This window comes from Erithacus rubecula (genome assembly GCF_903797595.1).
Source record: "Erithacus rubecula genome assembly, chromosome: 2".
NCBI lineage: Eukaryota > Metazoa > Chordata > Aves > Passeriformes > Muscicapidae > Erithacus > Erithacus rubecula.
In genome coordinates, this window is record NC_136685.1 from 58,722,056 (window position 1) to 59,010,413 (window position 288,358).

Sequence of the window (288,358 nt, forward strand, 5' to 3'; positions counted from 1 at the left end):
TTTTTTTCCCCTCAGCAATAGGGAATCTTCAGGAGAAAGTTTCACTAGATGTTTTTAACCAAAAAGCTGTCTTAAGAAAGTTCTGTAGAATTGTGTATATTCAGGCTCATGTGGATGAGCAAATAGCCCTGTAAAATTTAATGTCATGTCATTTCTGGTACCTTCCCTTTTCTCTGACTGTACAGAGCAATGAATTTCAGTCCAAGTTGTTTCATCTCGTTCTTTCACAAGTAGGTGCTTCCCTGGTCATGTAGATAAAGAACCAGCTACACGTCTTTACCTGAAATAAGAAGTTTAAATGTTATTTATAAATGGTTGGTTTATGGTTCCTTACCTCTTTCTTGAGATTGATCTCAAGAGACTGATTGAACATTGACCTCATAACTGTTACTTTGTGGAAGATTATTGGGTGCTCACTTAATGGTGAAATAATCAGTAGTTTTGACGCAGTATTATATCTTAGTGGAATTTTTTTAGAAGTGTCCATTTCTTTTCTTTGGAATCCTAGTTTATTTCCCATCCAGATTCTGCTGAAAGGTAAATCATCCATCACTCTTTCTTCAAAAGACAGTATTTGAAAAGTCATGTTTGAAATTCCACAAGTTAAGCGTCTCTGTATTTAGCATGTCTAGTGCTCCATTTCTATTGTGACTTTTCTTTTCAATCTGTAATAAACTTCTTGCAGTTCTTGACTTTTTCTCCTGGTTAATTGTACAGCTTTGCTGCTGCATTCCTTGTATTTTAGCTTATATTTACAATTGATAAGTGGTTTATGTAATACAGAGGGATAGAATTTACAAACTGTATAAACTAAACAGTTAGGCATGCATTCTTATACTCTCTGCTCGTAATGTAGTTTTTTTGAGCAAACAAGTTCATGGACTTTTAACTTCTAAACCTGTCAATACTTTTGATCCTTCCTGTACACTAACAAGGCATAACCAATTCTGTGCTGGAAGAGTAAATCAAACACGTAAAGGTGTAAGTTGGTATCATCATATGTAGTCTAAGGAGCTGAATTCACTGTAGTTCCTAGGGAAAAATGGATCTTGAGTCAGGTAGTATGGTGAAGGAAATCAAGTGAGGAAACTTAGAATAAGAATATGTGTATGAATTAAAGAAGCAAGCAAGCAAACAAACAAACAAAAAAAAACCCAAGGAAGAGTTTCTAGGATCTGAATAAACTTGCACCTATGAAAGGTTTTGATTATTTTTTAAATGCATGTAGTCCTAGAATTTAAATGCTTCTACAGCAACAACAAAAATATTTGCCTAGATAGGAGAAAAGTAGATATTAGTGTTAAAAATATCCAAACAGTTTGAGATAGTCAGCATTTACACTTACAGATTTTAAATGCTTGTGCTGGTTTTCATTCAGGTGTGAAATATTGTTGGCGAGTACAGCTTTGAATGAAACACTGTGTTAAAGATACTTTTTTTAAAGGCTGGAACCATTTGAGAATAAAAGCTTTAGGAGATCTGTTTAAATATATCCATGCTTGGATAATAGAGTTGATAGGGTGAGAAAATCAGCTCTCACTATATTTGGAATATTGTATGTTAATTTGATGTTTGAATCCGTAACTAATAAGTTCATTTTTTTGCTAGTATCTATCAAAGAACTATAGTGTTCTCAGGCCCTGCTTGATAAGCAAAAATCCAGCTTGAATGACAGACTTGTTGCTGCTTGTAAAAGCACCAAATCTTGTCTTGAAGGGATTTCACTGCTCACTTTTTACTTTTCAGTTTGAGTTGAAAGTATTTTGTATACTGCAAGAATGGCATAGTAGTACAGTTACTTAAAAGACACTTACTTGAACTTCATTTATTACTTGCTACTTATTTACACTTAGATCTAAATAAGATTGCAAGTTCACTTGTTACCATTTAGTGATGTAAACAGTTGCTCTTGTATAGTTATTGTAAATTGAACGTGCTCATAAATTGTTTTGTTAACACATGCAGATGCTAGAGTTGTATTTGGCAGAAAGATGAGACTGATCTCCTAAGCAAGGTAAGAGAATCTGAATAACTCAAAATGTTATGTGGGAAGAGAGGGATGGAAACTGAAAATGCAGCTTCCTAGTGAAATAAAGGAATAACATGTCATTTTTATTGAAGATTATACTATTGGGCATTTTGGGTTTTTTTTGGTGGGTTGTTTTTGTTGTTGTTGTTATTTGTTTTTTCTTGGGGTTTTTTTGTTTGTTTGTTTTTGTTTTGTTTTGTTTTGTTCTAAGCCTCAGATTAAAAAAAATAAAATTAAAGGCCTTCAAAAAAAAAGCAGTGTAAAAAGCAAGTAAGCCTAAATGCTGTCACATATTTAGGTAGTTGTTGAAATTGTGGGATGAGCTAATTCTGGAGAAGGGGTTATTTTAGCATGGGAGTTGGCAGCACAATGAGTATGACCCTGGTCAGTATAGATAGGAGATGTAGTGACTTGTTTCACTTGTGACCAATGCCTGAGTCGTGATTCCTTCTCTCTGGTACAACAACTAGTCCAGAAAGAATAATTGTCCAGTGCAGTAAAGGAGGAAATAACCAACAATTACTAGAGAGAATGGATGTGTCCTCAAGAAAGAATATAGAGATTGCTGTTAAGAGAAAATAGAAAATGGTTTAGGAAATTGTACTATTTTACTAGACTGAATGAATTTGACTCTGTAGCTAAACTGCCTGTGTTTCACAAAAAAGTAGGCACCTGAATCCATTTGAATGAAAATGGTTTTGTTTAACCATTTAATGTACTTACAATGATAATTGGGGGACTTGGGGGGTTGTTTTTGTTTTTTATTATTTAGTAGTGAGAGCTGGATGTCTGTCTGATGCACTCTACTAGACCTCCAATTGCTGTTGTACATTAAGAAATCCTGTTTTACAGGTTTGTAGGGTGCATTCAAAAGCAAATCGTTTGTTCTCCTCCTTTTTTTTTTTTTTTTCTAATGTGCCCTAACAACAGATTTTACAGTTTTTTCTCACTCAACTCTGCAGGGCCACCTCATGTGTGTAAAAACAATCCAGAGAATATGTATTTTATGCATGAACAGGATTGTTTCCTGTAAGCTGAAGTAAACAAGATTGTTTACTGTGAATTGAAGATAGTGGTATTTCATGGTGTCATTAAAATTATTTATATTTAACCTTTCTTAGTTGGCATCTTCACCATAAAAGTTCAGTCAGCCCCTAGGTTGAGCTTACAAAAGTAGGGCACTAAAAATCATACATAAATGTGTATACATACATATGTATCTATATCTATGTGTATATCTCAACCACACAGTCTGAGAATCTTAAAATCAAACAGTAGGCCATTGAAGAAAACAGTAAACTTTCATAATAATTTTTTTTGCAATTACAAACTGTATAAATTTCCACACTGACTCCTTGATTTTCCCACAAATGATCCCATTGAAGCTGGTGGTGGTTACTGTGAAATGAGTACATTACTCATGTATATATGTTAGAATTGGGTGTTTGTTTTGTAATTTAGACTGTGGCAGGGCCTATATGTGCTATACAAAATCAAGGATTCAAATTAAGTTTAAGTTCACAGTGTTGGAAGAACAATTTCTTCCTGAACTGAGTCATAATCTTTGGGTTTATGACTTAGCAGCTAATCAGAGATGTGAACAATAGGATATCTGATATAAATTTGATGTGGACCTGGATTTTGTTTTGGTGGAATTTTTCCCCTAATATGGAATATAAGTAATATTTTACCCATCTTTGTTTGATACAAAAAGATTTTCAGGACTGAAGAGCTGACAATTTGAAGGCAGACCAGTAAGGGGAGCTCTTGCCAATATTTTAAACTGCTTTAAAAAAATGTTGCAGCTGCATAGTTGTGGGTCAGAGACTTACTGTGCATTGGAACATCAGATATGCTTTCAGCTAGAGAACATTCAGTTTCAGAGGGTCCTTCTGAAATATATTTGCTGTTGGAGATTTTGGGGTATTTTTAGCTCAGAAATTTCCTAGCTGTTCAAGTATTCAGTGTTTTCTCTCTAAGCACAGGTAGACAGCTGTGTTACATTAAAATGATGAGTCTGAAATGTAGTCTTCTCGTCAGATGTTACTGGTAGGTCTGTGTATCTCCACACCATGAGCCTGCTTTAGAAGTTGCTCCATATTAAGTTACATAATTTTTAGTCAGTGTAAATCAAAATAAGTCATTGTTAATAAGTAGTAAGATTTATGAATTTTTTCCTCTTTATTTCTTTGTAATACAAAATGCATGTGATTGTAGGTTACCTATTCCTCAGATCACATACATTACACTGTGTGGAAGACCATGCAACATTCAATCTTACAGTATTTCAGTCTGCACTGGGGATTTCTGCATCTTTATCCCTACATAGAGCATGGAAATAAGAGATACAGAAAGTTTTTCCCTTATCGGTGCCAAATGAGTAGCTTTATTGGTTTACACATATGTAATGGTAAAATTCATTACATTCCCTAACCAAAAAACTACAATGCCTACCAATTAAGTTTTAATATGAGGTGTAAACTCCCCTAGGACTTTGAATATTAGGGATTGTATTTTTCATATAGACTGAAAAAGTAATTTTCTCACTTCTGATTGCTTAGCACTAAAAAGAAGATTAAGACTAGAAACAGACTATAAAATTGCTGCCTAGTGAAAAAAAGGTGAAAATGTTAGAGCATTACTACTAGCTTTTAGCTTTTCGTGCTTGAGCAATTCTAGGTATTAGTAACAAGAAGTGTAGGGTTCCTGGAAGAAGTCTTAAGACTCATAAAACCCATGCAGGAATGTGCTTGAACACACCAAGGAAACCCCCCCCCCCCAACACCAAAACTGACAGATAATTGATTAGCCACATAATTAGCCCCTCAGGAAAGAAACAGCAATATTTCTGAATGACTACAGATTGAAGGAATTGGGTGTCAGTGCTGTACAGCTGTTCATTTTTCTATTACAGAAAAGATGGACTCAGCTGTAAATTGCAGGATGTGCAGAGCAATGGGTACCCTTGCAGCTATGAAGACCTCACTTGCAGATAAGAGAGTATTGCAGGTTTCTGGAATAGCTCATACACTGCCGGTAGAGAGAGGTATGCACACCAAGTAAATATCTCTCCCTGTTTCCTGTGTTGTGCTCCTCATGTATCAAAGCTAGAGGGGTGAGATGGGAGGGAAAAAAAGAATATTTTAGGCTTGTAATTATTATTTGCTGTTAATTTTGAAATTGAATAAGGTCTGAAGGAGCACAAGGATCAAAAACTTTACTTGCAATTAACTAGATCTTAATTGGTTTACAAAAGTTTCTGTGTTTATCCAACCAGAGACCAAGCTTTCTTCATATTACACTTACTCTTCTACTTTGCTCTGTCCTGAATGGGACCATGTTTCTTTGTGGGATGATAGTGTAGTTTTACTTCCTTTTAATCTCTTCATCCTCCTGCACTGGCAACTTTATTGCATGTAAGACATGTTTTGCATGTGTGCCATATGTATATCATTAGATTTACAGGTGTTATTCCAGAAGCTAGAGTTTCAGCAGGAGTGAGTAACTCTGGAATAGTGATGAGCTTCTGTATCATCAACCAGCTTGAAATACAAATATGAAAGAAAATTTTCTCTTCAGCTAAAATGAAGCATGGTCCTATATTTGATCTTTTGATATTTGATATTTTACTTTTGATCTATACAGAGACTAATTTTATATGTTCATTTTAGAAAAGTTATCAGTATAAAAATGCAGAAAAAACAAGCCTGGTTTCTTAATAAATATTTTAAATCAATATTGTCAAGTACAACCACATCAAGGCCTTTGTAATAAAGGACTGTGACAGCTCTTAATGTTTGTCAGGTTGCCTTTTGGGCAGAGGGAGCCGCAAATAGCATTTGAGAGGAGCCCTAAAGGAGGGGTGAGGAGCGGGCTAAGCTAAGCATCTGACCAAATCTGTCAGGAGGACTAAACAACCAGAAGTCTTGGAATCAGTAAGTGTTTCCTCTTTTGGCTTTGAATAGGGTTTTTTAAAAGCTATTTCTGCCTGTTTAACCTGCTGTGTGACAGCAGGAGCCAGAAGGAGCTGTAAGGAGTGGGAGGGAACAGTTCTGAGGGTGGATGTGTTTCAGAAGGTGGTTCCTAAAGTAGTTTGCTGCAAGTATGAAAAACTAGACCAAATCGAGACTGACTTTCAATGTGCAGTTATTCTAGCTCATTTTTAATGTACTATAAAACAAAAGAAACTGTGAAGATCCTGCAAAAAAACTCTTCTATTGTTTGATTTGGTAGCTATGACAAACAATCTACTGCATCTCTAAATTTGAAACAGTGAAGGAAGCTTTCATGTAATGCATTTTTTCATTGTCATCATAGTTACATGAATATCATAACTAAAGCAGGTCATAAAAACAAATAGGGAAGACTGTGAATAAGTCTACCTATACTTTACTAAAGCCTTTGACACCATTTCTCACTGCATTCTCCTAGAGAAACTGGCTGCTCATGGTTTGGCCTGGTGCTGTTTGCTGGGTAGAAAGCTGGCTGGATGACAGGGCCCAGAGAGGGGTGGTGAATGGTGCTGCATCCAGCTGGTGACCTTGTGTTCCTCTAGGCTGAGTACTGGGGCCAGTCCTGTTTAACAACTTTATCAGTGGTCTGGACAAGGGGATTCAGGGCACCTTCAATCAGTTTGCAGGTGACACCAAGTTGTGTGGGAGTGTTGATCTGCTGGAGGGCAGGAAGGCTCTGCAGAAGGCTCTGGACAGGCTGGATTGATGGACCAAGGCCAGTGGTTTGGGTTCAATAAGGCCAAGTGCCAGGTCCTGCCCTTGGGCCACAACAATCCCAGGCAGTGCTTCAGGCTTGGGGAAGAGCAGCTGGGAAGTGGGCTGGCAGAACAGGACCTGAGGTTGCTGGTGACAGCAGCTGAACATGAGCCAGCTGTGCCCAGGTGGCCAAGAAGGCCAATGGAATCCTGGCCTGGATCAGCAATGGTGTGGCCAGCAGGAGCAGGGCAGGGATTGTCCCTCTGTACAGCACTGATGAAGCCACACCTCAAATCCTGTGATCAGTTCTGGGCCTGCCACTACAACTACAAAGATACTGAAGCACAGGAGTGAGTCCAAAGAAGGGCACTCAGCTGGTGAAGGGTTGGAGCACAAGTCTTACAAGGAGTGGCCATGAAAGCTGAGGGTGTTTTGCCTGGAGAAAAGGCTTAGGGGAGACCTTACCACTCTCTACAACAACCTGAAAGGAGGTTGTGGTGGGGTGGGGATTCCCCTTCTCCCAAGTAACAAGTGATAAGAAGAAATGGTCTCCAGTTTTGCCAGGGGAGGTTTAGGATGGATATTAGAAAAAGGTTGGTCAGGCATTGGAACAGGTTGCCCAGGGAAGTGGTGGAATCACCAGCCCTGGGAGTGTTCAAATGGCATGTGGATGTGGCACTTGGGAATATGGTCTAATGGTGGCCATGGCAGTGCTAGGTTAACAGCTGGACTTGGTGATCTTAGAGGTCTTTTCCAGCCTTAGTGATTCTATGATTCTACAGCATGCTAACTCTGTGGGAGAAATAGACCTTTCCTTGCCCAGTAATATTAAAATTTAGGGGAGGAAAGGGATTTGGCAGTCCTTACACTGAGTGGCATTACTGTAAGGTGGGAGTCTCAAGGGGGAACAAACATAGAAAATTGGAGTGCTAATTAGGATAATCAGACCTTTCACATCTAAAATTTATTTTTGTGTCCTTCTAATACTAGGATTAAAAGGATCTCTGAAATCCCTAATCAGGTATTCATGAAGGTAAGGGGTGTTTCTGAAGTGATTTTGTTTGGACATGGAGCTGCTTTCTATCATGGTATTATATTTTGCTAAAACCATTAAAAATGCCAAAAGTCATCATATTCTTGCAGTGTAATTTTCAACTCTTAAATCTAGGTTGAAATGTGGTTTTTATCCAGTAGATAAATGGACTTAAATATTTGGTAATGTTCCATTATAGAACTACCCTAATACCCTACTATAGAACCACAATAATGCAGGCATTATGCTGTAATTGTGCTGGGTTTGATTTGGTTTTTTTAAAAAAGAATTAATATCTAATTTTGCAACGGTCTCTATTTGTTATATCTTCTAAAATGTAAGGTGATAGTACAGAGTACACTAATTTGGGACCCTGGTGCTAAACTCTGCTTAAGACCTTGAATGTTTTGGTGGTCCTTTTCTCTTATTATTTCACATTTTCAAGAATTCTCTCTGTATTTTTGTATTTGTGTATTATCTCCATTGAATTGGGGGGAGTTGGGGGGGAAGACTGCTTAAGCTTTGCTGTGCAGTCCTTTTACTTAAACTGCTCATGAGACCACACTTGGAAGTAAGAGGTTTTGAAGAAATTAAATATGGCATGGATCTCTGTAGATTTAAGCTGAAAAAGATATAAATTTATATTTCGGCTATTAAGGCACTTGTCTGAAAAGCCTAGGGACCTTGGAAGTATTTCTACCAGCTGCTATTTGTTTTAATATTCTAATGTGCTCTTTGCTGAGAAAGTTATTATTAATTGGTCTTTTTTCTATTGTAGACATATTCAAAGGGCTCACTTTGAACTAGGGTTTCATAATGCTAAACTTCTTGTGAAGTGCATAAAAATGAAGCCTAACCTGACACAGTAAGTGAAATAGGCAAAACTACTCACTTTAATAGAGTAACACATAGATAGTCATGTCTATTTCTCCTGGCCCTCCTTAGTACCCATTTTAAGTTTAATTTACCATTCTTCAATGTAACTGATCACTGCTGTATGGACCAGTGCAATATTTTTCATATTCCAGAACTCTCTTTGAAAATCAGGGAGTACTAGCTTCTTACATGAAGTTGTGAAATACCTTACAGGTATTCTCTTGCCGACTGACAGATGCAGAGTTTTCCTCTCTTTTCACTTGATGCCTTCAGTTTAAAATTTTCAAGTCCTTCATGACTTTGTACTATCATAATCCTATTCTTTTTAGTGGTCTGGGGGCCATCCCTTGTTTCCTGAATGATATATCTATTTTGAGTCTAGGGTGTATTGTTGATCCTCAAGTTTGTGTGATCAGCAAATTTTATTAGCACACTCATGTTTTTGTTCTAAGGTCACCAAACAAAAATATTAAAAAGGTCATTATCGTGACTATGTGGTCTATCCTTCAGGAACATCCTGCTCCAGCCTAGGCCCCCCAAAGTGTTGCAAATCTTACCAGGAATCTTGCTCCTCTCTCCAAGGGTCTGCAGGTCTTGTATTCCCTGTTCAGGTCTTGAAGAAGAGGGGCAAAATACATGTGGAAGGTTGGAGCTGCTTCCACAACAAGAATGAGGCAGGAGGAAGCTGGAGTGAACAGCCAGAGAACTGGAGGGTTTGGTCAATCCTCATTCAGCCTGGCTATTCCCTCAGCTATGGAGGAAATCCTTGCTCTGTTGGGGAATCTGCCCAGGTAAGTTGACTTGTTTCTCTGATGTGTTCCTCTGTGGTGGAGGAAAATTCAAGGTGAGGTACATTAAAAGGAAATGCCTTTTGGAATCATCTGAGCATATTGAACTAACAAAAATCAGTTAAGTTTGTGTGGAAGGAGGGAATAGATTTGCATGTGAAAAAAGGGAGCAAGTTTGCATATGAAACTCTCTAATGCATTAAAAATGGGACAGTCATTCATGCCATAAATCCAGATAGAGGTGAAGGAGGAAAGTAGAATAATGGAGGCATCTACAAAAGCAGCTTTTGTATTGTAACACAAGACACTTCAGTACCTATTCTAGGTCCTGTGAGGTAGTGTTCTGCAATATGAATTCTATGTGCCTTTTTTTTTTTTTTTTTAACGACCTATAAAAGTAATTTTTCTATTTCTTTTAATTTAGGACATTTTGGTAATTCTCTGCTTCCATTTATTTCCAGAAGGACTGAAAAACTGAGGTGAAATAAAGACATACCTTAATTTAGTTTTGGGCTACTTGATTCTACAGCATATGTAGTTGAATTAGCTCATTGAACTCAAAAGTATTGCTAAGTTTTTATAACAGTCAGGCTTGTGTGGATTTCATCACATGCCAACACTAGATACTTTTTTGCTTACCTGCTAATGATTACACCTGAAATATACAAGCACTTTTGTTATTGTTTGTGTATAAATAGGTAACTGATTTTTGTTGCTCCATAGTTATCTGAATTTTGTACATCTGCATCTTAAATGAAACTGTGTTTGGGATGGGATTGGTTATCAAGAATTGCATCTCAAATGATACTTAAAAAAAACCTAAGCAAACAAAAAATCAATCCCCAAACCAACAAACTAAAAAGCTCCATGTTAAACTAATGGATCCTAGAGGACCTTAACAATAACTGTGACATTTGATTTTTCAGGTGTACTTTCCCTTTCTCATGAATCATATGAAAAACTTGTAGGAAATGTTTGTATTATTAAATAACCAACCACCTGTGGCTTTACATTCAATGAGTATATAAAGAGCTATTGGCTCACCAGTTCTGGGAACACAATGCCCTTGAAAATCACAGTTCTGTTCCTTGCAGTGCTAATGTTGCTTGGATTTGGAAGGCAACCAAATCCTGTGCTTTGTTTTCTGTCCCAACATACCCAGGCTGAATAAGTGAGCATGAACAGATTGAGCTTGTGAAAGGAGAAGAAACCATGAAAACTGAAATAGCAAGAAAGTGTCTACAATAAAAAACATTTAAGGTAAAAGAGTATGAGTATTTTACCTGACAAGAAAAATATCTTAGATGTGCTACTGGGTAGAACAAGGAAGGCAAGTTGAAAATTTTCTCATGGTTTTTGAAATTAAAACCAAAAAGACATTTTAAAAAAGTTTGCATAGTTGCTTGTCAATAAATGAGATTTATCATTTGCCTTCATGAAGGGTCATTACCAGTTTTATTAATGCCTTTAAAAATAAAGGTGATATTACAAGCAAGTCCTGAAAAAGAGGCCAGCCTTTGGTTCCTTAGAGGGTTGTGAATATGGGATTAACGAATTACAGAAATTGATAGGTATTAAAGTAGCTGTTTACTCTCACAGCTAGGCAAAATGGACAAGCATAGGCCTGGTTATGATTGAAACAGAGCTGTGTTCCTTCTGAGAGAACAAGGTCCTTAGACCTTAAATTCACAATATTCCAATAACAAAAATTAATTTACAAACTTTTCTGTACAGTTACTTCACTGATCTTTATTATCCAGTCAAGTTGGCTAAGCAACTAGGCTTTTCTTTAGGTCAGTAATGCCAAGAACTGAGCAGAACCATTCAAACAAACAAACAAAAATTAATAAATGAAACAACAACAACAAAAAAATGTAGGGTTTTTAGACTTTGTAATAAAATTAACAATGGTGCAGGAGATTATGATTTTGATAACATAATTTTAGGTAAATGTTTCTATTCATTTGTATTGCTGAAGTTGCATTAAATGTTGCAGCTGGATTATAGAAATGTTTATAATTTTAGTAGCATAATGTAATGAACTGGTACTTTAGGTCAGATTTAGTAGACTGGAGGAGGAAGGAATGAGTGGCTAGTGAAGGAAAAGGTTGTCTATTTCCTTTGGATTTTTTATGTTTTGTATGTATCTTCAAAAAATAGTGTGAAGTGTGAATTAAGTATGCTTTAAAATACTTCACTATCCTAGAGAAATACCTTTAGTCCCAGTAAAAAAAAAAAAAAAAAATTCAAGAAAGTAGAAAGTAGTTTCACAACCTGATGCAAACAGTAGTGGTATTTTCCCAAGTGTGATGATCTCCTTTTGCATTTGCACTGCAGCAACAGTGTCCCAGAGGCAAACTACAGGACCATGTTCTATTGCTATAAACAGTAGAGATTTTAGTTTCTATTTTCACTTTGGAAAATGAGGCCTCGTCTTATCTGTAAGAATACTCCTGGGTTCCACTCACTCAGATTATGGACTTCATCTGAGATTGCTGTAGCTTCCCTTCTGCACATGGAATGCCATAGTGCACCCCCAGAATGGAAAAGGATCCTGTTGATTCATACATGCAGATGGAAAAGATGGGGCTGTTTCAAGGTTTAAACACCTGAAGTATCTGGTTCTAGTTGCTGGGACTCTTGTGCATATGTGTAAATTCATTTTTGGAAAACAAGTGTGTTATGTGGATACAGTGAGATGGAACAAACATCTTCCCATGTATTTTCCTTCACTCTTCAACACACAAGAGTGCAGAATGGATGGGATTCCTGCAAAGTATCAGTCATGGTCATAGTGTGCAGAGGCTGGTGAACAACTACCAAACATAGATTTCTCTGGTGATTATGAACCAGCCACAACTGCTAATGCAGCTTAGAATGGACTAGTGGGCAGCACTGGTGCACCACAGTTAATGTCAAGCCAAGACACAGCTTGAAGTCAGGCACAAGAATTGAGTGAACCATGGCTTCAACTATTCTGTCTCCTCAAAGTTTCTACTGAAATATATGAAAATATAAGATGATGGCTGTTTTGTGAAGATACCCAGCGGGAAATTCAGGGAAGAACCCCTGGTCTTCACAGCTCACCAGTTGTTATCAGGAATGGCGTCTTACAGCTTTTTATTGCACTTTAGCTATAGGATATGTTAAGAGGTATCCCAGGGTTTAGCTATGTAGTGTAACTAAAAATCTTCAATAAAAAGCAACTTTTTTCCAAATGAGAATTTTATTAACAAAGTATATACCCAACTCTAACACATTATCTCAGGCTTCAGTCTTCCAGATTTTTTGTGAAGAGCACACGTGTCCTCTGGCACAAAATTTGGCCCCTTCTTGCTATAGGTTGTAAGATAAAATCCCTATGGAGCTTTGAGCAATGGTGTGAAAAATATATACCTATTTAGTTTCTGAAATGGTCTGTAAGTTTTGATTACTGAAGCCAGCGGGGGATAGGGCCTTTTCACTTCCTGCTCCCCATGTACTATTCTTTTGATGGCTTTTCTACACTGGTAATTGCAGTTTGCACCTGGTTTCCTTAAACTACTGATAGCTTCACACCTTTTATGTTCAGGCATTACGTTGCTCCTTTCTGAATAAAGAGAATGTGCATTGAATGTGATATCAGAATACAGCATCAGAGTCAGCTTTGACTGAGGCTCCCCCAGATCTTGTAGTGTTGGTGTCTCTGGATTGTATCCTGAATTTCCAAGTTTGAATGATAAAGGCGTTCTCTCCGACGCGACATCCCCTTGACCCATTACTCAAAGCATTATTTTCTGGTAGCAAAGGTTACCCTTAGCACAGAACAATGGTTAACACAGTTAATTTTCGCTCGCTGCGGCGTCTGGTGCGAGTCCAAAATGCAGGAATACAGCGGTTGTGATTCTTGCAGAGAGGAGTGTCAAGTACACGATGGGGCTCGATGCCCCAGATACTGGGGCCAACTTACATTCCTTCTGTCTCGGCCCCGGGGGCAGGCGGGCACGCCCGCTCGCAGCGCTTTGTTGTCACATCACGCCCGCTATTGTGGCTCCTCTCCAGCGGGCGGTCGGGGCGGCGAGGCGCTGGGTGGGCACAGGGACGCGCCGGGGCTGTTTCCCGTCAGACGCGCTGCGGTGTGTCGCCGCGGTGGCCGTGGCCCGGCCGGGTCCCGCGGGCCGGGTTGGCGGGCCAGCCCGCAGCCCATCCCGGCACATCCCGGCCCATCCCGGCGGGCGGCGGGGGCGGAGCCGGGCCGGGGCAGGGCGGCGGTCACGTGGCGGGGTCACGTGGCGGGGAGCCGGGCCCAGCCGCCGCCGCCGCCGCTCCGGGAGCGGTGAGAGACAGAGCCGGGAGGGCGGGCAGGGAAGGAGGGAGGGAAACAGGGAGCGGGAGGGAGGGAGCCGCGGGCGCGAGTGGCCGCCGCCCGCTCCGCCGCCGCGCCGAGGTGAGTGCGGGAGGTGGGGCGGGATGGGCCGGGCGCTGCGCGGGGCCGCGGGCGGCTCCGGGGCTGTTTTCCTTTTGTTCCGGTGGGCGCCGGCCGGCGGCAGGGCGGTCCCGCTCACCGGGGACGGAGGGTCCCGGTGCGCCGCCGGGACGTGCGCGTCCGCCGCCAGCCGCGTCCTTCCCGCCGCTGTTCCCCCGCGCCCGGCGGGCACCGGCCGGGATGAGGCTCGGAACGCGGGCGGGGGGCTGCCGGAGCCCCCGTCCTTGCCTCACACCTGCGGCTCCGGGCCCGGAGCTCCGGGAGCCGCGGGCGGCGGCGGGGAGGGGAGCGCTGGCTCCGGCATCACCTGTGACTCTCCGTGCACCGCCCGTAGCGCTGCCATTTGTAAATATCTCTGTCTTTTTCTTCTGTTTTTTCCCCTCCCGCTGCACTCCCCCCGTGCTCCCGCCTAGCGGGGCGGGGGCGGCGGGGGGCGCAGGGTTCGGAGCGCTGCCCCGCGATGGGCACGGATCCGCCTCGGGAGCGCAACTCCTTCGCATTCTTTGTGTTGTGTCTTCTCGCCGTGCCTTTCTGTAAGCGTCTGTGTGCGAACGTGTTCCGGCACCTTGGCTTCCTAAAGGTTTCCCAAAAAGTGCAGGAATCGCTCGCCAGCTCAGTGCTTAAATTTGACTGAGACTGTTAGAGCAGACAATTAAAATCGGCTGTGTGGGGTGAGATCAAAGGTCTGGCTTGTTTGGATTGCCGTTTCTGCAAGTGGCACGTAGCAGATGCTTAGGAAACACCGTAACAACAGGGTGAGCGTGCTGTGATTGTTTGGGAAACCAGCCAGGCCTCCAGCAATCTGAGGTTAAGGGATTGCCTGAGTCAAATGTAATGCTTTTTGTTTTTTAAAGAGTCCCTTTTTGCCCCTGGCTTAGATATACATATTTTTCAAACAAGAACAAAACTAAGGTGTCTTAATAGAAAATGTTTATCTTTCAAAAAAAGCAATTGACAATATATTGTTGTCATAGGTAGTTTCATTTTGCCAGTCCAAGGATTACTGATTCATGAGCAACATCCTGTGTTTTGAATAGCTATGGGGTATTTTCCATACCTATGAAAACTGTAAATAAAGAAATTGTTTCTTAATGTTTGTTTTTATAATAATTTGCAAAATTTAAGTCTTGAAGTAACTGTTTAATAAAAGAAGTATAATAAGAGCTGTATCAAAACAGCGTTTTACCATAATACAGCATTGACAGCTTTGGAGATGATCATATGAACCACTAGCATTTAACTGTTTGTACTTAAGCTTAATGACTTAAATTGTTGTCTCATTGCATCAAGATTTCTGGTAAAATTATTTTGAGGATGCCATCACAGATTTTTCCACAATAGCAAAATCATGGTGATCCCTGGGGGTGCTAGCTATCAACTTGATCCTGTAATCCTAATTCAAGAAATAGCTTCATACCAGTTGTTCCTAACCTGATTGCTCTTATAAGGAACATTTGCACGAGTGGGCCTCATTTTTCACAGGCAGTGTGAATGTCAGGCAAAGTAGAGCTATTTCAAAAACCTCCATATTCCCCCACGCCCCCAATGGAATTTTGTAAGAAGGTCATTAGCAGTTTCTTGGGGGCTGAAAGGAGGTAGTGGGTTGATAGTATATTTAGATAGCTATTTATAAGATTAAAAATAGCTTGGAAAACTGACAACTATAACTGCTATGAATGATTTTCATAGAAAGAGAATTTATTTTTTTGTACATTGCATCACTGCTTCTGACAACAGACTGGATTTCTCACCTAGTCAACAGATGTTTAAAACGCTTAACACATTTCATTATTCTATGAAAACCCTGCTCATGTTGAACTGTACTGAGCTCCTGATGGACAGTTTAAAATATTCAGTCTATTTCCTTCAGTAAGGCAGTGAATAGATTTAAATCTATTGTGAACTGCACCAAGAAAGCTGTTGTAGTGCAGCTGATTCATTTTTATCACAAAAAATTGATTGATTCAGTTGAACTTAAAATAAATCAGTTTTGTTTATAGCTAGCCTTTAGAAAAAGTTGTACTTGTTTTATGTCATTATTAAGCATACCTATAATACACAGCTTTTAGCATTGCTTTTCATTAGTAGGTCTCAAAGCACCTTGCAGAAGAATTCAGTGTAATTATTTTTCAGGTAATTATTATCATGTTATCTAGTGCTCATAAAGAGATCATTGTCTGCCTGTGATCACTATAAGAAGATCTATGAGAAGGTCTAATAATAAAATCAGACTTTTTGATTTAATGCTTTGTTTTTTTTTTCAATAACACCCCTCAAACTCACCTTTCTGTTTCTCTTGTAACATTTTTATTTCATTTAATTATGACAGGTAATTTCATACCATACCTGCCATGCCAGTGTTGGAATCTAAGCCTGTGCTTTGTGGAGAACAGACTTCTCTTCCTAGTGTCAGAATAAACCTTGCTGAAAGCTTAGCTAAATTCATTGATGAGTTAGAAAATGCTTCGGGACATCTCCTGTTAAGGTGATCCAGGTACAAATGGTGCACTCTCCAGTTACCAGGGAACCTGACTGCTCTGAGAGTTTGTCTGTGTCTCTTGATAGTGATCAGGATAAAAAAAGTATGTGTGAATGAGCGAGTTGCATGGCCAGCATCCTCATCTTATGTGTTTTTCTTCCTCTCTGCTGTGGTAGAGATGGTAGAAATGGTACAGAGTCTTTGATTTTTTTGAGTTACCATCAGTGTCTCATTTTTGTAAAGCATCTGGCAGCAGAACAACTTCTGATGTTAGGCATGTGAACTGTGCATCTTTAAGTTGCTTTCCAACTGTGTCTGTCAGTTGGGTGTGCAGTTGATTATTACTAATTATATTATTGGTACATTTTTGTAGTTACTGAGGACTTGAGGTCTTATGCTGAATTAATAGTTGGCAAAATGGAACAAAAAGTTGGTGGGTTTTTTTAAATTCAAGGTAATATATTAAATCATTGTCTTTTAGGGATAAAATGCAAGTTAGGAAATGTATTAGATTTGATAATGGAAAGATTATAATTTGAAAACTGTCATGTACTATATGCTAAGTAATGTGGGAACTGTATTCCTAGACAGTGTAATGCTATCAAGAAATATAAGCTTGTATAACTTAGATTTGAATTGTAAACCTTTCATTGAAAAGAACAATGGCTTAGCTACTGTAATGAAATGTTTGTCAGAAGTTGGGCAGGTATAGTCAGTGATTTCAGCTGGCTCTGTAGAAACAATGCCTTCTTGTTGGCAGACTTGCCTCTGGATTTCACTTAGATTTGTGTGGTTTTGGATTATTTGGAAAAATGTCCAAGAGGAAATGTTTTGAGAAGTCCAGTTTGAAGAAATTGCCTGTTGTTGTGCTCATTGTTTTTGTGTGACTCTTATATTGATCCATGATTTTATTATTTGATCCATTGTTTTTCTATTCTGTATTTTTTAACTAATGCCTTTGTTTACATCATCTGACAGTATTTAAAACTGTGGTGTCTTGTAAATGGTTTGCTGTAATATTTTTCACTTTTTGTTCACACCCATGAAAGGCCTCAGTATTACTCTGCTGTGTGCTCTACCCTTGATAGCTTTGATGACATTTGATGACATATCAAATCTGGTCTGGAGAACCTCCCATTGGAAAGCTGGGCTGTGTAGTGTACTGCACAGTTGGAGAGCTAACAGACCCAGCTGGTAGTCATACACTTTCCTGCTGCCCTGGGCTTGAATTAGTCTCCAACATCCTTGTCTAGTGCAAAATACTCTTCACAAAGCATTCACTTGAAGACTGACTCTCCCATTAAAATAGAAAGATCTAGCATTTCTCAGTACTCACATCAATCAATCCTATCAGTTCCTCCTCTGCTTTGTACGTGCCATGGAATAGATTCCTCTCCTTTGAAGACACTGTTTTAATGAAATACTCGTTGAAGCAAATATCTAGCAGCTGAACTGTTTTCTAAATAAAATCCTCGTATATTTCTTGTTCCACTAGTTTGAACAGTAAATTTCAAAGGCAGCCAAATCCATGCACATAGCCATTTAAAGAGAATTTGTGCAAATACTTTACCAGTGATCTCTGGCACCACTTAGGCAGAAAAAGACATGAAAAGTAGCCATAAATGTTGGATACAATGTACACGAAAAGAATCCTTCTGCATGTGCAGCAAGAATATGACAGAACAGTGTTTTTGAAAATAAGTAGCAAATAAAGTTATTGGCAAAAGCAAAGGTTGACTGCCTGCTGTGATCGTGATGGATCATGGTCCACAGGAGACTCTTTATTTGGAGAAAGAAGGTAACTAACAAAATTCTTAAATGAGGGAAAAGCACTAACTTTTATTCTCTTTTGGATGCAGTATCTAATATAATGGGAGACTTGGTATTTTGAGCATCCAAGCATTAGTAGCAATGTTATTGCTGTCTCTGCTTTATAAAGAGCAGATCTTTCTATTCTAGTGGAATGGTGGGATGACTTTTATGAATACCTTTCAGTTGTAAATAACTAAAAAATTAAACACAATCCTAGAGATCTACCTATCTAAAATCTGATTAAAATACAGAGAAGGTAGATTGACTAACAGAAATCCTGTCTTGCAGATCATAGAGGGTATGGAAAATAATTACTCTTGTATAAAAATAGAAAAAATGTTACTCATAAGGCTATTTTAAGTGTTAAGCAAAACTTTTAAGGGGGAGTAAATTTAGCTAAGGGAGAAGGAGGAAGAGTTCTATACTTGTGGTGTCTTCCCCAGCTCTCACGAGTCATGTAAGTATATTAAGAACTGTTACTATATAAATATCTTGGCTGCCATACAAGTGCCCTACATAGTGTTTGGAAATGAGGGACTTGAACAGTGTAGGTGTTGAACCAGCTTTAGATACTGTACCTTCTTTTTTCACAGGCACAAAGATATGGACCTATGAATGGCATATCAGCTCAGAACAGAGGTGTTTCTACATCAGTATCTTGTTTTTAACAGGGGATGATAGCAGATGCCCAGGGCAGAATATGGTAGGGTGTGCACATAGCTGAGTATCTGAAGGGAAGTGCCACTGAGTTCTTGTAGGGTGCAGTTTAGGGGTCTGTGGGCAGCTGGTATTTAGTCATTTGGGTTTTAATAGTTGTGGTGAATTTATGCCATCTTTTTTTTTGAACCCTTGATAGCTTTAGCATCTGTAGCATCCTGTGACAAAGGAATGACAAAAGTTTAACGTGTCCATTTTTTGTTTGTCTGTTGCCAGGTTAAGAGTTACAGTCCTCCTCTCCTTTAATTTGCTTGATGTAAAACCATGTTATTTTTAATTTGTAAAATTTGATAAGAAACTTCTATGGATAAAGTTGAGTGCTTGATGTGGAACACATAGGGAATGTCAGGCCTTGTATGCAAACTCCAGTTTACTGCAAAATATAAAGAAAGGACTCTTCATAGAAAGTTCTTTTCACATTGAGTAAAGTTCACTTTATGTTTTGCATTCATCTTAACTTTGAACCTGAAAAATGCTTATAGCAATTTTTGCTTTTAGCAATATATTTTTTTGTAAAGACTGTGTGGTCTGTATTTAAATTCTATCTGTAGAAACATTGTGAGCATGAAAATCTGGCCTGTGGAAAGTAATTCCAGGGTTTATAAAATTGAAGAAAGTTTGGATTGAGATTTTAGTGGAGCTTTCTGTAGTTGCATAGTAGAAGACCAGTGTTATACCCGTATTTGTCCCATTAGTTGCTCAAAAATAAGAGACATTCCTGAATAATTTGGACACAGAACAATATGTAAATTGAATGGTCCTTTCCTTTGGATTTCTGCTTCCTTCTCTTTCTGGTTGGGTTTGTTAGAAGATCTTTGATGATGTTTGATGCTTAAGGCAAAGGATCCTTTTTGGCACATATATGTATGTGTTTATATTTTTTAATTTGTCATCAGAAAATGGGCCCAGTAAGTGTTTATGAATTCAACTGGCTAATGCAATTAAGTGCTTGAATTCTAGCAGAGATTTAAATAAACGCATTTGTATTTTATATTGACATTGGAAGCTATGTAGTGAAAATATGCTAACTTGCATGAATGATCAAGGGATAAAATTAAACCAGCTCATGTTACAGGTATGCAGTTTGGAACCATTTGCTGTTTTTCCAAAATGGAGATCAAGATATAAAATAGATTAAAAATAGATTAGAGCAGTGGGGGAAGGGACATGGTTCTTCTAAAGATACCTATTCAAAGTCTTATTGTGAATTGTAACAGCACTATGAGCAAGACTTAGTCTTAGTATATTATAAGTTAGCCAAAGCTTTGAGGCAGCAAGAGGTTTCCATTAAAAGCAAATACAAATCATAGGATTAAGTCCTGTTTCTCTGAGTTATAGGCCTTTTAGAGGTGGATTGCTTCCAGATTTTCTAGCCCACTGAGGAGACATTCTGTCTTCCTTTATACCAGTAGAATAACCCTATAGAACATTTATTAAATCCTATATAGGTTTTTTCCCAGTATTGCAAAGAGAATTTTTGAATTTGAAAGTCGTTCACTGGACCTGTAATAAGATTGAGGAAAGTATACTATATAAAAAACTAAAATTTGAGCTCAGTACTTGTGCTAGGAGTATGCCTGTACAGTATTAGTCCTTCCTCCCAGAAGCCTCAAGGCCTCATGCTGGGTAAATGTAGTGGCAGCATCTCCTGAAAAACTCCTCAGCCTACATGCTACAAGTCTGATTAGAGAGGTGCTGTTATGTTCTTCTACAGAGGAGAGGGACATGGGGAGAAGACATAAGTAAAACAGAGCCAAGTTGAGGTGTACAGTCACATTTTGTCCACATAGTATCACAAGAACTGTGCATTATATACTTTGCAGTAGCAAATGGATGACTGTGTCTTTTAGGAAAACATATTCTATCATAAATACCCATATCTGATGGATAAATAGCCAATAGCTGGATGACAGAGGGGTGGTGAAGGTGCAGGAATGGAGTAAAGTGAAGCAGTATTGGCTCTTATAGGTAGGATGCACAATGACCTTTCAAATGAAGGATTTTAGAGCCTGGCTGCTGTGGATTTTGCATCTTTTAAATTCTGTAAAGGAGTTACAGAGAACTTTGTTTCCTTAGTTGTTACGAGTTAGAAGTCAATAACAGAAACCCCTCCACAAACTAGTACTTACTTTTATTAATAAAGGAATTGGAAATTACTCTTTCTTCCAAGGATTTAAATGAGAGACCACTGAAAAGAGAGGGATGTTGTAGCTTGAGAGTTGAGGAAGAAGATGTATACAAAAGTCTTACTATGCAGTTTCATTTTCAGTACTGTATTGGTTGGTTTTGCAGTTATTAATGCAGAAAGCAGGTGACCTGTATGGTGATTGTTCCAGATTAAAAGTGACCATTAATGCTGCAAGATCTCATAAAAGATAGTCTCCTTTGTCCATGAGATGCAACAGTCAAGTCTTTTACCTCCATCATAGGAAGTTTATGTTCCAAAGGTTGGATGGTTGTCTTCCCTTTCTCCCTTTGGAATTTGCTTTAAGTATTTCTGGTGGCTTGGAGAGAAAATATTTGTGATTTGATTGTCTGCTGCTGTGGTACCAGAACAAGCTCTTGTAGTTTTAAAATAGTATTACTTGCTAAAGCTCCAGAAATGCTTGGAAAACTTTGTTGCCTGCTTTGGATTTGAATTTGTGTCCATCCTTATCATCCCAGGATTCACAGGGAAACCAAGAAGTAGCTAACATTTGTTTGAAGAAAATTCTTCTAAAACAGTCAAATGATCTTTCATGGGAAATGATAATAAATTTTTTTTAGTGCCTTCAGGAGGAGATTTGCTACTCGTTGTCCATTTCTTGTTAAGAAAGATATAATGGGACAGATGTGTTGTGAGGATTTGGATCATCTTGATTTGCTTCCAGTGGTGTTGTCACAGCTTTGACAAGAATCATGCCGGATGACTGAGCATCCATAGTGATGTGCAACTGTCTGTTTTCACTTACATTGACTTCTGCTTTGTTTTATTGGTGTGGAGACTTAAGTTGTCATGGCTTTCTGAGCCTAGCACTTAGTCAAGCTTTGGAATAACTTTTCTGCCTTGGAGTATCCCAAGAGGTTTGGGTTGTCCTCTTCACTGATAGGACTAGCATGGAAGGGCTGAATGGAAAAATCCTTAAGTGCTGACATTGCTGATGTCTATTTCTGTTTTATTTTTCCTAATGACTTCTTTAAGTGCACCCATCCACGTGTGGGGTGATAACACTGGATAGGAATAGGCTTGAGAATGATGCAGGTTTAATGGAGAAAGCACTGGAGAGCCTACTAAGGAGTACATGAGTTCTCTCAGTTTGTGCTCTTGATTAGGCTGTGAGCTTGGGGCATGTGTGCTGTATTGTTTGTGTATTTTTATTTGTTTGTTTGTCATGTTTTTGATTTCAAATTATTCTTCAATGTTTAGGGCAGTTTCTTTCAGTCTTTCTGGTTAAGAGTTAGAACCATATTTCCTGGGTGTTGTTACTGTGACAGTAACAATAGTTACTGTCTTTGCCTTCATTGAAATTTACAATTTTGTGATTTTATGGAATGCCAGGCAAGAGACTGCATTTTATTATTGCTTCCTGATTTCCTCTACATCTTTATAGCAAATGTGATCAGGACAGAAATCTTGGGGGTTTCTTTTGTTTAGTTTTAAAGTACCTCATTCTGTTAGCTGATCTAAGAACCTACCTGGAAAATTACTCCAATTTAAAAATAAATAACAATTGCATGCAGGCATACTTGGCTGCACAGCAAGATCTATTTTTAAAGACAGTTTCTGCCCTGTTTTTCCTTCATTTTAGATTCAGTTTTACCTTCATTTGAGACATCCTGAGGAATTTTGGCTTTCTTTTCAGTCTTTTATAATAGATAAATGCATGCATCCTCTGGATCAGATTTCAGAATTGTTTTTGTAAGGGAAGCCATGCTTATCTTCAGATAACCTCAGGTATTCCAGTAATTCCTAGTGTGTTTGAGGTTCTGCCTCAGCTTGTTTGGTGTTTACTAGTGGGTCTTGTGGTTGGAAAGGTGAAGTAGGTTATAGGAGGCTGCTGCCACGTGAATACAACTTAAAAAGCAATTTCAATCTCATGCAAATGGGTTTTCTGATGAAACGATGATTTGGAAAAAAACAAAGCAAAACCTGTGTCAGTCTAAAGTAGCACTAGTTGATGATTACAGCAGCAGACTAGGAGACAGAACTCCTGTACTTCTCTCCCAGTTCTACCACAAGCTTCTGCACTGCCTTAAGATGCTTAAATTGTTTTTTACTTAGAGTATAATGGGAATAATGCTATTTTACTACTTTTCTTAGAATCACTGGTGCTAGTAGAGCACTCATAGGACAATGGATAAAAGGTTCAAAATGTCAGGATCATGTTAAAAGAAATAATGGTGTAGTTGGAATTGAGCCAAATGTTCACTCAATTGAAGATGACTAGTCTAGGTACACCTTAAGCTAAAAAGGTTGCAGAAAGAGAGGGGCCTGAAATGGGACAGGTGAAATGAAAAACACTGTTATGCAACTCCTTATTTCCTGGTGTTCTTGTTGATTCTTGAGACTGTGAACTCTTGGCTTATCACTTAATGTCTGTAAACCATCAGAACAACACTGCTAAAGTTATAATACTTCAAAATATTACTAATAATGGCAAAAATGCATGGCTGGATGAGGTACCCACATAGGGCATGTATCCACTAAAGTGCACTTGTATTGAAAAATTCTTCCACGTTTGTAGCAAATAGTGAATCACAGGATCCACAGCTTAGAATACTGTATGTACTGTATGACAAGTGTATATCACTCATTCATTGGTAAGGGTGTACTTGTGAAAAAAGGTTAGTGCATTTTATTCTCCCCTGTGTAACAGAAAATATATCTGTAGAGTATTTAGCTTTATCCATAGAGACGCTTTTTGGCTGCAGATATTTATATAAGGTTTGTGGGAGTTTTCATTTTCACAGTCCTTTAGCAATGTTTGTATTTACTCAAGCAGTACAAATAAAGCTGGGATGCTCTTTTGTTGGAAAGTCTTAGCCTACCTGTTTGGGATTGTTTCTGGAGAACAGACTGTTGATTCCTATTACAATTTTCTTTAATGCTTAACTCAGCTATTATGCCCCAGATTTATTTTTGGACAGTGTAGTATACAATTTGCAAAATATAATTAATTGATGTCAATGTTAAGATGAAAATGAAACATTAGGGTTATGTAGTGTACAGTGCCACACAGCACTGTCTTTGGATTATTTGTGAAGATGAGTGCTTACATTAAACTAGTGTTCTTTTCAGGGGAAGTGAGATGTAAATTCATGATATGGGTGTGAGGCTTGCTCTCACACAGTCCAGTGTTAATAGGCCTGCTGTTTTCTTCTGTCTGGATATAGGCAGAGACCTTGTGAAGAGGAAAATTGTACTCCAGGCAAAGAGGCAAGTATAAAATTCCTTGGGTCACAGAGAGGAGTAAGAAAAGTCAAGAAGGTCCTTTTTTTGTGGCTTGCGGGTATTTTGGTGCGAATATTTATTCAGAAATTTGCCTGAACAAATGAAATGTGCCATGAAAAATGCAATGAACAGAATCACTTTCTTTTGCGATAATTTTCTTTGCTATGTTTCTCAAGTTGTAGTGCAAAGCTTCCTGTGTACCTCACCTTGAGTTACTTGTCAGCTCTCTTTGTTCACGTCTTGTTCACCTATCCTTTTTTCTTTCTATTTTTTTGAGGGACTTATTCTTTGTCTTTGCAGATTTACTTGTCTTCTATGAGTAGCTGAGTAAATTCAGGGATCTCTCAGGGATTTAAATTCATCAAAAGTTGATAGCACTGTAATTTTTTTTCCTTTTTCCCTCATGGATTTTTGAGTTTTTCTTTCAGGACAGACTCCCGTGGCTATGTGGATGACAGTGTGCACAGATCCTCAAAGTGAGACTGTTAAGGTTTTTGCTCTCTGGACTGTGATGTTTGTTCGGTGGCCTGTACCATAGCACTCAGGTCTTCTCTTTCAAGCTTTTCTTGCAGGAAATTTCAAAGCTACCTGTTTTAAAGCAGAATAAGTGATAACAGGTAGGGAGAAGTTGGAAAAGATGCTGGATACCATACCAAATAAAATTCAAAGTGCACAGCTTGTTTGGCAGCATTAGGTTCTCTAGTGCACTTTGCAGCACACTTGCTGTGAACTGAGAGCCAGAGACTTTCTGTTCAATGTTTTAGAAAATTTTAGGCCCAGAACTCTGGCCAAAACAAGACAAAAAATGGTGTATAGGCACTGCCCTGAAAACCATAGTCTCCCTTCTAATGTTGAGGTTTTTGGACTCAGCATAGAGATTTCCTACACTCTCTACTATTTGAAGGATCAAAGGCTTAAAAGACATGATATTTCAAATTGTGAATTATTTGCTGTAGCACTCATTCACATGAAGTATTTTCTGCAGAATTTTTCTGGTACTTGTAACAAAGTGGACAGATTTTCCTCAAGAAAGTTTGTTTAGTCTGTGATGATTTTTTTTTTTTTTTTTTTGTCCCCCTCTAGATTAAAAATCTTTACTGATAATAAACAAGACATTCTCTCATGCTAGTGGTAAGTCTAAATCTGCCTAGGGACAGTTGCCTCTTTCTTAGCATGATGTCAGTGGAAAGCCTGAGAATACTGCTGCACAGCAGTTTGCTTTCTCAGCTAGAGAAGCATTGTTGATTGTCAGTGCTTGAGATCCTTTGTATCATAGAAATTGGTTGTGTATAATGTTGTAGTGACATCCTTAGGTCAAATGACCTGACTGTTTGTGGTGATACCCACAATCAGAAGGGTATCATAGTGTGTTCATACCTTGAGAGTATACAGACATATTTGGCTGAACCTAGACCTTGATCAGCTGGAAAAATTTCTTCCTGCTGCCTTTTTTTAATTTTTTTTCTTTTTGATTGCATGTTTGTGTCACACAGAAATGAGAATGAAACAAAGGTACACAGGTTTAGGGTTGAGGTAGGGATATTGGTTGTCAGAGAGGTATTTTTTTGTGTCCTATCCTGTTCCCCCAGCCGTATTTTGTGGTTGCAGTAGTCGCCAAAAATATGTCTGGAAAGAATCCAGCATGAGGATAACACTCTTCTCTCAGGAGTATGCAATCTGCATAATTTTTTTTAAGGCAAACACCTATTATATATTTCTATCATTTGAGTCTTTAGGGAAATAATAGGAAGGGAATCACTGCCCTCCTAAATTTTTCTTCTGTGTTTTCCTCTATTTTGCTTAATTGCAGATTGTACATAGTTTTTTAAATAAAACAGTCCTATCTCCCTATGTGGACTTAGTGTCTGATTTATGGAGACAGGATTGTTTTGCATACTGGATTTTATGAACTTGTAATTTCTCATGTCAAATGAGGTAGCCTTTCATTAGTATGCAGATAAAAAATGCAGCAGCAGCTTTGGTTTTGTGTAGTTTAGGCTTTTTTGTTGTTGTTTTGTTGTTTTTTTGAGTGTAAAAGTGTCTTAAAAACATTATTACTAGTCTGAAGGACACAGATTCTCATACTTCCTTTCCACCCAAACCCTGTATCCCTACTTAGCTAATTAAACATCCCTTGTACTTGTTTATGGCTGATGATGCTCTAGTATGTATGTACAGACTCTTGGCCTGTTTACTCAGTGTAGGTAATTTATACTGTGTCTCCAGTCTGATTTGAGCCTTTTGGCCAAGAACTTTAGCATCATGACTTCAAAGTAAAACTGCATGACTTCTACATGTTAGTCTAGTGCTCTTTTTAGCTTCTGAACCAGCTGCCTCTTTTCAGTATGACCTTAATTCATCCCATTTCCCTGAAGGAAACTTGCTCCTTTTGTCTTTGCTCTTAGAGGGATTCCCTCCAGCTCTACCATCAGCTGCATGGCTGGGATAATGCTTGTCGTGACCTGATGTGGCAGCTGGAGGGGAGCAGATCAGCCACTGGTGTGGTTGGAGCCAGTTTCTAAAGATTGACTCACTGCTGCCATATGACACTGCACCGTTTGGCAAACAACCATTGCAGTTTTTCATGTTGTGTGCATGAGCAGGTGGCCTTGAATGAGAGGAAGTAGAAATACAAATTTCTGCACAGCACCTCTGTTATGGACTGGATGCATGCATTGTTCATGCCATATTCATCCATCTGAAATCTTGTGGATGTTGAGATTAGAATTATGAAGACGTTATTTATCCCTGAAGCTCTAAGTAAATAAAACTAATGCATCCAAAGGATTTTGTTTTTTTGTTGTTTTTTTTTTTTTTTTGTCTGTAAAGCAGGCAAAGCATGTTAAAGTCTGGCTTTCTCATTTCAATATATCTTCTCCTGCTGTACATGATAGAGACTATCACAGGTCAACTGCTGAATGGTTAGAAGAGGATGTGTGCCTGTACCTCATGAAATGCACTTTAGAATTTGGCTTTTTAGCTTGGTTTATCTTCGTTATTAGCTTTTCAACTGAGATTTGGGACCTTTTTGTGTTATGATGGAAGTGCAGACATGGGTCTGTAATGGAAGAGGAGCCCATGGCAATAGCATTGCCGAGTCTTTTTTTACTATGCTGTGTTAGAGAGCTTTTACAGGGTGGCTGAAAATTGATATAAAAATATACTATTTTTAAGTAGAACTTTTTGTCTTGGTCTATTGTAGTAAATTTAGCCTTTCATAATAATTGTCAAATTGAACTAAAATAGCTTTAATAATAAATAATGTATGTATTGCTTAAATGTTTTTGCTGAGGTTTTAAATGTGCCACAGATCACTAAAATGAGGGAAATTGCTGGTTTCAGTTTGCTGAAGGGGCAGATCAGCTTGCAACAGATTTTCTTCAGGCATAGAGGAAAAATTGTATTTATTTCAGTATAGTTTATGTCAGGTTTTTTTTTCAAGGAGAAACTGAAAAGGATTGGTTTTTTTCTTAGGAAATGTAAAAAAAAAGAAATTTGATGTTGAGATCAGCTGTTTCTACTGATGTAATTCAGCATCTAGAAAGTCACCTCAGGTCAGAAGCTAAAGGTAATTCTTCCTTTCATTTAAAAACAAATTAATTTTCAATAAAAAACATGATTAATATGAATCCAAAACATCTAGTGTGTAGTTTTATTAGTAACATTCTCTAAATCTTGTAAACCTTGAATTTCTCTAAATGGAATTCTAGTTTTCTATGAAAGCAACTTGATACCATTGTGAGTTTGTAAATTAATCCTAAAATGCAATCCTTTAAAATACTGCTTTTTGGGGGGATTTTTTTTTGTTATCTCCAGCAGTGTTGGATCTTAGACAGACATTAGATTTTGGCCTGTTGTCAGCCTTGTTCTAGGCTGGGTCTTATAACACTTCAGAGTACATTGTGTACTTGGGGTTTTATGTGTGCATATATTGTGTCAATGGGGCATATATGGCACTTAGAAGAATATTGTTCCAGAAGGAAGGACCACTTAACCTTTTTTTTTTTTTTTTTTTAATGTAGACTAGAAATGGACAGAAATGTTTTGCAGCAAGATAGAAATAGACTGGAAAACAAAAGATGTGCTACAGTCAGGGGTGATGGGATTATACCACAGACTAGAAGCCAGTAATGTTAAATTCTGCCATCTTATTTATGAAAATGCTGTTTTTCCCTCAGTATTAAGAAGGTGTCTCCAGCTCTGTCCCATGGGAAAAGTTCCTTGGTGCAGCTGAGCTGAGCTAACACCTTTCTGTTTCTGAAAGGTCTTCCTGCACCTCAGTCTTGTGCCTGCTCCTGAGCTGCAGTTCCAACACTCTCCTGACCCATCAGCTATTTAATCCAAATCCCTAAAGCCACAGAATATTTCTCACTTATTTTAGTATTTATTTTGTAGAGTATTAAGAAGCTGAGTCCACCCAAGGAGATATTGGACGGGCACCTGGCAGTGAAAATGGGAATGAGGGCCAGCTGGATCTAGAAAGGAAAATTGGAGTGGGTCACTGAGGTTGCAGGGATTAAGAAGTCTTTCTATGGCACAGCCTTCTTTGAACAGCCTGCTGTCTTGCAGGTCTTTGGGAAGGAATTGTACATATATATCTGACAGAGTTGCTGAAAACACTCTGTAGTGTGTGCATTCAAGGCATTGTAGGGTGTGAGAGATTTAACAGAAGCAATCCTACCTTACTGTATACAGAATATACTACTACTTTGGCCATAAAACTTTATTTTTGAAAAGGCAAGATGTCATAAAACTGTTGGATTGCCAGTGGTAGTGGTGACTGCCAGTCACATACTGGCTCTTCTGTTGAAGATGGATGAAGCTCTCTTAGCAATTTTGTGGTAAGAGCAAGGCTCTCTGAGTCATTGAAGGTTGCTATGAGAAACCCAGTAGTGTTTCCATAGGGCATAGCAATGTAATTATAGAAGCTTCATTTGAAAATTGGTGAGGTGTCAGTTATTTGTAGCTCTGCTTCAGAGCAAGAGAAACAATAAATGTGGAACAGAGCAGATAACCTGTGCATATCCTGATTTTTCTTTGCATCTGCATGTGACCTTCCAGGAGACAGGCTTGGGTTTACTTTTAGTCTGCTGGATCAGTCTGCTATTCTGGGTGCAATTCTGAGAAGCAGCAATAAAGGACATTCCCTATCAACCCAGAGCAGTTGCTTTGTAGTTTGGTTTTGGCTCTTGCAAGGAAAGCAACAGATCCAAGAATCACAGAACACATTGCATGAGGTAATGTTATTAAACGGTAAATTCCTTGCTATGCTCTGCTTAAAAATTTTGATAAAATGTTGAGGCATTGAGAGAGAATAACCCTGCAACATCTGTAAGGCTCTACATAAGAAACAACTGTTTTATTGCAGAACATCCCAGCGTATGTGCTCCCCATCCCAGTGGGGGACTCACTGCCTGGCAAAAGAGAGTCTGTAATCAGATCCCTGCAGCTCTGCATTGCTCTAGTGTGTCTCTGTAGAATCTACCAGTGTCTTGCTTCATTTTATGGTTCATATTGCTTTCTGTGAGATGGATTTCTTCATCTGAAATGAAAATTGGGAAACATGCAAGTGCAAAATAAAGCTGGTGAGTTAATTTATAGAAAGCTATGTTACTGGTTTCAGTCAACTGAAAAATCAATTTAACTGGTTCTTTTGGGGTTTTTTGTGTGTTTTTGTTTTGTTTTTGTTTGGTTTTTAATGTAAGCTCTAGCTTCTCAAGCTTTAATCAACATAACATAACTTTCCAGCCTTTTTTGCTGACATTGTTTACAAGACTTCAAAAAGTCTTTAACTACAATTAGCATCTGAAAGAAAAATTGTAGGGATTGAAAATGATACTGTTTTATTGGCATTTTGTTCTTCTGGTGGGTAAACATCTATGAAACTTGTTAATACTGCCTCCTACCTACTTATCCAAGAGAAATTAAAAATTATATGCAAGATAATTAAACAGACCAGATAGGCTTTGCAGATAATTTATAGCTGTCTTAGAATACTGAGAATGAAATAGCTCAGTCTATATGGATGGGAACAAGAGAAAAATGTTAGAGATTTCTTAAATCTAGTGCTATGCTTAGATCACTCCTGAGAGCAGGGGAAGGAATTGTTGAGTTTGTTTGCAGGGCCCTTAAATGTCACATTTGTGGGGGATTTTTTTGTGGCTAAGTTGCTTAAGGATTTTGTGTACAGTAGGGATTTGACAGGAAAGAATGGAATATTTGTTTTATGGGCTATCCCTCAGTAAAGTGTTGTTTATTCCAATTCTTAGTGATAGATTCTGGTAGGATTACTGTGGTATTGACACTGTGGGAAATAAAAATAAAACTGACATATTAGATATCTCTCAGGTGCATTAATTTGTAAGATTATTTGTTCCTATATGATAATTTCCTCCAGGGGTTTGCTTTTTGCAAGCTTACTGTGGAACATTTATCCACTCACTTCTGTGTTAGGGTTATTTAACATTCTTGAAACAGTATATGCCATCTCCTTGCACTGTCTTATGTTGTGTTTTTATTAATACACTGAATTCCTCATTGTATGAATGTAATGAGTGGGTTGTTTTGTTTTGTTTTTTTTTTTTCCTCACAGATGCTCCCAGCAACCTTTCCACATTCTGTTTTGACCAGTGGCACAAGCATTACACAATCTCTTTTACAAGACAAATGTACATGTAAGGAAAAATAGCAGCAGCAGTAAAAACAACTCTGCTGTGAAGGTGTACAGGTGTAAACAAGGCAGTATATTTACATGTAATGTAAATCTTGTTTTATGTCTTTTTAGAAAAGAAATAGACTGATTTCAGGCAAATATGTAATCTGTGGATTATATATTAAATATAATATTTTGGGTTGGTTTTTTTTTTTTTAATATCTTGCACCATTTTAATCAAGCAGCCAAGTAGTGAGTTGTTAGGTTGACAATCCCATGAAATCAGCATCTGTCAGGTATCATTTGAGGTTTTAGAGTCACTGAGTAACTAGATTTTCCCATATTTAATTTAGGCATTTAATTCTTTTAATAGCTAGGAATAGAATTTCTGTATTCTGATACTGTAATTTCTGTATGTTCATCATCTTTTTTTCATGCTGTCATTCAGTAGGAGAGTAAGTGAAAAGTAATACATAATTTTAGTTATTTGGATAGAATTTTCTTACAATATCATTGTTACCCAATTTCAGAAGCATTGTATGAAAATACTTTATGAAATACTGTATTTTAACCTTTTTCTCTAATGTTTGTCATGTGCATCCATCGGCCATAGATCAAATGTAGTGTCAGTTTCAAGCAGATGTGGAGCTGTTGAATTCATTGTAATCTAGCTCATAGAGGTAACAACAAAGCATGTAGTTTCCTCCCAGTAACCTGTTATTATGAGGTCTGTGAATAATACACAGTTAATGGAGAATGTATGAAGGTGTCAGTGCAGCATTAGACACTGAAGTACTCTACTGTCTTACATTCCTTGAATCTAAGAAGGAGCTGGAATATCCTGATCCTCTTAAGCTACTGAATTGAAATCCTGAAAAAGATGTTTTCATGTAATTTGTTTTAATAGACTTTGTAAGCTCAAGGGGATGACTGACACTGCAAGATTATGATGTTACCTTGCCAAGCTGCTTACCAGAAAAAGCAGCAGAATTTTCCTTACACAAGTTTTCAAGCAGGCTTTTTTAATACAGATGTTGAACCTTCAGTACAGATGTTGAGTTTTACAGAGGGAATGAGCAGAGTGGATTATATGTATTTTCTTTTCTGTGGTTGTTCTGCTTTTTCACCTCTTCACAAAACTTAACAGAGTAAATATTGGGCTTTCATAGAGCTCTGGAGGTACTTGATGAAGTACTTTTTTAACTAAAAAAAAAAAAATACTGAAATGGGCTTGTCTAAATATATAGTAGTCCTAGGCATGGAAAGAAAAAAGTGGCTATGTAAGATAGCTAAAGAATTTTACTTCAAAATTATGTTATGAAATGACCTCAGATTGCTTTTGTCTTATTATTACTTTTGTCTAGAAAAGGCAAAGTGTACTTGGGCAAAGTGTGATTGTGGGACTCTGACCTATATTTGTCAGATTTAGCAGAATCTGTCTGCTAAGTAGCACGTTGTCTACTAAATGCAATCATATCTCTTTCCCAAATCCAAGTTTCCACAATGAGGTACAAAATGTATGAAGCTGATATCCTTCAACCAAATCAGTCTTTCCTCTGGCTATTTTGGAAAGTTTACTGTCTTCTTCTGAAGATCCTTGTGTTCCTTGGTAAAGGCAGTAAGGTGAAACTTGGCAATGGAAAAGAAGAAACTCCAAAGGAAAAAAAAAACCCACACCAGCATTCTTTCTCTTGTTTAGTCATGCATAACTTTAGCTTTAATTGTATGTGAATGCATTAGCTCTGTGTATGTGTTTATCTAAAAGATACAGATTTAACTGTGATGATGAATCTTCCCTTTTGATTCTCAAGCTTTGCAGTTTCTGAATCTGAATACCAAAAAACCCCAACTTTTTGGGTGTAGGTTAGGTAAAGGTGCATTAAAAGAGGCATTGAGAGAGTTTCCTGTTGAGGAAAAAAAAATTGGGTCCAAGTAGTTTGACAGTTACTTCATGGGAATAAAAAAAAAAACCAGAATAAAATTAATTGTAGCACTAGCTGCCAAGTAATGACAATATTACTTTTCCTCAAAAAACCCACACTAATTTACAACTTTTTTGATGAAATCTGAATACTTGTTCAATTGAAGAGCATTTTCATAATTTTGTAGAGATTAGAGGCAACCAATACCTGGTAGCTGTACAGAGGGCAGAATTTCTACTTAAAATAACTCATGTTGTTCCTTGAATATACTTTTCTAAAGGTTTTGCAACCATTTTTCTGTTCATTCATTTTAATTTGTGATCCTTTTAACTCATTTATTTTTCATGCTTAAGAAAATAGAAGACATAGTCATTGTTAGCCTTCCTCCCACTGAATACCTCTGTAAATGGCAATTCTTAGCTATTTTTGACTTCTTAATAGGTTGTAGTGTCCCAGTCATGCATGAGGAATAGCACACTATTTCTTATCCTTACTTCAAAATTTTGTGTTTTAGTATATCTACCTAGATATTTAGTATGCCTAGCAGGAGCTAGAAGCAGGAGCCAGTATAAAGTGAGAATTGTGAAGACATCTTCATGAGAGTACATGAAGTAAAACTACTTGGACACAAGGATGCTCTGTGAAGATCTGCTAGGTGCAGATCTGCCTTCCTGCCTTCAGCTCACCCACCAGAGCATGTCTGTGCCTGGTGTCTTGCTGACCTCCTTGCTTCTGTCTGGACAGGTGAGCAGTCAACACCTGGCATGTTAATACAGAGCAGATCAAAAACATCATTCATCTAGCATGTGTATGCAACTGATCTCGTGCCCTCTGAGTCTTGGTAGTGAAACAACAACTTTCAGAAGTTTTTGCTTGGCTTCAAGCATTTATTTACAGCCCCTGACTTTAACTACGAAGGCTGCTTCAGTGATTTTTGATTATCAAGGTTGCCTCTAAAGCAACCACTCCTTGAGTTAGTCCGTTTACATTATATTATAAGCCTCCTTTAACCCAGAGATCTTGACATGACCTTCCAGAGCCATAAGGAAAAAACATGTAACTTGGAGCAAAAGAGGACAGACAGAAGGAGGAGATGAAGCTCTTCTTAAGCTTTGCATCTCTCTGTTGCAAGGGCAGAATATCCCTGCTCTGCACCTGGACTTCTAAGCAGTGGTTGTGAGGTGAGTGCAGGCCCTCAAACACAGACTGAAATCTTGAGTTATAGCACATTTAAGGGGCAGCCAGGACTAGGGTTAAGTTCTTCATTCCAAAGACTGAGAAACCCAAGCTGTATCTCACAGTCCATCTCACACCTGTGGTGCAAGCTTGAAGGTGTCACCAGGAGTTCCCTCTCTGTTGCAACACTCTGCACTTGCATTGCTTCTCAGCAATTATCAGGTTTCTTGACTTAAGTGTATCTTGCTGTCCAAAAGAAATAATTCCTGTTTATGAAGCTCTTCTGAATTTGAAATCTGATTACATCTATTGTTCTCTCCCTTCATCTCCCCCCTCCCTTTTTTAAAAATGTTATTGTTTGTCTCCAGTGTGGTAGTGCATATGTCACATACAAAGGTATATTGGGATTTTTGAGGAGAATATTGAAAGTTCAGTGTATGTTCCTAAGAAAGTATTAAAGAGCCTGTGGGCAGATATTGGAGATAATTAGGAACTAGCTGGAAGTGCTGCAGACTCGAGGGATGTTTGCAGGCTGCAGAATGTTCCTACGGGAAAGAAATTGCTCTGTAATTACAGGCAAGGTCAGTGCAGTCAGTTCAGTGGGAAAGAGATGGTGAGAGCTGGGGCTCCCTCCCATAAAGGTCTTTGAATGTTGTTAGTGAGACACAGTTGTTGCCACTTTTTGAGAAAGTGCCTCAAAAAGTGAAGTATACATTGTCTAGGGGTTCTCTGTGCTGTGAGGATTGCAGCCTTTTCTTGGGAAAGAAGATTGACATTTACAAGTGTAAGAAATTTCTTGGTCATACTTCACATTTCTTTGGATCTCTAAAGTGGTTGGATGTGCTTTTCAGTAATATGAATCCCCCAAGTCTTTAAAAGGCTAGTATATGTTATTTGTGCATTTTTTATTTTCTGAAACAGGATTTTCAACACCTGGCTGGAGTATTTCAGCTCACTTCTGCTTATTTGAAAATGAGGCATATTTTCATGGCGGATGGGTAGCTTTGGCTTCAGGACATCCAAGCCAACTTAAATTCATCCTCAAGAGGAAAAACTTTGCTTCCCTTTCTTCTAAGGACAAACCACTGAGTTCATAAATATTCTGTGCCCAAACTTTGTGATCTGTAGCCTTCAGGTGGCAATACTAGTTGCAGGTACTCCTCTCTTGAATTGCAGGATTGAAAGAGGGCTGGTGCTTTGTGTTAGGAGAGGCTGGAGGGATATGGTTTGTCACAAGGGAAGTGGAGAATGAATCTAGTAAACCAGATATATATTGTTCAAGTTATGAATTTTAAGTTTTAAGATATTTTATTGGATATTTTCCCAGATACTCAGACTGTAGCACCTGGAATGATCATTCTGGCTTAAGTGAGTGGCATAGTGTGTCATGCTAGGAGCTGAGAGAGAAGTGATTGGAGTGGTGGGAGCAGTGACTTCCAGCTGAATGCATTGTGTTGTGAAGTCTAACCTTCAGTTATTTTTCTGGTTTGCTTCCCTGCCATAAAAGCATAACATATCTGGCATTGTTTGACTCAGAAATTTCCCATGAGCATGTTTGATCAGTTAAAGGGACTTGCATCAGTTCTTTCACAAATGGATATATTATTTATTCAACAAAAGTATATAGTTGATAAAGAAAATGTTTCAAAACCAAACAACAAAATGTGGATATTCTCTCTTGCATGTTTTTGGTAGTTTCAGATATCTCAAATATTCTTAGATTTGAGACTGAGTTGTTCTGCAGTGCTTTTATCTTTTCTAACTTCTTTCCCTGTGAACAGCATGACTGTTCACTTCCTGCACAGATAGGATTTATAACAACCTGCTGTATTTCATGTCTGCAGGCCTTTACCTTTTGGAGAACATGTATAAATTTGGCAACTCAAAATTATTATCTTCTAATACACACACCTTGTGTGCTTTTCTTGAAAAATATTTTCCTGAAGACATTTTAAAATTTGTTCCTTGAGTATTGTTTCTGACTTTTTAAATTTAGCTCCTATTTAATCTGTTGTTGTAGCATCAAGAATTGTTAGGGTAATACATGTAATAGTTCTAAAAATAATACAGATATTTCTCTTATTTTTGTTATAAGAGCTATAATAAAAAAGATCTTGCGACATAGATATATTGCCTTCTCTACTATTACAAGAGCCCAGGAGGCTCATTCAGCTACTATTTTTTATTTTCACTTCTCTGAGTGTAATTTGGGGAGGAGATGGTAATAAGTTTGTCAGAGTATTGCATTGAAATAAATTTTGTCAGTATTCACAGTGAATATCTGCTGAACAACCTTTCATATAAGTTTCACTTCTCTCAATATGCCAAGAAGTAAATCTTTAGTCAGTTGTATCTGCTTCATGATACATAGGTACATATAACTACCATAACAGTGTTTGCATTAGTGGGCTGGCAGTTCCCAGTGTCACATCCCCTTTGTTACAGGTCTGTTTTGGGGCAGTTTTGCTGGAGCTGCTGATCTTTCTGTATCTCTGATTAATATGACTGACTATCTTGCCTAGGCTGTCTCCAAGTAGGGAAGAGCTTCTAGACTTACACAAGGACAAATACTGTGAAAAGAAAGCCATTTAAGAACAACCACAACAAAAATCAAGTGTCTTCTAACTTCCTTTTCATCTTCTTTCATTTTTCTTGAGGTTGAGAGCATTTAAATAAGCACTAGTTGGCTTATAGGTAATTATTTCGAATCACATCCTCCAAACTAATTTTGTATTGCTCTGTAATAGGCAAGGAAGGTGTTAACATCAGTGACTTATGCCATAATGGGAGGTGAATAAAGAAAATGTAGTTAGAAGATGTGAGTGAAAGCAGAGGAAAACCAGTACCTATTCAGGTCAAAATTACATTTTTCCCTATGGAATTGGCCCATTTTAGTGGAAAAAAACCTTTTATCTCCAAGCTGGTTAATTTTGTCTTCAGGCTTTGTAGGAATGTAGTCAGTTTCATTAAAAAAAATTTCTTTCCCTTTTTTGATAGGATTGTTTAATAATTTTTGTTAATTTTGTAGGTTGTACTAAATAAACAACAAATTGTATGATCTTACCAGCTTCTACCTCTGTAGTATTTAGCTTGTAATACAGTAACTCTATTATAGGATGTTCCAATTTTGTACTGTAGTGTTCAGCAATAATCTCAGAGGTTGCTCCCACAGTCCCCATTTGATAGCTGGTGGGATCATCTGCCATCAGCTTGTGCCAAACCAGTTGTGGCTGGCACTTTTAAAATACCTTGCTGTCTTTGTGGACACACATGTACATTTTTTCCTTCTTAGACTGTAAAGGGAGAGAAAACTACAGTTTCCTTTGACCTTATGTTGGTTTGGGAGGTAAGAAATCTGGTTAGGCTGAAAAATCCTGAAGTCTTTTCAAAGACTCTTTATCTTCTATTTCTTTCCTTAAGATGTCTGGGCAGTCAGAATCTTCCAAAAGCAGGCTGTGAGTCCTTATTTGTTTTGGTTTCTTGGAGATAATAATTCAGAAATAGTTGTGTACTCGCTTCAGTTTTTCTTCTTCCCCTTCCCTCCCTTTCCTTCTTTTATCCTCACCTTCAGATTCTCTGCTCTGGAGTCTTGAAGAGTAGGGATTTGAATAAACATGAAATACTGAAGAGCTTGCTGCAGTATTGGTACATTTGGCTGTGCGTGGCTTCTTTCTGTCAACAAAAGAGACACCTTAATGAAAGATGCATGAGAACAAACAAATATTTTTCTGGTTGTCCAACTGTGGCTTAATACACTTTATATAAGTTAATAGAAACAGAAGATAAAAAATCATGAGTTAAATATTGACAATGCAATAGGAGAGCTACTGTTTAAAAGCTCATTTTTTAAAATTAGTACCGAAATTTTCTATCATGCAGCAACATAACTTGCTGCTGGATTTTGCATTTGAGAAGAGCTGTGCTTTCAAAAAAAAAGAAATAAAATAGTTGTGTATCCTGCTTTCCTGTGTCACAGGTCTAGTATGTTAAATGTTTTACATCACTGGGCTTAGACTCAACAGTATTAGAGGATGAGTTCAAGTAGCATCTCCCTTGTTAAGGGGAAAAAACAGAGAAAAAATATTTTTAACTACCTTTTAAATGAGAGTTAAAGTAGGCAATTTGTTGATATTTATTGTCTTAGTGTTAGAGAATTTACCAGCAAAAATCAGATTGTGGTGTACTTCTGTAATTAATCCTTGCACTGCTATGGAAGGAAAGGTTTATAAAGTTTGATTATAAAAAATCTTCAGTTAAAAATCTACTTTGAAAGAGTTCCATCTGGAAGGTCAAGTTCTCTATATGGGGATCCCCAACTGACTTTGGACTGGTGGTAGGATTGTGCAGGTAACACCCAGCTCTTCTACCATGCTTCTTATCCTCTGCTATTACACATTTCACAACAGAGATGGAAACCATTACTCTGGTGTTCCATGGTGGGGAAAACAAGACAAAAAGCTTGTTTTCAGCATCTGAAAATGGGCAGAACTGTGAGACTGCTGTAATGGTGGCAGAAGGGGAGTGTCTAAATTACTGATTTTCTAGAGAGAAGACTAGCACTTGAATCTTTTAGTTGGGCTATTTCTTAGGAAATACAGAGTGACTGGAAATGGAGAAGAAGGGAATGGAAATAGTTAATATATAATATATGTAATCTTAAATCAGTTTGTATTTTGAATGTTTGATACTACAGTCTTAAAAGTCTTTTTCTTGTCTGAATATAACATAAAGGTAGTGTCAATTCTCAGTGATTTAAAGGTAAAATATTCTCATAGTTTGTATTGTATTGAGAAAATATGTAAATAATGCATTTGAATAATGACTAATTTTATTACTTTTGTAATTATTTTACATTTTCATCTCTCGCTGTCCAGCATTTCTAACGCAATTTGGATATTAGAGGAGAAGCCTTTGGTCTGTCTAATCTTGAAAGTGATTGTAAATAGGAGGTGGGAAAAGGTTATTGACCAAGATGCAGATGAGTCCTTTTCTCAAACTTGGTAATCTTATATGCAGTGAATAAGAACAGAAATTGCATACAAATTTTATGCAAAGACATTGTATCTATAGTTACCTGTATTTTAAAATCCACTTGTAATCTCATCATTCTTGTACAATTCAAGCAATTCTGTTAGTGCTTACCTCACTCTGCTCTAGCTGGTATTTCAGAGACTGTTTTCTCAGTAAACATTTTTTAAAAATTTCTCTGTAAGATTAGTAAAGGACTGCATCATAATACTCATGCTGCTAATATAAAATGTCAACTCTTGAATGTCTGTTAGGAAGATTCCAGTGGGTATGGAAACAATGGCACTGATCTTTCAGGGGATCAAGTTTGCTTGTGGAATAAATGCAGAAGTTTGTCTACAAACCATTATACTCTGAAAGTTTTTCTGTGTTTTCCTATATATGAACTTTTTCTGGGCTGTAATTGATAAGCATGAGAAATTTGGAAGGGTGGCTTTTCTCATATCATTGTCTTGCCATGGTGAAAAAGAAATTAATAGCAGCTATTATTTTTAAAACTTCAGTGACTTGTAGTGCTGAAGAGGTCTGGCAGTGACTCACTAAATCTCATGGACAGTGTTTCTGATAAGTCAGCCAACTGTGTAATGTTTACAATTTTGCCTTTGTGCCTATAAATTTGTTTTCTTATCTGTTCCCTTTTTTAAAAACAAAATGAAGTAATATGTCTATACTAGACTGAAATAAGTGGTTAATTGCAGGAAACATGAGGTCAGTATAGTGCTTTATGTAATAAAAACAAGACCATTTTTACAGCTCTGATGACTGTTATGAATGCAGCTCTGAATTTATATGAGCTCTCTTTAGCAGTAACTGTGTAGATGCAATAAATGTGTGCACTTCGGATACAACTTCTGGAATATCCTGAATGGCCTTTTGCTTGGTCTCTTGTGCTTTATTTACACTCTTTTGTATAAAACTGACTTTAGGGATTTTTTTCTCTCCTTTTTCAAATGGAGATTTAAGCAGGATTTGAATAGTTTTTAAATTCATCTGTATTGATTCAGACTTTTAAGCTTTAATTTTGAAGTACCTTAGATCTCTTTAAAGTGGTAGTTTAAGCCCTGGAGGAATCTTCCCAGTCTCTTTGAGACTGATAAGTTCAGTGCTGTATTTTCATGGTTTGGAGCATTTTTTCATTAAGGAAAATTTGAGAGCTGAGACTTCAGCCTTGAGAAGAAAAAGCATAAGGGTATTTTTTTGTGTGTACAGTCGATGGGAGGGAATTAAATGAGAGAGACAGGCTCTTAGCAGTGGTATCCAGTGACAGAACCAGAGGCAATGAGCACAAACTGAAACACAGATGGTTCCCTCTAAACATCAGGAAACACTTTACTGTGAGGATGACTGAGCACTGGCACAGATTGCCCAGAGAGTTCATAGGGTTTTCATCCTTGGAGATATTTAGAAGCTGCCTGGACATAGTTCTGGGCAACTGACTCCAAGTGACCCTGCTTGAGCACAGTGTTTGGACCAGATGATGTCCAGAGGTCCCTTCCAGGTCAGCCATTCTGTGATTCTGTTTGTGTGCCTCAGGGTCTAACTCTGTGCCTGCTCTACCACTAACATCTCCCTTCTCCATCTTCACTTCAAAGTTATGAAATCTTTAAGACTTTGCCCCAGAGACTGTGAGCAGGATGAAGCTCTTCCCCTGCCTCTTGCCCCCCAAAGTATCCTTCCCACATACATTTCATCAGCTGTACATGTCCATTGTGTAAAGTTTTGGGAATTTGGGAAGTGAAAAAGAAAATTTTGTAGTTCGTCTTTGTGTGTGTATCAAATACAAATATATCAAATGCGTATGTCTGAATTATATATGTAATATACTTTATAGGAGTCCAATATAAAATCTTAACCATATTACTTTGATTAGTGTAACAGTAGTACCAGTATCTTTAACTTGTTTTGTGGCTTATTTTATTCACTTCTTTGTTTTTCTGTGTGTGCTTTGACTTGCAGAGTTGGAAGAATCCAGGGATTTCAAGTTTTGAGTAGCGGGCGACTTAGAAGATCACCACACCTAAATTGAAAAGGCAGATGCAGCTCTGAGTGCCAGATTGGTGTGTGCACTGCATGTACATGAAAACACACATGTTTTTGTCATCAGTAGACTTACTCTGGCATATTCCTGCGAGCCTTGCAATTGATGAAAATTAATTTGAGAACCAGATGGAGCAACTTCACAGCACAGGAATCAGTAATCCATGGAAAGACACCTGCCAGTAATGTTCAACTTTCCACATGGTCTTCACGGGTGAAAAAAGTTTGCAAGAAGAGAAAGAAAAAAAACAACCTCTGTGCAGAAAAAGCCTAATAAATACCTCCACAATCTAAATCAGTAGCTGTGAGGGAAACAGAAGAATCAAGAGGGCAAAGGAAGGAAACTGATTTAGTTCCAGCAGAGGAATAATGTATGGTCTTTGGCACGTTTTGCTTTGGGCTCAGTAGCTTGTGAATGGACTAATAAATCGTGACCTTCTGCTGAGTAATGATGACTGGAAGTAAATAAGTTGAGGAACTATGGGACAAGTTTGGGCATTGAACTGAGCAAACCTTGCCGTCCTTCTTGAGTTAACCAGGTCATCAAACTTGCATAGTCTTTCTCCCTCTCCTTTTTCCTCTTTTCACTTAGTGTGGTAAAATACTAGCTATTTGAGCTCATAAATGTTATTCAAATAAAACGATTGGAATACTTCATATGTTTCCTTCTTGTACAGCTGCAAATGTTGTGTCTGGAACTATGAATCTGTGCTGTAGACAAGCCTCAAGAAGGAAAGATCCGATCAAACAAGCAAGGAAAATACCTAGAGAAATAGTGAACCCAGGAAGTCAGATTTTTAATGCTGCTTCTCTTTCTTTTTTAGATGATTATATCTCTTCCTTCCTTGAATTTTAGAAGATTTTGAAAGAGTGCTTACTTGATGTGCTTTAATTCTGGCATTTGTTTTTAGGTTGAATGAAAAGTCTGTGATTCCTTGTAGCAGAGAAAAAAGGGAAAAGTAAAGGAAAAACATCTTGACATTTTAGCCTGTTTCACAGGAGAGAGAACTTCATGGTTCACCTGAGGCAAACTTATCTCCTTTGAAAGCTAAAAGCTTTAGAGCATTTTTGATTCTGCTATAAATGAAGAGGGGGTTCTTTTTCATTCGTGTGTGGCAGCAAAAAGTGGGAAAGCAGGCAAGATAGCGTGATAAACAGTTCAGGCTGTTGGGTCTCTGGTGGAAAAAAAGTGCTGCGATGAAAATTGGATTGGCTTTGGATTGCAAAAACTTTTGAGTCCAACGAGCGGTTCAGTACCAAGAGGGATTTCCCAACTGGCCTGGCACACCAGTGCCTGCACGAGTTCGGGTCTGTTGTTTCACACGGTTTGTGTGCCTTTTTTTCCCTTTATGCAATCTCTTTCAGCTTTAGCAGCAGAAACACATCCGATGGAAAAGATATGCCAGAGGGCAGCTTGGAAAAGAGGAATGTCATATATATACATATATATGTATGTGCGTGTGTTTAAATTTCTGCAACCGAACTTTTGAAGAAAATCTGACTGGAGGAAATTTTAAAAGCCTTAAGTTACTTGAAACCTACACATTTGCAACTCTTTGTCTCTGGAATTGCATTACGCTAAACTGGAATCTCAGGCTGTATAAAGATTATATCAAGTTGAGCAAAAAGATGACTTAACCATTTCTTGAGCGCCTCTTATGAAGTAGCTGTTTCTCCAAAGGATAAGTGCACCCCCACTCTACAGACTCAAAACAAAAATGAACCTGAATTTTTTTTTTAAGTGTTACTTTTTCTTAGCCAACTGCCATCATCTTTTATAGAGGAATTTTTCACTATGCATTTGGTGGATATTTATAAACACTGACCCTATCCTCCTCCCTTTCAATGATCTATCCCAGGTCAGTCTTACCAATAAAAAAAAAAAAAAATTGATTTAAATTTTGTGCACTAGACATATTACTTTCTTATGTCAAAAAATAAAATATTTAAAAAGCATGTATGCAGCAGTGGAACATGGGCCTGTTCTTTGCAGCGATTCCAACATCCTCTGCCTCTCCTGGAAAGGCAGAGTCCCCAAAAGTGAGAAGGAGAAACCAGTGTGCAGGAGGCGGTACTATGAGGAAGGCTGGTTGGCAACAGGCAATGGCAGAGGAGTTGTAGGCGTCACTTTTACTTCCAGCCATTGCAGGAGGGACCGGAACACCCCTCAGAGAATCAACTTCAATTTGAGGGGCCACAACAGTGAGGTAAGCAAAACGTGTGTTACACTTTCAAGAAATTGATAGCTCAATTTATTTTTCTTTTAATAGTATTCTTCTTGAAATTTGGCAGAGTGGTATAACAGAGGCTCAAGACTAATCCAAATGTGGTTTGGGTCAATTGGAATTTTTCTGGTAAAGTCAGGCATGTAAGACTGATGATGGGAGGTTCCCTGGAAATGTGTCTGGTTTTGGTTTGGCCTACTTTCTCCTTCATTCCCCGGCACCTGCCAGTTTCCAGGCAGATGCAATAAATGCAGGTTAATGGAAGTTAAAAGTTGTGATAGTCGACTGCTTTCATACAGTAGTAAAGTCTGGCCTGGAAGACTAGTGGAAAGGCAAGGGAATGGGAGAAAAGCTTGGTTGAAGTCTGCCAGATTTTCAGAAGCTGCAAACTGGAACAGCCTGTGACAGGAGATGGCTGTTGTATCTGGAAAAACTTTCCATTTTGCTAGAAAAAAGGCCAAATGTGACTTTTCAGTGAAATGCTGAGGTACCTTGCCGTAAAATGCTGCAACTTCAGTGTGCAAGGCATTGTCCTGAGTACGGTGATAGAAAAACTTTTCCATTTTTGATTTCTGAAAGGCATAAATCTGTTGGTATAAGCTGATATTTCAGCTGTGCTTTATCATCTTCCTGGCACCCATCTCTTTCTCTGTGTAATGCTACATGGAAAGTGCAGGTGATGCCCAGTAGCATACCAAGTGTCTTAGACAGCAGCGAGGGCATAGTTTGTTTCTGGTTTTTAGTTAGGATGTGTTTGGATGTGCTCTTTCAGAAGAATCTGTAATTGAAGATTTGCTGTTAGTTTGGTGGGTGGAATGACATTTTAAGTACTGAAATGGAAACCAAAGATACAATGTGTTTTTTCTTGTCTCTTATGCTGTCTATTGGGTGGACTATGGGGATATATGTTGCCCTTTGAATACAAGCTGCACTGAAGTTTTGGAAGGGGGTAGTGTTTTTTAATTGTGGAACATTAATAACAATCTTCTTTTGAGGAAAAAAGGGAGCAGCCCTTAGTCTGAAATAATTGCTTCCACATGCTTTGTGTGTATGAAAGTGTGTGGGTGTATGGTAAATCATACAAACTTCTATATGTATAGATGAAAGACAGATTCATGTATATATTTGTATCAGGCTCATTCAAAAAAATAACAGCCACATTTTCCCAAAGGGAAGAATGATGTTTGAATCCAGCATTTTGATTTGAAAGACAGCTAGTTGTTGGTTTCATTTTCCGTTACAAATTGTGTTTAATTTTTTGTGTGATACAACAATCACTTTTCATTTCTCCATATTTTCTTATCTAATTTTTCTGTAAACATGGGAACTTGTTTTTCTTCTTTTGTGTAATGTGTGTTTTGGGAACCGTGTAGGAAGTGCTGTTTACAGGAATGGGAAGTCTTATTGCAGAACTTGGAAATACAAGACCAGGTTTCAGTATGTGCCCATTGAAGTGGAGAAGATGCTCATGAGCATGCTGCCCTTTGGGTTTGGCTAATTTTGCTTTATTTACTCAGTTGGCCATTAGAGTCTCTTTCTGGGTCACTGCATCATTTCCGTGTGGATTTAGCTGTCCTGTTTGCACGTCCTTTCAGCTAACAGTGATTGGCATGAGAGAGAGAGACTCAAATGAAATGAAACTTTTCTATTTGAATCTTTTTGTTGTTGTTGTTGTTGTTTGGGTCAAGCTTGTCATTAATAAAGAGTTGTGTTCCTGTAAGCAATCCTCCTGATAGCAGGAATTGTGTCAGTGACCAGAGTAGAGACTCCCAATTTACGTCTGTAAAACAAAACTGACATGGTGGGATACAACTGAAGGAAGAGACAAGTGGCTGTAGTGAAGCTTTCTGTGATGAGTCTGGCTGCTGTCAGATTTTCCTACTGTCACGATTTTTTGACCATCATTGTAAGTAAAAGTATTCTTACAGGATGTGTTATGTAACACTCTTCACCAGGCCTACTGAATTAAATCCTTTTATAAGAGAATCCCACTGATTTGGATAGGAATGTTAAAGATATATAGTTGAATGGACAGTGAGATTTTTTTCTTTAGAAAACACCTTTTCTTCTAAATCTGTCTGCTGAGAGATTCTTGAAAGAAAATATTGAACAGCAGGGCTTTTGCTAATATTAACATAAGCAGAAATGAATGTTTTGTTTTTCTATTCTACTGTTAAAAAGCAAACCAACAATGTCTCTGCTATGTACCACCATTCATAATGGAAAATGCTGATTTTTCAAGCACATCCTGGTATGTGTGTCTGATTAAAGCCACATTTGTTGCACAGAATGGGCCCTTAAATTGTGATTGACTTAAAACTCATAAGAGCCTGTTTGATTTGTGGACCAGCTCTAGAAGCATATTGTGTTGTCTTGTTCCCAGAAATAGTGATTTATATCTATTTTATAGTTTATTAATAAATGGTGATTTATACCAATATTTTTCTCTGGGATGAAACTAGGGTGCCAAGTGAAGCTTATTGCTTTTCAGTCATACAATGATACTTGAACATTAGTATGCATTTGATTGTTAAGTATAAAATGCTGAAATGAACAGAATGGAAGTGTGACAATGTAAAGGCTAAATGCTTTCCATTTGGGGTGTAATTAACAATGTGCTGTGGGCAGAGAACTACATTGTATTTTAGTTTTAAAGTGAAAATATAGAAGAAAAGATAATGTGGCTTTGCTTCTGGCAAGAATGTGAGACTATTTTAAGTGAGTCAAGAAGGTGAATGCTTGTGATGTATTTTTGCAATCATTTTATGAATATAAAATGCTGAAGAGATTCACTGAAATCTTTTTGGTATATTTTGTTGACTCTAATAGCATTCCTGTAGCCTATCAGAACACACAAGAATGCGGAATCCCCAGGACTGAATTACTGACATGCATATTTCAGTGCTGGATTTGAATGACTCATCATGTTGAACAATAATTTAGAATTAAAAGTGTTGTAGTGTGAGCCACCCTTGTGTTTCTACAATTACTTCATTTTGTTGTTAGAGTTTGCAACAGCCTCTTTTTTTTTTTAAGTTACTAAGAAAATCACAGAATTAAAATAAGCATATTCCCATTTATTCTGTGGCAAGGGGTGAAAATATTGCATTTTGTGATACAATATGTGTGACCAGTAGGCTTTGAAGCTTGCCAGGCTGAGTGTTTTTTTATAGAGCCAGAGATATCAGCTTTCAGCATCTGATCCATCTTGAGTTTTCTGGGGAAAAAACAGGGGCTGTGAGAGAGATAATTAGAAGAAAAGCCCAAACTTAATTTAGGAGGCTTCAATTAGCTTTATAGGGATTTTCCTTCCAGTGAAATACTTGTAAGGTGTCTGCAAATCTAATTGGTTGGATGGTGCCATTGTAAGTGTTTCTTCTTATGATTTCTGTTTTGTCTAGCATATTAAGTTGATACCAATTTTTATGGCACTTAATGTTTCTTAAATTACTAGTGCTTAAAAAAATGCTTTGCAGGTGTACATTTGCTTTTTACTGTGCTAACTAAAAAGACATCTTTGATATATTTAATAAGATTCAGTATGCTAATTGCTAGTCTGAAGCATTAAAAAGTATTACAAGTATATGCAAACTAGATGCAGTGAATTAAGTAACAAGCTGAATTCATTATTGAGCATATACATTTTACATTTTTTACTGTAAAGATAAAGGAAATAATTTCTTTACATTTGTCATACATCTTTATTTACATTTGTGTTACATTGTACATATTTGAATGTTCCAAGCACATGTCTACAGCTGCAAAAGACCCACCCTGTTTAATTTAGCACAGGTTTTGGTAGATAAGGATGTAAATGTATCTCAGCTGGACTGTCAAATGAATTAGCTTTACAGAGGAACACAGTCCTTTAAAAATATTCAATGCATGTTGGTTTTCATACTACTGTAGTTATTGAAGTTCTGCACAGTTCTTGGTTTTGTTTGATTTTGAGCAGAAGCAGCTTAAAAATGGTTTTTCCTGTTTTAAAAAGAGAGAAAGCTTTTCTTTATCCTATCCCACTTTTTTTAGGTTGCATGTGTCTTGCAGAGCAGATTTTTTCCAGAAGGCTATTGCTTGTTTAGGAAATATATTTTTAAACCTAAACAAATAATCCTTTTCCGTAGTGTTTATTGATTTGTAGTGTCACTGGTAAGAACACAGAAAAACAATACAGGAAAACTTTTTGTTTGTTTGTTTGTTTGCTTAAACTTTGTTTTAATGTAACTGGCATTTGGATGTTAAATGTGAATTTTATTATGATTCTTGGACAGAAAAATTGAATCAGCATGTGGCTCTTTATGTATGGATCCATTGTATTAAATGTTGCCTTCAGACACAGCTGGAACAGTTGTTATTGTGAATAATTAAAAGATCTTGAGGTAGAATGATGCCATGATGATGCCTTTTGGCTTTAGAAGCCTCAGTGATACTGCAGATCTCTTTTCTGTTTTTCTGTCACTGCACAAAGAAAACAGGACGTTTGTTGGCAGAAATACTGTCTCTTTGTTAAAGCAAGCTAGTGTAATTGGAAAAGACAGACAGGCTTTTGGGCATACAAGATTCTGAAGAAGGACTTGTATTTTTGAAAGCTTGTGTAGTTTTTACATCCCTCCTACCTGATACAACTACAAGCCTTGCCCTTCCTCTGTCCTTAAACTATTATGGCTACAGAAAAATAATGCAGAGAGAGAGGCAGAACTAGTGGGAAGTGATTTGTGGGACAATAGGTCCTGTGCCTGACTGTGGTGGCTCTATTGGATTTGTACTGTGGCTGGTATTGTCAGGCTTTTCTGCCTGCCTGTTTTCAGAAAGGACAGACGTGTTGGGCTTTCATCTAGACTCCTTATTGCACCTTCTTGAACTGTCTGCTCTGCACTTAGTCTGGGTGCTTGAGTGCTTTTATTTCTTAAAGCAAATATTAAAAGAGCCATAATGCATTTTAAACCTTTTTGATAATCTTTTACTGATCTTTATAACCTTTTCTGAAGTTTCTGCATGCTCCATGGCAATGCAGAGGTGTCTTTCACAGCTTTCTCTTAGGGGAATTGTTAAAGAAATAAATGGAGCAATAAGTTGGAAATGTTTGAGCCTTTTCCCTTAAATGACAGATAGCAGTCTTACTGTTTCCCATTTCTCTGCTCTGTATCAATTTGCAAATGGCAAGGTATAGCCTGAACTTGTGTACAGTACATTTTCTGTATAGTTTGTTCACTCTAAGAACTGTGGCCACTTTCAGTGAGTCTTTTTCTTTGTGGTACTGGTTTTTTCCAGCCACACCCAGCTCCTACTTTCAAAAATATTTTCGTGAAAGGCCTTTTCTGTCTGTCCATTTTTTCTCAATTGCCTCAGAATCCCAGCCTCTCTGTTCAATGTTTATTCTTATGCACTTGTGGCTTTGAAGCAAACCATCCAATATTGCCACAATTGTTGCTGAGTAATGAGAGTTGGTAATGCTGCATTGATCTGCTACTTGAAAATTGCTCTTGTAGGTCATGCAGCAGTTTGTTTCCTGCATAGGTTAGGTCACCAGCTTTGCAAAACTCTAAATTACAGTTGTTCTGGTTTGTAGTAATAAGCATCTAGATAATTGCCCTGGAAGCTGGGCGAAAAAAAGGAATATATGATGTGAAAACAATACTGTCAGCTTTTAAACAAAATTATTTATATTTGTAAGTGGGTCATCCATGCAGTTTAAAATTTTATCATGCCATAACATGTTGCTAAAGTTTTGTTGTTCAGTAATTCTACTCAAAAAAAGTTTGAAGCCGAATCAATCTTAGGTATATCAGAAATTACCCCAAGCTTTTATTCAAAAATTGCTGAAAGATGATAACATGCATATTTTAGGATAATTATATGCCTGAGGGGCTTTTCTTGCTTTTTGAATTACGATAAAGGTGCTTTGTTGTTCTGTGTAGAAACAGTTGTTCCACAAGATAATTTGTGTGTTCAAGGAGAATAAATGCATTTTCTATAACAGGAGTTTAATGATGAGGACCTATTGATGTACTGAATAGATTAGATTACTCCCCTATTAGACAGTGGATACCTAAGCTTGGAATATAAATACTTTCTGAGTAAAGTGTTCAATAAAGAATTTAGTATGAAATTCTGAAGGCCTTGCATGGCATACATACATACTGAGCATGTGAATAGTGTAGAAATGAGGTTTTATGATAGCATTTCTGAACCATAATGATCATTAAGGATGCTGCCTTGGTTTAAACAATTCCCATAAGAACTCATCAAATTACAGATAGTCTGAACAGATAAGATACCATTACCAACTATAAACATTTCACAATATAATTGAATATACAGTACCAAGTAACTGCTTGTCAAGTGTAGCTAGAATGTAGTAGAACAGACAAAATATATTTTATAGGTACTTATCCTTGGGCAACCAACATCTCTGCTTTAATAACAATTCTTTGTGAACATGCATGAACTTCTGAGAGAGTTCTCAGTATCCTCCTTGCATTAGGAACATCTTTGAAGAGTAGTAATCCACTTGTATTATACAAATTTTATGGGAAGTAATGAAAATGAAGTTGAATTGGGGAAATTCTTGAGCATTTTCAGAAAGAAATGCTGATTTATAGCTTTCCTCTTTCATCAGAATTGTAATATTCCAGTTCTAGAATTACTTGACAAATTTGTATACTGGGAAATAGTATCCTTTTGCATCGATATATTTTTTTTTTCATTTTAAGGAAAAGAAATGTACATAGATGCTTTTACTAATGAAGAGAGCACAGCTTTGTTTGCCCTAATGAGAAAGTTGAACATGAGTAAGCAGTGTAACCCTTACTGCAGAGAGGGCAAACTGTGTCCTTGGTGGCATCAGAAGTATTGCCAGCTGTTTAAGGGCAGTGGTCCCTACCCTCTGCACTGGTGAGGCCACACCTGGAGCATCATATTCTGGAGTGGGGGTTCCCCAGTAAGAGAGGTCAGTGAAGGGCCACAAAGAGATTGAGGGACTGGAGCACCTCACCTATGAGGAAGGACAGAAAGCTGGAACTATTCAGCCTAAAGAAAAGGTTCAGAAGAATCTTGCTAATGTATGCAAATACCTGCAGGGAGGGTGCAAAGAAGATGTAGCCAGGCTCTTTTTGGTGGTTCCTAGTGACAGAGGTAAAGGGCACAAACTAAACCACAAGGAGTTCCCCATGAACATCAGGAAATGTTTTTTTTACTGTGAGGGCAGGTGGCTTAGATAGCCCAGAGAGGTTTTCAAATCTCCATCCTTGGAAATAATCAAATGAGCCATCTGAGCACAGTCCTGGCAAGCAAATCCATGTCCCTGCTTGAGCAGGGAGCTCAGAACTTCCAGAAGTTCCACCCCAATCACTCTGTGATCTGTGAAATCTATTTGTAAATCTAAGTGAAATATTCTGCACAAAAATTGGTGAAGCAGCATCAAAAAAAAAACAGCTCTTGAAGACAGGCAGGAAGTGCTAAATATACAAAAGTGTGGAGAGAATCCATTCAAGTTTGGCTAAAACGAGAACAAATTGATGTGCTAGAAGAGGAGGAATTTTTTTTTCTCTGAGGAGAAATCCAGATGGTTTTCCAAGTAGTCAAAGAGCTGGAGAGCATAGTCAGAATCCTCATGCAGAGTTACAGGCAAAGGATATTAAAATGCAAAAGAAAGTCAAGCTGTTGGATGTGAGAGTGGCTTCATAAGAGAAACAGAATTTGAGAAGGAAAATTTGTCATTGAGCTGAAGAGAAGGAGCTGCTTGGATGCTGAAATCATGGTGTTTGAAAAGTTTTTAGAAGAAGCTAATGTGAGTCTGTTGTAAGCTATACAAACCTACGACTCTGCTTCAAAATAATAAAAATTGCTAAATGTCGACATTGAAAGATCAGACTTCTGGAGGAAATTGTATCACAAATAGCAGTGCCCCAGTTACAGAGTTGGCTCATCTGCTTGTAAAATGAGAAAATGGCAAGTAATTGTTTGTTCAGGGAAAGACAAGGCAGAGCTGTGAAGAGACATGCAGCAGCAGATGCGTGCTGCCCAGGAGAGGTGTGTGCGTGCACCTGCCCATGTGCAGGAGCCATAAGTGCAGCTGGAGCACAGCCGGCCTCAAAATGCTGTCCAAGTGGAGAATGGCACTGGCTCTTGTGAAGCTGAGCTGTGTGGGGGATCTGGCATGCACTGACAGTCAGCAGAAGGCAGCAGTCAGTTCCACAGATGTAACTTCCAGAGGATCATGGCCAGCAGCAGAAGGCTGGTTATCAGCAGTGTGGTCATGTCCTGCTAATGTCTTGAGTGGTGTCCTGGAGAGGGGACCAGATATAAGCACCTGCAAGAGATGTTGGAGAAGTTGGGAAAGAGTGAATGTTTCAGCCTGTTAAACAAGAAATATGGTCTGAGTGGCAAAAAGAGTGTCCTTCCACCTAGGGAAGAGATAGCTCTAAAGCCTTGAACCTGAAAGAGCTAGAGGGGGTTGAATTTCACAGGAAAACAAATTCCACTAAAAGAAGTATCAAGTTCATTTTTCGGGTAGAGACAAAACAGAGAATTATGTCAATGGAAAAAAATAAAGGTAGAAAGGAGACTGAAAAATCTTGATTCATTGATTAATTACAAAATACTAAAAATGGGGCATCTAACCTTAAGCTGCACAAGAAGTTTATGTTAAACATCAGAAAAAAATTCTTTGCTGGAACGGTGATTGTGGAATTATTTGGCCAGGGAAGGTAGTAGAGTCACCGTCCCTGGATGTGTTTAAAACTAGACTGGATGTGGCACTCAGTGCCATGGTTTAGTTGATAAGGAGGTGTTAGATTATAGGTTGGACTTGATGATCTCAAAGGTGTTTTCCAGTCTAGTTCATTCTGTGTGATTTGTAGCTTCCCTAATGAGGACCTTCCTTGAGGAATGACATTATCTGTCAAGATACATGTGAAGATATCCCAGAAGGCTGTTTTGAGGATACAGTGAGATTGCTTTCTGATGCTCTGCTTTGGGTAAAAGGAGTGTTGATTGCATATTAGAGAGCTTAGTTTGTAAGGGATACAACAGGGAATTTATATTAGGACTGTTATAAAGAAATAATTGTTTCTTCTTCTTTCCCTTCCTCCAATTCTAATTTGGTCCTGTGCAGTATTTTTTGAGCCTGATAATATACAAATATCTTGCTCTTCATTTGAGCAGTTTCATACGAGCATAGAATGGAACTGTGGTTCCAGCACAGAAGTGAGAATGTCAAATGCCTGATTAATTAATAAAGGGTGTTGCTGTGGAGGGAGTTGTGTTTATTTCAAGTAATGGATGCTCAAAATGTTTCGTTCCTTGAAATAAGGTGTCTTAAAAGTGTGCAGAGGATTAAGTACCTTGAGAAAGGCTGCAGTTTGAGGGCACCTGTCACTTCTTGTTCTGATAATACCTTGAGCTGGGCATATGCGTGAAAACTTAAATTGGACCAGTACTGAATAAAATATATGAAATGAAAGAACATCGAATGTTCTCCTGTCCAGGCTCAGATTCCTTTATGGTACAAAATGAGGCCTTAGCATAAGTTATGTTTGTTGGTGTCTAAGTTAAATGTTTTCTCATGTTCATTATCTTAGCAATTCTGCTTTTGCCCAGAAGATATCCCATTGATCACAGATGTTAGAGTAGGAATTACTGTTTTCCTATGAAAAATCATCACCTACCTGTTTCATTTACATTTCACTGCATTTCCAGCTTTTTTAATGTTTCCAAAATAATACTCTCAATGGTTTCTTCAGATTTTGTAGTCCTCTTACTAATTAGAGATTCCAGACTTTGCATTTCATTTGTGAGAGAAATCTGGTGTCTTTAGCTTTCTTGAATATTAGCAATAATTATTCAAGTTATAGAAATGTAAACCAAGGCTTGTTTATTGAGAAATACCTATTGGCATATACAGAGATGCTGTTCCCACTGGAAGGAAATCAGAAGCCTTTTGAAGCAGTGCTTCAAATCAAGAATTGTTCATAATGATGGAATTTGTCCTACCCCAAGTTCTTTCTCCAGAAGAAACAAATCCAGCAGTGAGGTTAACAAATTTGATTTTGCTATTGTCATTTTCTTACATACTGCTTATGAAACTAGTGATACTTTGTGACTATGCCTTATGGCTTCCCTAAGGTTGTTCTGTTGAATAAACAGGTTCAAATTAGATTTTGATACAGTGTTATGTATTATTAAAGGACATGTTTGAAGCTGACGTTTCTTTGGGGTAATTGTGATAAGGGTTCTAGTCCTGTGGTCACTTAGTAAGTGTTAAAATTGTTCTCCCTCTTCCAGCTTCCTCCTCAGTTGCCTGGGAGTGGAGAAGCGAGATGTAGTTGTGATTATATTGGTCAGGGACATGACTGTGTTTGCTGCAAGGCAGTGGATGTCAGTAATTACAGGTGTAGGGCATTTTTCCATCCTGAAGGTCTTGCTGCTGACAACTAAAACGAGCCATTTAAAAGCATGAAATGGGAGAGATGCTTCTCTAAAACCAGATGATCCTACACTACCTTTTGAGGCAAATGCAGATAATTTTGTTTCCATACATATAAAATATCTTCATAATGCCTCGTTCACATTTTAATTGCTATTTCTACAGCTTTGTTGCATAATTGTAACAGTAATCAGGTTTGCCAGATTTAAAAAACTTCCATCTTGTCCATAAGACTAGAAATATATACTTTTATGCTATGCACTAGGTGGATTTTTTATCACTTCATTTGAGATTTTTTTCAATGTAATTTCTGAGCATGAGACTTTTTTACTGAGATGCACCAAGGTTTAAAAGCAAGTATCTCCTGTTTGAAAAGAATGAGACAGACTTAAAAGATTTTAAACTTGATGTGTTTGGGCAGCTGCTTTTTAAATTTTTTGTGGCCTTTACATTTGTCATCTTGAGGGCAGAAATTTGAAAGCTATTTAATACTGAAGGCACTCTAGTCTCCTAGGTTGTTCAAAAATACCTTGCTATGAAAATTTTATTTTTAAACTATTGGTGCAAATACTGGCAGCAGCTGAAGTGCTAGTTTTACTTCTACTCACTGTATAGAAATTGTAAGCTTTCCAATATTATTATTGTGCTGTTGAAAAATAGATAGTATTATCTGGTGAGCATCCATTAGTACTTTTACTAGCATTTGTTCAAGCAGAGGTTTTTACTTCCTTGATGTAGGCATCTAATATGTAATTAATTTCACATTAAGTGATAGCAGCTTTTATGAGAATAGGCAAAGAGCTCAGAATTTAGGTAGAAGTGGGAATGAGCCTGAAGTGTAGGTAGGGTGGGAGTTTTGGGGCTGTTTGGATTCAAGATGTGGGAGTACCTGGAGGGAATAGGTGGCAGAGAAGAGGACAAGCCTGCCTGCTGCTTTTCTAATCTGGCTTTCTGCCAGGCCTTGGGGTTGGACCTACAGTTGTGATGTCCTGAATTCATAATCAGCTATCAGATGTGGTCACAATATCTTCATCCTCTGCAGTGAGTGATCCAAACCAGAGATGACAACTTTAATAGCTGTTAGTTAAACGTAGATAGTAGATATCAGTCCTGCTCATCGCTTAATGGGTTGATGGTGGATGTCAGGAGCATGTAGGTTTATCCTACTTCTTTTGTGAAACTTGAGCAATTTGTCAGACAGCCATTGTGCATCAGAGTAAAAGATTGAGCTATCAGAAATTATGTAATGTCAGCATTAGCTGCAGTTGATTTACTGTGTCAGTTCATTTCTTTGAATGTGTTGGTGCATACGTATTCTGATTCAGTTCTCAGTTACCTGAATGCATACTCCTTTTGACTCCGTGTCATTCTCTTCCATTCAGTGCCTGTGCAGTGCCTGTCAATGAGGCAAAGTTGCCCAAACAAGTTTTATTTGTTTTGGAAAGTATTAAGTATGCAGTGAAGGGCATGAAGAAAAACAAAGTCCAATGGTTTGGCAGCTCAGTGTTGCTGTGAAAGATTTTTTTTTTTTTTTTTTTTTTTTAATACATAGCTTTTCATCATAATCTGGATGTATTTCTCATTTTCTGGAAAATGGTAATTTTTCTATCTCTGTTACTGTGAAGATGAATCAATTAATTTTCATTAAACGATCTGTAATTCTGCACAGGTAGCCAACATTGCTTGGCATTTGTCTTTGTCAATTTAATCTTGATATTCTTTTGAGTATCTGATTTGACAAGCCAATTTAAAAATAAATTTTCATGACTCATCTTCAGAGTTTGATCATGAGTAATGTTTGACCCCATGGAATGTGGGCACCAGTACAGTAAGGTGTTTTGGTATATATCTGGCTAATCTTGAGGAGTTCCTCAATGGACAGCATAGTTACATTCCAAGCTCAAAACCTAGGTGTACAGCAGTCAGAGTAAGGGGATATTTAACTGTGTTTTACATCCAGCTCACTGTGCTTCAGTCAGTTCATCAGCTTAGAAATCACCTGTTCTGAGCTTTAGAACAATTGTAATGATGTGAATTGTGCCCAGAGGATGGATAATATGATTTATGTCAATGAGGGGTTTTAATAATTGAGTTCATTGTTGTTGATGATAACATTAGTGATGTCAGATCTAACTTGTTCTTGTAAGCGTGACTTGTAAAAGCATGCTAAAAAAGAACATAATGTGTGGTGTACTTATATGCTGCAGTGATTATTAAGACTGAGAATCACAGGTATTTGAGTCTGAAACATGGTTTGTGACTCCCTTGGGTGGGTGTGAAAGCTAGAAGAAAGTCAGATAGTAAATGAAGTCTCTTATTGCCAATTAACTCCAAAATCACTTGAGAAATGATGGGAAATGATGAGAAACGTGGCAGTTTATCAGCCAACTTACTGTATCCTCACCACTACAGCAAATACTTCTGTGGTCAAAAAAAACAAGATGAGCTTTTAATCCTCACCAGTAATCAAGGTTTTGTAGGTTAATGTAGGTTTGCTCTCCTAAATCTGTTAAAAATGGTATTTCAAACAGATTTAAATGTGTTTAATGGAACATACTGTTGCATTTATGAGTAAAGTTATTCCTTTTGTTGTGAAAGAAACAAAAAAATGTTATTTTTTTCTTTACTGTGGTGACTTTGAGGTGTTAACTTTTTATCTTGAATATCAGTGGAAGTGAGTTTTGAATACACTTGGGAGCAAATTCATTGAGTAGACAGTTGCTACTGTTAAATAAATCAACCTTAAGGCTGCATTTTCCAGTCCTTACATTGCCAAAATGAGGCAGAGGCCCATAAAATAACCTGCAGAAGGTGCATGAACTATACTGGAGGCTTTAAAAAGAGGGTAAAATATCTTCTAAAATACTTTATTTACTTCCAGGCTGCGGCAGAGAATGCTTTTTTGGTTCACTGTCTGATGTGATGATGGCTGATTTTCCAAATTATTTTTACAAGTGTTCTTTAGCGGTGACAGTTCCATCATACTGTGCTGTGGTACTCATGGCTAACTTCTGTCAGTGTAGATTTAGCTACTGTTCTTGTGAAATGGAAGTTTTCCCTTATAGAGAAGGATGGGTTATTATTTTTTAAATATTCGTCTGGATGGCACTGCTTTTAGTGGAAGGTGTTAGAGTCTGTAAAATGTTAATCTGTTTATAGTGACAACTTTGGTTTGGGTTTTTTGTAGCTTTTTTTTTTTTAAAGAATTGAGAGTATTTGAACTTTTTATTTAAAATACAAAAAGCCCACTCCTCTTCATCTTTGTATTTCTGCTTTAAAAAAATAGTCTGCTGCTTTCTTCATTCACTGTTTGGGATGAGTAAGGAAGGAAAGCCTTGAAAACACTTCATATAGAATTGAAGACCTAGATTTCTGTTTCTGTGAGCCAATAATAGTTGAAGATAAGAGGCTTGTTTGAGGATTTTAAATCAGCTGAAAATTTTTGGAACAACTCTAGTCACGACAGTCACAGAATTGTTTGATGAAGGGCTGCTCACCAATTTGTATTCGTTTTTGTATGATTATTAGCAAGCTAGTAACTCTGGGTGTGCTTTTGAAATTTCCTGTCACTTTGTCATTGTTCTGGAAGCAGATGAATGAATATCTTCTTCAGCAATAAGAGGAAATTGGATGCTTTGGCTTCTCCTCTGCCACATGACTGGACTTTGTGTGGGGCACTGCTGTGATGTCCCTCCCAGAGCCAATAAAAGCAAACAGGTACCTTGCACCAGAGAGTTGTGTTTTTCCCTCTGGTGGAAATTAACCTGAGCAGCAGCTGGAGAATGGGCTCATGACTGTGCTTTGCTGGTGGTCCAGATGCTTTGTCACAGCCCTGCTAGGGTATGGGGGCTGGCTGCCTGTGTCCTTTGTGTTGTTAGCTCCAGTGATGATAAATTGTTCTGCTTACAGCACTGCAAGAGCCACTGCATGTTACAGTGGGAGCACTCTGTGTTGTAGGTAGCTGGAGCTGATCTGTCCCTGAAGCCAGGCTGTCCCTGAAGCTGGAGCAGCAGCTCTTTTTTTGCTTCCCCTATTCTGCATGGCTTTTTTTTCAGTGAAAGATCCCAGCAATAAGTGACAGAGCAAGGAAGGTGGAGGCAGGATCTCTGTCACAAGGATGCCAAACCAGGTGGCACCAAAAAGCTGTTAAAACTTACAGGTATATGACAAACTCTACTAGAAGTAGAATGCTGGTTCTTTTAGGATATTATTCTATTTTATGATCTCCCTTTTATAAACAAAGCTATATACCAAATGTGTTCCGGTGTCCCTTCAGATGAAGGACATTAGATAATGGTGCCTTCAGATTTTACCTCTTGTCTGGGCCTGTGAATTCATTTGTCACTGAAATGTTTTATTGCAACAACTCTGTTCTTGCCCATGTGTGGTATGAAACTATTTGCATGTCCTAGTTATTTATTTTAGATAATTTATTAAGTTTCCTATTGAGGCCTCTATGGCCTGAATTAAAACACTAAAAGGAAATCTCTGCATAAAGCTGCCAAATAAAATACGAAGCCAGACAAGATTAAACATAAATAAATAAATAAATACATGGAAATCAGGCAAGAGGTCTGTTGGGCTTGTCCTTGTGCAAACCACCCACAAAGGGATTAGTTCCCAGTTACTGAAAGAAATGGAAAAAACATGGGTAGCAGATAAAAGAGCATAGGGAGGGGATGCAAAATAGACAAAAATAGCTCAGTTGAAATAAACAAGCCTTGCAGAAAAGGGCAAGAGAAGAAGTGCATGCTGAAATGTTAACACAAAAATGTGAGTTGTTACACAGGAGTGGAGCTCATGGTGCAATAGGGCATCCTGGGCCTGGATCTGATCCAGAGCAGGCACGAGCTGCCTTGCTGACATGCTGACTGCAGGCTGCAGTGTGGTTTTGCCTGGTCCTTTCAACCTGCCCATGGGTGACCTGCTGCAAGAAAGGAGATGGCAGTGCTGATACAAGAAAGCTGCTTTTCTGAAACATGGGTTTGCTTGCTTTGCTTGGAATTGATGTATTGGGATCCTTATCCACCCATTAAGCACAGAATACTCAAGTAGTTTTCTGTTTTGTAGGACAAAGCCCAGAAGTGTAAAAAGAGGCATCCTTTTGGATGTTACTGGCCTGGGTGATATCCTCTTTCTGTCTTTCCCAAGGAAAGCCTTTTGGAGCCATCAGAATACTATAGGCTAATGAAGATCAACCACAAGGGCTATTTAAAACATCCTGGTTTTCTTCATAAATTAATCTTCCTTGTTATTAGATAATTTAAATGAAATCTGTGTTGCTGTCAGATTTTTTATCTGAATTGTAGTCCTTTACCTGTGCCAAATTATCATCTGCAAACAGATTAAATTATTAAGGGCAGAAGAAAAGTCTATAACATGACTTAGTACTTTGGAAGTGTTCACCCATGCTCTCAGCTCTAAATTTCAAAACAAACACACCCTGAACATCATGCTGTGCTTTTATTATACCTTCTGGCAATCTGTGTTTGGTTTCTGCTTTGCATGGCTGCCACTTCATGGTGGCATTATTGATGGGTTTTTTTTTTTTCATATGGCACTTCTAGATCTTTGTTTAAATGGTAGAAATAAACAAATGATGATGATGATAGTAGCAATAATAACAACAATTGTCATAATCATCTTCAATTTCACTACTGCTTTTTCTCAAGTGACACTTCTGTGATTTTCTCTTCCTGCCCCAGTATGGTTTCACCCTTTTTCTTTAAAAGTATTTAAATAATTAAGTTACCACATTTTGCCTTATATTTCTTTTATTCCTTTTGAATCTCTTTATATGAAATCAGTGTTTGTGAAAAGCTAGAAGGTGACTATTCTGAAGGATGATCAGAGAGATACCAGTTAGAGTGGTTATGCAAAAATGTGACAGCTACAAGAATTTTTTTAGTCTTTAATGTTTATACTTACCTGTTGCCAGCAGTCCTGCTGTAATCCCTAATGCCAGTGCTGGAGTGGCTTCTATGTGACATTCCCTATACATCAGGATCACGAGCACATGTACATTGTCTTCTAAGTGAAAGATTTCAGTCATTACTGCTCTGTAAGAGCATAACTGAAGGCAGGCTGTAGGTGTCTAGAAGGATGCCATGAATTCTTACCTACAGAGTCTTGTATGAATTGGAAAATTGTGAACCACCTGGTTTATGACCAGTATCCAAGGGTTGATATACAGTAACAGGTTTATAAAGTAGGGAGAGAATGTGATTTCATTTTCTCCTTACTAATTTGTGTTTGTTGTTTGTAAGTTAAAAATAGAATAGCTGTTTTAATTCAAAATATACATTAATTGAAATAGCTAAAAAGCAGAGTAGTAATTTGTGTTGTATCAAGCAGAGCTTTGTTGAATCTTTCTTGGACACTGCAGTTGTCTTTGCCAGTCCAAACCTGTCATACCTATGCAAAGCATCCTCTTCGTTGTAGCTTTAAAGGGATTCACAGATGGGTGCTATGCCCAGATATTCAGTGGTGCAGGTAAAAGGGGGAGTGATAAAGTCTGCTTTACACCCTTGTACATAATCTGCTGTTTAGCACTTCTCTATTCATGGTCTTCACTGCTAAGCTGTCAGACTTCTGACAGAAGTCAGTAATGCCAGTCTGCTGTGGTACTGGTTTTATGGTTGTGATAAGAGTCTTCTGAACTTTCTGAGAAGGTGCTGTATGAAAAACAGAATAATTTTTTTTTTCTCTTTTAAATCTGTCATTAATCACACTTAAATTTTGCTTTTCTGTTCTCCTACTATTTTTCATTTTGAAGTTAAACTCTTCAGCTTTTTCTCATTCTTATCACTACTTTGGCTTGTCTGACTCCTTGTCTTAATTACATCTGCTCCAAACCCATCTGTATTTTTGCAATGGCTCAGTCCTACTTTCTGTTGTGCTGTTTAAGTACCCTCTGCTTAATTGTTTGGGCCAGAGGTTTCTTCCTGAACTTGGCAGTGTTAAAACAATTAAATGAGTTCCACAAAGTCTTCAGGTGTTCATTGCAATTGTGATTTGAGCATTTGGTCTGGTAAGGCTCTATGCTGTAGAAACAGAAGTATGTTAAGCTGCCTGTGTTATTACACTAGCTTGCTTGTAGCTGACTGCTCAGTGTTCTTGAAATGTCCCTTGACAGAATTTGAACTTTATTATACAATTGAACTTTTGATGTGATGAGAAAATAAAAGATACTTAAAACTTCAAATATTGACCTTTTGAAAACAGGAGTGAAAACTAAATACAGTGTAGATTTTGCCAGAGGCAGAGAGAGAGGGGGAAAAAAGGTTAATGTTGGCTCTGGCAATTTTTAGAATGAATTTAGAGTTAGTCCTAAAATAGAACTAATAATCTAATTAATTGTCACTCATTTGAGAGAGAACGGCATAAAGTTTTACATGTTAAAAGCTTTGTCCACAGTGGTTAATAGCATCCATAGAGTATCAGATCAAACATCCAGATGGCATGGTGTCCTGTCTCTGGCAGTGACTGATAGGCAACACACAGGAAAGAGTTTAAGCACCAGTAAGCTCATAATTATGCTTTTCTGATACAGATCCAGGAGTCTGCAGCTCAGGAGCTCTCTGAGCCAGGTACCCAGGCCTTGTTCTTATGACTTCTGTGAATTTGAGTTGTCATGACTTTCATTTGTAAATTTACCTTACTGCTATTTGCATCAAGTATAAGATGTTGACCCATCCTATACAGTGAATTGTACAATTTACCTGTGGGTTGTGTGGGAAAAGTCTTTCTTCTGTTGTTTGAATATCCATACTTCAGATTTTGTTCAATGATCTCTGTTTTCTTCTGTGCTAGAAAAGGTCATAATGGCTGTTAATTATTTATTCCATGCCACTGCAGTAATTTATTTTCCTGATGTGAATCACACTAGTCTGTTGCTCGTACAGAATCTAATGTACTCCTACATCTGAATCATGTTTTTTTTCCCTGTTTTGAGTGTTTTGAAGTTGATTTATATGTGCTTTGAGACTAGAGGAACAACAACTACAAGTAGCAGAAATAAAAACCTGTGCCGTGCTGTAATGCTGGTCTCTGTTTCCCTTTCTCCCACCTCCTTACAGCTGCTAATGAAGGCCAGTGTAATAATGGCAGTTGCCACTTGTTATAGTTAGGGCTGATGTGTTTCTTTGAAAGAAAGCCTAGTGGGGAGCATTTTAACTGGTGACAGATAGAGGATCTGACATGGGCTCCCAGTACAATTCCTGCTTCTTTGTTCCGTGTAATATTTGTCAAAACAGTGGCAATGAATGATGATATGTATTTATTTTATTTTCAGCGTGAAGGATGGCTGCATTCAGCATGCATACAGGCAGATAAAAGAAGTTGAATGGCTTCAAAAGCTGTGTCAGTCAGACTGTCAAAATCACATTGGCAGACCTGGAGTCCTGTGTGTACAGATGGGATCTGAAAGTGAGATCTGTTTGCTCATGGGGCTAAAGGGAGCTTGATTTGATGAGACTGCTGCAGAGAACATCTGGCTTGCTTGGCTGTGACCACATTTTCACATGTCTAGTAAAAGACTTGCACTAAATATATATATATATATATATATATATATATATAATTTTTTTTTTTTTTCCCTGCAAGCCATGTTTCTCTCTTGGAGATGTGCAGCTTTTGTGTACCATGACCTCTCTGGGGCACCAGCTGCCTTTGCTGCCCTGGCCCTGCCCCTGGGTGCATGGGGGGCTCCTCATGAGGATGAACAGATGAACAGGCAGGAAAGCTGCTGTCACTGCTTGCTTTTGCTCATGAAGGGCCTGCAGGGAAGCCAACAGAGGAACAGAGGCCACTTTTCCATGAGGTGGAGTCATAGTAAGAGAGCACAAAGCAAGCAGGTTGCAGCCTGTGAGCCCTCTCTCCTGAGCCTTCTGAGAGACCTGGATTCTTACTGGGTTTTGTGTTGATGAGATGTTTGTGCTCAGCAAATCCATATTACATCCCTTGGAGAATCTTATTAAATGGCATCAAGTCTTGAAGATAAAGCAACATCACTTACCTGTTGGCTACAAGATCAGTGTTTTTTTGTTAACATGGTTGTCAATTCACCTACCAAGTTAATGTTGGGAGATTCTTCTTTCTGGCATCTGTAGCCTTTGTGTATCAATTATCTGTATCTTTTACTTTTGTCATAAGAAATAAGATCATCTTTATTTGTTTTAAAGTGTGAGCACTAAAAACTTTGTGCATGTAGGCAGTGTATTTAATTTCTCTCTCTTTACTGGATAATAGGTATGAATTACTTTGCTAGGCTTGGTTCATAGTAATACTGATATGCTGAAGTATTCTGGTGACTGGTTTTTGTGATTGCCTTTCTCAGAGAGATTTCATGCATTGTGGGAAAGACTTGTGGCTTTTACTAGAGGTGTCCACTTTGCTGGCTTTGATCACTCTGGGTACAGTGCATATTCTGATCTCAGCTAGCAGATCACTTAATTCAGTAACATTTGTCCTCCTGGAAAACAGTGAGCCTTTTTAAAAGTGTTTTTTTTAAAGTTTTAGCAAGGAAGACATCAAATGTCAAATACCTGTGTTGTTGAATGTAGTAAAGTAAATGTATGGAAATGGTGTGACTCAATGAGTATGTTTCCTTGAGAAGATATTAAAGTGCAGAGTAGGTGAAGGACACAGGCACCTACAAACTACAGCAGATGTACAAAGGAACAAAAATTGCCATAAGATAAAGATTTGGAAAGAATAGAAAAAACTAGGACACAATAGTAGTTAAAGGGCTAAAGTCTATAAAGAGTCATTGTATTGGGAAATGGAAAAAGAAATTTTGCAAGGGAATGCAAACATTAACATAAATGAAGTTTTCACAGCATGATTACTACCTAAAATGTTCTTTAAAATGTCAGAGGCATTTATTTTTATTGTCCCTTAAGTCCTTGTAAATTCTGATTTTTTTTAATTTTTCAGTTTTGTCTGAGAGTTGAGTTGTGCCCAGTGATGAGCCCAGAGGTGATGGACACAAACTGAAAGACAGCAAGTTCCCTCTAAACATCAGGAAATGCTGTTTTACTGGGAGGGTGACTGAACTTTGGGACAAGTTTCCCAGAGAGGTTGTTGATCTGGAAATGCTGGAAAGTTACCTGTACATAGTCCTGGGCAGCCAAGTCTAGGTGTGATCCTTCTTGAGCTTGGGTTTGGGCCAAATGACCTTTAGAGGTCCCTTCCAACCTCAGCTGTGCTGTGATTTTGCAAAAAAGTCCTTCAATTTTAAAAAGCAACATTTTATTGCTATTTGCATAAAAATGCTCAGCCAACATAGTGGATTACTTGTAAAAAGATATGTTCACCTCTAGATTATAAAATGAGCTTTCCAAATAAATGTTTAAAACTCTTTATTTCAGTGATAAATGGGGGGAGGGAAACTTCAGACCAGTGTGAGTTTGGGGTTTTATGTTCTCTAGCTGCAGAATAGAGGTTTTGCATAGCACTGTTGATTAAACATCTCATTATGGAGGATAATGTTCAGAAACAACCTTGCTGGGGCCTTGTTAGCAGCACTGAGTATTCAGTGTTCATGACTCACTGGGATGCTTACTAATGTATTCTTGGAGATCTAAAGCCTTTTGTTTGAGAAATTATTTTTTTTAAAGTAGAAATGCAGAATTAATGGAGAGATAATTGCCAGCCAAATCTGATTATTTGGCAGGGCTTCACGTGTAAATCCATTGGCATCTGTGCTTGGTCTAAAATTATTGTGACATTGACACAAAATAGGAAGCACTGGCATTTTAAGATGACTCACTTTAGGAAGAAATACTCTCTTAAAATCAATCCTTCAGTCTGAGCTGCGGGCTGGGAGAATCTTATTTGCTTTTGATAAGGGATATGAAAAAAATATTGATTGAAGATTTACTGAGGGACAGAAATGTTGCAAGCATGCAAAGTTAGACAAGGTAAAGCCCTTTGGAAAGGGCTGTAGAGGAAAAGCCTACTTTCAGAGACACAGAATACTGTGTGTGATCCAAGACAGATACAAACTAATTGGCTGACCCTACTGCATTTTCTGTGAGGTTTGGCTTGAAAAGCAGAGAAGTAACTTCCAGTCGAAGGACATTTTGTGTCTGCTTCTTCAAACTTCATTCTGACTTGCATTAGTAATTATCAATGTAACTTGAGCTGAATTACAGTTTTTTAAAGTGATGCAGTATTTTTTTATTCTGGTTAGTTCACATTTTCATTGCTTTGAATATGAAAGAAGCAGTGGAAGTGCTAAGTGTTGTTGTTTGGACCACTGGGCCTAATTTATTTACTTGAATTAATTTGTGCTCCAGTTCTCCTCTCCCTATGATTTCCCTTTATCTTCATATCTACTACAACTTATGTTGCTTGGAATAGATGGCTTAGCTGGGAATAAAGCTGAATGTTTCATATTTTTTCTCAGAATCACTTAATTACTATTTGTGATGCTAGTTTCCATAAAGGGTGCAATTATTATTTTTCTTATTTTTTTACTTTTTTGGAGACTGTTCAAAACTTCACATTGTTTCCCTATGTCTAACTCTAAATTTTAGTATTTATTTACTTTTTTTTCTGAATGGCAAAAGTATCTTTTTATTACTTAAAAAAAGCATACCTAATATGAAATGCTATCTTAGTTCCCTGATATGAGACACAGCAGTAATCAAATAAATTGTGTTTCATTCTCAATATCAGAGATTTACATAACACTTGAGTCTTCTGTGACTGAGGAGTTTAGTAAAATTTATATTGCATCTTTGCTTTCATATAGGAGTTATTGTTTTTCAAGATACTGGATTTTGCTTCTTATATTTCCTCTCCACGTAACTGTAACTGATGGATGCAAATCCATCTGCAGTTCAGCTCACTCTCTTGCTGCCTGCTACAAGGTAAATTTGATTTTTATGGAGCAACTTGAAATAATACTTTAATAAGAAAGAATGGTAAAGTTTATGAAAGGAATATTGCTTTTTGCTGTCTGAGAAACCAGACTTTGCCTTTGTAGATCTCTTTGAAAGAAAGAAAATGCCATGGAAACAGAAGGTTGTCTTAATATTTGGGGGAAAAAAAAAGAACATTGAGTTAAGCAACATCTTAGTTCCTATTTAGTTGGCCTGTTTGGATTTCAGTGTTTATGGGAAAAGGTGCTGTCTACAGTTTTTAAAAGTTAAACCATCCAATTACAGATTCTGTACTGGTTCATAAATGGAAAAGATTCAAAAAGTTAATTGCAAGTAAAACTAATCAGTTGGGATTAAATTGCTTCAGTCAGTAGGAAAAAAAAAGTGTTTCTGATGAGTCTGGCATATGTTTGCTTGGAAAAAAAAGAAAGTGATAATAATAATAATGTCCATTTAGCAGAAGCCATTCACAGCAGGAACTTCACTTTATGAGTCTGGTAGCAAGCACCATGTAGGTAAATGGTTTGGCTTGCTGGGGGAGCATATAGGATGCTTTCTCTGGCTGCTGTGCAATGGCAGCATTGTTTTGTAAATGTGGTGGAAGAAATGAGATGGGAGAGCACAGCAGAGGAAGAAAAGAGATTAAAGCAGAATTGCTCATTCCAATAATAATGAAAAGCAAAATATCCTGCAAGACCCCTGTCCTCTTTATCCCTCCTCCTATTTAATGGTATTGAGTAGTGTTTGAACCAGAGCAGGAAACAGCCTTTCTTTTCAGCAGATGTCTTCCAGGAATTTCCAGTAGTGAGTAAATAGATGTGTTCAAGACTGGGGCTGCATGTTTCTTTTTATAGACAGATACTATTTTTGTTATGATCTATTTATAATGCTTTACTGTTTTAGTTCAGAAAAGCTGCAGAAAAGCTTGTTTTTCATATGAACATCTTTTGGTCCTCACATCTTCCATGCCTTGGGAAGCTTTGCTGAGTTTTTTCAAAAGTTAAGGTTGTTTTGTTTTGGTTTTTTTTAATAAGTTTTTTTAATTGGTTGATGACTTGAAGCTTCATTGACTTCTAGTTAGGCAGTCAGGCTGTTTGCTTGTTAACGGGCTTAGTTTTAGGTGATTTTGATTTTCTTGAAAGATCTGTGATGGCCAGCACTGCTCAATCATCTCATTATTTGTAGAACTATGCTTTTGAATTTTCTTTTCTAGGAGTCCAGTAGGAAAAACCTAAAGAAGCAGCTCTGTTTTTTAACAAATATTAGAGAAATCATTAAAAAAAAGTCAAGAGACTGAAAGCTGCAAAAGTCAATAAGTTTACGTGATCTCCTGGAGAATGAATGTGCTCTGCAGGTTGTCATTTACATAAAAAAAATTGTTTGATACTAGTGCTATTAGTATGTCAGTGCAAGCTATGATGATGATTTCTTGTAATGATCATGTCAGTGTTTTCATCATGAGTTGCAAGAATTAAACTCTTCAAAGCTGTAGGAACCCAAAGAAACAGGACAGTGCATCATCACATTTGGCCACCAGTAGGTCACAAATTCTCTTGCAGTTAAAAAATGTCCACTCCTTTTGTCTCAGATGTTGCAAGTTTTTTTCATTGAGGAAATGAAAATTTTAACTGCTTGTGATTTTTTTTTTCTTACCTCTAAGTAAATATCTAGTGGCAACATCATCAATAATCTGTAATTGCTTCAAAGTACTACTGAAATACTGACCTTCCACATGTAGCTGTCAAGAGAAATGCAGAGGGCTACTTGATACAGATTAATTGGTCGGAGTTGATGGCACCCAAAGGCAGTCTGCTTGTAACTGTGTGCAGAGATAACCAGATGCTCCACTCCCAGTATTGTCTTCCTTGTACTGTCAGAAGTCCTTTTAAGTGTCTGTTATTGTTCTAACGAAGGACTGCAGATATTTCACTAAATCAATTATTTCAGTCTTTTCCTCTGGGCAAAGGAAAATTCAAGTAGTGTTTCATGTGATTGCTAAATTGCTACCAAAAGTGCCCCAAAATCAATCCTTCGTGTGAGAAGATGTCTCAACACATGCTGCCTTTTTTGACTTATATATGGGCTGTGGAGAGATCAAAATACAAAGTGCAGTGCAGCTGAGTTGCACCTTTTAAACATAGTGGGAAAATCACCTAAATTATCTGATTTGTAGAAAATTAATGCATTCGAGTTGGGTTATGAAAAAGAAAAAAACTTATCTGCATAATAGCTGTTCTTGGAATTACATATTTATGTGAATCTGTTGGTTTGTTTTATGTGTTGTCTATTTTTGTAGCTTAGACCAGGTACAAGGATTGTCACCTACAGTGTTTTTAGGCTTTAGGGCACTTTCTAAAGGAAGACAATAAATTATTAAATCTAAACACAGAACTAATTTGGGAGGAGCTTGGTGAAAATCTATTTAGTTTTGGTCATCTTCCTTAAATTTGATTTCTTTTCTGCCTTTAGGGCAACAGTACTGCCATGCATTTTAATAGTGTAAAGTAAGTTATTAATAGTATTTCTATGCATTTCTCTTGCTACCTTTTCTGGATTGGTTGTGGTTGTTTTTTCTTTCTCAGTCTAGTAATAGGCTGGGGATTGCTTCAGAGCCTGTCACCACTGGTTCATATTCAAGCAGAAGAATGACAGCCAAGCTGGAAGCTGGGCTGAGAGTGCAGCTCAGTAGCAGTTCCAGCTCCTGCAGTCCTGGGCAGGCTGACTGAGAACAAGAGCCAAATTTTCCTCTCAGGAAAACTGCAGCCACATCAGTGAAGCCACTTGGATTGATGGCTGCTTAATAGTTCTGTAAAGCAGGTTAACTATCTGTGCCTCCTTTTGGGCTATGCTGAACTGGCCACTTCTGCACAGTCTGTACAGTGGCAGTTGCCATGGATAAAAAAATTGCATAATTGTTTTCTACTTTTCTTTACATACAGTGCCCAGGTAATACATTAAAATTGGCTTCAGAGCCACCAGCCCTCCTGATGCTCAATGAGAACAATTAAAATTCTCTTCTGATTGCAACAGAATCAGTCATAGTTTTAGCTTCACAATGAATAATGTATTTGTGAAAAGATAACATAGCCTTAAAAATTATTATGTGTAATAATTATTGTATATTAGGATTTTTCTTCAGGAGAATGAGTTAGTAATGAAAGAAACATTGCTATATTTTTATGTAATGTTTTATTGCTTACAGCATATTAATGACAGATGGCAGTTGTCACTAACTGTATTACTACAGAGGGAGCAGTTTAGAATGAGCTTCTTTTTTGTGTGTCTTGGTTATCCTTTATTCTGAGAGGAAAGTCCAATGCCCAAATGGTTTGCTGTATTGAAGTTGAAAGCATCTGTGCTGGTAAGCCACCTTCTCACTCATTAAATGCTTTCATTTTACCTAAAATAGGATTGTACTAGGCTGTTGCTTGGCATGTTGCACCTGTTCTAGTGTTGAAATGAGTGGGTACAATATATTTTAAAAAGTGTGAAAGAACACTATGGCAGATGAAATACTGAGTGCCCAAATGTCACAAAATTCCTGAATTAAATTTGTCTGTGACACAAGTTTCTACTTTATGCACAAGCTTCATGAACAAGTCTTTAACTACACAACCATATAGTGGGATTTCCTCTCTTTCCTACAGAAGAATACCTAGCCTGCTTGCATTTACTGTGGAAGCTTCCAAAACCAGCTTGGCATCATCACTTGTTATAATCGTTGCTGCTCAAAAGTAAAAAGACTTCAAAAGCCTGTGGAGGAGAAGTACTAACCTGTGTTAAATGTTTGTCACTGCCAGTCGTCTGTGATAGTACAGGATCCCTGGCAAATTGTTTAAAAATTAGTGTTTAAATCCCTGACCAGGACGCAGCAAGAGGTTTGTTAACAACGTTTGAAAGTTAGGAGAGTTGTAGCACATAGCCACAGAAATTTATGTCAGGAGTTTTGCAGCTTTGAAGAGCAATGCCCATTTCACATACCAAGCTGAAAGGTGCCAAAAAATGCAAAACCAATTGTGTTTCTACTCTGTATTAAACTTAAAGAAGCATAAATTTTAAAAGTGTAAGTACAGGCTAATGTTGAAAATCAACCTGAGTAGGTGTTGAAAGATTAGAATTGCATTGTTAGTAATCAACTATAATAACAATTTCATAATGATAACAAAAATATGACAATATGTAATAAGATATTGTAAGATACTACATATGCATGATATAGAATAATGGAATAATATACTATATGCACTATACAATATATAATATATTGTTTAATTGTAATATAATACAATTACAATGTGATTATAATAATAATAAGACAAGAATAGGCTTTGATCTCATAGTTGACCTTGCTTTGAAGATACATGGAGTGATCTCTTCTGGAGTCAGTTCCTGGGCTGAGGCTGCATTCCCCAATGCTGCAGTGGAGTGAGTGTACAGCTTTCCACACAAGAGCAGAAATGATCTTAAGGGGCAAGAAGGTAACTGGTGCTCATTGGTTTTTCTGCACAAGATCTAGAGTTTGTTAGTCTGGGGAGTGTCAGATGGGCCACCTGAGCCCCTACAAAATTATTTTGTAGAGGAATTAGCACAATTTCTTATCTTTTGGAGGTTGCTGTCCATTTTGCTTATTCAGATTATTGTGTGCATGAGCTGTTCACTGATTCTGTCTTTCGGTTCTTTGTAGTTTTTGGGCTCTTCAGTCTTGTATGCTGGAAAGATTAACCTGTAAAGCTCATCATGCGGATTTTATGTGGCAGTGGGTGGGTTTTAACGTGGCCTTGTGTTTAGTTCTGAATGCCATTTGAGGAGAAAAGAGAAGCACAAGTCCATCATATATTTTAGAGGGGAGTAAGAAAGGACCTGAAAGAAGACTGTGTGTGGAAAGCAGTTTTATAGGAGTTGGGATCTTGGTTGTACTGGCTGTTCAGGGTAAAATAAATAGTGAACTTATGTTGTTGCAGCCTAGAAAATTAAGGGTAGATTAAAAATGCAAGAGCAGTTATCCAGTAGACTGAATTGCCAGGGAAGATAATAGGATTGTTAATTTAAGCCCATGTAATTATAGACAGATAAGGCTCCTGTCCATTGGAGTCTTAGGACCAGTGTTATTGTTTCTGAGATGTAGCAGCAAAACAACTGGCTGAGGAGCTCTCCTAAAATTAAAATAAGAAACACCTTAGGTATCAGTTATTTGATGGCTGTGGTAAACATAAAGTTCAGAGTAAGCTTCTGTTGATTTAGGTGCTCTCATCTGAGCTGCATCTTTAGTGTCAGCTCAGCCAAGCAGGTCTGGCTTATAGAGGGAGTGAAAAGGCTTTGTTTTTTCCACTTTCAATCTTAATGGTTTTGGGGTTAGAGGAGACATTTTCTCAGTCATGTCCTTGCAGTGAATTGTTTCTGCTCTTTTCATTCACTGTGGGGTTTATGTGGGGTTTGGGTTCATTTAGGCACCTTGAAAGGTTGCTCCTCTATGGCCAGGAAAGCTTCTCCCTGTGTAGTGAGTGACTGAGTTTTCAGCATTATCTATAAAAGCTTGTCAAGGAGGGTGACAGGATTCTTTCAGTGAGCAACAGTTGGTGATTGGACCAGCTCCACCTGCACAGTGTTTGGTAAGTGACTGTTTTGGTCATTTAATCTTTTAATGATTTGATTTTCCCTGTATAAAGTATGAGTTATATTAATTCCCTTGTTGCACCCTTTTGTTCATATATAGATTTTAAACTTGATGGACACTTTATTGTAGAGTATTTGCACAAACTCTTGCACTGTGGAATCCTTGTCTTAGTTGAAGCCTTAGAGAACTGTCATAAGTAGTGGCAGAAATAATTAGCTCCATTACCTATTTATAAACCTCACAATAAGTAAGAGAGCTCTTTAGGTTGGTACTTAGTCTGAGTCCCCATAGACTGCTGAAGGCTTTAATCAGGAAATTGTTATCATATAAACTCAACAGAAAAAAAAAGTTGAATTTATTAGAGTTAATTTTTCAACCCTATATTCCCTATGCAAGCCCTCATTAAGATGAAAATCATGTTTAGAATGTGCACAATTAATTTAGGAGAATCTACAAAAAATAAATATAAATATAATATAAATATAAATATAAATAAGTTTAAATACTGGGAGCCAAATAGCCTGACATGGAGAGAGTCCCCCAAACATGACAAGTCCTGGAGTTATTGTTAAATTTCACATATTTGGCTTTCCTCTAAGCTCAGAAATTTAAAAAGTATGAACTACTGGTCCTCTGTGATGTACTTTAGTGGTCAGAAAGCTGTATCTGTGAATAAAAGTGTTGTATTCCAGTTCAGATCAGGCTGGCTAATCAAAACATGTAAAAATCTGTATTTTCTGTGAGTTTTTTTCCCCCAAGTTTATAGGCAGAGAACCAAAAGAAAGCCTTACATGTTGATTAGCACAGCCTTTCCATGTGGCATTTTTTCTTGTCTATGGAGAATGGTGATTATTTTAAAAGAAAGAGTCTGTCATCCTTCCTAAAGCTGGATTGCATCACTGTTCCTTCAGGTGCACTGGGATGTGGCCATCCCTCTGCATTGGGGCTCTAATGGAATTTTCTGCTGCACAGCAAAAGTCATCAGTGCCTGTTAATTTAGAAAGAGAGGGGGAAGATGACATAGCCATTAATCCTTAGGCAGATAAATAGGCAGAATTTTTGAAGGATGCATGAGAATTCAGGAAGCTTTTAGAGTATGTGAGAGGTTCTTACAGTGAGATCCCTTGGGACACAGGGATTTCAAGCAAGATTTTCAGCATTTTAGTAACCTATTCTTAATGTGATTTATAGCTAGACTTGCCTCTGAGTTCTGCATTTTGTGCAAGTGTTGCATTTGCAGATGGTGGTATATATTCATATGTAACTGTGATTGGATTTTTGGTTTACTTGGAAAGCCTTACAGTGTATAATAATGGTATTTGGTATTTTTGCAGTATCAGAAAGAGCAAAACTAGAAATTTGTTTTTAAAATGGATATAAATGTTCTCTCCCCTCCCCAACTGTGTTTTTGTAGACAAATCTTGAAATACTATTTTTACTGCCTGCTGAAACATGCTAGTAAATACTTTTTCTGATTATTAGCTCATTTTATAATCTCAAGTCATAAATATGCAATTCAGATTTTGTCTCACTTCATTACTAGCCTCTTCTTATTTTTAAAGACACAATCTCCTGCTGAGCTAAAATATAAGTTGTCTGGTAGATGAAATCTGTTAGAGAAGCACCTGGGCAGACCTTCACTGTATCTAGTTATTTGAAAGACAGAGATAATCTGCTGCAAAAATAAGAATAGCATCTAAATTATCCAGAGGAGTCAGAGAATGAAGCTACTGGATTAGAATACTGCTCATTTGTATGTAAATGTACTGTCTTTGTTCCTGAATTTAATCCTTAAGATCTGTTAATATGGAAGAGTAAGGGATGAAAGCCATTCTTGAAATTGATCCAGAGAGATGCACACAGGTTAGTGCTGTGTGGGTAAATCATGATGTATATGGTGGGGATTATTTGAAAAAAAAATCTATACTTGCAAAGCCAAGCTGAATGCCTTGGGAGAGTTATGCACAGCATCTGTGACTGCTGAAACTAGTGATCCTCCATGACTTTAATCATGTAAAGGTTTATATTTGCTAGAAAGTTTCAGTGCCTAGAAAATCAAGTGGTAGATGCCTGCATTTTAGCAACTATACCTTGCTGTTTACCTGTGAATAAACATTAATCATATGAATGGAAATATTTTGTGGAAGGGTTTTTTAGTTCCTAACTTGGGTACAGGGTTTTTTTTTTTTCTGCAGAAAATAAGGGGAAAGAAAGTAGGGGGAAAAAAGAAAGGAAAAGAGACTCAGAGACTAAGATTTCAGCCAGCCTTGCAAATAGTTATTTGCACATTTGAATTTTGAGCTTTCTGCCCCGTTGGACAGGAATGCTCTGGTGCCTGTGGGCAGAGCAGCCAGGAGCAGGTGCACACCTGCAGTCCTGCTGTTCCAAAAGCAGGTTTGGCCACAGCCAGGGAATATTGCATTCTTTCAGTGCAGCAATTTTTTCCCCCTGAAATTATGTAACTTTTATAAGTTGAATCTAATGTTCTTAAATGAGATGTTGAGAGAGATAGTCCAATGCATCCAAAACTCATTGCAAACAATTTTGTCTTGCAATCCAGAATACTAAAAATACATAATTAGGCAAATGACAAGAGCTTTTAAAGTGTTGGCATTTCCTAATATTTGCATTATTATATGTTACCTTAAACTTGCAGTCAACCTTCTTTTACATAACCACACTCTGTCTAATTAATATAATTTTTTTATATCTTCCCATGCAGTACTTGCAGTGATGTGTCTCTGGACAGGCTTTTTTGCATAGAACTCATATTTTGCTGATCTCTTTAAGTTACATGGTTATTGGTCTGTAGCACTTGAGAAAATAAAACTGAGAAAGGTCATCTGAAAATAATTGTGTTGAAGAAAGAAAGCACGCTATGTTTGGGGTTTTTTGGCTGGTGCACTTCACAGTCTGTTATCTCTTCCATTTGCATGACTTGTTTCTCACTTAATTTCATCTTTTACCTCCTGGCAAATAGCAATAATGCCTCAGCATAATGATGAGCCACAGCAAAGGTAAAAAACAAATATATTTATATTCTTCCCTGACTCCCAAATTTACAACTGAAAATAGAAACTAGTTAATGTCTACTGTTCAGAAGGATAATAAATAAACATGGTTTGGGGAAAAGACTGGATATGCTTCAATATTTTTCTATATTATGCTTTTCTGTAGTATGGAAAGTTTTTTGTAAACTAATTTAGGAGTGATGCTGACAATAACAAGATAAGCAGGAGGGTAATTAGCTCCTGGAAACAATGTGTAGCTTTCATTTCACTGAAACTTCAGAGGCTCAAGGCTGAAATACACTGAACTGTTTGCAGGATGAAATGCGTGACACATAAAAACCAGCATAGTGTGTGCAGAGTATTTGGAGTCCATCAAGGCTTGGAATAGCATCTTCAATGCACATATCCACCTACTGGTGTTTAATAATTCTGCCAACAGTTCCCCCTCACTATTAAGTTAGCCCTCTAAATACTGCAGCACAATCTGTGTTTCCATTGTCACTTGGATGATGAGGATGCTGGAGGATGTTGCCCACAGAGGCAGCAGTGTCCATTCTTGAGCTACTCAAAACCTGACTGGACACAGCCCTGAGCCAGAGCAGGGGCTCCAGCTGTCCCTGCTCTGAGCAGAAACAAGGTCATCTCCAGAGATCACATCTCAGTTCTGGGATGAGGCAGCAAAGAGGGAGAGCTTTTAATAAAAAGTGCTGAAAGTGTTGGGTCATGACTCGAACTCTGACTACAAGGGGAGCTGGGATTATGTAAGGGCAGTTTTAGAAAATGTTGGCAGATCATGGCTATAGATGTTTTTTTAAAAATGTTTCTAGAATATCTGTGGAATTAGTAATGCTACTAAGTGATCAAAGGCAGGATGGGTGTGACAAGAATGTTATCAACAATAACCATCAGTTTAGGTACAAACCCTGTGTAAGGTTTTGAGGGGTTGATCAGGTACAATCAGTGGTTTCATTCAACTGAAAGGTTGAAAAGATCAAAATGGTTTGTTTTAGCATTGCCTTAACGATTATTCAGGGCTGGTTTTCAGTTCTTTTTCCTTCCTTTTCCCTTCTGGAAAGCCTGAGAGGCAGGATGGCAGCACAGGCAGAACCTTTTGGCTGGTACCTTCTGTCCCCTGACAGCCACATTTGGGCAACAGAGTGACCAGGGCAGCTGGCCTGGTCTCTGCAGGGCCACTGAGGGTTAAGCCTTGCTGGTCACAAAGATGGCTGGGGACATGAGCTGTGACAGGACTGTCTTCAGCACAACTTTTGCCATCCCTCTGGAGGGCTCTGAAGTCATGGGGCAGGAATTCTGAAGCTGTGTTTTCTTTCCAGTTGTTTCTTGGCTAGGAGTGCACAGGCCTTTGAGGTTAGAAGGGACCATTGTAAACATTCAGTCATATATTCTGTTCTCTGGGCCTTGGGACATCTTTCAATTATTGTCTTAATGAGCTTAGACATGGATTATCTGGTTTTGGGAGCTTGATAGATTGGCTGTAGTTTAGCCTGGTAATTATCATCACTGCTACACATCTCCTCCTAATGATTTTCTTGCCAGAATTTAAGTTGTGATGGATCTTTGTGAGTGTAAGTGGATGCTGAAATAAAAAGCTCCAGGACAAACTATGGCAAAATATAATATACATTTATGATTAAGTAATGGGTTAGAAAATGTTATCAGGAAAACTACATTCAAGAGGTAGATACATGATTCTCTAAGCCTTTAGTGGTTTTTCCTGGGTGGTATAATTCCAAGGCCTGATGAAGAGGTGTAGCTGGGAGTGATGATGACAATCATGACTGTGAGGCAGGCTACTGTCTCCTGTACAGCTGTGCCAATTTAGTGGCTGGTTACTGGCAAAAAGCAGGCTCTTCTCCCACCCATATTTTTTTTAATTTAATTACTTTATTTATTTTTCTCTTTCCTGCCAGCTTAGCCCCTGAAGTTATGTGAGTGCTAGGAGTTATTCTTAGCTGGGGTTATGTGAGTGCTAGGAGAAAAGACAGGACAGGAACAGTTCCTTTCTGGAGCAGCCTTCTGTTAGCTGGGCTCAGCAATGTCATTCAGGTCTGTGGGACCATAATGAACCCTGGGAATAAGGATCTGACTAGGAGAAAAATCTGTGTTTTCTGAGATGCTTCAGCATCAAATTCAGATGCTTCAGCTTTAAAATACTAAATTGAGAATGCAGAATATTACTGTAGTAGGGCATTGCTGTGGGAGTGCATTGTTAGTGTGGAACATGCAGACACACTAAAGTCACAGGATTGACATTGGCATGTCCACAATTTGATAACACCTTCTGAATAATACATTTGGCAGGTACAGGATGCACTCACTGGTGTTGTGTGACTGACATGGACATGAGGAGAGGAAAAAAAGGTTCAGGCAGCACAACACCAGAAATGTGCTTCTGCCTCTTTGGTTTCCTGAACTTACATATCAGGAATTGGAAGACAAAGGAGGAAAAGTGGATGGTTCTTTGTCATCCTGTCTCACAAAATGGTTAAAATTGTAGCATGTTTATAGACACATGTACATTAGGGAATTTAGTAAGACCATCATGTTAAAGGCTGCTTTGTAATTAGGCTTTTTCTGAGGAAGCTATTGGCTTGAGTTGGACCTTACTTTTGAAGGTAATGTAGGAGAAAAGAAAGCAGTTTTTTGCTATTTTTTGTGTGTGTGTATATCCTGAAGTATTCCATATTTAAGAAAATTCTTAGAGATACATAATCCCGTTTATCCTTACTTTACTTATTAATTGCACTGGAGAACCAGGCAATTTATGCTCTTTCAAACTTTTATGAAAAGCAGAAATTGCATGAAAGATTTAACAAAAAAGGACCTTTTTTTCCTAAAATATTGTCCAGACTGTATCTGACTGTAGCCTATCAGGAATAAATAATGAAGAGTTTTATACACTGAAGGAAAAAATATGTCCCCTTTTCAGATCTTTAAAGTGTGTTATGTTCATATATATGGGTGTATCATTTATAGTGGCATGGAAGGCTTGGCAGTTGTGATATAAAAATGCATGGGATATTTTAACAATGACCTCGGCCACTCCACTCCTCCAAGAAAAGCCCAAATCAAACCCCTTTGTGCATGAACATGAAACATGTAGTTATATGTGTGCTTACAAGGGGACAGAGTGGCTGTAGTGGTTTTCTTTGTATGTAATTGTATTTCTGAAAAAACCCTTCCAGTATTTGAATGGGATAAAGTCTCATTCTCTGAGTTTATTCAAGACTGTAACTATGTGGAATCACAGAATAATTGAGTTTCAGGGGACCTCTGGAGATTGTCTAGTCCAACCCCTGTGCTCAAAGCAGTGTTTGCTGGGGCAGACCAGCACTGTGTCCAGTCAAGATTTTGAGCATCTCCAAGAATTGTGACTTTGCAACTCCCCTGAGTCCAAATAGCACAGTGTGTGGTACAGAACATGGACTATGGGACAGGGAGTGAGGTGAAGAGCCACTCTCCATTCATGATCCACACTCCGTGGAAGCATTTTAGCATATACCTCAGTCTTACTACAGTTAATGTTTGGGTTTAAGTGCAGTACTGAGCTAGAGTGATTGGTATGTTTATTTACATTTAATGGTGCTTTTGTTATTCTATTCAGTCACAAAAATCATATGGACAATTGCCAGTTCTGCTGCCTTTATTTGTGCTCTTTTATTTTCCTAATGTCAGAAAGGGCTACAATTGGGACCCAGATACAACCATGTAACTCTATGGGCTTTGGTCAGTTTTATTACCAGTGACTAGGACTATGTTTTCATTTTTATTACTGTAATACTACATAGAAATGTAGAAATTTATAATGTTTGCATATATACAGGTATCATTTCTTTAAAACGTGCTCAGTAATATTTTTTTGTGTGCCATAAACCCTTTGCATAAAGCCTTTGAAAAAGTAATAAGACTGCAGCAGGCCTGTGCAATAATCTTGTCATTCTTAAATTATTTTTCTGAAGCACTGCCTCTCAAGCTGTCATGTGGGATACTTTAATCTCTTTTGCTGATGGCATTCAGTGTGTCTGCTTCCAGGGCAGCCACAGGCAGACCTCTTTAGAAAAACAGATGAAGCAGTTTATATATAGCATTCCATTTATTCCTAATGAAATCAAATGGCCTTGTGGTCAGGACTTGGGTTAAAAAGAGCAGTTTATTGAGAACCTCTGAATAGGCTAAAAAGAGTAACAAATGGTGTTGTACTCCCTGGCTAGTTGCCTTTTCATATAATATCACATGGAAAATTTCCCTCCAAAATGGAAAGAATTCACCACACCCTGTTTATGTAGAGGTGATTCAGTATTTCCTTGAAGATTTTATGAATAGTTAAAAAAAAAAAAAGGAAGATATATCCCCTGTGGCATTGGGTGTCAGAACTGGGACACCAGAGTAACGGACATGTAATACTTACAAGACACATCTGACTAGATGTTATTTTTAATTCAGATGAAAGGAGAATTTAAAAAAAAGAACATTGCAATTATGAATTTGGAGGGTAAACCTGAGGTTTATTTGTATAACTGCAGGGCTACAAAGACCTACTGGCCGTGATTCCTCATGGGTAGAGCTCTAAGTAGAAAGTGTGCTCTATCTGTCAGTGCCTGCACAGTGCCCAGGTGTGTGAGGTTAGACACATTTACACAAATATTGGTGTTGGTATGCTGCACTTACCAACTATAAGCAGTGCTTTTCTGTGGAAAGACATTTAGGGTTAGGATTGCCCCTAGGTCATTAGCTGGAAGAGATGCTGAAGGTACATCAGTATTTCTTAGCAGAATGATGCATGAAATTTAAACCTGTGAAGTTGTCATATATTCGTCTCATTGACTGTACTGTTATCTTGATAATGCAGGGTTTGTGTTTATTTCTTGTCACTGTAATATTGGCACTGCAACTGTATTGTCTGCTTGAAAAGTTTGCTCTTCTAATAGGCTTCTATTATAATTCTTTAAGTTCAGTTAGTTCTGTAATGTGGCTTCGTGGATAAAAATGATAAAAAAAACAACTGAAACAGTAATTTTGCATCTCTGTAAATGTCTGTGCTGATTTCAGCTGGGGTAGAGTTAGTTTTCTTACAGAACATAGTATGGGGCTGTGTTTTGGATTTATGTTGAACAGAGTTAATAATACAGAGATATTTTTGTTGTTACAAAACAGGACTTACACAGAGCCAAGCCTTTTCTCCTTTTCATACTGCCACACTGGCAAGGAGGTTGGGGATGCAGGGAAGTTTGGGAGGAGACACAATTAGAAGATGTGACCCAGACTGGCCATAGGGATATTCCAGACCATATGACATTGTCCTCAGTGTATAGAGTGGGGGGAAGAAGCAGCAAAGAGGGGATGTTTGAAGCGATAGTGTTTGTCCCAAGTCACCATTATGTGCCATGGGACCCTGCTCTGCTGGAGGCAGGTGAATGCCTGCCTGCCTGCCTGTGGGAAGCAGTGAATCCTTGCTTTGCTTTAATTGTGTGTGTGGTTTTTGCTTTCCCTATTAAATTACCTTTATCAAGTGGCTGCCTGAAGCTTGGTGGTTAAACTATGATGATGTTATATTCCATCTTCTGTGTTTGTTGTCTCTCAGTCTTCCACTTTGTACCTGCCTGTATACCCTTAAGCTAATTTCTTAGATAGGAGTGCCTTGCCCTGGATGCATTTCTTTGTACATTTTCTTCCAGTCACCACTGGTTTTCCACCTCTTTCTCCACTCTTTTCATCTCTTTTGATTCTTAGTATTTGGACACTTAGTTTTGTTCCTCAAGGGCCAATTGATTGAGACAGTTGACTCAGATTTCAATCAGGCTTGAGAGAGCACCTTCCATGAATGTGTGCCTAACTATAATAAGCCTGTAAAGAAAGAAAGAAAATTTCTTTCCTGTCAAAGAAAATTATATGGACTTCAGCATCTTTACAGTTGCAGTGGTAGTTATTATTTGAAAGCCACATTTTTCAAATACTAAAAAAATTTTTTTTTTTAAAGTGCTCAAATTTGCAGATTGTGGATTCTGAAGGTAACTTTTCATTGACCCAACTGAGTGTTTTGGCAGTTATTGAAAGAAAGGAATGTGTAGCAAATTGGTCTTTATTAGCTACTGTGGGCAATCCACGTTTTTTTAATGTTGTAATATTAGAATTTACTGAATGAAACAAATTTCAGATGCAGAGATTTTGATTTCAATAAGATTTATCTTTTAAATTTGATCGTTTTGTGCTAAGTTAGGTTTGAACACAAGCTTCCTAGCCTTTAACAGCCCAAGGAAGAAGTGGCCTTGGTTTCAAAAGGAAGCAAAAGCATGGAGAATAGTAGAGCTGTTATTTCAGCTGCAAGTCACTGCTTTTCCACTTGTCCTCAGCTCTCCAACCTCACTTTTGGTATTGCAGGTAGTATTGCTGAGATTTCATGTTCAGAATTTCTTTTAAAACTGAAGGAGACCAACTGCAGAGAGGAAAGCGTGCCCTGTGGCCAGATGTAAGCTCAATTGTTCACCCCTTTCCTAGTCTGTAAAGCTCTAGTTCTCTCTCATATTTTGTTCTTTGCTTGCCAGCCCAGGGAGCCAGATATCAATATGAGGAGTACACTGTGTCATGTAGAAGAGACAGGTAAATACACCCACCAACCTGTAGAGATGGGGCTGGAACCTAAGGACAGTTACTTTGGAATAATAGAAGATATTTTAGTGAAAAAGAAAAGGACTGCAGTTTTTACTTCTCCTTATTTTTCTTCCTAAGCTTCCTAAAAGTATGTTTGTAAGCACCAGAGGCCAGAGAGTTTTATGACTCTGGGACTGTGCTCCTGGGCTGTGCTCAAGAGAGACCTCCATGTGCATGTCCCACGTGGTTCATGCCCCGTCGGTCACTCGGCCAGAGCCTGGCAGAGGCACTGCCATCCATCTGGGCCATTTATCAGCTTTGACTGCAGCTGCTATTTTGGAGCTTTCAAATAGGCACAGATAACAAAAAGAAATTATTTTGTAGTTAATCATATGGTGCTGAAAAGCAAGTAAACCACTGAAATCATTGTAAGAATCAAAATGTAGGGAAAGGAGAGTACAGAAGTGGGAGAGACATACACCGATAAAAGAGATGAAGTGTCACAGATGTTAAATAGATGAATAAAGGTGAGGAAAATACACATGCTGTAGGAACTTGAATTTTAAATTAATATCAGTTTATATTGTAATGTCAGGGTTATACTTTATAGCTGGAGGAGGAACTCTGTCATAAATCTAGATAATCTGTTTGGTCTTCAAGAAATGGGCTGAGGAATGACTCACTCTTCCTCAGAATTTATGTGCTGTTATTGTTAATATAAGGATGCACTGCCTGTTACATTCTTTGGAAAGGAAGGTGTTTTCCTAAGTATTTTGAATGCCGTGTTTACATCCCTAATCATGATTTCCAGGGAGAAGATTTGCATGCTTTGAGCCACCTTCCTTGGAATATCCTGGGAAATGTGTTGTAATATTGATCTGCTGCGTCCCTTCCCAGGCATTTCTTTAACTTGTCTTATAATTCACATTAAGTCAGGTTAAGGTAAAAACAAATGTGATTTTATTTAGGAAGCTTTCTTTATACAATGCAATGTATAATGTGCCCCATAGACACAAAAAAAAAAAAAAGTAAGGGAACCAAACAGTTGTCTGCCTGTTAGGTTAAATCAGAGTGTTCTTCCTAGCTTTTATGGAGTACCTCACAGCTTGCTAGAAATTGATGTCCCCATGGCTGAGGAGATGTTTTACAAGGAAATCTGTGGTCTTGGATGTGGAGATGGAAGACAGTTAAGGTTAAATATAAAATGGTAGACCCCAACTATTTTTTGCTGTTTTCTAGGGTTTCATTTGTAGTTAAATATTCTTTTCCTTCTCTCTCATTCTTACACATTTAAGAATTACTGATCTATAGTTTATTCAGTTATAGATGCCATCTGATCTGTTAAACAGGGTCACTTCTTTGAAATACAAGGATCTCTTTGGCTAGATTTCTTGTAAGGCTGTAAGGTTGCTTTTTTGGTAGATTAAACTGTTCCTAAAGTGTTAATTCAATGAAGAGGAAAACTGTGGTTCTCAGCTGCTAAGGAAACAGCAGAATCTCTGTATAGAGCCTTTTCATGCTCTAGACCTCATGAGCATTCAGTTCACCTTCATACAGTTACATAAACCAAGACTGAAGTAAGAATTGCTGGCTCTTGAATTAGTCTACATGAGACTCTCTATAGACCACTTTGGGGGAAGAAAGGGCTTGAGATAGCTGTTCTTATTTATTTATTTATTTATTTATTATTTATTTATTTATTTTTATTTTCTCTCCTTAAAACTGTTTACTGTTTTTTTTTCTCCTTGCTCATTTTCCTGGAAGTCATAGATCTTGAGGTTTTTGCTCCTCATGTGTCAGCAATGAAAAGTCAGAATCCCATTGTAGGCTTAGTTTCTCAGTCTGTGACGTTGGACATTTTGTGATATAATGATGAGTCATTTCTGACTGTATTAGAATGTGGTCAGAGTAATGGGTGATGCACTTTCCTATAGTAAGCTTTTGTAATTAAGGGTGCCAGGTTTTATTTTATGGACTGAAAACTATCAGAATGTCAGAGTTGGTTTCCAGGGTCCTTGTAGAAGACATTTACCTGAGTAAAATCTGGTATCTCTGCACAGCTGCATGATTGAATTCAGTAGGTTTGCCTTTTGCACCTTGAAGGGAGTAATTCTCACGTTACTATTTTTAATCTTGTACAAATCTTTTGATTTGCCATTGCCTTAACTTTTGTAGAGCTAATTAAAATTCCTTCTTTCAAGAAACCATTATAATAATTGGGGGGAAAAAAGTCCTGAAAAATGTATTGCCACTGAGCTATAAATGCACTATGGAAATGCAAAGTGCCATGCATATATCTGTAATCCTTCAGGGATAGCATTAGCCTTTGATGGGATCATTCAGTGAAACTGCAGTGAGAACAGCTCTTTAAATTTAAGATGGTGAGATTTTAAAATAGATTTCAAAATAGAATAGAGTTTGTTGCAACCATTCTGACTGAAATGCTAAATTTCTATTGCCAGCTTCGTTTTTATATTTGTTGTTTGTCTTCAGCAAGCTTTAGAGAAGTCCCATCTCCTGATGTTTCTTAGGTGTTTGGATGACTGCATTACGTGTTTTTGTTTTGATATGCTCCCTGTACTTGTCTTGTCATTTGGTGCTAGCTTGAAGGAAGATGGGGTATGCAGGAACCTTTGCTGAATGTGCCTTTGCTCTTCTGCTCAAAAATGGTGCGGAGAGAGTGGGTGTTGATGAAGGAAAGCAGCTGCTGCTCTTGCTGCTCCCTTAGGAGGTATTCTGTGTTCCTAGCAGTAGTGCTGGAAGTCAGGTAGGACATCCACAGGTTTCTCCTTTTTGAACTTGCCTGTAGCCTGTCCTATAATAACCCCTGTGCACTGTCTTATTATTCATGGCAGCATTGCTGAGGGTATTTTTGGTATCCAAAAGAAAACAACTCCTTACTTGAATGACTGCTAGATTTGTTTGTTTATTTTTTTAGGCATGCTGTTGGATGAATGACCTCCAATGACTCAGGCAAAAAAGCTCTGATATGGTTGTTTGCTTAGTTTTGAAAAAGAAGAATCCAGCATTGTTTTAATTTACACTGTGTCAATCCCAAGCCCCTCCACTAGCTTCATCCATGTATCGGGTTTCTTTGTACATAACTTTTTTTTTTTTTTTGCGGGTTTCTGAGAGCAAAACATAGTCTGTAATTTAACACCAGAAAGACCTCTCTGAAGTATTGTCTTTAAAAGTAATTTACTTGCACTGAACTGTTAAATTGAGAACTCTATTTGGTATAGCTTTAGTTTTTCATCTACAACCAGCAAATGCTGGAAGTTACTTAATAGTTATGCCAAAAGCAAAGAATAAATCAACAGCTGAATAATGTCCTCCTTTAATTACTTTTTGCTCTCATTTTATATTTAATTTTACATCAAATGAAATGTTCCTTAGAGTAACTCAGATGTTGATTAGTTAAATGGATTATTCTTGATGAAAAAACGTTTAATTGAAGTGAAATCAAACATCTTTGCATATATGTGAACAAATCCAGGCAATACTTTTTTCCATCTAATTTGCTTTTAGATGACTTACAGCAGGAATATCACAGCTCATAAGGTAGTTTTTGTCATGTATGTAGTTACTGAGTTCTCACTTGAGAACCAAATTTTCTTATCTTGGTATACAGTGTTTTTACATTGATTGGTTACTAGAGAGGAACTGCTGGGGAAGAATGTCAGCAGGATTCAAAGGCTCTGATTTCTTGGTGCTTGGCAGGAACAGAGCCTAGAAAAAGAACACACTAGGTGATGTAACTGCATGGAATACTTTACCTGCATTGGGAGCATTATACTGGTATTTTTCAAAAGTGTTTCTTTCTCTCCCCAATTTTTTTGCCAGAAAATGAAGGTCCTTGCCTCTTCTTCTCAAGTTGTAGTTGTTAAGCTGTAAGGAAAGCAAAGCAATTTTAATTTCAGAAGGTTTTATTGTTAGAAGGCTTTAAAATTAATCTAAAAACAAACCAGATACTGCTATGGAGACTTCACTGGATATTATATAGAGATATCTGCTTTGGTACAGTTGCACTTAGCTTGGAGAATCCATATTGTGAGTTTTGTGTGCAGAGGATGTATTTCAGGAGAAAGCAGATATGAGGTTGTTAGGTATAGTGTGTGAATTACAGAGAGGAGTGGGTGCAGCAGACATGTCCTCCAATTCTCCTTAGAATAAGTACAGGTTGAGTTAACAGCATAGATTTTGCTGAGAGGGGAATTTTATCTTAATGTCCTGAATAAAGCAGCAAAGTAATCTCTTAGTTTAAAGGCTTGTGTGTTACTGAGGTGGTCTGACACCTCTTGTTAGACACAGTGTTTTACAGTGCCTGCAGGTTTGTCAGCAGGGACCTCTTGGGCTCAATTTTTTATTACTTGTTTGTCTGGTTTCAAAATGATACTTCTTTTATCTCTGTATCAAGGAACTGAGATTTCTGTCCATATTCCCCAGGTCTTCTTTTAGACCAATTTATAACCCCTTGAAATCTGAGGGAAGAAATATAAATTTTAGTGGTTAAATATTTTCCTGTACTGGTCAAACTGTATGTGCATCCATCCCACAAAGTGACTCAGTGCAATGGTGTCTGATGCTCCAGGGATGAGTTTGGACTGTTTCTGCTTCAGCTGCTTCTGCACTGAAACAACCAAGCTGAGGTTGGGAATAGGGAAAACAGAGAGCAGGTGAAATGAAAGTGTGTATGGATACACATATAGGATGTGTATAATTTGAAACCAGGAACAGGGAGAGCAGAATTAATGAGGAAGGGCTGTGGTGGGAGAAGACAAGTGAATTTGCCTGGGAAGGGAGACTGGAAGGTGAAGGAAGGCATTGCTAAGGGGGATTTGAAATGGAAAGCATATTGAGGAGACTGGGAGTGGGAGCTGTCAAGCAGGAAGGAGAGGAAATGGTTGAGGAATGGTGCTGCACAAGGACATAAGGAAGCAGAGGAAGGGAGACTAGAATGAGGTTGTACAAAGAATTGGTGGTGGGGAAGAAATAGGATGAGTTTGGATAGAAAGGGATTAAGGAAATTTAAGCATGGTATGGAAAGGTAAAAAGTGTTAAACACCAAGGTTTGCCATTGCCATGATAAACCCTGCATTCACGAGCCTCTTGTCAGTAAATATCTGTGAAGGCCAACAGTAAAATCTCCCAGCACTCTGCAGAGGTGGGGATCTGGGGTACAGCAGGTCACTAATGTTCAGTGTGAAAAAATTGAAGACTCTGGGTAGTTCTTTTGACTGAGACACAGAAGCACCTGAAAATACCAGCAGAATTATGACCACTTTATCCACTTGTCCTATTTAAAGGCCAGCGTTTGCCCTCAGCAGTGTCAGATCCTCCTTGTTCTCACTGCATCATTAATGTAGGAACCTGCCACCCTGTTGGAGATGCTGGTGGTTTGGGACTCCTGATGCACAGGTTTAATCCCAAACTGGCCACTCACAGGCTGTCTGATCTTGGACAAGCTAATTCACCAGACTGTGCTTAATTTCCCCACCAGTAATTTGGGGATAATGATTTCTAACCACCCTCTGTAGAGGCCATTGAGCTTCATGAATGCCGCAGTTCACAGAAGAGCTGAGAAGTGCTGGTTGTGCTACTAATGATAGTTTCTTTCTGTCTGACTGGTGACTGTTTCCTTTTTCTCTTTGGACCATTGTGTGACTGTATTAGGACAAAAATTGAGAAGAAAGAAAGGAACTGCTGGGGATAATAGGTATGGTGTAACAGGGACAGCTTTCTGTCTTGTTATCCAGACTCACTGCTCAGCCAAAACTGGATGCGTTTGTGTCTGCAGGCTGGACTGACTCAGACTTCATAGGGGGTCATTTCAAAGACATACAGACCTCCCTGATGACACTTAGTTGATATGAAATCATTCTAAAGGATCTGGCTTTATTAAGTGATTGTGAGCAAGTTGGACCCTGGTGCCGGGTACTCGTTTTGTAGCTGTTGTGCACTGTGATCTTTGGGCTGCGGGATCAGGCAGCGCCACAGGAACATGGAAGAGTAAGAGACGGGACTAGGAAGGGGGAAACACATTTATTGTCATACATTGTTACATGAATGTTTTAAGAACTCTGTGCAGCTGCTGATCTTTGAACAAGAGAGCTTTTTTGTTTCCTGTTTATTCCTGCTCTTCTTACTACTTGCAGCTCTCTTCGAACAGAGAAAGCATCTCAGTGCTGTACTGTGAATGGTTCAGATGCTGATTTATGGTGTGTATCTGTATGTATGAATTTGGAGTTGAATTCAAATGAGAATCTGTGTCAATGTCATAGGTATCTAACATTGAGAAGCAATTGCCTTTCAGTGGTTTATGTGCTATATTTAGTACGATTCTTATGAATATTTCCGACCCTTGTCATTCTGTCAGAGTTGTCATTGAGGAACATGCTCAGGTCAGAAAGCTTTTGGTATGTCTTATTGTTAGAGGAGAAGATGATACCATATGTGGTATAGAAATCAAGAAAATGTCTCATTTACTATCAGTTTTTGAAGTAGTAATCAGTGCATTGCTGCACTGCTGCATCTACAGGTGTCTGTGAAAGTAGTCAAAAGGCAGTTGGCTGTAAAAGTGTAGGGTTAATTCTATTAAGGTCTTGTAGTAACACATTTTATTAGATTAGAATCTTTCCTTTATTCTGCTCTTTTTGATTGTTGTTTTTGTTCTTGCATTTTAGTGTCTTTTTACAAGGGCATGTAGGGATAGGACAAGGGGCAGTGGCTTTAAGCTGAAAGTGGACAGTTTAGATATAAGGAATAAATTCTTTACTGTGAGAGTGGTGAGGCACTGGAACAGGTTGCCCAGAGAAGCTGTGGATGCCCCATCTCTGGAAGGATTTAAGGCCAGAATCAAAGTCAGGATGTTGCTGTTCTAGGATGGTGCTGTCAGCAACCTGGTCTATGGAAAGGTGTCCCTGCCGATGGCAAGGGTTGGAACTAAATGGTCTTCAAGTTTTCTTCTGATCTCCAACCACTCTAAGATTCTCTGATTCTCTGTTCATGAGAGTGAAGCCAGCAGATGGTAGACAGGCTCTGCAGCCCAGTATCTGTGCTGCTGCCAGGCTCCCAGAAGCTTCTGCAACCTTTTCAAACAAGCCTCCAAACCCTTCTGGGAAGCTGGTACAAGAGCAGATTAAAGTGCTTAGGTGTTCTTTTCGGGAACAAGCACAATCCAGCTGATTTTGAAGAACCAAATGCTTGTGAACTTTAGAGGTTGATAACTTTCTCAACTGCTGTATTTCTTTTAACCTTTTCCTTTAGTTGTTTCTGTCCTAGCTCTTTCTCTGTAACTTGTTCCTGTTAGGTAACAGAAGCTGAAACTTGGATAAAATTATTTTGGCATTCTTTTGTCTCAAATCTCTGTGAAAAGGTACAGGTGTAGATTTTTATTTTTTTTTTTTTTCAGGAAAACATTCACAAAATGTTACATTGAAAATATATTAAGTAAATATGTATTTTAAGTTGCATTTCCATATAGTATAGGGTTACCTTGAGAGAGCTCCTATCTTTGTGCTATGTGATGCAGTTCTTCCTGGCTCTGGGGCTGAACCTCTTTCTTGCAAAGTGCCTGTGGTTATGCTTAGGAGTCTCCCTGGCAAGTTGATGTCCTTGCTTTTTATCATACTTACCTGTTGTCATAATATTTGCTTCTATGCACTGAGAGTTGAAAATAGTCCCTTAAGCCACTCCAGATTGTTCAGTCCAGTACTCTAGAGTGACTTTTTTTCTGCACTGACCTCTCATTAGAAAAAACATTTTTTTTAAACACCTCCTCTCCTCTGTTTTCAGAATAGAGTGGCTGTAGTTCCTGAATGCTCTTCATGGTTCCCCAGTTGAGAATTTCTGTCCTAGAATAAGTACCTCCAATGTCTGCCATTATCAGTCATGAAATACCTTGACTAGTGAACAAAATACAGTAGTGTAAATTGTGGTTAATATCATACAGTGGTGGTATAAAGTGGATGCCAAAATGTAGTTAGTGTATGCTTCAGGAATAGACAATGTAATTAGAAAAGATGATTTAACAGCACTGGATTTATTTTTTATTTTATTTTATTTTTTTTTTAGCAAGAGAATTTAAAAAAATCAAGGAGGTTAATGAAGTAATCTAAGTCTGTGGTCCATGGGAACCTTTTAATCTTTCTTTCTGTTCTTAGGAGTAACATTGCTGTGTCCTTAGTGTAGTGACTGTAGATTTAAGATTAAAAAATGGGGTTTGTCAATTTTACCCTTATTTCTGGAGCTTGGTTTTCATTTTGCTGGATAGTGATAAAAATGAGAATTATTTAAATCCTATATCCAGGGAGTCAGGTTTTGGACTCTCAGACCAGAAATGGCTTAAAAGTATTATGTAGACTTCAAATGCTTGGGCTGTATGAGCAGGGATGAGTCTCAGATGAGAGCTTTGTTAAATAGTAAGAGTATGCACAGCTTGAGTCTTAGAACAGTGTGGATTTAGCTCACACAAAAGAAAAACCAATTGGGAAGAAAATCTCTTTAGTGTGGATGAGTTATAATACCCTCTAGATTTTGGGTACATGGTGAGAGGGTAAGTTAGCCTGGATGTCATAGCTGCCCAAAAAAAAGGAGTTTTAGGATCTGTTTGTGGAGTATATGCATTTCTGGTCTTCAACCTTTTTTAATTCACTTCACATGAGAGTTGTGCATTATTTATAGTGAGTGTGGGAGATGGAAAGAGTACTGTGGAAGAAAGAAAAATAAACCTTTCAATCACAAATTCTGTTTTTGGCTGTGATGCCAGTTTGGGGCAAGATGCCAATAATTTTGCATCCAAAATAGAAGTGCTAAAATCCCCCAAAATTCACCAGTCTCACTCATGATCTGAATATTTTCTCAGATTATAGTTAGGAAGCAAAGCACAGAGTCTTGAGGCATGCATCTGCCTCATGATGAGAAGAGCAGATCATCATCTTTTAACTCATGTCCTCCTGCTGCTTTGAAATAGCCTCTAATGGCCAGAGAGGACATCTGTGTGTTCAGGGGTTGTAAAAACAGACTGCAGACCTCATGGGTTTTGTTCTCCAGGGCTTGGTGCCATACACCAGCACAGGCTTCCTCATGGCTGGGGCCAGGCATGCCAGGAGCTCTCTCAGCAGGCATCCAGGTTTTGGAGCTCTGTAGGACTGTAGCCTGCCTTTGGCTCCGGGGTTTACCAAGACAGGTGGAACTCAGTGTAGAAGTGGAGTGGTGCTGGGCACAAGAGGCCACAGCATCAGGTGATTGTGCTCTACTGCACAGCCAGGCTGCTTCTGTCACTGCCAAAGGGACATGGATGCACTTCACAGACAGCCTTGGGGTATCAAAACTTGTTCAAGAAGTTTATTTTCCTGCACTGCAGTTCAGCAACAACTTGATAGCTGTGATGCATTCTTTCTGCAATCCCATGTGTGGTGTGGCCTCTCACACAACTGCATTGGCACAAATGAAGGAACAGTAAGATGGGAACCAGCCATGGAAACAAGCAGCTGAAGTGAGAGTTTTGCCCAGTGAACAAAATTGACACAGCAGCTCTTCCTGAGTCTTCCACAAAGAATGGTGCTAAGAAGAGTTCTGTCAACCACCCTGACAGGGTTTGTGTAGATCCTAAGCACTGCACTGGCACTGTCCAACAGTGCCAGATTTTTGTTCAAAGTACGCAACAAGTCATCCATTTCATGGATTTCTTGTTTCACTTACAGCTGAACTGTTCATTCTATTTAGTGCTGTGGTAGGAATTACTTGAAGAGTTGTTTAGCAAACAGGAGGATTGCATACTGCGACTGTCAGCTCAGGTTACTTGCAAGGGAAGGCAATGCTCTGTATTGTTAAAGCAAGTCAAATGTTATTTATTTTGGGCCTCGTTACAGAGTAGCCTAATAAACCCCTGTTCAACCTAGGTAACATAACATGAAGGCATGTAATGCTTGAGAACAAAAGGATCAAACAACACGGGCAGGGGGTTTTGCTGTTGTTTTTTTGTTGTTGTTGTTGTGTGTGGTTTTTTGTTTGTTTTGTTTTTTGGTTGTGTGTGTTTTTTGTATGTCGTGTATTTTTAACATACTCTACTCATTCTTCTCTGGCTGTTAGAGACTGCAAGGGGACACTTTTCATGTTTGAAGTATCATACACATAGACACTATATAGCTGTGATGAGTAGGGCAGAGTAAGACACAGTGATTCATCCTGAGTCTCTTGTGGAGCTATTAACTCTCCTTATCTCATAAGAAAAGATGAGACCAGGTCTATAGGATAAGGGAAATAAGACAGGAGATAGACCTTCTCAGTAATCTCATTAATTGTCTTAGTTTTCTTAGTTAATGTCTACAGTGTTCATTTGCACAAGCATTCAAAAGTCATCTCACAGACCCAAAATTTGCAAATTTAAATTTAAAGATATAAAACTTTTCCAGCTGTTGAACTGTTAATATTTGTTATTCTACTCCAGATGACCATATAAAATACTTAATTTTTTTTGTGTGTTAAGCTATAGATGAGATCACTTTGTAACCTTCTGTGTGTTTTGCAATCTAACAAACAGGGAGAAAGTTACACTAAAAGTGTTCCCCTACACAGACTTTAACATCAAGAGCATTTTTCCCTGTAGTCCTCCAAATGATAGAATCTGGGAAGGGAGAATCTGCTTTTCCATCCACAGCAGATCCTAGGCAGTACCTCTGCTGTGAGGTCCTGCAACTGGGATCCAGTAACTTGATGGTTTTTTGTGTGCACTTTGCCTGGAGAGCAGAAAACCACTGTCTTCAGAAGGTGCTTGCTTATCTCTGGGACTCTCCAAGGAAAATAAGTCCATAAGGTGTTCTTACTGCACATAAAAATGAACTTCAAAAGCCCAAAATTCTGACAGTGAACATGCAGTTGAAGGAAAAAAGAGGAACAAATAACAGAATGTGCTTTAAATAAATGAGAAGCTGGAAGTTGGTGAGACAACTGATGAGCCTTCTGGGTGGATTTCAGTGCACAGAGGGAGCAGTTCAAGAAAGCAGAATATTGCAGAATGTTAAATTATTAGTACCAATCCTTACCATAGATTTGTGTCCAAATTTAATGAGAGGTCAAGTATGAGATGGCTGAGGTGTTGGACAAAATATATACAGTCTTATTAGAAATAACACAATAAAAATGTGGAACTATAAATGTGTTAGAAGGCTCCAGGAAGCATCTAGAATATTACATCCCAGTAATCTTAGCAGTAGCTGGCAAATTAGCTGAAATTATAATTACTGACAGGTCACAATTCATTGCTTGCAGCTGTTGAGATTGCACAGAAGAAAATGATGCCAAACTGACAGGGAGAAAGGTACTTTGCTATATGGAAAATGATTTTATTCAAATCATGGAAGTTTTTAGGAAGTTTTGTTGTCCTTTGCAGATGGTTGTTAAGAAATGTGATGTGACTAAAATGGCTCAAAACCTGTATTGAACATAGAGGCAAAAGGTGCATTACCCAGTTAGATCTACTAACAGTGGAATGTTGGTAGATCCCCACTTGGAACTGGTGGGCACTTTTCTGTTCTCAGAAGCATGAAACAGCACTGTTGTGCCATTTGGCCTGCCCCATTAGCCCTGCTGAAAGGCAGAATTGGGAATTGCCTAAGTGGTGTCTGATCTCTGAGCACGGAGAGCTATGAGACTGTCAGTCCTACACCCCTCCTTGGAGAGCTCCACTTAGGAAGGAGCTGGACCTGAGAATAGGAAGCTCTTTTTGGGTATGTGGCTGACTTGAAAAATACAATAGTAATAAAAAAATTCCAAGTACTTTTGAAAATATGTCATTAAGAATGGCCATTAAAAATAGGAAAAGTAATAAAGAACAGCATGGAGATTGTTACCAGAAGTAAAAGAACGCCCTTGTATTACCTCAAAATAGCATTCAAGAGTTAGTGGGAGTTCTGGGAACACAAGATGAAGCTGAAAAAGAATTGGGGAAGTCTCAGTCGTGGAGAGTAACTGAAGAAAATTGTGAAACTTAGAGAGCAGATGAGTCAGAGAAGAGGCGTACTAAAACTGTATAAGCCAGCAAATGGTAACGAGAAGGTGGATTGGGGTAAGTTTCTATTTGCTTGTCTTAAAGCACTGAAGTGAGTGACTATTTAAAGAAATCAGAAGGTTCCAAATTCCAAAACTGATAAAAGGAAATTCTTATACACATTTGTGATTAAAGTGTCAAAGTCACTACAGCAGTAAATTTTTTAGTGCTAAAAAATTCGGCAAGGTTTTTAAAAGGTTATTTTAATGGATATCAGATATATTTACAGCTGCCATAATCTGTGTTGACCAGTTTTGGAGGGAAGATTAGATCTATGTTTTTATGACTAGCTACCAGGGATATATTCATATTCTGTTGCTGGTTGCCCTTCCTTCTTTACATAAAGTGTTAGGGGTGTAATTCATTAATAGTTGTATGCAAGTTTGTGAAATGACTTCTGATTCTCAGTAACACTAGAGAACACCCCTGTGTGGGTGGTGCCTGAATTCAGAAGGGCTTGGTCTCTTTTCAGGCATTGAAACAGAGTAACCCAGGTAAGGGTTATTCCCAGCATTTCTTGAAGTTGCAAAGATCTGTGGCTAAGCAGATGCATTCAGGGATGAGAACCCAGAAATGTAATGAGGTCAGGAACTGATGTGATTTTTAATTTGGGTAGAAGGTGTTGAGTTGCCTTTTTCTGGTCATATATATACATTACATATGTGAGTAAAAGATCTTTGTCTCCTAAGAAGGCCCTAAAGCAAAAGAGCTTTCTGCACTTGTGTTCTGGAGTTGATTTCACTTACAGTGACTGGAAGGTGTGATGTAAGGAACTGCTGGCTTTGCCTGAAGTCTTCAGCTAAACTGTTAAAGAAAAGAATCAAATCTAAGCTAAGAAAATTACTGGTTTTGTTTGCCTGCAAAAAGCACATCTCGTTGGGGTGCTTCCAGTGCTCATGGTTTTCATGGATATGTATGTGAATACATAGTGATGAGCAGTTCATGGCTTTTGTCAAGATATTGATTAGATTAAATTATATTTGTCTGTATGTGAATTTGACACTTGCAAGACATCAGTCAGTTCATGTAGTCTTGCCATTTTACCTGGTAGTAACCTCCCCAGGAACAGTACCTGCAGTCTTACATTCAGCTCTGAGCTGGTATAGTTATTCTCTTGAGTTGTGCTCCTTACAAGTGACATGATATTTTAGGATAATTCAAAATATTCCGAATAATTAATGATGTTGTATACAGATTTTAAAGGTATGAGTTAGATATTTGAAAATACCTTGGAAATCAAATCCTCCTGAGAAGGGAAAGCTATATATGCAAAAAAAAGAAACTAATTTCTGCTTAATTGCCAGAAGATACGGTAATTCTAAAATGTTAATGGAAAATGCTGATATTTGGCCTTCAAATGGCAAGCATAATGCAAACCTGCTGATTGGAATCAGTGAAATGGAATGGAAAAATACCCTCCCTACTTGAGAGTTTGGGGAAATCAATGCCTAATAAATTGTGCATATGCCTATGCAGTAATGATAACAAAATTTTCGAAGGATTAAGAAGGCTGGCACAATTTCTGTTAAAATAGCATTAACTAATTGGGTCATAAATGCAAATAAGATTATTAAGTCTAGATGACTGGCTTGTGGTTACAGTATCTCTGCTATTGCTTTTTCATGGCATTAACAACAGACTCTCCAGTGCATGAGTCCACATCACATGGTTTTATTTTTAGTGCTGATAACAAATATTCCAAGATCATATGAAGCTGGGCACTGGAGGTTTCTCAGTAGCTTTTCTGCACTGCCTCACTCTGCAGGGAAACACTGCCCGGGGCTCCCTGAATCACACTCAGTCCTGCTCAACAAAGGTGTCAGCTTTGGCAAATGGTGCATTAGGAGCAAAATCATTCTTCTGATACTGAGTCTGGGATTTGGTGGTTCATAGTGTCAGGTTGGTTGGGAGAATGGCTGCAGCCCAGGCAGGGTGCCCTGCCATGGCTCATACCCAGCAGTGGTTGGGTGTGAGCATCATGGATACTTGGGCACATTTTTGTTGGCATTTTCTACAGAAATGTACTTTGAAGGAATTACTGTATAGAAATGATAGCAAAGTGAGATATAACTGCATGGATGTGGTTGGTGCTGACATGGAGGTTTGCTGAAATACTTCTGGCTGGTGAGCTTGGATGGCAAAGCAGGAGGAGGCACTTGCTGCATATCCAGTTTCCAGCTAAAGCTCTGGGATAGTGGATGATAGAGGAAGCTGGTAGGTGAGAGCTGTGGCTGTGGGATCTCTGTGCTCCACCATTTGGGGATGTTTACCTGGAGCCTTCTCAGCTCAGCTGCATCTCCTGCCCTGTGCTAGCTGAGCTTGGCCATGAGTCAGCTTTCTGGAGCTCCTTTACTCCTCCAACACAGAGTACTCTTTGGGACTGCATAAAGGACTTGGTGAAAATCACTCTCTGTTGGATTTAGGGTCCTAGTGATGATTCCATGATTCTGATCATGGCTCTAGCAATCCATCTCTCTGTTTTTGGAGAGAGGCAGACCACTGTATTGCTCTGTTATGATGCACTCAGAACCACCCATACAATTAGTCTTCCTCCCAAGACCAATAGCTGCTTGATATGAGCAAACAATTTCCAAGTAGAGCTGTTTGATCATCATGCTAGTAATGTCACTGCTCTAATTATTAAAGGTTTCTGAGAAAATTAATGTTTCCTGGGCTGTTTCGCTCCATTGCTCTGCAGGAAATGTGCTCTGGAAATGTAAGCAGACTAACGTTTTAAAGTGTAACAAGAGCACACACAGAGCAAAACTTACTGGAATGACTGATTGCTTGCAGACATGAAAATAGCTGGCAGACCATCCAGACAGCCATCCCCTATATCCCAGGCTACAGACAAACACAAAAAGGTGATTTAATCATAGTTATAGAAAGACATAGATCATTCCTCTTTACCCTCCTGCATAGAATAGGACTGTTCTATATGCTTTATCTCTTTATCACATACTTATCCTGACATAATATGTCTTTAATCCATATATGTGCAGCACTTCAGCACTGAAATGAGCTTTAAAGTGATACTGTTCTGTAAAAATATTAGAAAATTAAAGTAAATTATGTTCATTAATAAACCACAATTATTTTTCTTAACTTTTAGTTAATGAATAAGAAAACAATGTTTTAATAAAAGAACCACTGATCTGCAATAACTACATCAGTTGAAAAGAATTCCCTGCAATATACCATTTTACAGTATGTGAAAATTTGTATCAAGTGTTTCCAAAGGTTGGCTTCATTCCACCTGTTCTTTTAGAAGACTGTTCAACTATTCCTTTCATTGCTGAAAGCATTACTTAATATTTAACCTAAAATACAGTTTCCTGAATATCATCCTGTTTCTTACTGTAACATTTAATGGTATCATGCCTTCCTTGTTTTTTCATGTCATTCCAGTACTTGCTGGCCCTTTGCATTACTACTTTGCCAGTATGCATTCTTTTATTTTATTACTTGCCTCTAATATAATATCTCAAAACTTGGATTGCTTTCCATGCTTTAAAACTCTTTTAAGAAGGATGAAACTTACTTTAAAATCTGTAAATCATAAAGAAATGAAAATCATGCATAGGATGAAGGCAAATATTTTCTCCATCCCTGTCTGAAGTAATGCTGTGGATGCTTGATAAGGGGTCAGTGTTTTCTGCTTTTGAGTTTGAATTCATTGGACTGTGACAGTCAGAGACCTGCTGGCAGTGCTCTTCCTAAAGCACCCCAGGATGCCATTGGCCTTCTTGGCCCCCAGGACACTCTTCTGGCTCATGGGCAGCTTGTTGTCCACCAGCACCCCCAGCTCCTTCCCTGCAGAGCTGCTCCCCAGCAGCTCAGCCCCAGCCTGTCCTGGTGCCTGGGGTTGTCCTTGCTCAGGGGCAGGACCCTGCATTGGCCTTTGTTGAACTTCAGACAGTTCTTCTCTGCCCCTCTCCAGCCCACCAAGGTCCTTCTGAAGGGCTGCACAGACCTCTGGGCTATCAGCCACTCCTGCCAGCTTTGTGTGTCAGTGAAATCTCCAAGGAGGCAACTGTCCCTTTGTCCAAGTCACTGATGAGCAAGTTGAACAACACTGGGCCCAACTAGACCCTGTGCCACTAATTCTGACCCTAACAATGTATTTTAATCATTAAATATTCCATATGGTCATTGACATGCGAGTGACTTGAGATAAAAAAACATCTGCTTATTTTGCCTGGTGAAGTTTTCTTAAGGGTTTTACAGAGGAAAATAAAGAAAAAAACAGAAATATTTTTACTTAGTGCTTTTCCTCTCATTTTTCTTTGGGTGAAACAAAGGATAAACTAGACTATAAAAATTACTTTCCAGTGATGCAGTGCATATAAACTCTCTGGATTATGCTCTTGGATACAGATCAGACAACTTCCATCTCTAGGCTGTGGTTCATATACTGGTTGGGTTGTTAAAGGTTGAATATTGTTGCTCGTTGGTCTCTGCAAGTCGGTTTTACCTCAGTTCCTTGAAAACTGCTTTCTGAGCCACTGGTAATCAATAAATTTGTTAATATTTTCATTAAATAAGGTGTAATGTTGTGCTTACTTAGATGTGTGTTACCTGTCACCCATTCTGCCAGCAATCTGATAGTTTCATGGTGACCCTTATAATCCATTGTGGTGCCCAGGGATTACATTCCCAACCTACAGTTTGCTCCTCTTGAGGCTCATACAGTCATTTTACAGTTTTGTAGAACAACCTTCCCTGCAGAGCTTCCCTAACCTGGTTTTTGCTTTGTCTTCAAGCCTAAAACTCCAAAGGCTATACTTGATCACAAGATGTGCAGTTCCAACAACATGGGGGTCAATTTAAGTGAGACTTTTGTGTGTCACGTTGGTAAAAAACATTAGCAATGATTTGTGCTTTCTGGGGTTGTCTACTTTGCCTGTTACTATCCTTCTGTCCAAGTAACTAATTCTGCCCTGTATTTATAGTTCCCTTGTGTTCTCTGGAAAGTCAGGCAAGTGAAATTATTGGTCACTTGGCCAACTGCATCATGATACAGGTTTTATTTCTTGGAGAAATAGTAAATGTACATAAAACCTCTTAAGAGAGGTTTGCTCTGAAAACAGTCTGTGCAGAATTGCAGGCCAGCCAAAGCAGAGATAGCATTTTCAAAATCTGCCATTTGGCATTTCTAAGAGTATGGCATTTCTTTATCTGGCATTCACATTGTCAGAAGTTTCTATCATATTATTGCAAATTAAGTGGTCCAGTGTGTCTCAAGCCTGAATCTGAACCTTCAAGGGGGTAATATATGTGTGCATTTATTAGAAAAATAATTGTTGGTAGATATCTGTTCTCTTATTTATTCTAATATGCTAAGCTGAATGTCTTGCATGTAAATATTGGCATTTTTAGTTATTGTGTTGTTAATTGTTCTCCTCTCTCTACCTTTCTGTCCTGAGAGTTGCAGGTGCTGAGTGGTTCTTCTGCCCTTTCTGCATTCCCTGTTTTACTGACTGCTCCCTCCCTTAGATTGTCCTTCTTGGAAGTAGACACTATTTCATTTTCCACTTTGTTTCCTATGTCCATCTCAGCAATTACACAGTCCCTTCAATAGCTGTTCTGAATGCCACTAGCTGAACATTGTATGAGTGACCCCACTGGGAACCCAGCAGGTGGGGTTCAGGGGGTGGTCTTGTGCTGGAAGTTAAGGCAGGTGTGCTGCCTTTGCAAACTAACCTGGTGGAATTTCCTCAATGTCACACAAGGATTAGGGATGTGCAGCATCCATGAGTCCCACAAAGACAGTCCAGGCAGTCCAGTAAAAATTATATAAAAATTATATAAATGCTTTCTTTTCTCAGTATCTGTGACTAATTTGAGGTCACCAGTATTCCTCAGGTGGCAGAAATGTTCTATAATGTCGTGTAACTCACACAGAGGTCATATGGGTGGACTTGATGATTGGCATAACAATAGGTGAGTATTTCAGGTAGCAAAGGAATCCCACTACAGCCGTGAAGTGCCCAGCTGCACCATCTGTCTCAAATCCACCTTATAACTCAGCTTAATTACATTAGTGCACAGCTATTTTCACCTGGGAGAACATAATAGATTTGAAGAGCTGATCTGTGCTTCTGCTGAAGTTTGGATTATTTTTAGTTCCTTGCGTTTGAAAAAAATAATTAGGGTTGAAGTATTGTAGCTCTTGGAGAAATAATCATACTTGGACAACACTGACACTGCTTGTGAAGTTTAAGGTCTATTCTGTTTACATTGCTGACAAAAATAAAGTTTTTACTGTATTTTTTAAGGAGTGAAGTTCATCTCCTTAGGGCTTGCACAAATTTTGTGCTTTGGTCAGGTTCTAACGCTTGCAGTGATTTCAGCTGAGCAGGTAAATTATAGTCTAACCTGTAAAATCATGAAGAGAGTCAATGATCAGCTTCTGATTATAAAATATCCACCACAAATGCTAATGATGATGTTCAGAAACCTGGAATAATGTTAGTTAATTGTTGTGCTGTGTGAATTTGAATTTCTGACAAGTGAAAAATGATCTGTCACCTTGGTATATTTGAGATAGACAGACTTGGTGTATTTTGTATGGGCAGATCCTCTGTGTGTGGTCGTGAGACACCGTTATTTTTCTGACACTTCTCAGAATAGACTCCAGAAAGTGAAGAACTTGTGTTACCTCCTTCCTCTTGTTAGCTAACACAGTTTTATAGAACAGAATTTACATTACATTTTTAAGAGTTTTCTTTTAAAATTTCCTAGTAGAGTTTTCTTCTTTCTTGATTTTTTTTTTTTTGTGATTAATATATACATGTAAAGTTATAAAATTATATTTCACTATTATAAGAACATTTGATCAGAAATTTTTAGCCACCAAATTGGGAAGATTTAGTATAAGGGAGAGTGTATGTCATAGTCACTTCACTGGCTTTTCCAGCAATACATTGCCCTGGAGCTATTCCTGAACAAGATACCGTTTCCAAGGTGGGAAGATAGTACAGGAATTCCTAAGTAGCTGCTGTTAGAAAGTAGAGTAGAGCTAGTTGACTCTGAGTTGGAATTCTTTTTAGCAGTGTTTATTATTAACCTGTTTCCTCTGTTTTGTTTGTTGTTGCATTTTTTTCTTTAACTTTGTTGGGGTTTTTTTAGAGGGTGGTGTTGGGGTTTTTTTATGTAATAACTTCGTGCTCCTTCATTTTGGATGTTTTTAAAAGGAAGAGAGACAAGAAAAGCCATAGATTCTCTTACAAGATTTCTATATGTCTGCTTCCAATATTTTTCTCTATTTTTAGCCAGGTTGAAAAAAATAAAATATAAGTATTTTGAATCTGCTTTATGCTTGAGGTATTTTGGTTGGATTTTTTTCTTCCCTCAAAACTTCTAACAAACATGTACAGGGACTCTGAATTCATGTAACACTGGTGAGGCATTGGTGGATGTCAGTGAGTGTTACTTTTGTTCTTAACGCATGATGTTCTTTACAATGAGCTTCTCATATTCAGTCCAAAAGTGAATGTAAATGTGGAAGTTTTTGAAATGGTCCTGATTTATACCATCTGTAGTGTAATTTTGTCAGATGTTAGTTAAATGAGCATTAGGCTCGTGTACTTTTAATTTAATGTAGACTAAATATCAGGGATTTAAATTTACTGCTTTTTTTTTTTCTGGTGGGAAAATACTCCACCATAGATGCTAAATCCAAAGAACTTCCAGCTCAGCACAGTTATTGCATGTGTCTTATTTTAACAGGAATGAACCTTTCCTAATGGTGCTCATCAATGATTTGCTAGGAGGAGGAACTTTATTGTTCTTGGTATTTTGATCTTATAGCAAAATAGCTATTCTAGCTAAAGATGAGCAACTGTCTCTCCTTTCTTTGTTAGAGTGTTTTATCTGTACAGAACTACAACAAAGTGAAATCCTTTTCTTACAAAGGAAGGCGATGAAAGTACTATTTTATCCTTTGCTCATCCTTACCAACAGTCAGTTTTGATTTATTTTTATTTGACTTGGACTTGTCCTTGTGTTTATAGGGAGTATGTATGGGCAATTAAACAGACATATCTTACAGCCTAAGAACAGGATGACCATAGAAAAGAGACAGTGGTAGTAATGTGCATGCTGTAAAGGAATTTGCCTCAATGCAACTGAGTGTTGCATAACTCTACAATTATTATTCTGTGGAAACAGGTGTCTTTTCTGTGAAAGAAATTTTGGGACTTGAGAATCCTTGTGAAGGAAAGGGAGTCAAAAGCATACCATAGACCTTCTCTCTGTCACACTGTTGTCTGCAAGATGGGAGAAGAGCAGACCTCCACCAATTTCCCTTCCAAGAACATAATAGTGTGCAGCTATCTTGGGCATATAGGTGATTAAGTCTTAATTTTTCATGCCTTAATTATTTTCCTTCAGATTATAACCAACTATTTTCTTTAATAGCCCTTGAAGGAATAGTTAAGAAACTTACTCAACTGAGAACCAGTAGCAGCATCTCATCCATGTTAGATTCGTATCACCTGTTATTTTTCTCACATGCAACTTTCTGTTCTGACCTGTCAAATCTTTTGCTGCCCAAACATATGTATGGGATATACTTTAGATATAGATAATTTCTGTTGGTGTGGGGATTTTTTTATGTCCCCCACAACTGTGGTTCTCTGAAGTCACAACTAAATGTGGGGAGTCCAAAATGAAAAGAGTAATTCCTTTAGATCTGAGAGCCACTTCATTCATAGGAGCATTATACTTTTTGTTTGGTACCTGTGAGGAGTCCTGGGCATGTTTTCCTCTAAAGTAGGCGATAATGTAACACATTTTGTGTTCTGTGAACAAATAAAATGGTTATGTGGCAAATCCTTGGGACTAATAGACACTGAGGAGGGTGTATTTGTTAAAATGAAGTGTATCACTTAAGGAATGTAAGGAGACTTGTAAAGCTTTAGAGCTTTTCTGAGTCCTCATCTTGGCAGTTTACTATCAAGGCCCCTAAATGTATTCAGTGAGATGTTGACAGTCTAGGTATTTTTAAGACTACATCTAACACTAAAGACATTCCTTCCTCAAAGCAGCTCTCAAAATAATTTTTTTTTTTGCCATTGTCTATTTGCCAAAATAATTCCCTTGAGCTTTTAAAGATCAGACTGGCACCCATTGGGGATTGGATGCCAACCATATGATACCTTTAAAAAATAGGTATATGTGGTGGGTTGGATGCCAGTCTCAAGATACCTTTTAAAAATGGATATTCATCTGCAAAGCAAATACACAGAACTTGCTGGGGAGCATCACATTCTTCCCAGGGGGTGAGCAGCTGCACTGTTACTTGCAGAGGCTGCCAGCCACTCACACATGGAGTAAGTGAGCACTGGGGGAGTGGATACCTCCCCTGCACGTACTCAGATGTTGCTGCTGAGCTGCACTGCTCCTACCTGGCATTTCTTATTCTGCAGCTGCACAGGGGATCCCAGTCTTTGTCAGCCTGGGGTGTGCCCTGAGCATTGTGAAAACAACCAAGGAGACAGGGTGAAAAAATTAGAGGAAGTGAATCCAACAAAATGGCACAGAGCTTCTAATGTATCCTTACATTGTACTTGACTTCAGAGCTTTACCTGAGGTGTTTGAGTTAGGAATTTGGAGTAGGGTTTCACATGAAAGCCTTAGAGAAATCTGTGGTCAGAAGAAGGTACAGGGTTGGACCTGAACCTTTCATTTCCATTTCTTGCTGGTTCAGCCTTACCTCTGATTTCATTTAGCACAAGGCTAAGTCTGTAGGTGACATGCTTAGCTTATTGACTGTGTTCTACTATGAAATCAGATTGTAAGCTTAAAAAAAAAATAAAAAAAAATTGAAACTCCTTTTCAAGGAGCAGAACAAGCGAGATGACAGCAGCTGCAAATAATGCACATCTTTCAGTGAAAATGTGGAATAAAGGGTGTATGAGTGGCAGTGGAAAGCTGTGCCAATGGCAGTGGGGGCTGTGAGCAGCTGCTGTGCCCTCGGTGCAGGGCACCACTGACCAAAGCTTATCCCGAGGCAGGGACAGGGATCTTACATGGCATCTGTCCCTCAGATATCTGGAGGCTGCTCCAGCCCTTCTAGAAGGAGGGGCTCACTTGTGTTGTTTAGACTAGAGAAACATGAAGAATTTGGGTGGTGTTTCCTGTCTCCCAGAACTCATTTGCCATTCATCTACCCCCTCTGTAACCTGCAGCCCCTGTTGTGAGTTGGCAGTTTTTCTCAAGAAATGTAAATTTCATTCTTTAGCTGCAATGCAATGTTTATTATTAATAGTAGTAGTTTCTTCTTAGTAATAATCATTCCTTGATGGATATAATACCTAAGAAAGTGACAGCTCCATATGAAAATGAGGCACATCCATCCACAATGTCACTGGAAACAAAAGTCAGAGCTCTGCAGGTGTGGGAGAGAGAGGGAGTGTCTCATTAGAGAATGCAGTAGAAGACAAGGAGGATAGTTAAGATGGGTGATGCCAACTCACTGTCTACCACATCTGCTGCATTTTTGTCTGGTATTATTAGTAGGAGAAATTCTTGCTTGATGCTCTTTGTGGAATTGGATTAGTTTGAATGGAGGGAATTATCCTGACATTATTGTAATGGCACAAAATAAAGCTCATAAGGGAAGGTGAATGTAAGAATGATTGCAAACAATCTGCAAGTGTGAAAAATTAGGATAGAGAAAACTTAAATAACATTTTAAAAATATTAATATTTAAAAGACAGTAGAATGTTTCCTTGAACTAAACATATGCAGAAACATTTAGAACTAAATATTGGTTAGAGGTAAAGTATAGTGAGAAGCAATTGCTCATTAACTACAACTCTACTGCTTATTCTGGGTGCCTGTTCCAACTTTCAAATTATGTTTTAGTTACAAAAATCCACTTCAGTTAACTAACTTCAGTTAACTTGTGAGTGTACAAAGCTGGCACAGGTTCCTCAAGGATTGACAGGGATGTGCATTCATGCACATACCTGTGTTATATATATATGTAATCTATGTACACATGTGTATATAAGTGTAGCTGTATCTCTTTGTATAATGAAAGGAGAGGCACTGAAATACAGTAGCATGTGAAGGTGGTCATTGTTTTCTCTGGTTCTTGTACTTCAGTGTTCCATTTCTGTTCCCCACTGCACACCCATCTTTTTTCTTTGATAGATATTCTTAGGGATTTTTTCAGTTCTATGGTCATTAATATACTGTAATATGTGCCAGTATGTTGTACCTACTGTATACACATATTTATCCATACTTGTAACCATGAGTAAAGATCAATGTATTTATTAGGGAGTTGCATAACAGGACTACTTTATAAAGCAAATAGGTGATGCTCAGTGATTCCAGGAAGATTGTCCAGTTCCTTTTGTCAATGCTTTCTTTCAGCCTTTAAATGTTCATTTAAAAAGTTGAGTACTTTCCTAAAAGTGTAGGATTGAAAGAGGCCTTTGGATAGACTGAGTCCTGTACTCTGCTACTGTAGGCTATAGCCTAATCTCCTTCATTGTTCTGTCCTGGCAACTGTCAGGTCTTGTGCTTGGAAGGTGGAACTGTTTCAGAACCTTTCAATAGCATTAGAAATGTAGTATGATTTATCTGGGGCGGGAAAGGCCAGCTATTCCATATGCTCAGTGGAGTTATAATGCATCACATCCTGTGCACCCTGCAGAGATGTCAACTTCACTTGTAATTGCAGAAATGCTCGTGCCAGGTACAGGAATGTGGCTCTTCAGGTGCAGCAAGTTGTGCTGTAATCGAACATTGGCCTGGATTATTTTCTGTTCCCTATTTCTGTGGCAGTCCATCTGCAAGCACATCTCCATAGCTTATGTGGAAATAAATGCTGGAGAAGACCTCTATCTTTAGAGCATATGCCTCTCCCCAGGAAGATGGATGGAGGATCAGAAATTTTAAAAAATGAGTCACTGTGACTCACTACAGTATATCCATAATAAAATCTGTCTAAATTTGGTAAGGAACTCTAGGAACTAATTGCCCTAGGTACTTACCCCCTCCCCCCCCTTTTTTTTGTAGGTGTTTGTCCCTTGTTTCTCTAATAATTATTTACTGTATGTACAGAAATAAGATTTCAGTAATGTCTGTTGTGTGGTATTCTATATGAAGGACTTTGGATCTTGCAAAACTTATTGGTGTCATATTTTCAGTTATCTCCTTCAAACACCGTAATGAAATTAGGAATAACAAAAGCTCTCAGAATGCATTGGATTTTAGTGGTCTTGTATCGTGTTAGAAAGTGTGAAAAAATTAATAAAAGTGTCAATAGCATGTAATAAATTTAGATTACCATATGTGGTTTCTGTTGGGAAGAGATCATGTTTACTATAGATCACACATTTGCTACTCCAAAATTACAGTCACTCAGAATTTCTTGTCTAAAATCTTAAAGATAACAACATTGTTAGCAGCATTAAAGTATGCAGTCAGTTCTTGAGTAGTTTCTAGCACATTTAGGATTAATTGAATTTGATTCCTAAACTTCAAGCTGGCAGTTAAACCAGAGATGTTGAAGATCCTGAATGCTGAACTTTTAGATCAAGTTTTTTTTTACCACTATCCTTGTATAAAAAGGAGCTCCAAGAAAGCATAAGACTGACTCACAGCTTTGTGGAAAGTATCCTGTTTAGGGGCAAATTGTTGGCCTTTACGTTGTGCTTAGTATCTCAGGCCAAATTTTATTTGTGAAGGATCATATCCTGTGTGAGACAGTGGTTTAGAAACTGATTAATACCTGTGGTACATTTTTTTCAAGAGTAGAACAACCACAATTTGTATTTTCATAGAACTAAAAAAACCCAAAACTACAACCAACCAACAAACAAACAAAAGTAATTAGACAATATAGAAAGGCTTTGTGGACCACAAATGGTCCACAGACAACTTACTTTTGTGTATCAACATTCTCACTCTTTTGAGTACAAGACAAAACAGTTCAGACCTTCAGTACCTATGTGAAGATGCTAAGTAGAAAGCAGAGGACCATAAAGGCAGAAGTAAAAATGGGTCCTCTGTGAGTTGAAGCTGTTAGTGAAAGTAATAATATCTTTGCATTTATGGGTTAGCAGTAAAATGCCTCTTTGTAGAGGGGCAATTCAGGAGGGGCAATTATGCATTATTTAAGTGTGCTAACAGTGGGATATGTTTTCATATGCTTTACATTTGAACCAACATAAAAGCCAAAAATCATCTTAATACTTAGGGCAATCCTTCCTTTCTTTCTCTCTTGTTCAATGTGTTAAGTGTCTAAAATAAAATTGGAAATACTCAAAGCAGTTGTGGACTCTGCACCTGTAGTCAGATGTGAAATGTAAATTACAGCATCATCTTTAAAAAGACCTCGTAAAATAACATTTGTTCTGTGTTTAAATGAGTTGAATTTTCAAATTACAAATTTGCTTCCTTTTGAGGCTGTTATCAGAAGACATAGAAGAATCGTCTCTCTTTAATTTCTGATTATAAAGCAATAAGGTTACTTTGGAAGTTATTAATTTGTATCTAATTTAGATGGATGGAGGCTCTAGTTAATCTTGTTTACATTCAAATGTACTCTTGGATGTTTTACCAAATTTGAACAAGAGACAGGTAAAACAGAATCTGAATTAAAATTTTCAAGTTTTAACAAGTTTCCTATTTTAAATAGAAAAGAAATAAAACACAACAAAATAACTATTGTCAGTTTGACTGTAATTCGTATTACAAAGTCAGATGGTGTGTCTAATCTATAAAGCTGTGTGTTTATCTCAAATCTCTGCCAAACAGGGCAATTTTAAGACAGGTAGTAGCATTCTTAATGTTTTTAGCCAAAGTATTCATGTTATTTGAACAGCCAGATTTTTTTTTCCTCAATTTTGTCTAGCAATTCATTCTGGTATGATGCAGAATTCATTTTGAATGGTCTGTGGAACATGAGCAGTGTCTAAGTGTTTAAAGATTGGTCTTTTAGTGATGATAAGTACCTTCCACTCATTAATGGTCATCATTAGTCTTAGCAGCTCCCAGCCTTTAAAGACAAAAAATTTTCAGTGTTATCCTTAAGTTTTTCTTCACTTCTTTCATAATACTGTTAGGCATTGCTGGCAAGTACAGTTATGTCATTGTTGCATTTTGCCTCAGGGTAAATGAAATTATAGCTCTGTGCATTGGATTTATATCAAAATGAAAACAAAATTTTGACAAATCTGTGCTATTCTTGTTTAGGTGGAAGGGACAGAATGAAACCTCCAACAAAATGCATCTACTTGCATTGCTGTAATGGAATATTTAATCTGCTGCTCTTCCAACATAAGAAATTTTTTAAAGGTCTGAGTGTGATGTAATCCATCTGGGGGCATGGTATAATTTGCCCAACTGGAAACAGGACTGGTGACTTGGAGTGCAGCTGCAAGGATGTATTAGCTAGAAGCCAGTGTTTTTCTGCAAAATCTCAATTGGGGCTCTTCTAAGGTGTGTGACAACAGAGAGGTGATTTGTCAAACTTGCTTCTCCCCATAATCTTTACCTGTGAATGAAGAAATGGTTTTCCTGTGTTTGTTTAATGGTTCAAGGGTTGATGCTTCAGACTGGCGAGCTCCACTGCTAGACACATTCTTAGGTTGTGACCTTGACACACTAAGTGTAACACTCCCTAAATAAGTGTAAGATCATCCCTCAGCTGTCAAGTTTAGGTTCTAGGTATGCATATTATATCCTAGTTCTGAAAACTATTTCCTTGTGAAGTGGGAAGGGTCTATCTACTCATCTTGGGAGCTCATCTTGGGACTGGAAACTTTAGGAGGATCAGTCCATATCTGCAATCAGCAGAATATATTTCAGGAAATTGTGACTGTTGCTTTTACATGATTAATTATCTATTTAGTTTTATGAAAAAGTGTCATTACAGCTGGATGTTTATTAAGTAGTTGAAATAACACCCTACTAATTGAGCATTTAATACATGTTTACTTTGTTTGCATACTCACCATCTCAGTAAAATAGCTGGGGGCAGAATTTACTTGTGTGCGATTGTAAGTGCTCCATATATATCTGCATGTTTTTGAAAAAAACTAATTTGGGAAAAAAGTTCTTTTAAGAAAAAACTAATTAGGGAAAAAAGTTTTTAAGAAAAAGTCACTAACAGAAGGTAAATTGTTTTCCTGCTGGTTTTTGCTTCAGGCACTAGGATGACATGCTTTTTTCAGTTTTATACTGAGGTCTCAAGAGATACAGTATTTGTAAAATCGGTATTAATTAAAAATGAGAGAGCAATTTAGTAGGTTTAGACTTGATTAGATCCTCCAGAAAAGCTCAGATAGCTCTGATGTGGAGAGAAGTATCTAAAGCTGCTTTGTATTCATTCTGCACTCAGTAGCAAAGCAACTTTCATATGAAATTTCTATTTTTTAATAATTTGAGACTCTCAGGAGTTGTTTTGAATATATGTATTCATTCTGAGTATTTAAATTGCGTGCAGAGCATGCAACTTTATTAGAACTCGGCAAGAGGTGATGATTTGACAGAGTCTGACAGCCTCAGAGTAGAGTGGGGGAATAATTTGAGGGAGTGTTGGATAATCTATGCAGGGCTTCCTGTTTGCAGCTTCTGTAATGGAATTCTGTGTTCCAGTGTTCCCTGTGATTTTATTGAAAGTGTACAATGCCTTCCAAAAAGGTCTGACAGTGAGAGATTGTGCATTTCCTGACAAGCTTGACAAAAAGATTCCAGCTGTTCTCGAGAGGTGCCTAATGCTGGGCCGAAAATTGCTATTTTGTGCATCTTTAGGGTTTAAATGCAATATTTATTTGGCAGTATTGTTTAACTGGTTCTTTAAATAGCTGTTAGCACAACATGCAGTTTCGGTAATGCTGTTTTTGTTTGTAATCTTCTAAGGTTGTGCTGGTGAGATGGAATGAACCATTCCAGAAATTAGCAACCTGCGATGCAGATGGAGGAATATTTGTTTGGATACAATACGAAGGCAGATGGTCCGTGGAGCTCGTGAATGATCGCGGGGCACAGGTTGGTTTCATGTTTTCTCTGCAGTCAAGAGTAATCAGGTCCTGAGAGACCAAATGAAGAGGACAAGGTACTTTATACTTTTCAAAAAGCACAGGAGAAAATGAAACGTTTCTTTATTGAAAGGAATGTGTAAGAATTGTCACAAAGGTGACAGTGCTTTCCCAGTAGGCATGACATCAGAACTTCAGCTGGGCTAATAGTTGGCCTGTCTCATTCTGTGCACTGTTGCCTTTTATTAAATGTAGAAATATCCTACCTGGCCCATATAACTGTTTTCTTGTCTTTGATATCTTAAGGTAAGCGACTTTACATGGAGCCATGATGGGACTCAGGCACTTATCTCCTATAGAGATGGATTTGTGCTGGTCGGTTCAGTCAGCGGACAAAGACACTGGTCTTCAGAAATTAACTTGGAGAGTCAAATCACCTGTGGCATATGGACCCCAGATGACCAACAGGTAATGAAAATGTGGCATTTAGGGGTGTCAGTTGGATTGCATTGGTACTCTATAGAATATACCTCTTAAAAAGTTGCCAAGTAAAGCGGTCACTTGGTAAGATCAGTTTCCATCAAAAGTGCTGTTTCCACTGATAATGAAAATTTAATTAATCCTGTTGTTCTTATTAGGTGAATATGATAGTGTATCAAGTTCCCTATCATCACTTTTCACCCTGATTCACACAGAGTCTTATTCAAAATTAGTTGTTTGAGACAGGAATCTGTTAATTGTACCCTTAATTTCTTGTTGCAGCTATCTTATGAACGCGTTTGAGCAGAGATACAGCCTGGACTATTAAACATCTGTCTGGTCATTTCTGTATAGATTTGTCCAGTCTGCACTTGCAGCAAAAGCAGTTCCAGCAGCAGATATGATTATGTCTTGCATTCACAGAATCAAATGTATGTAACTGAGTGTTAAAGAGTTGTCCCAACCTTATGCAAATGAAATTTAAAAGAATAAATTTTACTGAGCTTTGAAAAAGCAAGTTAAAATCATCTTTACCAGTTTTCTAAGGAATTATATGATAGTGGACACAGCACCATTTACAGCATGGCTGGAGTTGGGGTGCTGGTTTCATTTACAGGATTTACTTTAGTCCTTTGCCTTTCACTGCTGAGCTGACTGGATTGGTGTTTCCTGCCACATGCTTGCTGTCATTGTGGTTGTGTATGTGTGTATAATTCAGTGCTGAAGGAAATAATGGGTGTAGAATAGTGCAAAGAGAAACCCTGTTAGGACCACAGATTTATTGTTTTCCTTCCTTCATTTTACACTGACGTGGAAGGATGCTGGTTCAAGACTCGAGGTTCCATTGAATTTAGAATACTATAAATTTATCCAAGGTAGAGTTATTTTGGGAGTTGCTAGTGGAATATAATAACACTGATAATGTACATTTCTGCAGAAGCCTTTAATAATTTTAGAGTACTCTGCAAAGAATAATGAATTAATTATTGCAACACTGCTTTTTAAAGCCAGGGAGTCTGCCTGCCTCTTTTTGAATCTAGGGAAATGTAAATCTTGACAATAAATAATTTACTTGAGATCAAGAGGAAGAGACAAGCAGCAGAAGTAGGAGGGGAAGCTAAGATCTAATAGCTCTCAGTCCTATGTTTTAAACATGAGGCTACCCCACTTGTGCAATGCTCGGTTGTTGCTACTGTATTTGGAAATATCTTCACTTGAGTGTTTAATTTGGAGTGGCTGACTGACTGCCTTTAATTCAGTTTAGCCAATATGTTTGTACTCTCTAATCTGGATGCTCCATAAGTGGTTACTTCAGGAAACAAACACTTGTTCAGCGTCCAGATAAATGCTTTTGAACATAATGGCCAAATCCAGCTATGTGAAAATGACTTGCTTGACTTACAGACTCTGCTGCTGACAGACTCACTGAAATAGAGACCCAAACCAGCCATGAGCTTGATGTTGCTCTGCACAGTTCTCCTTAACTATGTGGTTTGCAGGGTTTTGCGTGTTAAGTGATGATGGATCTTTCTGTTAGTCTCTGGAGCTGATGGAAAGAAGTGATCTTCTAAAATATATTTAGATGTACTTGCCTCTGGAGGCACGAGGAAACATGAATCACAGAGGTGCTGGGTGAGAGACTGTGCTCAGTTCAAATTAAAAATAGCAAATGGGAGGGAAGGACGTTGCATACATTACACATAATAAGTGTTTATAGAAATGGATACCCTTACTAGCTAATTGCCTTACCTAAATTTTCTCCTGATTGGTATATGTGCAAATGAGAACAGAATACTATTCTAGTCAAGAGTAGCTTCAGCATCTTCCCTATTGCTCAATATACTCTGCTTGTCAGTACAGTGACTGAAAGATAAATGTTGACATTTAAATTTAGATTTTTCTACTGTTCTTTTTGTTACCCATGGCACCATGAAGGTTGCTAGTGAAAGTATTCCTCGAAAGTGTAACACTCCACAGTCACATGACCTTTAACACAATTGCCTTTAAAATTTTCATTTCCAGGGGGATTGTATTGATCAGTATCAATTTTCTATTTTCCTGATAGAAATTTGCTCAGTATAGTCTGTCTGTTCACCTCACTCTCAGTTCTCCTAACTTTCTCCTTCACTCCCTTCTGCATGCATCCTGCTGGTTTCTCCTGTCTCCTCCATCTTTTCTCCTGCATATTCAGCACCACTAGGCTGTTACCTCTGTTACTCCTTGCTATGGATGGCTCTGTGGCATCTCTGCAAGAGGAGGGTAATTTCCTAACACCACCTTTGTGTTGGAGACAAGGAAAGGTTGGAGCTGCAGTATCAGCATCATCATCTTGTTTGAGGATGTGTGGCCTCTAGGCTTGTGTCCTTGCTGTGCTTGAAGTAAAGCACCTTTGAGGTAGTGGCTAATGTGTAGAAATGGGATGACAGCTAGAGAGGTGGCCAGGGTGGACTACAGTCCTCCTGAAATTGAGGATAGAATTGTGTCTTTTAATTGATTTGGTACATACTCTGCCCTGATTATCAGCTGATTTTGTTGATACTAGCCAAAATTGTTTTGCATTTTCTTTTAGGAGGAGAGTATTATAATTCTTCTTGTGGCTCAGTTGTTTTTCAGGGGTTTTGATCTCTCCTTGTTTGTTGGGGACAAACTTGTGTTGAGTCACATGGCTGACTGCAGTGCTTTTTCTCAGCATCATCTCTCTCAGATGAACTTCTCATGGAGGTCATTGGTAAATTTTTACTACAGTTTACAGCCAGATCTTGAGTTTGGACTTTGAGCTGTGGGCTTCTTCAGCTTCTTAAGCCTTTTGAATGTGATTCTGCATGTTTATTTTGGAGGACTAGAAGTCAGTTTTCTCCCTTCATTGTGTGTCTCTAGGCCTTTTCATTCAGACATTTCCTCCTCCTCCTGTACCCTGTAACCAGAGCTCACATCTGACCGAGACAGAGCCCCATGGGACTCTTGGGGATGTACAAATGGAAGATTTTATAAGCCTGTTTCTCAGGCAGAGTGCCATGCTTGTGTTAAACTTGGATGGGATTATTTAAGAGCAGGACTTTCCTTGCAGTTTTTAAATTGGTTTTTTTCAGGGCTACAAGAGGCTGTAGGAGGCATGTGGAGTGTTTTTCTGGTGAGCAGGCTCACTTGTAATCATGTAGGGGTGAAAAGTATATTTGAAATTAAAAATAAATCTGAAATACCAGAGAATGCTGTATCCTGTCTTGAGACAGTTCTGCAGCATGGTCTCATGCTTGTTTTCAAAGAGGGAGTGTACATACCATGCAGACTGAGGACTTTGTAAGTGAGAAAAGCTTCACTTTTGTCTAACCAAAGGGTTTATTTATAATTACAGAAGCAATGTCAATAAGTAATTGAGGATTTTTCCTAAGCCCACAAGTCATACAAAACATCTTTCCAGTGCTTTATCTCCCTTCCTGTGTGTTTGCTGAGTTTGCAGTGACATTTTTCTATCAACTTTCACTGCCCTCAGGCTAACTTTTCCCTCTCCTTCTCCCTATATTTTACACATTAGAGAGATTATCTCTCTTCATGATGGAGAAAAACAGTGCCAGAGAACTGGGTGAGAACTTTAGAAGGTCTGATTATCCCTTTGTTTACAGCAATATAGTGTAACTCCTTGAACTTCCCTGGGGTTGTTTCTGTAGCTGTTTCTGTGTGTGAAAAGGGAAATCACTCTCCAATAGAGGAAACCTTCAATGAAAAGGAATTAATATATTTTAATTACTGGATATCCCAGGAGGTGCTAGTAACCTGTATTTGTTCCTGCATCTCTGCCAGTGCAAATTATTAGACTTTTCTGACAGCTGTAAGTGCCCGATTTTGGTTTTCCCCCTTTTCCTGTTGTAAACTTTTATTTGTGGAAATTCAGAGACTGGACAGGATTCTGTTTGGCTATGACACAACAGGTTATGTGTACATACAGGTTTATGTGAACTTTGCCAGCATGCTTCCTTCTGTTTGCTTTGAAAATAAGTATATAAGCAGCTAGGCTAATTTGGTTTGCATCCTGCTGGGTACAATATTAACTGTTGTATGTGGTCCCATTGTGATGCAGCATGCACAAGTACTAAAAATGTGCAAATACAGGCCCCAAGGTTCAGCCTCTTCTGTGCCTAATCAGACAAAATTATGCTTTCAGTGAAACAGAAAAGCAGCACCGTGTTAGGAACAGATATCCTGTGCACTGAAGGGTCTGACAATGCACTGGAAGAAAACAGTGAGACCAGCAGCAGATGAACTGTGTTGTATCAAAGACAATGCAGGATGCAGGAGCTCTGTGTTGTTTTTGTAGAAGTCTCTTGAAGCTTGCATTAGCTGTGTGCAGGGAGGCACTTTCTGAGCTGTTACTGACTCTTGCTCCCAGCACTTGCCATCCTATTCCCATGGCAACCATACAGACGCTTCAGCATCTTTTTTCCGTGACAAGCAGAGGCAGGGGCAGCTTCGGCTCCTTCCCCCTGCCTGCAGTGCATCAGGGTGGAGCCTGAGGCCCAGAAGGGAGCTCCATGTGAAGAAGGGATGTGTGTTGTTCCTGTGCCCAGCAGTGGAGCTGGGTGGGATCCCTGTGCTGGCACAGCACACTGTGCCATCTGTGTCCCTGAGCAGGATCAGCCCTGTGCCGTGCCCAGTGCTGCCCTGTGGTAGCCACAGCTCCCAGGGGAGGGAGGAGCTGATGGACAAGAAGTGCTGTTGTATGGTTACCTGTGCCATCAGGTGTTTCATGAGCTTCTCTCTGGGTTCATGGGTTTGGTATGGCTTTAGTCCTTGGCAGGAATTTCACCTAATAAATCCCCTTTAGCACAGTCTGCTCTTGGATTCCGTTTTCATCTGTGACCTATGGTTCGCAGTTGATGCTACCTTTTCAAGGAAAAGGTGCTGTCAACAGCTCCTAACGTGAAAGTAAGGACAGTAACCTAACCTAGCTTCCAGAAAACAGTTTAAACCCATAAAATTTATAATTGTTTAGAAATGTTGCATCTGTTTGGGTCATGCTGTTGCCTTCCAACCTACACCTGCATTTGCCTGTGGCTCTGGAACGAGATGTTTGTGCTCCCACTCATCCTCCTGTTTGGTTTTATTCAGGTAGTCCTTGCTGTTATGGAAGTCACTCTGGTAAATTTGATTATTCTCAGACATCTGGATCTGTGGAAAAAAATCTTAAAGATGGCTTTCTAATGAGTTGACAGAATGATGAAAGGGAGCTACAAAGGAGCAACTGGGGCAGGATGGGAAAAGTAGCTATTTGCTGTAATTACTATGAATGAAGAGAAGGAAGGACAAAATGAAAAGGTTACAGCCTGTAAAATTTGAAAATGTAAGCAATTATTTCAGTCTTTATTAGAATAATTATTGTTCCTATTAAGGACTTACAGGTTCATGTAAAGGAGCCTTAAAGATGCCTGGGAATAATTATATTTGTGTCTCTTAACATACAAAAATGCATTGTTTTCTCCCAGCAATTCTGGATGGAGACCCTACCAAATGATGGTTACAATGACTAGGGCTCCTCAAAATTGCACTCTAAGATAAAGTAGTTGAGGAAGATCTGAAAGCCTTATTTTCATTGATGGATGAATTACTCAGATTAGTGGGAAGAATGGCTGGAGGCTTTTTATAGCATTGAAGACGTGTCATTAATTAACCAGGCAGTTTATTCAAGCCACAAGGACTGCAGACAGTGGTTACATTGCATATAAGCATTTTAACATTGCATGCAGCATAATTGTGCAGCAGCATTAAAATGCAAAAAAAGAGGACAGGGGAAGGAGACTTCAGTTGTCTTTCAAGATAAATCCGTTTGTTATATAAAACAAACAGATAAAACCCATCACAGCTTAACTGTCTAATATTTTGGACTGTTTTTAGAAGCATTTCAAACCTTTGTGGCAAACTTGCTATTAAAATTAATGATTTCTGCTTACTTGTGCTAAGGCTCTGTAAATATTTACTAAGCTATTTCAGCATTTTGTAAACAAACTGGGGGGGGGTTATATAAACTTAAAATGTTTAAATATTTTTGCAGACTTTGTATTCTTGCTTTATATATTTATACATACTGGAAGCCAGTAACACTTTGTTTTTGCTCTTTACTTGGGGGACTTGATTTTTATGATGGTACATAATAGTGACAGATTTTGTGGGAAAAGTAATGTGAATTTTAAGTGGTATTTTGCCTTTCTTTCTCCCATCATATTTTATTATGTTGTTTTCAAGCTGTATTGTGCTGCTATTTCCTAAATAATAGATACCCCTTTTTTTCCTTCCCTTTTTTCCTGATATCATTGTATGGTTGTATTAGCATTGTTTTTTCTTTGCCTTTTTGTCTCAAGTAGGTTTTTATGCATCATTCTGCTGAGAATACAGCTTCCAAAAAGGAGGAGGGAGAAAACTCAGCTTGGTGCACTGTGTCATTTCTTGGTTGCGCTTTCCTTTTTTCACTAGCAATGAGCAGCCACACTGCAGATTTTTGTGCTCAGATGAGGAATTTTTAGGCTTTGGCTCGAGTTTTGGGGAGGGTAGGCAACAGTAATGTTCCCCTTGGAGCCTCTAGGGCTCATGCACAGCTTCAGGAGCTATGGCATCTATCTGTGGGTTAATTCCAGACAATTTTTTCCTGCCAGAAAGCCTAGTCTGTACTGCACAGTCACTGAGCGGGTAATTGGAGGAACAGAGCAATAAGGTGATACTTCAATGTGCTTTCTTCTTCCCACTCGCTTCATCTGTGCCTTGCCTAATCTTTCCCTGGATGCTCTTCATCCAGCCTGCAGAGGCAAGGCACTGAGAGAGCTAACGAGATGGTGCCATTTGTTCTAGTCATGAGAGCTGTAACATGGGGGTTGTTTATGGGCTGATGGCATCATGGCTCGTTCTCTCAGTAGCTCCTGCAGTGTTTTGTGTCAAGGCTGTTTCAGATGAGTCTTGTACAGAAATTTTTCTCTTAATGACTCTGTCTGAAAGGAGTAATACAACTGTTTTAATGTTTTGCTCGTCCTTGTAGACAGGGTATTTGATGTCTGTTAGTGCAAAAAGCAAATGCCTGAATGGATTTCTACATCCCTTTGGAAGCATAATGTGTACTAGGATGTACAGATCAGACTCAACAGTGTACCTTGTAACTCTTTCCCTATGGCTCTCAGGTTGCAATATTGCTATTTTAGTTGACTGGAATCTGAAGTTTAAATGCTGCACAGTCTACCACGTCTTCACCTCCCTCGGGAAAGAAGGATGTTGATGGCAGTGACAAGCAAGATATGGAGGGAGAGATGAAAACTTGTGCTATTCAGTTAATGTGTCCACTTAGCATTTTTATACCTGGTGCTGTTTTACATTTTTGTAGCATCAATGTTTGAGTCAGCAAAGATGAGTGCAAATAGAAACAAGACCAGTCTCTGTGTGGGAGGTGTCAGGAAGAAAAAGTCATTTGCCTCTCCACTCACCTTGCTGGCACTTGTACAGAAAGATTTTGCTTATATAGCCTGAAGTCTGTAGTTCTCTGTGACAGGGAGTGTTTACTTGAACTTGTGGTTTTGAAAAGCTCTGTGCTATGCTTCAGCCCTGGGGCAAATAGTAAGAATGAGGTTTTGCAGTGCACCTCTGTGAGGGAGCAGCATGCACTTGTGCTATGTTTTAGGTAGTGTAGGGAAAAAAAATGAACCTTCTGCAGGAAGGTGCTCTCTAAGGAGAGGTCATATGTAGGGTAGGAAAATTGCTTTGTTTGTTCAGGTTTTGAACTGGTCAGGAGAGGGCACGTGAGTGGAAGTGTAATTCTTACAGAGGGAAAACTCTCCAAACTGTGAGTTTTACAGCATTTTTCAGGAAGAGGCCACTGCCAAAGCCACTTGGCTGAGTATACTTTGGCCCCAGGCTCCCTTGGGTTCATCTGGAGCCTTGTGGTCTTTTCAATTCAAAAAGAACTGTAGCTGCCAGTGTGGTTGATTTGAACTTTATCATCATTGGTACTTAATCCATCAATTTTCTGGAAGTTTACTAGAAGACTAGGAGCCAAATGGGGTCTTGAACTTGGGTCAGATGTCTTCAAGCCTGCAAATAGCCTGAAACCTTGGTGCAGAAAACAGGGATTAGAGTGATTGAATCTCAATGGGGGATATTTGTGGATTTCTGCACTAGGTTTTGTCTGGGAAAGCAAAGCCAAGTTTCATAGTAAATGGCAGAGGAAAGGTGATACTTTGGGAAAGTGATATCACATAGTCTTTCTACTGATTTGACAAAAAGAGATAGTATACCAATGGAAAGCAGGAGCAATACCTCTTTATTCTCCAAAACCTTTCCCATCCATGTTTCATCCTGCATGGGCTCAACCTGAGCTGTCTTTGTCCAGGAGCCAGTTTCTTGTCAGTGTTCAGATGTTGAGGGATTGTTGGCAAGCTGAAAAGGAATTAATCCTTCCTTGCTTTCCTTGCTTTTTAAGAGGATAGTCATTCTTCTTCAGTGCCTCATTTGGTAACAGTTTATTACTCAGCCTGACTCCGTGTTGGCTCAGTTACACTTGACCTCACCCATTCCATGTATTTCCTGACCATGCTGAGCTACTGCTCTCTGCCAGCACCTGAAACCTAGAAGTAGAGGGCAGAAGTTGAGGGGCTAGCTTCCATTAGTATATAGCTTAACCCAGGGGCTTCTTGATTCTGTATTATGAAATTCAAAACAGCAAGGGCATTTCTTCTAAACAGCTTTGTATTGCATTTTCGCTGGTTGAGAGTGCTGTGCTTGTTTCTATGTAATACTATTTTCAATTAGGAAAAAAAACCAAACCACAAAACCCAGCAGAAACTCTCAGACTTGTAAAGCTCTGAATGGGATTTTAGCTTCAGCAGTGAACATATCTTTCAGGAAATAACTAAAACCTGACTTGGGAATAATGCAGGAGACTGCCAAGTGTATCAGTTGACTTCTTTTTCTGATTGAGTGGTTGTTGGTAAAACTAATTGCATTTTCCCACCAGATGTTGTTTTAGTTGCTATGTATAATTGCATATCTGTGAAGAATATGTGTTTTCAGAGACAGACTTTCCCGGCAGTTTTGTGGGAAATCAGAAAACAGCACTGCTCAAAGAATATTCCAGAGTACTTCTGCTGTGGGAGTTCAGTGGTTCAGGCTTAGAGTCCTGTCCAAGTTAATTGCCACAGAAGATGTTCTGTAGAAGGTGTTCATCTGTTGGCCTTTTATTCATTTTGTGTGCCTCTTCAAATGTGATTTTTTTTGCACTTTAAGTAAAATGAGGCATGTCATTAATACAGTGAACACTATATAGGAGGGTAACTCTTCACTTAAAAATCTAATTGCTATAGGATGCTTTCTTGAAAAATGTCTTGAGAGTCAAGGAGGAATGTAGAAATGTGTGTGCCTGGAATATACGAGTCAGAATTAGTCCAGGTACAATTACAAGAATCTATAATAATCAGCCTTTCTGTGATTTTCCAGAATGTTTTCATATAACATTTCATATAACATATTTGCCTGGACAATTGCTTCTATGCCCACATGTCCAGAGTAGTTAATAGCTTGAGATCCTGGTTTTAAGACTACTTATATTTTTGACTTCTGAAGTGGCATGCAAGACTGTATCTCATTTACAGTCATTCAGCTACATTATATTATTTTAGCAAGATATAAAGCCAGTGTAGTTTGAATTTTAGTATTTCAATATTTATTAAATTGATTTGTCACTAAGATCTCTGATGGGTTTGCTTTGCCTTCTCATTTGATGGCTTTGTAAGAGTTATCTAGATCCTGTGGACTTTGTAGAAGAGAGAATGAAGAAGCCTGAAAGTAGGTAACTAAGCCAGTTCTGCTTTTGAAAGGATTAATGGCCTCGAATGAGAATTTCCCTGCTGTATGTATGTTTATATATGCAGTTAGCTGAATGATCCTGGGCTGGACCAGCCATGTATGGGGCTAGTAACTCCTCATGTCCAAAGGAAACAGAGACTCTTCTAAGATTTTTGGATGTAAAGACAGTCAAGAAAAATCTAGTGTTTTCCCCCTGAGCTTGTATGGGAATTTTAGTGATATCTCTTTTTGTGTCAGTTCAAGAAGTCGTTTTTCAGTGGCTGAATTTTTAATGGAAATAAAAAGTATTCAGCAGGAGACTAGCTGTCTCCCTCACTCTGCTTTTCTTTATTTCTCTCTGTATTTTGTGGCAAAAAGAAAGAAAGCCAGAAATATGACACTGAGAAAAAACAAACTTTCACTTTTTAATGTATCCTAAGAGGAGTTTGCTGCACTGTTTCCTGCTTTGTGATGGAGAAACAGTAAACAAGAAAAGCCCAAGGAATGCAAAATGCTAATATTACATTAAATGGACTTCAGAATGCTGTAGTTAAGCCTAACATTCTTTTGTTAAGCTAATGAATGAAAATAATTAAAGACAATAATTTCCTCCTGTACTTCCTTCATTACTAAGCCTACCTGCATAAATAGAAGGTTGGTCCATCATTTTGTATATTTATCACTTTATAGTTCAGTTAATCTTGAATCAGCAAAATAGATTTATCTCTGTTAGTATGATGGCAGTATGGTGACAACTGTGAAGGCTGTTCCTATCATAAACACTAATGTTTGTCCAAGTGGCTAAATCAGAGCAAACAGAACTAATTCCTCCTCCTTGGACTGCTCAGCATCTTCTGACAGTAAAACAGTTGACCTTATTAGCATTTTTGCAAAGTGTACTTTCTGAGGTGCCTAGTTTTTTCTGTGTGGGAAGATGGAGGAGGAGACTGAAGAAGAAAGCATAAAAGGTCTAAATTTTGAGAAACTGAAGGTCAGTGAAGCAAAACAGAACAAGGCAGGTGCAAATGCAGAGCTGTGCTGAGCAAGTTATGAAGTGGCAGCATTGATGCAGCCCAGTAGGATGGCACCAAGATTTCTGCAGATGTATGTGCCAAACACACACACAAAGGCAGAGAATAAAACAAAATACTGAAATGGCAAGGTTTGCCAAGTAGATAGGAACAGGAATCCTTCAAACTTTGGAAGTACAACCCTGGAGAATGTTAAAAACCAAAAGCTGCTACCTGCCCTGTGGGAGAAGGAATATCTGTAACTTGAGAAATTACTCAATGGAGTTACTTAGCCACATCTTAGGGAAGAATAAGATTTTTAGGGAAGACTTATGATTTCATTACAGATTATGTTAATTCTCAGAATGTTTCAGTGTGTCCAGGAATTTAGATGCAATCTGTTTATGCGCCTTGCATAGTCCTACAAGGAAAGTTCTGTCTGTATGTGAAAATTTTGGGTTTTAAGAATCAGATTAGACCAGGATGGAGTTAGCTAGATTGATTTTCAACGCTGTTTTAATTAGTGGAGTCTGTAAGTTGTTTTGTGTTTGTGAGTTGTCAGATGTATGTTCTTTGTAAAAAGTCAGAGGGGATCTGTTAAAAATCCTGAGCCAGCACAAGTAAAACAGACACGTTCATTTTTTAGCATTTCAGCATCACAATACTGGAATATCTCACTTTAAAAGTGCTACCCTAAAGTAGCCTTCAATGGCTTTATATTTCTTCCAGTAGCTGTAGCAAATCCAGCTTCTAATGCTTCAGCTTTAGCTTCAGTCAAAGCTTTGGTCATTTCCCTGATGCAGAATGACAGCCCCTGTACTGAAAATGTATTGATTAGATTTCCTGGGAGTTTTGTTTAACCAGCAACATTAGAAACCTTCAGTGTTAGTACTAAAGTGTCATGAAGAGAGGCATCTTGTTTTATTGATATCTTTCTTTAACACTATTGACTGCTCAGTTTGTACAACCAAAACCTGAGGCTGGAAATAATTTTGCCTTCTATTCCTCATATGTATTCCAATTATCATAAAGCTTGAGCATTCTTACTGTTGATGAATTCAATTTACTTATATTAAACAAAATTAAATAGCAACAAAATGTGTTTAAAAAAATGCACTGCTTTTAGAAAATGAAACTTTTACAAAACAGTGGGCCTCCCGAGCTGGACCTTCAATGCACCAGGTCTTTGGTCGCTCCATTGTAGCTTTGTGCATCTTGGTGCTGCCAAGACACTTTTTGCTGGTCCTGTGTCTGGTCCAGGGCACTGCAGCATCAAAAGAGATCTTAGAGGAGCAGCAGAGTGCAGCACAGCACATCCGTATGGAGCAAAGCCACCCAGCACATCCAAGCTGTTCCTCTTGAGCTGAATTTTTAGCTTCTTGGCTGTTGCAATATTCATCTCATCATAAGAGGAATATTTCAGAGCAAAATATCCCATCTTTTGCTTACCATATGTCTTTTAGAAATTGTTGTACTTCAGACTGTTAATTGAAGTGTCTTTGATATCTTGGGCATTTAAGGGGGTTAGTCTTGAATGCTGAAATTCGTGGATGATAAAAGTCTTTAGATGAAAAACCTATTAGTTTATCAAAACTAGTAGTAAAACTCATCTCAAGTTAGCTCATAGACCAAAGAGGTCAGCACATTCCAGAGAAGGGTGTTATTCAGATTTGTTATAATATATAGGAATCATCCCAAGCTTGGGTTTCATGGAGAATTAAGACAGAACTGAGCTTATGTTTCAGAACTGAACCCACCTTTCAACTGTTGGTACACTTGGAAAACTGTGTGTGCTATCCCAATGCTGTTTATCACAGTTTCCCTTTCAAAGCACACAACATCTGGGCACCACAGGATTTTTGACTTTTAAGCAGCTATAGCTTCACGGTAGTGTAGGCTTTGTCATGTTTGATATTTTGTAAAGACATACTGTATTTATGTTGTGGTACTGACTCATACTCAGAATGTATTGGGTGATTTTAGGTATTTGGTTATCAGATTTTCCATGTTTTGCAAATGCAATTCTGCAATTGGTAATACATGTAAGATCAGTTGTAATAATAAGTATGAAAGGAGAGGAGATGATTCAAGAGAAGAACAGAAAAAGGGGCCAAAGAACCACTTCAAAAAAAGTACTTGGTGGGGTTTTTTAAATTACTCTTTTTAAAACTTAGCTTTTGTGTTCAAGGATTAAGAAACTAATGTAACTTGTTACCTTTTTCCAGTATTCTGCCTGACCTCCTAGATCTGCAAACATCCCCCCTAAAAATTAATTTAAGTATCTGAAATGTAACTTCTTAATTTCTCTGCTAGATCCTTTAGGGATATCCTGTGGCTCAACCTTTTGTCTGAAGGTCAAGAGAGTTTTATTCATCTGACATAAGGAGCTTGAGTGTGGCATTTATAACCTGAGTAATGTTATGGATGATAACACCATTAGACATTTTTACAGCTTCAGCAGGAGTTCAGCCAGCAGGACTATCAGGCTGATAAATGCTTTCATCTTAAAGGTTGTATTGCTACAATAACCCTGAAACTTAAAGCTGCTCCTTGAAACCTACAGCCTGGCTGAAGAGATTAAGTGTGCCCTCTGATATTTCTGGGTTGCTAAAGAGCTCTCTCAAGTTCCAGTGCTAGAATTAAGATGCTGACATGCAGCTGTTCTGAATTGGAAATTACTGAGTACTTCATAATTTTGAATTATTTGGGGGCAGTGCTACTCAAAAGAATTAGCTTTAGATTGAGATGAGACTGAACTGTTGAGTGATGAGCCCAAAGATTTTTTGCCCTAGCCAATTATAAAATGTTTCTACAGGGGTTTAGGAGGCAGAGTCTTGTGCTGCTATTTTCAGAAACAACAGAGGTTCACCTCCTCTGTCTTGGTATTTGCAGTTATAGAACTTTTAGGAGACTAGTTAAAAACTAATCTATAGTAGACTGAGAGTGCTAGCAGTGAGAACTGGTAGGATTTTTCCTTTTAAGCTTGTTTTGTTGAGATTGGAAAGAGAGTGGCTGTGTTTTGAAAGGGAATGGTGAAAGTGGCTGTGCACTGATCATGCAAGTGAAACCAGTGGAAATAATGAAAGTGTGAAAGGAGATGTGATGATACAAGTGGAAGAATAGAATAAGGGATCACAAGGGAGGATAGTGTGAGATGAACAAAGGTTGAGTTCTTGCTTTTATATCTAAGAATAGTTTTCTGAGGCTTGTAGCAAAATTTCAGCTTCTGTTTTTGAATCCAGCAACTATTTAACACAAAAATATTTGTAACATGTAATGATTACAGTTAAGGCAGCCAGATACTGGGTTTTTTTCTACTTTTTTAGATAATGGGAAATAATTCCATTGTTTTTCTCAAGTTTTGTTTTGTTTTGTTTTGTTTTTTTGGGGTTTTTTTATTAAGACTTAAGATGCCACACTTCCTTTCTAAAACTTTCAAAAGTGCAATAATGACAATTGCTTCCCCAGAGACTACTGTTGTGTAAGTCTGATACAATATACGCATTGAATGCTGCAAGTCTGACACAGCCTCTCAGTAGGAAGATAGAAAAGAAGACCTCTGACAGCAGAGGTTACTGAGGGTGATTGCAGGCTTTGAGCAACAATTGTACATGGAGATCCTAAGTAGGCTATGATTCTTCAGCTTGGGAAAGAGATGACTAAGGCATTAGATAATAGAGGTCTGTAAAATTGTGACCAGTGTTAAGAATGTAAGTAGGGAACAATTATTCATGTTTCTTTCAGTGTAAAAAGCTAAAGGTTGCCAAATGAAATAATCAATTATCAGAGAAGAGGGATTGGGTTTTTTTGGGTTTTTTGTTCTTGAAAGCCACAGGAGTGTGCAGGGGAAATGATTGCTCCTGATCTTTTACTGCTCTCCAAACACTTGACCACCTTTAAAGGTATGATACAAGGTTAGGTGAATTTCTGATCTGGGCATATAATTGTTAGAATCTTAAATTTACAAGTCCTGGAAATAGGTGGTAGACTGAAGAGCAAGTGTAAGATTTGACCTTACTTTTAGCCTCATTTTTAATGCTGGCTAGTTTTCAAGTTGATGGGTGCTTTTAAACTTGCTTTAAAGTGTATTTGCCTCTCACAGAATTATGTGATAGCTGCAACAGCCTTGGCTAATGCATTTATTGCTTCAGGATTTATTAGTCGTTATTTCCTGAATTTTTCCCTAAAATTCATCAAATATGCAGGATTTTAACTTTCTTTAATCCCCAAGAAGAATTTATTAAAAAAGAAATTGCAGGTTCCAGTCAGTTGGACTTCAATCTGTATGATTGGTTATGGAGTTGTTTAAGGGCAAGAAAAAAACGTAATTACCATTTTATGTTTGAAATGGTGGGTGGATTTTTTTTTTTTTTTTAATGCATTCTCCCACCTTCTTTAGCTCGTCAACTGAATAACCTGTCCTTCTCTATTCAGATTTCTATTTCTCACAAGCCATTTGAAGTCTCTTCTAGGACCTCACTTTTGTCAGCTGTGTCTTTCCTTTTGATATTGTTATGGCTGATACACACCTCAGTTTCTGCCACCAGGTTTAGGAGCTTTTGTATTAGCCAAGAATACAAACAATCTGTGGTAGCCTTTCTGCTAGTTCACTTTAATTCCTGTGATGATCAAGTTCAAATAAAGTCTAATGTCTCATATTAAAGTGAATGAAGTGCATCCACCATAAAACATTACTTGCTCACAGATGTTACAAACTTACCTGTAGACTCTGCTGCTTTAACTTTATTCTTTACATTCAGCTTTGATTGCAGTGTCCTGTTCTGGCACCCTTTCACCTGCATGGCTGCTTTGCTTTCAGTTAATTTCTAGTGTAGCTAGTTAATGGCACGATGCATCTGAAGGAGAACCCTGTGGCTGACATTTGGTGGGACTGAGGGCTGTTGTGTTATTTTCAGGTCCTGTTTGGCACTGCTGATGGGCAGGTTATTGTCATGGACTGCCATGGCCGAATGCTGGCCCACGTGCTCCTTCACGAGTCAGATGGCATCCTCAACATGTCCTGGAACTACCCCAGCTTCCTGGTGGAGGACAGCAGCGAGAGTGACACGGACTCTGATGACTATTCCCCACCACAAGGTAGGGTTATGTGCATATCCTTCTGTTTCAGCTTTGCACGTGCTCTTGAAGGCATCTCAAATGCCAGGGCATTGTCATGCCCTACAAAACCAGCAGGGTGCCCACAGTTTCAAGCTCTCATGGAGCAGAGAGCTGGTGTGGGAGAGTGGATTTGTTCCCAGCTCTGCCACCAGCCTTGCTGCAGGTCATACCTCATCTGTGCTGCTCTGCCTCCTTTTGCACAAATGAGATAACAACACAAAGCTCGATAAGCTTTCAGTGAGGGTGAGTGAAAAACAGTAGACAGAGGCAGTTTCACTGATAAGCAGTTATGAGGTATTGCAGTGGTTTGTGTGTATGGAGGTAGTCAGAGTGCAGCCACGGAAATTAATGCACTATTATATAGATTCATGTGAAAAGACAGCAGTACTAGACATGGGGTAAAGTACTATATATTTAGTTTTATCTGTGTTTCATAGGATTTCTGTAATGCTCATCATTACAGTCCCATCCTTCATAGTCCTTACATAAAGAGTTCCATAAATACCACAGAAGGCTCAGAAATGAAGATATTTCCTGCAATTACATGGGGTGGAAGCAGGGTGACTGGAGCTGGCTGGAGTTATTAATTCACATGCTTCAGAATCCATTGCCAGTTTGAGGCAGGAATAAATCCTTCCCTCTCCTTAAGTCTCAATACAACTCCCTTGGTGAAATATTTTGGTTTTAAAGTCTTTGGAAATCATCAGTAGAGAAGACTTATGAGGCCTAGGTGTCCATGCACAGTCAGTGCCACCCTTCTCATTCAGGTAGTGATAATACTTTCTGTTGATGTTATTGATTAGTTTATAAGCTCTAGGTAAGCTGTTCCTGTGTTCCACTGTATAGAGCCTGAAATAAATTAAGAACTGAGTTTATATAACAAGGATTGCACTGTGAAAATTTTCAACACATAACAGTTATTAAAAAATAATTCTCAATTTGCATCTTGGATCTGAATTTCTGAATTGAGGACTTTTGCAGTTTTAACTCTAATTTGGATTCAGACCAAAAATCAACCTTTTACAGTGTATGTGTAATATACTGTATATAATAAGCTTATATATTTAACAAATATTGAAAGAAGATAATCTGATCACCTGATAAAATGTTAGCATATTTCAAACTGAATTTTATTTTGGCTTTCATACCTCTTCTGGTACTGGGTAAGATTTCTTACCCTAGAAGGAAAGAAGCAAGCTTCAACCTAGTAAGTTCCTAAAGCAAGACAGACAACAACAATAAATTGTATTTTTCCTGGTCTTTTGTTGTGTTTATTTAAAAATTCCAGTTGGAAGATGGTGAAATTGCAGAGTACACAGATGAGAACTTAAATGATCCAAATGTGTTCGCTTTTTCTGAGTCAGTCGGGGGTGGGTGGACTCATTACAAGCCTACAAGCCTATTTTAATGATTGCCCAAACATGATGTGTTTTCTTTAGAGCAGATGCAGCATAAAAGGTGACAAGCCTTTGACTCACACGGATGTGTAGGAAGGACAAGAAGTTTGTTGGGATTTTCTTATTAAATTATATACACACGGAGGTGCTAGTTACTAGACATCTTTCTCCAAAATGCTTTCTCATCAGCTTTTTTACAAGTTCAGGAGGCACTGCTACTCTTAACTGGTTCTGCCTTTTTAGTTGACTGGAAAGATGATGTCTGGGCCTTGAGAGGCACTTAATCAGGGACTAGTGGCATCTCCTCTCAGAAACTGTAAATGGGAGTTAAACAGCAAAAGCTACAGATGGCTGTATTGGTCATGAAGTATTTGAACAAAGGAATTTGAGTGAATAGCTGAAAAATAAGCTCAGAGGATCAGAGACTTTGCAGAAATAGTTTTTAAAGCCAAGTGTTCCATTTGGGCTTACCTCTACCTTTGGGTGCATTGGATCCTGTTATCCAGAATGGCAGGTATCTTTTCATGCTGCTGCCTAGACATTCAGAATGCAGTAATTTGTGAAAGGTCAGTATGTTCTCTTAGAAGTTCTTAAAATGTCTCTGTGTGATTTCAAGAGAAGTATCCAGCACCTGCCCAAGCAAAAAGTGTATAGAACAACTCATTTTTAATGTTACTGTATTGTGCATCGTGCTGGTTTTCAACTGGGGTTCCAAGAAAGTCTTCTGAGGTTTTCAATTTTTTTGTCACTTTGGGGAGTTGAGAATGGAGAAAGACTGAAAAATACCAGTATGTAACATAATAGTGTATGCATTAATCTCTGTGGATATGCTGCATTAAAAATTGACAAAAAAGCACTGAGGTTTCACAGAAACAGAGAAGCTTAACTAGCTAAATCTGCTTTGCTTGTGCCCAGAGATGTTGCAGAAATAAGCAGGTAGAGAACAACTCCTGATGAAGGTAGGCTGAAGTACAGTGTTTTTCTGTCTGGATGTGATTATTTTTGGTTGTTTACCTTTTGCTCACTCAGAGCCTTGTTTTGCAGATGGACCAGCTGCGTATCCTGTCCCGGTGCAGAACACCAAGCCACTGCTTACTGTCAGCTTCACGTCAGGAGACATCAGTTTAATGAGCAATTATGATGACTTGTCTCCTACTATCATCCGCTCAGGGTTGAAAGGTACAAAAAGGAAGCCATTTCTCTCTCTCCTCTGCCCTGTTTTTCTTGTGTTTTTGGTGATGTGTGTATAGATTACATTTTTGTGGCTCTCACTCCTTAACCCAGGAGCCCTCAGTGCTGTTATTGCCATCTCCAGCAGTGACACCTGCTGGAGGAAGAAGCAGGTCTTAGCCGATGGAGTTTTGTGTTTGAAAAAATGTTTCACAGTATTTTTGAGATTGTATTTTTGTGGCAGTTTTGTAGGGCAGTTGATCTGTTTGGCAGTTTTCCAGCAGAATGCATTAATGATTATGGCTCTTTGTTTGAATGTCTCTGCTACACTTTCTTTGCATGTCTAATTCACAAGGTCTTCCATGCTTTTGGTAACCTGGCATAAATTGCAATGCTGCTTTGTTTCTCACAATTATTGAAAACTTGCTAGAATTATAAATTGTCAAGAGGCAAGTTATTCTGAGAGAGGAAAAATTCCAGTGATTAATTACTATACATTTTTCTAAGCAATGTGCATCAATGTTTGTACAATCAGTATTCCATGTAAAATCTTTAATTCACATTGAAATTTTTACTGTTCTTCCCTATTAAAAATGTCCTTTACATTGCTAGCACTCTCAGTGTAATTTACTGTGCTTTGCCTGCAGAGACATTTTAATTCAATACAGCACATGGGCACATACTTAAATACAGGTTCCACTGAAGCTTTTTCATCTCCACAGGTAAATTAGTTTTAAATTAGATGAAAAGAGAATCAGACTGTTGAAGCAAACTCTTAGCTGTCCTGAAATAGTGGGATGTTTTTGGGGAAAAGTTGCCCTAACACCAGCCCCACAATTTTTGGGTGTTCTGTTATGTACAGTAGTCTTAGGAGGTAAAAACCTCACCTTTGATGTTTCTTTTCCATTGCTTTCTCCATCTGTGTCAACACAAGACATGTATGAGAGGCAAAATGCAGCATTGTGAGACAACCCTACAGTCCAGAAAACTTCATCAGCTGAAAGGATCCCAAGAGTGTGGAAAATTGGAGCCAACTTTAAGAAGCTCTTGTGATAATGACTCAGCATTTCTACAGTATTAGAGTATTAGGGTACTGAGCAGTCTTGAGTTATCATCTAGTCTAGCTTTCAGCTGAGAACAGTAGGAGAAACAAACCCCATCTTCTTCTCTGTTTGGAGTTGCAGGGCTCCATCTTGCTGAGGATATATGTCCTATTTCTCTTTCCCCATTGACTTTCTCTAGTGCAAAAAGATTCCTTTAGTATGTCACCCTCCTGTAGCAAAATATTAATGTGCTAGGTAGAGTAGGAATATTTTTATTAGTTATAAACTGGACTACATTTTTTTCATTAGTAGACAAAAAAGCATGCAGTATCTTACTGGATTGGGAATGTGTGTGAGACAAAAAGCTGATTGGGATATAACTGTCTGCTGTTTTAAGCACTGTACAGTGGAAAGTATTTTATGTCTGGTTTTATATAGATGTTCATGCTTCCTATATCTTCATATTTTTTTTCAAGTGACTCAAAATTTTACTGGATTTTATCACAGGCAAGAATGTGCAAGACCACCAAGTATGGTCTTCAGTATTGTCTACAAGTCCTTGTTCATGTGTTTGTGTTTAAAATCTCAAAGTATTGTGCTGCATCTCTGCAGCAGATATCTTTGCCTTTATAGTCTGCTGTAGGCTACTCAATGTATTTTTAAAGTAAGCAATTAGGAAATTATTTCAAACATATATAAATTCTACTAGTTTTGCAGAGCCATCATTTTACTGGGAATGTTTCTGTTAAATTGATAAGGAAAAGACCTTGATAATTTGATTACCCAAATAAAAGTTCTTTTCATCCAGCTTGAACAGTCCTGGTACTTTTGTCAGTCCTAGTAGAGGTCTTGAACTATTCAGATGTATCCTTTTTTTTTTTTTTTTTTTTTTTTGTGCTTTTTAACTCTGTGATTATCATTGCACTGCCACCTGCAGAACTGCTGAGCTACATCTACTAATTGTTCTAGTTAACCACAAATACTGCCTGCAGAGCTGTTGTACATTTACATTGCTCTGTGTTCAAGATTTGCTGATATACATGCCTATGATGTCTGGAAAGTATTTTTGAGGGATGACTGGTCCAATGATTCACTTTTGGACCATTACCCTAGACGAACCCCCCGTGTGATTTTTTTAATCTCTGGGCTGGTGCTGAGAACCTGTTTCTCAGTTATTTTGTGTAAAGGTCCAGTAGTCATTGAAGATCCAGTTGGCAGTGCAGGCATATCACTAGAGCCACACTGTCCTGGGGGGATGCTGCAGCCCACATCAATCCCTTTGCTGCCTTTGCAAATTCTAAGGATTTAGAATTCTAGGACTTTCAGAGAGAGAGAGAAAACTGCTGGACAAAGTAATCACTCCTCTTCCTCTTCTCATGGGGGTCAGCTGAAAGTTTTACCTGAAGATTTGTATCCAAAGGAGACCGTTTTTTCATTATGGTAGTTCCATAGTTATCCAGTTACCAAAAGAGCTGAGGCAGTTTGCCTTGTTTATTTCTAACATGCCTATCTTTTTCCTCTCTGAGAAACATGAATTAAATCCCATTGTAGGTTACTTAGAGGGCTGAAAACTAAGAGAAAACAAGGGGCATACAATGCCTAGCTGTGGAAAAATTACCTTGAGGAACATGCAGCTTCCCTCTGATATGTACAGAAGCATAATTCCCATGAGAAATATCAGAAAGTTGAAATAATATAAAACCATTTAAAATTGCACATAAAAGTCCCTGAAAATGACAAGTTGACAACTTGAAACAATTTTGAGATCCTTCCTGCCAACTCTCATTTCTCTCCTGCTTCTTCATTTGAAGACAGCTTCTCGCCCACAAGTGTCTTCAAAAGGTTCTTGGCAGATTGAGCATCCCAGAGCACAAAAGTTTTGTCTTTACCTTCATTTGGTCTCAGCACAAAACAGATGCCTTTCACCTCTGGTTTAAGAGTAAAAAGATTTAAAAACTAGCTTGGTATTCCTCGAACATGCAAGTCTGCCTTTGAAACACGAGCAGAAATGCAAAATACTCTTTTAGAGTTACTCTAGAAGTGTGACAAAGAACTGGAGGATATAAGGGTTTGAAATAAGCATCCCCAAATGAAGCTGTGGGTGTCCCTCATCATGAGGTGCCTGTAAGAGAAGTAACTGATATGTATATTCATATTCGTGTATATGAGAGATCTGAGTGGTCCCTGTGTGATTCCAGCAAAGCCCTGCTAAGCAACTGAGTAGATTTTCACAAGTCAGAATCACAGAATCATTAGGGTTGGAAGGGGCCTCTGGGGATCAGCCAGTCCAACACTCCTGCCAAGGCAGGGCCCTCTAGAATAGGTTACAGAGACTTGTCTTGGTGGGTTTTGAATGTCTCCAGGGAGGGAGAGTCCTCAACCTCCCTGGGCAGCTTCTTCCAGTGCTCTGCTGCCCTCAGTTTAAAGGAATTCTTCCTCATGTTGAGGTGGAACTTCTTGTGCTTTAGTTTATGGCCATTGCTCCTCATCCTGTCACTGGGCACCACTGAAGAGAGTCTGCAACCATCTTCTTGGCTCAAACTTTTGAGATAATAATGAGATCCACTCTTAGGCTGCTCTAAACCAAACAAGCCCAGCTCCCTCAGTCTCTCTCATAAGAGAGATTCTTCATAGCCTTCATCATCTTTGTATGATGTTGGCAAGTGGAAACATATGATATGGAGGCCATATGTATTTATGGACAAAAGTCTAAGTAGTTTCAGTTTCATGTTATACTGTTGTAACTCTAGTTTGAGTTATGCTAAAAGTTATATTGACAGCCAGTGAGAACACGAAGCATTGCCAGATATTCTGCTTTTTTGCACTGTAGGCCTTACCAGACTCTTTGCTGCTTTCTTAGTAAGATTATTTATCTGCATATTAACTTGATTCCACTTATTTAGCCCAAAGCTGTATGTAGGATCTTCCACATCAGTTTTAACATCTCTAGTAAATTCTTGTCCTTGGGTGTTTAGGAGCAGTTACTGATTGCATTCTAGACTCACCATAGGGAGGAAAATAATGTTTTTTACACTTTTTTTTGTCCCATTTACAAAATAAAGAGTCATTCTCAAAAGCACATTTGTGGCATATTTTCTACTATTTCAATGAAAGGATGTAGGTTTCTAGGTACTTAAGTAACTTTTGAGACCATGTTTTATCTGTTCAAGTCCCTTTGCAGCATGTGGAAATGCTGTTCCTGTTGTTGCTAGTCAGTGGTTATCTTTGTGATTTCAGATGTGGTGGTCCAGTGGTGCACACAAGGAGACCTGCTTGCAGTGGCAGGCATGGAGAAGCAGAACCAGCTGGTTGACCTCAGCAATGGTTCCCTGCTGAAAAGCGCGCTTGTTAAGTTCTACAACGTGCGTGGGGAGCACATCTACACTCTGGAGACACCTGTGCAGGTAGGAGGCAGTTTTAAAGTCTCTTCTCCATGTTTTACTGACATGTTTTTCCCACATTAGCTCATTGCTGTAGACCTGCAATGTAGAAAAGGTTGCAAAATGTCCTAAATCCATCCTAAAACACAACACAGATAAAAATGTGCTATAAACAATGGTTGTTTGCATTAAGGTAGACATGCAAGACTGTACCTGATTCTAAGGTCCACTGTGCTAGGTATTGTGGAAATAGGAAAGGAGAAAGTCTGTTTCTCAAAACCACTGGGCCATGAACAGACAGATAGAAAAAGAAAATTCCATTGTTTTATGGATAAGTGACTGAGGAGAAAAAAAAATTGAATAACTTGCTTAATACTGTAGCAGAGTCAAGAGCTAGACAAAAATATTCCAAGTCCAGTATCATAACTACAATATTGTTACTGTAATATTCTAATGTACTGTCATTTGGTGTGATACAGTAACCTCAGTCATGTAACTTGCCAAGTAAATGCCAGCACATGGTCTGTGAGCTGCTCAGGAGCACAATGTGCTTCATAGGTCTTTGCTGGTACTTCAGAGCCCAGCTGAATGTAATTCTGTGTCATTTTCTGCAGAATAGGGGTCACTCCATTCTGATTTTTGCTGCTAGTAATGAAACTTTATAATAGCTTTTAAATCTAAAAGTGAAGGAAAATGCTGTAGATATTTTAATTATATTTAATGATGATGCCATATATTATCATTTTCTTTTCCAGTACCCTGATCTGGAATGGATGCAAAAGGGTGACATAGTAAACCATCTGCTAAGCCTTTGTGTTTGCTTATATTTAGCATTAACCTGTGCTTATTAACCTTAGCACTCTAATTTAGATAGAATTCTTTAGTTGTGTAAAATGTAAAATAGTGGTCTCTAAAGCCAACCTAAATATGTGCAGTGATATCTAATGCTGATTTAGGATTAAAGGACTTACCCATAAATACGGCTTTATTGTCTCAAACGTAGCCCTTGCAGCAAAGTAGCACAGCCCTTTCCTCTCTGGGTCAGCTCTGAAGAAAACATTTTTATATCAGTGTTGCTTTTTCCCAGCCCAGGTGGAAAGCAAACCTTGTTCTGTTACTTCAGTACCAGAGCTCAGTATGTGCACATTAGCTGTTGATCCTTCTGGTGCCAGGCTGTGCAATCACTCTGTGGTTTGAGCATCAGAACCCACCAGGTCAGGTTGCCCCAAGGTACGCACGTGTGTGTGGGCTTCTCCCTCACTGCTTTGTTCCTGCCAATCTCAAATTCTCCTTCATTTAAATACTTGCATCTCCCTTAGTTCTCCACATATAGCTTCAACTTCCTTTCATGTTTTCAGCACTTCTCCTTTCTCCTCTACTTAACCAGCTGGGAGAAAGCACATACTGTGGCTGATGTGGGGGGCTAATTATTCTGCCATTATGTGGGTGCTTACAGGGCTGAGAGGTCAGGCAGAACAGGTGAATGCCAAGTTTATACTGCAGTATTTCTAATAGTGGAAGTAGTAACATAAACCTTTCTGCTCTTTCCAGCTGCTATTTTTGTTAGGAATAGAAATATTTCAGTGTAATGGAGATTTCTTCCCCCATTGTCAACTGCAGACTAAAAGCCAACAACTTCAGAAGTTGTAAGCAAGGTTGCAAGTGAAGGATGAGGACAGTCAGGGAGAGGCAACCACCACTTAATAACAGAATCAATGAGTCTTTCCTTTGGAAATCAATATAAAAATAACATTCAAACTGATATATTTATGATTATTTAAGAACTGTGTGCGTTAACCTACCTAAAATTAGAACCACCTCTCTTCTTTTATTAGTCAGTGTTTAGTCTCTCTATTTGGTGCATCTAAATTCATATTTACTCAGCTACAGGGGGAAGTGAGGGGTCTTTCAGAAGAATTCCTGTATCTGATCGTGTGGACTTTATTTTCCTATATATTTGATTGCTGGTCAAGCAGTATTACCAGCTAAATGACAGGTATGCTAGAACATTGTTAACTATTTAGTTTACTGATAAAACCAAATAAAAACCACCATTGCAAAAAATATGCTGATAACTTCTGTTATGCTGTACCTCTGCTCCAAAGATGTATTTGCAAAGATGAGAGTGAGTCAGTGGTCCTAGTAATTTGTCTCATGACAAATTCATCAGAGTAAATTAATTAGTTTTCTGTACCATGGCAGTCAGCCTTGTAATGGGATTTTATAAGATTCATCACTGGTAACTGAACTAAAAAAAAATTGAAGAAAAGAAAAGAATTTCCTCATCTTGAACTCTTCTGCTAAGACTTTCTTATGAAGAAGCAAATGTGACTGGAAAAGTGCATTTATTATAAATGAATGTTGTTCTGAATGCAAAAGCCAGAAAAAATAAAACAACCACAAACATAAAAAATAATGGATTATAGGTACTAAACTATTTTCCATGTGGTCCCAATTCTTTGACATAGCAGATGTCTGAAAATTTTATTAGTAAAATATACTGAACTGGTTTTGTTTCTGCTGTTTGTCTGTCCTGTCTTCAGGATATTCAGGAAACAGATTTTATTGTTTATAGCAAAACTCAAAGACTGACAGGATTTATATGTAACTTGGCTGGAATGTTACTGAACATAAAGTCACTGCAAACCCCAGTGGTAGAATAGATTTGGGAACTGCAGGTAACTCATCTCAGTGATGACTGTTGTCATGGATCCCTTCAAGATGTTTTGTATGCTGCCTTCCCCTCCAGCTTTAGTTTTGGCATCCTCTGTCTTGTTTGATTAACTCTCTTAAGCTTTTACCTTCAGTGTAGGAATTTATAGTTCATAAACATGGTTTGCTGACTGTAAAACTCTAGATAAGGAAATCACACTTGTTTAGAAGTATTGAAATATAAAAGCAGTAGCTTTGCTTGAAAAACAACATTGATAAACAGAGTGGTAGAGTTGGCCTAGTGTAGCAGTCACTCCTGTTCCTGGCTCTGGGGCTTCAGCCTGGCATCCTGCAAGGATGTGTTTTCAGAATAGACTGAAAAGAGCTGAAAAAGCAGTGGTTAGGGCTGGTCAAATATTGAACTGAATTCTATGTAGAGAGCATATCAAGGGCTGGTGATCAGATGATGACTATTCAAAAACATGCCATCAATTTCTGTAAAATTTACCTCTTTCTACACCTGTCCTTGTATATATCATGAACACCAATGTGAGGTACCAAAAATAGGCCTGGTTTTTTCATGGTCCTGTGTTTTCAACATTTAAAAATGACATTGCAGGCCGCCCTGCTGGTCATAATATTTTTATTGGAAGAATGTTAATTTCTTACATTGTTTGGTAAGTCCTCACAACCTTTCCCTGCCATCAAGCAGGGATGAGAATAATCAACTCATTTAAGACAGTTTTATAGTCCTGGTAAAATTGTTTACCAAATGCTGCAGCCCAGTTCTGTCACTTTAGAAGTTCTCATCCAATGTGCAGACAGGTCTTTATTATATCAACTAACTGTACCTGCTGTCACTGCTGATTAGAAACAGATGCTTCATATCTTCCTATATCCTGAAATTCAAACAGGAGTCTCCTAAAGGATCTCTTCAAAATTATCTAACTGCTAACTTTAACAAACTTGTGATTTTTTTCTTTTTAATGGTTCAATGTTGTGGCTTATATTTGGTCCCTTCTTCAGTTTTTACTATTTTTTTAATATGTCCCAGAGAGGACCAGGGGAGCAAGAGCATAGATTTAGAAGCTACAATGCAGATCTCTTCCATACACCTTTATTTCTACAGTAAATTTACATTACTTGAAGCTTTTATATTCACTGTGTAGCTGGTGTGAATACAGATTACGTCTCAAGTGTGCCAAAGGAGGATGAGAGTGAGCTAAGCTTCACATGTGGTACAAACAGCAAGATTAAACGTAAAAATCCCATGTTTATCAGTGTAATATCTTAAACCTATTTCAAAGTGGTGTACCAAAGACTAAATCTTTATGGAAGAAGTTTCCAGAAGTCTTTGAGAAGACAACCAACTTGCTGTAGACCTGCTGCTGTCAGCATTTCAGAGACTGGTTTTCTGCTGGAAATGTCCCAGTATCTAAATAAATAGATTTGAGATTATATGATCCTGCTGAAACCTGGTAGTTCTGTAAAGGCTAGAGAAGAAAGGTGCAATTTTAGGTTTAATTCAGATCAAAAGGTTCTGAAAGAAGAGGCTGCTTTTTATGTTATTCAGCTGAGAAGAGCTTGCTTATTTCATTTATTTCACAAAGAGCGTTCAAGTTTGTTGCATCTGAATTAATGTTGCCTTTCATTTATATTGCCTGAAATCAATTTTATTTAGTTGTTATGGGATGAAAACAAAACTTCAAGAAGAGTTCATTTTCTTACAGGAAAAAAACAACAGTTTAGAACTAACTGATAAAACATGCTTTAGGATATCAGTAAGGACCCTGGTGTTCTTTATATAGGCCATAGATCACCTTTGCTGCAGAAATGGATTTTAATCAACACTGAAAATTGAAGACACTTTTCTAAGCAACTCTTTCTGTTAAAATGGAATCTTGTGGTATTGACTTCTTAAAAAGTACTGTAGAAATAGAGAGGATATGAGAAACAGCTGCAAATCAAATAAGAGTTTACTACATCAAAAATCATATCAGGCCAGAGCAGTGGCAGATTTCTCATCATTTGTCTCAGTCAGCTCTTAGCAGTTAGTATTTTTCCCACTGTCAGCAGGAGGAGCAGAGGAATGAAGGAGTGTTAGGCTGCTCCCACAGCCATCTGTGAGCGCCCTGGCAGTTCAGAGGTGTGCACACAGCTCTCAGGAGCCAGGTGGGCACTGCAGCCACTGCACCTTGCACCTTGTCTCTGACAGGGAAGAGAGTGCATCTCCACATCAGCAGTCTGCAGTGAGAGCAAGCAGGCAACCTACTTACACGTCATTCTCTGGATACTATTTTGCAGTTGTGTTCTTCCTCCTGAGAAAAGTCCTGCTAGTTCCTGGGCTTTCTGCCCTGGAATACTATTTTGATTTCATTGCCAGCAGGAATCCCAGTGCCAACAAACAAGGGATTAGTTCAAGCAGCAGGCAGACCCCATGCTCAGGATTTCTGAGCTCAAGGCAGGCAGCAAGAATCAGCTAGAACAGTGTTTTCATTGACTGAGCTGCATACAAGTGATGGAATGTATATAAATTATATTCTTTCCTGTAAGAGACAGTAGAGTGACTTATAAAAAGCAACCACAGAGCTTTGAGTGGGAATATTCATTCCTGTGTGCTTTTCTAAGGAGATCGACATCCTAGCTGGGGTACATATTTGAGTAGCTGTAGCTGACTTTCAAGCCCAATTGGAAAGAAATGGCAAAAGAGCTCTTTGTTGGTTACTTGTTGAGATGTGTTTTCAGTCAGCATTTCTCCTGATAAAGCATCTTTTTTGTGTTTTAGCCAATGGTTTCTAATATATAACTGTCATAGAGCTGTATGTTGGTATTTAAACTCTGGAATTCATTCAGGTATTTACTCAGTTCTTTTACTCAGTTTATGCTGAGATTTTTCAAAGCCAAATGCTATTTTATATGCCAGTGAGATTAGAATATTATCATGTTATATTTGTAGCTACATTTTTTGTTCCTAGCAGGAAAAAACTCCAACATCGAACATGGAGAATAAAATTCTTCCGTTCTAGAGTCTGCTTGTTAGTTTTGTAACAGGTGGATACAACAACTTTTGTCCTTCCTTGTTTTGCAAAAACAGTGCAAATAAGTGGATGCTTTGAGGAGCAATACTTTTCTGTTGGATGTTGGAGGTCAATTGTTTTTTCTTAGTAGAGTTTGAAAAGAAAGCTGTGGCCAGCTCATAACTGACTTGCTGCAGTAATTGATTCATATCCTTTGTCCAGCAAGGGAAAGACTAGGAAGCATAGTTATTGAAAAATATTATTGGAGCAGTACTTTAAAGGTCAGGTCAGATCTGGCATTTGGGTGATATTTTATTTCTCCAAGCCTGTAATGACAGGCTAATTTTCCCTGAAGCTTATCTGAAGTCTTAGCCCTTCACCATAAATTAAATGTTGCTGAAGGCTGGAGAAGCACCAAGGGTCTGACCATGTCAGAGAAAGGAAGGCAAGGTGTGTCTGGTGGTGTGGTGCAAGTGCTTTTTGTTGAGGTTGAAAATATTAAAACATAATGAGGTATGTGGGGAGACTAATTGTACAAATGGAAGAGTAGAAATGTAATGATTTACAAACAGTACTGCACTTGTAGATATTGTGTGTGTTTAACCATGCACCCACTCACATATTGTTTGCATATACATTAATAAACAGAATATAAGAGCATCATACATTGAGAAGTTTAGAAAGTGACTGAATTCTTGTTGCCTGTTGGAAAACGGTGGTGAAGTTTTCAGCTTCTGACTTTCTGCTCTTTGGAGCTCCACAGTGCTGTGCTGCCAGAGGTCTCACCCCATGTTTCAAAGCTTCTGAAAAACATTTCCCTTTAGACTGTGTTTTAGATTGCAAAGGTCCTTGCACTGCTAATATCTAAACCTCTGATTTTCTCTGTGTGCAGCAGTTACCCGAGGAAAGATGTGGTTTTATTTGACTGTGTTTGGATGAAGAGCATCCTACCTGGGTGTGATATATTGGGTTATAATAGCTGCAATATGAGACATCAGGTCTGGGTGTGCTGTACTGGATTATGCTAGCTGGGATATTAGACTTCTCTTCTGCTGTTAAAGTCTATGCAATAAATAAGCATTTGTGTGCCAAGTCACATACCTGTTTGTTCCCTCACTGTGTTTATAGGTAAGCTGTGCTGATGTAAGGTGAACAGCAGGATGCAGTTTGAATCCCACAGTAATGATCAGGTAGATAGTGCTGCCCATGCTGGAATTCAGCTCTTGGGGGAAATCAGGGTCATTTCTACTGTGCTGTTCTCAGGCTGTCATACAGTAGATGTGACAGTGCCTTTTCAACTGCATTTGTTTGGTAAGCAGCTTGAAGTGTCTCATTGCTGCCAGACAGTGCGAGGACCAAGCCACACTCATAAATCATAAAAATACCAATCAGATGGGGATACTTCTTGTGACCTCTCCTCAGATGTAAGGCTGTCTCCCACAGATTATGGTTAAGACATGCCATGTAGAATTATTGATGGTACACAAAGGATTTCTCAATTCTTTCGAAGTTCTCCACCACAAAATGCATTTAGTAATTACTGTGAAAATCACAAGGTTCAATGTTGCTGCTTTCTATTTGCGTATCAGTCAGCATGAAGATTTGTGCCTTTGTGGAGGTGTGTGTGTGGTATTGCCTAGATGTAATTAAAATTAAGTTCCTTCATTCCTCCTACTTCAAAACCAGTATTTTCCTTGAAATTGAAATTTGGGTAAGATGACATAGTAGGGAAGATCTCTTCTATGAAGAAGTTTTTCATCCAATGCTTTATCTTGATGATAAACATTGATATAGTGCTGTGCCAGCTACATTTTGCTTCATATCAGTCACATAAAAATAACTTTTCCCAGTTTTTCGCCTTTAAGCAACTTGAATTTGTAAATGGAAAGGAGGCTTTTTCTCCAGACCAGGTAAACAACTCTGGGCTGATCTAACCCTACTATCTGGTTACCATGCTAATAGAGGAGTGAATAAAAGCTATTATTGGTGGTGTCTTGACCCTGTCTTCTTGTTTGATACATCTTGTGAAAAGATATTCCAAAGATACCCTGACCTTTTAATAAATACAGTTCATTATTTAGATGAAAAACATGTTTACTTAAACTTCTGAGTGTCACAGATTGAAAACAAGGAAGACCTTCACAGAACGGAGTAAATCTTTTGTAGTTCACTGATGGCAGCCTGCTGTACAGTATTCTTCATGGAGTTAGAGTTTCATCTTTACTCTGTGTTGTTCATTGCCACAGAGGTAGCAGATGGCATTGAAACACCACAGGGTGTGTCTGTATAAGAAAATACAGGTGCTTTGTAACACAGAAAGCCAGAGATGACAGGTGGATGCAAGAATTGCTTAGGGGCAAAAATTGTCATCATAGGGCTAGAGGAGGTTACAACAGACTGGTACTTTACAAAAAAAGATGGGATTAGAAAGAAAGTTTAGGGAGCTCCTTGCAAGCAGGAAATAAATATCCTAAGCAGCAGATGTTTATCATTATTCTGTTCCACATTGTGACATTTAGTACCAGTTGGCCCTCACTCTTTCTGTTTTTACTGTCGTGATATGGACTTTTCTGAGCATAGACAAGTAGAAGACAAAAGGCCATTCTCTGTTGCATTCTTGGTGCTCTTTCACAGTTCAGTTCCTCTTCAAAAGAGACATTGCAGCAGAAGACTTGGTGCAAGACAAGAAAGCTGATTGGGTTTTCTCCACTTGTTTTTTAAGTGTCTCTGGGCATACAATTTAACTTCTCAGTTGTAAAATATGAGCTGTTACCAGTGGAGGAAGAATTATTAGATGACTGAATAAATAATTTGGATAGGGCATCAAAAGATCCTGCTTCTCATCACCCTGTGTCTTTAAAGTCGCTTCTCCTATCTAGGTGCTGGATTTGGTAGCTGATTCCTTGTGTGCAGAGCTTTAAGCATTCTGAGTAAAAAGCACTGAATAAATATCAACGGCTGTTTCTGATGATTTGAGATGTTCACATTCTTCTTCTGTGGGCAGTGGTGGGCACCTTTAAGTTTCTGGAAGACTTAGGGTGATGCAATTGGTGCTGAATTCATGTGATCTGACTTTCTGTGCAGCCGTCTTGGAAAGAAATCTTCGGCACAAAATCTTTTGAAGTTGTATCCTTTTGCTCTCCATGCAGCGTCCCATCATCTCCATCTGTTGGGGTCACAGGGATTCCCGCCTGCTGATGGCATCTGGGCCCGCGCTGTACGTGGTCAGGGTGGAGCACAGGGTCTCCAGCCTGCAGCTGCTGTGCCAGCAGAGCATCGCCAGCTGCCTGCGGGATGACAAGGACATCAGCAAGCTGACCCTGCCCCCTCGGCTCTGCTCGTACCTCACCACTGCCTTCATACCAACGATCAAGGTAAAAAGAAAGAAATGTGTGTATTGTGCAGAGGAAAGTGTTACTAGATCTACCCCCTCCATGGTGCTCCTAAGTGACAATGGCTAAATTATAAGATTTTATTTTAAAAGCTTTTGTATCCTCTTCAAGACCCCACTGATGCATTTGGTGCCTATTAAAAATCTGTAAAGAAGGTTCACACATGCTGATCTGCATTATTCCATGGAGATGGCCTTTCCAAGTACATTAAAAGGGTAAAATATGCTGGTGACTCACAAAGACTTCTAAAGAAGCTCATGCTAGTGATAATACTCTGTCACAGAAAGGATTCACGGGGTAAAACTGTTGCCTCTCTACATGTCACATGCATGCTTATATTGCCAGGAAGGTTAGACTTAAGACCTGGGGCTCACCAGACATTTCTATTCTTAATTTTACTGCTCTAGCAGTGCTATGGAATAATGAACCAGGTATCATACTTTTTTCCTGTACCACAAGCAAAATCATCTGCACAACCTGTTTGTTTTGTGGTTTTGCTCTCAGTAACATCTTGGGATTTCCAGACTGTTTATCACTGCCTATAAACCAGAGCATTAGCTGGTAAATGCACGACATTCAAACATGCAAAATCACATTTTGTGATTTTTTTATGTGTGTGTTACAGCAGTTTCTTAAGCCAGAGGTCCTTGTTAAAACAATACAGGGCTGAAAAACTAATTTGAAATCAGTGGGACTGGCCCAGCTTAAATGTGAACAAATTATGCCTACAAAATAATAATTCAGCATGGTTCTATTTGGGTACTGCTAATCAGGGCAATCTGTGCAACTGTAAATCATTTGCTTTGTCAAAGAACAATAAATGCCTTGCTATAACCATAACTCCTGGATCTACAAAGATGCAGAACATTTATCAGACTGGAAGTCTCCAGTTCTTTCTAGTTCTTTCCATCCTTCTCCAATTTCCTGGCTGTCAGGGAAGGCAGGGGAGGGGACAGGATGGGCTGGATGAAGGCAGAAGTTGGCTGGGAGCCCTGGTGGAGATCAGAGGGCTGGACAGGGACACATCGTTGCCAACAGCCTTTGTGTCACCTCCTAGAGGAAAAGTCGGGATGCAGTGTGGTTGTGGCACTGCGTAGCTGAGAGATGAAGTGGGGTTTTCAGAAGCCACATGCCTGTCCTGTTTCGCGGTTGTTTCTGGGGCCTCATCAGCACTTACACTTTACCCTAGCTCATCCACCTCAGCCTATGTTGTCAGCCATGCCATCAGTGCTAGGCAAGGCACCTCTTCCCTGTGTACATTCCTCTTCCCCCTCCAGCGACATTACAGGTCGCTCCTCAGCCTATACCCATATACCCATTTGCCAGGTTAAGGAAGCCTATTTCTTTCCCTACCTTTTATTTTCTTTTACTTTAATTTCGAAAGAAACTCTGTTGACTTATACACATTAGTAGTATTTGTGTCACACAGACTATATTGTCCTAGATGAAAGCAGTCCTGCTGCTTTAGGACTGAGATTTTTCATGGATTAATGTGTAATAGCAGGGCAAAGTAACCCAATCTTTGGGCTTGTATTTCTCTACATGGCACACAAATAGGCCCTCAGCTAGGATGGGACATGTGCTTGCAAGTGATGTAAAAAGTACAAGTTTCTTTCAGGGCTGACAGCATTGTAGCATAGTGGTATAGCATGTACCAATACTAACCAGGAATGGGATCTGAGTGTCCAGGTTCACTTGGAGGGCCTGCAGGAGACAAGATACTCTGATACTTGACCACATTACTCAAGTTCAAAAAGAAGTTTCTGATAAGACCTGGAACTTGAAGACAGGTTTGTTGTCTCACTCAGTGCTCTGACCACAGGTTCAACATTCCTTTTTGACTAGTTTTCATTTTCTGCGTACAGCTGCTTTTGACCTAACTAAATAACACATAGCCACTCAGTCTTGCATGTGGGTCCCGCAGAACTCATGAAGTAACCTATACTAATCTTCACCTCCCAAATTAGAATTGGGTTCAAGTTCAGTTAGTTATGTCGGGACTAAGTCACCACAAGAAAAAAACCCAACCAATATTGGAAAACTTTCTCTCTCCTTCCTCTGTTTAATTAAGCCTCCAATCCCAGACCCAAACAATATGAGAGATTTTGTCAGCTACCCAACAGCTGGTAATGAACGGCTTCACTGCACCATGAAGCGGACAGAAGATGACCCAGAGGTCGGTGGTCCATGTTATACTCTGTACTTGGAATACCTTGGGGGACTGGTGCCCATCCTCAAAGGACGTCGTATCAGCAAGTTGCGGCCGGAGTTTGTTATCATGGACCCTAAAACAGATGGAAAAGCAGGTAGAATTTTGCTCTGTATAAAAATGATTTAGCAATACTTTGGACATTAAATCCTCAAGAGTTTAAAAAAATACCTATATGCAACATGGATGGTCATATCTGATATTTTTTTCTGATGTGAAAAAAATTTTTAGCGTGATCTAGAAGCTTCTGAAATTATACCCTGCTGCCTTCTGTTTTACAGAAGAGAACTTCTTGTATTCTGAGTAATGGAAAATAGATTGGTAATTAGCGGAAAATATTCTTTAGTCTCAATTTTGAAGTCAATTGAATGCTATTCATCCCTCTGAATCACGTTCACTTAAGTTAAAACCATTGGAAATTTGGAGTTTGAAGGCAGAGTGGAGAACATTTAATTTTCCTCTCCAAAGTTTTCTTTCAACTGCTGCCTGTGGATCAGGTTTATGCTTCTGATGACTGAGAGTTATAATTTATACCAGTTTTCTGAAGCAGCACTCAAATTTTCTGGGGCCTGTCTTGATAGATGAAATCTATGGAAACAGCTTGATTTCCACTGTGATTGACAGCTGCAACTGCTCCGACTCCAGCGATATTGAACTCAGTGATGATTGGGCAGCAAAGAAATCTCCAAAAATCAGTCGAGCTAGCAAATCACCTAAACTCCCCAGGTAATAACATCTTGGATATTTCTTCTTCTTTTTCCCCGAGTGGCTTCTCTTCCTTCCTCCCTGCCTCTCCTTCCTTCTCTTGACACTTTGTAGAATGAAAAGTAAACTCCTTTGGGCACATAGGAATCCTCTGTAAGATTGGGATCCTCTATAGGGTGCATTTCTCAGAGATTGGCATAGAGTTGGACTTTGGAGAAGATTTCTGGGACAAAATGTAATGGGAAACAATAGAGCACAACTTCTCTCCAGGCAGTCTCAAAGAAAGATTTTATAAACTCTCCCACTTTTTTTTTTTCTTCTTTCTTGCCACCATGGAATATATATTTCATCCTTTAGACAGACTGTTTTTTACTTTTGTTTGTTACATTTCTGCCAGTGAGCTCTTTAGGTGCTTGAGCTGGTATTCTTGACCCCCTCTCCTTGTATAGTGGGAGGTAGAAATAACTTTGGGCTTAGGATAGGACCACTGAGAACATTTGTGGAGCCTTGGTTTGCTGTATACTAATGTGAAAATCTGTCGGCTGAGGTGTCATGTTCTCATTTCTTGAGACTTTGCTCAACATCTGCATAGCTGAGATCATTCATCTCTACACCTTTTAGGGATTAGTGGAAGATAGATTGTATCTGGCAGAAGTGCTGTAAGCTTTATTAGATTAATTAGAAAGCATCCAGCATGAGTTACTGCAAGTGTGTCAGGTTTTCTGTATCTTCAGATTTGGCCTGTAATTCTCCATCTTGTAGGCTCTACAGTCTTTATTAGTCACTTTGAGGACATCCTAAGAGTTGTCTTCTTCTTACATCTTTCCATTCAAAGACATGGGTTTTGTGCATTTCACCTTGCCCATTGTTGCTTCTAAGTGTTGCTTTACCTGCAGAATCAATATAGAAGCTCGCAAATCTCCAAAGATGTCACGAGCTGCACAGGAGATCTCAAGATCACCAAGGTTACCAATAAGGAAACCCTCCATTGGTTCGCCAAGCCTGACACGAAGAGAGTTTCCTTTAGAAGATATTACTCAGGTATTGTGCACATCGTTACCAAAGCTGATTCAAATGCATTTCTTTCATGGGCAGTGTGTTGTGATAGAGGTCCAATGATCAGCAATAGAAATTTTCATTAAATTGCAATAAGTAGAGAGAACTAGAGAATTGCATTGTCCAGTTCAGTACTAATGTTCCAAAGTGGCAATGGTGTATCAGGTGTTGCTTGGTAAGTACCAGGACCACTTACTTTTGTCGGTGTGAATCCATGTGAGAGGTTTTATTCCACATAGTGTTGTTGGCTTTTTAAAAGTGTATGTGCAAACACTTCATCAGTTTCTCATCTTAATGCCACCATCATTCTTTATTTTGCTAGGGATTGCAGAGATAAGGAAATGTTTGCTTCAGAGGACCACATGATCTGTCTCATAATTAACATAAAACAGCCTTAATTGGAAGGAAGGAAGGAAATGAATTACCACTTTGTGCACTTTGTGGTGTTCATGTCCTCTGGGTAAATGAAACTTAGCAGGCTCTAGAACTGTCTGGGTTGTATATTTCATTAATAACAGCCTGTATTCTTTTAATTTTCTTTTGTTTGGTTTGTTTCTTTCTGCTCTCTTGTTTTCCTTTTTCCTTTATATGAAAAATTCTATAGCAGTTACACAGAGATAAGACCAAAAGCCCTTTGAATAGAGCAGAAGACCCGAGGCTCAGATCCTGCTCCTGATACTGGCAGCATAACTCCTGGCCTTGAAGAAAAATCTATTGGTCTTTCAGACTCATAATATGTGTACCCTGGCAACAGTGGTTTGGGAAGTTGCTTCAGGAGCTCCAGGGGAATATATGTTTGTTGTTATAAGTAATTAATTTGTCTTGTTTATTGTTCTGTAAAGTGATTCATGAGCGTAGAACCAATGGGCAGGGTGTATCACTCTCTAAAGTACAGAATAGCTGTGGTCCTGCTGGGCAGGAGCAGCAAGTGCCAGAAAATAGACCTGTTCTCACTAAGCAGGCATTCTCCACTAAGTGTTGTTCAGATCTTCAATAGCTTCAATCACCCTGTGGCTGTTGCATATATCATTTCTGATGGTGTTAAGATATCAGAATGAACCTTCTTAATGACTGGGTAAAATGTTGCTACATAGGCACTTTAGGCTGTTTCAATACAATAAAAACAAGAGAAACTGAAATTGCATTATCACTTGCAATAGCTTGATTTCTCTGCAGTTTTTTATTAGGGCTTGATACAGATTTTATCAGGTAAAAATTATCTTGTTTTTGTTTTGCAGCACAACTACCTTGCTCAGGTCACGTCTAATATCTGGGGAACCAAATTTAAAATTGTGGGTTTGGCTGCTTTCCTACCAACTAACCTTGGTGCAGGTAAACATAAACTGTTGATTTTTTTGCATGTCAAATTCTTTCTAACAAACAAGAAACTTATGCCATGAGATTTTTTTGTAAGTGATCAAAAAGCTTCTTTAACAAAGCACTTATTTTCTGTGGACAGTGGGAATTAGATTTTATAAAATTCACTGTAACTGAAGGAGATTAAATTATATAAATACAATAATGAGATGATCAATAAAATGCTAAGTCTCACTTGTAATAAAACAGTAAATTAACATTTGAGCCCAGACCTCTATTTTTACAGCTTATTTGAACAAAACCCACACAAATAAAAAAGGGTTTTGCAAGAGGACTATAGAAATAATAAGTTTTAAGTTAGTGAAGTATTTTTAAAATATTTTTATAGTTATTTAGCTACAAATTATACGAGAAAGCTATTACAGCATCATGCTCAAGATTCTTCAGGTCAGTGCAGAACCTCATCATATGGTTCTCCTGCTGGAGCATCAGAAATGTGGTAGCCATCATTAAAAGCAGCAGTTGTCTATCAACCTTTTTCTGGGTAGGCCAGTTCTACCCAATAGTCCTGCTGGAATAGTCCTGCTGGGTGAAAAACAGGTACCACCTTGCAGAACTGAGCTCTGAACTGAAATATTAACAGAAGGCTAGCAGTTTAATGAGCTCTTTAGAGAACTTATTTTGTCCCATGTTGCACTATATAGTTGGGTCTGGAGTAAAGGTGCCATGGATGCAGCATCAGATGAACAGCTTTTGTGGCTGTATGGACTGCTACCAGCAGTTGAGTGACCACAGGTCATTCTAATTCTCTCACTGCCAGTGAGAGCAGATAGGGAAGGATATGAGTGTAGAGTAAGTGTATATACTGATAACTTCTTTCAAATGCTTTACCAGTCTCCAATGGTTTGGCTACCAGGGATTTCCTGAGCCCAATGGGATTTCTTTGTATGTAGTAACCATCAGCAGATTTCCTTTCTGAGAGCTTTGCAGTTTTCCTCTATAAGTTGGTAGCATCATGAAAAGTTTCAGAAGTAGAATGGAAAAAAAAGTATTTTACTTCCATAAAAAGAGATGTAAATACAAGATGAAGTAATTAATTATTTAATTACAGAGATGCTGCTTCCATTTAAAGAGAAATAGCTGAAAGCAACAATCTCTCTCAACCCATTTATGCAAATTGTTACATAGTGATTTGACAAATAATGGCTTGCCCATGCACATGTGTACGGTAAATAACAATATTCATAGCCCTTCTGTCTGCTTGGAATTGCTTCTTCCCGAGCTTTACATGCTATTTGTGTAACAGACATTTTGTTTCTTGCTATATTCTTTCTCTAGTAATATATAAAACCAGTTTGCTGCATCTGCAGCCCAGGCAAATGACAATATATCTCCCAGAAGTGCGGAAGATTTCAATGGACTACATTAACATGCCTGTCTTTAATCCAAATGTTTTCAGCGAAGATGAAGATGATTTACCAGGTAAGGAGGAGCTGGAGGGCTGCTGTGTTGTGGGTTAAGCTAGATGGAGGTCAAGTTGGTTGTGTCATGGTCCCCTCTGGTAAACTCACAAAGCAAAATTGTTTAGTCTGATGGGGTCCTGTAGAACTGAGTTAGAATAAGGCTCATTGTACTACAGGCATTGTTTTCTATAATGTGTCTGCTAATTCATCTTAGTTTGTTAGGAATTCTCCACAGCCTGAAGCCTTGCATTCTGCATCTTGATAGGACAGAACTGTAATGTGTTGGAAACTAAAACAGGTTGTTCTTGAGACCTATGGCATCAAAGCACAGCTGACTGATAGGAGCTTGGGTTGGAGGGCAGGTTCCCATACAGCTCAGCCATCCTTTCAGAACAGATAAATGCTCATTTGGATTTTTATCACTACTAAGAGGCCAAAGTAGTAAAGTAGTCGATAAACAAAACGGGATCAGGAAGAATTTTTCAATTCACTGTAAAAATGTAAAGTAGCAGAAGATTTAAACAGTGCAGGGAAGGTTTGGGCACAGGTGATGATGTGGGAGGTGAAAGGACTGGCAGTACTCAATATCTCCTCCAATCAAAACAAAATCATCATGGCAATAAAATTAACAAACAATAGAAAATAAGATAAATTAATACATTTTCAGAATTTTCATGTTGCTGAGGGATTGCTCAGTCACAGGTTTCCTGAACTATGGAAGTGGCTGTCATGCCAGTACCCTTTAAAAAGGAAGGAGTGTGAGCACTGCAAAACAATTAAAGACTTGTGCTAAAGTCTACTGAAACAAATGGAAATTTCTCATTATTTCAGACCAGGGTTTCAACTGCTGACAGCAGCAAGGCTTTTGTCTGACCCAAGCATCAGAGTAGTCCTCTGGACTTCAAAATAAATGCCTGTATTACTCAAATTAAGCCCATTTTTTTCACAATTAGGAGGACTTGGCTTGTTTAATTTCTGTCCACATGACACTCACCTGTAGTATCTGAAGAAAATAATAGAGACATTGGTGATCATATATATATTATTAATAGGAAGCACCCAACATTTGCTACTATGAAACATTGTCCAAGCTGTCAGAAAGTAATATAAAAGCTAAATAGAAAAGAAAAAAGTTAATACAAATTTTCACATCTCTTTCTGAAAATTGGGTTGAATCTGCACTAAGAAATGACATGGTGCTCATAATTGCAGGTACACCACATAAATTATAGAGACTCTTGTAACAGCTCTTTGAGAAGGCTAGTAAAAGAATTATACTACCCTGTCCTCCATAACAACCTTCCTCTTGCCCACTTTTTCCTTTCAAATTTCTTCTGAAAATTTATTTCTGACTTACTAAATGATGGCTTTCTAAAGCCTGCATATAAAGGAAGAAAGTACCATATACTGAAGGAAAAAGTATTGCAGGGTAAATAATGATTATGTGATAGATTAGAAAAAACACAGTAGAAAGTTGCTCTTGGGCAGTGCAATGTTCATAGTGAGGTACACTTGGAACAGGTGTTTTTTAATGTAGTCAGTAAAGATTTGGCAAGACAAATGCACGGTGAGTTGATTTAACTTACAAAGTATGCAAACTAATCAATTAAAAACCATTGGAGAAATGAAGAAAACATTGGATTTAAACACTCAGGAGTATTAAGCAGCACCACAACAAATGATATTTTGTTGGATAAAGCAAAATGACAGCAACATTTGAGGTTGCTCAAGCCAAGCTAACAATTAAACCTCAGGCTCTGGCAGCTATATTGCTAAGCCTGCAGGCATCAGGGTGAAAGCATGGCCTGCCAGCCAAGCACAGAACCACAGAACTGCCTTAGGGTCAGTAAAGTTTGGCTGCTGGTCTTCCTCTAAAGGAATGAACTGAACTACCATAAGTATTTGCCAGTGTAGCCACAGTGCTATCTGTACACCTCCCACGTTCATGACTGATGCTGATAAAAAGCCTGATGTTACCAAAAATGTAATTATAGGGCATAGGTAGATGACTAGAATTTTAATTAGATTCAATTAGAAATTAATTAGGAACTGGGCAGCATTTAGAGGAATCCTGACTAATGGATCTCTTATGTGATCTGGTCTTGCAAATCACAGGTCTCCACAGAATTTGGCACACTTAAATGTGGATATAAAACTGGATAAAAATTGGGCATGATACTAGATCCTTGGTCTCTTTTCCTTCCACAAACTACTGATACAACTCACTTCCAATTTTCTGTGGGGATTTTTACCAGAAGTTAAATAAAAAATTAATTGGAAGTTCTAATATAGTATTTACTGTTTTCCCTCTTTATTCTGTTTTGTTCCTTCTTGACATCTGCATCTCTACTTGGATCCATTTCCTCATTTTCTTGCTCTGACTCTTCAGTGGTAGTTCCTGTTGAAATCAACCACTTTTTACAAAAAAAGAACTGCAAACAATTGAGCACTCTTCACGCTTCTGCTCAAAATTATGAGAATTGCTTCTTGTCACATTTTCCCTTTTTCAATGCCACCACATGTGGGAAATTTTCTGATTGCCGCCTGTCCAAACATTAATGCTGCAGTCACCCTGACTACTGTACCTACTTCTTGAATCTTTATAGCTTCCCATCTATTTCCTCACCTTTTCTCCTTACAAATCCTCTGAGAACTTTTATAAGTTTTGTGTGCATTTCATTCCATCATATTCCTCTCTCTCTGTTTCAGCTTCCTGGCTTTTGCTGGTTGGTTTGTCACCCCCTGTACTCAACTTTTCCCAGCTATTATCTGTGTTCTCCAGTTCTCCCAAGCTCATACAGTGTCTTCAGTGCAGGGCTTCAACTTTCTTAGCATACACTTCTTTTGTTTATTTGTTCGCTTTGTTCAATTGTTTGTTGATGTGTTTACTGTCAAAAGTCCCTCTCTGAAAACTAGTGAGTCCCGATTTAGCAAAACTTTGATTGATTTGAGCAGAAGCAGTTAAAACGTGCTGATGAGTGAATGCTGATTGATATCGTGACAGTCCATGGGGATTGTGGTGTAGGCTGAAAGTGAACTCTGAAGTGTCACTGCCAAGAAGTGCCTTTAAAGTTGGTCACTAGCTGTTACGAGCAGCTCTCGTGCCATGGGAATCTAGGGAGACGGGCTGGCTTGCATGTTCCCACCGAGGTCTGACCCACCGGTTTTGGGAACAGGTGGCGGCTCCTCCGGCCGCAGCGCAGTCCCTACAGGTCGCAGATGGTTTGAAAGGCGCCCGGCCATGGCAGGGAGGGCTCTGGGGCGGGGACGGAGCGGGCGGTGACGCTCTGTGTTGTGTGTGTTGTCCCTTGCAGTGCCCGGCGCCCCCGGCGCGCCCGCCAGCAGCCCGCCCTGCACCGTCAACATCCCCATCGCGCCCATCCACAGCTCGGCGCAGGCCATGTCGCCCACGCAGAGCATCGGCCTGGTCCAGTCGCTGCTCGCCAACCAGAACGTGCAGCTGGACGTGCTGGCAAACCCGCCGGCCGAGGCGGGGGGCGAGGGGCCGGGGCCCTTCCCGGGGGCTCCGGGCCGCTTTCCCGGCCCCGGGGCGGGGGCGCTGGCCGTGGGCGAGCTGGGCCGGCCGCCCCCGCCGCCGCTCGCCCCGCCGCCGCCCGCGCCCCCCGCCATCGCCCTGGCCGACCTGCGGGACCACGGCGACCGCGAGCATGAGCCCCCGCCCAAGGCCAAGGCCCCGCGGCCGGGGCCGCCGCTGGTCGAAGGCGACGCCGTCATCTTCGGGGCCGCTCCGGAGCTGCAGCTGAACAAGATGAACCCGCCGCCTCCCTACCCCGGCACCGTCCCCGCCGTGCCCGCCGCCGCCCTGCCGCCCCCGCCCGGCCCCCCGCAGCCGCCCCTCGATCTCTGCCTCAAGAAGGGGGAGTTCTCCCTCTACCCGGCGGGGCACTACCAGACGCCCCTGGGGTACGAGCGGATAACGACGTTCGACAGCAGCGGGAACGTGGAGGAGGTGTGCCGGCCTCGCACCAGGATGCTCTGTGCCCAGAGCACCTACACCCTGCCGGGCCCCGGCAGCTCCGCCACCTTGCGCATCACAGCTGCCGAGAAGAAGATGCAGCAGCCCTGTGCCAGCGCCACCTTGAACCGGCTCACGGTGCCCCGCTACTCCATCCCAAGCGGGGACCCGCCGCCCTACCCTGACATCGCCAGCCAGCTGTCCCAGGGCAGAAGCATGGCGCAGAGGCTGGACAGCAGTATCATTCATGCTACTCTGCGGAGGAACAGCAGAGAGGCAGCCCTGAAAATGGCTCAGCTGATGGATGGTCAGAGAGCCACCTTGCAACTTCCCCCTAAGGCCAAGAGCAACATTGTGTCAGCCCAGTACCAGCCGAGAGTGCCCACAGCCTTGTACACCTGCAGCCAGTGCAGCAGTGGCGGCGCCGGCAGTAGCAGCAGTGCGAGCGCTGGTGGCGCGGGCGGCATCGCTAGTGCCAATGCTGGTAGCAGCACTGCCAGCATTGGTGCCATGAGAGCAGATCTGAGCGCAGGGAGTGGCTCCCAACACAGCTCTGTCATTGCTCACTCTGTCAGTACTTCGCCTCTGGCCTCCCAGTCCTCCTACAGCTTGCTGAGCCCGCCTGACAATTCTCGTGACCGAGCGGATTATATCAACTCCGCTTTCACGGAGGATGAGGCTCTTTCTCAGCACTGCCCAGTGGAGAAACCGGTACGGCACGTACCTGTGTCCTTGACGGAGGCTACCCTTAGTGTAAAACGGCCACCGCCGTACCAGTGGGATCCTATGGTGAGTGAAGAGATATGGGTTCCTCAGGAAAGGACATCTCAGAGCTCAGTGCCCAACCCCCTAAAACCTCCTCCACTCATCATTGGTCAAGCTCAACATCTGGATATGTCTCGAGTGCCATTTGTTTCCCCCAAGTCTCCAACCAGTCCCACTGCCACTTTTCAGACGAGTTACGGGGTTGGAGTACCTTACCCAGGAAGCTACAGTGCCCCACCCCTTCAGGGAATGCAGGCCCCCTGCTCCCCCAAAGAAGCTCTGGCCCCAACACAGTTTGCACAGCAGGAGCCCACAGTTGTGCTTCAGCCAGGTTATCCATCCAACCTCTCCTATTGCCCTTTGCCACCCATGTACCCGGGAAGTAGCACTTGCTCTAGTTTACAGCTGCCACCGATCGCCTTGCACCCATGGAGCTCCTACAGCACCTGCCCACCTGTACAGAACCCCCAGGGCACCCTGCCCCCCAAGCCGCTGCTCGTGGTGGAGAAGCCGGTGATGTCTCCCCCGCCAGCAGAGCTGCAGGGCCACGTGGGCACAGAGGTCGTGGTGGAGACAGCAGACACGTTCCAGGAGGTGCTCTCATTGACAGAAAGCCCCGTTCCTCAAAGGACTGACAAATTTGGCAAAAAGAGCAGGAAACGCCTGGACAGTCGAGCTGAGGAAGGAAATGTGCAGGCTATCACTGAGGGCAAGGTCAAAAAGGAGGCAAGGACACTGACTGACTTCAATTCACTGATAGCCAGCCCTCGGCTGGGGAGGGAGAAGAAGAAGGTCAAGAGCCAAAAAGATCAGCTGAAGTCCAAGAAACTAAACAAGACAAATGAGTTTCAGGACAGTTCAGAGAGTGAGCCAGAGCTTTTTATCAGCGGAGATGAACTGATGAACCAGAGCCAGGGCAGTAAAAAGGGTTGGAAAACTAAAAGGAGTTTGAGGACAGCCAGTGAGCTGGATGAATTCAAGTGCCGGAAGGCCAGTGAGAAGGAGGATGGGCGACTGGGAAGCCAAGGCTTTGTGTATGTGATGGCCAACAAGCAGCCACTGTGGAATGAGGCAACACAAGTCTACCAGCTGGACTTCGGAGGGCGGGTGACCCAGGAGTCGGCAAAAAACTTCCAGATTGAGCTGGAAGGACGACAGGTAGGAAGGGGTGGCACGCACTTGCTGGAATGGGGGCCAGGATGTGGGAAAGCTGTGCCAGGAATGAGCTGTCTCTCATGCTGCAGAGAGCCTCCTGCTTGTGTCAGCTGTTCCATGAAAAAAAGCTTTGCTGTATGCTGGATAAAAAACAGTTGTCAAAGGTTTGAGTTCAGCAGGTAGGGTGAAGTTCAGCTGTAAAGTAAATACACAAAATAAGTTTGGTTTTACTGCAGTCAGACATGGGAACAAAGGCCTCCTTTAGTCTGGCTCTCATTGCTGAAGATTTTGTGATAATCACCATAGCTCTCCGCAGAGCTATGCTGTGCTTGCCATCAGTGATGGCTGTGGATGGCAGCTAATTGAATGAACACTGCTCCCTTCTTGCCCTGCTCACAAAGGTTAGCCAGGCAGCAGGTGGCTAAGGCAGTTATCTTCCCTTCGTGCCAAAATTTTCACTTGTGAGCAGCTACCAGGCCTTGGGGTTGGCTCTTAATGCTAGAGGAGATAGACACTGACCCACCCCAGAACAAAGTGCTCCTGGGCTGCTTTTGAACCGCCTGGGAGTAGAAGGATCAATGGCTAGTTCAAAAAATCAAAATTTAATTTTGGCCAGAGTGACTACTACTACACCAAACCCAGGCTTGTAAGTGGTGCTAATTAGGAGGATGCTGAACTGAGACTCAGGCGATTCATATTCATTTCCTTTGCCAGCTATAAGTAACTTTTGGTTTACTAAAGATATCAAGGCTCTCATCTTGCTCTGATTTAAGTATCTGACATGCATGGCCAGTGTTTTGGTTTTGCTTGTATGAAGCAACAGCTCAAAGGCAGCAATCAGAGCCATTTGTACTCCCTTTCTTCTTCAGTTAAATGGCTGTGGATATGTCCCCATGGGCAGCTGTGCAAAACCACCCAAGCAAGGGTTTTTGCTTGCTGGGGGTAACAAAGCCTGCCTTAACTTGAACAGTTAGTCCCCATTCTAGATCAAGGATCTTCACTGTAGAGGAAATAAAACCTGGATTTCCAATGAAGCAGATGAAAAAACAGTAGTAATAGGCCAAACTTCAGATATTCTCTAAAACCTGACTAGTTTCGCTTTTTTTGTATTTCTAACAGCTCTCACGGCCCCTTTGCTAATTCATTCTTGCTGTAATTATGTGCTAGTGAAGATATTTATGCAGAGGGAAATAGAACTGCAGAGAATAAACACCTTATCAGCTATGAAGTACTACAGTGAGGAAATTGGTTATTCCCCTTCCCTGAAAGCTCCTTTATTTGAAAACAAAATCTGTTTTCCTGATGGCTTGATGGTAGGATATTTCCAAGGGAGAGACCGATGTTTTCCTGAAGGAAGTGTGATGCTAGTGTACCCACATCTGCTGGAGTAATCGGTGGCAAGCTACTTAAAGCATTGCTATATGCAGTCTAGCATGTTTTATCAGTTTACTCTGTGTAGTCAAATATTGCAGTCAAAAACCCTATACAGATGAAAAGTACAGTGCTCTCACTGTTCTTTGGCATCATACACCATTCTGTCTGTAGCTCCAATCATACTAAATGGGAAGGGGAGGTGTTCCTACAAAAGAGCAGTAAAATTTCACTCTTATTCTTTTCTCTGTTTGCTTTTCTGTGGTTCATTTTTTTTTTACCTTGTTCTCTTTTCCCTTCCTTTTCCTCTTCCCCTGCTTCCCAGGTGATGCAGTTTGGAAGAATTGATGGCAATGCTTACATTTTGGACTTTCAGTATCCATTTTCTGCAGTGCAAGCCTTTGCTGTTGCTCTGGCTAATGTGACTCAACGTCTCAAATGAAAAAGCAGAGACTGGAGAGAGGAAAATGTTAACCTTCTAATGAAGTCCAAACCGGAAAATGTCAGGGCAGCCTGCTTTAGGTGTGCAGAGATGCCTGGGAGTTAAGAAGGCAGTAAAACTGGAAAAGTCTCTTGGTGCCCACCAGAAGGGCATTAACTCTAATCAGTCACGGGGTGGAGGGTGGGGGGCTGTTTTCTGTTTGTTTGTTTGTTAGCTTGTTTGTTTTCCGGTTTCTTTTTCTTTTCAAGCGTTGTGCTGGGTGTCAGAAAGAGCCAAGGGTTGAGAACCATTCAGTGTTACGTGGAGAAGTGTGGCTTTTGGCTTGTTGTGGTGGTTCTGCTGTGTGTGCTACAGTAGCTGATGTAAGCTCATGGGGGGATTAAAACAGACTGCTCTTTTTGATGGACTGCCTTATCTCATGCTATTCTTTTTAAAACAGGGAACATGACTTTTTTCTGGTCCAGTTTGTACTTCTACTGCTAAAACATCAGTGATAGCAGCAAAAAAGTAAAAAAAGAAAAGAAGCTGTAATACTTGAAGACGTGTTTCTTCTCTGATATCTGCTAATAACTGAGTACCACAGGTTCCAAGGAGGCTTATGTAGGTAAAGGTTTAATTTATTAACAGTGATGTGTTAGAAAATGAGAAAACATTGTTGCGAGTGGGTGTTTGTCATGGTTTAGGAACGGTATTCTCCAGTTTAGTGTTCCCACAAAACACTCCAGACCATGCACTACTCACTCACTGCCCCCTCCCCTTTTCCCTTCCCTTCCCTGCAGTGGGATGGAGAGGAGAATTGGAGGCACAAAAGATAAAGATCACAGGCAGAGAGAAGAACAGTTTACTGTGAACAGCAGTGAAATGAGAGAGCAAACAGTAACAGCAGCAACGTTAATAACAGAGTGCAGGAGAGGCAAAGGATTCACACGTTTGTGCTCGCCACGGGGGAGCCTGTGCTGTACCTGACTGTGCTGCCACACTCTGTGAGCCACATGGGACCCCTTCCCACGGCCCTAGAAAGTGATAGGGAGTGGTATAGAATAACTTCTGAATTCTAGCCATGCCCTCTCCTGGGTACTGCAAAAAATAACTCTGTTGTGGCTAGAACCAGGGTTTAAAAACCCACTGTGTCAAGGAAGTTGATGTCTGCTTGTTTCAAATGCTGTTAAGGGGGATAAACATCTTTCAGTAGGTGACAGAAGACAGAGGAGCAAATAGTTACAAGCATTGCTTCTTTTGTTACTGGCATAAACATCTGTCAGTAGGTGACAGAAAACTGGAGAGGTAATAATCGTGAGTGTTGCTTTTTGTTCATATTGTTCAGCAGTATTCTGTGATTTGGCCTGTAGCTGGGAGAGGTACAGCGTGATCAGATGTACCTCTGAGGCCGTGCCTGTGCTTGCTCCTCGTTTCAGTGTGTTTACACCATGCAAACAAAGCTTTTCCAGCAAATGAGAAGACCCAGTGTATTCAGTCCTCTTAGCAATCAGTATCAATCAAGTTCTACAACAGTGCTTGTATTAGGAAAGAGACAGAAGCGTAGTAAGTCATTACAAGAAGAAATTTCATCAGGGAAGCAAATTCATTAAAGGAAACAACATCATGGCTGGCTGGAGAACAAATCAGTTGAAAGAGAAAGGAAAAACTGGACAGAATCGTATCTTTTGTCACCCACCTTGCTACTTGCTCCAGCTAAGAGTAGGAGGCCAGTGTCTTCATGGGGTGGGACAGAGGACAGCTTAATAACAGTAGTATGACTGTGCACAGAGCTGTCGAACTTTTCAGCAGGTTGCTTGCACAGAAGAGTTTCTTTGTTGTCCATGTGTCGTGCACGTGTTTATTTGCTTTTACTCTTTCCTTCTTGTCAGCATTTTGCTACAGAATATGTTTTGATATGGAAGAAGTTTGACCAGTAATACACAAACTCCAAAAATACCAAAATTATTCATATAATTATTTGGACGTTAGATTACGAAACATCACAGCAGATTTTTTTCAACAATTGGTCTTTTGAAGTCAAGGGCCCACTTTCAAGAGAAGGATTTGCTGGTTGAGATGTCAACAGCTGATTTGTCTTTCATCCACGGTTTAGCTTCTTTACTTGAAAAATTCCATATAATTTATGATGAATATGTGTGATTTTCTCTCTTTGTTTTTCTTGATTCCTAGCAGTAGGACAGATACATGTTGCATTTGATTTATTCTGGAGAAACATTTGACATAAGCCCCTGCTGTACTAAAAATGTCACTTGTTTTTGATTGAGGACACCCTATTAAGTGCTTTGTCTATATTGAGTTATATACTGTAAAAACAGTAGGTTGAATTCTTAGTCCACTGATTCCAGTACACAAGGAGGGAAGTTGGCTGAGGAGAGGCCTCACCTGCCCTAAGGTCTGTGCTAACCAGCTGTACCCTAATTAGTGTTTGACAGGCACACAGTGAGTGCTGTAAGACAAGAAGCATACCAGGGCTGGCTTGTTTGCTTGCTGAGGCAAGAGCCACTTAGTCATGTGTCAGAAATACTCAGCTGGAAGAACACCAGCAGCTGAAATTATTAGGACATGGAAACAATGAGAATGTTTTTTTTTCTGAAGAAAATCTAATCTAAATAAGGACTTCTGCTTGCAGTTTCTTTAACCTTCCAGAGAACAGTATCTTCTTCACTTTGTTCAATGCCAAAATTTTCCAGTTATCAGTAGTTTTGTTCTAATGGAGAACCAAGAATTGCAACCGATAAAACAAGTAACAGAATTCATAATTTGGTTTCATTGGTCCAGGTCATGATTGCACCCTTTTGATAGTACTCACAAAGAGCCTTGGCATAGAAAGAGCTCTGATTTCTGCCCCAGCAAAGAATGGGGAATAATTACCAAAAAGATGGGAAAATGAATTCTATTTTCAACATCCTTTCCATTTACTTGTCGAAACATTCTATACGATATGATAGTTTTTTATCTTTTTGAAAATAATTTAGCCAAGTCTTTTTAATTAAGGATTTTAATATATAGGGAATCCTCAATATTTGAGAGAGAAAATACTCTAAAATATGTAAATTTCAATGAAAAGAATGGTAAATACATAGAAATCCGACTGTACAATTGGATCCTAAATTATACATAGAACAAGTGAAAGTAATTTTATTTTCAATTGAGATACCATATAGGCAACAAATTTAAGAATGTCCCCAATTAATCACCTGAGCCATGAAGACTGCTATTGCTTTCAGCCAAAAGATAGATGTTACATTTTCTATTTTGTTAGTAGAATCCAGTTTTATGTAGATAATTTAAGTTCTTCTAGGAGGAATGTAGCAAAGTGTTCAGAAATATCTAGTTCTTTTATACATGCGGTAATTTCCACTAGTAAAGGAGGTTTTTTCCAAAGCCTATTTTTTTTCAGTTGTGCAATAATTTTAATAGTCTAGGGAGTTTGTTTTGTTTCTGTTGGGTTGCTTTTTTGTTTTGTTTTAGTTTGGGTTTAATTTTTCTTTAGGGAGTTTGAGTGTTTTTTTAAAGATAATTTAATGCAGATTTCCTGTTAATGTCCAAAAAACAAATTATTTTCTTGCATAATGTAATGAGTGATTTAGGGATTATTTTATTACTATGTATCAGTGAGTTATACACACTTATTTATATTTAAAGAACATCTTTGCAAGCAATTGTTTGCTAGCAGGTAAATTTTGCTGCAAGAAATTAAAAATGCTTATCGGAAGACCTGGATTTGCTGGATAATATGCAAAAACTTCATAATGCAGGCAAAAATATTTTTTGGCAGCTAAACATGAGTTTGCTATGGAGAACTGTGCAGACTACAAAGAGTCTAGGTGAGTTCTTGGGACCTGCAGAAATCTGTCCTCTGTTTCCCTTCTGTATTTGTAACTATACTTTGGTTAGGAGAGGCTTAAAAAATGGAATCATGGTTTGCTTTTTCTTGAGGTAGAAGACAAGACAGGTTACATGGTGAGAGAGGTATAATGGCGTGGGATGTTTGTAAGGAGGTCACTGTAGTTCCGTAGGGTTTGGCTATGGCATGGCTCAGTGCCAGGTGGAGGTACAGGCAAACTAGCTTGGAATAAGCTGAGGCACAAGCAATAGTGTAGCAGTAGAAGCATTTTCCTCTGCTCAGCCTAACAATGCTCCTTCTTCAGCTGGGCTCTGCTGGTTCCAGCACTGCCACAGTGCTTCTGGCAGGTGCTGCATGGAGCTCGTGGAGCTGTGCCCTGACAGTGCCTGCAGCAGCTTTGCTGCTTCAAGATGCTCCATAGGAGACCTGTTGGAGCAGGTGTTCCTCCACTCATCCTTGTAGGTCTGTTCCAAGAGCAGCATGAAGCTGCTACAGAGTTTGGCTGCAGCAGCTTTGGGCAGAGAGAGCCCTGGTGCCAGCCAGCAGCCACGGTGTCCATCTGAAGTCAGAATCTGCTCTGCTGGAGTTGCAAAGGGATGAAACCAACAATCTGATAATTTTGAAAAAAATAATGGTCATAGCCTTGAAATAGATATTGAACAGAATCTAAAACTTTATATTTAAAGTTTGTCATAAGTGGAGTGACAATTTTTAGCTTTAAACAGTAAGAATACATGTTTCTGCAACATCCTAAGAAACTATGAGAAGGTGGGGGATGGGAGAGCAAAAAAAAAGGAGTGACCACATTAGCAATTTTGCACTCAGTTCCAGAGACCAAGTATCATGTGCCATGGGCTGCCTGAATATCAGTAAATTTGGACACAGGTTCATCTCACTTACAAAAGTTTCCTGTGGTGCAGCCACAAGTAAAACAATGTTAGTATGAAGGTGCATGAAGGTCTACAGATGTCAGACAAGGATATCTAACTTTGCTGAAGCCTTCAGCCTGAACTTTCCATAGATCCAGGCTTTCCTTAATGTGTCTTTTTAGTGTCCTCTCAGAAATTACAAACAGAATTTGGAGCTTGCCTGACTGTTGCCTCAGACAATTTCTGTGCATTTGCTTTTTGCAGCCTGATGTGTGTGATCCTATGTTTCCTTGGTGCCCTGTTACCTCTCAGAAGCATTTTACATCCTCATATAAAAAGAGCAGCAAGTGCAAGAACTGATTTGGTGAAATGGAAGGGGAGAGAAGACACAGTAAATTTTCATTAAGAATGTGTTTCCCAGAGCAACAATTTAGAAATTGCATGTCTACAGGGCCCAAATTACTCCAGACCAGTAAATCAGACTTAGAGATTGGTAAGAGATGAGACCCTTGTGTGGCATGCTGATAGAGGGTCAACTTCCAGCCTCACTACATGATTTACACCAAGATACATAAGAGATCAGAATACAACCCAAAATGTACTTCACCATTACTGTGTGATTATAAGGTAAAGATGACTTGTGTGACCCATACATCAATTGAAGGAAATTACAGAGCATTAGCCAACAGATGTGTTGGCAGTTCAGTATAACCCCCCTTGAAGAATGCCAGAAGTGAAATCCTGGCCATGGATAGTCATTCAGATGTTTTACTTTTATTTCCATTTCTAGGATTCCATCACAGGACAGGAGGGCAAGCTGTTTATGTTATTTAGAGATTGGCATAATAGTTTATCTAGTGTAAAAGAGCAAGTTAGTTATACTGCTTACAAAAATGAGAAAATCCTAGTAGACAAATGTTTTTTGTGTTCATGTCTCTTCCCCTTCAAGGCACAAACCTTCATTAGTAAATACCAGTTTAGAGTCTTGCTGCCCTCAGGAGTAGTCTGCAGGGAGGCACCACAGGTCCTCTTTACAGGATTGGAATTTACATGCACCATTCTTAAAGGAATAAAATTAATTGCTACTTGTGAACGATGGTCTATGTTAATTATTTTGTCTTTGTATTTATTTAACTTTTTTCTTTAAAAGTCCCACGGAGATGTTTTAAGATGAAAAGACTGTTTTCCCTGTTGCCTGAAATTACTGAAGATGTATCAGGAGTTTCTTTGGGTGGTTTGATTTTTGCTGCATCTAGAAAATTTTTAAGGCAAAAGCAATTAATGAAACAAAACAATGAAATAAGATTCAATGGAGCAATTCTTGCTAAGAAAACTAAAAGCTTCACCCTTTAACTTTTGATTTTGCAAATGAATCAGTAATGAGAAATTTGTGTTTCAAGGCAAATTGAGTGCTTGGAAGCACTATGCAAGTGTACTGGTTTGCTAACACAGAGCTGACTGCAGGATCAAGAAAAGATGATTTTGAGAGAAAAATTAAATTAATGAAAGCACCAAATATTTACCCATGAGTGTCCAATGAAAAAAATCAGATGATGTGATGTCAAAGCCTGCCAGTCTGTTCTTAATCCTCTGGTTTACAATTTTAAAATATGATTCAGCAATTCTAAATCCTGACAAAGGTTGTCTATTTTTGGAATTTTATCTGACTGGCCAAGTAGATGGCTTAAGATAAAGATTAAAGTAATAATAAAAGAGAAACATTTTGGAGCAGTAGGTAGACACCTGAGTTTCAAGTATTTCACAGGAACAATGCTTGGCCAGTAATTCATATCTATGTTGTTTGAAGCTATTTGTTCAGAACTTTTCTAACTTACCCTTTGTTTCTTTAGTTTGCTTGATACTTATTTTCCCTTTGGTTGCTTTTCACTTCTGTTTCACTATTTCAGCTTTCACTGCTTCTTTTTCTGTTTGTGTGTTGTGTGTTTGGGGAAGGGTATGTCTGTTCAAGATCTCGTTGTTTATTGTAGATAAAATATATGGTGTTGTGGAATAGCATGGAGATGCATTCGACTGAAAAGGCACTGTAGTGTTTCCTGAAAAAGAAGGGGAGTTGCATTTGTTTATAAATGCATTATTTTGGTACTGCAACTTTGAAAGTAATTCGGGATTTTTTTTTTCCATTTTTTTGGTTTTGCTTTTTTTTAAATTTTTCTTTTAAATTGAATGAGCATAGAGTCATGCAGGTGCATGCATTCTTAAGTGAGCAAGCCCAGCATGTTTTTCTTAAGACTTTTGAAAATTTGGCACACCATTTGTGAACTTTACTTACCTAGACTATTTTTCAATTATATTTTTTGAACCTCCTTTTTTTTTTTCTCCTGAATATACCATGGTATACTTGGTTTCCATTGTACTTAAAAACTACTCTGATCTGCCTCTCCTTTTATGTATCTTGTGTAATAGATTTTGCAGGAGGTGCCTAAGAAAGTATTGTTGGTTTCCCTATAAAAGTGTGGTTTGTCCAGATTCTTTACTGTCTACACGATTGAGAGATGGACTGATTGCCCTATTTTTCCTTGATGATTTGGAGTTGTAAGAGTTGTCCAGCTGTTGCTTAATAAAATTTTGCAGACTAGCAAGTTGCTGATTTGTTTCCGTTGCACTCTGCATCTTAGCAAGCACCTTAAATACTTCTAAAGCAGATGAAAAATCAGTGCTGGAACAACCTGGATAATAACCAGCCAGATGCCATTACGCTTTCTCTTTTCAGGAACCGTACCCACAAGTTCCACTGAACGTGGCACATGTACCAGCCACATCTTACCTTGTGGCATTCACGTGGGAGGATGGATGGCAAGGATTTTGTGGCAGTAATGTTCCTGTCTGCCTGGATATCAGTGGTTTCTTTTGGTATTTCTACCCTGCTTGCTTTCATTTTTAAGGAAATTTCTTCTGGGGTTTGTGGTATTTCTCATTTTGTCATTGATAAAGTGAAAACGTTAATGTCACCACAAGGGATTTCCTCTGTCCTGTCATCTTTAGCAACAAATGTTATGATGGCTACTATTTATTCCCTGGTTTCTTAAAGAAAAAAGCAAAGAAAACAAAACAAAACCAAAAAAAAGGTGGTAAAGTGCCTTACCTTGCCTGATAAACATCCCAGCTACGGCACATGTGAGAAAATCCTGGCATGGATCATCATAATGGACCCAGGTTACCTGCTTGCTGTATCCTCACCTCTACACCATATTCATAGGTGGCTTAGAAAAAGTTTGAACATTGAGCTACAAATTTTATTGATGATGCTAATTATTCAAAATAGTAACGGCAATGGCCAATTGTCAAGAATCTCAGAAAGTCTTCATGAAACTTGACAAATGGTAGGTGAAACACAACACAGGTAAGTGTGAAGTGAGGCATGGGGGAAAAACATCAATCCTAACTTCACACTGGCAATTGTGATCTCTGCTGCTCAGGGGAGACCTTTTGACAGAATGACAGATAGTGCTATGAAAACATCTGGTTGGTATTCAGCAGCAGTCAAATGAGGAAATTAAAATATTGGTGATGATTGGGAAAAGAGCTGACAGCAAAGAAAAAGATACAGGATCACTGTATAAAATTGCAGTTTACTGCACTTCTTCACGTACTGTACGGTTTCTCTTGTCACAGAAAAGGGAGATTCTAGAGAAGATTTACAGAAGTGCAGCAGAAGGCACAAATCAACCCCTACATGAGGACTTAGTGTGAAGTCTAGAACTCTTTACCCTGGAAAAGAAACAGCCTAAAGGAATTACTAGAGAGCCACCAGAAGAGATAGTGTTGAAAGCTGAATAGGGATTAGCTTGTCTCTTCCTGCAGAAAAAGTAAGAACTATAAAATTAAAATAAAGTTAAATATTAGAGGGGCAGAAAATCAAACAGAAGGAGGAGGTTCTTCAAGGAGGTGACTAGCCAAAGCCACTTTGCCAAAGGGTGCTGTGATACAAGGATTCAAAGACTGGGAAAGGATATAAATGAGAGTTCCACTGGAACACAAAGCAAACTACCACGGGAGTTGAAAGTTCCATGAGCTGAAAACAGTCAGATGCTGGGAGAGTATTAGGGGAAATACCATGTGAATTTGCTCTATTGTCATTCTTCCCAAGGAATCTGCAAATGGCAATTGTTGGAGACAAAACAAAGGGCTCTACTGGAATTTCACTGTGAACGATTGTCACTGTACGTCAGTCTTTCTAAACCAGGTCTAAATCTGGAGTGCCAGGCTCTGGGAAGAGGAGAAAGGGAAGGTTCCCATCCTTATGCCTGAATGCTTTGCACTGCAGCTGAGAAAAGTCCTCTTCTAGCTTGGGGAAGGAGTGCTGGGGCTCTGCCAGCGTTCATTAAATCTCCCTTAGCTCAGTTTGTGGATATACCAGGGTAATCTGATGAGTTTTCAGATCAAACTGAACTTCTACTAAAATGCAGAAATTACAAAATAAATTGTTAAGTTTGGAGACAGAGAAATGGAACAGCAATATAGCTTGGCAATATAGTCATGGCACTCTGCTCTGGCCTTTTGCTTTTTTGCTTTGGCTATAGTATCAGTGTTTACCTGAATTAGTATCTGGCCAGGTGATCTCACCTGATTATCACAGTTTCCTTTTAGATCAAGGTTCCAGAAATTTTCAGGTTTTTCCTTCTTTGTGAAGGATATTGACTTAAAATGTAGTCATCTTCTGCTTCCCTGCCCTTTTGGTGTTGATTTGGGGGTGTTCTGGCAGCTACAGCACTGGTAATTGATTCAGTGACAGTAACAATCTGTATCTGCTTTGCTCAAGGGAACTGAGCAAGTGCAGTTCGGTTTGCTGTTCCAGAAGGTCGGGTTTGGAATGCCCCTTTCTGCTGGGTGCAACCAGCTCAATTAACACATGTTGTCACTTGCAGTTTGTAAATAAACTTTGTTGCATCACCTTCTCCACATGTTGGAACAGAAATATGAATGAAAGAACATTGGAGCTGTAATTGGCTCTGGAGAGAGAGGAGGCATGAAAGGAAGCAAACAGATCTGGAGAGGTGGTTTGTCGTGGGAGATAACTAATGAAACATTTGCAGGTGATGCAAATGCAAAATTTATCAGTAACAGAGGCTGCAGCAAACAAATAAAAATTTAGACTTTTAGGAAAATACCCTAGGAAGGTTCCTGTGATTGTTTTCTTGCCTTATAGAGGGACTAATAGCATTTACTTATTTATATGTGATTGTGGTTGCTGTTGATAATAGTGCAAACTTGTTTCAGTGATTTGAGTGAACACAAGGACGATTTATGCCTACTACTGCCTGTTGTAGAGGTCAGGATGTGCAGGCACTGAGGGAACAATATTTAATCCAGGGCTTTTAAAAGACAAGCTGGTAATACAGCAACTATACATATAATTAAGTTCATATATACAATTTAATAACTATTGGCTAGATCACAAACTTTTTCACCAAGATAGGTTATTATTGCTGTTGATGTTCTCTCAGCAATGGCATATTCCATTTTATATTGGCATTCCTACCAAAATAACTATCAATAATAAAATAGCAATCTTTACTTACTGCTAATTTTTTCAAAAGCAGCCCAGCTTTCATTATGCAATTTTAATGGGATAGGAAGCTAAGGAATTACCTAGTTGTGAGGGAGCTGTACAAGATCAGAAAAAAACCCCTACAACCTGGAGCATTTCATACCAATCACAATTCATCTCAGACCTTTCATCTTGCTCCTATCCATTATAGATGTCTATTGCATACCCTCATTTTCTGTTCTGTTTAAAACTGACAAATTTCAAATCTTTGTTAGATCAAAGGGAAATCTATTCATCTGGGGGAATGTTTTGCTTTGTTGCATCTCCTGATACTTTTATCCTTTCCAGCTGTTCCACATTTTATTCCATTTATCACTTCCCCATGGATAAGGAGGAAAGTTAGATTTGAACTCCAGGCAGTAACATTTCTTTGTTCTCCTTTCTCATTGCTCTTTGTGGCAGTATTCTCTCTCTTAAAACAAGACCTTAGTAATTCACTTTGTTGCACAGTTTTTGTGAGATTAATTTCTTCTTTTTTCTTTCAAAGCCATTAGCAATTTTTAGCTTTTTTTTTTTTACCTGAAAGAATGTTTATTTTAGAGAAGAGTCTGTATAAGGCAGTTATAGCCAAAGGAAGATGCTAAAGATGATTTACATGTCATGGGGTTTTCTAATTGCCTCATGGAGAGGCAGCCAAATGCAGAGTCTCATCTGCAGATGTCATCTGACTTTTAAGTGACTTCTCTGTATCATTTATGATTTTTCTAGTGAGGGAAGCATCCTTGGTTTCATCAGATCTATGAACATACTTTAGGATTTTTGTCATTGAGGTGATGTGGCAGCTAGTGTCATCTGAGGTGGCAAACAGCACATGTTGTCACTTTTAGTTTGTAAATAAACTTCAGGCTTGTTGCATCATTTCAAAAGGTTTTATTTGTATGGCCTAGAGGGTCTCTAAAGCCAAGATTCCAGTTTTGTTCATAAACCCACTACTAATATTGCTATTTTATATGACACTAATCATTTTATCTGAAGTTTAAAAAATAGACAGGTTTTAGTATATTTGTGTCAAAAACCCACAAGTATGAAAAGAGAGAAGACATCTTTATAAAACCCACAGCACATGTTTCCTTTCAGGAATTTCTGCATTTCATCCTTTCAGGAAAGGGAATAAAATCTTGGAATCAAAGAACAAAGTCTAACAAATGCTTTGGAATATAGATATGATCAAATAAAACGCAATTGAAAAAAAACAGAAAATTTGGAAATTGAGTGACTACAATCAAAAGGACTGAGATGAAATGAGGGGCAGTGAAAAGGACCAACACTTGCCAAAATTACTCCAAATCCTGAAATCAGGGAAGAAAGGTAAACAAAGAGTGGAGAAGAAGAAACTAAAGAAATTAATTTAAAAAAAAAAAAAATCTGAAACCAAGTGAAAACAATAAAAGTGAATGGAATGGCAAGAAGTGCAGGGAAATGGACTGAAGCTTGCCCAAATAATCCTCATTGAAATCACAAGATTTTATTCCCTTTCCTGAAAGGCAGGCCATAAACTGAGAGAGCATCCTCTGGAGAATGATGCCAGAATCCACAATTAGATTCCAGCAGAATAAAGGACACAGACTGAGGCACTATCATCAGAAGCACTGCAGTTTGTGCATGACAAAAATGTTCTCCAAAGAGCAAGGCAGTAGAACTGATAAAGAAGAGGTTTCTGGGAAGTCAGGGAAGATGTTGTGGGATGGGGATCAGTAGCACATGAGGCAGAATATCAAGTAAGGACAAAAACACCTCCTGAGTGGAGGCATGAGCACAGCTCACTTGTATTCAGATATATCAATGCAAAATCCACAATGATGGTCATCCACAACATCATCACTAGAAAGATAGTGCCCATCAAAGGAGTTTTTTTGTGGAAATTTTTTCTTGGTGAATATAAATGTGAAAAGAATCAGAATACAGTGGTAGATGGTGAGAATGATGGCCTCACGTCTAAATATTCTGAAATAGAAGATGTTGAATACTAAAAGCAATTCCCATCTCATAAGAAAATATATTTATTCAAAGATAATAAAAATTAACAACCTCATAGAAAGATTGCTGGAATCTCTGAAGTTACAGGCAAGCCAGTGACAGAAATATCCTAGATGTGCATCTGGATAGGTCTGAAAGATTTGAACATGGAATTCATGAAGATAAATCAATATTTATGATGTGCCAAAAAGTGTTGCACTAATCTACTATGTGTGGATTCCTGAGTGCAAGACAGAAAGTTGAAAACAATTTCATCAAAAGAACAGATGATTAAAATTATTTTGACAACTGATGATGCCAAGTCATCAATCTTTAAATTGGATCTTAATGTTCTTGTGGAAGAATCTTAGTGTGGCATGCAGCTGAGAAGTAATCAGCTGAAGCAACTGAAAGAGCAGGATGTACAATGAAATTTGCTCTCAAGATTTTTAAGTTAGGCGATAATTATATGAACGAGTTAGTAATCATACAATGCAACTGGCAGCCATGATTTAATTGATTAACTTTAAGGTAACTCATGAAGAGTTAGTAAATATGACTTCAAAATATCAGGTGGGTGTTAATACTTTGCTAGAAAAGTTTGAGGGCACAGTGCTGAGAATGAGGCAGATGCTGTTAATCCATTTTCTGCTTAGCCAATTTCCTCTCTGATGTTGTTGATAAAATATTGAAGTCTGTAATTTAGGGAAGAAGAATATAATGATACTAGGAAGAATTGTTTTAGACATGATTCAGCTGCATAGAAACATCATAACTAGACATCCAAGTAGAAAAATAAGATGTTTTCAAGGACCAACAGAAAGAATGGAGTTGGAAAGTACTTGGGAAAGAACATTGGAGGAATTTCCTCAAGAAATATAAATTATTCTGCAACACAGATTAAGGATTCTCTGTGTATTTCCTAGGCACTGGCAGCATTAGATTATTACAAATGTGATTCCTGCTGATATCATAGTCCCTGTAAATACAGAATTAATTTAATCCAAAGAATGAAGTGATAGTTAAGTGTTGTCATCACCAGCCATTAGCACTAACCAAATGAAGCTGCAAAATTCATGGAATGCTTGATATTTCCAAAAGATGGCAGAAGAAAAAAGTTCAGATTGATGAAACAGAGGGTGCAAAGCATGTGTTCATTTCAAGAACAGAACTGTGTAGCAATGGAAAAAGGTTTTTAATCCCATCAGTAGCCCAGTCCTCATCAAATCTGTGGCAGAACAGCTACAATTACCACTGAAGACATATTTGTGCTTGAATTTAAACTGGGATGCAGCAATTTTATATCTTAGCCAGAGCACCTGATGATTGAAGCACAATCCTGGACAAGATTCACAGGCATCTATGAAGTCACATGCTCCCCTGAGGCTGAGGTTTGTGGGTCTGAAACACGCCTATGTGTCTTGTTTGAGATGTTAACACTGCTGGGAGTGAGGGAAAGTTGGGAGGCAGAAAGTTCATGCAGGCACAGTGCCAAGAACCAGAGAGTTCATCCAATGTCCTTGAAACACGTGGGGTGAAATCCTGTGGTGGGCAACACTTAGTGTCCCTTGGTTTCCTGCACTAACCTTTCTTCCAGAAGGGGTGAAGCAGGTCCTGGCTGCCTGTGGGAATGCATTGCAGACAATTACACTGGAATTGGGAGGCAGTTCCAGCAGTGCAAACCTCTCTAAGGTGTGGCCAAGCAACTGGCACCCAGGAGAATGTGGGCAGGGAGTGGATATTTGGATCCTCCCCACCAGTTATTGTCACAGTTATTGTCAGGTGTGTGCTCATTGTGCATGTCACAATTGGTAATGCTGCTGCTTGAACAAAGAGGTACAAGCTGCAGCCCTCTGCAGATGCGAGCTGCAACTCTGCCTAACACAAGATTAAAATAAATATTGAATAACATAACTTCGTTGAGGTTTGGAAACAATACAGGTAAATTATTTTGTTTGAAATAGAATTTTACAAATGTTTACAAAGGTAAAATACTATGTTGTTTGTTTAGGATGCTTTTAAACAGTAAACGTATACAATTCTTGTTATATAAATTATTAATTTTTTTACTGATAAATATGTGAAGCTTAAATGTTACAGTGCAAAAAATGTTTCCAACAGACAGGGCACCATTTTTAAAAGCTTAATCATTACTTTGAAGCTACCAAAGGCTGTAGGATCTGAAAAAAAAAAAAAAAATGGCAACACAAATGTCTTCAAAAGCATTATTAAAGTTAGCTTCTTCAAATGATACCAGCATCTGAATTTTCTGACCTTGCTTCATTGACTCTGTGAGCTGAATGCTACTCCCAGGAGCTTTACACGCAGCAAGCTCACCAAGTTAGCTGGATATTCCCCCCAGGTGCTTCCTCACAATGACTTTCCTAATGCAGTGACACAGAGAAGCCCTATAACTACAGTTATCTATGCTTGACTCAGAGTGATTGAATAAGCCAGCTTTTCAGCTCCACAGTGTTGCATTCTAATAGCTTCCCTTTTATTGCCTTGTTCTTTATTTCCCTGGATGTATTCATCGAGCCAATTAAAAAGGAAAAAAAAAATCAAAATAAAGCCAACTTCAACACAACACTTTGGCTTTCCAGCTGTGTTACACAGAGCATACCAGAGAGCCTCAAAGGAATTTGATCTATTGGTGATGGTAAGGGTGGAGGGGGTGGCAAGGGTGGGCAGGGGCTTTTCATGACACCACACGAATGAAGAAAAAACATCCACAAAGCAAAGAGCAGTTGTTCCTGAGGTGCACCTGTGGTAGGAATAGGAAGGCAGGACAGTTCACCCTAATTCATTGGGCTTGCATGAATTCACTGAGAGGGGGACTTTCCTGTGGAGCAGGTGATGAGCAAAGGTACAGACTGCAGCAGTAGAGACTGAATATAACCATTGGAAAGCCAGAAATCAGAGAACTGCAGGCTGCAGCAATGTCTTATAGTATGTCACAAAAATAAAGTGACACAGATTCTTGCTGCAACAGAAGTCACATGGGACTGCAAAGCAGTGGGTTTCAGCAAACCAGCAGGAGGAATACTCATTGTAATTCCCTGAGGGAGCAGACAGTACACCCACAGGCAGCCAGAAGAGACAGCTTAGATCATCAAAGAATTTTGAGTCTTGAGAGCAGTGCTGAGATGTGAGAAAGCAAACTGTTGTTCTGGATTGCATGGTACAGATGCAAGGAGGAGTGCCCAGGACATGGATTTGGTACAAACTGGGATCCAAAGAACTATGATTCTAATACTTCTCAGCTCTCTCTTGTGAACAGCAGTAAGTGGATGGAATCCTACTATAGCTTGAAACATACTGTACAGCCCCCTAATTAAATGCTTCTGAAGAAATTCTCACACAAGAAAAACGTATCAAGAGATTCAAAGTTCTGGAGCCAATTCTGCAGTTTTAGCTCTAAATAAAATAATCTCTCTCCAAAGTACATGAGGTACAAAGTACATGAGCTAACTTTGAGAAGAAATGTGGGAGTCTACCAGCTCTACTTTGTCACCCTGAGAGATGCAAGATGGTATCACATACTACTTACTGTGGGAGAACATATTGCTAGACTTGAGCACAGTTAACACCTTCCTTCCTCTTATGCTCAAACACATGGGTAAGTCAAGCACAAAATTAAGTCTCCTGCCAAACTCATTCCTCAGTATGGTTAATAACTTACAATAGTAACCAGAACTGATCTGGGTCAGTTCATCCTGTTTCAGTCTTTTTTGAAGAGTTGAGACTGGACTAGTTTGTCATCGAGAGTGGCAGAGAGAAGGCTGAAGAGAATTCCAGCCAGCTGGTGGGCAGTTCAAATCTATTTTATACAGTCTGATATATTCCAGGAGCCTGACAAAATGTTTTGCTAACAATATTTGGAAAAAGAAAATAGGCAACAGGAAGTAGACCAGCTATGCAGGCAAAATAATAAAAAGGATTATACTGGAGTCAGTTGAAAACTGGAATATAAGGATGTAAACCATGAGAAGGTAGTTTTAAGTGATATGTTATTCTGGAGGAAAATAAGAGTTCTTATCCCACTGTGTCCTTTGACACTATTATTTGAGGTTACTACCTCAATTTGTAGATAAAATTTCATTCACAGGGCATTTGAAAAAATAGTGCCTGGGATTTCAATAAAGAAATTGGCAATAACTCATGTGGATGAGGTGGGTTTAAATGGGTTGTGAATTAAATTAGAGATCTTACAAAGTCTGCAATGTGGAATCCTTGCTGAGTGGAGTGTTTCTGGTGGGATTTTGTAGAGACAAGAACTAGATCTGACAGTAAAGAGGGCTCAAAAGCAGATATAGCACTGTGGTTGATCAAATCTGTGCATGGCATAAAACTGCCAGAAAAGCGAATAGCACTAAGGACAAGGCAGTGAAACATTACTGACAAAATGCATTTTTAATGCAGGCAAATGCAAAGCTATGCATTTAGAAGCAAGGAATGTGGCCATATCTTCAAAATCAGTAATTTAGCTCTAAGAGCTGCAGAACTGATTTAGAGGAACAGGTTAAAGCAGGCATCTCAGTTGGGGATGTTAGCAATCCTGAGATCTTCCTGCAAAAAGAACTAGTACAATCCTCAATTGGTAAGTAGGGCAGTGGGAGGAGGCAATTTATTTCACCTGATAAAATACTGGGTCTGCTACTGCTGGCTGTTTTACAAGAAGGGAGAGTGTTGAAAAACTGTAAAGTTCAAAAACTGAAGAAAATGCCTCACAGCAAGAGATTTGTCTGTTTAGCTTATTTCAGAGAAAAGCATAATTAAATAATTTTCACTATCTTAAAAAACTTAACTGAATGAAAATGCAGGTATCAAAAGGCACTTTAATTTAGCAGGAAAAGGCACAACAAGCAGTAATGCCTGGGGCTGAAGCCAAGTATAAAAAGCAAGACAGACTTTATGATGAAAATTATTAACATTGGAAAAAGCTCAAAGAAGTCGTGGATTCTCCATTCTGTGAAGTGTTCCAAACAAGGCTGCTTCAAGTGAATTTGGATAGATACAGAAGTAAATGTGTGAAACATGCAGTGACCAAAGGCAAATTGTCTCCAGAGCAATAGGCAAGGTCTTGGTTCTCCCATCAGCCACATGATGACCTGTCTGGGGCCACTCCAGCTCTTTCACTGTCTGCATGCCCAGTTTTCTTTCTTTCCTACAAGGGGAGGAGAAGTGAGGGACTGAGGATGAGGAGTCCCTGTCTCTTGTGGGCTTGTGATTTAGCCACACATGTTCCCAGGCCTGAGATCTTAGAAATATGGCCAAGTCCTGCAAATTAGCTGTAGTCTTAAATAGCTGAATAGGAGACACATTTGTTGGTTTGCACAAGAAAAACCTAATTCATTCCAGTGGGTTGCAAACACATACTGAAAACCCTGTATTTGTAATTTTTTTTTCCATTACTTTGTAAAAAAAAATAAGGTTATATGCTATTTATAAAGGTGCATTCATCTTTGTAGTTCAGAGCACAAATGAGCTACTGGAGGAAACTCCCAAGCACAGAATGAAGCCCTCTCCTGGTGATGCTGCATGTTTCTAGTTAGATCTAGCAGTACCTAGAGGGCCACACATTCATTAATGTGTGACTGTGTATGTAGACAATAATCAGCTTCTAAAAGGAGAGAAGTTTTCCAAAATATCTGTCACTTTTCACTGTTTCCATGTTAGTTTTAATTGCTTCCCTTGAGATGTACAGAACAACAGTTCAGAAAGGGAAGAATGATAAACAGTGGAAAAGTATCGAGTAGCCTCCCATCTGAATAATGACCAGCTGCATGTGGATCCAGCACAGGACACAGCTGAGCACAGCACGGGCACAGCTGCTGCCACCTGTGGAAACTTATTTTGTAAAATAGGGGACAGGCAGGAGGAGGGGACAAAAGGAGAGAGAAGCAGCAGAGGAACACCAAGGTTGAAGGAGGGGGAGGTGATCCATTGTGGGGCAGTCCCCTCCTTCCCCAAAAGTCTGTTGTTTGTTGTTATCCAAATCAGTGCCCAAACGTTTATCCCAATCGACAATTAATTAAGTTAATTTCCCCAAGTAAAGTCTAGCTTTTTCCCAGCAGTAATTGGGAATTCATCTCCCTGTCTTTACTCATGAGCTTGTTTACTCTGGCCCTTTTTATTTTCTCTGGTTTCAGGGAAGGGAGTAGGAGTGAGCGAGCAATTGGATGGGAGTTTTACTGCTCATCCAGGGTCAACTCACCACACATTTTAAATTTGAGATTATAAAATTTGCATGATTATTACTCAATCCTAATTATTATTGAGAGATAACACTGTATCTCACAAGAGACATGAATTTTAAAGGAAGAGTAATAGCCATCTCAACATCAAAACAAAGGTGTTCTGCCTAAAACAGGCATAGTAAAACTGCAGGATATGTCATTACATGTATTTTTTTCTCAAACATTTTGAAACTTTTTAGAAAAATACATCTACATAGTTTGAACACTGTTTTTAAAATTTTCTCTGAAATACGCCTGCAGCAATATGCTCTGTGAGAACTGAAAAGTAAACATGGTGATCTATTTAATGGACTAAGGTAACTGAAATACAAGTCCCTGCAGTTAAAAATATGCAGTTGGTCTGAAGTCTTCACTAGTTATCTAGATATCACAAGTTGTTGAGTTTTTATTTCCCTTAGTAGTATTCCTTTTAATACCAGTGGGATATTTAAGTTAATAAATGCCACTGGTAGTTATTATTCCAAGTGTAGTTGACATTTGAAAGTCAATAATCACAGTGAAACACCATATAAAATGTTAATATATATAGGACAGGCAATCTAGTTCTGCCCCCATTCAGTCTTCCCATTGCTCTCAACCTGACAGTCGAGAGAGAAGCAGCCCAGCCATACTAAGAGACACAGAGCATGAACAGGTGTGATCAGCATTCCTCTTTGTCCTTCTTGAAATCACCTCACAAGAGATTCTTCTTCAAATCTGACCAAAAGAGATTTTAAATCTTATTTTATTTTCTTGTCCTCACTTCTCTTCAAAGCAGGATAGATGCAGGGAAGATTCATCTCCAAAGACACAGGGAGAGAGGGATGAGTCTGTCTCGCTGCTGCTGTGGGGGTCAGGGCTGCCAGCTGCAGCTGACTGTGTAGAGCTTTATTCCTCCCAACGATGACAAGAGCAGCTGTGGCTCCAAAGCCGCTGTCAGCTCAGAGATGATTTGTTATGGGTGATCTGTCACGGGCGGTCCCAGCTGTGCTTCTGTGCCACCTCTTCAAATAAATGAGAAGCTTTGCATCACAGTGAACACCGCCCTCCTGCCGAGCAGCATCACCTTTCTGTCCCCTCCACGTGCCCAGCAAGGGCTACGTGACAGCTGAGTCCCGTCATTGTCACATCGCTGCTTAGCTGTGACAAAGCAGCTTTCTGGCAGGAGAGCGCAGTCAAGCCGTGATGGCCTGGGGCAAGGCAAGGGATATCCTCTTCCAGAGTTAAGGCAGCAGGGAATAACAGGGCAGGTGGACCAAACTCATGAGGTTTCTGTGGGGTTCAGCACAGTTTCTACTCTGCAGTTTGGGGATACTCAGTGACAACTCTTGTATGTGGTGAGACTCAGGGGCATAAATCAAACTGTGTATAGGCAGCACAGGTTCTCCTTTCTTGGCAGTCAGTGCATGTGTGTGCTTGTTTCTGTGCTATCTGATGTACCACTTGGAAGGAAAAAAAGCAGTTGCTCCTTTCAGCCAGCAGCTGCCACTACTGCCTTTCTCTGTCTCAAAACAGTTTTGAGGGAGAAAGTGTTTGTTAAGCAGGTGGACTTCTCTTTGTTTGAGGGCTTTGTTCCTTTACTAATAAAGGAATAAAAGAAAGGGGGGGGGGGGAATAAGGGGACTTGAATTGGCAGCATTTATTCCCTTATCAGCACCAGCAGCTATTGCTTCTGAAAGAGTCCAAAGTAATGACCCTGGTTCTTTTACATGGATTGCTAAGCTTTGTATTTAACCACTACCACAATATAATACATGTGTCTGATGCTGCAAAAGGCTCATTGTACACTGGGGGAGAACCAGGAAGAAAAAAAGAGAAGGGGACTTATGGTAAGTTCTACCATAAAAAATAAACTCTTTCCAGGTTATGTGACACAATGCAGTGCAGATTTTGAGCTTGATCACATCTCAGTCTGAGACTCTTAGGGCTTTTCTCTCCCTCATGAAGTCCAGAAGCACTCAGGGGATGAACTGAGTTCCAGATGCTTAAATTATAACTGAGATTTGTAAGACTCTCAGTAGTACTTTAGATTGGTTTGTTCTTAGATGCAGTTTGATGCTGCCTCTCTTTTATCACACACTGTGAAAATCAGCAAAATCAGGCTGACACAGAAGGTGCTGTGCTTGGATAGGTGAGCTGGGGTACCCTGAAATCAGTGGGATAAGTCATGCCCCAGTGCAGGTTATCTGCTGATCACTCTTGCACCTTTCTTGCAAAGCTGTCTATGAAACCTTGGCCTCCCTTTGCTTTTACTTAAGTTGTGCTTCCTGTAGAACCAAACATGTTTTCACGCCAGCCCAGTCCGTGCTGTGACTGCACAGGGCAGGAAAGATGGACACCCAATAATGGGAGAAGTGAGAAGGTCTGCAGGGCTGGGGTAAGTGAGCAGCAAGCTGAAATGTTCCATTCATCAGATACCAGATCTTCACAAAAGAAAATAGATTGGCAGTTTTAATAGAAATGCCTCTTCAATATTAAAAATATGTTTTAATGCTTTTCTCATTTACTAAAATAAGGAAACCTGAAATTTCTTCAAAAAAAAAGGGTTTGGATGCAAGCTAACTTTTCTTTTTTTTTACTTTAAAAATGTTACCTAGGGATTGCATACAACCCTGAGTACTGCTTGTTTTGTCAAAGTATTGAAGAGTTTTGGAAACTCAAAATGCATTCTTGACATCCTTAGAGTCTTTTGATTGTTCAAGGTGGACCACAATGGGAATAGAAATTTGCTATTCACAAGCCTAATTTTAATCCTGTAGTACCTGATAATTATTGGTTGGAACACTGTCTATTTTTTTTTATAGCAGTTAATACAGATTAATATGTAGTCAATGCTAACACCTTCTCTTTGAGTAATCTGCCAACCTTCCATAGAGGGTGTGGAACCCTCCCATGGCATTTGAGGTATGGGGAGACAAACACCATTGGAAGACAGCCTGGATAATGTTCAACACAACAAAGAACATCACTTTTCTGGAATGGTGCTGCTCTGGGCCCTCAAAAAACAAACAAAGCAACCACCAAACCAACAAAAACCCCTTTGTCTCTGGCATAAATGTGCACATGGCTTTTATCCTGTTACTATGTCTTCTCAAGCTTAGAAATATTTATAGGTGGGAAACAGAAATTCTTGGTCAGGGATGAACCTTCCTCTCCCTTTCTCCCCCATCTGACAATTCATCTTCCCTCTCCCACTGCACCACCAGGAGTGCCCTCTTACCAGCACACATTTGTGAGAGATCAATCCAAGTAAAAATGCACGTTCCAGTCTTAGTACATGATTAAGTACAGCCTAAAGGCAAGGCTGGGAGATAACTCAGCCCAACTTTCTGAATGTCATCAGGAAAGATATTTACATGAGAGAAGCATATATTTACATGCTTTTTATGCTCCATATGCTCCATATTTGTACCCTCTTGACACAATGATTGCATACCAAGTGTAATGGGTTTTTTGCTTTTCATATGGATCTCATCACTGCCATTAGTTAGTGGAAATTAAGGCTTCCATTGTTTTAATAATTTAAACGAGTTTAAATGTGAATTTATTTATGAAGGAAAGTTTAATATGAATGAAGCTAACATGACGCTCTGTAAACTGACTAAAGTTCAGCCCAGATTTTCTAGATTTAGACAATATAAACAGAATTATTCTTCGTTTTGGACGATTTATAGTGTCATGACCATGAAAAATAGATTTAGCATAGGGTTTCTTTTACATACTTTCTACGTTGGGGAAAAGAAACAATAAAAATCAAGGCATTTATTTCACATAGAGCTGGTATGCTTTTGAGAACAAAGCAGTTTTATTTAAAAAAAAATAAATAAAAGAGATGTTTTTAGCAGAGGTAACGCGAGCTGGCTGCTGAGTCCCGGCAGCAGCCGCCCCTCTCCGTGGTGCTGAAGCGGCTCTGGCAGCCCCAGGGCGCGGAGAGCCCGCCCTGCATCCCCCGCCCCCGCACCCCTGCCGCTGCATCCTCCATTCCCGCATCCCTCGTCCCTGCGCCTCCCGTCCTGCATCCGTGCCCGCTGCCTCCCTGCCTCCCTCTCCCGCATCCCCCGCTCCCGCATCCGCTCCCCCCGCGCCGCCCCGCCCGCGCAGCGCAGCGCCGGCCGGGCTCCGCCGGGGCTCCATGGCGGAGCGCGGCGCCTGAGCCGGCCTGGGCGGCATGGAGGCGGATTTCGCCGCCTTCGGCAGCCCGCTGTGCGGCGAGGTCAAGCGCTTCTGCCGGAGGGTGCGGGAGACGTACCGGGAGATCCAGGAGGACCTGACGCCCTACAAGGATGATCGCTACTACCGGTACTGCCGGGCCGGGATCGGGGCGAGGGGGGCTGGGTGCCGGGCATCACACGAGGGTGAGCGCCCGGGCCCCGCAGCCCGCCCGGGGCTGCTCCGCCCTGGGGATGTGCTCTGGCTGCCTCCCGACCAGCCAGCCCCGCGCCGCCCTTCCTGCCCTCACCTGTTAGCACCCCGGCAGGCAATTCCCTCTGTGCCACCGCCGTAGCAAGAGAGGGGGGTGTGCTCCAGAGGCAGCCGCGAAACAATCCTGGAATAGGGTAAGAATAGATTAGGGAAATGGGAGCGGTTGGCAAAGGTTGAGGTTAGAAGGGACAGATAGAATGCGTGGGCTACACCCACATTTCTTTTGAGCCTTGCCCTGTCTGCTGTTTCCTGACTGACCAGTGATGGGTGGAGAGCACGGATGGTTTGAGACTACACGAGGCTAGGCAGGGCTCCAAGGGTGCTGGACACCTGGGTTATAAATGAAAAGAATTTTAGAATTGGAGGAAGGTTCTGAAAAAGTAGAATGTACATTGGGAGAAACAGGTGCCAGGAACTATGCAGAGAATGGGTGCTGTTCAGCCACACAAATACAAATTGGGGAACGAACAGTTATATGGCATTTTTGTCTAAAAAGGGTATAGAGCTTGTAATCTTTTATAAAATAATCTCTTTCAACAATGACATTGTCCTATACACGTGAAGAAAGTAAATGTACAGCAGAAACATACAAGAGCAGAAACATGTGAGAGTTACACACCTACTTCAGTCAACACTCTACATCTTAATGCAAGCTATGTCCAGTTCTGAACACCACACTTCAAGGGCCTACCAGTGGAAGAGAAGATAAGACAGAGATCTGGATCAAAAGTCTGAAAAACATAGCTTTGAGAAAAATTTGAGATTACTCCCCCAAAAGAACAAACATTGAAGTTGGAGGAATAGGAATTTCTCTAAAGAGAAACTTCATGTTCATCTTGGACAAAACATTACAGAGTAATATAAACTGAAGCAAGAAAAGTTCTTGTTAGACATCAAGGAAAAAAATCTGAATGGGAAGAATGAGAAAACACTACAATAAAGGATTATCCAGAGAGACTCTAGCATCTCCATCATTGGATGGAGATGGAAGTTTCAAAAATTTCTGACAAACACATGCCAGGAAAGTCTTAGATCTGGCAGATGCTGTCCTAAGACAGAAGGAAAGATGAGGTACCTTGTAAGATCTTGGCCTGCTCTATTTTACTGTGCATCTGGGCAGTCTGCTTCTGCACAGTGCCCCAACTGTTCTGCTTAAGTAATTTGACTTCAATATGTAGTTTTTCCCAGTGAGGGGGAAGGTGGTCCAATAGATTGAATTTGTTTCATAATTCAGAACATCAAAGACTAGAGAGTCACAGAGCTTGGAATCACTGCCTGACAGCTTGGCAGAGTCTAATAAAACCACGCTCTTTCCTGGCAAAACAGTGGCTCCTTGCACTTGAGTGTGGTGTGAGAAGCCATGAAAGGTGATAAGGAGTGATGGAAATGTGCCTGTGTGCATCTGGCAGCATGATGAGGAATACTGGCACTAGAATGGAGAAAGAGGGGAGACATTAACTTGTGGAATTAACAAATAAGAGATCCTGGGAGAGGCATGTGTTCAGCTTTACTTCCAGAAGAATCTTGAGCTCTTCAAGAAAAACTGTAATTAATTAATTTTTATGACCTTAAGAGTGTATGGAGGCACTTCCCTGCATTGAAAAGAGAAGAAGCTACCACAATCAAATGGGCTTGTAGAGTTAGTGCTAGATTGTCCTCTCTTCATTGACAATACCCCCAGGAGGTATCAACTGCCAGTCATCTTGAAGGAAATTGAGTAATACTGGACTCTTAGCATGGAAATAATATTTCCTGACTTACAAGTCATGCTTGTACTTCTGTGCATTCCCAAGATCTTAACCTAAGTGATCTGGTGTAAAGTGAGTTTCTGTTACTGCCACTGCATAAGTGCTGCTCTGGCGAGTGTTTGCCTTCAGCACAATGGATGGATTTAGCAATGGCACCTTGCTTTTTAGATTCCTGCTGTGGAGGAGGGTTCCTTGATGCCATCATGCATTCTTCTTACAGGCAACTTTCACTTTTGGGAAGGAGAATTAGATTCTTGATCCTCTTGTCCCTCTTTGTTTTACTCAGGACGTTTGGTCAGGTTATAAATGATATAAATGAGCACACTCTGGGATGTAGCATAAAGACTTACTGCTCTGACAGCAGAAAGAATTTTGGAAATTTGACCAAGACAAGTTGTGTGGCTTGCCTTTGCTTCAAACCAAGGCATTTCTCTAAAATAATCAGGTTACTAAAAGCAAATAACAGCTTATACTAGACAAAAAAAACCAGCCCAAACAAACAAACAAAAACCAAGAAACAACAACAAAACCAAAAACAACAACAACAACAAACAAACAAAAAGAACAAAAAACCCCAGAGAGAAATGGTAAAACCATACAAAATAATGTGTTTTCCTTTTTATTCTTCTCTGAGTGCCAACCAGAAAACACAAAACTGGAAAGCTTTGGAGCAGAGCTGATACAGAAGTGGAAAAACACCAAGCAGTCAGTCCCCTTCAGTCCCGTTTGTGACCCTTGACTCAGGAGTGCTTGCTGTAAGCTGTGCTGCATGTACTTATCTTTAGTGGCAAGGGACTCAATGCAAGGGGATGACCTAGCTCAGAGGTGGCTGACAGAGCTGTAATCCCAAGTAAATGTCATCTCGTGTCACAGTGGCTGAGTAATTTCTGATTCAGCTCTGAGGCCATCCCAGCTTAGTGATGGTTTTTGGTGATGTTTTCCTTTAACACACAGTGCTCTTGAACATATGGTCCAGCAGCTTTCTGTGAGCAGCCTGTTCTTTGGACATGGGGCACAACTAAGGCTGGCAGACTCCTTGGCCATCCCAACTTCTGTCATCCTCACTATGCAGGGTCTCAGGGCACTCATTCACACTACAGAGATGGAGGGGTGTCCACATTAGTGAGTTTGATCTTTCCAATAGCCCAGAACAGTCTGTACCTTGTGCCTCCTGGTGTATTCCCCCATGAGCAAGAGCTACTTCACTCAGTCACCTGGGAGAGACTGAGAGATCAGGACTAGCACAGTGATGAACCCCATCTGTCTGGGTTAGGGGCTCCCTAAGGCAGACATGGCACTGCATGGTGTGCTTGTCAAAGAGACTGTGTATTTACAGACCAGAAGGTGTGATATTCAATCAACTCATTGGTAACCCAAGCACAAGGTTGGGCTGGACTCAGTGCACTGAATATTACTCTGTGGTACACCATGTGGTGCTTGGTGCAACAGATAAGCTCAGAGAAGGCAGAGGAGAAAAAATGTTACCCTCTCCCTTGGGCCATGTGGACTGCCATGATGCACTTCAGATTTATTGCAACAACTTCTGGATTGCTGTAATTTATACCTTTGAAAAATTGCTCCAAACAGGCCCCTTGAATGAACAGTTTGTTCATTTTTCTGGTGTCTCCCCCTCCCACTCCAATATGTTCCTTCCTGCATTAGCATGCCTCCTGGCTGGGATGGCACGGCAGGGAGAGCTGGCAGAGGGCTGCCAGATGACAACTCTCCTGCCTCTCAAAGCCATTTTGAATAGACTATTGGTATGAAAAGAGCTTAGTACCAATGTTACTAAAACACATTTTTATCTCTTTGACATACTAGCAGTGAGATACCAAAGCTTACCAGAAGACACCAGGCTTCCTAATCAGACAGATGTTTTTCAGCAGGAATTTCATAACTCTATCACCTAGCTGCTGTTGAAGAGTTCAGCTTTTTGGAAACATTTTGATTGGAACTGAAGTGTCTGTCTGATAGACAGGAGAGAGAAGGAGGGTGGCCAAATTGTGGTCTGACATCAGAGTTGCATAACTGCAACACAGCATTCCTGAAAAATCAATTTCTAGGTTAATGAAAACGTCCCACAGGCCAATCAGCTTATACAGGGAAGCACAGTGTTGATGCTGAATTTAGTAATAATACCCAGAGACTGAGAGAAATTACCTACAATCTGCCCTGCTTCAAACAAGGGATAAATTTTAACTCCTATCATATGACATTTTGTACATAAAAAAGGCTATATATAGGACATAATGAAAAATCTTTTTTAACTTGCATCTTTAATTAATGCTTGATGTTACACAGACAATCTTCAAACCATGTGGGAAAATTTCATTGACTGTGGTTCTACTCCTTCGGCAAAAAGACTGGAGTAAAACACATCATTTGATTCAGCAATAAGGAGAAGCTGCTCATTTTTCCTTAGAGAAGAAATTTGAAATTACCAGAGAAGACTGTTGTGATAAAATATACATTTCTTCACACCTGAAAGTCTTCTACCAGGGCTCAAAGTGCAAGTCTGTGAGAAGCCATGGGGTCAACAAGACCTTGTTGGACATCTGCAGTCAAATTTCTGGAAGGTTCGTGCTTCCTTCTGCCTTGACCCAGGCAGGATCTTCAGTGGCTGTTTTGAGCCACAGCTGGTACCCTTCTCTCGTTCTTTCAGGGTCCTGGCAATTGAAAAAATGTGAACAAACAACCACAATGTGAAGTTTATAGCTAGGGCAGGAATGAAGCAGAGAGAGGAGGATGAGACTAACATTGTAGCTTCATGATTGCTTTAAGCTGCAATAAGCTGGCTCTGTGGCTGAAAGAAGCCATCCTAACTCTCATTTCCCTGCTCACACATTTCTGCTCTCTTCCTCACCTGCCCACAATTAATCCTTTATCTGCACAGTGACTGAGAAACTGATTCCTAAGTGACCTTTAACTCAGGTGATTTCCATTTTTTGATTCACCAGTCTACTGCACTAACATGAGTGCAGGCAAAATTCAAAGAGCTCCAGCTAGGGACAGGCTGGATTTCACCTGCTGTCACTGAAGCTGTAGGTGTGAGCCATGAAAGTGTAAACTGGCCATAAAAGTACAACTTCAGTCCTAAGATGATCAGTGTAAGTAGAATCCCAGCTGAGTGAACATTCAGCCTCTTATTCATTGTTCAGTCTGCCTGCAGGTCAGACAAGGCACTGAGTGGCATCTTCTTGGAAGAAGGACAGTGAGACTGTCTGACTGTGGAGAGAGGAGTTTCAGTGTCTTCCCTCCAAGTGTTTAGTTTAGTTTAAAATCAGTGCAAAATTTTTCACAAAAAATAGCATGCAATGCACATGTCTATAGTGTATTCATAACCCTTTGAGAGTTGGTAAAAGAAAGATGGCAAAGAGAAATGTGGTCCCATGGCTAAGTGAAGTGAGCTGGATTTCAAGCTCTGCCACCCACACTGTTCTCCAAGTGACTTTTGGCAAGGCTCAGTCTCTCCGTGCTTCATGTTTCCTTCCTACTCAATGAGAACAACATACTTTTGGTTTGAGGACAATAAATTCATGTTAGTGAGATGTTTAAGTGCCACAAGGATTGGAGCAGTCCTTGGAACAGCTCAGTTTTGTGCACATAAATGGAAGTGTAACTGCAGAGTCAAAACTCTACAACCATGCTTCCTAGAACATTGGGAATGGTCACATATGCTTTAAGCACCATTCCATTATTTTCTGGACAGGGAGAACTTGTTGGAGAAGCCTGAAGTGTGCTGAAAGCAACAAAATACCTGTCATAGTCATCCATGACGTAACAACCATTTTGGCTTGGCAGTGAACTTGTTCTGAACAGATACCACTTTGTTAAGTTGTCCTGATTACTCAAAGCTTTATTTTCTTCCCCCCTGTTAATTCTTGTCTACAGTTTAAATTCTTGTTGATTTAAAATGCGTGGACTTCTTTTCCTCATCAGTTGGTACTATGTGCTTCTCAAGGCAGCTATTTTTATGAGATTACTAAGTGATCATTGGGATAAATACCAGTATCAATTACTAAATTAATTCCCAGAATGTTTTTAGGTTCAGTGTTGTTACACAACAGTCATTCTGGGTCCCACAGGTCGCAAGTAATGACATAAGTGTCCCCAGAGTCATGGAATAAAATGAATAATATTGTTAATTCTACATACTTTTTAAAAAGAAATGCAAAAAGACAATAATTGTATCATCTAAGTAAGCTTTTAATTAAATTATTTGACTGTTGAAGAGAATTTTTAAATTGTATGTTGACTGATCTATCTAAACATTTCTGGGGTCATCCCAAAGTGGCTCTCTGTATATTACAAACATCAAAGCCAGGCAGTTACTCCAAATTTCATTAAAGACTACACATCAGATATTCCCACATTTTTTAGCAACTGCAGTGCTGACTTTCTGTGAGCAGATGTTAGAGCTATCAAAAATAAGTACAAAATATAGTTTGGCTTACTCCTACACCTTCCTACTCTTTATCATCACTACCCAGGTTGACAATCTTTGCCGTTCAGTCTTATGACTTTGAACAGAAATTTGGAACAGAAATCCAGCTTTATCTAACTTCATTTAACATTGTGCAAGAACAAAACACTGTTTGGTATGAACTAGAGATTTTTATTACCTGGTGTGTTTAAAGTAGTCTCTTACTCTTAGGATTTAATTTCTGTTGCTCGTGAACTGAATTCTCTGCAAACACAATACATCAATTGCATCCCTTGAATGCCCCAAAGCTTCATGAAGGTGACTGCAGTGACAGCATTTTAATGCCACTGAAAGAGCTGGTAAACAAAACCATTTACAACCCAGATGACATTAAGCACGTGCACTTTCAGCATGGATATGTCACATTGGACCTTTTGCCTAAAACTGATGGGTTTAGACTGGATTCAGAACCACTTCTCTGTCCTAAGTATTTTGTTTATATGGTTACATTTCCCTCTGCTACCTTTGGTTACTACTACTACAGCACATGCTGATAAAGCACACTGGAAATGTGGAGAATACTACTCTTATCCCAGTGTGACATATTTGGCCTCATAACCAACAGTATGAAGTTCAACTAGACCAAGTGCTGGGTCCTACACCTCAGCCACAATCCCAGGCAGTGCTTCAGGCTTGGGGAAGAGCAGCTGGGAAGTGGGCTGGCAGAACAGGAGCTGAGGGTGCTGGTGACAGCGGCTGAACATGAGCCAGCTGTGCCCAGGTGGCCAAGAAGGCCAATTTTATCCTGGCCTGGGTCAGCAATGGTGTGGCAGCAGGAGCAGGACAGGGATTGTCCCCCTGGTGAGGTCACACCTCAATTCCTGTGATCAGCTCTGGGCCTGGCACTACAAGAAGGACACTGAGGGGCTGGAGTGAGTCCAGGGCAGCAAAGTGGGGAAGGGTCTGGGGCACCAGGATGATGAGGAGCAGCTGAGGGACGTGGGGCTGTTCAGCCTGGAGAAAAGGAGGATGGGGGAGCCCTCGCTGGTCTTGCCTGCTCCCTGAAGGGAGGGTGCAGCCAGCGGGGGCTCGGCCTCTTCTCCCAGGAAACCAGCAACAGCACAAGGGGAAACGGCTTCAAGATGCACCTGAGGAGGTTCAGGTTGGGCATTAGGAGGAATTTTTTCACGGAGTGATTAGACATTGGAACGGGCTATCCAGACACGTGGTGACGTCACCACCTTTAAAGGTGTTTAAGGAAAAACTGACGTGGCACTCCGTGCCATGGTGTAGCTGACGCAGTGCTGTTAGGTCACAGGTTGGACTCGATGATCTCGGGAGTCTTTTCTAACCTAACTGGTTCTCTGATTCTGTGTTACTGTGATTTTGAAGCCCCAGCGCTCGGCAGGCCAGAATTAGCCATGTGCTGGCGCTGCAAGCGGCTCGCCACGGATAACCCGGCGCCCAGCGCGGCCGCGTGTCCCCTCGGGCTCGCCGTAGCTCCCCCCTCCCTCCCCTGAGCTGCCCCGCGGCCGGGGCGCGGCGGGGCCGGTGACGTGTACGGGGCCGCGTGGCGGCCGCGCGGTGACGCACGCGGAAGGCGTCGCGCGGCGCCGGCTGTGCCACGGCGGCGCGCGGAGGAGGTGCCGGCAGCGCGCGCGCGGCGCCGCGATGGAGCCGTGAGTGGGGGCGGGGAGCGGCGGGGGGCGCGCGAGCCTGAGGGGCGCCGGTTCGCCCGGGTCCGCGCGCGGGGCCGCGGCCGGGAGAGCAAACTCCTTTCTGTGAGGGAGGAGCCGAGGGTTGTCATTCACAGAATCGCGGGATGATCCGCTGGGAAGGGAGCACGGTCATTGGCCGTCTGGTCCTGCTCGGGCAGGGTCCGTCCTAGAGCGCGCGGCACGGGGTTGTGTCCCGACGGGTCTGGAGTATCTGCAGGCAGGGAGGCTCCTCGGGCTCTTCGGGCAGCCTGAATCTAATTCAGTTATATGCGGTGTCCACGTTAAGGGAATCGGCTCGCCGAGGGTTAAATGAGTGTTCTGAGGTTGTGGTCCGCCACTCAGAGCCCCGAGGGTGACTGCTATTTTCTTTAGAGGAGCGCTGTGAGCTCGCCTTTCATATGGCAAATAAAACCTCCCCTACCCCCGGTATCTCCCCTCTCAACTTGTGTGTTAAAGGAAAAAGAAAAACTTGTTTTCCCGGGTATTTCTTGGCATGCACAGAGACATAGCAGTGATTAATTATTCAGACTGAAATGAATACAACAAACAACAACTAAAAAACCAAAAAAGCCAAACCCGCCCCGTGCACACGCACAAATGTAAAGCATAGCCACGTTTATCTGTCGGTTGTCGTGTAGCAGTTCTGTATAGTGCTGATAATTTTATGCCTCTTTATGTAGGCGTGTGCTGCCTCATTAGCCATTAACCCTTCTGGAATACATTTGCAAGAAGAAATGCGAGGTCTTCTGAGGGATACCGAAGCAAGCAATGTCTTTAAACCATGAGCAAGTGCAGGGTGTATGGATAGCCCCAGTACTGTGAACGTAGGCAGCATTTATAATTATTCAAATCAAAGTGGGTTTGATGGTTCTATTTGGGAGTGAGCCTAAAATAGAGAAGAGCAGTTGGAGGCAGAGATGTTGAGGCTAGGATTTCAGAAGAACTGCTGCACATAAAAGTGGGTTATTTCTGATTTTAAACTTAATCTCAGTTTTGCCACAGCTTTCCCTTCTTTAAAGTCAGTCTTAAATGAAAACTGTTATATAACCATTTTTCATGATGGTCTTCATTAAAGATTTTGTTGTACAGTCATGAGAAGTGATTTGAAGATGAGGAATATCCTGAGAAACGTTTTGCTGAACCTTTTGAGACAAAACTTTGCTCCAAATACAAGATGTAAGCCACCTTTACATCTCACATATGAATGACTGAAACTGAAAGATTGCAGTTGTTATGAGTGTGTTTCCAAAGTTAACTCTGTTACAGGCTGCACTAGAGCAGTTTATTTTTACTGGCTGGTATTTGAGATGTCTGAGTATAATATTTCTCTGTATCTCAGTGTTTTCTCCTTTGCAGTCAGTTTCTGACATAAGTTAATTATAAACCACTCTGAGTTAGGACACAGCTGAGTGTATGTGGTAAAAGCTGCCTGAAAGACCTGCAGACAGTTGGATGGCTAGTCTTGAGCTCTCGACTGCTGTGGTTGGGCTGATTAAAGCATCTTCCACTTTGCTTGGTAAAGCAAAGCACAGTTCTTTACTTGTTTGAACAGGTGTGGTGCGTCCAGAGTGAGATCTTTTAAGATTTTCCCATAAATGTGTTTCTAACATTTCATTCCTTATTGGGCCTTTCAAATGTACAATAGTGGCTGTCAGTGGGGTATCACCAACTTGTGCTTATGTATATTCATAAACTTTATATAATCTCTTTCCAAAAGGCAGGTGTTAAACAATGAACTTAGGGATGGTGGTTTTACCTCCTTTGTATGTCAGCTGATGATAGGTGCAACTTAAATCTACACAAGGAAGTTTTGTGACTGTGGCAAGGGGCAATGAAGCATGCATCACCTGATAGGAATGCTATAAATTGTTGTTTGCCCTCATGAGAAATGCAGTTAAGATTTGGCTGAGTTCTTACATTTGCTGTTAATAAAAGTGTCCACGTTGTCTAACTGACTGCTAAAGCAACTCATTCAGTCAGTGGCTCAAGTGAGACTTGAGTGCAGGTGTGAATGAAAGGAAAACATGGAGTGTGTCCCTCCTGTCTGTGCCTCCACTCTTGGCTGGGTACAGCATCTCCGTTGGTAGGTAGGTGTACACCTGCACATTCTGACTGCTAGGTGTTGCACCATCTGGAGAGCAGCTGGAATAAGGAATGAGCCAATGTCTGGAACGTGTTTCTTCAAAAGCTCACAAGCACATCTGCTCTGGCTTGTGAGTAAACCAAGGTGCTAATTGCCAGTGGTTGTAACACTCTTGGCTGGGTGAGGAGCCGGTGGCTTTCCTGTAAGGAGTGTGGAGAGGAAGCTGCTTTTCACATTCACGTCATGCATTTTGAAATGTCTGCAAAAACTTTGAAATTAGGAAACTTACCAGAAGAACCGAGAACATGCACAGCAAGTCAGAACTATTCTGCGTCAGCCTGTAGCTGTTAAGTGGATGCCCTGATGTGAGCTGTTCATAACAGCACAAGTGTATGTTATGTTTTACTGCAAACATGATGTTCTTCGAGTTGTCAGCTGTGCTCAACCCATGGAATTTCCTGTGTTGAGAGATCCTCAGTATGTGCTCTGTCATGAAGCATTTGGTATTCACTTGAACTCTTACAGAAAATTTAGGCATGTCCATGTTTTATGTACTGTTCTTATATGTGAGGAATTTTCTTGTTCAGATCAATGCTTTGGTATCTCAAGATAATATCCCATACTTGGTGGACTTAGGTAGACAGAGAATACCAGATCATCTCTGGAACTGAAGGAACCCCTGGAACTGAAGAAAAAATGCACCTTAGTTAGTTGTTTTAGTACTAGTACAGATTTAATAGCTTTAACATGGTTTAAGTGCATGAAGGCTGAGGTTTTAAGACATTGATAAAAGAAAAATACTGCAGTTACATCCCTGCAGAAGTTTGTGCAAACAGAGTCTGATTTGAAATACCTCTAATAACTGGTGTTTTTAAAAGTCAACTTCAAATCCCCTTTGCGAGGCTTCTGTGTGATGATCTGACACTGCTTATATAGTATTTACGTGATCATTTCATGTATGTTTTGCCTTTTTTGGCTGTACAATCAGCTGTTCTGACCTCTAGACTGATGCAGAGTTTCTGTGTAAAGGTGTGTGGCAAGTATTTTGCAGGTGCTGTGCCTGGCGTCCTGTGCAGCCAGTTTGTGCAGACTCATAACATTTGCAGCTACTTGCTTGCAGTTCTCCTTACCTTTGTAGAGTTTTCTTCCCTTCCCCATCTCCTCTGTGTAACATTTGAATCTCAAACTTTACAGTAGGGAAATAATGCAAATTGGTTTTGGTAGTGCTTCATTTGGAGAAAATGCAGTGATTCTCAAAGAAAATAGAGGTTGTTATTATTAAATCCTTTCACTGATTCAAACTGAATCTTCTTTTAAGGGCTGCCATTCATGCAGAATATGGTACCTTCAGGCTGGGCTCATGTGAAGGATTTCACCACCTTTTCTGCAATTCTTTGTTAATGTGGTGAACCAGTAAGAGCACCATTCTTCTGGTGAAAGGATGAAACAAGTTTTATTCCAAGCTACAAGGGAGCGCTGTCATTAAAGTCTTATTGTTTCATTTCTTTCCATCATGGTGCTCCTACAAATGTATTGAAAAACACCGCTACCACCCCATCAGCCCCCCAGTCCTATACCTTTCCCATATAAACTGTGCAGATTCCTATGACTACACCTCCTCAAACAGCAGTAGAAAGTCAGGTATGTGGTGGCTCAGTTCTGGTGTAACTCAAGAGGAAATGTTGGCTGTACTTTGAAACATGGTGGATTTGCCCACCTTCTGTAGGATTACTTATTTGATCATATTTCCCTTAGGCTAACAGAACTGGAAGTTACCTGTTTTCCAGGGAATGCAGTTGGTATTTTCGGTGCTCACCCACACGCCTGCCCCCTTGTTTTGTCTTTAACCTAATGATAACACCAGCGCGTAGTGCAAGAGATGTCATTGCTTGTGTGTGTATTTGTATTTAGGTGTCCAGTAGTAAACTTGACTTCAAGTTTTTATTTCCGAAGTTTTGGTGGAGCTCCGACAGTAATTCAAAGCCTGAGCATGCACGTCTAGCAGGTCTGGAGTTCTGCCCTACTCCTTGTTAGGGATGATCCTGCAGGGTTGAAGTACATTTATAAGGTATAGACAACAGGTATAGTTACATGCCAGATCCTGTGGGGGTAACTGAGTTGTTAGTGATGTCTGTCCCTTTAGATTAAGCTCTCAGTGCAGGAGACATAGGGTCTTGGATATTTAAGTTATTAATGTATGAAATAACAGAAATATGTTTTCTCCCTTTAAAAAAATGTTTTCTATTGCTTGAGTTTTAGGACAATGGAAAACCCTAGCATAAAAAAATGGGCACAATTCATACATTTTGGAGGTGTGCGTGTACGTACATATGTTTACTAATTCACATTATCTTTGCTCTATGAAGCGGCATTAATTTATTTTTACTTAGTGTTACATGTTACCTCAGAGTTTGGTTTAATTTTCTTTGTTGGAGAATAAAGGGGCAGAAAATAAACCCCATTCAGAAACACAACTGACACTAATTCTGTGGTTTCTTTTGTTTCCTGTAGGCTGGCCCCGATGCGATTGTATACACTGTCCAAAAGGCATTTTGTTCTGGTCTTTGTAGTATTCTTTATTTGTTTTGGTCTGACAGTCTTCATAGGAATAGCAGGTAAGGGTGTTCTCTTTTTAAAAAATTACAGTTCTCATACACTTTGTCTGAAACTGTTGGTATTTACAGATGTGTGTAAATGCTAATGTGCTTACTGTTCCTGAGATGTCTGAGGGAGCGTTAGTGTGACAGGGAAATGTTTCTTGTATCTGACTTTTTCATAGCAGTACTACCTACAAAGACTTGGTATGTGCAACTGCTTTGCAGGGAGAGTCAATAAAATGAAACAAAAGCAGCTTCATTGCAATGTAATTTTTCAGCTGACTGCTACATTATTTGTTTTTCTTTGTTTTTCTGTCTGTAAAATGGTAGCGCTAATACTTGATTTCCTGTGAGGAAACTGATAACTGTTTGTAAAGCCCTCTAAATGTTTGGGTGATAAATGCCATGTAAATACAAACTATTTTAGTGTAAAAACATGAACTTCACTTGTGGAACATGTATGAGTTTATGTCTCTGGTTTCAGAGATCTTTGTGAGAGTCCTGACATGACCTGGGAGGCTAAGCACATAGTGCCTGGGTACTCATCCTGGAGATCAGAGATTTGTGATAGTCTGGTCAACAAAGAATTGAAGGCGTAGGACCTTTCTTCTATGCCAGAGAGCTTTTCCAGGGCTAAAACATACTTGAAAAATAAGTCAGTGTGCTCTCCTAGCAGGGTTAAATATACTAATACTCTGCTGTTGAGAGCTTTATCAATACAGAAGTCAAGTGACAGAAGGGAAAGGAGGGACTGGTGCTCATTAAACAGCCTACCCCCTATATGTGAATTCGTTTAGGTTGTTACCATCTTCTACTTTACTGCTGACTTCCACATCACTCAGTGTGTCCAGTGGGTTCTCCTGTGCCCCTCTGTGGCACTTTGTGACTTGTCTGTTGGGTTGTTTCCACCTCTGCCACATCCATCACCTCCTTTAGAGTGAGAAGGGCTGCCCAGGCCTGGGAGCCATCCAGTCCTGCCTGCCTTGGCAAGAAGGGTGGGTTAATTGGAGGCAGCTGTTTGAGCTGTTTATGCCCATCTGTGCCTTGTAGGCAGTACATTTTTCATAATAGCCTTCAATAATAAAATTTGTCTGTGAAATAAAACCTTCTTTCCTGCTGTATGATTTATTATAGCAGCTGAGGTCTAAATAGGCTTTCAGTTCATAAAGGTTAACCACTGATATTCCGTGACTTGGTGAAGGATGCTGAGGGCATTATTTGGCCACTAAAATACTGCATAAACACATTTGCAAAAGTGCATTTTTATGATAAAGGAAAAAAGAAAGGAATTATTTCATTTAGTTATTTGGCTTTAAAATTGAACCATATTTGTAGCTGTGTACTTACACTGCCAGCTTGCAAGAAATGAAAGAAAGTTATTTTATGTAAGACTGGGCAAAATGCTCCTGGAAGAGAAAACTGTGCATTTTATTCTTAACCAGTAGCAGAACCTGAGAGGGAGCTGTGCTGGTGTATTGTGCCTGCATCCAGAGTAATCTGATGATATGGTTACCTTTGGCCCAGGGGACTTGGCTGCTGTAAGCAGCACTTGGTCATCTGTGCCATGCTGTGGTCCCAGGCCTTGCCCGTGATCCCCTTCAGGAGCTGGCATGGCTGTGGGATTCTTGTCCTTGTAAGATTGGTTTGCTGGATAGTTTGGCTGACACTGTTCATTATGATAACTTAAATATTGTTAAAAGAATGCTGTTTACCTTGGGAGGAGACTCACTGAACAATTGCTGTGATATTCCTCACACTTTTGTTGACAGCTGCTTGCTTCCTGGGAATAGAAGGAGGGGCCCTGACAACAGCATGCTCCCTCATTAAAGAGTACAGTCTGAGAAAAGCTCACCAAACCACTAAGTAAATTAAAGGGTGGGAGATACATCGTTATTTTCTGTGCTACTTAAATATGCCATTGCCCACATTCAACATCTATACCTGCAGTTTGGGAAGCCTGGCAGAACTCTTGATTTTCATCTGAGCAATCAAGACAGTTTGATCAGAGATGGATGCTGCTCTTTCAGTTCCTGTAACCCAAAACAGACACAGACTTGGTCTTTTTTCCAAGCTGCACTCTCTTTCTCTTTTCACAATGGGTCTGTGTTATCTTTGGGGTGAGACAAGTTCAAAGAAAATCCAAGGTGCAAGATCTCATTTTCTAGAGCTGTGCAGTTCATCACCTCAGGGTGGTTCTTTGTCTTCATCTGTTATTATGTTAAGTGAGCACTACTGAAAGAAAAACAGTAACTATTTAAATTAGTCTCCATTTGTTAGTAGCACAGTCATAGCATCATTTTGTTTCAAAAGCTTTTATATATCACTTGCTAGAAAAGAAGCAGTTATAGCACTAGAACTTCATTATTTGTTTGATTGCTGTTCTTAAAAACTTTGACTGTGATTTTTCTGTCCCAATATTGATTGATATCTTCCAATTAAAAAAATAAAACCCTTAAAAAAGGCTAGTTGTAGTTGTTTCATCAATACTTAATTACTGATTTGTGATGACTTTCCAATGGTGAACTCCTACTAAAACTCAGTTTTGTTTTTAAAACAAAAAATGCCTTTCAAAAATCTGGTTGAGAACTGAAAAGTTCAATGATGCAGAACTGACTTCACAATGAGTGGCTGTTAGGGATGTTGCACTGCAATTCTAATAAGAAATTCTGGCTGTGATGGCTGAAATTCTTATTTTTTTCCTTTTAAGTCTGTAAGATGGTTAATGTTGCTGCTAGAGTAGTTGTAGGAGCCCAAGCAGTGCTGCATGTTTAGAGCTGTCATGACAGCTAACCTGTCTTGAACAGAGTGATCCCAAGCTGCTTATTTATAAACTTCCTTGTTTTCCATTGTTTCTCTGTAGTAACTTTGAAGTGTATGGTCTTTGTGAGAAACTGGTTTTATTGCACAATTTTTATTATACTGAGTTTGTGATTGAATGAGCATATTTTGAGGGTTACAAAATTCTATTGAATTGCCAGACCAAATATGTACAGGGAGAGACCATTTGGACAGAGGGATCTTCCTGGCCCAAATACAGGTGTATATGTCTTGCTTGTGTCCCTACCTGCTATACATCATCTCTCTATGTGTTCACAACCTGCTATATAGACACAGCAGGTGTCTATAGTTTTCTATTATTTTCCTACTCTTTCCTGTCACTTTCCTGGTTTAGTCCTTTTGTGTTTTGTGTACATAAAAACACGTGTGCATTCCTCTTGTCCTAGTACCCCATGCCCTTGCACCCTAAAGGGAAATTGTACCACTGTCTGGAACCACCTTATCAGGGCTTGTGCAGAAGATGGGGCTTTTCTCAGAGGTGCAACACAAGCTGGGGCACAAGAAATTCCAGTTAGATATTAGCAAATTTTTCTTACTGTAATGGTGGTTAAATACCAGAACAGGTTTGCCAGACACGTTGTGGCAGTCTCTCTTCTTAAAGATGTTAAAGACTTAACTGGATGTGGCCCTCAGCAACCTGATCTAATTAAACAAGAGGGTTCTGTAGCTGAGTGCTTTCATGACTGCATTCCCATAGAATCTTGGGAGTTACATATACATAAATAGATACAGATACATATGAATAAAAAACCATTACTTAAGTTGAAGTAGTTTAGAGTACACATTCAGGGCTTTTGGCATGGAGTTCTTGATTTATAATTTACTTTATTTAATAATGTGTAGAAATACCATTAAGAGACATGTTCTAAGGAACATGCAGGTCGAATTTATAAATCATGTTGAAATATCCAAGTGCTTTACCCTTTATCTGAGACATCTGAAAAGTGATACTATTTACTATTTATCTGCTTTGCAGAGGGTATTTTGTACAGTCTTTTAAAAACCTATATTTACATCATCACTTGTATTTATACTTCCATTTTATTTTCTTTCTTCCTTCTTAAATATTGTTTAGGTCCTAATGTAATTGAAACTTCTGTAGCAAGAACAGACTTAAATAACAGCCTAAAGGTAAGAGTTAGTAAATATTGTTGGATTATATGAATGGCTTTATGTGATGTTAGTAATGTTAAACATTTTTCTCCTTTCCCCAGTTGTTTTAAGTATTTAAACTTTTACTGCAGAATCTCTTAGTGGTGCTTTCCAATTTGAAGTTGAATATTCAGTATTGTACTGTTGCTGTGTTACTTCATTAACAGCCCAACAGCAATTTCTGGTCTCTTACTGTTGTGAGCAGGTCAGGTGAGATTTGTAAGATGTTTCTGCACAGCAGTTTCTGATAAAGAAACACTTGAATTTTCCCCTGGGGAATCAATGTTGGAGATTCTTGTAGGCGGTTGAGGAATAGAAATTGAGAACATGCATTGGAAAACAATACACTCAGTGGCAAGTAATGCTATCCCTCTTGTGATTTCCCTTTCTATCATCTGTAAAGAAACATTTCTTGCTAATTTTTCACTGTCATGTGACTAAGACATGGGATCTGGCTTCCTAAGAGGAACATTCACATGTTTTCAAATGCTTTCATATTTTGGTTCTCAGTTCTTGCATTTTTGTATGCCTAGCTCTTTAGTGTCAACCTAATATCTGAAGTATTTTTTGTGAAAGTACAAAAAAGGTTTTGTTGTGGTTTTTTTCTAAAAGTGTATTTTCTTTAAATACACTGGGACAGGATTTTACTTTTTCTTAAAGCACATCTTGATTTCAGATTAGAGAAGTCTTCCCTGTGTGTAGGTTTATCTGTTAATGATACCTTTCATTCTATTGCACTGAGTGTGAGATTTTTAGAAAACCTAGCGGAAAACAGTGGAAAATTTTTGTAATTATAGTTAAAAACTGTAAAACAAGTTTAAAACTATAGCAGATGAAGGCCCACAAATCTGACTTTTTATGTCAAGTGCTGGAAATTATTTCTTACATTCAGGCTAGACCTCGGGATTTTGTTTTTAATATCTGAACTTTTCTGTTTTATTGCTGCTGCTTTTGTGGTGTTTAGGTAGCTGTACCTTTCCTTACTTCAGTGCTTTGCAAAATGCATGTGTATTTAAGCTACTTCATGTAGAGTAGCAGGTGTAAATATCTTCTCAAAAACATTGGCACAAACATAATTAACATGCCTCTCATTATTGTAACTACAGATACGTCATGTAACAGTGTAAAGGCTGGTGCTAACCTTGTGGGTTTTTTTGCAGCTGAAGCCATTTAATTTAAGTTCACCACCACTGTCAACTTACAACCAGCAGCTGTGGCTGACCTGTGTGGTTGAGTTGGATCAGCACGATGGTGAGAATCTGACCTAATTCTCAGGAAACCGCTATAGCAACCTGCCTATTGTATCTTTAATTCCATCTGTCACACACATGATCCTGTTGCTTTCTGACTGTGGTTCATGGGTTTTTCCTCTCATATGCTTTTCTTCCACTTCACCTCCCCTCCCTTGGTAAAGACATGAACAGCAGTGATTGAACTGTAAGCAACAGGAGTAGGGGAAAGTTTGTTATTTTTGTAAAAACAGTAGTATCTAGATAATGTCTGTATTTCCTTCTTCATTTTGGGGAGAATTAGATATGCAGATTGTAATGATACTGATTTTTCAATACAGCTTCCCTGTATATATATGTGAGAAATACTGCATTGGTAATTGCTAATCTGTCATCAAGATTCAGTATAGGGTTTGTGATTTACTGCTTATGTATAAAAATACTGTACCCCTACTCCAATAATGTATTACTGGGTAAGTCTTCCTAGTATTTGGATAGCATGTGTGTTTTAAATTATTTTGGAACTCTGTTAGAGATTTAATTTCTGCATGTAGCAATAGATTTATGTTTTCTGTTTTAATTCCAGTATCCCTCAAGAAGAATGTGACTATGACAGTCAAAGTCCTGGGAGTGGTGAAGGATGGAAGCACACCATACGTTAATAATCAAGTTCACAATCGGACGAGATTACTCAGTTGTGCACAAGTATGCACTTGCTTAAACAAAACTCTAATGTAGTGCATCTTCTTTAAATCTGTGTGCCTGCTGCTTTACATTGCAAGCAAGAATGTACCTTTTAAACATCTCAGGGAAGACTCTACAGGAGTGTTTATAATGGCAATGTAGGGAGTAATGCTGATAAGACACCTACCTGTCCATCATTTTTCAGTTTACTTCTGTGACTTGTACCTATTGCTGGTTAAATATCCCTCCTTCTTAGAGTTGCTCTTTGTCAGTAAAGCAGTAAAACTTAAGCAGTCACTTAAACAGGTTTAGCAGGACTGAAGAAAGGGATATTGTAGCAGAAGATTGGATTAGGGGTTCCAGAGGAAAGAAAAATTATTCTCCAACACCTTGCAGAATCTTCTTGAAATCACCTGGCAACTGTTCTGAAAAAGCCAAATTTTTTTTCCACTGTGAAGAAATGCTTGGAGATTCTAATAACAATTCTCACGGAAATTTTTAAGCTTACAGACATTGAAAACAGCTTCTCCAGATGCAAATCCTTTGGAAGGACATAGCTGAAGTTTTTTATGATAAGTATATATAGTAGATAAAGTGTTTGCTTTTTATATAGATATATGAAATGTGCAGAAATTAATACTGCTCCATTAGATTTAATTACACTAGCCAAGAGAGCAGTATGCTTGGGTTTTCTTTTTCTTCCAGTTAAATTTTGAAAATGAGTTAGTACCAGATAGCCCCATCTCACCAGCTTATTTGGTTCCATCCTTGTGCTGCAACCAGTTGCTGTCAGCACCAGCTCAAGTGCAAAGTTGGCACTGTTTATTGTTTAGCCACTGATCCACCAGACTGACTTTATCAGTTTCTTCTGCTCATCCTGATATCTTTCAAGAAAGTATTGATCTCTTGATTGAGATGGATGAGATGTATAATAAATATCATCAATATTGAACCACTTAGGAACAAGTTCTCCAACCTCTACTAACAATGCATATTCTGGAATAATTTGAAGACTTTTATGTACTATTCTCTTTGTGTGTTCACAGAAATGCAGTGAAATCATTGTTGCTCACCTGGGCTATCTGAACTACACTCAGTACAACATATTTGTTAGCTTTGAAGATCTAAACAAGTTAACAAATGCCATCCAGAATATTACTTTCACAGTAAGTATTAAGGTTTATACTATTAAAATACTCTTTAATGCCGTGGAAGTGTTTTAACTGTAACAAAAAAGTAGCAGAATTTTGAAGATAAATAAAAAATGCATCATAATTATTTTTTCTGTCACTACTAATATCAGAGCTTTTATAGCACTTACTGTTGATAAGGGTCTAGACCAATTTTTTTAACTCTATAAGGAAAAAAAATATTTCTCAGTTCTACTGCTGTTGTATTCTGTAATAGATAAATTTAGTCTAAATGCTGGGAGATATATTTTAAAATAGGCAGCCTAGATTAGAGCATCCAGTTTTCTGCATTTGCTTATAGAAATATTGCCTATCTGCAGGATGGCATTTTTTTCAGCCTCTCCAGGAGGTGTATCTGAATTAACAAAATTTTTCAGAATTCATAGAAGTGTGGGCTAGAAAGGTTTAACTAACTCAAAGAAAAATGACGAGATTTTTAGGGGGGCACTGTGCTTATGAGGAAGAGAATTTTTATTTTTTAAAGCTAACACAACTAGTTTACTACAATAATTCACTCAAGTTATCTCCAGTGGAATAACTCTCTCAGTTAATAGTGCTAAAGACTGCTTGTAAAGCACTTTTATCCTGTGTATTGATTGCCTCCACAAGGAAATTTAGAAACATTTGCATTGAGAGAAAAGGGAACTAAACCAAGTTTATAATACAGGTTTCTCTGGTATATTTACCTATGTATAACATTTGGTGTGTCAAAGCAGGTAGCAACCAAAAATCTTACTCTAGAGGAAAACATATTTTTGATAAACTAAATTAACTTTCTAAATATTAGTATTTTTAATACTCTAGTGCATAAAGCATATAATTAAAAACAAGCTCTAAGGGGAAAAACCCCTAGGCTCACAAACCCTGTATTTAGTCCCAGATTTCAAGCAGAACAAAGTATTGGAGCATTTCCAATTGTACAGTTTTTTTATCTTGCTTTACAGGCAGCCTTTAAGGCAGACCTATATGCAATCCCAAAGAAACTCCAACCCAAACTTTCCTGCAACAACTAAAATTGTCACGTTTATTTCATGATTACAGTTGTTTATGGTGATCTCAGTTGAAATCAATGGATTGCCTTTTGTATAATAGTTTTTTCTACATATAATTTTCATTTTAGATTTGCAGTTTAAAAAGACAAGACAGAGGTTGACAGATTTAATACATTGAAAGGTAAAGCTTCTTGTTCAGATGAGCAGAGCATATGTTGTGCCAGGGAGCTTACATTTCAAAAATGGCTTCATAAGCATGCCAGGTAGGAGATATATTGTCAACAGAGCAGAGTTCATGCAAACTGACATGTTATAATGAATATTTATACCCTTCTAGTAATTAGAGTAGAAGAAGGAAGCTTTCCTCCTTAACCTATATACAGATTTCTGTGTTTCTAGTAAGCTATTTAACTTTCCTTCCTTTACATGATTTTCTCTTTTTTTAACTTCTGAGACAAGTGAGTAAGCTTTAAGAAAATAAACTCTTTAAAGGAAGTACTCCTGTACCTTTCTGACTTCTTCATAATCAATTTGTGCATCTGACCTTGGTAGTACAGAACAACACACTGGATTTACTCATTTATTGGCATTCAAATTTTGATTGAAAGTGCAGTTGAGATCAATGAAGACTGTCCTATTTGTCCTGAGAGTGCTTTAACATATGGCAGCTCTGAGTATGTTATGAAGTGACAGGATAAAAGAGAAGCAAGGCTATTAGGCTGCTTTGCTTATCTCTTTATCAGATAGAGTACACATTTATCTGTATTTTTCCATAGTGACTTAGTGGAATTTGGTAATACCTTTAAATTTTAAAAAGCCACAGAACTTTTTAGTATCTGCAATAAAGTGCAAATTATTGCTGTTACATGTAGTCTGTCAAAATACTACTCATTGGGCTTTTCTGTTTACTTGTAGTGGAAGACCTATAATCCAACCTTTTCACAAGTGGAAATATGGTTCCGATTTGTCTTTGTAGTTCTTACTTTTATGGTCACGGTAAGATTTTTTTGCAGCTTTTCTGGAGTTTATTATGTAGGCTGCTGATAGCACTACTCTGTAATGCTGTGTTTAGGAATTTAATACCAGGCAGCAAAGTTGACATGTCACTAAATGGGTGTAAAAATGTTTCTGAAATACTTATGTAGTTATGTAGTTGCTGCTTTTTTATGTTTTCACAAGTATTGAAGGGACATTAAGAAAATAGGATAAGTGGGAAAACTTGTTTTTCTACATTCTGGGTTTGGATTAAACAGAAAAAAAATTGCTTAGACAAAGGAAATTGTGAGGAGATGCTAAAGAAAAGTATTTTTTTTGCAATGTAGGTAGGCTCAGGAATAGGATGACCAGAGTGTGGGCTGTTTGACTTTGATCTAATATTAAAGTTACCACTGCCTTGCATGTGAGGATGGGCCAGATGACCTCCAGAGGTCCCTTACAAACTAAATTAGGCTATGGTGGAGATGATGTCTCCTCTCTAACCTGTCTCGGATCCTGGAAAATAAGTATTTGGAGAAAAAGTACAACATAAAATGTAAAATCCTGAATTTTCAGAATAGGGACACTGAAGTACTCCATGCTTCCATAGCATTTCTCTCGCAGATGATGTTACTCAAGTAATTGTGGATATAAAATGCAGTCTGCTTTTAAAAAAAGTGAGTTCAAGTGAAAGTTGTCGATAGAGTGTAACCAGAAACGAGGCAACATCTTTTTTACTCACATGTTGATTTTCATGTACTGGCTGGTTTACTTCTCAGTTTGCTTGAGAAATTAAGCCATTTGCTTTGGGGTCAATGAGCAAACTTGAAATAGAAACTAGGAGGCCTGGCTCCTGTTTTACAGTGTTCTCAGTGGCAAAGGCCACAGACCTTGCAGTCTGTCTTAGTTCTGGTTAAACCATAGAAGGCTGTATTCCTTCCTTACAAATTGTTGTTGTTGTTTTATAGTGCCTGTTTGCACACTCCCTGCGGAAATTCTCCATGAGAGACTGGGGTATTGAACAGAAATGGATGTCCATCCTACTTCCTCTCTTGCTGCTTTACAATGGTACTTGTATCCTTGCATTTTTAGAAAGGCACCTTTTCAAATAAGAAGCAGGAAAAAAGAGAAGGCAAAATGGAATTTTTCCCTGAACTCATAAGCAGTTGTTTATAAAACTTCAGCAAACTAAATTAAATTGAAATTTAAAATTAAAATTTTAAACTAAACTTTAAAAACCTAACCCTTTCCAAGTGTAGCAAATTCAAGGGCATAACGAGTGGGTGGATCTTAATCTTCTCAGTCACATTTGTTTAATGCTCTTACTGGAATACGTGCCTGCCATACTTAACCTTTCAATTTCTGTTAGTCTGCTGTCTTCTTAATTTTTCAACTACTCACACTTTAGTTAAAAATGGAGGCTGCTTTTAGTCCAGTAAAACAGAGCAAATTCTAGCACTTTCTAGCAGTACCAAAAGAATATTTGCCTATTAGTCATTATATGATAAATTTTTAGGTTGTAACCATTAACAGTGATGTAGTAGAAAGTCTAATAAAACTTGAAATCTTCTAGAAATGTTGGCAGCCATTTGAGAGATTATTTCTACAGCAGAATGGAGTGCTGCTGGAGGCACCATTTTCTTTGTTAACCTCTTTAAAATAAAGCAAGCTTCAGTTGCATTTACGGTGTAATTTGAAAAAAATCTAGGTTTTTTTTTGTTCTGCTGAAGATAGATTCTGCTTTGCTTTTCATATTGAAAGGTTTTTTTCTCCGTTTAACTTTTCCTTTTTTTTTTGTTCTTATTTTGTTACAGATCCATTTTTCCCCCTTTCTTTTCTGGTGAACAGCTGGTTTCCTGGAATGTTGGATGATCTGTTCCAGTCACTGTTTCTGTGTGCACTGTTGTTGTTCTGGCTTTGTGTCTATCATGGTATAAGAGTACAGGTAAGAGATGCAACAGTATCTTCTACTTACTGTGGAGGCAGGACTTGTTTTGTTTAGTTCTCTCAAAAGGTGACAAAAATGAAATCAAATTCTTACAAAAGAGGCATTTCCTTTATTAATAAAATACAGTGTGACGTATGAAGCTTTGGAATTAGAATGATTTATGGTAAGTAGATTATTTTGAGTCAACCGAGCCTAAATGAAATAGATGGGACAGTTATCAGAATTATGATGTCATTATGCTTCATTCTTGCTTGAAAGGTTTTGATGCTGTATGTGGTAGTTGATTGGTTTTTTAAACTACTTTAAAATACTACCTAAAAGAAATAGGAATTCTGAAGTCTATTCCTGAATTTGTATTATCAGTGAAATATATAGGACCTTATAAATAGGATGCTCCAACTCTACTTCATTTTATTAACACAAATGATGATAGAATATAATGTCTTCTCTAGTCACTTGTGGAGGATAAAAATACCAATGAGTCTCTTAATCCAGTTCATATTGAGCGAAACAAAGTTGATAGTTCTTTTATTCTGTCAAGAAAGTGAGTTCACACTTTCACCACACTATTCTTTTCTTAATAGGGGGAAAGAAAGTTCTTAACTTTCTATCTGCCTAAATTTTTTATTGTTGGACTGCTGTGGCTGGCCTCTGTTACACTGGGAATATGGCAAACGTAAGTAATTTAAAATGTATTGCATAAGTATGAGCTGAGAGTGTTCAAGAATGAGAAAATTGTGTGTACCTTGAGGTATCTGTTTCTTAATGCTCTGATTGTGGTACAGGAATGGAATTCAAATTGTTTCATCTTTCTGTTCTGCAAATTGTGACTGATTTGAGAACAGTTCTCCATGGACAACGTAGTAATCAGTTCATAAATCAGAATGTGATCTAGAAATCACTACTTTGCCAGTATGTTATGGGTCCCTACAAGTATCACTAGTGCTATGGTTCAATTAACTTCTAGTAGCTGAAGCAACAGTTTTTCTGTAGCTAATTATGACATAGTTTGACCAGACTTTCTTGACTATTAAACCTGCACAACTGGTACTGACATGACCTAGACAAGTTATGCTGTCTTTACTCAGAACTCTGTTCTTTTGCTTCGTTTAGTGGTTCTCCCTTTTTTCCAATTTGTTGTGTTAACATAAAGGTGTCACTCTTCCCTACCCAGAAAACTTCATTCATGTTAGTACATTTGTAGTTTTTATACTGTTTTAGTCTCAAGTGTTTGCTTCTTCTTTTATCTCTGACAAGGAAGATATCTTCTAACTTTCTCCTTGCCATTGTACATTATGGAAAGCAGTGCAGTTGCAGGAAATGCTCGTGCTATTAGTCAATGATTTCTATGAGGGAAGGCCTCATGCCACAGTTTTCCAGTGATAAAATGTAGACACTGAATCCTGAAGACCTGTAGAAATTCTGAAGGCTTTGATGAATTTACAAGACCTGCATTTTTTAAAAAAGAAGTCAGGAGATTAGACATGATCCTAATTTAAATCCTCCATATTTTTTTTTAATTCAGTTTGCTATATATATGGTAAATTTTTATGACTACATTGTAATTAATGGCATTGCACCAACTTACACAGACAAACCCTTTTGTTATAAACTCTGTATAGTTACCTTAAACCTTTTCTTTGTTAGTGGTTTTCTTGGTCAGCATGTCTTTTTAGCCATGTCTGGAGTTGTGGACATACCACTTTTTAATTTTGAATCTTTTCTAGAGTGAATGAAGTACATGACCCTACATATCAATACAGGGTTGACACAGGTAATTTCCAGGTAAGTAAAAAATGACTTCTTGCTGTCCACTTGTTAGGTACAGTTAGGCAATATGAGGAGATACAGCTTGTTCTTCTGTAAAATGTATAACACAGTTTAGAAAACAGAAAATGCTGGTCAGACAGTCTTATTCTAACTAGAGTACTTTTCTTTTTGCTTTAGATCATACATAGACCATATTGAGATCTGTCCCACTGAAAAAGTAAATTGTCTTGCAAATCTGGAGACTAAACACCATAAGTTTGTTGGGATTGAAATAAAATTTTAAGTCTGTTATTCAGTTTTGCACATCTTAAGTCCTGCCAAGGTCCCCTACCGTAGTAAATTACAAATTTTCTTGTTGCAAAGGAGGATTTGATGTACATAGGTCCTTTTATTATTCTTGGGAGCTGTGTTTTTAGAAAATTATTGAGATTCACCCAACTCTGAACTCAGTTAACAAAATCCTTGCTTCTATTAAGCATGCTTTCTTTACATTCCCCAAAACCCTCCCTGAATGTATCACCATCCTTGCTTCATGTGCCTATTTCCCTGCATAAATGGACCATTCTGTGTTGTGCTTTTGGGAATTAATTATTTCTATTGACAGAAGAAGAAATAGATCAAATATTATTAAATAATGAAACCTAACACTTTCCTTACAGGGAATGAAAATCTTCTTCCTTGTGGTGGCAACCACATACATTCTTTACCTTTTGTTCCTGATAGTGAGGGCATGCTCAGAACTTCGAAACATGCCTTATGTTGGTAAGGAATAGTTCTGAATCTTCTCAAATGGGCTTGCTTCTCCTAGATGTAGGGGCAAATTCACTGATAGCAACTTTTCTCAATCTTTTCCAGATCTCAGGTTAAAATTCTTGACTGCATTAACCTTTGTAGTGCTTGTCATTAGGTAAGGCTTTTCAAAGTACATTTGTCAGTATTCTAACTTTTCTGACCTTTTTTGGGGGGCTTTGAATACATTTTGTTGCTAATAAATTAGTCAATGAAACAGAAAAAGGCCTTTTAATTTTATTGTGATGGCAAGCATTTCTTTTTAACCCTTCTTGAGGCTTTTTGAGCTAACTTTATATTATTTCTACCACTGTGGCAGTGCATAAGATTTAGAAGTTCATTTGGCAGAGCTCTTCTGGAACTTTGTAGACTTCACTTAGTCAAAGCAGAAGTTTACAGTTAGTTTCATACATTACTGTTAATATCTGTTTTCCCTACACCAAATATGTTATTTGAAATAGCTGTTGGCTATTGGACTGCTCTGTAGTGGATGAAATCTGAGGATTTCTGCTTTTCTCAGCTGAATGCTGACTTTTAATCACAAGAGAATAATTCGTAATTTAGAACTAGCAAAGCAAATTGCTTTATCTTAAAATAAATGGTCAGCATGTTAACATAATTATTCCCTTATATACCCTTCTATCAACCTACTATTTCAGTTTTGCAGCCTAAGGACACAGTACACCTATATGCTTTATTTTTTTCCCCACAGCATTGTTATACTCTACCTACGCTTTGGAGCACAAGTTCTACAGGACAACTTTGTTGCTGAGCTGTCAACTCATTATCAGAACTATATCCTTGTATTGTGGTACTGCTCAAGTAGGAATGTTAATCTGTTTTCATACAGAAGGTGCTTTAAAATGATGTACCTAAGACTGAGACCTTTGCCTTCTAGGTGGACTCTTGAAGCTGAGTCTGTTTTGTTTTGAGGTTTCCTGTCAGCATTTTGTAATGGCTCTTTGTAAAGGTTATGACCTAGATAGTCTTATCTAGTGTGTCCACATGACATGCATCACAACTGCTTGTGATACTCTCCAAGAGGAATGAAGTCTTAGATATGCATGCCTAATGCATATCTAACTAATTTTAATGAGATATTATAGCAAATTTGGCTGTGTTTACTGCCTCAGTTGTTTGCTTTATACTTACCAGTTGTCTTGGGGTGTACTAAAATATGAGAAATTAATAGGTTTGATGTCACTGAAAATGCATTTGAGTATTGGTCCAAGTCAACATGTGATACAGGTCACAACGAAGAATTTAAGTGGCTTGGGAGAGACTATTTCCGATGTCTGTTGACAACAGGATTGTGACCTGTATTCCTAGTCCTGAACTATGAGATGCTAGTACATTCTACTTTCTGAGAGTACTTGTGTGACTGCAGCTGCTCTGGTTGCTGATTAGCTTAGGTGCGAGTTGGGAGGTAGGAGAAAACAATATGTAAATCTTTAGGATTCACCTAAAACAATGGCAAGAAACCATCTTCAGAGTTCTATGCACATATAGTCCTTTCTCCTTCCTTCTTCATCACTGTGCCAAGGAAGAACTTTTAAAAAAAAAATAAACCAAGCCAAACCCACCTGAACACCTAACTTACTCTGCTTTCTTTCAGCATTCAAGGCAGAACTGTTCAATTGCACTCCACTGCTCAAGAGCAAACTGTACCTCAGCAAATGTTACCTGTGTGAAAGCTTTGTTTTCAATGGGAGCTTTACCTTGAAATAGCTTGAGTACATTAGTTGTCACTGTTTTTAAAACATGCAGTTTTGTTTAGCCATTCATGCTCACAAACTTCAGTAAGGTAAACATTTTTTCCATTGAAATAGCCTGGGTTGGGTCTTGTTTCCACAGTTAATATGTATGGAACTATACTGAGCAATGTCCTTGACACTTACTACCAGCAGAATTCTTATCATTTTATGGGTTACTGAACTTTTATCTCTACACATTAGCGTTCGTGTATTCCCCCTCAAAGAATGCTCTGTATGGTGAGTGTGAACCACTGTCTGGCAAACATGGGTGACAAGAGCTGCCATGTTAGCAGATGCTGTGCAATGTCTTTGTTTTCTGATTATCTCATTACTGTTCTGGTTTGCTCTGAGTTAATGTAAGCAGGAGATGCACTCACTGCTCCTGAGTAAATTAGTATTGGAAATATGAAGGAACACATGAAATATAATTAACTGATTAGCCAGGATTGAATTCTTGTGCACTTAGATCAAATTTACTGTCAGTGTGAGGTTTTGCATGTGATGCACCAACCTTTGGTTGACTCATAGACAGCCCTTAAGGAACAACATCACTTCATTTGCACTTTGTTCTAACAAAAGTTAATACATTGGCATGCTGGTAAACTGTACTCTGAAATCCAAATGCTGTTGGAAAGTAGGAGTGAAACTGGGCTCTAATATGGGAGAAATTTTGGAGAGCTTGCTATGGGAAGTGCTGTACAGGGCCTGTGTAAAGGGATTGAGTCAGTGGCAATTCTGGTTTTGCATTCTGATGTAAAGGATACAGTCTGACTTACATAATGACTATAAAGCGTTTCCCTCACTAACAGGTAAAGATCATTAAAATAAGTATTTTTACTGACTCCATTCTCTGCTTTAAGCATTCTGTTCAAGTTACAGAACCACAGAAGAGCCCAGGTTGGAGGAGACCTGGAAAGATGACATGGCCCAACCTTTCATGGGAAAGGAGGCCTAGATGAGATTATCTGGCAGCCTGTCCCATCATATCTTGTGTGCTGAGAGCATGCAGGGGGAAGGCACTAAATAGTGAAGCTCATCCTTTCTCTAATTTAGAGTGGAGATGGACAGAACTGTTTCAGAAAAATGCTATTTTTACATCCAGAAAAAGAACTGGATGCAAATAAAGTTGAAAGCCTTCTGCTGGGTTGCAGAAATACTTGTTTGTAGACAGCAGAAGGTAAACTGCTGCCAGGAAAAATATGCTATAGCAAATTGCTAGATTAAAATTTACTTGCATATAAGTATGAACTGCAGCTAAACAATAGAGATTATGCAAGAAATGAAGGCCTTAAAACAAGCTAGAGGGAATTGTCATAAATAGCAATTGCAAAGTATGTGTTCCTTTTCATCTCACCGTGAAGCTACAAGTCCTTCCTTCATCTCTTTCAAAGATAGAGAATAACTGAATAATCACTGACTTGCAGTCAAGGCATTCCAACTTTATTCTATTATATATTTATCTTAGAAATAACCAAGTCTGTGCTTTTAATATACATAAAAATTTTGGTTAGGAATTACCCATTTATGTGCAGGTTGAAATACAACACAGGAAATTGCACAAGGGAGGAAATTAACTTAGACAACATGGAGAATATCTGTCTAAAAATGAGATTATTATGTTATCTCCTTAACTCTTCAGAACACTATAATAATGTGGCTGAAGGGTAGTTAATTAAAAGGAGAGAATTCCTGTTTGGGTATAGTTTTGTTGAACTGTGGTTGTGACTGCCTTGGAAGTTGTGTCTGTTGCTACAGTGTTAACACTAGTCTACTACTGTAGCTAGAGCACTACTACTATTTCTATATTTAACACACTAAATTAACCCTTACTTGTGTTTTTCAGAATCACAGTTGAAAGACAATCCTGCTTTTTCTATGCTGAATGATTCAGATGATGATGTGATTTATGGGTAAGATTATGAAATACCTATGGAGAGTTACTTCTGGTGTGTTATTTTTGTAATATATTTTTACATATCAGTTCAGTGAAGGGTTTTTAGTGAAAGTCTTCTGCCTAAAGAATAGAAACATAGTCTTTTCTGAAACAGAAATACAATGAGAATGCATGTTTTTTCCTTGGGTTTTTGGTTTCTAAAAGGGATTGCCATGGCACTGACACAAACAGGTAAGAAAGTATTATGATGCTGATAGCTCATGCAGTGAAGGCAGGAAGAGCTGTGAAGGGAAAGGACTTCCTTTTTATTACACTGGGAAAGACAGCAGGAGTCAGCTCTTATGTAAATGCTTCAGGGAAGGAGAGTGGCACTTCTTAAGTCTCCAGCACTTACTGAATGAAGAATAATCAACTCTAGCAAAACTTCCTTGCTGTGTGGGATTTTATGTAATACGAGAATTATAGTAGTGCTTGAAACCCATCCCAGTCAAGGTCTCTGTGCTGGACACTGAAATACACCCATGATGTTTTTGCCTCTTACCAAAGAGGCAAAACTTACCACTCTTACCAAAGTGTCTGGAACAGTGAGGATGGGACAAAAACACTGTACCAACCTGATCAAGTTCATGCTAGGATAGCTTGCCTTTGGGTTAGTTAGATGAATAATGGTAGTGCTAGCTTGCTTGTTGCAAATCTGTGTGAAAAATGGCTTTCACTGGAATAACTTCTATTATGCATCATCCTCTGGAGAAAAATCATGTGTTGTTCATAGCTCTCACAAAGAAGAAAAACAGATACCAGCTTCTTACCCAAGTAACAATTTGATGCCTCAATGTAGCTTAGAACTTTCCTCTTTATATTCAACTTCCTATCTGAACACCATGTTCAGGAGTTACAACATGTGTCTGTTTCACAGGAGTGACTATGAAGAGATGCCCCTTCAGAATGGCCAAGCTATTAGAGCCAAGTACAAAGAAGAGTCGGACAGTGATTGATTGATTGACTGGTTTCAATGCAGACAGACTTGTTAATCTGGAGTTCACCCAATTCTGAAGTTTTCCTAGATGGACAACTTCTTTGGTTTCCTACAGTCTGCTGTCATCTGAGCATCAACTCCCAGGAAGGACATCCTGCTTCTATTTCTGTTTACAAGGATAAAACTGAGGAAAAAAAAAAATAGAAATGGTTATGGTGAAAACTGAAGAAACCAAAATTTTTATGTCTTATAAAATGCCTGATAGCAGGATGTCTGTGGACTAAAATCTTCGTCTATTTCTGTTTAAAAGTCCCACAGATTGTATACTGAGTTTCAAATTGCTTCCTTGCTGCTGAGTTTTGGGTTTTTTATTTTTTTTCTCTTTAGGGTTATGTGCAGCATACTGCCATTCATCTGTTGCATTTTGCATTAGCTGTTTTGTATGCTGTCCACCGTGGTATGAAGTGCCTCATTTCCCTTTCAATTTTCTAACTTATCCTTTTGAGCTGGAGGTAAGGAATGAAGTGTTTTGTTTGGTTGGTGTTTTTTAATCAGTGCAAGAAGACACAAGCTTTCTATTCTTCCTTCAAATAAGTGATATAGACTTAAGGCCATTTAAAAAAATACATTTCAGTAAGTTTACTGGATGTTTAAGTGCAAGATATGGGCAAATAGGCGAGCTAATAGTCTCAGTGGTGCAAAATTACGTGTATAATATGTTTCATGACATGCTTTACTGCCACAGCAGAAGTGTCTGTTGTTTTATTTAATCAGCCCTTTCAAATGGAAATATTTCAGCAACAAAAGTCTCAGGAGGAAGCTAGTACTGGCTTCTTACTGGTCTTCTTGTATGCTGGAGGAAATTGTTAGTTACAGAGAATAGAATATGAAAGCTTTCTAAAGAAGTAAGTTTTGCATTTCCAAACATTTCAATTTTAGAGGTTTTTTCCCTACATCAATCTTTCCTTCAGTTGTATTAATAGAGATAGTTCCTCTACATGGTAGGCACAGTTGTGGTTGCTCATGTATTGAACGTGCCTGAGAGTCAGTGAGCCTGTTCTGTGCACAGTTCAGCTTCTTTGTCATATCAGTCGCCACCTGTATGATGGGAACTTCTACTAGCACATTTTGTGATTTATCTGTATTCCAGTCTGAGCTGGAACAAAGCTATATGGGAATTAAGTATTCCTTGTACAATGCTGCTGCTTCTCTATTTAGAAGTTGCTTTTCTCCTACACCATTGTTCAATTTTCTATTTAAGATGTTTTGTTTGTAACTACTTTTGTTTTCAGATACTTGACCTTTCTAAAAGTATATGCTTTTTCCATGTACTTGTAACAGAGATTTACTCCTGTAAAATTTCTCTGCCCTGCTACATTAGAAGACTCTCAAAAGCACTGTTAATCTAGTACTATGTGGTGCTGGGTTGCACTGGGGAATTGTGCTCATCAATTAAGTAGTTTAAGCAGAATAGTGCAATGAAATCCTGCTAGACTTGCTGAATCATATTGGGGAAAAAGGAGATTTGTTGTGCTTTAATGCAACAACTGCTCCAGACTGTGCCCATTGCAATGGCCTCCTGGTGGCTATTCAAGATTGTGAAGGGGAGGCTGCACAAGGCAGCAACTCACTTTGAGAGGACCAAAGGAACTGCTTCATGTGGTTGTGCCTTTGCTGTCATAGAATAATTCAGATTAAATCAGTGTTCTTCTAAAGATGTGTCGCGAAACATTGTGTGTGTGAGAAAGAGAGAGGGGAAAACTTTCTAAAATTATGTAGAGCTGTGAAATTTTTTGCGAGTATCTGAAATTAAAACCTTTTTGTGGCAGGGATCATTTCTTTGTTAGAAGCCAAAGCACTGATGGATGGCTAAAGCAAGGAAATTGCTGGGGAGGAGGAGCAGGTTTTTCCCTTTAACTTCTTAATGGGTATTACTTCAGAAGAACATACAGGAAAACACTAAAGAAGTAATTTAAGTTAGTGGTGGTTTTCTTTGCAGTAAACTGTAGTAAAATGTACTTTCAGCATTTCTTTTTAGACTGTTTTGAAAGGGAATGGAAGATGCTCTCTATCCTAAAATTGTAGAGTCAGTTCTCATTTTTGGTATTCTGAGTTAACTCTCCCTATCTGAATGTGCAGAGTAAAACTTGACAACCAATTTGGCATTGTTTACATAAGCCAAATCCTTTAAAGTTCCATTGGAATAACAGTGGGTACATGAAGTAGGTTTTCAAAAACTGATTTTTACACTATTCTTACATACTCAGATATTTTTCCTCTGATACTGTTTAATTCTCTCCTAAATTGTCATGAAGATATAAAATTTGACCAATGTGTAAAGTACACTAATGTTTCTTACCACAGTCTGAACTGGTTATTACTGGTTAACTCTCAAATAGAGCCATGCCTTGGGATTTCATTAACCAAAAACCATATTTTTAATCTAACTTGTAGATTATTTTTTCTAAGCTGTTTTCAACTCATGTCTCTTGCTGTTGTGTTTGAATAAACTTCACTACATCATTACATTCAAAGTGGAAATAGAAAAGCTAAAAATGGGAAATGTATACTTAAAGTATCTCACTATGAAAATAGTGAAAAAAATAATTTCTGTGGTAATTTTTAGAGATTATATTTAAGTGATGTTTGCCATGCAAAATAGCTTTCCATTTTGGAGGTGCCACAGTTTTACGGTAGCTTGGTTGAATCACTGTTGCATCAAATTCAATATACAGTAAGATGACAAAAGCAATGAAGCAGATGAGGAACTAGTTTTCTTCTCTTATTTCCATGATTGGAGATAGAGACAGTATTTGAAGAATACTGCAATCTGGATTGTAAACAACTTGGGAGTAGGTGGCATCAGTTCACTTCTAAGTATTGAAATCTAAGGGTCAAACAGAATAAATCTGTTTAAGAAGCTAGCCTGGCTTTCCTTTTATTACTGTTAAAGTAGTTATTTCCATCACTGCTCCAACCATACAAAACAAGAAATGTACACAGGAAGGCCCCACAGCACACAGTGATCCTGGCTCTAAAGGAGACTTCATCCATTAGTAACTGCAAGACTGCCAGGTGTACAGTGATTTCAAGGGACTTCTAAGAAATCAATAATTGAGTGCAAGTCATAGCCACTGCTTTCTGTAGTATTTGCTTTACAAATACAGTTGATGTTGAAATTGGTGGAAAGCTTTCCTAGGACTGGCAAAGAGGAAGCCTAAGGCTTAACACCTGTAAGAAACAGCTTGTGCATTGGATCTGTGGAACCAATACTGGAGGGAGAACAGTTCCAGCTAGGAAAGACTTTGATCTATTATCTTTCTCTGAGCCAAATGTTTTATCCATGGTCATGTAATTTCCCTGCCCATTTCCTTTTGCTTATGCCAGTAATAACTTTTGCATTACTGTAAAACTTTTTTAGGAGTTTGTAAATATGTAAAATGAAAATATGGAAAAATTGTGTACCAAAATGGTATAAAAATGTGTAAGATAAATGCTCTGTTTAATGAGAAGCTGTAATTAAATGCTTTGAGAAAGTGTGCATGAGGACATGTTAAATATTCTGTGTATCTGTAAGTTGTGCTAATAACAGCAAATTATCCATTTATGTTGTAAAACTTCATGATAATGTGAAATATGAAGGAAAACAGAATATTTTACTTCAAGGAAGTTTCTTGGAAGACTTTATGTGCATAATCATTGTTAAATATGTTCATAATAAAGTTTTATATCTTTATATTGTATCCTGGGTTTATTTTCCTTCTACTGAATTTTAGTTTCCTTCTCATAAACTGTTTTTATGACTTACACATATTTTCAGCTTACATGCATTTTCTTATGCATATTTAAACTTGGTTAATTGCATAAGGATGGTATCCAAGAGGCTGTGTCATCACAGATGTTTTGTATTGTTTATTAGGGGTCTTTTTTATTATCCTGCCCTGACTTGAAGGTTGAAGGACAGGTTGCTAAATATTTTAAATATGCCAGCCAGGTTACATAAGGGACCTGGCATTTTCTAATGGCTTCACACTGGCTTTGCAAAGCTGGCAGTGAGAATTCTCCTGGTGAATGCTAATACCAGTAATAAAAAATAGCTTTAGAGATGGTGAAGATGTTGATGTCATTCATCAACTTCATATAACTCTATCTTCCAAGACTCTGCTCATAGCTGGTGGACTGCAAAGTGATCAGCACATTACTTGCTGTTTGAGGTGATTCCATTTCTTATATAAACTTGAGGGGAGACTGAAATCTGTCTTGCTGAATAAAATGGCCACAAACTTCCTGGCACAAACGGATATGCAGCTTACTCCTGGCTCTAGTATCAGATAGGGTGGTGCTCATTCAGCAGCAGCAGTAAATCCCAGAAGCCTTTCCTTAGGTTTTAATTAACACAGGTCAGACTCCTCTGTGGCACCAACTAAATGGCTTCCCCCTTCCTCCTCCCCTGCAGACTGGGGGTGCCATGCCTCCCATTTCTGTAGCTGTAATCACATGAAGAACCACAGCAGTAAGCAAGAGGCAGCAGAGACCGTGTGATTACCTTGAATGCTCCATCCATGGTTTGGGTTTATTTTTATTAGGCAAATTAATTACCTAGAGCCAGGACTCTGCCAGTTCATCACCCAAATGCTGTCCTTTGGCACTGAGATGAACTGGCCATCAGCTTCTGGGAAAAGGGCTTAAAATTGAAGTGTTTGAAGGTGATAAAAATTTAAAGATCAGTTACTGTAGAACTCCAAAACAGTAAAATACAATTGCTATGCAATTTTAAAGAAAAGCACTATTTTAATCACAGGAGTGGGAAACCACCAGCAAAAATCCATAACCTCTAAATCCTTTTCTGTAGTCCTAAAACTTACATTGGAAGTACTGGTTATTGCTCACATGTAAAACTAGCTATGAAAACTGTATCTACCTTTCTGTAGTGCAACTCCTATTTTAATGCAACAGGGCTTTCTCCTCCCATACAGTCTTCACACTGACAAGCATATCAAATATTTGTTGGTTTTTGTCTTTTTTTTTTGCAGTTCAGCATATGCATGAACTAACAAAAACCAGAAAAATCACGTGATTTGCTATTATTAACATGAACAAAGGACAATGAATGTCTGAATGGCTTGACCAAGAAGCAAATCTTGACTCAAAGTACACAAAACTTGTTTAAGTGTAAATAACTAGTTCAGTAGTACACTGCCAGCATCATTTTGGCACAATGGAAAGGAGAAAAAGTATGTAAGCATCCTGATGAAAAATTTCCTTAGCAACTCAAGACAGCAAATATTTATTATTTTCATGACAAGTTTCTCTCTGACCCTGATGACTGTTTTAGGCATGATACTCAATCTGATTTTAATATTTTATTTTCAGGTGCTGTATCATTTCTGACTGAAGACTGAACCCAAACTAAACTCTTACAGCAACGTAAGGGATGTGCTCCTCAGGCTAAGGTATATACACACACTGTATAGCCTGTAGCACCCACTAGGACATTCATGAGAAGAATGAAATGGCTTGTCATGAAGGAGCCATTTTGAAACTGGAATGTCAGCAGAAATACAGAAGCCTTACAGCTCTATTAGAACTCTGAAATGTACCAAGCCTAAAGCTGCTGATACATACACCTGTTCTGCTCTTCTCACAGCAGATACACATAGGGAGGAAGAAGGCCAAAGCCTTCCCTTGCACAGGGCTTTCCACAGTCTGATTACACTCAGCAGTCAGCACAGAGCACCTAACACTATGGGAAACAAATCCCCTCCTGTCATTTGAATTTGCAGTATTACATCTCTCCAGGTCGTGGAATCATACTGCTGTATTACCAGTCATCTCTCTCTTAAACAGCTCTAGCTCAGAGACAGATTCTGAACATAATAGACAGGACTTCTTACAAAGAAACAAATCACAGATTGCTCAAACTGACTCCAGCCCAGGGATGCTCTCTCTCATGGGTCTGTAACTCTTTCAGCTTCATTAGCAGTGAGCTGCTGCTTGCAGGAGCAGCATAGCTGTTTGCAGAGGTTTTCTGAAATTCATAGTGTGCTGCAATTTTTTTAATTAGCTGACAAAACATTACCCAAGCCTATGAAAACTTGTTTTACTTGTTATTCTTCTGCAGCTTTACTCTAGAAGGCAGGAGACTTACTCACATATTATTAGTCACATTGCCTCAAGGCAGCTTTTTCCCCTTTCAGAAAGGACCATGTTTCATCAGCTACCAGAACCCACTACCTTTGCTATCAGCAACATTAACATGGACTGAAGCAAGTTAGTTCAAGACCTAATTAACCCAAGTAACTGACTTCAGAAGTGAATGATTACCCAGGTATAGCTTGCTGAGCACTTCTAGAATGTGAAAAGCTTCTTATCTGTCTTTGTTCAACTAAGGTAGTTATCATTCCATGCTATAAATACCATACAGAAAGAATAAACAGGTCCTAAAAATGCAGCCCAGCTACTTTTTGATAAATATAATCTAATTTTCTTGCAACTCTGTAGTGACTTTGGCAAAATTATGGAAGTGCCTTGACTATCTTGAAGAAAATTGAAAAAAACTGAAACTTTTCCCCCCAATAACAAAAGATTTAAGTTTAAATGAATCACACCAATGGTTATGAATTTCAATAATTTAATGCTAACCAAAAGTACAAAGTGTGAAAGTCAGTGTCTCATTTGTATTGGTATAAGAAAAGAAATCTAGAGAAAGTGTTTACACTGCAGCAGATTTCCCTATTAGCACCTTGAAGAGAGGTTCTGAAGTGATAAAAAAGTATAGAAAACACTGGTATGGTACTAGGTACAAACATAAAACAGGTAACAGCATTATCAAATTTCTACCTTTGAAGAAAAGTTACTAAAAATGCATTAAAAACAAGTTGCTCAGGTATTCACAGTTTGAGTAGAGATGGAATCAAGTGCTGGAATAAGAGAAGAATGAACAATTTCAAGGCAATTATATTGCAAGTCCAAAGGCACTGACAATACAGTACATGGTCTTATTCTCCCATCTCACAGTGCAGGTTCCTGCAAATACAAAACAGGGTTTCAGAAACAGAAGGAAGTTAAAGTGATTACATGCATGCCCCTATAATTTTTATACTTGTCTCCTTTAAGTATCTTAACAACTAAGCTTTCACAACAGTCAAGCATTTCATACACAGCCCAGTTAGCATCACAGCCAAATGGAAAAAATATCAAACAGTATGTTATTACTCCAAAACTACAAACTTGGGGTGGGGGGGAAGTATGCTGCCTAGTCTTTAAGAGACTGGCATTAAGCTGTTAGTTGGAAAATCCAAGAGTTGTTTTCCTTACCATCACTGGAGTTGTCCCAGAAGCAAGAGCTTGCTGTATGTAGCCCAGCACCATTCTTTTGCATAATCACACAGGTCACTGTTGGCCAGTAGAGAAGCTTTGATTAATTTCTCACTAACATTAATTAACATTTAGCTCCATTTTTGCTCAGCACACACATCCAGATACATAAGCAAACATGCATGCTTGTGAGCAGTTTACAGACAAGGTTCTTCCCAAGATCTTCCCCCACCCCTTGCTGCTGGTGTCCCAGCTTTCAGAGAAAAGGGGAAGCTGAGCTCACCAATGTACTTGAAGGGCTTCCCCAGCTTTGTGAGCTGGCTCAGGGTTTGTTCCACCACACTTGTTGTCCACTGGTTCACTCTGCTGTGCTGGTAGGCATTGCCACCGATAGCACCCTCTATGGCCTGGGGGACAAACAGGTGAGGGAACTGCTCTGCTGTCAACTGCAAGGCACCCATTAACCCTTTCCAACATGGACCCCACACCCACAGAAAAATCCTAAATACTGCAGGTGCACACTGGCTGTTGGAAGGGTTATCAATTATTAAAAACATGCAGGTCAGAATCTGAGCCAGGCATAGTAGAAATCACCATAGATCCCACCCTCTGTTTGCTTTGTGTTATTTAGATAATTTGTAATGTCCTACAGCCATACTTATGAAAAGGGTCCTGCACTTAAACAGTCCTGAAGAGGATAAGGCACAGTAGTATAATAGCTCATTCATTCACACATATTAATCTACAGAAATGAAATTCCAATTTTTGAGCAGGATCATTTTTGGGAAACAAACTCCCAGACTAAAACAGAAGACCCATGTAGTTACTGGTTACTAAGAGAGCAGAAGCCACCAGCCAAATAATCAATTTTACTTATGGGGATAGTTTCCCCTTTGAGATATAAATAAAAATACGTTAAACCTACATGTTTTTCATTGGCACATTTTTTCATCATAGAAATTATTTTAAAATAACCACAAAATTAAATTCAGAAGAAACAGGACCATGTATTAAAGCATGTGTATTCAATTTACAGAGTTTGACAAAAAGAGTTATTTTGCAACAAAAAGACTTTACTAGACTACAAGAGGAATTCCAAATCTTGCTAGAAATTTTCTAGACAGAAAATTTATCTTTATTAGCACCAAGAATAGTTCAATCATTCCAAACAAACAAGAACTCACTTTGGATAAAGGCACATTGAAAGAACACAGTAACACACATATGCAGACAGTCTAGAAAAAACTCCTGTATTTTACTAAAATATAAAATCTATTCCTACAGTGTTTAACATAATACACTTCCCTGGAAATCTTAGTGGGGATGCACTGCAACTAGAGATGAGTGTATGAAATTACTTTAAATATCTCTTGGATTTGCAATATATATCTCAGCTAAAGCTTGGTATAATTTCTGCTGAAGTCCATACACTGGTTAAATCAAGTTACCTGCACTTTGACAGCAACTTATCTAGAAATCTATTACATATCAGTTACCACATTTTACTGAATGCCTTTTAGTACACGGCATAGAACACATGAAATTTCACACCAACAAAGTGAGAATGTTTAAATTACCTCTTTAATGATGCTGCTGACTTCATCAACAGCAAAGGAAACCTACAAAAGAAAGAAAAGAATTTTAAATAATGACTGGACACATTCTTCTGTGTATGAAGTTCGAGCTCTTGTTAAGAACATGCACTAGAAATTTAATTTATCCTTGTCAGATTTCTGGCAAGTCAGAAGATACCAAGTCTGCCTTTATTTGCATGTATATGGACTCTAGCTCCTTCAGCCCAGTCAAGTTAACCTTCTTAGAAAAGTAATGAAAAATAAAAATAAGAGATTGGCTGACCTTTTGAGTCAAGAAAGCTTTCAAATTCTAACATGGACACATTTTTAAGTAACATGTATGGCACTTGTGCACACATATATTCCCCTTTCCCACTAAGCTCTAATGTCTGCATATCACAGTGGGCTCAGGCTGGCAGTTAAATGGAACTGACATCTCCAGGGCACCAACATGGAAAAAATAGCAGTTCAGAGCTGAAAGAAAAACTGTCTGGACAATCTCAGCCTAGGGTAAGAAGAAAGCTGCCCCTTGGAAACCAAAGGGGAAATGTAGCTCACTGGACCTTCAGCCTTTGGGGGGCAGAGATTAAGCATGTGGAATCAAGACAGTGAAGGCCCTAACATTTTACTAACCTTAAAACTACCACCCATTTACATGTATGGTTAGTAGTTTATGTTTTCTTGTTTCATTCCCTCTGCTCCTCACAAACCAGGACAAAAGAGGAGCACGTGAAGGCAAACTGATTAATTTCAAAATGCAAAATAAGAATGTAAAAATGAACCCTACCAGGTATATGATGACGGGGTTGTCACTGGGGGGTCAGTCAGCTTCCCCAGCTGACAGAAATGAACAACAGTGTAACAATTCACTGTGCAGACAGGATGCAGTTACACCTGCTCAGGAGAATCCCAACATCACATTCATAAACCTTTGGTCAGGAGGTGAACGGTCTAGCCAGCTTCAATGACATGTGATGTTCAGAAAGATAAGTTGATCACTGTCCATGACAGAAGAAACAGCACATCCTGGGAGACAAGCAGGGCAGTTCCTTTTCTACACCTATCTAGAGGCACCAACTTGCTGGCACAATTCAACATTTTTAAAAGCTTTTATGTGCTGTGGCAAATTGCTTTTTATTTTCGGCTTCTTGACTTGGATTTAATATTAACATGACTTATTTATTTTCATGGTACTACATTTTAGAGGTGCTTACACTTTAAGGTGCACCAGTGTATTTAACCAAGCTACAATTATCAAAAAACACTCTCCCACAGAGTTTAAGAATATGCATGGCAGACATGCCATACTGGCAGACATGAAGACTGCTGTCAAGCAAGATGATAAACCACACACAGTTTTCTTCTTCACAAGATCTGCTCAGAAATGCCTTTGAGTGAGTACAAACACGGTTCACACCAAAGTAAAATGACTTAAATTCAACCCAAGTTCTCAAAGGTATTTCGATATATGATATTTTCAATATCCAATTTGTACTGAAACAATAGATTTGAGAATTCACTTCTAGGGCTGATGCTGCTTTTCAACCCTCTTGCTTTCTCGGAATGACAAAAACGAACATAAATTTCTGACATCCATAACATGAATGAACATAAATATCTGATATTCTATTTTATCATTATGTCATCTTTTAATAAGATGACATAAAAACGTTTTTGCATTGAAAAGTAAAGGGGGAAAATTGGTTACTTTACAGTTTTCCTGCGGTACCTCTAGCACAAAGCAGGCAGGCAATGTTTCCAACTGCTTGTTTAAAGGGTGCTCCCAGGCAACACATGCAAACTGCAGAGCAGGACTATAGCTTTTAGTAATTCTGAAGACGTTTTCGAAAACAGCTGTAGGAATGATGTTCGGGTGTGTTAACTATATCTATTAAAAAACCCCAGTCTGTGACTGCAACACAGGGCAGGCCCTGCCATGAGGAGGAGGCTTTTAGAACAGGACCAGCCTGACACACCTTGGCTCCTCTCGCCGTTTGGCTTTAGTGTCGCGCAGTCACATCGCTGTTTGATAGTGTCACAGCTCAGTGGCACTGTCCCTCTGCAAAGCGGCACTGCCCGCTTCTCCTCCTTAGCGGGGCGGCGGTCATTGGGCACGGTAACAGCCTGAGACCCTCGATGCAGCCCACTCCGTATCTTGTGAATGGGTGTGAGCCCCATCAGTGTAACACGCAGACACGGCTCGGACTCCTCTTTCCGCACGCAAACAGCTCGATCGAGTTTTCCCCCGGCCCAAACACCTCGGCTGGGTGCTGCTTCCCCCCGCCACGGCGGGGACAGCCCGAGGCCAAACACCCCTCAGGTCTCTTCCCCGAGCGGCAGGGGCAGAAGGCAGAGCCGAGGAGCGCGGCCAACACCCCGGCAAGGGGCCGGCCCCGGGGGCGGCAGAACAAAGGCTGGGCCCGTCTGCCGCCGGTGCCCGGGACGCGCGGCTCCACCCTGGGGGAGGGCGACAGGGATGGCGGCGGGGGACGCCGAGGGGTGGGATCCGGGGCGGACGGGCACCGCCTCAGACCCTCCGCTGGCCCTGAAAGGAAGCGGCAGGCGGGAAGCTGTGCTCCCCGTGTCCCCCGTCCCGTTACCTCCTCTCCCGTCTGGAACTCGTCCATCTTCCCGGCGGAGCCGCTCGCGCCGCCACGGACCCGCACCGCCCCCGCTCCGCTGCGCCCCTCGCGGCCGCCGCCCGCACTGCGCCTGCGCGCCGGCCCCGCCGCGGCTGGGCTCGGCCCGCGCCCTCCAAGATGGCGCGGTTACCACAGCGACTGCGGCCGGCAGCCGGGCGGGAGGTGGCGCTCGGCGGGGCGCTGGGGTGGTGTCAGCGTCCCAAAGCCTGTGGCTGGGAGAGGCGGGGCTTGTCACGGTTGTGCATTTCATACCAGTAGCTTGGCGTTGGTGCTCAGCCATCCAAGAGGTCCTTCTCTGGGTTGTTCTCTCGTGGGAGGTCCTCCTCTGCTCCGCAAGGAGGAGAGGACGATTTGCTTCTTTTTTTCTGGAAACCGCTTTAGAAGCAGGCCTGTGTCACAAGCTGAAAAAAATCAACATAGAAAATTTCTCCCTGTCTTCATTATATTCCATCCCCCCTACCCCACTACCCCCCTGCCCAGCTGGAGGGGAGTGGCAGGGCGTGGGTATCTGACATCCAGACAGGATCAACCACTGCAGAAGAATATCTGAATTCTTACAGTTCTAAGCAGACCACGTGATTTTTAGCAGACACAATAAGAACCAGGAGAATGAAATTAAAGGGCTCATTTGTCACAGTTCCTGGATGTTGTGTGTGTGCAGTGTTTACAGATTGTCCCGGTCGCTGATGCCGCCAGGCCCCGAGAGCTGCTCTGGGCATGGGAGATGCTGCTCAGTCAGAGGGGCCTGCATGAGCTGCAGAAAGAGTCTGGATGGAGGAAGAAAAAACAACTTACTGGGCACAAGTGCAAAGGGCTAGAGGTGGCAGGAATAACCAGCTCTACAAGTGCAGGGCCAACTCACTCAGTAGCTGTTCCACAGATGCATGGAGCAGGGAGGTGTTGTTTAGGTTCAATTTATCTCAATTTCTTGTATGGTGCTGTTTAAAAAAAAAAAGAAAAAAAATTGAAAAGGACATAGAGCCTGGAAGCAGTGTGGCCTCTCTGCCGTGTGGCTGCACAAAGAATACTGTGTCCAGTTTTGGGCGTTGTGTTTTTAAAAGGTTGAGGGAGGTACAGCTCCAGGGCCTGAGTGTGCTGACTGATCAGTTTTGGTCCTGCCTCCAGTCCTGTGTCAGGCTCTGTCTCCTGTTTCTCCTGAAAAAGGAGACCTTGACCAGCCACCTCACTGAGACAAAAAGATGAGGACTATGGAAGGACTGAACAAGTGGTGCTTGTTTGAACAAAAGCATAAAAGGCTATATATTTGGTTATATTCTTAGCATGTATAAAATCCTGCAGCAGTTTTCCATGTCCAGGGATGAAAGGGGAAAAATATGATGAGATAAATATGTGGCAATTGAGGCTTTGATTAAATATTAGGGGGAAGCTGGTAGTAGGGCTAATGTTCTGCAGCCTGGATTTGGGATACAATTAATCTGTGACTGTGGGTAATTAGAGTCCTCAGGTTACTTTTGGCATATCATGCATGCATAGCTCTATGCCTCACTAACAGGTGCACCAACATCTCTTCCACGATGCAATTGAAGAAGGTGATTAAACTTTGACATACACAGGTGGAAATGTTTGAATCTGTTTAGCTTGATGAGCTTATAAACATGCAGGCTCTTAAACTTTGACGTATGTAGGATTGCTGTGCTTTGTTTCATTTTAACTAGAAATTGGAACTTTTAAAACATCTGAAACAATTAAGAAGGGCTTCTCTGTTGCATGCAGATTTTGTTAGAGCTGGGAACAAGAAAGGAGATTGAGCTGTAAGAATAACCTCTTTTTTTTCCCCTCCAGACTTAAGAATTATTGGAATTTAATTTTGAACTTCATTACCCACACTTAATTCTGTAATAGGCTTAAGATGTCCAGTCTGAATAATGTTTTAACTTTCAGTTTTTACCTGAGATCAGCTTTCCAGTTGTGAGGTAAAATAGCTTTCTTCTTCTTGAAGATGCATAAAAACTGAGTTCTCCTGAATTTCTATCTATACTAACTGTTTTATCTTATAGACTGAAGTAGAAAACTGGGTTTTTTTTCCCAGAAAGAACTGTTTATGAGACAAACCAAGTTTTCTGTGCAAGTCCTGAAGACATTGAGGTTAGAAGTGTTTTCACATTTAAGGTGTCAGAAAAAGAAATGTATATAACTCAAAACCACTTCTCTTCCTGTGTGTGGCTTGAAGACTGAGCACATTTTGGCATATCAGTCAGCTTTTGTAGCCTCTTTTGCTGAGTCTCCTTTGAATGTTAGAGAAACAAATATCTCTGTTTGTTGCTGGTTACAAAACCAGAGACCTGGCAAAAGCTGTTGTAACACTGGAGCTCTTTGTTCAGCACATTTGCTTTCAGTTGTTTTGGGGTGCTCCTCTAAATATACATCAGTGGTATCTGTGCCCAAAGGAAGGAAAGGGGGTGGAGAGCAGCGACCAGTTTTCTTTAAGGAGAGATAATTAAATAATGAGACTGCTTCTCATCTTTTATAAGCAGTTCACTTCCTGGTGTCTCTCTTTGATGGCTGCTGAAAAGGTGAGGACATCGTTTTATTCTATTCTCTATGACATAGCACAGGGGGATGCATTTTTATTTACTGGCATGTTTGTTTTTTTTTCAAACTGGAAAAGATTTAATGGAAAAACCACACCTGCAAATTATTGTTTGTGTTTGGTTTAGTTATTTGGTTGGTTATTTTTTATTCTGAATTCTGGGGTGGGATGTTATTAATATCCAGACTTAAACAGACTTAATTTTGGTAAAGCATTATCAAAGAACTTAAACAATTTTCACATGCAGGGATTTGAAAACTAAACTGTTGCAGTCAGGTAGTACAAAATAACACTTGTAATTTTCTTAACTGTGAATGAATTTATGTGATTGGTCTCAAAAGAATAGAAAATAGCTACAGATTGCAGTAGCTTTTGAGACTGGTTTTACTCTGAACCTTCTTAATCTGTTCCTTGCCACTGATGTATTACAGCCATTTTCTGGGTTAATGGATAAAGTAATGCAATTATCTCAAGTAAATGAAGACTGTGACTTTGGAAGTTCTGTTAATTTATAGTTATTTAATTACCATTATTTTGCTGATGCTTAAGGATCTGAAAGGAGATCAATAATACATTACATGTAAAATGTCTTTGAGGAAAAGCTTGCCAAGTCAGCCATTTTTAAGTTTAAAAACTTAGAAAAGAAGCTGTTTTTGCAAACTTAATCTAGTGTAAAATAGGCCTTTTGCTTGATCTTCAGTAACATAACTACATACTATTCTTTCCTGATAGGAAAAAACCTCTTTTTTTTTTTTGAGGTTGTACTCTGTGCATGCATGAATCCCTGTGCTAAGATACAGCCACATTAGTCATCCCTTCTCCCTCACAATGGCTTTGGGATTTCTTATGATATTTTGAAGAAGTTACTGATTCGTCTGCAAGGTTCCTGACCCTGCATTAGTTAAATGCAAAATATATATTGATCAATATTTATTATTACAATTTAAGAAATGCTTGAACAAAATATTTTTGTGAACTTTTTGATGAAAAGGAAGAAGTTTCTGCTACTTTTCATTTTATGTAGGAGATGCTCAGCTTTGAGGTTAACTGACTGTAACTCAGGATAGATTCAATGCTAGCTGGATTCAATGGGTGAACATGAAAGGAGGGCATTTCAGAAGGTTTATGAATATTTTTTCCTGTCAAAAAGGGTAATTACTGAAAACACTTATTTATTACTGCCAAAAAGCTACTCTAGTGCAGACAGCTTTGGTGTAAGAAAGAGTTATTTCACAATTGTAGCTTTTAGTCCCTCCAATGAGAAATTTTCAGTCCAATTTGAACACCTCTGTGAAATAATAATTATAAATTCAAGTTTGTTGTGGGGCCAAGGATTCTCCCCCATTTTTGGGAGTTGTAATACTTTCATAATACTTTATTTATACTTAAAGTTACCTCATCATTCAGCTAGATTTTCAAAAGAATTTGAAGGAGGCATCAGATATCAGCTCTTTCTGTGTTTGCTTAGCTGCAGGTGTTGCTCTTTGTTTTACTGTGGCATGTTCTTAATAGCTCTATGAGACATTCATGTATTTTCTAGAAAATGACCAGAGCAGGGTTTTATTGGATCCACTTAGTATTGGCTGTCATGCACTTGCTAGCTTTTACTGATGCTTTAGTGGGACTTTCTAGTGGTGTTCTAGATATGCCCAAAGTCTTAGGACTTTATGGCAAATGTAGCTTGCTTGCTCTGTAATGGATGTTTTGGTATACTGTGTAGGGCAGAGACACCAGAGTTTGTATTGACTCCTCTTTAAATTATGTTGACTTAAATGACATTGATGGTTTTAAACATGTTCATCAATCCCAGAAGATGTTCATAAGGTAAAAGATGAAAGCAGGTGAAGGATGCAGGGGCCTTTGAAAATGACATATATTGTGTTAAAAAAATGGCTCAGGCTTTTGTGCTTCAAATGAGTAATTTCCTGTGAAATTGCAGTTGCTAAGGAAATAAAACATGATTATCCCTATCTCTGTCTCTTTTGTTTCCACAGGAAACCAATTTTTTTTTTTTTAACACAAACTTCTGTGAAATGCTTTGTCTTTTTGGTCTGTTGAAGGATTTCACAAAAAAAACCAACCCATACACAAATGGAATGCAGCATGTTTTGTATGCATATTATTACCCTCTGCCTTTTTCCTTTGATGAAAAATTAAATAACTTAACTGGGGCAAGCTGCATGTAAAGTAATTCCCTGCACTGACAAAAATGCATTGTCAGTATATAACTGAAGTTTTAGTGGGTACTTTTGATGGTTTAGGGTTTTTTTTGTGTGGCTTGTTGTTTTAAATTTAAAACAGTATTTGAAAATATTGATCCAGCAATGCAGCTGGTTGGTCAGATTCTCAGCTGAGGTCCATCAGTGAAGCATCAGTAACTGATTTGGAAAAGCTTTGCTCTTCTGTCCTAGTGGCTGCACCTGCCTAGAGCCTGACTGTGTGTATCTACTTCAGATAAAGTTTGAGACACTTAACCAGTTTTCATATACACACCTTTAATATTGGGGGATATCCCATCACAAGTAGGATTGTCTTACATTTCTAGTAACATTCACTAAATGTGAGTAACATGGAAAATTAATGTGGTGTATAAGCTGTTTTAGGTTGAATAATCATCTTTTCTTGACTTTGCTGCAAAGTATATAAAAATTATTTTATCTTTTAGTGGAGTTTTGCAAAAGTGAAGGTCACAGAATATATCCAAACTGCAATTGCGATTCTGGTTCAATTTTATATTTGCATATATTTGTATGCTAGTTTGGGATCAAAATTGTTAGTGAACTGAGCTAGAAATAATGTATATCTTAACTTTTGGTGTCTCTGTGTATTAGCAAAGATGACAGCATTATTTGGTATCAAACTGCTTATCTAGACTTAACAGACAGAGGTAATTGATGGAAGTGACTTAGAGGTCTTGGGTTTTTTCTTCTTAATTTTGTGATGTCTTTTCAGTAAAATGAGATAAAGAGGCATTTTTTCTCAAAAATTTTGTCTCAAGCACTATGACAGTCATGGGACCTGTAGGCCTATATTCAAAACTAATTAAAGCTTTTTTGTTGGTTGTTTTATGTTGCCTCTACAAAAGATGTGAAGGGATGTGCCTGAGTGCTAATGGACAAGATGGTGAGCCTCTGAAGAACAGGACTGGCTTAAAACCTCTCCTGTGTCTGAATTGCTGCATGGAAGGTTGAAGTATAACAAAATGTGTACTTCACGTTATTTGAAATGTTTTGATGTGAGAAGAGATAATGTTTGGTGGGTTTTTTTTTTGTTGTTTTCTTTCCCTTAGGCTGGGAAATCCCAAATCTACAAGACCAAATAAAGAAACCCAAACCAGTTCTGCCACTCTTTTACACCATCTCTTGATAAGTTGTCCCTCCTTCTGGTGCCAGTTCAAGCCCTGTCTGGAACATTGCTGCAAGCTTTTATCTCTTTTGGAACTACTTTCAGTGGAAAAAAAAAAAAGGAAGTTAAAGGACACAGGAAAAAGTTAAGATTGCTGTGACCTTGATAACTGTTTGTATTCCCTGGGTAACAGACACTTAAATGATGATCTGTGTGAAGACAACAAAGTTATTTTTTTTTTCAAGGGTATGACACGGTGAAATACATCAACAATCAAGTAAGAACACAGGCATTTAGGAAACACTCAGACCAGCATTCTGGATGTAGTGGAACCCATAGGACTGGAGTCTGCAAAACAAGTACAATAGTGACATTTGGCAAAAATGGCCTGTGAATTTAATCTGAACTTCCTTAAGGGATTAGAGCGAGACGCTGTTCTGGAAGTCCTATACCGTGACCAGATGGTGAGAAAAACAGAGGAGGAAAGAATAAGGTACTGCTGTTCCCCTATTCCTGTTTTCTGTTCTGTTATTTTCTTTTATTTTTTTTTCTCCTTCTGAATTACTCTTCTTCCACTTTATTTTCCTTCTAGATGTGCTTGTCTTTTAACTTCTTTTTAGTCTAGTGCCTTTGTATTCTCTGGGAAATCTAAGTTTAATCTGTTGGTTTTACCATTCTATTGACTCTACACTAAAGATCAGCAGATCCTGTTCACTGAATAATGTACTTGGTGAATTTTACTTCCAGCCTTCATAGGCTAGCTACATTTTTTTCTGTGAAAGCTTTATGGCATTCTCATCATGTTCCTATGTATGCATATGTATAGTCTTGGAACAGGTTCTGATCTTTGGTTGGCTTGTTTAGCTTACTTTGTGCCAAGACTGGAGTTAAGAATCATTGGATAGCTGCTCATTGTGCTAAATCCATCCCTGTCCCTTCTCACACACAACAGGCAGCAAACACACCACTCTGCCTTGGGGGGTGTTATTCATGTCAATAGGTGTCATTAATTAGGAGAGGATTTTTTTTACTAATTTCACACTATGCCAGTATCTCAGCTGGTGAGGATAAAGGATAATTCTCCAGCACTTTGCTTTATGTCTTGGCTAGGACAAGGATTTCCCAGTACCTTGTATCCTGCTCTATGATATTGCATCCCCCTGTAAAACTAGGTATTGGTGTGGGTAAAATAGACATTTTTAGTCCCTTAAATGTGGAAACTGAAACTTTGTTTATATGAAACACTTATGTGTTATGCGACATATTAAACATAAAACAACATTAAACTATAGTAATTATGTGAAAGGCTATATAGAAATTCTGAATTGGTTAGAAAATCCCTTTCAACTGCTGATGATTGCTACTATTGGTACATGTGATGGAGAGGTTTTGATATTATGGGCTGTGTACTGTTTTGATTTGGTTTTTTAGCTTTCAGATGATGCATTTGTTATTTTTTTTTTTTTTTGCTTGGTAGAATATTTAATTCTTGTATAAATATGATTTTAAGAAAATCAAATGGAAAGGAGCATCATTTAGTCTAAGTTTTTGTAGGTGAATGCATAATCACTTGCATACAATGATTTCAGTGCCCTGTGCTGAGTGGGCCTGAAATGAACAAACCTCCATTTATACTTAACTGTTTCTCTGTTAGTGTGCACAGTTCTGGTCACACACACACAGTCACACTACAGAAATGCTGTCTGTGCACATTTTCAAACAGTGCTCAGCAGAGGTCACACTCGAGGGCATATGAAATGGTATTGCACAACCAGGGCATTGTTAACTTGTGCTTTATGTGAGGATTTTGCCCTCTGTAATTTTTCTTTTTTGTTTTCTTTTTCCCCTCTGGAATTAGGAAAATGAAGCTGCAGCTGCAGCAGCTTCGGTGGAAGGGGGCAAAATCCTCAAGGCACGAGTACCAGGAGAGGTGCTGCTCTCGCTGCCAGAGGCCGCTGGGGCTGCTGCTGAACAGGGGCGCGGTGTGCAATGGCTGCAGCCATCGGGTGTGCTCGGAATGCCGGGTCTGCCTCAGCCCCTGCCTGTGGAAATGCACCATTTGCTATGCTCACGGGTAAGGAATCCTGCTGGTTTGCACCGGTCATCCGATGGATGCTCCCTGGTTCAGCTTGAACAGTTAATGAAACAAAGCCACTGGCATGATGAGAATGTTGGCTGAAGTCCTGCTAGTGTGGAATGGATTGGAATTTTGTGTTATTCTTCATGTAGCTGATATTTCCCTTCCTGTGTTTAGCAAAACGGATACTCAGGGTAGGTCAGAGGTGCTGTAGGTACAGAGGTCCCAACAGTACTCACACACTGTTGAGTGTGACAAAGATGATAATAGCAAAGCATAAAACAGTTGTGAGTTGCTGAGCCACAGAGAGAGCTCCTTCCCCTACTCAATACTGAACCAGTGCATCCTCACAACCTGCTGTGTGCTGTGATGTAGTATAACCAATTTTGTGACAATTTCCTAATCATTATTTTCTGCCTCTTACCACTGGAGTGAGAAACCTGACTGATGAATAATTTGAAGTCATGCATTATAAAATTTTAAAAAGCAAAACCAATTAATAACATTACTAGGATTTATTCATGTGGTTAGAAATACAAATTTGTTTACTTTGAATTGATTTTTTTTTTTTCTCTTTTACTGCATCACATTTTTGTATTTCACGATAGAAGAAACAATCTTTCTTTTACTGTGTTGGTACTTTTTTAATATCAAAATAATCCTTTGTAGTCCATTCTTCTCATTGCAGTCTTCCTGAACAAAATGGTTTAGATATATTCCCACATTTGATGAAAAATAAAATGTAGGTGAAGAATCATAGTATGGGAATGATAGTTTGAGTTTACTCAAAATCTTTGCTGGATGATAAATATCCCTGTAGAAAGGGTGAGGATTTGGATGAAAATTTACTTTATGCCAACACAAGCTGAATCCTCCATTCCCTCTGCAGGCACCAAAATGAGATGAAAATAGAGGAAAATATAAAGCAAAGTATTGGTCTCAAGTTAAAAAAAAATTTACTAGTTTGAAGTAATTTTTTTTCTAATTTGGAAGAGAGTTGTAAACTGTAACCAACAAGATATTCTATGAATCTTCAGTTTATTTAGAACTAATATGCAAAATAGGTAGTTGAATGCTATTTATACTTGATACAAAATAGTTACTCAAATGTGATGTGTGTGTCTTGCTGTGTTTCAAGCCATATGCACCAAACTGAAATTCAAAATCAGTTTGCCATATCCTTGTCTAGATAACCCTCTGCACTTCCTCTTGTTTTAAGTTAGTTTCCCGTTATTTGGTGGCCACAGCAGAAATCCCCTATAGAGAGTTGATGGTTGTTAAGCTGCTTTGTGTAGTGCTGTACACCCTTAATTATTTAATAAGCTTGTCCAGATATTTAATGGTAAAACCAAGAAAACATTATTTAGATTAATTAAAAGACCTTTTTACTTTTCTTTCAGGAAATTACTTTTTTTTTTAATCTCACTAATACAAATGGATAGGCCAGCTGTCATTGAATTTCTCTTTACAGTGAAGAGAGAGTACATTTGATCTTTAGTCATGGTGTAAAATCAATTAAATTCAGTCAGCCTTCTTCCATTGTCTTCAGTGGGCTTTACATCAAAGCTGCAAATCTCAAAGAAGGGTAGGGAGTGCAGCAATGTGGTAAATGATACTCAGCACCTTTTTCTTATCCTGGTGAGGGAAAAATAGGATGGCTAATAAAGGTAAAAACTGATTTCCAGGTTCCAAGTAACTATAATTTTGTGTCTTGTTTATCACTAGAGTAATTTTTTCCTGAACCAAACAGCACAGCACTATGGAGGTTCCCCCCTAGACACTGGGGTCATGTTGGTAAGGAATGTGCTTAAGCATCTCAGTGAAAGAGCTTGCAGGGATATGCAAATTTTGTATTTCTTACAAAATAAGAAATTTTGAAGACCTTGTAGAGTTTGTATCTTTCATCTGGAGGAGGCATCTCTTATGTGAATGGAGTTGGTATAGGGTGTTAGGTTTTTTTTAAAGGAATCCTGTGTTCTAAGCATCTAGAAAGACATTTGTTGTGGAGGAGTTTAGTCTATTTTACCTGACAAAGGTTCTTTATTGGGTTTGTTTTCATACTTTTGATCATGTCTTAACTCAATACTCTCTTTATCAAAAAACAAAATGGTGTTTTCAGATCTGTTTTCATTCTGTGTGTGGTCTAATTATCATAGAATGGTTTGGGTTGAAAAGAACCTCAAAGATCATCTGAGTTCCACCGACCTTGTCATGAGCAGGGGTATTTTCCACTAGACTAAGTTGTTCAGAGCCCCTGAACAACCTGAACAAGCCTGACCTTGACCACCTCCAAGGAAGGAGTGTCCAGAACTTCTCTGAGTAGATTAAATTATCACATGAATCTGTGCAGACCTGGAGATTAAACTCTGGACGATAATCAGGGGGTGGTGGAAATAATATAAAGGGAGGTCTGGGGTTGAATGAGAATCAAGGCCTACCAATGCAAAGCCCTTGAAGACAGATTTATTAGTTAAGTCTCCATCCAAAATGAGTAAGTACCCTGTCTTAGTTATTTAAGCCTAATTTTCAGATTCATCTGTGTTCAGTTATGTGCAAGGGTCTATGGTTAGGTATGAACATAAATTGTACAGTCTACATGGGTAATGGTTTTTAAAAAATATTCTGTAATGCTACTTACAAAGATATAATTTAAATGCCTAAAAGGCTTTAAAATCAAGTGTCAGAGCAAAAAGTATCCGACCTATGGTTTGTTTTGGCACAGAATAAGGTGAAGTGTGAAATGGCAGACCCAGAGGTTTTGTTGCCTGGGCCATTGGTGGACATCACTTTAGCTCTTGTATTTAGAGATTTTGCTTTCTTAAGAAGGTAAGCCCTACATGAATTTACTGTTTGTACACTGTTGCCAGTTTCAAACAATTTTGGCAGAGGCAGTAGTAATAAAGATATTAATTTTATAGAAGGAAAATCAATGACTGGCTAGAGAAGAAAGTTTAGCAGTGGCTGTGCTGAGGAAATTTTTGCAGTGAGACTTCATCTTATAGTAAGCATCACAAATTGACAAGGAAGGGATATATTATATAATGCCCTAAAAATTAGTAAGACATTTAGATGAGAACTTGGAACTTGAAGGATCCAGAGAATCCTATCTTCAGTTAATTCTTTTTTGTCTCTTTAAAACTGGCTTAATTCAGATTGAAGGCTTCAAAAAGAGTAAAATTTGCTGAAAATCTGATCTTGACATAGCTATTCATATTCTCATACTATTTATAATCTCATTTATTAATCAATAGATTGAGTTCATGGATTGAGTAGTTATGAAATCTTGGTTTTCTGATAAGATTAATAAAGGATGTTGGATTGTTACATGGTAACCGAATATTTGAAGAAATGCACTTGCAAACATTATGATTCACATCTCTTTTTGATTGTTTTCCAGAGATATGAAAGTGAAGGCTGGTGAATGGTTCTTTGAGGAACGAGCAAAGAAATATCCAGGTGAAGGTAATCACTGGGACAGATCATAAACTGCTATGTATTGTGTACTTGTCATCTAACTGAAACATAGAATGTAGTGTGACACTGCATCCAGTGTTTCTTCCATTTTACTGTGCAGTCCATCTGTTTGTGCAGTAAATTATACATGAACACAAATTAGCAGAATACATTTAAAAGTATAACTTACTTTGGGTAATAAAAATAAGAAAATTGCTGGCCGTGTAAATTGAATTAATGTATGTGTAAGACTTCTAAGAAATACAAGTATGTGAAATTAATATAGAAATGTTATGTGTACAGGAAGAAAATGATCTTGCATTCATCATTTGTCAAAGTTTAAACTTCAGTTGTTTTCACTGAGGAAGTTCTAAAGTTTAATGAAATGGTAGAATGGAATAAAACTCCCCATATATAGCTATAAATCAGCAGAGAGCTAAACACTATTTTATCTTCAGCCAGTTGGCTGTGCCATTGCCTCATGCTGGATCTTTTCAGAGCCATTAAAAGTACAAAGCTCTTAAAAATTATGGAGGATGTGAATGGATTGTTCAATGGGGAATGTGTTTTGTCAGCAAAAGAGCTGCTAGTGTTTTCTTTTCACCTACAATAACTAGTAAGATGGAGAAGATTTGTCTCCTCTTTCCCTTGAAGTGTCACTTCAGAGAGGCATCTGCTTAATTTTGTGCCTGACTGTAGTTAAATTATACCATTTCACTTCCAGTATCTGCATCTATGTTGAAGAGTAGTTGTTAAAAAGGGAAGAACTAGGCCTTAAATCTCCCTTGGGAAACTTGAATAGGAAGACTTTTATAAATGGAAGAGCCTAATCAGGCAAATTTTGGGTGGTAGGTGTTTGTGAAAGGCAGCATATTAAGAAACTGAAGTTCTTGTTAAAACAATTCATTTTAAATTTGCAAGATTTTACTGAAGCCTATTCTAGCTAAACCAATTTCTGATTTTAAAGGGCTAGGTGACTGATTTTTTTTTTTTTTTAAGTATAATTTCATCCAATAACCACTGATAATAATTTCCCCTCATTCTTTTTAATGAGTATAAAGCTGGTAATTTTATCAATCTCTCTATTACTGGAAAATGTTGTTCTTGGATATTGAATCTGATAGAGACAGTCAGTAACTTGCACTTTTTCCAGCAAAATAAATTCTCACTTTGAATTGTCAAGGCTTTGTGGGTTCTTGAAGCATTTTACTTCGTCTAATAGTAATGCTGTTAAAGTCACACAGATCTAAGGATATATGGAACATAAACCTTCAGGGAGAAATAAGTTTTGTTTAGTTCTTTTGATTAGACCTACTGATATATTTAAAGGAGTTTAAAAAGTGTCAGATCTTGAAACACAGCAGTCTTTATGCATCCTTCAATCCTGGAGACACAGTGCCCTCTTTTGGTTTGAAAATATAACATAACTGAATTTATCACTAGAAAGTAAGTTTGACCAAAAAAAAAAATGACAATGAAGATTTCTCATGTTGAGTAGTAAAAAAAGATTATTGTTATGCTTTTTATTATTTTTTTGTATCTTCTACCTAAAGCATGAGATTAATATTTTCATAAAAGTGGTAGATTACTTTCAATGAGCAATCAATTTAAAATCTAAGATAGCAAATGTTATTTATCAATAAGTGAGGATTCTGGAATTCTGATTGAAAATTCTAACATCTATGAGCTGATTATTGTTTCTGCCACTACTAAGGTGTGTTACTGTTATGTAAACAATGTTATAATTAATGACATCTTCAGCAAAGCATGGATCACATGCTGCTTACTGTATCAGGAATTACTAGTGATTAACGTCACTCCAGATAATTTCAGTTTGCTATTTGTTATATTTGTGATAAAATGACAGTTTAATGAGTCTTCATTGTTCATGCCTGATGGAGCTCTTTCTCCTTGGTGTCTTCACATCATGTGGCTGCTCACCTGAGGAATGTGCCATGGTTTCCATTTCCCTGCAGGGATGCTCTTAGCAAAGGGTCTCACTCATGTTTGTGAGCTAGTCAAGCATTTTCATCACAGCTCAGGTCTCTAGTAGGAAAAGTGAAAAACTTTTTCATGAGGTGCAAGAGTTGACCAAGTGCCTACTCTTGTACGCATTTTCAGGCTTCCTGTGGTGTTTGAGTTTTGTGGCTGAAGTGCTCTTCAGTGCAGTGGGCCCATGTACCACCTGCCTCCTGGACTCTGGGAGGCTGAGAGCACTTGGCAACCTGTAGGAATGGGCCTGTTGGCATCTCTGTGTGGATGTCCTTAGCAATGGTGAAGAGTTCATCTGAATGTGTCACCTGCAACAGGGAAGGGTGAAATCATGGTACTGTTTGAGATGCAGCAGAAACTTGTGTGTTGCTTGGAACATGTGCTGATACATTAGTTGGGAATTGACTTCATTCCTGACTTGCATGTGCATGAGCTTCTGTAAACACAGACCAGTTCCTGAAAGGAACAGGTTTTAAAAAGTGTTATACAGGCTTAAGTAACTGATGTTGCTACTAAATGATCTCTGGATTTTTTTCCCTCCTCTGTAGGCAGACATGAAACAGTTGGTGCAAAGCTCTTGGAATCTTACCAGAATCTGAGGTGAGACTCATAAAAGGATAACTGTCCTAAGACACTGTGAATTTGTGTGGATGATATATTTTATGTTATAAACCAACCAGTAGTTTGTCCTTTATTATGAAAAAAAAAAAAATCAATACTTTTGGAGTGCAAATGATAAAAGCATAGAAAAATTTTCACTTTTAGCTGTCAGCAATCCACAGAACAGATCTCATGTAAAACAGAAAGCAAGTACCATATTTGGAGTAATAGTATCTTACTTGAAATGAAGGAATGTGCATTATCTTTGCTTTATCTGCTTATATATTTTGCATAACTATTCATAAAATTATGTTAATTTGCAAAATACTTTTAAATTATTGTAAATGAAAGTTATTTGCTAGATGTCATAAGAGCATCATTATTTGTCCAATGGGAGATATTGCTGACATGATAGTTTTACAATAAGTAGTAGACAAGAAGGTAGACACTTTCACTTACCAAACTTAAAAAAAAAATAAAAAATCTAGTTTGCAGTGAATTAATACTTTGACTAGAGGCTAAGGCATGACCATACTTAAGTTATTACCAGTGATACATAATGAAGTAAGTATGCTTATTATGTTATTAAAGGAACCCTCTGCCTTAAAATAAACCAAACCAAAAAACCACAGCAACAATAATTACTACCAAAATCTAAACCAGCCAGAAAAAACCCCAAAAGCCCAGTGTAAAATAAGATATGAAGAGATGGTCTCAATTTAATAGAATTGTCTGGCAAGGCACAGCTGCATAAGAAAGAAACTTATATTTGGCTGGATAAGATCCTAACCAAGACTTGATTTTAAAAAAGAATCAAGAAGGAATTTTACCAGCTGCCTTAGGACCTGTGATTGTTCTGTGATAACAGAATCAGTAAGAAATTTATTTTTTTTCCACAGACCAGGATTATTTATCACATATGGAATGGCAGGAATGTTTAAAGGCTGTTTAACAACTCTGAACCCAGGCAAGGAAGGATCCTTTTAGTATTGTAAATAAAGATGACTGTTTTCTGAAAATATCTCTGAATATGAAGATGTGGAGTGCATCTTACAGGAATTGTGTTTCAGAACTCAGGACACAGATTGTAATACTGTCAGCCATATAGAAATCTAGGGAGCCTATCCTAAGTGAGGTCTTCCTGATAGTTGTAATTTAATAATTTCACTGGGAGTACTCCAAGATTGAGAAGATAGAAAGGTCCTAATTCCTAAGAACAGGTAATAAACCTGTGATGCAGCTTTTACAGACATAGGATGTTGACCCAGACCTTTATAGGGTGCAGGAAACACAGGTAGTGAAGATACTGTGCATGGACATGGCTTATTTATTAATCTATTGGCATAATTTATTAATTGTTGCACTGTTTATCTCTTGAATTTCTAGTAAAATTTCTGTCGTACCTCCGACTCCACCTCCTTTCACAGAATCAGCAGCAGGAGCCAATGTGATGGGAAATGTATGTATCTGCAGAATATATATATAAGTGCACCACTTAGAGTGTCATTCATATGAAAAGGTCAGCCACAGAAATGTGGTATATAACTGCCATAATGTCACTCTATGTCACTAAATGCAGCCTTTTGTTAGTTTGTCATTATTTTTATGCTGCATGGGTACTGGGAGAGAAAGTTTAGAGGCTTTGAAGGCCGTTTTCAATTAGTTTTCAGTTTTTTTAGGGAACTGGTTAACCACTCCACTTACATTAGAATGTTGCATCTGGGTTTTGGTGCCTCATCACAGGAAGACTGGACTGAGAACTGAGTTCCACTGAAACTTGAAGGGATCCCATGTTCCTATGACATTCAGTAGTGACGTGTCACTTTCATTACTGAATGAGAAACAATGAATTTGATGGCTGCCTTTGCCTTGCAGTTTCTAGTGGACAGAATAGTAGAACATGGCTTGAAACTCACAGAAATTACACTAAATTACTGTTTCATTTGATTTTGGACTGGAGTCTCAGCTCTGGCTTTGAAGCCCCCTGCAGTTCTGTAGATATTCTTATGTACTTACCTGGAGTTTGATGAAAACTCTTTGTTCTGTAATGGATAAAAGCAGTAAATACCTCACAACAAATCAGTGATGTAATTAGCTAAGTTACTATGTGATCTTTCTGCAAGAAGCTCCACTTATATGTGAAAGATCATGGAACTGAAAAGATTACTTTCCATCTTTATCCATTAGTGTGATAGTTTCCAAGTATGTTAATGTATGTACTCAGATGTATTTGTCTACAGTGAGCAAAAGAATGAAGTGCAGCCTTCTGATTGTTATGTGGTCTGTAGATATGTAATCATGGAAACTTTAAAATTACAAGTATTTTGTGTTTTCTTACTCTTTGCATCTCCCATTTGCAGGAACTTGGGGAGTCTAAAAGATTTAATAAGTCTGTGGAAAACTTGTTTTTGTCTCTCACAACACATATTAAAAGTAAGTAGTTTTCACTGTCTTGTCATTCCGGAATAACATAGTCAAATGTTTGAATTTTTGGCCACAGTGTTGCCCAAGAAGTTGTTATAAAAAAAGTCTCACAAGTAGTGGCTGAAGCGATTAATGCCAAGGCTGTGCCAACCCGAAAAATAGTGCAAGAAATCTAATTCTCTTTTGGTATTCTGCCAGTATATTCTCTATGATTTTTCTTTTAACTTATCATGTGTTGAGATGCAGTGTATTTAATTCATTTTAGAGTAATAACTGATTTCTGATCCTCATGTTATCTGGCTGAACCCCAGCTGACCCAGTCAAAGAGTCTGTGATTTAACAGGAGTTTAATATTTTCATTCACTGGCAGTATTCATGAGGACTTCCTTCCCCTTTCTCAGTCTAGTTGTGTGGAATTTTTCAGTGCACATTTCTAGAGGCTCTCCAGTCCTGACAACTCCTGTTCCATTCTGATGCTTTTGGTTCCTTCCATTCTCTTACACAGCCTGCTGTTCCTAGGGATGCAGAATGTGTGCACCTCTAAGGCAAAGTACACTGAGGACAGTCAGCCTCTGTGAGAAACAAATTAAAGGCAGTGGTGACCAGAGGAAAACAACTTCTGAGCTGTAAGAAGATTACAGGGGCTTTCAAATTTGCATGGATTTGAACAAAGGGTAGTATTCTCTTACTAGCTTCTGCTTGCACAGCCCCACATGTGAGATTAGACCTGAACAAGTCTGGCATCAGTGCCTTTCTGCCTTTCTCCCTAACTCTTGTTTTTGCTCTCGTTTGGTCTTTCCTTTAGCTTCTTCCACCCATCTTAAAGACCTATTCTCCTTTAACTATGCAAATTTAATGTTGTGTCTGTGAGAATACATGTTAAAGCTATGCAGAGATGTGGTGACTTGTTCCTAAACAAGTATACATGGTGTAAGACACTGGAACCAGTAATAGTGGCAGCACAGAACTGAATGCAAATTATTTATTCAGCTTTCTGTCAGTTTGAAGCCTGGCCATATCCCAGAGTTATCGGTAAAGACTATAAGGACTGTAGCAAACTAATTTATTAATTCCAAAAGGAAGGTTCTACTCCACTCACATCTTTCTTTTCTCTCTATTTCGAGCCTTATACTGCTACAATTAGCATCTGGAACCCTCTGGAAACTGGTTTAGCTAATTTGAAGGAAAAAACCATTAACCTAGACAAAACACATAGGTACTTTTCTGCTGTTTTAGTGATTTAAATGGGCTCAAGGTAAGATATGTGATGGAATATGTATGACAATGCTGTTTGGTATGTTCAAAAGCCATATCAGGGATGGAGAAGAACAGAGCAGCAGTTGCAGAGGAAGGTGGAAGCAAGTTGTTAACTCAGTTCAGCTATGGGTGAAACCCCACTCAGGTGCTCTCATCCTCAGTTACTGTGGAGCACTTTAATTTGGGAGAAAATAACAGGCTGTTTCAATTATCGAAGTCAGTAACTAAAAAGTATAGGAAGCCTTACAGAGAGAAAGACTTGGGTTTCTTGACTTAAGAAAGCTTTTTCAGACAGTATGGCCTCTCAAATGAAAGCTGGTACTGTGCTGATAAATGTTTTTGATCACGAGTGTCTGAAGTTAGTACTCTGTGTCTTATCTAGATAAGTGTCCTGGTTTGCAGAGGTATTTAATACACCCAGCTCTTGTGTATTGCAGTAAATAAACCTGGGGAACCTCGTTCTGCCTCTGACTCTCTCACTGGAGCCAGTGTGTGTGCGTGTCTGAGAGCAGTGAGAATGAGGGATCAGCGTGTGCAGCACAAAGCTGCCATTGTACAGTCTGCTCCTTTATGCTGCTACCTCCTGTTCCAGTGTGGCTTGGCAGCAAGAGGAGATTATAATCCAATGGTGGCCATTTGGTGAATGTAAAATGAATTGCTGGTTGTAGTTTTATTTGCAGTGAAAAACTGCCCTTGGCACAAGAGAGAGTGTCAGTCTTACTGATATTTGGGTAGAGAAGCCAAAAGAGGAGTAGATATGACAACTGAACATTTGTGTTTTCTCACACAATAACCTGTTCTGTAACCTGTTCCTTGTAAGAGTGTGTGAGGCAAGGCTGGTGTTTCTGCCTCTACTGTTGGTCAAGCTACTCAGATTGTATCTATTCCATTAGAACTCTCAATTCCAGTCTCTTTTATGATCTCTGATTTCACTGTGTATGTTAAAAACCTGGTTTCATTTACAGAGATGGCTTAATTGAGCCTCCCTTTGAATAGGTCACATGGTGTTTTAATGGTGTACACAGAGTACAGTAAACATCTGAGTACTGATTGCTAAGAACAAAACTAACCCAGAGTGTCTTTAAAAATCACACTTGAGTGCCATTGTTTTTGAATACCATAATGTTGCATTGTCTGCTGTCTGAGGTTCCTCCGCAGAGGTTCATGTTGTGAGAGAAGTGTTTATTTCTTCTGTATGAATTAAACATATGATAGCTATTTCATGCGCTACTTATAAATTTTTAATTCTTCATGAGAGTCTATCTGGGATTGACAACAAAGTATCTGCAGTTAAGCCTTCTCATATTCAACTTCAGAAATCATGGATGAGTGCTGCCCTTTCTTTTAAGTGAAATCCTGAGTGTACACTGAGGAATAAGAAGTGAAAAGTAGGGCATTAAATGTTCAGTTGTCCTATAGATTTATTTACCAATAAAGTACATGTTGCTGAAGTGTTAATTCAACAAGGTGCTTAAGAATGGATATAAGCTTATCCATATGAGTAATGTTATTGAAGTCAATGAGAGCTAGTCAGGTTCTTAAAATTATGTGGTTTGGGACCAGAGTATGTAATATGCCTCCTTTTGTCTGTGTTTTGGATACATTTCTAAATGTTTTCCAACAAGATCTTCTTTTTACTTTTCATTGTCATGATGCTTTATGTTGTTATACTGATTTTACTTTTATCCTGAATCAAACCACTTTACAAATCAAATTATACATAGGGACTGTAGTAGCTGCTTCTGAGAGGAAACACTCTTTGATGGCTTACAATTCCTTGCAGCAGCTATAATAATAGGCAGCAAGAAGTATAATTTCCAGTTGAAACAGCATGAAAGATTTAGGCAGGCAAAATATAATTATATACAATATGAAAATCACTTGTCTTCCCATCTGTTTCTTACTCTTAGGAGATCAATGCTGAAGGTGCAGGATGACAGTTTGACAGCTACAGAATTAGCCTATAAGTCTATAGGATTGCTTGCAAAGTTCGTTATAGTGACTTTTCTCTTTATTTTCGCTTCAGAAATATCAAAGTCCCAGAATGATATGGCTGACAGATGTGTCCTAACCACAGATTATGGGAAGAATGTGGAAAGAAGAAAGCAAAGAAGGAGCCAGTCTGACACTGCAATCAACATTACAAGCAGGGTATCCATATTATTGTACACAGTGTCTAACTGTAAGAGCTGTTTCAGAGTGAAATATATTTGTGAGAGCATTCATGTGCACAATGGAGTTTTGCTTTTATTTTATGAACAGCACGTAGCTGATGTTCACTGGCAGTGGTCAGAACTCTGATTTTTCACAAGGTTTTTGATAGATTCTGCAGAATTGATGTCAGCCCAGAGTTGAAGTGTTAGACTGTGATTTTTATGAAGGGAGGGAAGGATGGCGAGGATGGGGCATCTTGCTGTCAGGTGCTCACAGATTCTCTTGAGGTTCAATTGATACCTTCTCTGTGTGATTGTTGGGCTGCAGGGAGGTGCTCTCTCTTGTTTTCTTCCTGCCCCTTTTGCTGCTGAACAGGATGAACTATGACCATCCCAAACCCATCCTGATGTTTTCTGAGCATTTTTTAACTTGGCAGGGAGAAAGCATTGCTGTTAGTTGCTAAGCAATTTCCCTTTTCCTTTTGCTTTGGTTACAGTCTCTAGCTTTCAGTTTTCTTGGGAAGTCTGAGGAAAATCCAGTCATCTGTTTTCCTAAAATTTGTGCAGGGCTGAAAATGATCTCACATTTCTGCTTTAGAGTTACACTGAAGATTTTGTTTAGTACACTTCCAGCTCTCAAGTGACTGAACTTTGTCCATACTGTTTTCCACATTGTGGGTACTTACTGAATTGCCTTGTTCATCTGAATGCATTCAGTGTGGTTTGCTAAGTGCCTGGATCAGATGCTGAGAAAAGCCCTTGCTTTGGGCCAGACCTTGTGGCACACATTGCTCACAGCTCCTTTGTGCACTTTTTCACTTTCCTCAGAAGTGTTAGGTGTTGATAAACGGAAGAGACAGGATGTTCAATTGCATGGACTGGGCAGTTTGAATTGGCCAGGCAAGGTCTGAGAACTCTGTGAAATTAGTTCTGGTATTTTTGCATGCAATTAAACTATCAATAGAATTGGCAACAATGATTGGTTACCTAAGTGCTACTTTCATTGTGGCAAGCCACACTTTGGTGGTTAACTTTATTCCACAGGCAGAGCACTGCTCTTCTAAAGCATTGAAAAACATCCCAATTGGAGACAATGTGAATTCAAACTACGCTTCATTGCATGCTGGTCACAAACAATATGGCACGTTTAAAAGATGGATATGGGTTCTTTGGCTTCAGAAATGAATTAGAAGGAGAATCCAAGTTATTTGTGTGGGCTTTCAATTGCCTGTTTAACAATTTAGGACTTAATTCCACACTTTGCATTGCAGGTTTTGAAAAATAGATTTCAACATTTGTGTGCCAGAGCACTATTTCTCTGAGTCATTTGAACCAATTGGACTATATTTAAGCTGGAATTTTAGCTTTGCTAGAATTATTGTTGTCTTTTTTCTTAAATGTCCTTCAACTTTGTTTTCCTTTAGGAAGGATGGCTGTTTACATCCTTACTAGAAGTGTGCCTTAAGTTATGGGACAGAACCTGTTTCGAATTAGACTTGCAAAACAGCTAATTATATTTATAAGAAAATATCATGTTGAAATCCTGTTATGGTTTCCACCCTAGAAAGAACTTTCATTTTCAGAGAATGATTCAGAACAGTGTTTTTTTTCCCCCCTAGAAACTGTTTTTCTCTAAGGAATGACTGAAGTAGTAACTGTAACCACAAGTTTGAATGTGCAGTGTTTAAGACTGAGGCACTACTTAAGCCTCAAGACCACTCTCTGTTTCTTAAGTAAGTTTTCTAAATTTGTGATATGTGCAGAGCTTGATTCCTTCAGATTGAAGTTGAAAGATTATACTTAACTCTCAGTATTAGTGAAGAAACCAAATCCAATGGCAAGAAATACCAGTGAGTGTAAAATCTGGATTTTGAGGGCCTCTCATCATCAGAATCTCTAAGTTTATTAAGGGAAGTGCAGTTATCCCTGCCTCACTGGGGGAGCAAGCAGGCATGTGCCACGTTTGGGAGCTGTTTGTGGTGCATTGGTAGCTGTGGGATACCTCTGCTGTGGCAACAGAAGCAGACAGATCTGGGCTGGGCGTGTGTGACCTGCTGCTGAGTTTAGCACTGGTAGCTGTGCTGCCTAGTCAGTCTCTCTGTGTTCTGTACTACACAATAGCAAAGTCTTTCTGATCCAAGTAGAAGCTAAAATTCTGTAGTATTCTGAAGTAAAATTCTGTATATAGTAGTTTGTTTCGGTTAGCAAATGAAATTGGTTGTGTTTTAGGTTTTATAAAGCAGAAGACAGTTTCTCTGCTAGGAAATACTATTTTGGGTTTGCTTGGGATTTTTTTTGAGACTATTCTGAATGTGTTTTCTGTATGTTTCCCTTTCACATGGCAACTTAATTCTTGCATCTGTTCCTAAGGCAAGGCACTTAATAGACATCACAATTTCTGTGTGTTATATTAACAGCAGACTGGTTAGGATTTTGCACATCTTGTTTTTTTCAGAAGTAATCTCACTGTATTATCTCATCTCTTGTCCTCATTCTGTTGTGCTTTCTGCTGACTATGCAGGAGGGATTCTCTCACATTTCCACTTCCTTTCTGCAAATAAGTCCTAATCCTTTCTATTGATTCAGTCACATTATATTCTTTTTAGTCTTTCAGGTAATCTGTTACACAGCTTCTTAAAATAAATTATTTTCTTAGATCTTAACCATGTAAAAATTCTTACTGTACTTTTTTCCTATCCACTGAGGTGTCAACATACTTTTCATAGATTGTATTATCCCCAGGAAGTGGTGTGCCAGAAACACCAATATTTTGAGCATATTTCTAGCCCTATGTATTTGTATTTTGACACTTCATTCTATTAGCCATTTTTCTTGGTAACAGAGGTGGCTGAAGATAAATCTCAAGGAGTTTTGACTGTTATATATATATATAACTCTCTCAGAAATTATCAGGGTTTTCATGGGGAAATTGGAAAGGTGAATGGACTTAGTCAAAGCAAAGTCAAGAACACCTTGGAAATTTCAACCTTTTTCTATAAACAAAGCTCAATAGGAACTTGTCAGTCTGTTTCTGTTTTCAAATCTCTTTTAACTGAAGTTCATTCTTGCATAGGTAAATATGGGCATGTGTCATGCATATTGCAAAATACAGTTCTTAATTTCCTGGAGGCAAGATTTTATTTTCTTCCAAAATTACTGTTTTCTTAAGGCCTAATAAGGACTTTTATAACTATATTGCTACTTTTAGTGTGTTAATATAATGAGTGTATCACTAACTGGGTTGAGATAGTTATAAATCAACATTTAAATTAAGTTACTACATTATCTTGGAAGGTATGCCACCTGGATGACCTTAATCAGAGTCAGTTGTAGACATTTACTGATTTTTGTTCTGATAGCATTCTTGAATCAGGGCATTTTTCTTACAGTGAAAAAACCCCCAAAATTACTCTGAATTTCTTACAGATGAAAAGTACACCCAGTCTGCAACAGCTCATCACTGGGGCCCAAGATGACAGTGCAACTCAGAGCAAAAGCAGTTGGAAGGAGGAAGACATGACAACCAGTCCCACAAGTGATACAGTATTCTGTGATGGCAGAAAACATGTAAGTTAAAGGTGAAACACACCAGAAGAGGTGTTTAAAGGGAACAGATATAAGAGCTTGTGCAGAATGTTGGTGCATTTTGGATGATATTACGAAATGAAGGAAGAATTGCACTTGAGTTTCTATCTGATGAAAGACTAGTGCCTTTGGCACAGTCTTCATAGTAACACTGTGAACTTTTTGAAGCATAAGGCAAATTAATAATGGATAATTGATGGATATATCATCCACTGATAATGAATAATTGATAGAGCAGCTTCTTCTGAATTTTGCAAATGCAGCTAGCATTCTTGCCATTTGATTATTAGGGTTGGGATTATGAATGTGATACTTTCTCACCCAGTATCTGGCTTTTTCTCTTCAAGCTTCATTTAACCGGAAGGGTTTTGTAAGTCTGCAAGAACTGTGGTATTAGAAATGTCAGTGGAAATTCAAATGTCAGAATGCCAGTGAATGAAAAGGAAACTGACAGTGATGGAAGCCAGGGGAACAGTTCATAGGTTTAGGGGATGACATTGAATCATCCTCTGGATGGCATTTTGAATACTGCAAATGAGAGAGAAGGAAGCTGGTTATAAATTAATTCAGCACATGCTTTAAAGCCTCTGTGATTAACTGTGGAAGCTAATTTCTATCTATTAGTGATGAGGTTAGGCAAGGTGAAGTATCCAAAGAATTCATGACTGATCTTATGAAGAAGAGAACTAGAATAACTTAGGGAATCAAAATTAAACCAGGCTGCTCACTTGACAGAGAAGTAGAAACACACACAGGGACCTTGGTGCTCTCTCACAGTTGATTACACCATGGAGTCTGAGGTGTTCAGCTGACAAATGGAAAATAGTTTTGTATTATATTTGTGATTCCAATGACAACCATTTGAGGTGGGCTGTAGAAAGCTGAGGCTTAAAACGGAAATACTTTCTACTATCTTGTAAAGTGGAGGTCAAATTCCATTAGATTTCTCTTTATGGGTAATTGTTAGATATTGAAGGCCACTTAATAAAAAATATGTCTTCCAGAACATCAGATGGCATTGCTTCCAGTCATGCCAGCAGAAATACAATGTGTTAAATCCCTGCTCACTGAGCCAAAAGCGGTGGTTTCCACATAGGATGTATGGGATGCCTGATCAGGTGGGAGACACATGTAGTGATATTCAGTCCAAACATCATTAACCATAACTCCTATCCAGCCTTCCTAAATAAATAGGGTGTTCCGTGGAATAAATACGAGGAACTTTCACAGAACTTTGTTTTAGGACACATGAGCTTAGGACAAAACTGTTTGCATTCCTTTGCTGTAAAGGATTTTGGTGGAAAATATGCATTTTTTGGTCTAGTGAATAAAAATGTTAATGAATGAAAATGCAGAGCTGAACAAAGCTGCAAGTCAGATGGATTACACTGATACACTTCTTGTGGAGGGAGCAAGATTATTTGCAACAAGCATCAGGTCAAAACAGTCCTTGCATTTCTTTTGACTTCCTCAGTAAGCACTCTTACCCTTCTTTTGACATGTGTGTGTGTTGCTTAGAGCTTAAAAGAGAGAGCAGATAGCCTCTTTAATAAATCCATTGGTGTGAACTGAATATTTGGCATGCTGCACAAAGGAAGAAAAGCATCTCCACGGAAGAGAGATATGGTCTTGCAAACACTGCTTTGCACACTGCTGGGTTGTGCAATGCAGAACTCCTTGGTTAGCCAGTCCTGTGTGGGTTGGTGTTTATTTTCAGGGGGAGGAGTGATCTAACACAGATATCTTGGCAATCTAGGGCAGAGTTGCTGAGAGACTGATCACAACAGTGCAGCCTTCGTGACAAATGCTGTAAAAAGCTTCTAGGGCTCACCTCAAAGAATATCATTATGAATGAATAGAGATCAAACTGTTCTGAGTTGGTAATTTTTTACAGCAAAGGCAAGATAGCAGCATACGGTTACATGTCTGGGCTGGACCCACAAATGATTGATCTCTTCCTTCTTTGCTGTGTCCTGCCTTCTGTAAATGCTAGAAACAAGTGCTCTTTATATGTGTGGATGGATCATATATAAATCATCCAAACCTTTGCCCCAAAGGTGGAAGTAAATGAACAGAGAACAAAGTGGCTGTGTTGAACTAGGGAGCATCATCTTTATGCACCCACATACAGCAACTGGAAGTATTCATATTTTAATCTCTCCTGAATAGTCTAAAATGCAAAGTACATAATTTTTATATAGAATTGGGGCATCTTGTAAAGTATTTACTGTATGTGCAGGCCACTTTGGTATTTCCTCTAGTACATGGTAGAACCAAATGTCTTGGTAGTGTACCCCACTATAAGCTATGTATTAAAAGCAGGCTTCTGATTCAATGAGTTTGTTTTTAGATTCCAGAGGGTTTTTTCACTCCCTTTCAGACACTTAACCCATTTTTCGCATGGAAAGCAATGTAGCAGTTTTATATGAAAACAGTTTCTAGATCCAGAAGTTACTTAAAGCATTTTCTCAGCCTAGAAAGTTTACTGAAGCAGTCATGATTTTCAGGGATGTTATGGAAGCAATTGAATGTTTTCTACAGATTGTCCTAAATTTCATGATTTGCAGTAGCTTTACAGTGATGTCTGTAAAGATACTGACTGTTGAGGGAAAGAAATGTTTTGTCCTGTTTGATCCGAAGCTGCTTTTACCAGACATTTGTCTTTTCTTAGGGGAGTTTGTATAGTCTTAGCAGCACTTGCACTGAGTCTGGAAATTTTGGCAAAGCTAACATCACAGGAGAAATAGAGTTTGCCTTAAAGTACAACTTCAAGGCTTGCATCTTGGAGGTTTGCATCAAGGGATGCAAGAACCTGGCTTATGGAGAAGAGAAGAAGAAAAAGTGTAACCCGTAAGTATTTCTGTAAAGGAAAAGAAACATAAGGATAATATTCTGTTTTTTACAATAATTATATGTGTTCTGAGTGAAATGGATTTTGATGCATGATTGTATGCCATACTGGCACCTTCAGAACATCCAACATACACACCAACCCCTTTGCACACATACACACTGCAAGACAAATAGTTTTTATTCCGTTATGACCATTTTCTGCTTGGAATTCTTTCCCTGCCTGTGAACAGGCAGTTGGGTATGTGTGTTGCTGGTTAGTACCTTTGGGCCTCAGGAATGGCTGTTCAGTTTTAGTTTTGAAGTTGTGGCTGAAACATGAGTGAAACATGAGATGTCCTGTTTTTAATTCATCTGCTGACCCATTGTGGGTCACTGAATGGCTGCTGTACTACTTGGGTGTTTCCATCTTCTGTGATAAAAGCAAAAATTTCAACTGCTACAGCATATTTTAAAGTCTAAAGCTGTTTAATAACTATGTACCACTGTAAGAGGAGGAAGTAAATATTACTGTGCAGAAAATTTTGGTTGTATTATTAAGCCATGGTGGCTTCTCTGTTTATCACTAGAGTCTTCTCTGACCATGCAGTAACCACTGATAGAAAATCACCAGGTAGAATCCCTAACTACCTGTTCTTGCCCCTACTGTTTCACCATGTTTGAGCATCTGATTGCCCACATTGGAATTGTGGCCTTGCAGCCACTGTCACCTAGAAGGATGATGGATTTTGTGCAAATCTTGCTGAGAATATTCATAAAGACAAGCTTGGTGATGGGCAGTGCCTTGCTGGAAGAGCAGGCTGTGGAGAAGGGCTGTTTTGGGAGTACTTCAGAAGTGGGTCAAGGTTCTCTAAGTCCCCTGGTAATTAAGCCAGGCAAAGTTGCAGGAAGCCTGAAAGGCAATGTGGGAAGTGCTGTATAGTAAACATTATGTTCTCTATGGGTATATTTATATATTTCTGTTGGTTTCCAAGCCAACTGAAAAAGTACAGCACACTTATTTGACATGCTTGCTGAAAAGCAGACTTTTAATTGATGTTTAAAACCTGATTAATTATTTAGCTTATTTGCTGGTTTGAAGTCTGGCTGGCTATATTTTAATTAAAATGATATGGGCTCATAGAACAAGAAGCTAAATCTTCTAGTACCTGCATATTTTAAAAATTAGCTTTACCTGTGGATCAGTTTGGAAAAAACAGAGAGTATGTGTAAGTTCTGCACTGATGATATGAGATACAGCTGATTTTATTTACCCAGTATGTTATTCAAGAGGCTGTTTTAAGATTCGTTTAAATCATAATATCTGAAATATGTATAAGTACAGCTTTAAAATGCTTTGTATTATGTAAACAGCCACTCCTTTCCCTGACAAACTGGAAGCACTCACTATTGCTGAAATTCTTTACTTTTGAAGCCATAATACAAGTACAGCCCACTGAATTGATATTAAGGGGAGTATTTAAGTATTAGCATTCACTTGACCTACACTTGAGAAACTTTAGGCATGAATCATTGGTGCTTGATTATTGATCCAACTTAGCTTCCAGAAATTTTTTTGGCTGATTTTTCTTCAATCAATGTTAGGGCAATTTTGAGCCCTTTAGGCCATCTCCCATTTTCACTCTGGTAGCTGTTAGTATAATTAGCATTTGTAAGACTTATGAGTTATTCTGTATTATTTACCTGATGTTGTGAAGATGAGATTTTCTTCATGAATGCTGGGGGACAAGTAGCAGTGACTCTAAAGTTGATTTAGTTTAGTTTTTTTTTCTTTAAACACTTAATATGCTGTTTGTTTTCATCATAAAGCTGTCACTACAGCTGACAAGGTGACTTCTTTAGGGGGCTGTTTGATCAGAGGCTGAGGGTATGACAAAAGGATTCCTAATCCATTCCCAAGTACAATGGAATTGAAACACATTAACTGAATGGTACACAAGCATCCTTATAGCCTATCTGTTTTTATTAAGAAAATATATAAATCATATTTTGCCATTTTATTGCTTAGGAGCTTACAAAGTCAATAAAGTTGTTTAAGAATTAAGAGAAATCTCCTCACATCTAATTGTTTTTTTCATTTGAACCTCCCTGCCCATTCTGATCACTTTCTATGTATCTTTTATCTCCAAGGTATGTGAAGGTTTATTTACTTCCTGATAACTCTCCTCAGAGTAAGAGGAAGACAGCTGTTAAAAAGAGCACAGTGAATCCAGAGTTTGATGAGACTCTGAAGGTATGGTTTCCATGCTGCTAAGTGTGCTTTTCCGTGGTACAATTCTGCAAGTTCTGAACTGACCTCATGGGGCAAATTTAGGAGTCACTGCAAAGAATAATTTTTAAAATTATGTTTTTTCAGTCTTTTCAGTTGCTTTTGGAGCTGCAACAGTAAATTGGAAACTCTTAGAGTGGTTTGCTTTTGTCCAAGAAAGTACCTTTAGTGAATATTATTGCTCTGATTTACCATCTGGCAAAAGCAAAGTGTTCTTTCATAGATTTTCCCTGTACGCTCAGAAACTGGGTGTATTGCAGAACAGTTGGAATTTTACACAAATATCCCTTTCAAGTGATACCCCTTTGGTCAGTGTCACTGGAAGTGTCTCTGTACAGCTAACTGTGTGCCATCTGAAATCCACCATCTCTAAAAGTGTCAGCTTCCTTTTCCCTCTGCAGTTGATGCTAGGCATTTCTATGTACTGTCTAATTGCAAACATTAATAATCCCAGCAGAGAAGAGTAGTTATGATTTCACTCCTTAATGCCTTTCAGTATTGCTTTTTGTATCCTTGTTAGAATTGTGTATAGGAAACAAGAGTCATTATTCTTACATTTCACAGACACTTCATTAAATATGAAGCTGCATACTGCCAGCTGGGAGAGCCTGCATTAGTTTGGTTGATCTCAGCTTTCCCAGCTTCACCTCTGTACTCAGATCACTGCAAACAATTTTTGTGTGTGGGTGCTTTTACAAGCTGCAGTAGGACATAAGATTGAGTTTTTTCAGTAATGTATTGTCTTAGAAGAGATATGATGCAATGTTACTGAAGAGGCAAACTTATGTTGCTTCTTGAACTACACAAAAGTTTGTATTACCTCCAGCTCTTGGTGTGTGAGAACATCAAGAATCAATAACGGGTGAAACAAGCAAAAGGTTTGTAAAGATCATAGTTCAAGTTTGATAATAACATAAAAGGAATTTTGTAATGTATGTGATTCTTATACAGCCAAAGCCTCTCTATAGGGTTTAAGTTGGCAGAAAAAAAATGGCCAGAAGTTGAAATCACTGGTTGTAATTTTATAGTCGTTTTTCAATGCCAGTCATGCAGAAGTGATTAAAGGAGAGTGAGAGCCATGCCTGAGCTGGCTGCATAAACTCCAAAGGTGTTTACTTAGAAATATTTAGAGAGAGTTTAATTATTAGTTTATCCAGAGCAGCAAAAATGTTCAAAAGTGCAAAGTACTACTGCAGATGAACTCCATCATGACACTGAGATCCAGCTGGGTGGGATTCAGGTTAAGGTAGCTGCATGTGGGAGAGCTGTGTAAGTGCTCTTGGGAGTCACTGGAGCCAGGGTGACTCAGGATGATCAGCCACAGAGCCCACACCCAGCTTGTGATTCAGCAGCCTAAATATGGGTACTGATTTCCTTGCCTGTGCCATTGCCTCCAGCTTTCTGTGCTGGGCACCTGTGGGCTGGGTTTGCCAGTCTCAGGGGGTGTATTAGATACCCAGCAATGTCTCAAAGGGCTCCAACTGTGTTTGGAGAGTGGATCAAGGCTTTAATTAGTCATCAACTGAATTACTTCCTTGCCCCTGCTCTCTGCATTAAGTAGGTGTCCACTGACCAGAATGGGAATTTAAGAACTATCATTAGGAGTCTTCTTGAACTGGTCTCCAGAGCAGCCATATTCTGGAGTGTAAACAGAAATATATATAAATATATACACACACACACACGTATATATACACACGTATATAAACAAAACACACAAAAAACCCCAAAAACTAAGCAAACAAAACAAAAAAAAAAACCAAACAACCCCCAACGCCCCCCCCCAACCAAAACATAAAAAAGCAAACCTCAAAACCCTAGCAAAAATGGTCAGGAGTTCTTTAATGTTTTGAATTTATAATCCAAAACTTTAGCAAGGCAGGTCAAGGTATTCCTGGAATGTTGTTTCCTATTTGAATGAGCATTATTCAGCATGTATAATATATTACCAGTTGGGGTTTTTTTCAGCTTGCAAAGCACACTCAGATAACATGGTTCTGTCTGCATCCAGAGGCTTTCAGTCATGCTGAGGCTGGGCTTCCTGGGAGCAGGTGATGAGTGTGGGCCTGCATTCATCCTGTGCATTGCTCTGTAAATGCTGTTTATCTTTCTAGTACAAGATAGAATGCTCCCAGCTGAGAAGTCGGCAACTTCAGATCTCTGTGTGGCATGCAGGAGCTCTCAAATACAGGGTGTTTTTGGGGGAAGTGGTGATTCCCCTGGCAGCATGGAACTTTGAAGAGGAGTCAATGCAGTTTGACTGGTACCCACTCCAACCCAAGGTGACTCTAAGTTTTTGTGTTTAATTGTACCTTAAGAGCAAGGTGTAGTGAAAGCCATGAGAGAGATCACCCTTATGAGATCATTGAGGGCAAAATGCTGTCAGTCCAGCCCATGAGCAAGATGTGTTGGAAACACAAATAAGATGTGAGAATGATTGCAGTAATGCAGATTTCTGTATGTCCCTTTCTTCAGCTTGAGAAGCCTGAAGATGATCTTATCCAGTACAGCGGTGAGCTCCTCGTGTCTGTAAGGCTGTCGGTACCAGCCCAGTATCAAAAGCTCCAGTTTGAAGGTATAAAATGTTTTGGCATACACAAGTGCTTAACAGTTGCTCTTAGTGATCTTAGAGGTCTTTTCCAACATATATGATTCTATGAATTCCTTGGCTAGAGAAGAATTGAGATCAATGAAGGACTGGCAAAGTGTCCTTGTAATATTCCTTTATGTTTTTTGTTTTTTTAACAGCTACAGTAAATGGTGCATTGTGGTATTTTATTTCTTAGATTATTTTAAATCAAAACATTTTCAAGCTTTGTATATTTGTTCTCTTTAATGCCAACAAAAGTTGTGCATTATAATGGCAGCAGTATGATGCATCCAGCTGTTTTCCAAACTTGTGCCTGTCATGATGTCACCAGTAGAGGTAAAACAGCAGTTCTGCTGTCCAAGGCAGAGATTGGACAATTTGAGGGAAATTTGGAAGGGACGTATCTGCAAGGATACCAGACCAGCACCCTTGGGTTCCTCCAGTCTCATTTTAGGGAGATTTTCACCTGAAAGATGTTAGGTTCAAAACATATAGTCAGGATTCAGTTTCTAGTAATGAAAACTTGTAAGGTACACTAAGTATTGCTGTAGTATGTCAGAGCAGGCACCTGCTGGTGGAGTGAAATAAACACTTCTGGAGGGAGGGATAGGAAAACCTCCTTTTCTTTACCTCCCTAGACCATAGTGAGAGGTACAGACATTCAGGTGCTCTCTGTGTCAGGGCAACAGCAGCAGCAGGTAGAGACTAATAGGAAGCTCTAATTAACTGTTTTGGTTTTTTTGTTCCCTTTTCTTTTCCAAATGACTCCAAAGTTACCAAATCTGTATCTTCTGTTTTTCTTCCCTGTGCATGCCTGTGTTTTGGGTCTCTGCTCTGTGCCTTGAGCTGAGTGGAGCAGTATCACACTATGAGTTTGGCTTTCTCTCCTGCTTCTGACTGTTCCAGAAAAATGCTTCTGTGTGTACTGCCCTGTGTTTGCTTTTCAAAAACACAACAGAAAGCTTTGTCTTTGGAATAGGGATCACAAAGCAGCCTGCTGCTCATGGCTTGGTTTGCTTTGTGTGTGAATCATTCACTGTACAAACATTCAAATCTTTGAAATGTTCCTAGTCCAGCCTTATGACTCCTTATCTCAGTAGTGCCACTTAGGCATTCCCCTACTTGCTTTTAGCAGCATCTTAAGCTATGAGCTGAACTAACTGGGCATTTCATGTGATAAGTGCTCCTTTTTCAGGAAACAAAGACCAAGGAGTTCTCAACTGCCAGCTTCAGGTTATGGTATTTGGGGCCAAGAACTTGCCTGTGCTGAGATCTGCTGGAATGCCAAACTCCTTTGTTAAAGGGTATGTCTGAGACCTAACACTTCAAATAGAGACTGTCACATGTGGTCCATGCAAATGTGTTCTGTGCATATTAAAATGTTTTCAGCAGGAGACTGGCATGGGAGTGTGTCATTGCCCACACTCTTAATCAGACTTCCTAGTAATGGTGACATTTGGTTGTCTGCAGAACAGCAGCAGTTTGCAGGGTAGTGTTGGGTCCCTCCTGTCCTTTTGGTCCTGAATTTTGGATTTGAATTAAGTCATTAGATATAGAGTTCACTAGTTTAAGTATGTGCTCTTAGGGGAGCAGAAAAAAGGGTGCAAATACAGAGGGTGTTGTCACAGTTTCAGCTGTGCCTTTGCAGAATGAAGTATAGCTCTGGATACACTGAACTTTTTTATCGTCTTCATTCTTGATGTTTTGAAAGAGAAGGAACTGAATTTTTCTTCAGTGTGCTGAGTAGCTTGTATGTGGGATTGTTTTACTTCCTTGCTGACAGGCATCAGATGTCACTGGAAGGATGATATTGGGGGTAAACTTACATCTCCTAAAACCATTTCATCTGTTGTGGCACCCACCTTTGGTGAAATGGGTGAGCATTTCATTTCCTGAAAGGGAGATTTCAGGCACTATTGAGTAGCAGCATGTGGAGCAAAGACTCCTTCAGCAGTCAGTGACAGAGTCAAAGCAGATTACGAGAGTTTTATTTGCACCTGCACTAAAGGCTGGTTGGAAAAGGTGCAGATCTCAAAATAAACACAAGAGCACCATGTTCTACCTTGCACTAAGGCTGAAGGGTTTTGCTCTATAAGGCAAATCAAAGGGCTCTTGTTGCTTTTCAAAAATGTTCTGTTTTCTGGCTGAGAAATCAGTAGCCTAACTTTTTTGGGGGGGAAGTTGTCTTATCCTTCCAGACCAAGCAGAGGTAAAGCAAAAGTCTCCTGTCCTGAAGAAAGAAACCTGTCCACAGTGGAAACACTTGTTTGTCTTTGATGGTGTGACTCCAGGTCAACTACAGCAATCATGTCTACACCTGACTGTCTGGCACAAGTCAAATTTCAGTGCAAGTGATCAATTCTTAGGAGGAGCCAGGCTTGGTGCAAGTAAGTTTTTTATCACTGGAAGGTAATTTGGGGAAAAGTGCATTTATTTTCCATCCCAAGAAGTAATAATTATGCTGTGCTATTTATTACCTGCTATCATGTGCCTACACAGGCAGTCCCAGCAACTGGGGACTGTCCTAAGCAACATGCAGTCATGCAAGAGCTGATGCATGTGCCTCTGTTCAGGTCTGTGCAGGTTCAAGGTTCTCAGTGGAAATTTTCAGGATAGCCATTTGTTAGAATGGTGATTTTTTAAGGGTCAGAGCCATGCAAAGACAAGCACAGAAATGATGTGGCTGTAACTCACACAGAGCTCTACATATTTTTAGAGACTTATTCCTTTTATTATTTTCTAAGAATTGGCTTATTTTAAAGAACTTTTCATCAAAAGGAAGCAGGATAACTAATCATTTCATAGACTCCAACTTTGCTTATGTCTGTGTTTATTATTTTATATCTGCAAATCAGTCCAATCAATGAAATACAGGAGGTGAAACTTGCTCCAAAGGGGCTGTTGGAAGTTTGAAGTTTTGGGCTCTGCTCTAACATAAGAGTGAGTTTTCTTTCTCAGGTCTGAGCAATTCCTGAGAAACCTTGTGCTCACTGAATTGGGCCCTGTTTCACTCATAGTTGAGCAGGGAAGTGTCTCTTGAAGGCTGCCCAAAAGTCTCCCATTCTTGTAGGTTTTAGTATTTGAGAGGAAAGGGTCAAATTTTGTTTTGGTATCAGCATGCAGTTTACAGAAGTATTATCACTAGTGATAGCTCAATGTCATGCAGGCTTCCTCATGAACTTTTTTTTTGCTTATTCTAGCCAGTGTTTGCCTTTCTGCTAGAGCAGGGACTATCTGCTTGTAAGTGATCCAAGTCCTAAAGCTGGAATGAACTGGAGCAGGAGGCTTAGTGCCATTCTGCTATTCTGAGCATGCACACTTTCTCTTCTGCTTTTAGTCATGCAGCCAAAATTTTTTTCTTTGCTGCAGGTTGCACTCTTCAGAGAGTGATCCCAGTTTAACATGATGTAAATAATAGTTCAAAAGTATAAATACCATTTATTGCAATTTGTGTCTTAGGAGCTACAGAACAGCTGAAAATATTAGAATGTACAAGTGGGTGAAAGGGTTGGCCAGAAGTTGGGTACAGCCAAGTGATAAGTAACTCTGATCTTTCCTTTTGCTTTCTTGCAGAGGAATTCTTTGGCTCTATGGACCTTCCTTCTCAGGGAGTGCTCCAATGGCAGGAAGTGCTCTACAACCCAAACATGTGGATGGACTTCCCACTTGTACTGCATTCAAATAAGGAAAACTTTAAATCATGAGAGATTATCACACAACACCTTTCCCATGTCCAATGTTTTAAACTGAAATGGTACACACACTTCATGTCTGGGAAAGGTACACTGCAACAGCACCCATTCCAGTTTTTTTGGGAATACAATTATGTATTTGAACATAATGTGGCATTCTGAATGTTTTATTTCTTCAAAAGTTAAGGCTTTAGCGTGTCTCTAGCTGGAGTGTAAGGATAATATTGTTTCTTCAGGAGTGACACCCTCAGTTTAGATGCATTGTGCTGACAAAGCAATAGGAACAGGCAATTGCAGCTTTCCATATGCAGGCCTAGCAGAACTGTTACTATTTAATTTAAATCGCAGGTAGGGCTGCTTCAGAGAAAATAACCGTTACAACAATAAAGTTAACATTATTTCACTCTTACATTGATGTTTTAGCCACAGAATTCAAAACCAGCTTATCTTTGTCTGCTTGCTGCAAATGGGTGATGCTAATGCCTCTGAGCTTCAGCATTATCTACACTGCCACTTTATTTCATGTGACCTTAAAAAGCTTTGGCCTGTGGCCATGTCTCTCAAATGTGTGCTGTATCATGGCGCTTAGAAAGTTAAATGTACAAATTCTCTGTCAGCGGCAGGGTGGGACTACAGCCAGTGGAATAAGGGTGGGTCTAACAAGTTCCTTCTTATCAGCTGCCCCTGTAAGACAGAAGAAGTAACAGCCCTGATCCATAGAGTGTACAGCACATGACAAAAGCTTAGCTAAGTTTATAATTTCTTCATGTAGACAACTCTAACTACTGCTGCTGTGTTATACTTTTAGTCCTTACTGCAAGTTATTCCCCTTTCTTCCTTTGTAGGTCAGTGTGGCTTTGAAGGATTTGAGATTTAAAGACAGAGGGACTCATAAGCTAATCTCAGGAACTAAAAGAGCAATTCAAAATACACCCCACACAAGAAACACTTCACTCCATGGCCTTTGTTACTTTGCAGATCTTTTATTTATGGTTGCTGCTGCAAATAAAAAAAAAAAACCCCACACAAGATTCAACTCAAGTATAACGCAGCATAGATATTGTAAATGAAGAGGTGACAACGTACTGTATCTCACTTTCTAACAGATTTTCAAGGAAAAAAGGGGAGAGTGGGGGAAGGATGGTCACAGAAATGCTCTCTACTAGAGAGAATACAACTGTGATATAAACAAGTAGTCCCTTCATCTTTGGAGTCTGAAACTTTAAATCAAACATTTAAAAAAATTAGAAAATTTGTTAGAAAAATAGGTGCAGTAAAATTGTATATATTGGATCATGTGTACATATAACAGTTTTCATTAAGTAAAAAAATGATCTTTACAAATAATGCTTTATAGTAAATAATCAGTTGCACTGTATCAGACTACAGTCTTGTTTAGGCATTTTTACAGATGCAAGTCTTATTAAATCTGAAAAGTAACAAAATATACAGAGCAAAACTATTTCCCTTTAACTAGTACTGCAATTCACATATTGCATGTTTTATATATATATATAAATACTACACACTATAACTGATTGTAATGAAGCTGGAATGCAAACACAGTGGTGTCTTAGATTCCAGGAGTATTTGCTACTTGTTACATGAAGAAGGTATCAGTGTCCCTATGCCACTTCTGAGCCATCACTGCACAATTTTTCCAGTTGAGAACAGCAACTAGAAAATATCTAATTTCTACACAAAGTAGTTCTGAGGTGTTGTCAGTTCTTTTGTGTGGGGGGGCAGGGGAAGGGGAAATATGGGTATCAATACCAAGGAAAAAACAGGATCTACAAGCCCCTGTGCATGGATGTACAATACACAAACAGGTACTGGCAAATCCTGAGTTCCACAACCTGTTTTCTCAGCTGTTACACTTTACACTGTAGCTAATAATACAAAGACATATGGCACAAAATTCACCCACAGATGCTTATCTTTTAGACCAGGCTGAATCCAGCACCTGCACAGGACACACATCTTTAAATAGAAGCATGGCCTGTTAAAATTTGTCTTGCTTAAAGAGAGATGTGACATAAGGCCTTTTGGCACTAAGCAAAGGCATGAGCAAGTTACCAGGATCTGTGGTACAAGAAGTTTGAAACTATATCAAATTTCACAGCAGGTTCAGAATAAAAGGGAGATTCGAACACCTCTGAGTTTAGAGAACATTGGTTAAGTGTCATGCAGTGACACCTCCTCAGGGAAAAAAAAAAAACAAACCAAAAAACCAATACAACAAAAACCCCAAAACAAGAACACAGCATTAAGATCTGCCTTTCCCACAGTCCTGTCTTCCTCTTACAAGCATCTTTACATTGCCTCAAACTCATCGATTCTCTGCTTGGTGTTGCCTTGCCGGATCTGCCGCAGCGTCTTGTACTTGTCCCGTCCCTGGCGCATGTTCTCCGAGTGGATGATGTCGTTTTGGGTCATCTTGTTGTTGTGCCGAGCCTGGGCCAGCTCATCTGTCAGTGCCTGCAATAGGAAGAACAGTAAATACAGGTTACCTGTGAGAAGCTCTCTGCTCCTGTCAGTCATGATTTTGGGGAGAGCTGACAGTTGTTAATGCCTGGAGAGAGCAGTGACATGGATATGACCCAGGCTCTCCAAAAACATTGTGGATGATTTAAGCAATCTCAAAGCTTGAGCTATGAGAATAATCTTTATATACCTTGCCTTTACTTCAAACTATAGGCACCGTAAACAAAGAGAAAGTGTCATGCTTTGTGTGTTTAACCAAGTGGTTAAAGGAGCTGTTGTCCAGGATGACTGTTTCAGTTGCAAGCAGTGCCTTACCCTCAGCTGGCTCTGCACTCGTGCGTTCTTCTCTGCCTCGGTAATGCGCGACTCCTCGTTGCGGTCGTTCCTGATGCCCTCGCTGGAGAACTCGGCGCTGTAGGCTGAGTACTCAGAGCCCTCGTCTTGCAAGTTGTCGTGAACGTGGTAATTCACTGGCTCATAGACAGGGGGTGGGGGTGGAGGTGGAGCAGTCATTACCAGGTGTAATTCCTCCTTGGTCTTTACCAGATCCTCTTGTGCTTCCCTGGCCTTTGGGAAAAGAGTGAAAAGTATTTTAAATGCATTTCTTGCTTTAAGACAGCTTAATGAACACTTAAATGCTCATCTTCCTATTTTTTTAAAACTACAATGAAAAGCAAGAGAGAATTAAGTGTCTGCAGCTGATCCTACTCTACTATTAGAGAACTTTTTTTTTTTTTTTTTTTTTTTTTTTGCTAGGGATGCTATCATCATCAGCCAATGTGTCATGTGCAGGGGGTCTGAACAAAAAATAATCTTTGAATAAAACAGCCCAGGACAAAGTTCTATGGAAAGCTACAGTTATCATCATTCTGTTCTCCATTTGAAGAGCTGTGGGCTGAAGACACAAGTTCAACAGAGTAAGAATCTGGGAATCTAATTTGGCATTTTTAGTGCAATTACACACCAGGCAGTTACCTTGCCTGCTGCTGCAGTGGTTCTGCCCTCCCATGTGTCTTACAGTGTGCTGGGAGCACCAGCACACTGAGGCTTGTGTGGTTTGTCTTTGGTTTTAGTGCAGCAGTTTATTAAACTCTCCTGCTCCAGGTACCAGGGAGCCACTGACAACAGCACACGCTCCTCAAAACAGATACCTGCAGTGTGGCTGCATTTGAAACATCTTCTCTTGACTCATGTAATATTTTCAGACATTACATTATGGAGTACATGCATCATTAATTCATGTGCTCCTTCCTCTCCAAGGCTCCAAGACAATGATCACATTTTTAGGTTTTTACACAGGCTTTCATTCTGAGTTTTGACTGAAGGGTTGTTGGAAGAAAGGTGTTTTTGCAGATGTATTGCACATAGATCACAAGTTTGGCCCTTTTCACTGCAGTATGCCTCTAAAGGTTTGAGAAGTCATACCAGGCTAAGTACCACAGTATGCTCTGCTTGAGCACAGAACTTTAGAGCAGCTTGTAAAGCAGATACTCACTCTGATTTGCCACTCTTCAACCTCACTCTCTTTACGCTTCCTTGCCTCTTCAAGAAGTGCTATCTTGGCTGTGTACTCAGCAAGCTCTGTAGCCTGTTGAAAAATAAAATGGGAATTATAAGGACTCTAAAAATAAACACTAACTCAACCAAAGAAACAAACACAATTAAAAATACTGTTAACTCTAATAGAGACTGAAAAGGAAACTAAGAACTAGATTTCTTATGATAGAAATCAGTGCCACAATGATGGTCAAGTACTTCACTGGACTGTTTTTCCCTGGACATGATGCTTTGCCTTACTCAAGGGCACAATAACATGCCTGTGTATCTTGTTCTCAAAATAACTGGGTCTTACCAGCTGTTCCTGGCTCTTTATCTGGTCCATAGTCTGTCTCTCCAGCTCTTCCTTGGCCTGCAGAGCTGCCAACCGGTCAGCTTCCAGGCGTTCTGCCTCCTCCTGGGCCCGTTTCCTCTCCTCCTCCAGCTGAATGGCTCTTTGGATCTGATCTGACAGCTCTGCAAAGAGACACATCAATGTGGTTAGTCCTCAAGTCTGGTCAAAGCTAAGGAACTTCAGTCTTGGGTAATTGCAGAAGTCATGACAAGACTTTACTCCAGCTGGCAATACTCCCTTCACTGTGCTCCTCGAAGTAATTATTTGCACAATACACCAAGTAACTGAATTCAGAAGAAATCAGATGCACACTGTAATTACATCTTCTGCAAGATGCTTGCACTGAAGTCTGTAACATTGACATGACTCTGCTGCCCTTAATTGACAGTGTGCTGCACGGACCAGATGTTGCTGCCTCCAATGTGTTCTTCTGCATTGAAACAGAAGCTTCCATTTCACTGGAAAGATTTGTTCCCAAAGTACTTTTTCTGTCAGGAGTTAGTAAAAAGTACTTGAGGGCTGAACTCTTGCTCACTGCTGGAAGAGGCTGTGCTACTTAAATCCTCCTGGCAACAGGGGAAAACAGAGCTCCTACCCTTTGATTCCCAAATAAAATTGGCAGATTTTTTGCTTCTTTCATACTTTGGATGCACATTTGTACATTTAGCTGTATAGGCAGACATTAATAAGTCTTGCCAAGTGATCCCAGTGTCACCAAATTGAGGCAAGCATGGGCAGCAACCCATACAACCCCTCTATGGGGCACAATATGTGTGTGGCATGGTCAGCCAGACAAGTACTTTACCTTTCTCTGCTTTCTGAGTCTTCACTTCATACTCTTGTAGCCTCACCAGCAGCTCTTCCTTCTCCCTCAGCATTTGCTCTTTCTCCCTCTCAATTGTCTCTCTTTTCCTCTTTTCATCTTCCAGTTGTTTCCTGTTAGAAACACATTTCATGCTGTAAGCTCACTTTCAGACCCAAGCTACTGCCAGACAAGAAAGCTGCCTGGGAATCTCTCCAGGCAGCTCAATGGGAAAGTGACTGCCACGAAACAGGAGCCAGAAGACAGAAATAGGCCATTTCATCATCTCTTCAGAATTTTTGCTCAGTTTTACATACCCCATTTCATAAAAGCATTTGTATTTTTTTTTTTTTGGTTGCCACAGAAATTTACAACACCCAATAGCTGCTAGACACAGAGAGGAAAAACAGGACTTGTACAGCAAGGCAGCGGAGGTTAACTTTGTTACTTCTACCATATGGAAAGCCAAGAAGGTGTTAAACAGCAGCACTGAGGGAATGGAGACAAACAATCCACAAGTTCAGGAGAAAAGCAGCATTTTTTCTTGAATCATAAGCAGCCTGCTGCCAGTGGTAGAATTACTATTCCTTTTTCCTTGCCTGTAAGAGACCTCCCAGTTCCTTCTGTCGTTACAGTGTACACATATGTGCCCCTGTGAAGGCTCCCAGCCATCCCATGGCCCAGCACATAAATCAGATGCCAACCCTCAAGAGTCAGGAAAACCCTCCTCTAGGTGCACATCACCACACCAGAGCCTGCTGTGCCTTTACTTGCACATTTCCTTGCAGCTCTTGAGGCAGCAGCCAGGACAGCTGACTCTGTGGGCACAAGCAGGGAGAATAACACAGTCCCACTGCAGGACACCCCAAGTCCCTGCCCATACTCCAGAGCTCCAGGGCCACACATACTCCCCCTGAGCCTGGGATGGCTCAGAGCCTCTCCCACATTACTGACTCCTGCCCAGGGGATACAGCTGCTTGCTGAGCCCTGGCCCTTCAGTGTCATTTCTTTCTGCCATGCCATCAGCTGTCTGTATCCAAGCCCACCTCTCCAGTTCTTTCTGGTGCTTCTCCTCCCGGGCCTGGGCTTTCATCTGCTGCACCTCGATGGTGTCGGGCTTCCTGCGCCGCATGTACAGCTCATGGTTGCCCATGCAGAGCTGCAGGATCCTCTTGTTAATTCTCAGACGAGGGGCATAAAACACAAAGTCCTAGGAGAGAGACACCACAGTCAGTTTCTTCCAAACACTCTTTCTCTTCTCCCAGCTAACAGCAGACAGAACGTCTTGCCACTAATTTAATTTTAATCCAGACATACATGCAAGGCCATTTCAACACACCAGCAGGGACTGCAAATATAATCTAAAACCAAAACTATTGTAATTTATATTCTCCATTTAAAATCTAGATAGAATTGACAAGTTACTCTTCTAGAAAAAGCATTTTTTAGACAAAATCCCAGATAAATGAAGTCTCTTTTAAATGGAGATTATTAAATGTTGCAGAAGGTTCTGGGTTGGCAGGTAAACATCTGGGCAACAGACCTCTAATTTGTAGTTTTGTGACTGAAAGAAAAGCACAAGCTACAAATGCAACTTTGTAGAATTTCTTGATCTATCTGGATCAACATTCAAGGCCCCACATGTGTTTTTTCAGAGAAAAACACCTATCAATATACTTCTTTTCCACTCCATGGTATCTCCTAGTTAAGTGACCTAGGCTGTCACAAGCATCAAGTGAAAACTCATTTTTTTGACCACCAACCACATGGGTTATTTGGAATATCCCATTGCAGGCAGTAATGAAACACAAGATACTCTAAAATTTCTGGTTTGGTAAAAAGGACATTCCCAATTTTTCTTATCGTCTGTATTATAATCAGACCTTTACAGAAGAAAACCAGCTAAGGAAGAGAAAGGGAAGGGCCAAGTTCATTATCACCCTGATGATTTTTCTGAGTCCATATTTACATATTTACAACACAATCTAGCCTCACACAGTGGATAAACATCCTTGTGCCTTTTCTGTATACTACATGGATAGTGGGCAAGCTGCCACATTAGCCCCATAAACCAGTGCCCATTCCTTGCAATTACTCTCTAAAGGATTGCCTCACTGTTAGCAAGAGATGGAACCAGGAATGGAAGCAGTGATCATGCTTTTAATTCCCTCAGCTCAAAAGTACAGCTGTGGCTATCTCTGGGAAAACTAGAAATCATAGTAAGCAATTAAAAGCTCCCAAAATGGAATTGAGATGAATGCTGTCTAAGACTGATTTTCTCTAATGCATTTCACTAATGCACACACTGGCTTCAGAAGAGGCAGCCAGAGCAGTGTGTTGTGCTCTCCCACTCAATCCTGCTGGAGCCAATCTGAGGTGCACAGGTCTGATCCTGATAATTGTGACTGTAAGCCTCTCATCCACCCTCCTACTTCTGACAAGTAATTGTAAAAACAAACAGTTTGTGCACATTGTGATGAACAGGTCCCATGTTGAAGCAAAGCTCATTTACATGGAAGTAAATACTGAAGGCATGGACAGTGCTTGAATTTGTCATTAAAGGCCATAGCAACGGACACAACATTCAAATACAAATAAAAAAGAATCCCTTTCTTTCCTCATCCCCAGCCTACCCCAGATCTCACACAACTGGGAGAATTGCACCTCAATATTTTAAAGATAACATGCTGAATGTCTTGGAGTATATGGGCAGACAAAGCCCAAAAACAAAAAAGCTTAACCTGGGCAAAGTGCCACAGGACTCTGCCCTTTGCATTACTGTCAATTTAAACACAGGCATATCCAGAATCCTCTAAATTAAAAGAGAGCTTCCAACCCACAACTTTGGTGGACTGAATATTTTTCTGTAGTTATAATGCCTGCCTTTTTCAAAGGAGACACAAGCACACAAAAAGATCCAGACAACTTCCTTAATACTCAAAATTAGTGCCTGGGTAAATTCTTCTTTTAGGCACAACTTTAAACATACAACCAGCCAGAGGAAAAATAACAATTGACAGAGAAGGAAGAAACACAACTCAGGTTTTCAATGCTAACACCTTTCTGTACCAGCCTTTTGCAAGCCTTCCATTTCAAACTCAGATTTACTCTTTGGGGAGTGGGTGGCAAGCTGTGATCTATGTTTTGTAATTATGTACAACACATGCAAGAGGCTATTCTATTGAGAAAAGTATGCCTGACAGACCAGCTTTCTATCTCTGGGGAGTTCTGTTGGTTTTCACTAACAGCATCACAGAAAAAAAGCTCCTCTCCCCCAGGTTCTTATCTGGGGAAGGAAAAAACCCCTGCAGCACACAGTGCATTAGTATCCTTTAAATTACTGGGAGAATCTTTTTCTGTTAGAGATATTTATAAGCCATCATCCTCTGCCAAAGCCAGGCTGCTTATTATTTCTCTGGGCTGTACTTACCCACCAAGGCCAAGTACTGGGGTGGGGGAAGAGCAAAGGAGATGGTCTTTCTCAACTACTCCAATAATTTCACAAGACTGACAGAATGACATCCACCTATACCAGTTATTCCACCTTACATTCTTAACAGGTCAAATTAAGTTTCTAATTCCTCACTAAAATAACTCTGAAAACATACTTTTAAGTATTGAAAAGCAACATTCACAGAGCTACATTTCAGTCCTCCACCAAAGTTATATCCCTCAGATTTACCTTGGTGTTCAAGAAAGTCAATGAACACCACAGTTTACTCAGTCAGTAGTGTGGAAGTGGGAAGCCATCTGTATCCATGTGGTTTTGCAGTAGCATTTGAACTACCTCTGCAATTTTTTAATGAACATTTTTTTGATGTTTGGGGTTTTTTAAATGAAAAAACAAAAATAAAATTTACCTATCAGCTTCCATGCACTGAAAGACATGCAGAGAGGACTCTCAGAACTAGCCACCTAGCAAAGAATCTCAAATTTGAGAATGAATATATATTTCATATATAAATATATGAAATTAAAAGGACTCTGCAGTTGTAAAATCCTTCTCTTTTTCCACATTAACTATCAGTATCAGCCTTTCATTTATGATGCACAGAAAAAACAGCAGCACTAAATACAAATGCTTATTTTGCATCTAGAATATCTCTGGCTTTCTCCTCTCCCCAGACAATTTTATTTTGAGATTAAACATTTATCAGTTGTTCATATCCAGGACTCCCTTCTAAATATACTTACAGGTGCCTTCTTGTCAATAGGCTTTATAACAAACTTCTTGTCATTGAAAGAGATGTTTCTGATTTCACTCCAGGGGAACCCAATCTTTGGAGTTAGTCTGGAAAGAAGAAAAACTTGTTTTAAGAACTGAGGCAATAAACATTTTTCTTCCATATAGCTTCCAACACAGACTTGGTGGAATGCAAAGCTTTCCCAACTGAAAGAAGACAGTAGTTGAATCAGAATACTATGGGGAGTAGGTAAAGAAGCCCAGTAACCTCTCTCACCGAGTCTCTTCTCATTTTCATCAGCCATCCTACTGACCTTTGGCTATGTAATAGGGATGGTCGCTACTGAAGTCACATGCCCAGCTGCTTTTAAGCTTGTTTCTTTTAACTCTGGGTCCAAAATCCACAGCATGCACACTTCATGTGCAGTGCTTCCCTGCACAGGCCTATCTCACATTATGGGAAGCATAAGCCAAAGTCACTGAGCTGCTCCCCACACCTTAGAGCACCCACAGGCAAACCTACCCTGCTGTGTTACAGCTAGCCCAGTCACCTCCATGCTGCCTGCTCTCTGAAGGGCTGGACAGGCACCATTGGTAGGAGATTTATTTCCTTTTGTTTCACAGAGTGGGTCAGGTTGGAACCTCCCTGCTCAAGCAGGGTCATCCCAGAGCACATTGCACAGGATTGCATCCTGAATACCTCCAGTCAGGGAGGCTGCACAGCCTCTCTGGTCAGTCTGTTCCAGTGCATGGTCACCTGCACAGTAAAGGAGTTCTTCCCTACATTCAGGGGAACTTCCTGTGCATCAGTGTCTGCTCCTTGTGCCATTGCTCAGCACCACTGAGAAGAGCCTGGCTCCATCCTCTTGACACCCTCCCTTCAGATCTCTCCTCCCCTAGATTACAGGCAAGGTTAGCAGCAAGGGCCCTGTTCTTCCCTTCCATACAGACTGCTCTTTCAGCCCATCACATGAGTCACCAAGCAGAACTTTACTCGCTGGTCATGCCATGAGCTGTGCCATGCCATGAGCTGTGCCACGTGGCTCCACACTATTTAAAAGTTCCCCTATGAAGAAAAGGGCAATATTCAGATTCCCACCTCTTCCTCACTGCTAAGAAGTTCAGGTCTGTTCATTTATTTGAAATTTTTCTATATGACTCACTAAACATTTGAGATTTTCCTCTACCTTAATTTCTCCAGACTTACATATAAAAGCATCTAGCTTGTCATGAAATCAAATGTTTCTGAGCCATTCCAATACTTCACCTCCAACACCTGGTCAGCTCTGCAGCAAGTTTTAACATTGCAAGAACTTGTGCATTTGACTATAATAAAGTCCACTAATTAACCCAAACAAATATTTTATTTTATATTTAATATCAAATTATTATTCTTTTCTCATCAAGGGAGGCTATATTCTCTAGAGATAACTGTTAACTATTAAGAATTGCGTCTTATATAAAAAATAATACCAACAAGCAATTTCTTGTTATTCTCTAACCCCTCCTCATATGTGTCTCTGTCACAATTATTTTTGCAAATGATTTGAAGACAAGTGTTTAATATTTAGCACTTACAGATGTGCATATCATCACAGTGGACCACTTAAATTCCATAGGAATTCTACGCAGCACTTTGATTAAAAAAAGAGCAATTTTGGGAGGAATTTCACTCATTGTCAAAGAGATGGAAAGCTACTACATCAAAAGATTTTGCTGGCTCCAAGCACAAAAAAAAATCTCCTTGCTTCATTTAAATTCAGACACCAAGAATAAAATTCACCCTCTTCAGAACTTTCCACTCCCTAACCTCTAACTCAACTGCAAGATTATGCAACAGTGTGTGTAACATTAAGAACTGTGAAGAAAATTATTTGATTAGAGTAAGACTAACTAATTACTCCAGCCTCCAACACATTACTACAAATGCTTAAATCCTAGATAATCCTAGGCAACTAAAATAATTCACTCATTTATAAATTCTACGGCAGATTTTTCTCTTTAATGGAGGGGGAAAAAAAGGTTGAATATACCCAGAAACAGGACATTGAAATGCACTGCACCTACAATACAGCTTCATTTTCCTCATGTTAAACTTCAACAATGAAATCTCTGCTTCTTCATCCTTGCCCTCAGTCCCCAAGTTTTGCATCTACAAACCCGAAGTGCCATACACATTACTATTTTTCTAGTCCCTGTATCTGCTGGAAAGACTTAATTATATAGTGGCAAGAGTTACAGCAGAAACAAGCAGTTTATTTCAGCACTGTATTTGTTTTGCAAAGGCTCTCGATAGGTCTTTACAGTCAATGGCTACACTCTGCTCCTGCAGCTTGAAAAACCTGTTTGTGTGACCATGGTTACATAGCAAGACCAGTCATTCAAGACTGAAGTATTACATGAGCGAAACTACTTTTCTTTCAAGTGACACTCCTTGTTTTCTGGGTGACAGCACATATTAGCATGGCAGAAAAGACTGTCTTTCTCTTTGCCTTATCAACAGAAGATCCAGAGAGCTCCAATTAATATTTGGGTTGCATTCAAAGCTTTTTGGTGCAAAGATGTAGAACAGGTGAAATCTCTTCCATATTTCAATGATAGTCTGTTAGAGATTAGTGACTTGAAACAAAGATTTGAAACATTGGGAAGAGGAAAAGAAAGAAGTCTAGTCATCAATGCTCCATCTAAAAAATATCTATTTTAACTCCCTTCAATCCTTCAGTTGCAGAGTATTAGAAGAGACTAGCAGGCTTAGACACAGCTGTTCTCACCTTCTTATTATGTTTATTTATAGCTGCAGTCTATCATTTCCCACCTACTATCCAATTAATAATGGCTCTGCCTTTACCAGAAGGGCTGATTAAAACTACACATACCTCAGCAAGCCCTCATTCCATTCCTTGTTCACAGTAACTATATACATTAGCCTCTCCCTGGGCTCTGGGTGTCACCCAGCTTTGCTTTTGTGTCCACCCATAATCTGCCTTTTTCAGAACTGGGCAGCTGCACACCCATCCATCATTAACTTCAGGGCAGGAGTGTCCTCAGATGTCTGAACACTGCAGATACCTTCACCTATCCAGGTTCTCGTGTTGTGGCCACTGATGGCAAACCTGGGGACCTGACCCAAGGAAAAACCTGGCAAACTCATCAGTTCAGGATTCAGCTCCACCACTGTGCACAATTATGAAGAAGACTTCTTACAACTGAGATCTCTCTTTATATAGCAGGTCAGGAAAGACATGAAAGCACAGGGGCTGTGAAAGCCCACTTCCTAGCTTCACCTACTGATCCAAAACTGGAACACAAGCATTCCTGTAAGTGAGAAATGTCCCAAAACAGTCCCTTCTGGAAGATCAGAGGTAAAAACAAGAGCCTTACTTATCATCCTTTTCATAGATGTTGAGACCCAAAGCATCAACCCCCAACCAAAGGTCAGTTCCTTTCTTATTCTTGATTTCAAAGTAGTTGATTCCATACATCTCCAGATCTTGGGCAATCTTCAGATATTCCAGCATGGCATTCTCTCTGATTAAGACAGGAAAAAGTTGGATAAATTAAAAACCAACATCTGCTCTATCACAGAAAGCACAAACACCTCAGAAGAAAAATACATTTTTTCCTAAACCTCACTTCAAATACAGAAGTTAAAACTGAACATTCACCATTTGGGATTCACTTTAGTAGTTATGATATCATATCTACAAGCACAGACACAGAATATTCCCATGTAGCAACCCATAGGATTTCCAGGCAGAAAATCAGCAATCACCTCTCTCAGCAGTCATCCTTATCTAAAGGGTATAGTGAGGAGGAAAGGTATAGGATGTCAATGCAAATGCTTCAATGACTGTAAGGTTTGACATACACCTTTACTCTTTTTCCAACTCAAAGCTATCACTAATACAATGTGTACAGGTTCAAGATTTTCAGGAAGCCACACTGTTCTCAGCACCAATACAAAACATACTACTGTGCTTTACCATGTGATTCAACACTGAACTAAAAAATACACATCAGGAGTAGGCTCCCACAGGCAACTCAGAATCTAAACCACAGACTAACAAAACCATTTTGTAGAAATGCATTAAGGTAATCAAACAAGCAGCAAGGGGACCAGCCCAAGGACTAACACAAAACACTCACTTGAGCATGCCACTGTGCTCAGCGTGCCACACCTGGATTCGTTCTTCCCACTGCTCTCTGGAGAGTTTATGCTGGTCCATCACCCTACACAAGGAAACAGATATCAGCAACATTAGATGTTCTGCAGTATCCACTGATGGTGATCTTGCTATAGTCTTACTTTCATCCAGGTGGAAGCCTTACTGTAGCCAAAAGGAAAACCCTACTCAGCCCAAAGACAACATCTGTGAAGCAGAGCAATTCAGGATGAGCAGTAACACTCTGCTAAGCCTTTCTGGACACATGAGAGGTAGAAGCAAAACTCTGCAAACAAATCACACACATACTGTAGACACCAGGGGATTAAGGCAAAGGAAAAGTTGGTGCAATCCCTGGAATTAGACATTGCTGCAGTGTCATCAGGAAGGGTAAAGAGAAGCCATTGGTCTGATAACATCCACTGATCCTGTGTGGGGATGGACTGTGTAGCCAGCCATGAGACATGCTTTCCACAAACAAGTTTTTTAGTACATTAGGATTAAGGACAACCCAACAAAATCCAACCTTCTTCAGGAATCACATATTCTTGACTTAATGCTTCTCTTTTCTTCTTAAAGAGGAGACATTTATACTGCCACAGTTACCAGCATGGCAGCAGTGTTTAAGAAATAAAAGCTGAATACGCAACTATATTTCCTTTCTAAGGAGAAGCAAAAACTTACTCAAATATGACAGGTAGAAATAAAGTAAGTGGAAAACCCAATTATATGCAATTCAATTAAAAAAACCCCAAGCATACTTTCAAATGAAACTCTTTGCATCCAAATACAAAAAAAAAAAAAACCAAAAAAAAAAAGGAGACTGCATCAGCCAATTCCTTCACCTTTGGGGGATCAGGCGCTCTGAATTGAGGTATCCAGGCTTGTGCACATCTTTGTTATAATCTCCAAATTTGGCCTGCACAGCATAGGAGCCAAGAAGTACTGCTGTTTCAGGAGGACAGTAGATCTCATCACTGAGGATCCCTTCCTTCACTTGCAGGAAGAACAGCTTCTGCGTGATGTCCTGAATCAGCTCTTCAGACACATCCTCTGGGAAGAACTTGGCACGGAATCTGAACTGGAGGGGATTCTCCTTCCTGATTTCTTGAGCAGAAACCTGAGGACAGAGGTGACAGGACAACTGAGCAGGTGGTTTTTTGCAAACAATAGATTGCTTTTACATAGAGAAAAGAATCTGGGGCACTTGCCATAAGAGGCAAGTGACTGGCAACTCCTTAGTGGAATTCCTTAATTCTGGCTGCTTACTGGTAGGAGAGACCATGGGGGAGATGCATTATGTTTTCCAACTAAGCCAGTTAAATCCTGTTTATACAGCAAACACTGGTTCACTGGAGAATGATTTACTGTGCTGTATCAGACTGCAAACCCACCCAGCACTGTGCGTTTGACAGAGAACAGCCCCTGGCATTAAACAGGTGTGGCACCCACTGCCCCACCAAGAAAAGCAGTTCATGCCCTCATAAGAGCTGGGAATACACAAATAGGAGCACATCAGAGGCATCAGTGCTTGACTGACCAGCCTGGAAGTGCCTCCTTTCCAATTAGCACACAACTGATCCTGCACAGGCAGGGCCTAAGCCCACCATCAGCCAAGGTGCTTCTCCAGCCACAGAAAGCACAGATGCTTCCTCCCAACAAAGTACAGTAGCAAGGTGCTGCTGCACATCTGCCAATGCTTCCTGCAGCTCAGAGAGTGAAAGGGCAGACTTCTGCCATGCCACACCTCCCCCATGGAGATCACAATGTTATCTCTAAAAACAATCCTGGAATTATGAAAATTAGGGCACAATCAACAGCAGGCACAAGGTGTATAAAGTTGCAGCCAATAACACATCAGGAATTATACAAGCTTTAACCTTTAGCCAGCAATTAGCCCAAAGTCTGTTACCTTTTTATCAAGCTTCAGCCAAGTCTGGAATCCTTTGTTGTCCACATACTGGAGACCAAAGTACCACACTTCTCGCAAACCTATGGTTTTAACCACCTGCAACAGAAAGGTAAAAAAAGAAAAAGCTATTGCAGGTAATAGTTCACTTGAGGTCCAGGTGTCCTTTCAAGTCCCACATCACCTGTGATGGGTGCAGGCCACAGCCTAAACCTACTTATTTGGCATCTCTTAATTTCACCTTGTTGCAAAGATATACAGCTGACATTGTAGATGATGATGACAGCATAGGCTAAGATACTTGTCCCACCCAGTTTCTGGAAGATGATGATCCTGGGGAAAGCAGGTGAGACAAACAGCAAGTGACAGGCCACCAACTGCTAGACTGATACACTGGCAGCAGGTGGGGCTTCTGCTTGCCTTTATTTACTGACCCATCTTAAAACTGTACTTAGTGAAGCAGATGAGTTATGCCACCAAAGTTTTTGGTGGGATGGTCTCTAATGGTATTAGTACTAACTACAGCTGGTTAGCAGTACTAATGGCTCAAGTGACCTTGTCTGCCAGTCAGCAGCATTCCCTCTAGAGGAAACAACTGAGAGGTCCTTCATACCATTGCTGTGAGGCTCTGAGAGTTAAAACAAGATAAAAGTATTCTCACTCAAGGTTATTATTTTTCTAAATTCCCCAAAAGGCTGAGTTTACAAAGGACAAAAATATATCTGTGTCCCCACATTAGGACAAGTTTCATTTCATATATTGTATACACTTACTAGCTAAAAGGACACAGAAACCCCATTCATTGACTGGATGGCACACTTACTAGTAAAGCAATCCTGTTTGGACATGTTACTTTTCCTCAGTGGAGGTTACAGAAAGCAAGACCCTGACCTTCACCTATTCTTGACAGCTTGTTCTTACAGCCATGTACTTGGCTGGCAGCTCATTTACCTGTAAAGCTATGCTCTAGACACAGTCAAAATCTGCAAAGATCTACTATGTACATAGCTGGATCATCTTAATGATATTAATTGCAGAGTAGTCCCTGAAAAAGTGATGTAGGCATCACTACAGAGAGCTCAACTGAGTGAAGGCAAGAAGTTTTTAAAACAACTTTGTGAGTTAGGGAAGTGGGACAGACTTGAGAATGTGGAGTTACACATACTTCAACAAGTCTAAGACCTCAACCAAGGATCTGTTTCATCTCCACATTTACAGTTTTGCTGGAGACACTCTGGCTGGAGAGCAGACTTGAGAGAAACAATCTAATGTTAGATAAAACTCCCTAGAGTTTATCAAAAAGACAATAAAACCCACCAATCCAAACAAACAAAAACCCCCAAACACCATGTCCTTTTAAAAGGAGAGATAGGATCTGAAAATAATTCAGCTTTTACTTGACTAAAATTCCTTTTCCTTCCTCTCTCAAAGTGGCTTGTTTTTTCATGGAAGAGACAAGTTTTCTGACAGCTGGATGTATTTTTATGAAATCTAGCAGAAAACCAGGGGTATGTTGAGTGTGGTACTTCCTGTTGCACAAGAGTTTTGCAACTTTGTTAAAATAAAAGTTGCATAAATCAAGCAGTTTCAGGTCATTATCTCTGAATGTCTCTTACAAAAGAAAAAGTATACTTCCTATAGAGTTAGAAAGCTTGCTGAAATTATGACCCTTCAAGTTCTTCCCAAAATCTAAAAGTAAGGAAGGAGAAAGTGTTAAGTTAATCTTCATAATTGACTGTTTGAGTTTCAGTACAAAGAACAAAGAATGCTTTAGCTTGTATTGGAAAATGCTCTGTAAACTTCCTCCATGGCAAAACAAGGAAGAAATAAGAAACGAGGCATTATATACAAGATGAGAGACACCTCCTCTGCTTCCTCAAATGCATGAAACAGCAAATCTTGAGTCTGCCCATTCCATCCAGTTCTGCATTCACTTCCAGAAAATGCCAGTTACACTCTCCTCCATTTGAGTTTATTTTGCTCATGGTCAGGAGGGCACACTACCTGGGGGATACTCCAGCCAGCTGCAGAGCCCACTGGGCTGGCTCTTGGGACACCTCAGACCTCTCTGCAGCACAAACTCTGCACAGACTGGCTTGAGTGGAGCAGAACTGAATATTCACAGGCTCCACTGCTTTTCTTCTCCTATAAAAGGAGCTGTAATACATCTTACATGCAGGATACAGGTACCCTAGCAAGCCTAAAATATAAGAGCACTGCCAGAGTAGCTCTGTTAGCTGACAACCAGGTCAAGAAATCACCTTGTAGTTTTTAAAAAGAGCTTGCTTCTGCAAAACCCCCACAGTGGTTCTGCAGCTCCAGTTGGGCCACTCCCCATACCTGTGAAAACCTGTTGCCTCCCCAGGCTTTATCTGGGTGTAAACTCCACCCGAGATAAGGGCCTAGTGAAAGGTTTGCTCATCAGAACTGAAGAGAGAATTTATGGTCTTCACCTTTACTGGTTTTGTGCTGCACAATTCTACCTCAGCCTTCCCTTGATATGCAGAAGTACTCCACAACAAGGTATGAAATATGGATAAGAATTTTAAATCACAGGTTTTAAACCCATGCTACTGGATGTAAGGAGCAAATCTCCATGAGGAGTAGGTCTATCCCAATCATGCACTAAGCACTGCAATAAGCATTCTTCAGAAATCCCAAAGTACCCAGACAGCAAGCTAAAATAGAAGTATCTTGAACCTGAAACATCCTGCCTTTTCCACTTCTCAGGATTTTGAACTTCTCAGCTGAAAGCAAAAAAAGCAGTTTCTCTTCAGCCAGAGAGATGACCCTGACTCTGAACATTAATTAAGTTGTAAACGTTAGTTAATATATATGGAGGAAGGAAGTACTTGTTGAATGCTTGACATAATGACATACTTACATTCTAACCTAAAGTATTGCTTTTAAAACCCTGGCTTTCAGTAATTTGGACTTTCTTACTGCAGGAGATAAAATCCAATTTCTCTCTTTCAGATTAACATGAAAGGGCTGGGGGCAGAAGTTACTCTGATGCCATGGTGATCAGCATGAATGGTGTCATTGAATCATAGAATGGCCTGGGCTGCCCTTGTAAATAGTCTCTCTCCAACTTTTTTGAGGGTTCCTTTGAGGTACAGGAAGGCTGCAATTAGGTCACCCCAAAGCCTTCTCTTCTCCAGGCTGAATAATCCCAATTCCCAGCCTTTCCTCACAGGAGAGGTGATCCATCTCCCTAATCAACTTGGACTCTCCTCTGGGAGAGAAGCTGGTACTGGTTCCATAAAAAGGCAGGTTACAAATGCACTTCAGCAAATCTGCAGTCACAGAATCATGGAATATTCTGAGTTGGAAGGGACCCACAAGGGTCATCAAGCTCACCTCTAAAATGAATGACCCATATGGGGATTGAACCCTTGACCTCTGTGTTCATTGAATACTTGATGTTTATCCCACATTGGTACTAATCAAAAGGAATTAAAGTTAGACTTTATGCTAACACAAGCTGGAGTACTCAGTTTTGTACTGTGAAGTTCTGCAGTGATCAGTATTTGAGTTCCTTCTCTCATTCTTTCAAGAACTCACTAGAAGTTTTTTTCCCTATTTATTTGTTGAGGGTTTGGAATTTTTTAAACTGGTTTATGGGTTGTTTGCTTTGGGGGTTTTTTGGGTTTTCTTTTTAAGTACTTCTCAATGCACAATTGCCATAAGGCCTAGCAAGTTCTAGTTAACTCACTGAAACAAGAAATTGTACCAACAATACCTCAGAAGGAATGGATGCTGTTTAGCCAGTACTGCCTCCTTGAGTTAAAGCTCAGCCACTCTTAACTATCAAGGCTAGTGGGTACAAGGGGAGAAGTGCAAATAACAGCTTGTGAACACCTTAAAATGTGTGACTGAAGTCTGTATAGACCAATTCTTATTTTTCAGGTCTACAACAGAAATGGCTAGAAGCAATTTTTTTCTTTTTGAGTTCCAAAGCAGTAAGTAAATTTTTTTTCTGCTAAAATCGAGGCCTTGTTTCAGTTTTATAACAGCAGCTACTTAAGTCAATAATAACAAAGTTTCACAAATAGCACACAGTTTGTTTTAGTTGTCTTTATCTTTGCAGGTTCATCTTCAAATAGATCTGTACATTGTTATAGCAGTGACAGGAAGAATAACAGAACGGGAGGAGAATCTTGGCCACTCAAGCCCTCCACTTCCCTGGGAATCCCTGAAGGAAGGCTGCACTGACCTCCACTCCATCCTGCTGCACAGGGGTTTCTTACAAGGCATCTTGCCTGTAAATGCTGCACAGAGATCAAAAACTCTTCTGGATTTCCAGAATTTTGACAAACACAAACACCTATGGCAAGTGGTTCCTTGATCCCAACATTTGAATGAATGCAGCCATGCCAACGCCCTCATCAGCCACCTGCAGACCTGATTCTGGAGAGTTTTATGCACCAGAGCAACATTTCAGCCTTAGAAGTTAAGAATTATATAAGAGCTAAACAGTATTTCAAAGCAAGAGGTACATTTTTACATGCTACCTATGCTAAGCATTACAGATCCCTTGTGACAGTTCATCCTCCAACATGCTAGGAAGACAGGTTTCACTGGAACATAACATACCTGCAAGGGTTTTTGGTTTTTTCTTTTACTGTGATGGAATTTAGAGATCTTAATTCAGACTGGATTTGATTAGGAGGTAGAGAGAAGAAAGATAGGTTTGGAATCCAGTCTTAAGAAATTTCACACTATAGTCCAAAGCATACTCCAAAATTAAACAAGAGCCCACCCCAACCCTTCACTGACCTGGTCAAACAGCTGTTTGCCTGTAGTGTTTGGCTGGATGGCAAACTCCAGCTCTGCATCCATAGTAACAACTCGAACATTGATCTAAGGGAAAAAACAAAAAGCATTGTTTAAGATGCATTGAAAGTTATTCCTAGGTGTTAACACAGTACTTTGTGTACAAGAGTCTCCATGCTTTGATGCACTCCCTCTATAAATAACCTCTATAATAAACACACTTAAGCCTCAATTAGAATCGTGTTATCACACCAGCAAACTTAATTGGGGCACTCATTCTGCTGTTTTAACCAAATTGCTCCACAGGTTTTCCTACTCAACACAGGACTGGACAGATCTTCTGGTTCAACAGGAGGGTATTTTAGACCTGACCCTTTCCAGGCCTAAACCCTCTTGGACTAAGAGCTACTGTGAGTGCACAGTATAGCTGCCTGCAGGCCATCCCTTGGATTACGAAAGGCCCTAATGACTAAATTAAATTTAAGACTTATAATTTAACTTCCATTTATATTAGAGCTGGAATTAATCTGAGGTTTTAAAGGCAAAAGGCTGCAGATTATTCTTATAAAGCAATCAGCATTAACCTGATAAACATTCATTCTTTCCCTCATAAAAATCCTCTACTCAGCACATAAAAACAGCAGTAACAAGCACTGAATGATACCACAGGGCAGGAGTTCAATAAGCTCCTACAGTCAGTGAAGAAAGAATATAACCAGATTTACTGCAATGGCACTTGATTGCAAGACAGAGGTTACTACTGAATGCAGAAGGTAAGGGTGTTTAATGACTAGAAAAAGTCCATTAGCAGTTAATCAGGATGCAAAAGCAGCAACTAATCTTGCAGGGAATGGCATAAGGACCAATAAAATGACAAATTGGGAAAGGATTATCTCCAACTGTTCTGACTATAGCTTGCAATATCATACTACTTCTCAAAAAACCCAACAGTCCCCAAACAAATCTAAAAACCCCAAATATGTGTAATTGTGTAGTAAGGTTATGCTAACAACTAGCTTTTCAGCTCAGGATTTAAAAAAAAAGAGACAAAAAACTGGACATGTAAACACAAGGTCAGACAAATTCTAAGGTAAAGGCAGATGAGATTTCATGACAATTTCCCAAAAATTTGCAAATGTCACATCACAGAAAGCCAAGGCTAAGAGACCAGGAGAGCCTGGCACACATCTGAAGAAATGAGAGGTAAAATAGGCAGGAGAGGAATAGAATCACTCACTAAAAAAGCTTTGGCCTTAAGCAGCTCCCAGCAACTTAAATATGAATGTTTAAACTCTAGGATAAATGTCAGGTGTAACAATGTTCCAATTAACACAGAATAGTGAATAAAACACGTTGCTTCAGTTAGTCTTAGTAAAAAATATTACAAAGCTTTGCACTCCTTTTTCAGTGAGACACTGAATGTTTAACCAACCTTTTCCAGTTAGATGGTGGACCTGGCAATGTTAGGTTAATGGCTGAACTTGATCTTAGAGATATTTTCCAAACTAAATGACTATATGGAGCCATCAAGAATCTTTATAGAGTTGCTCCTTTTCTTCTGTTCCCACATGACAGAGGACCCTCCCAAAGAAAGATGACTGAATGCAGTTTCCAAGTCACAGGACCCAGAATTGAACCAGAGAAGATGACTTAGTGATGCCACTTTCAAGTTGTGTTTTTAAAGCACTGTCCTTTAAATTAGGACTTTTAAAAAAAAATCCCTAAATGCAAAATGGATAAACAAGCAAGAAGGTAAAAGTTCTTGGAAAACCTAACTGTAGCATTTGGGATCATAACAGAGTACAGAATTATGCTTAAGATTTTCTTCCTGTGCCTTAAGAACCAAAGGTTTCCTAAGAAATGTTTCCAGTGTAGGAAGGGAAGGGAAGTTCAGATATCAAGTTCTGTGGAACAGCAAGTCTGCAACTCCAAGATGTGACCTTAAAAAACACCTGTTTCTTAATCCCTCTCAGCAATAATCCCTAATCATATTCTAATCCTTTTCTACCCACTTCAAGGAAACATATGCTCATTGTCTTCAGTTTTGTGCTGGGCAAGTTATCTGTACTTCTGGCTGAAACACCATAGAAATGTAAAGTAAGTATCACTTTACAAACTAGAGAGCTTAAAAGAAGGTGCTTCTTACTCCTTACCAGAAAACCTGCAGAATGCTGCTGAGTACAAAATTCCAGCTTGTACCAGTATGTATTCTCCTCTATCTCTCCTTAGTGGTTATCTGCTACTAGAAAAAGTTAAACTCCCTAGTCCTGTTTTACTACATCCCTCAAAGACTATAGGATCAGCTATATAGAGAGCTATTTAGTGCTACAGCCATTTAGCTGTTACATATTTTAAGAATTATTTTAGTATTTAGACCAAAAATTGTAGTAATCTGCTTTTACACTTCAATCATTTAAAACATTTAAAGCCAGAAGCATGCAAGAGCATGACTAATTGGTTATCCAAAAACCTTTCAAGGACACTTGGGGCCTGCAGTAAAGCTTAGTTTCTGTGTTCTTTAAGGGCTGCATAACCATCAGGACGAAGAGGAATTTCCCTGGTGTGCCCTCAGACAAACTGCCAGCCACATGACAGGCAGAGCAAGAAGAGACAGGGCCTTCTGTCCCTTCAATGAGTTGATGACTGCCTGGGAATATCCTTTGAGTCTCCTTCCTGCCCTGTTCAGCCCTCCTGTCTCATCTCCAAACTTTAGCCTTGACTTCAAGAGCATAATGGTTTTAACAGTGTTTCCAAATGGATGTCCTACAACCACTCCATACAAGCTTTTAACCACAGACAAACTCGTAGTAAAGCAGCAAACAGAGCTTAACCCACACGCAACCCTGGTTTAGACAGCCTGAAGAAATCTTGCTGCCTGTTACACTGAGAGTCATCAGTTTGGCACTCAGCTCAGAGCAGGCAGAACTCCCCATGGCGCCAAGATGATTAAATGAACACCCAAAGTGCTAACCAATTCAGGTACTGTTGGGGAGGAAAACAGCAAACAACTCAAACTAATTTCCATGAGCAACAAAAAGAGGAAGACACAGTTAGAACAACTTTCACAAGTCCTGTTCACCCTGTCTAGGCAAGGCATGTCCTTTCTATGATCCTACCAAATCCTGGCAGTAATCCAGGACAATGTTGAAACCATAACCGAAATGAAACCAGCTTTTAATTTTTAAGAGCAGAAGGGTGTGGAGGGAAGAGAACAGCACATGGCTGTTGTACATGAAACAAGGGTTATATTAAAAAATATGTGCATTTATGCACAAAGCATGCTAAAAATCCTGGCCAGTAAGATGTGATTTATTTCCTGATAGGCCAACGTCATAACAATTTATTATTCTGGGTGTTGGAAACAGATCATATTTAAGGTCCCTTCCAACCTTAACTATTCAATAATTCTACTTTAATGTCTGTGGCTAACACACTTAAAATGACAAATAGGGCCTTTAAGGATTGCTTGTGCATACAAAAACATTACAGAACACAAGTTTTTCCTCTTCCTCTGTCTTAAGATGCATAAAATTGCTAACAAACTTTATCCAGAAGGGAAAAAGTATGCTGTTGAAAATGCAATGTCATTTGCATTAAAAGGAAACACTCCATGAAGCTGAAGAACTTAGTACACTGACAGACCGAACACCAGTTCCATGACTTCATACTGGACTGTAACATGTCAGCTACCTTACCAACTCAAACAAGAGAATAGAAGATGAAGGCCAGAGCTAGAAAGAACTTCAGAGTAGAGTTTAAATGGTTGTAACAATATGAAAAGCAATGGTAGTTAGAATGGAATCTTCTGTGCTTTAGCAATGCCCTTAAGTCATGTGTTTGTTCTTTTGTTCTCACTAAAACAACATCTTTTCTAATGCTAAGCCAGTAGATCAATCTGTAGGGCAGGTGCAGCCTTTCAGAGCCCATGCACATCAATGGAGTAACTGAAAAATTAAAGTGCCATTTGAAAAACATTCAGAAAACATTCTCTTTAAGGAGGCAACACACTGCCAACCAGCTGAGTGGCATCATCTTTGTGGAAGAATCAAGACCTAGACAGGAATCCCAGGCATTGCCTCTTCAACCCCATCCTCTCACAAAAACTCAGTTTTCAGGCATGTTGGGCGCTACGAATGCACAGCTGTGTTTTTTTCTAAAATCGGATTCTTGAGCACCTTGGTGCAGAACCAGTCTCTGATTGCAGACAACATTAACCATCGTTCTGCTGATACTGCAGCTCCACTGAAAAACATCCCACACTAAAGGGAAAAGGGCAGGGAGAACAGGGAAAGAACAAACCCACAGCTCTCAGACACACTATGCTATTGTGGATACTTTGCACCATGATGCATGCAATGTAATAGTTCACTTGCATAATAAAATAGTTCAGTGAAACCATGAAGTTATGCAAGTCATTTAAATAAGACCATACAATTTAATTTCAGTGAATACAAAAGATAAAGAGCACTAAACACCAACTTTTACCCATTAACACAGGACAAACCGGTACTTAACTGTGTCACTTATCATTAGGCAGGTCTAAATGCCTTAGACAATGCTCAGGAATGTTTTCTTCCTCTTTCCAAGGAGGAAGAAAGACCTGAGTCTCCTAAACAGCAGGTTTCCAAGTGTCCTTCCAAGTGGTGGCAACTAGCAGTGGAGAAACCTAGATAGACATGCTTTGTTTCTTCAGTCACTGGGTGTCTGGAAATCCCAGGGGTCACTGGTACATTTAAGCAAATCAGCCAGATTTTGAAGTGCTGTACTGCACAGCACATTCTATGAAAAACAGCATGCAGAGCTGTTAAGCCTTCTTGCACACACACAGGACTGTATGGATATGGACTTGCTTGTGCTGAAGGAACACAGAAGTCTTAACAAGGAGGAAGCAGTGGTAATCATAGTATTAAGAAAGTAGTAGCATTAATCCTCACTTCTGCAGGTCTACTCTTCCACCAGGCAAGCAGCAACTACTAATGGAATAAATAACAGGCAAGCTTCTTGGCCTGGGCTGTAATGCATCTGCAAGGACAAAGTAATCTCATTTTGACCTTAGCAACCAGAGCTGTTCATAGACGCGTGTGGTGATTAAGTATCTGGTAATAGGAAAAACAACTTCATGTAGCAGCATCAGAAGGGCATTGAAACTGCTTGCTATTCTTCCACATTCCATTCAGTAGGGTTCACTGGTTCCAGGTCCAACAACAAAGAAAGATATTGTCCTAACTGATGGAGTAACTGTTGCCCCAGCTCCTGGAAACTCTTACGGGAAAATGTTCAGCTTCAAGGAGGGAGAAAAATCCTAGCGACTTCACAGCTCAGAGCTAATCTGCTAACACTTCAGAATCTTCATTCCTCTGTCCTCCACAAGTTACTTAAGTCAACAGGTAATGGACTGTGCAGAGAAGACAACTCTGAGGTTAAGTAGCACAAATAACACAGAAGCATCTCCAGAAATATTAGTTCCATTTATTATATACTTCTTAAGAATTTATGAACACCAGGATATCAAGAACACAACATTTGGAGATAATTCTATTTATTTTCTGACAGAATAACCTGCCTGATAGATCAAAAAACATGTAATAACGTATTTGATGTGGTGCCATACAACATGGACTAGGCATACAACAAATCTGAGCCATGTGAAATTGCAACCAAATGACAAGTTATGCACCTACATTTCCCATAGCTTCTTTCAGAGCAGGACACAAATCAGGCAAATGATCAATTCCATTCGCTGCTGCAGGATTGCCAAAACACAGCTTCCCTCCCAGCTGGGCTCAGCACCTTCATCTTGCTGAAACTACTGCAGAGACACATATTCTGACCTTTTCTTGTCAAGCCAAGGTCTTGAAAAGGGGATGTGAGTGTGGTGGGATTGAGGGAATAAGAAAACAAAGTTTTCTCACAACGCCTGGAAGATGTAGTGCACCGACAAGATAATGAACCGTACCTAGTCAAGAACAAGTAAGTCTTTTGGGAGGACAGGGCTGGAATTCAAAGATGTTGGTAGGTCTGAAAAATGGCTACAAGTGTTACATTTGGAGAGGTGAGAATGGACAAGAGGCAGAGATGAACAAATTACAGGTTTGCAAACAATGGGGTGCAGCAGGACTGTAGACAAGGATGTGGTTTATTATAATCCCCAGAAAAACACCACATTTCCTGGTGTGATGCTATTACATAGAAGGGAAAATTACATTCTTGAGAGCATTTGTCACCGGAAGCATTACAGAAGGTGACTATTCTGTTCTGCCTGCCTGATGACTTGCTGGATGGAATGCTGTCACCCAAATTTGAATGCTTCTTTTGGAAGGGGGCAAGTTAATCAAGGAAAGTCGATACTATTCTACAGGTCAAGTGTTTCTGGGTTGGTTGCCAGTTGGGTTTTTTTTTTTTTAATCTCTGTGTGTTTGGGGCTATTTATTTGTTTGTGGGGGTTTTCTGTTTGTTTCAAAGTAGATTTTATTCTTAAACATGTCACTGATCCCTTTCCAAATGAGAGTTGTCTGAAACATGACATGTTTTATATAGAAGACTAAATAAACTAAACCCATAAGGAGAAATCTAAACCCATAAGGAGAAAACCAGCAAAAAACCCTCTTGCTGCAGGCTGGGTAACATGACAAGAAACAATAATTGCTGGAATGGTAAGATATTATGATATTATGTAGCCACTTCCACCCCCTAGGTCCAAGTCCTTTCAAACTGCTACATTTTTATGATTTAAAGGATGTCAAAGAACCTGAAATGAGAAGGCAAATGACAGACCCACCATTTCTCTTCTGGGGGAAGGAGGATCTGATTCCTATGAGAATGGGAAAGAACTGCACAGCCCTGCAGTGAATAAATCCTTTCACACCCTCCTCCCCTGCTCCCGTGGCAGAACCTTTCATGCTCTGCCCACCCAACACAGGGCAATTCAGAGAGGGCAGTGGCAGCACAGCACAGCATCCAAGAGCCTTCCCTTGCACACTGGGGAGCAGTTTGCTGATAAGGAAGAGAAGAGCCTCAGCAGATCACAAAATGTGAATAGAGGACAGCTTCACTGCCATCCCCTTGGCTAACAAGGCAAGCTGGTTGCACCCATTTGACCGACCCAGTTTCTCAGCATACCATGCTAAATCAAAAAAACCGTCTGTGAGCTGAAGGACGTGCTCCATTTCAGATCCCATTGTGTTAAACATTGCTTCCTCATTGCAAATAAATGGGAACATTAAGTCACGTTCCAATGGAATTCCTCAGAGTCTATGAAGCAGTTAGGTATTGCTGCATTTGCAACAGGTAAAATTAGAGCTCAGTAGGCCAGTCTTTGTTCCTTAAAACCTTGCTCACCTTCCCAGGAGAGGGAGAAATACCACCAAGGTTAAATTGAGTTGTATATAATAATCTATAATCTAGCAGTTACTTTAAAATTGTCCAGTACAATTGTTAGCCTTAACTACAAGTCAGCTTTAATGCAACAGCTGGCAGAATCATATTTTTGGGGGTACTAGTCCTCAGTATTTAATGAGCAATAGATATATTAGTTATACTTAACTGAAATTTCTCAAATTTAGTCAAGGCAATAGGATCCCAGGTATGTGCTGCTCTCATTTGTGGTGAAAAACACTTATGACTTATTTTGTGGCAGTTGTTCGGAAAAGAAAGTACTTTGAGGGGAAGCCAAGAAAAATTTTGGAGTGAAATCAGAAAGCTAGACTTCTGGGTGAAGTGGAGGGAGAGGAGGGAGGTTATGTGAGTAGGAAAACCCTCAATACCCAGATGTGGAGAGTCATCCAGAAATTCCAGTTTTAACAAAGTGGGTGGAATTTTCAGAATGAATTTCCCCCTCCCTGCCTACACACACAAACAGGTCACAAGAAAGCAAATCCATCGAGTTCAGTATTGCAGCCATGCCACTTAACTCTTCTTTGTAATATAGCATGAAAACGTCCTTATAATTAAACGTGAACATAATCTTAGAATGTAAATTCGACCTTTTTTGTGTTTAGAAGTGCAGAAGATTCCAAACTAAATTACATGCCTATCTCAGTTCCCTTAATGAAGGCCTGCTATCTCTTCTGTCAGCATGTAATAACTGCAGAGTAGGCATCTGCGTGAAAAATCAAGAAGCAGCCATGGCTGCAATTCAGTTCTTTATCTTAGGTCAAGCAATAACACTTTGCATGCCAAAAGATCATGAAGATTTCATGCAGGTGTACTGTCACTTGCCCTTGCCACATCTCTGGCAGCCCTGACTCACAAATGCCTAGGCCCCAGACGTCCAGCATTCTCCACCTCTGGTCAGCTTTCTACAGTTAACAATAACTGCTCAGCGAAACAGTAAAACCAAGCAAGCACTCTTTCCAGAAAAAAAAAATAAGAAAAAAAAGAAAAATGTTTCTCCAGTCACTGAAGATTTCCCCCGTCACTTTCCTAACAAGCAAACTGCCTCATTCTGTCTTGAGCTAGAAACAAGTTGAAAAACTGAGAGACGGAGCCCAAACTAAAACTTAAAAATTATTTTTTTAAAAAATGTGAAATTACCTAGGCACAGCTCTATGTTCTGGCAAGACATAAAGCAATGCAGAGTAAGTCTGAAAGGCCCCAGCATAGTGCCCTTGAACAAAGCCCTGTACACTTAGGGAGCCCAGGTGTTCATGCAAAATACTTGCCCTCACTCTATGTGAGGGATGCAAGAATTATTTACATTGAACACGATATTACGAAGAAGCAGGAGGGCTTACGGTGTTTCATTGAAATACATTAATGTTCACTTTAAAGACTCTCTGATGCTATATAATGCTCCATTAGCATTTTCAGAATATCTATGTACAAGCAGCAGTCTGTTCTTTAAAGGAGGAACACACAGCCAGTGACAACAGGCTCAACGTAACACCATTGCCTGGATGTGTCACTTGCCCTCAATGGATGCTAGGATGGATTTAGGAACACAGAGTGCAGCAACAATGGCTCCTTTGTACATAAAGGATAAATACAGAGGAAAGCTAGAGGCCACTGGATCAAACTCCTGCATACACAGACTGTTTTATCATGACAGCTGGTGCATCTAATTAAATATAATGAAGTTGTGAGACTAAGGCTTTACACATGAAGTTTACATCAAACCCCACAAACAATCTTCAAATAAGCTTTAGCTAAAGAAGTTGCTCAGAATCCAGAATGGATCCAATCTTCTGCTGTCTTCCATCAGGAATGTAAGCATGGGCCAAGTGCAGATAATATAGTGATTTCAGATCTCAAGCTTTATCATAATTTCAGAGTAATCTAAACAATTTAGCATCTACAATATTTATACTACATAAAGAAACATCATCCTTCTGCAAGCCTTTGGAGGGACAAGAAAAAAAATTAGTATCTCATAGTCTTGATCTGGAACATAAACATCATTTTATGCCTTTGCTTGGCTTTTTCATTTGGAAGCAACAAACACACAATAATTTCTGCAAAAGGTAAACTCCACAGTACCAACTCACAACAACCAGGATAGGATCTGAAGGTGTAAATAATCTAAATAAGAGCTACAATAACCTCAGAGCTTCCCCTGAATCCAAGCACCAATCCAATGCTTATGCAGAGATCTATGTTCTAGAGTGCAATGTGCATGGAAAACCCACAGCCATTACAGTCAGAAGTCTGAAAGCAGCAACTCAGCCTGACAGTGCACAGCTCTCAACATTTTCAATAGACCCTGTGGTGGTTGTTCTTCTGGGGTGGAAGAGCAGCACATTACACTGGAACAGGGTGGGCTGAATGATCACAAGGATTATCTGTCACTTACTCTCTCACAGGACTATGATCTGGGAGTTTAAGGCATCCACGAAACGACTACTGGAGAAATGTTCTCAGTAACTGTACTCCTCCCAGATGAAGATGTTACAGGATGTAAAGCAGTATTTTCATCAGATGTGAACTGAAAGAAGGTCATGGATGCTCAAATAATGACCATGCAAGGATCAACTAAGCTAGCTAGGACTTCTCAGTTGGGAAGAAAGTTAACTGAGGCTAGGACATAAGAACATATAAACTCCTGAGCTGCATGAGCAGACCAGACAAGGAACATGTATTCATGGTTCTACCAACAAAATAACTACAGGGCACCAACACTGAACAAGGAAAAAAATACCATATAGCACTGTAGCAAGGAGGTTTGTAGATAACTTTCCAAACAATGTGAAGGTTATCTAGGACAGCCTTTGTTAAAGTACACTATGGATGCTGGAGTTCACAGGGTTTCAAAGTGAGACTGGACAAGTTCACAGAAATCCATTTAGTAACTCATTATATAGGACCTTTCAACCTCCAGTACCTCAGAGGAAAGCAATGGTGCATATCTTTGAAATACTCTTCCTCAGGCATCAGCTTTTGGCCAATGTCAGAGGTGTACTATTAGGCTACAAGGGCTTCTGCCTGACCTGCCACAAGGCCAGCCATGTTCATATAGACATCAAAGTGAAGAAGGAAAATGAACTCCATTTACTTGGGGAGAAATAGCAGGGCAACAAGTCACACAAGGCCCAGTAATAATGTTTGTTCATTCTGCATTCTAGATATAAATCCTTTTGTCAGAGAGATTTTTGTTTGATATTCCACCGTTCTGTTTTACCTGTTCCATTATCAGCCTCTCTTGTTTTACTCACAGATTTCAGTAGAACACTCTTCATGGCATTTGTGAAATTTCTTAGTGAGGTTATGTGATGTAATCACCTCTGACAGCTCGATAATCTGATCTATGTACAATACACTACAATGCTTCCATTTCTCAAGCAGGTACTTCAAATAGCATGCAACAGGTACTACTTGCTCCCAGATAAAGGTAGGTCATGGCAAGTCCTGGAATGTCACCTAAGCACAAAGATACTGCTCTTGAGCAGTTACAGATCATAAAGGAAAAGTGATTGCAAGGATTGGCAGAGTACCCCTTCGTAACCCCTAAAACAGCTTAAGGGCTTCTGAGATTAAACTCTTCCCACTCCCCTCACTGTAGACGTGTGATGGCAGACAAATATGCTCCAGTGGTTCCCAAAGTGTACTCTGAGTACAGTGAGGGCAGAAAAAGTACCTTTCAAGAGTTTGTCTGCACAGCTGTGACAGTTGTTATGGAGGAAAAACTATTCGCCCCCACAGCGAGATCACCGAGTATCAATTATGCAAATCATCCCACCACACACCACAGTTTGTGCAGCAGGAACTCTGTACAAGTTCTCTACAGACAAAAAGTTAAGCCAGTCAAGAGTATGCAGCTGGGTGTTGAAGAACAACTTTAGCTCCCACAAAAGTTCTCTTCATCTACACAGCAGTGGTCTCTTGGCAGAACTGAGCCACCCTAGAGTCATTTCGTAAACCTGCTCAGGATTCACAGCAGGACATCCATCCATTCGTCCCCAGAGAACCCTCTCACACTCATTTCACACTGAGGTTAGAACAACTACAGCAAGCATGGAGTTCTTCATGCATAAATAAGAGAGGAAGAGATGGTGATAGTGACACATCAGAGTTTTACACAACAGCTACAGCACTTGCTCATGGAAGTGAGAGGGAAAACTAATGCACAAAAACCAAACAGGGCAATAACACACTCCCCTCTCAAAGGAAGCAAAAGGCTACAAGACTAGCATAGAGCAATCAGTATTCTGAGCCTACACAGCAGGTAGTCAAATACAAGTCCATGATCATCAGCAAGTTTCTCTTACTGCATTATAAGGCAGAGTCCTGCATGTTAATTCTTAAAAGTTGGGATTTTTCTTTAATGGACAGCTGTTACTAGGAGGTGTCCATCAGCCTCAGCTGAGAACATGGCTGCTACTCATGCTCTCTCAAAGAGGAGAGCAGATGCAGAGAAGGCAAGTGAATTTCCTCATTATGAAGTAGGAACTAGAAAGAGAAACAAAATCTGGATCTGAACAGATGAGCAATACAGAGGCAGCATAGTTAGTTGCTACACTGAGCTATTTCTTGTTTCCAGCCTTATATAGCAACAATTTTCTCTTCCCCTAGGTGAATATGCTGTTGTTCTTCATACTTCTCAACTCACAGGGTAAATGTTAGCTGCTGCAAAAAGCAGGCAAGCACACAACACAGCTAAAGTACATTACTTAACAGCGTGCAGCGTGGTTCAGTGATCTTGGGCAGCACTGCCTTCCATCAAGGTCAATCGAGTGATTATGGGATTTACAGCACTTGTAAAGCTCTTTGGGCACAG

At 39.2% G+C, this 288,358-nt stretch overlaps 5 protein-coding genes across 30 annotated transcripts in view; 3 read left to right on the forward strand and 2 right to left on the reverse strand.

Moving 5' to 3' along the window:
- Window positions 1-13,469: 13,469 nt before the first annotated feature.
- TULP4 (TUB like protein 4) lies at window positions 13,470-156,313 on the forward strand. 6 transcript variants are annotated; one of them, XM_079331033.1, is made up of 16 exons: window positions 13,470-13,750; window positions 41,074-43,013; window positions 43,148-43,361; window positions 108,863-108,991; window positions 109,288-109,449; window positions 125,198-125,378; window positions 127,841-127,975; window positions 132,247-132,413; window positions 141,208-141,432; window positions 143,522-143,756; window positions 144,241-144,385; window positions 145,261-145,405; window positions 146,659-146,752; window positions 148,076-148,219; window positions 151,515-154,099; window positions 155,793-156,313. In XM_079331033.1, exons 2-16 carry the CDS (start codon window positions 43,000-43,002, stop codon window positions 155,907-155,909), a joined length of 4,692 nt encoding a protein of 1,563 aa, XP_079187159.1. In that variant the 5' UTR covers window positions 13,470-13,750; window positions 41,074-42,999; the 3' UTR covers window positions 155,910-156,313. The 6 variants fall into 6 exon arrangements, with proteins under 6 accessions (XP_079187159.1, XP_079187154.1, XP_079187155.1 ...); XM_079331028.1 differs by having other exon boundaries at window positions 41,074-43,361; XM_079331029.1 differs by having other exon boundaries at window positions 13,730-13,861; window positions 41,074-43,361.
- Window positions 156,314-178,487: 22,174 nt separating this feature from the next.
- Window positions 178,488-213,307, forward strand: TMEM181 (transmembrane protein 181). 3 transcript variants are annotated; one of them, XM_079299060.1, is made up of 18 exons: window positions 186,638-186,661; window positions 188,820-188,913; window positions 191,295-191,398; window positions 195,294-195,349; window positions 196,531-196,621; window positions 197,186-197,304; window positions 198,330-198,449; window positions 200,381-200,461; window positions 201,409-201,508; window positions 202,255-202,385; window positions 202,973-203,064; window positions 204,116-204,173; window positions 204,818-204,920; window positions 205,014-205,065; window positions 205,660-205,742; window positions 206,849-206,938; window positions 208,545-208,611; window positions 209,512-213,307. In XM_079299060.1, the coding sequence occupies exons 2-18, from the start codon at window positions 188,855-188,857 to the stop codon at window positions 209,588-209,590; spliced, it is 1,485 nt and encodes a 494-aa protein (XP_079155186.1). In that variant the 5' UTR covers window positions 186,638-186,661; window positions 188,820-188,854; the 3' UTR covers window positions 209,591-213,307. The 3 variants fall into 3 exon arrangements, with proteins under 3 accessions (XP_079155188.1, XP_079155187.1, XP_079155186.1); XM_079299062.1 differs by lacking the exons at window positions 186,638-186,661; window positions 188,820-188,913 and adding an exon at window positions 178,488-178,688 and having other exon boundaries at window positions 209,512-213,306; XM_079299061.1 differs by lacking the exon at window positions 188,820-188,913 and having other exon boundaries at window positions 186,519-186,661.
- A 2,878-nt stretch (window positions 213,308-216,185) lies between these two features.
- DYNLT1 (dynein light chain Tctex-type 1) lies at window positions 216,186-221,188 on the reverse strand. The gene is made up of 5 exons (XM_079297568.1): window positions 221,063-221,188; window positions 218,466-218,507; window positions 217,172-217,295; window positions 216,889-216,966; window positions 216,186-216,597 (listed from the first exon to the last, which is right to left on the reverse strand). Exons 1-5 carry the CDS (start codon window positions 221,087-221,089, stop codon window positions 216,527-216,529), a joined length of 342 nt encoding a protein of 113 aa, XP_079153694.1. The 5' UTR covers window positions 221,090-221,188; the 3' UTR covers window positions 216,186-216,526.
- Window positions 221,189-222,746: 1,558 nt separating this feature from the next.
- On the forward strand, window positions 222,747-256,771 carry SYTL3 (synaptotagmin like 3). Of its 19 annotated transcripts, XM_079331417.1 has the most exons (20): window positions 222,747-222,876; window positions 223,007-223,038; window positions 223,123-223,210; window positions 223,597-223,638; window positions 226,749-226,841; window positions 226,945-227,493; window positions 228,859-229,074; window positions 232,475-232,539; window positions 235,071-235,122; window positions 236,509-236,581; window positions 237,483-237,555; window positions 240,830-240,954; window positions 244,383-244,523; window positions 247,213-247,391; window positions 249,522-249,624; window positions 251,775-251,942; window positions 252,136-252,235; window positions 253,446-253,554; window positions 254,432-254,637; window positions 255,824-256,771. In XM_079331417.1, the coding sequence occupies exons 6-20, from the start codon at window positions 227,384-227,386 to the stop codon at window positions 255,952-255,954; spliced, it is 1,851 nt and encodes a 616-aa protein (XP_079187543.1). In that variant the 5' UTR covers window positions 222,747-222,876; window positions 223,007-223,038; window positions 223,123-223,210; window positions 223,597-223,638; window positions 226,749-226,841; window positions 226,945-227,383; the 3' UTR covers window positions 255,955-256,771. The 19 variants fall into 19 exon arrangements, with proteins under 19 accessions (XP_079187543.1, XP_079187539.1, XP_079187546.1 ...); XM_079331413.1 differs by lacking the exon at window positions 226,749-226,841 and having other exon boundaries at window positions 227,246-227,493; XM_079331420.1 differs by lacking the exon at window positions 223,007-223,038.
- Window positions 256,772-257,442: 671 nt separating this feature from the next.
- EZR (ezrin) overlaps window positions 257,443-288,358 on the reverse strand; it is a 36,373-nt gene continuing 5,457 nt past the window's right edge. The window contains exons 2-13 of the mRNA XM_079331567.1: window positions 276,154-276,237; window positions 271,378-271,473; window positions 270,311-270,585; window positions 269,449-269,532; window positions 268,684-268,830; window positions 265,314-265,410; window positions 262,166-262,329; window positions 261,123-261,253; window positions 260,279-260,439; window positions 259,922-260,014; window positions 258,742-258,993; window positions 257,443-258,420 (exon numbers count right to left, since the gene is read on the reverse strand). Of these exons, the coding sequence (XP_079187693.1) occupies window positions 258,256-258,420; window positions 258,742-258,993; window positions 259,922-260,014; window positions 260,279-260,439; window positions 261,123-261,253; window positions 262,166-262,329; window positions 265,314-265,410; window positions 268,684-268,830; window positions 269,449-269,532; window positions 270,311-270,585; window positions 271,378-271,473; window positions 276,154-276,237 (1,749 nt within the window). The 3' untranslated portion in view covers window positions 257,443-258,255. The remainder of the gene's footprint in view (window positions 258,421-258,741; window positions 258,994-259,921; window positions 260,015-260,278; window positions 260,440-261,122; window positions 261,254-262,165; window positions 262,330-265,313; window positions 265,411-268,683; window positions 268,831-269,448; window positions 269,533-270,310; window positions 270,586-271,377; window positions 271,474-276,153; window positions 276,238-288,358) is intronic.

Excerpts from the sequence above, each read along its gene's own strand:
- SYTL3 (XM_079331417.1), top strand. The coding sequence starts at position 227,384 with ATGGCCTGTGAATTTAATCTGAACTTCCTTAAGGGATTAGAGCGAGAC. Across the intron at positions 235,123-236,508 it reads GAATCTTACCAGAATCTGAG|TAAAATTTCTGTCGTACCTC; the intron begins GTGAGACTCATA and ends TTGAATTTCTAG. Across the intron at positions 236,582-237,482 it reads GAGCCAATGTGATGGGAAAT|GAACTTGGGGAGTCTAAAAG; the intron begins GTATGTATCTGC and ends TCCCATTTGCAG.
- TMEM181 (XM_079299062.1), top strand. The coding sequence starts at position 178,558 with ATGGAGGCGGATTTCGCCGCCTTCGGCAGCCCGCTGTGCGGCGAGGTC. Across the intron at positions 178,689-191,294 it reads AAGGATGATCGCTACTACCG|GCTGGCCCCGATGCGATTGT; the intron begins GTACTGCCGGGC and ends TGTTTCCTGTAG. Across the intron at positions 201,509-202,254 it reads TCTCTTGCTGCTTTACAATG|ATCCATTTTTCCCCCTTTCT; the intron begins GTACTTGTATCC and ends ATTTTGTTACAG.
- TULP4 (XM_079331028.1), top strand. The coding sequence starts at position 43,110 with ATGTATGCAGCAGTGGAACATGGGCCTGTTCTTTGCAGCGATTCCAAC. Across the intron at positions 109,450-125,197 it reads GGACCCCAGATGACCAACAG|GTCCTGTTTGGCACTGCTGA; the intron begins GTAATGAAAATG and ends TGTTATTTTCAG. Across the intron at positions 148,220-151,514 it reads AGATGAAGATGATTTACCAG|TGCCCGGCGCCCCCGGCGCG; the intron begins GTAAGGAGGAGC and ends TGTCCCTTGCAG.
- DYNLT1 (XM_079297568.1), bottom strand. The coding sequence starts at position 221,089 with ATGGACGAGTTCCAGACGGGAGAGGAG. Across the intron at positions 217,296-218,465 it reads TCAGCAGCATCATTAAAGAG|GCCATAGAGGGTGCTATCGG; the intron begins GTAATTTAAACA and ends TTTGTCCCCCAG. Across the intron at positions 216,598-216,888 it reads CTGGGACAACTCCAGTGATG|GAACCTGCACTGTGAGATGG; the intron begins GTAAGGAAAACA and ends TTGTATTTGCAG.